The sequence below is a fragment of the Lithobates pipiens genome, unplaced genomic scaffold (genome assembly GCF_037356315.1).
Source record: "Lithobates pipiens isolate NorthernLeopardFrog02 unplaced genomic scaffold, aLitPip1_a1.2 Scaffold_8, whole genome shotgun sequence".
Lineage (NCBI taxonomy): Eukaryota > Metazoa > Chordata > Amphibia > Anura > Ranidae > Lithobates > Lithobates pipiens.
In genome coordinates, this window is record NW_027507903.1 from 673,145,738 (window position 1) to 673,408,552 (window position 262,815).

General features: G+C 45.7%; 2 protein-coding genes across 2 annotated transcripts; one reads left to right on the top strand and one right to left on the bottom strand.

The window, feature by feature from the left end:
• The first annotated feature begins 5,247 nt into the window (after positions 1-5,247).
• On the top strand, positions 5,248-7,130 carry LOC143961959 (E3 ubiquitin/ISG15 ligase TRIM25-like). Its single transcript, XM_077471300.1, has one exon. It carries the CDS (start codon positions 5,332-5,334, stop codon positions 6,898-6,900), a length of 1,569 nt encoding a protein of 522 aa, XP_077327426.1. The 5' UTR covers positions 5,248-5,331; the 3' UTR covers positions 6,901-7,130.
• Positions 7,131-94,634: 87,504 nt separating this feature from the next.
• Positions 94,635-239,885, bottom strand: LOC143961962 (NACHT, LRR and PYD domains-containing protein 12-like). The gene is made up of 9 exons (XM_077471302.1): positions 239,770-239,885; positions 237,987-238,289; positions 235,341-235,379; positions 232,853-234,563; positions 230,552-230,692; positions 158,877-159,047; positions 145,825-146,001; positions 144,854-144,930; positions 94,635-96,506 (listed from the first exon to the last, which is right to left on the bottom strand). Exons 1-9 carry the CDS (start codon positions 239,804-239,806, stop codon positions 96,484-96,486), a joined length of 2,679 nt encoding a protein of 892 aa, XP_077327428.1. The 5' UTR covers positions 239,807-239,885; the 3' UTR covers positions 94,635-96,483.
• Positions 239,886-262,815: the final 22,930 nt, after the last annotated feature.

The following is a 262,815-nucleotide window of genomic DNA, read 5'->3' on the forward strand; positions in this document are numbered from 1 at the left end:
TCCGGACCCATACTATTATCTCTGAACTGTGATCTCTTTGCATTTATCTGTTCCTGTTATAACTATATTTATTACTGTTTTGCTGCATGTGTTATTTATGATGTTCCATCATGGTTTTGTACATTATGGGTGTGTGATGTGTTGTTTAGCTGGGAGCAGGTATAAGCAGTTTGAAAACTAGTTAGACAGGTACCAGCTTGGACTGGGTTGGATGAGGGTTAAACTCTCTGTACCAGTTTACTGACTTTTGGATTTTGGACGGCCCACCTGTGGTGTAAATTTGGGGGAAGGCTGAGGCCTCCAGCTTGGGAGGGTTGGCTCTGGTTACCCGCACATTCTGTTGTGCTTTGTTGTTGCTGCTGATTCCACTACTTGAGAAGGACCACTAATACCGTGGGTTCTGGGATGACGCCAATCATGGACCATGCCACCAGCTATAGACTATGCCACCTATTATGGACTATCATATACTGAACATGTATTCCTGGGCCATCTGATAGATAGTAATTGTCATGAAAAGAAACCTTTGCACTTTGTTTTGTTATCTCATTTGCAATATAGAGATTAGTAAAGACTTGTCCTTAGGCCTGGTCTAAAGTCATTTAAAGGGGAGCATAATGGGGCTGGTGTATACAAAGAACATGGGCCTGTTTAAAGCACATAAGGGGTGTGAAGTGCACGGTATTACAGTGCACAGCAAGACCATGAAGGAAGAACAAGGCCGTTACTAAGGGCAACCACGTTCACAATGTAGAGTCATAAGCAACCAGTCAAGGTTTTACACAGAAGGGGATTTAATAGGACACGTGGCCACTCATTAAAATTAGAAGAAAAGAAGTTTAACCTTAAACTACGTAGAGGGTTCTTTACTGTAAGAGCAGCAAGGATGTGGAATTCTCTTCCACAGGTGGTGGTCTCAGCGGGGAGCATCGATAGTTAAAAAAAAAACTATTAGATAAGCACCTGAATGACCACAACATACAAGGATATACAATGTAATACTGAGAGTGTTAAATGAAAAGATTATGGCGCTAAACCCGATTGGTGATGTGATGAATTATCCTATCGCCACAGATTAGTGTTATGAGAAAGTGCTGTATGCAATTAAAGTGCTAATGCTTTCTAAAAAATGCAATCAATATTAAATCATCATATGTATCCCATCATAATTAAATCCAAAACCATGAAACTACGATCAATATTGAATCATCATATACGTGTCATCATACTATAAGTGAAACCAAATATATAATAAACATTCACTTAGGTTATTGCAGGTATGAAAAATGATAAAAATTATTTCAGACAGCCTAAGAAATACTACTGATATCCTTCAGTGTCCTTATTCAGAATAAAAAATGCAAAATAAATAAAAATGAACTGTGCAAATAAGTGCAGAAAAAAAGTGCAACAAAAGTGCAAAAATTGCAAAAAGGCTAAGGATCAGAAACCAAGTTCAGCCAATAATCGCATAAAGACGCATATGCGTTCAATATGTGTCCAATGTTAATATTTGGCTGGTAATGTTGTCACCACAGACCACTGTGGTAATTGGTGCATGAAATCAATAAGGAACGTTTCATCCACTAGTGCAAAACAGTACTGATCTTCAATTTGAAACCTTCATCCCCGGTGCGCCACTCAGTGCTGTAATATGTAAATGCTCTCACCAGAAATTGATGCCCCTTATGGGGCTAGATGGACCTTCACAATGTAAGCCACTGTGTCGCTCTCTGGCTGCCGCTGGTGCACTGGGTGAAGTTTCACTGTTCCGTTCGTATAGTCTCCAACGTTAGTTATGCATGAGGAAAGACATATCCATAGTGTAATACGTTCATAACCAAATCGTTCGTTTATTTGCATTTAAAAACTACTCACATTTAATATTAAAAGCATATGCGTTTAAAAAATCCGCCGTTCGTCTCCGTCCGTTCAGATGGGTGCACGCAACGTGGCCACGCCCTACGCATTTGGTCACTCTGACGTCCTCCGGAGCGGCCATATTGGTGCACCTTGCAATCTAAATAGGGTGCAGTGCTCCACTACGCCTGCGCTTCTTTCCTGTGGGGGAAGAAAATTATCATTAACAACTTTAGTTTTTTCTTCCCTCCCCCCTTTTTTTCCTTTTTTTTCCCTTGTTTTTTCCCCGTTTTCCCCTTTTATTTGGGTTAGGTCTCCCCCAGGCAGAAGCAACTATACACTTTCATTTTCGGAATGGAGTTTTATGTTTAGGTTTTAAAATATGAACAACAACAATTGGATAATGTTAATCGATGCCAACAATATTGGGTACGGTTTATATAGGTATAGACTAAGGTAGGCTGCAGTGCTCCGAGGCTAATTCAATCTGTCAATATCCCCGAGGGCGTTACGGACGAAGGGGGAAGTAACTGTATTCAGGCTTATTAGATTAAGGGCATCCCACATCTAAAATGGCGCTGTCGGTTTAGCGCAGGCGTAGTGGAGCACTGCACCCTATTTAGATTGCAAGGTGCACCAATATGGCCGCTCCGGAGGACGTCAGAGTGACGAAACGCGTAGGGCGTGGCCACGTTGTGTGCACCCATCTGAACGGACGGAGACGAACGGCAGATTTTTTAAACGCATATGCTTTTAATATTAAATGTGAGTAGTTTTTAAATGCAAATAAACAAACGATTTGGTTATGAACGTATTACACTATGGATATGTCTTTCCTCATGCATAACTAACATTGGAGACTATACGAACGGAACAGTGAAACTTCACCCAGTGCACCAGCGGCAGCCAGAGAGCGACACAGTGGCTTACATTGTGAAGGTCCATCTAGCCCCATAAGGGGCATCAATTTCTGGTGAGAGCATTTACATATTACAGCACTGAGTGGCGCACCGGGGATGAAGGTTTCAAATTGAAGATCAGTACTGTTTTGCACTAGTGGATGAAACGTTCCTTATTGATTTCATGCACCAATTACCACAGTGGTCTGCGGTGACAACATTACCAGCCAAATATTAACATTGGACACATATTGGATGCATATGCGTCTTTATGCGATTATTGGCTGAACTTGGTTTCTGATCCTTAGCCTTTTTGCAATTTTTGCACTTTTGTTGCACTTTTTTTCTGCACTTATTTGCACAGTTCATTTTTATTTATTTTGTATTTTTTATTCTGAATAAGGACACTGAAGCATATCAGTAGTATTTCTTAGGCTGTCTGAAATAATTTTTATCATTTTTCATACCTGCAATAACCTAAGTGAATGTTTATTATATATTTGGTTTCACTTATAGTATGATGACACGTATATGATGATTCAATATTGATCGTAGTTTCATGGTTTTGGATTTAATTATGATGGGATACATATGATGATTTAATATTGATTGCATTTTTTAGAAAGCATTAGCACTTTAATTGCATACAGCACTTTCTCATAACACTAATCTGTGGCGATAGGATAATTCAACACATCACCAATCGGGTTTAGCGCCATAACCTTTTCATTTAACACTCTCAAATTTCCCTCCCCTCCCTGATAAGGAAGTGAGGGCTCCAGGTATAGGCAGCTCTAACCCTGTAAACTTGTTTTCACATTTCTTTCACAATTTTTTTCACATTTTTTATCACATTGAGGTTTGTTTTGTTTTCACCTAATTAGAGTTTCTTTCCATAGCGCGACTTTACTTATTCATTTACATACAATGTAATACTGACATACAATCATACACATGGGTTGGACTCGATGGACTTGTGTCTTTTTTTAACCTCACCTACTATGAGGTGTGGTACCTCGGTTAGGTGGGGTATCCTGTGCTCACAAAGGGGAGATTCTCTCTCTAGTGGTCTATCTCCCATGATAACTGAGAGCAGACCAGCATTATGGAGGCCCTCACCCTGACCAATAGGTACGGTATATGAAGAGATAACATAGGACACACATAAGACCCACGCTTAGGGTTACCACTTTTTCTTTGAACCAAATCCGAACACTTTAGCGGTGCACAGTCATTTTATTTTTAGCATACACTATAGGATCATAACAGACCTGGCGCATCTTTGGGGCTCCAATGAGAATAGTGATGCAGTGTGAATAGCGCCCCCTCACTCTCCTGTCAGGCCCTGTTCAGAGCTACATTCCTGTCTGAATATTGTGTCCGGGTTTCAGGTGGACTGAAACCCGGACACATGATTCAAAACTCAGACAGGTGGCAACCCTACCCACACTAGGTATTGGGCAGGGTTTCATTCTGTTACTGGGAGGGAGGTAACAGAGGTATGCTGACTGGTGGGTGCCGTGTGGTTCATCCCACTGCCCCTAATGCACCACAAGTACAGCACTGAATGTAGAGTGAGGGGACAACTCGTAGAAAAGAGATTCAGCTTCATACTTGCAGTGTCAGCTCATCTCTAAGCCTTAATGATGGACTTTGCTCATGACTGCATTTCCTGCCTGGCCCCGGGCACTGGTGCTCATAGTGTAAGGGTGTGCTAGGCCCTCACCCACCACGTGGTGTAGTCAGAGTATCAGTCTGAGTTCCACCACCATCTCTCATCTTTCCTCCCCTTCATACCTGTGCTCAGATCCCAATATCTTATACATATAAAAACTCATCAGGTGATAAAGGGGGACCACAAATTCTGGATGAACCCTCTGCACATTGCTAGATACCATTTCTTCCCTACAACTTGTGTCTATCTGCCCCATATTGGCACTATATCCACTGGGGTATTTGTATTTTGCACAGCAAATATTCAATACACTATGGTAACCTGGTGTACAGAACACCCCCAGAAATGTAATTTCCTGCCACTGTGATTGGCTCACTTAATATCTCACATTTGCACACAAGTACAGTATTAGGGAAACCCCCTTTATTTTTGGTGGATATCTTTCAAAGGGTGACATTTTTTCCAAAAGGATGCAAACATAGCAACTGATCTCAATAGAATACTGAAATTGCACCAGGTGGTTATAATGAGTGCAGACCCCCGCACTCAGGAATCAGTTTGGGAAGGACAGCTTTTTCTTCAGAAAAAAAATAAAAGAAATCTGCAACAAAGTTTTTTCTTTTTTTAATGCTTGTAATCTTTATATATCATCCAGATAGCAAACTATCTGTACACAGTATATTGTATAAATGCAAACATGGCTGTTATATTCCCAGGAGATGAACATTGTCCTACAGGAGATGCCTTGATTATCTGTGTCCCTTCATATAACTAATCCTATGACTACAGTACAAATCACAGCCCAGCCTCGCCCTGTGTAGGAGGACGTGACCCTCCCAACTGCATTCTTCTCCGGTGTCAGAGAACTTCATTTCATTTCCTCGTCTGCTGTCAGCGATGGCGTCTGGTGATCTGAGAGCTGAGTTGGAATGTTCCGTCTGTCTGAACATTTATACAGATCCTGTAATGCTGAGATGTGGTCACAACTTCTGCTGGGTCTGTATTGATGGTGTGCTGGATACACAGGGGGGGTCTGGAGGATATTCCTGTCCTGAATGCAGAGAGAAGTTTCCGGATCGGCCTGCACTGCAGAGGAACATAACACTACGTAACATAGTGGAGAATTTCCTGTCTGTTCAGCCACATCAGGAGGAGTCCGGGGTCTTCTGTACTTACTGTGTGGACTCTCCTGTACCTGCTGTTAGATCCTGTCTGCACTGTGAGGTTTCTCTGTGTGATAAACATCTGAGAGTCCACAAAAAGTCCCCAGAACACGTCTTATGTGACCCCGCCTTGTCCATGGAGAGCAGGAAATGCTCCGTCCATAAGAAGATCCTGGAGTATTACTGCACTGAGGATGAGACCTGTATCTGTGTGTCTTGCTGTATGATTGGAGGACATAAAGGACATGAGATGGAGTCACTGGATGAGGCTTCTGAGAAGAAGAAGGAGACACTGAGGAATGTTCTGCAGAAACTTCTGACAAAGAGAGAGGAGACGGAGGAAAGAGTCCAGAGTCTGCAGGAGCACCGGAGGAAAGTAGAAGAAGAAGCCGCTGGTGACACCGAGAGAGTCACTGCCCTGTTTAGAGATCTCAGGAGACGTCTGGAAGACCTGGAGAAGAGAGTCCTGAGGGACATCTCCAGGAGGGCAGAGCGGATCTCCATCTCCATCCGGGATCTGGAAATAAAGAAGGAGGAGCTGTCCAGGAAGTTGCGTCACATTGAGGAGCTGTGTAACGTGACGGATCCACTGACTGTCTTACAGGAATCAGACACAGGTGACTTGTGTGATACTGAGGATGGAGATAACGAGGACAGAGAGAGACATGAGGAGCTCCTCCATGATGGAGGGGGTCTGGATGTGGCGGGGGTCTTACACATGGGTTTATCTGATATAATAACAGTGGTAAATGTCTACTTCTATATACAGGGAGCTGCAGACATATTACTGGATGGAAACACAGCTAATAATTATCTACAGATATCAGATGACAGGAAAACTGCATCCAGGTCAGATAGATACCAGAATTACCCAGAAACACCAGAGAGATTCCAATGTTTTCAGGTGATAAGCAGTCAGAGTTTCTCCTCAGGGAGACATTACTGGGAAGTGGATGTCGGGGGGTCAGATGTATGGAGAGTCGGGATGTGTTACCCCAGTATAGGCAGGAGAGGGGGGAAGTCAGGGATTGGAAAGAATAACAAGTCCTGGGGATTGGAGAGGTATTATAATCAGTATAAGGTGATACATGACAGTAAAGAGACCCTCTTCCCCACCAATCTCTCCAGTAACAGAGTCAGGATAGATCTGGATTATGAGGCCGGGCGGATCTCCTTTTATGATCTGTGTGACCCGATCCGACATCTCCACACCTTCACCACCACCTTCACTGAGCCCCTCCATGCTGGGATATGGGTATATAGAGGTCGTATAAAGATCTGTGGGGGGAGGCGGGAGATGTGAGAGCTTCACCCAGAGACTGATGACATCATAGTAAGGTAGGGACAGATTGGTTAAATATTCATCCAATGGGACGGATGGTGGGGACTCCAGTCGGTGTCTCTTTTATTGTAGTTTGGGGTACAGTACAAATCAGGGTGCAGGTTACAGAAATAGGAGGCCGTGCTACAAAATCATGCTGATCTGCAATGTAATAGAGGAAATAAATGAGTAGAATAGAAAAAGTCACTTTATACTGTAGGTGTGAGATGATGTTTTTCTTTGGTTGTTTGATGTACAAAGTAACATTATTGTGTGTCCGGGTGTACTCCTATCAGGAGGACTGAACCCCCAGAAATGTGGGGGAGGGGAGATAAAGTTTAGGGTTAGAGTGAGAAAAGAGAACAAAACGGACAGGTCTGTCATCTATCTACTTTATACAGGGTCGGGGGTCTGAGCTCTGCACTGCTCTATGTCGCCCCCTGGAAATTTACACCACAACATGTTCTTATTAATGTCTCATCTTTATCCAATCAGAGTTCTTGAACTCTGTGATGTCATTAAATCCCAATAGAACTTTCAGCTTAACCCCTTGGCGCCAGCGCCTCCCAGCCCTTTAAGGGGTTTAGGGTGGCAGGAGGTGGGGCTTTTTTTTTATAGAAAGCAGCCACAGCCTAAGTAGAAAAGCCTTCGCCCCGCCAAAATGCTTCAAAAAGGAACCCTTGCTATCTGTGTGGAAGCAGCTGTCTCTCTGCAGAGGTCCAACATACCCATTGCTGAGTCACAACCAGTCACGGCCAATTAACAGGGAGTATGAGCTTTATGAATTTGAGAGATCTTGATTTGACTCAACAGAGGGTGTGTCAGATCTCGGCAGGGAGACCACTGCTTCCACGCATGGCAAGGGTTCCTGGCAGGGGGCCGGTGTTTCTACTCAAGTTTGATTTAATTTTGAAATAATGTACATATAAATGTAAATATGTACATTTTTATGAATAATTGGGGCGCTCCAATACAGGAGGTTTGTTACTGGCCAGATCACCAGGTGAAAACAGAGGGAAAAAAGCCTAAAAAAAAGAAAACGAATGCAGCCGCCACATCTAATGATTGGTAAGCTGCAATATATGCTATTTTTGGGTTTTCGGGTTTATTTTACCACTTTAATTGGTAATTCTAGAAGAAGGTTGGTGTCATATTGGAATAGGACATACATTAATGTTTTGGTCACATACTACACTATATTACCAAAAGTATTGGGACACCTGCCTATGCACACACACATGAACGTTAATGACCCAAAAAGGAAATGCAGCGCTTCCATATACAGATGAAAAACCCAATACTTTTGGCAATATAGTGTATGTATTAAAGGGGAGGGTTGTAAGTAAGGTTTTATCCAATCACAGGCCTGTCTGTAAGGAAAAGTGTGTGGCTTGTTTGATGTCTTATAGCTGCATATATCCAGATTGGTCTTCAGTGCATACCCAAATGTTTATGGGGCTCTCCACACACAATCCATCATTTCCTCTTTTTCTGTCGAATTTTCTATCATTTGTCATTTTTCAACTTTTTTGTTTTGAAAATCAAAAAAAAAATCACAAGAAACTCTCAATGGTCTAAATCAGCGGTCCCTGACCTCCCCGGCACCAGGGACCAGGTTCCTGGAAGAGAGAATGGGGGCAGCCTGTCACTTCAGGGGGATTGGGGGGACATACATCCGTGTTGCCTGAAGTCAGCTCACAGGTCTTACCAGTGCTCTAGGATGGTGAGGAGCCTTTCCCTGGCCCGACTCTTCTCTCCTTTCTCCTCATCTCTGCTCCTCTTCTTCCCAAGGTGACCAGAGAGGGGAGGGAGTACTGGTGCTGGGAGAAGGGGAGCCGGCACCCTCCGGTGGTTGGAGGGTGGCATTGCAAGTTGTGCTGGCTCACTCTACTCACTGCCTACCCCCCAACCCGGCGCATTGCGGCCCCAACAGGCCACAGACTGGCACCGGAGTTGGGGACATTGCAAAAAGTGTAGCGCTAAAAAGAAAATATGTGCATGTGAAAAAATGTATCACATCCACGTATAGACTCACGTGGTTCCTATGACATATGTTACATTAATTAACAAAAGAGTGTTGTACCACTTCCATATAAAAGTGTACTTATATGTGTCCAAACGTACATATTTTTATTATTATTATTATTATCATAATTTTATTTTATTTTTTTTCATCAGCCCTCTTGGGGGGAGGCTTGGTGAGATATCAGGGAACTAAGCGGACCCCTGGCATCTCCCCTTTGATTCAGGGTAAGGGATTGAGGACAGAGATTCCCCAGTCCCTTTCTCTGCAGTCTCAGCTGCACTGAAAATAAATGGAGAGGAGACAGAGGCTCCTCTCCATTCATCGTTGCCAACTGTCCCAAATTTCCCGGGACATTTCCGGTATTTAGACCTTTGTCCCATTCTTACTGTATCACAGGAAATGTCCTGGAAAATCTGTGGTTTCCTGATTTTTCTCTGCCGCTAGAGGTCCATGGCCAGCACTGGTGAATTGACTCTGCCGCCTGCCATTTTACAGAAGACCAGCTAGGCTTTTGTGTAACAGGTCACTCGCCCAGGGGAGGAAACAAGAGGCGGAGCCAAGTTGGCTGCCAATAGAAATGGAGCTGCCGCCAACCGCTGCTGGTCTGTGACCTGTTGTGAGAAAGACCATGGGGTGGGGAGTTGGCGTCAGCTCAATTTCTATTGGCAGCCACTCAGGTTATGCCTCTTGTTTCCTCCCCTGGGCGAGTGACTGATTACACGAGAGCTGGACTTCTGTAACGATGGCGGAGTTCAACTCATGCATGATTATAAGACAAGAGGCAGAGCCAAGGGACTCCGCTGGGGACACCCGATGTAAGGTGGGACTCCACTGGGGCACCTGATGTAAGGAGGGACTCTCCTGGGGACACCTGATGTAAGGAGGGACTCTACTGGCCATTCCTGATGTAAGGAGGGACCAGGTCCATTTGAAGGAATTTGGGGGCCCCAAGCAAAATGGACATGGAGGCCCCCACATGCACGCAATGCCTACAGGAATCACAGCATAGCGATACAGTTTAAGTTGACCAACCCTTTATATAAATAAAAAAAGGTTTACAGTGAAAATACTGCTGTTGCATATAATATGCATAACATTTGAAAATTTTCAATAATTGAACATTTGTAAAAAAAAACACCACTGTACCATAAAATCAAATATACATTAAAAAAGTGCACAACTAAATCCAACATACTTAAAACACATGCACACACACACTCACATTAACATTTTTCAGTTCTCACAAACAGTCCGGCCGGGAACAGGAAACTGAATCTCCTGTACCGCAAGGACTGCAGGAGGAAGGAAGAAGAGCTCGGCCACGCTACAGGCTGCAGCTTATAGCAAACAGGGGCCGGCGGTGCGGCTGGGGCCCAGGCCAGCTCGGGGCCCCAAGCAATTGCTTGTTTTGCCTGTCCTGTCACAACGGGCCTGGAAGGGACTACACTGGGGGCACCTGATGTAAGTAGGGACTCTGCTGGAATACCTGATGTAAGGAGGCACTATACTGGAGGTATCTGATGTAAGGGGGGACTCACAGCACGTAGATAGTGTATTCACATATACCTATATTGTAAAAATATACACTTGGAACTTTATGTACTATAAATGAATATAATCATCCACATACCCATGAAGATCACATCCAGAAACAGTATAATTCTTTCATCAGCATATATTTTTATTTTACAAAAAAAAATACTAATAAAGCCCCCTTTCCATATGCAAATAACCATTGCCATAGTTGTAACAGTTGTATAGTTAGGGCGTCATTTAAAGCGGAGGTCCACCCTAAAGTGGATCTTCCGCTCATTGGACTCCTCCCCCCCTCCGGTGCCACAATTGGCACCTTTCAGGGGGGAGGGGGGTGCAGGTACCTGTACAGTACAGGTATCTGCACCCACTTCCGGGATAGCTCTCTGCGGAAAGGGGCGTAGATTACGCCCCTTTCCGAAAGTCCCCCGCTGCCTGCTGGGAAACACACAGATCCCAGAGGCAGCGGGTCCATCCTTATTGCGCAGCGCGACTCGCGCATGCGCAGTAGGGAACGGGAAATGAAGCCGAAAGGCTCCACTTCCTGATTCCCATACCCAAGATGGCGGCGGCAGCACCCGAGAGACGATCGCGGGCGCGCTGGACAGGTAAGTGTCACTATTTTAAAAGTCAGCAGCTGCAGTATTTGTAGCTACTGGCTTTTAAAAAAAAAAAAAAAAAAACGCGGACTCCCGGCTGACTCCTGCTTTAAACTATAGAAAATGTTTGTTTTGTTTTGTTTTTTTACAATTGAAAAATAAATATTTGTAAAATTAGGGGGAAATATTTTTTTTTACTTTGTCTATAGATTACATTAAATACATTTTTTATTTGCATACACTGGGCTCTGTTTACAAAATGAGACAACAGCACTTTTAACCAAGGGTGGTCCTCCCCTGAAGGACTAGGGGTTGAGCAGCTGACCGAAGAGGAGCCACACCCTCTCAGGATGAGACAGATGCTTGACCTAAGGAACTGTCCTTACCAGTTACTGCCTTACAGCCGGAACCCCCGTCGTGGCATCCCCTGAGATACTCCCGGACTCCTCCAGCTTATTAGTTGATATGTGTAGAACCAAAAAATACCTGCAGAATCCTTTGCAACCTCAACCATTCCCTTCTTCAGTCTGCTACTTATGGCCTTTACGACAAAATCGTACCCGTGTTCTGCCCAGATCTAACCACTTCCATCTACAACAACACGCTGTCCTTCTCCCTAGACCTACTTGCTCCTCTTTCTACACGCAGAACCAGGTACCACAACCCTGGCAAACAGATGACACCAGAAGTCTCAAGAGATGCAGCCGTGCTCTTGAGCGAGAATGGTGTACCGTATATACTCGAGTATAAGCCGAGATTTTCAGCCTCTTTTTTGAGGCTGAAAGTGCCCCCCTCGGCTTATACTCGAGTCATCGCTGTCTGCCCGCTCGATCAGCGTGTCGAGCAGACAGACAGCGGCCATTCTATTCAAAAGCCGCGCCTCCGGCTCCGCCTTCGCCTGTGATAGGCGGAACACTGAATTTCCCAGCAGCCTGTGTTCCGCCTATCACGGACATCGTATCATCCTCGTACTACGGACGAGGATGATACGACGTCTGTGATAGGCGGAACACAGGCTGCTGGGAAATTCAGTGTTCCGCCTATCACAGGCGAAGGCGGCGGCGCAGCTTTTGAACTTTACAATGGCCGCCGACGAAGAGGGCACGGGACGGCACGGCACAGGACGGGACGGGACGGGGGCAAGGCAAGGCAAGGCAAGGCACGACACGGGACGGGACGGATGCAAGAAGGCACGGCACGGGACGGAGGCAAGGAGGCAAGGCACGGGACGGAGGCTCGGGACAAAGGTAGGCTGGACACACACACACACACACACACACACACACACACACACACACACACACATGGATGGAGACACACACAGGGATGGATGGATGGATGGATGGAGACACACACACACAGGGATGGATGGATGGATGGATGGAGACACACACACACAGGGATGGATGGATGGATGGACACAAACACACAGGGATGGATGGATGGATGGACACACAGGGATGGATGGACGGACACACAGGGATGGACGGACACACAGGGATGGACGGACACACACACAGGGATGGACAGGCATGTCTCACCCTCGGCTTATACACGAGTCAATAAGTTTGCCAGTTTTTTTGGGGGTAAATTGGGGGCCTCGGCTTATATTCGGGTCGGCCTATACTCGAGTATATACGGTAAATCTAAATATCTGCAACACTTTACCCTCTACAAATCTGCCCTTCTCAAATACAATTCCTGCCTCTACACTGCTAAACAAACCTACTACAACACTCTCATCGAAACCCTCTCATCCAAACCTTGTCAACTCTTTTTTACCCTTAATTCTTTACTTCATCCCCCACTGCCCCCACCCACCAACTTGCTTACCACTCAACAGATTTCCAACCATTTCAAAAGAAAAATCAACACAATTCGCAAGGAGATATCCAACATTCAACTTCCTCCCCTACCCAACACATTAGGTCCAACATCACACTCAATACTCTCATCCTTCTTCCCAGTTACCACCAATGAAGTTGATAAACTCCTCTCCATGGCCCACTTCACCACCTGTCCCCTGGACCCTGTCCCCTCACAATTACTGTGACCACCTTCCCGCTCTATCCTAAACTCCCTACCCCACATCTTCAACCTCTCCCTCTCCTCCGGCACCTTTCCTTCCCCGTTCAAACTTTCACTGGTTACCCCCATACTTAAAAAACCCTCACTAGACCGCACCAGTTTGAATAACTTAAGACCCATCTCCTTGCTCCCATTTGTGTAGTAATTCATGTAGTAATATGGCTGAACCAGAGTGACTCCATCTTTGTAAGTTCATATAGGATTAACCTGGGTAACTTTACTAGCTGGTTTAGATTCTGTATCTGCAGACTGTAGCAGTTTTTCTGTAAACATGCACATAAGGAAATATAGCTTGCATAGGCAGTCTCGTTCTATGCTGTCTAAATAAAGAGATTGTGTCACAATATATCTGGGCCACATATCCCATGACTGTGATTCAGAAGCAGATGACATGAGTAATGATATGTAATGATATGTAATGATGGTGTGTAATGTACGCCTATGTATTAACCACACCCATGTTCTATGCAATGATTGGCTGATAAGGGTACATATAAAATGCAGTCCCTCCCACAATATATTAGACAACTCCTGAACTTTGGTCTCGACTCATCTCTTATTGTCTTTGTCAGGATGTTGTCTCCTTAACCTCCTCGCGCCCGCCCTATAGCCGAATGACGGCCGTAGAGCAGGCGCGTTCGTTCGGGCGGTCGTCCCTGGACGGCCTGATGTTTACTTCCGCAATGCGCGCCGCCGCGGGCGCGCATCCCGGAAGTTCTGTGTTCGCCGTGTCCCCCGGGGACAGGCAAACACAGATCGCTGTAAACGGCCAATCACAGCGGCCGTTTACAGCGTGATCGGCGTGTCCAATGGGAGATGATCTCATATGTAAACATATGAGATCATCTCGCAGCGCCGCTCTCCTTCCTCGCACAGACAGTGCGAGAGGGGAGAGATGAACGGCTGCAGCGGCAGCCGTTCTGATTGTGGAAAAAAAATAAATTAAAAAAATGAAATAAAAAGTGCCATCCGCCCCCAGCAGTGCCATCCGCCCCCAGCAGTGCCATCTGCCCCAGTGCCATCCACCCCAGTGCTACCTGCCCCCAGTGCCATCCACCCCAGTGCTACCTGCCCCCAGTGCCATCCACCCCAGTGCTACCTGCCCCTAGTGCCATCCACCCCAGTGCTACCTGCCCCTAGTGCCATCCACCCCAGTGCTACCTGCCCCCAGTGCCATCCACCCCAGTGCTACCTGCCCCCAGTGCCATCCACCCCAGTGCTACCTGCCCCCAGTGCCATCCACCCCAGTGCCACCTGCCGTCAGTGCCACCTGCCCCCAGTGCCACCTGCCCCCAGTGCCACCTGCCCCCAGTGCCACCTGCCATCAGTGCCACATAGTGCCATCTGTCATCAGTGCCACGTATCAGTGCCATTTGTCATCAGTGCCACCTGTCAGTGTCACGTGCCATCTGTTGTCAGTGTCACGTGTCATCAATGCCACTTATCAGTGCCATCTGTCATCAGTGTCACGCGTCATCGGTGCCATGTATTAGTGCCATCTGTCATCGGTGGCACATATTAGTGCCACGTATTAGTGCCATCTGTCATCGGTGCCACGTTTCAGTGCCACGTGTCATCAGTGCCACGTATTAGTGCCACGTGTCATCAGTGCCACATATTAGTGCCATCTGTCATCAGTGCCACCTGTCATCATTGCCACGTATCAGTGCCATCTGTCATCAGTGTCACGTGTCATTGTCCTGGTGCTTCAAAAGTGTAATAAATAGTCAACAAGTTAGATGTGTAACTTATGTTCCTAGAACACATGATGGCGCTACCTGCATGTTGGGCCTCTCTATGTGGCCAGGCTGTGAAAAAGTCCCACACATGTGGTATTGTAATACTCAGGAGGAGTAGCAGAATTTTTTGGGGGGTGTCATTTGTGGTATACACATGCCACGTGAGAGAAATAACCTATTACAATGACAATTTTGTGGAGAAAAAAAAAAATGAAAAATCTTAATTTTGCAAAGAATTGTGGGAAAAAAATGACAACATCAAAAAGCTCACTATACCTCTTACTAAATACTAGGGATGAGCTTCGTGTTCGAGTCGAACGCATGTTCGACTCGAACATTGGTCGTTCGTGCGTTCGCCGAATTCCGAACGTTTGGGCTGTTCGCGGCAAAATTCGTGTGGCCCACAATGCACTGCGATGGCGCAATGCATTGCTGTCTCACGATTGGCCAAGCATGCACTGTGACCCCGCATGCTTGGCCAATCGCAGCGCCAGTAGCGGGAAGAGCAATGGTTGGCCACAGGCATCCTGCCTGTGGCCAATCATAGCTCAGACTGTGTAGTGCACGCCCCACACTATATAAAGCTGCCTTTCAGGCGGCCTCGTGTAGTGTTTGTTAGCATCTGAAGCAGTGGGTGTTCTGTGTACCTTCAACACAGTTACACACCAATCGTTTTTGGCTGATTTACTATTTTGCTCTTGTGTAGTGGTTACTGTCTGTGCCCTGACCGCAGTATACACCACTATATTCACCTCACCTATATAGCTAGTGATCTAGCTTTAATAATAGAGCTTGCAGTCAGTAGTGTTAGTGCGTGCTGTCTGCGTGCTCTGTACCCAGTACATACCACTATATACACCTACATAGCTGTTCTCTATTTGAGCCCGATTGTCATTTGCTGGAGTTATTGGAAGTTGTCTGTGCCTCCAGCACAGCACAGTATACATCTGTATATACCCCTTTAACTCTGCTGTTTTCTTGTTATTGTCTGCGTGCCCTGACCGCAGTATACACCGTGATATTCACCTCACCTATATAGCTAGTGGTCCATCTTTAACAATAGAGCTTGCAGTCAGCAGTGTCACTCAGGAGATAGTGCGTGCTGTGTGCCTGCTCTGTACCCAGTACATACCGCTATTATCCACCTACATAGCTGTTCTGTATTTGGGCCCGATTGGCATCTGCTGGAGTTATTGGAAGTTGTCTGTGCCTCCAGCACAGCACAGTATACATCTGTATATACCCCTTTAACTCTGCTGTTTTCTTGTTATTGTCTGCGTGCCCTGACCGCAGTATACACCGTGATATTCACCTCACCTATATAGCTAGTGGTCCATCTTTAACAATAGAGCTTGCAGTCAGCAGTGTCACTCAGGAGATAGTGCGTGCTGTGTGCCTGCTCTGTACCCAGTACATACCGCTATTATCCACCTACATAGCTGTTCTGTATTTGGGCCCGATTGGCATCTGCTGGAGTTATTGGAAGTTGTCTGTGCCTCCAGCACAGCACAGTATACATCTGTATATACCCCTTTAACTCTGCTGTTTTCTTGTTATTGTCTGCGTGCCCTGACCGCAGTATACACCGTGATATTCACCTCACCTATATAGCTAGTGGTCCATCTTTAACAATAGAGCTTGCAGTCAGCAGTGTCACTCAGGAGATAGTGCGTGCTGTGTGCCTGCTCTGTACCCAGTACATACCGCTATTATCCACCTACATAGCTGTTCTGTATTTGGGCCCGATTGGCATCTGCTGGAGTTATTGGAAGTTGTCTGTGCCTCCAGCACAGCACAGTATACATCTGTATATACCCCTTTAACTCTGCTGTTTTCTTGTTATTGTCTGCGTGCCCTGACCGCAGTATACACCGTGATATTCACCTCACCTATATAGCTAGTGGTCCATCTTTAACAATAGAGCTTGCAGTCAGCAGTGTCACTCAGGAAATAGTGCGTGCTGTGTGCCTGCTCTGTACCCAGTACATACCGCTATTATCCACCTACATAGCTGTTCTGTATTTGGGCCCGATTGGCATCTGCTGGAGTTATTGGAAGTTGTCTGTGCCTCCAGCACAGCACAGTATACATCTGTATATACCCCTTTAACTCTGCTGTTTTCTTGTTATTGTCTGCGTGCCCTGACCGCAGTATACACCGTGATATTCACCTCACCTATATAGCTAGTGGTCCATCTTTAACAATAGAGCTTGCAGTCAGCAGTGTCACTCAGGAAATAGTGCGTGCTGTGTGCCTGCTCTGTACCCAGTACATACCGCTATTATCCACCTACATAGCTGTTCTGTATTTGGGCCCGATTGGCATCTGCTGGAGTTATTGGAAGTTGTCTGTGCCTCCAGCACAGCACAGTATACATCTGTATATACCCCTTTAACTCTGCTGTTTTCTTGTTATTGTCTGCGTGCCCTGACCGCAGTATACACCGTGATATTCACCTCACCTATATAGCTAGTGGTCCATCTTTAACAATAGAGCTTGCAGTCAGCAGTGTCACTCAGGAAATAGTGCGTGCTGTGTGCCTGCTCTGTACCCAGTACATACCGCTATTATCCACCTACATAGCTGTTCTGTATTTGGGCCCGATTGACATCTGCTGGAGTTATTGGAAGTTGTGTGTGCCTCCAGCACAGCACAGTATACATCTGTATATACCCCTTTAACTCGGCTGTTCTATAAAAAAGGCATCTGCAGGAGTTAGTGGGTGTTGTGTGCCTCCAGCACAATATAAACTACCCAACTACTGTTTTACCCAACTCCCTTCAGGCCATTACCATGTCTGGAAGGCCAGCAAGGAGAGGCAGACAGGCGCGAGCCGATAAAAGAGGGCAAGCAGGCTCTGTGTCTAGAGACAACAGTGCTGGTCGGGGACGCGGTGCATTGTCATCAGCACGTGGCCATGGGACATGCTTGTCCTTCTTTTCTGCAGCTGGACATGTTGAACCGCAACATGCCAACGACTTGGTAGAGTGGATGACCAAGCCCTCTTCATCCTCCTCATCCTCTCTCACCCAGTCTCAGGGTAGTAGAAAAGCAGCTGCCAACACATCGTCGTCCCTCCTCTCAATGTCATCATCAGTGACTCCTTCCCTAGACCCACCACGTCCTCCTGAGGAGTCTCCTGAACTCTTTGAGCACAGTGTTGGGTACATGCTCCAGGAGGATGCCCAGTGTTTGGTGGGCTCTGATGATGACACTCAGCTAGAGGAAGGCAGTAGCGTGAGCACAGAGAGAGGGGATGCTCAAGAAGGACAGCAATCTGGCAGTAATGTTCCACAAGCTGCAGCATACTGCCAGGTTTGCTACAGCGATGAAGAGGGAGGGGATGATGAGGGCACTGACTCCACGTGGGTGCCTGGAAGGAGGGAGGAGGAGGAGGAGGAGGCACATGTCCAACGAGGCAGGATGCCCTCCGGGGGCCAGCTTAGGGGCAGCACACCGACTGAATCACACCGCAGAGCTCCGCCTGCGCAGAGCGCTTCCTCTGCGCAGAGCGCTTCCTCTGCGCGTTATTCTAAAAGTTCTTTGGTGTGGGCCTTTTTTGAGACGAGTGCATCAGATCGCACCGCTGCTATTTGCAACATATGTCTCAAGCGTATCTCACGTGGCCAAAACATCAGCCGCTTGGGCACCACATGCTTGACCAGACATATGTTGACCTGCCATGCAGCTCGTTGGCAAGCATACCTCAAAGACCCACACCAAAGAACAAAGCGGACCTCTTCTTGCTCCTCATCAGCTGGCATCTCCAACCCCACTAGACCTTCAGTCCTCTCTGAAACCTGCTCTGAGAGGAATGAAGGTGTAGAATTAGGTGTGTCACAGCCAAGTGCTTCCGGGAACTCTGCTAGTGGTACATCCACGTCCGATTATAGCAGACAAATGTCCCTGCCCCAGCTGCTGGACCGGCGGAAGAAATTTACTCCCAGCCATCCACATGCCCAGCGGTTGAATGCTAGCTTGGCTAAATTGCTAGCACTTCAACTGCTGCCTTTTCAGTTGGTAGATTCGGCCCCCTTCCGTGAGTTTGTACAATGTGCGGTTCCTCAGTGGCAGGTCCCCAAACGCCACTTTTTCTCACGGAAGGCAATTCCGGCTCTCTACCGGCATGTGGAAGGCAATGTCCTTGCCTCGCTGGACAGGGCGGTCAGCGGTAAGGTGCATATTACCGCTGACTCATGGTCCAGCAGGCATGGACAGGGACGTTACCTGTCTTTCACGGCCCATTGGGTCACTCTTCTGGCTGCTGGGAAGGATGCAGGACAAGGTGCAGTAGTATTGGAGGTTGTTCCGCCACCACGCCTCCAAAATGCTACTATTGGTTGTGACACACCTCTCTCCTCCACCCCCTCCTCTTCTTCTTCCTCCACAGCCTCTTCCAGTGCTCTGTCCTCAGAACCAGCGGTGCTCCGTAGGCGTTGCAGGGGCTACGCAAGTACGCAGGCAAAACGATGCCATGCCGTGCTTGCGCTGGTTTGTTTGGGGGACAGGAGCCACACTGGGGCGGATGTTTTATCAGCTCTGCAGGGGCAGGCCGAGAGGTGGTTGACGCCACGCCAGCTTAAGCCAGGAATGGTGGTTTGCGACAATGGCACCAACCTCCTCTCCGCCCTCCGACAGGGACAACTGACCCATGTGCCCTGTGTAGCTCACGTCCTTAACCTGGTGGTGCAGCGGTTCTTGGGCAGGTACCCTGGCTTACAGGATGTCCTGAAACAGGCCAGGAGAGTCTGTGTGCATTTCCGCCGATCATTTAATGCCTGTGCTCGGCTGGCTGAGCTCCAAAAGGAGTTGAACCTGCCCAAGAACCGCCTTATATGTGACATGCCCACCAGATGGAACTCAACATTGGCCATGCTGCAGCGGCTGCACACGCAGCAGAGGGCCATCAATGAGTACCTGTGCGACTACGGCACCAGGACAGGGTCAGGAGAGCTTGGTTTTTTCTCACCACGCCAGTGGGGCATGATCAGGGATGCATGCACTGTCCTGTCACCGTTTGAGGAGGCCACAAGGATGGTGAGCAGTGACAGTGCATGCATCAGTGACACTATACCTCTTGTCCACCTCTTGGAGCATACGCTGCGTGGAATAATGGACAGGGCACTTGAGGCAGAACAGAGGCAGGAAGAGGAGGACTTCCTTGCCTCTCAAGGCCCCCTTTATCCAGACAGTGTTCCTGCTGTGCCACCCATCACACAGGAAGAGGGTGAGGAGGAGGAAGAGGAGGAGGAGGATGATTGTGTCAGCATGGAGGTGGAGGCTGGCACTCAGCATCAGCAGCAGCAGTCTTATAGGGATGATTTACAGTCCCAAGAAACACGTGGACTTGTACGTGGCTGGGAGGAGGTAGCTGCGGATCATGTTGTCCTTAGTGACCCAGAGGACTCCGGACCGAATGCCTCAGCTAACCTACGCTGCATGGCCTCCCTGATCCTGCAAAGCCTGCGGAAGGATCCTCGTATTCTTCGGATCAAGGAGAGGGACCATTACTGGCTGGCCACTCTCCTTGGTCCACGGTACAAGGGTAAGGTTGCCGACCTTATCTTGCCATCGCAGAGGGAGCAGAGGATGAGACATCTCCGGGAGGCCTTGCAGAAAGCTCTGTGCAACGCGTTCCCAGAGACTGGGAGATCACAAACTCCTGGTCCTGGACAACGTGTTGCTGAGGCATCAGTCAGAAGGAGCGGTGGAGAAGGTGGCCGTCTGACTGATGCGTTCAGACAATTTTTTAGTCCGCAGCCCCAAGGTATGATTGGTTCCAGCACCCATCGCCAGCGTCTAATTTACATGGTGCAGGAATACCTAGGGGCAAGGTCAGACTTGGACACCTTTCCCACCGAAAATCCTCTGGCTTACTGGGTCTTGAGGATGGATCACTGGCCAGAGCTTGCACAGTATGCAATTGAGCTACTGGCCTGTCCTGCATCCAGCGTTCTTTCGGAACGCACCTTCAGTGCTGCTGGTGGCTTCGTTACCGATCACAGGGTGCGCCTGTCCACCGAATCAGTTGATCGACTGACCTTCATCAAGATGAATCAGTCTTGGATCACCCACAGCTACCAAGCACCTGAAGCTGATGTAACCGAATTATTTTTCTTTGAAATACCACATCCCTTCAAGACTGCCTATGCTGATGCTGAGTGACTGTCCTGTTATGTTGATTGTCTATCCTCTTCCTCCTCCGCTGATATGTTGGAAGAACATTTTTGGTTCTGGGTGATGCCAGCAGCCCAATTTTTCTGCCCCTGTTTAACAGGGGCGTTTAAGTACAATTTTTGATGCAATGCTTTGCAGCAGGGCTAATTCCTGCAAAAAAACTAGAGTGTATGGCAGAGGTTGCAGTGTGATGGCACCAGTGCCTAAGGCCCAATTTTTCTGCCCCTGTTCAACAGGGGCGTTTAAGTACAATTTTTGATGCAATGCTTTGCAGCAGGGCTAATTCCTGCAATAAAACTAGAGTGTATGGCAGAGGTTGCAGTGTGATGGCACCAGTGCCTAAGGCCCAATTTTTCTGCCCCTGTTTAACAGGGGCGTTTAAGTACAATTTTTGATGCAATGCTTTGCAGCAGGGCTAATTCCTGCAATAAAACTAGAGTGTATGGCAGAGGTTGCAGTGTGATGGCACCAGTGCCTAAGGCCCAATTTTTCTGCCCCTGTTTAACAGGGACGTTTAAGTACAATTTTTGATGCAATGCTTTGCAGCAGGGCTAATTCCTGCAAAAAAACTAGAGTGTATGGCAGAGGTTGCAGTGTGATGGCACCAGTGCCTAAGGCCCAATTTTTCTGCCCCTGTTTAACAGGGACATGTAATTACAATTCTTGATATAATATTTCACAGGAGGGCCCCTTCCTGTGCCCACCCAGAGTAACTGTGAGGACTTATAGTGTTGTGGCACCAGCACCACAACCACCAAAGGTCAATTTTTCTACCACTGATCAACAATGGCATGTAATTACAATTCTTGATATAATCGTTCACAGCAGGGCGCTCCAGCGGCCACCAAGAGTCACTTTGAAGGCTTACAATGTTGTTGCAAAACCAACACCTTGTTCCGCCATTTCTGCAGAGCATATAGGGCAGGCCCCTACTTTCAAACATCCAATTTACAAACATCTCCTACTTGCAAACGGAAGGAGACAACAGCAAGTGAGATGAAAAAAGATGGACGACAAAACAAATTATACAGGGGTGATAATCCTTCCCTATGTTTTCCAAAAAGCTTAAAAATAGTTTTTTTGACTGGAGCTACACTTTAAAAATGTACCAGTTGAAAATTACAAACAGATTCAACTTAACACAACAAACCTACACAGTCCCTGTCTTGTTTGCACCGCCTGTATACTGCTGTTCTGAGTATATAGGGCCTGGGGGCCACACGCATTTCCTTTTTTTAATATGGGTACGGGGTTCCCCTTAATATGCGTACAAGACCCAAATAGGCTGGTAATGGGCAGGGAGGGCTACCCATGCCATTTTTCTGAATGATTTTCAACCATATTGCAGGAACCAGATATAACATTAAAACCGCAAGCAGTTTTAAATGGTGTTATTTCCGTTTAATGTCATTTTGTGCAGGGACTGTTCTAAACACGGGAAACACGTGGCACTTCACAGGCATACTATAGACACCCCCCAGGCACCATATTTAAAGGAATATTTCACTTTTTTTTTTCACTTTAATCAGTGCTCCCGCCAAAACGGTAGTTTTTAAAACTTTTTTTTGCAGTGACCCATGTCCCCTGAGGCAGGAGGCAGATCGCCAAACCCTTTTTAGCACACTATCTTGCATATTAGCCGTTAAAATTAGCACTTTCCAATTCGAACGTTCGAGTCCCATAGACTTCAATGGGGTTCTAACGTTCGTGCCGAACGCGGGGGTCGTTCGCAAGTTCTGGTGCGAACCGAACCGGGGGGTGTTCGGCTCATCCCTACTAAATACCTTGGAATGTCTACTTTCCAAAAAGGGGTCATTTGGGGGGTATTTGTACTTTCCTGGCTTGTTCGGGTCACAAGAAACGAGATAGGCCACCAGTACATCAGATGTGATCAATTTTGTGCGATTCGCACCACAGCTTGTAGACTCTCTAACTTTCACAAAGACCAAATAATATCCACTAATTTGGGTTATTTTTACCAAAGATATGTAGCAGTATAAATTGTGACCAAAATTTATGAAGAAAAATTAATAATTTGCATAATTCTGTCACAGAAACAAAGAAATATGCGTTTTTTTTCAAAATTTTCGGTCTTTTTTCATTTATAGCGCAAAAAATAAAAACCCCAGAGGTGATCAAATACCACCAAAAGAAAGCTCTATTTGTGGGAAAAAAAGGACAAAAAATTCATTTGGGTACAGTGTTGCATGACTGAGTAATTGTCATTCAAATTGTGAGAGCACCGAAAGCTGAAAATTGGTCTGGGCAGGAAGGTGTTTAAGTGCCCTGTAAGCAAGTGGTTAATACTGCAGTATTAAGTAAAAGGGTTTCGTGAGTATTGTAATTGCGTTAGTTACACCTAGCTGGTCTTTGTCAGGTATATAGAAATACCATTTTAATCACAACACCCACCTGTTTGAATAACTTAAGACCCATCTCCTTGCTCCCATTTGCCTTCAATCTCATTGGATGCCTTGTCCATGACCAAATGAGTCGCTACCTCACAGACAACAACCTTCTCAACACCCTACAGTCTGGCTTCCGTCCACAACATTGCACTGAAAATGCCCTACTAAAACTCACCAATGACCTACTAACTGCTAAAATCATTGGCCATTACTCCATACTCATACTCTTAAACCTCTCTGCTGCCTTCGACACAGTTGACCACCTTCTCCTAGTCAGCAAACTCCATGCCCTTGCCCTCCATAATTATGCTTTATCCTGGTTCTCCTCCTACCTATATCAGCACACTTTCAGTGTCACTTACAACTCCATCTCCTCCACTCCCCTTCCTCTTTCTGTTTGGGTACACCAAGGCTCCGTCCTTGGGCCCCTCCTATTCTCGCTCAATACCTGTTCCCTGGTCCAGTTGATAACCTCGCATGGCTTTCAATAACACCTCTACACTGGCGACACCTAGATCTATCTCTCCACTTTTCAACTCACCCCCTCGATCTCCTCATGGATCTCAAACTTACTGAATGACATATCAGTATGGATGTCACACCACTTTCTCAAACGCAATCTTTCTAAAACTGAGCTTGTAATATTTCCTCCTTCCCGATCCCCCCCCCAATGACTTTACCTTAAGTATCAACAGAAAAACCATTGGTCCCTCCACATATGCCAGGGTGCTGGGTGTAACCCTTGACTCTGACCACTCCTTCAGCCCCCACATCCAACTACTGGCTAAATCCTGCAGCCTTAATCTCCGCAACATCTCCAGAATTCGACCCTTCCCAACTAATGACACCACAAAGAAACATATTCACTCCTTGATTATTTCCCGCCTTAACTACTACAACTCTCTCCTTAATGGCCTACCCTTATGCAGGCTATCCCCCTTCAGTCTATTATGAATGAAGCTGCGAGACTAATAAACCTCACTAACCGATCCGTGACTGCTGCTCCTCTCTGCCAATCCCTTCACTGGCTTCCCCTACCCCACCGTGTAAAATTACAAAGGCTAACCACAACATACAAGGCCATCCATAATATCGCCCAAATCATCCCTTCTGCTCCTCCCAGGACCTCCTGCTCTCTGGCTCCCTTGTTACTTCCTCCCATGCTCTCCTTGAGGACTTCTTCAGAGCCTCTCCCATCCTCTGGAACTCCCTGCCCCAGTATGTCCGATCAGCCCCCAACCTGTCCACCTTTAGGAGATCCCTGAAAACTCACATATTCAGAGAAGTCTATCCCACACCCACCTAACAACTGTCCCTGAGCCACCCCCATCAAATTATTCCCCGCATCTATTACCTTTTGCACCACCATCCCCTCCCTCTAGGAGCAGGCCCCTCCTTTCCCTTCTGTATTGAACTGTACTGTAATTGTGCTGTCCCCCCTCTAAATTGTAAAGCGCTACATAAACTGTTGGCGCTATATAAATTGTGTATTATAATAATAATAATACTCCCGGACTCCTCCAGCTTATTAATTGATTTGTGCAGAACCATAAAATGTGTTTAGTTTCATTTTGGATAGAATCGTTACATTAATAATTTTGTTTTGTTTAGCTTTTTTTCTTTTATTAATTTTCCAACAAATTCCGAATTTTAGGAACAATTTGAAATTGGATCAGTTGAAAAATTACCACTGATTCAAATTCTGTGTGAAGATTAGCTGGTTTTAAAAGGAGCGTGCCAGAAAGCCGGCTGCCGCATCCTTAACAACCGATGACTCATCAGCTGTCAATGAGCTTCCCCGCTGACAGCTGAATGTAAACAGAATTTTGGTTTTGTTTCATTTAGTTTCATTTTGTTAATTCATTTTTTTACGAATTCCATATATTCCGGACTATTCAAAACTGGATCGATCGAAAAACAATTCAAATTCTATGTGAAAAATAGCTGGTGATTAATAAACTTCTCTGGAAGCTGGCCGCTGCATCCTTAACAACTGATGACTCACCAGCTGTCAACAGGCTTCCCCGCTGACAGCTGAATGTAAACAGAATTGCCGTAAAATAAGAATTCAGGAAAAAAAACAGCGTGGGCCCCCAATCCATACCAGGCCCTTCAGGTCTGGTATGAATTTTAATGGGAACCCTATGCCAAAATATGAAAAAAAATGATGTAGGGTCATACTAGACCCTTATCCGAACATGCAGACTGGCAGGCCAGAAGCACCCCTCCTCCTAAACCATACAAGGCCTCAAGTCCACAACCTGGGTGGCTCTGCCTCCCCCAAAGCAATTTGTCCTCATGTGGATTGGGACAAGGAACTCTTCACCACAACCCTGGCCCCCGTGGTTGTGGGGAGGGCTTATCAGAATCTGGAAGTTCCCTTTAATTGGGGTGACCCCAGATCCCATTCCTCCGTATGTGAATGAGCATGAGGTATATAGTACCCCTACTCATTCACCAAAAAAAGTCAAAGATAATAAAAATATAACACCAGTTTTTAACAAGTCCTTTATTTAAAAATAACATAAAAAAGCCAGGCCCAAACAACAACAACAAAAACGTCACCTGCCAAACAAGACTGCTCTCATCCAGGGATACAGCTGAATGACAAGTAAACATAGGGGCGGCGGTTATCCTGTGATGTAATCAGATGACCCCGCCCGCATGTCTACCTCTCAGTCGGCTAGTGTCATTATGGGGTAGGGTCACCTGGTGATTTTTTTGACTGATCCAAATTTGAATTGTTCTAAAAATTTGAAAATTGTTATAGAACAAAAATATGAAACAAAACAAATTTCAACAAAGTTTGTTACTACAGTATTTAATTTGGATATTCGGATACATCTGAATGTCCAAATTGCCATAAATTCATTCGACCTTGTATTCGGACCAAAACAATTTGCACATGTCTACTTATTAGACCGGGTTCACACTTATGCAAATTGGATGTGGGTTTCCACGCATCCAATTCACATTACAGGAGATTGTGACCGTCTCTCTATGGAGCCGGTTCGCACATCTCCGTGGCGGCTGAGAAGCGGCTTACACAGGGGTCCTGTACATCTTTGGCTCCGTTTCAGGTCTGAATTCAGGCAACAATTTGCCCCTGATTTGTCCCTGAAATGGAGAACAGGGACACACCGGACCCCTGCTGCGAACCGCACCCATCTGCAGTGTGAACCCAGCCTCAGACTCTCCTGTACCAGAGCCTTTGGAGCTGCTGCTTTCCATGACTTCAGGCACCGATACTTCTGCATTACCAAACCTGCCAAACTTATCAAACCAATCCAGGTGGCTTTGTCAGCAGTGAGGGGGAATGTCCGTCCTCCCCAGAGGCTGTTATTCCACTGCCTTGGTTCCCGGAGGAAATCCCAACACCACCCAATGCACACACCAGGCCTCAGGGAAGGCCATGCCATCCCGATGATTCTTACCTCCTAGAAGATGCAGTTCTCCTGGGTGGCAAGCTAATTGTGCTAGCCAAGTTGCAAAGACTATTTGAAGCACACATACACCTTCCCTTATGTCCCTGAGCAGTTGGTCTGGCAATTAAAGAAGGGCAGGTTTCGCTGGGAAAAGTTAAGACTACAGGAACACCTCTAAGAATTCCGGTAGCAGAACAAATGTATCAAAGTTAGATCTATCAAGAATGGAATATTGGGCATCATATTTACATTGACCGGGTCAAGCTGGTTATACACCAAGTCGATGGGAGACACCCAGTTATGGGAGAGAGGGTCCTTCTTCCGGCCCCACACTGTTATCTCTGAACTGTGTGCAAAAAAAGTATGTGTACACTTTTGGAAGGATATGGATTTCTGCATAAATTGGTCATAAAATGTGATCTGAAGTCACAACAATAGACAATCACAGTCTGCTTAAACTAATAACACACAAAGAATTAAATGTCACCATGTTTTTAATGAATAGAAAGGGAGGTTTGGGACTTTAAATGAAGCACTTGGATAGTGGAGGTGAGTTTTAATCATGATTGAATATTTATTGTTCAATGGAAAGCCATAATTTATAATAATAGAGCAAATTCATAATATATATAAATATCAATACATTAAAACACAATATATGGTATCCACATAACAATACTCGACAAAAATGATGTACATAAAATAAATGAAGTGGCATATTAATGCCTATGACAGCAAGCCCGGCATCGATAGGTATACCCACATGGTAGATTCACATCCAATAAGAATAATTGATATATATTTGAGTTCATCAACTCATGGCACAATAAACATGATTCCATATAACAAATAACTGGGACATATAATCAATAAAGCTCGACGCGTTTCGTGGGTTTCTCCCCACTCATCAGGAGCTGATGTTGTTACAAAATTCCTGTGAAATAAAAAATCAAAAAATAAAGATAATGTACCAAGCCTGATGGTGAAGATTTGATACATGTAGATGGTTTTGGCCAGAGCAGACTCACCAGTTCCGGCGGTGAGCGCTGTGTGTGCCGGTGGATGCTGGGTGGGCTAGGCACATACTACCTACCTGGGAACTGAGGCGGCTGGAAGATGGATGCGACTTCGGGCAAGACAAGGGGGGCACCAGCAAAAAGAGGTGTCTAAAATAAAAAGTGTAATGATAATCGAACCCATTAGATCTAGGGACAAGGTGTGGGATGTGGGTATATTCAATAATGTAATGTAATACTGACAAATTGTTATAGGAGTGAATAGTGAATCCCAATGAAACCCAAAAGGGGGGATGGACAGATTGACCAAATGGTGCTGTGTTCTATTTGTGTGAAAAGAGATGTCATTTTATGTAATACACTAATTTGAGGGAATAACATGCGTGTATGCATGGGAGTATAGGTGCATAAATTGAGGTGAATGAAAATAAATAAAGGTGTGATATGTGTATCATGTAATAGACAGGGGAGAAAAATAAAATTGTCCATGAACTCAAATGTGATAATTAAATAAAGAAAGGGACAGAGTTTTTACCAGAAAGTCGCTCCAAAGATAGCACCAACAAACCAAAAGGTTAGTGTGTATAAACCCCATCCAGAGACCAGCGGCAACATACAGCTGGCTCCGAGTGGGGTTTAAATATGCCGCCAACGCCACGCACGTGAGAACACACAGGGAGGGGCCACGCCCGGCCTGGATTGACAGCCAGACAACAGGTGTGCCGTGCCCTCCCAGAGGCTACACGGAGAAGGAAATACCAAGCGCCGGCGCGATGACGTCAGAAGCTGACGTCACACGCACGGCGTGGGCTGCGTGGCGCCGATGCGCAAAGCAAAATCCACCGGAGCATCCCGATCAGAAAGTGATAGGGGAGGCAGGGAGGAAGCGCTTCATTTAAAGTCCCAAACCTCCCTTTCTATACATATCAAATTACAGGGATGGAGGCATGTATCCACGCCTCATTTAAAGTCCCAAAAAAACTCCCCCCCCTTACTTGCATATAAATCGGGATGGAAGCATTTGGATACATGGGACTGGTAGTGTTCCCCTACCCTCCCTGTGTGAGGTATATCTAAAAAATGTTGTTGATCTTTTCCATATTCCTGGCTCAATGCACTTACAATTTCTATTTTACTTTGTATATTACCAGTATTCATCGACACTGTATAGGTACCCCACATGGATTTTTAACTATTAGGGCCCCTTTTTGCACGCTCACTAGCCGGCTGATGCTGTCCTGTGTGTGGCTGTTGAGTGTTTGGGCGTTGTTGGGCTCTTTCTCCTCCCTGTGGGAACTGCGATGCGCCAGCGCTTCCTCCCTGCCTCCCCTATCACTTTCCGATCGGGATGCTCCGGTGGATTTTGCTTTGCGCATCGGCGCCACGCAGCCCACGCCGTGCGTGTGACGTCAGCTTCTGACGTCATCGCGCCGGCGCTTGGTATTTCCTTCTCCGTGTAGCCTCTGGGAGGGCACGGCACACCTGTTGTCTGGCTGTCAATCCAGGCCGGGCGTGGCCCCTCCCTGTGTGTTCTCACGTGCGTGGCGTTGGCGGCATATTTAAACCCCACTCGGAGCCAGCTGTATGTTGCCGCTGGTCTCTGGATGGGGTTTATACACACTAACCTTTTGGTTTGTTGGTGCTATCTTTGGAGCGACTTTCTGGTAAAAACTCTGTCCCTTTCTTTATTTAATTATCACATTTGAGTTCATGGGCAATTTTATTTTTCTCCCCTGTCTATTACATGATACACATATCACACCCTTATTTATTTTCATTCACCTCAATTTATGCACCTATACTCCCATGCATACACGCATGTTATTCCCTCAAATTAGTGTATTACATAAAATGACATCTCTTTTCACACAAATAGAACACAGCACCATTTGGTCAATCTGTCCATCCCCCCTTTTGGGTTTCATTGGGATTCACTATTCACTCCTATAACAATTTGTCAGTATTACATTACATTATTGAATATACCCACATCCCACACCTTGTCCCTAGATCTAATGGGTTCAATTATCATTACACTTTTTATTTTAGACACCTCTTTTTGCTGGTGCCCCCCTTGTCTTGCCCGAAGTCGCATCCATCTTCCAGCCGCCTCAGTTCCCGGGTAGGTAGTATGTGCCTAGCCCACCCAGCATCCACCGGCACACACAGCGCTCACCGCCGGAACTGGTGAGTCTGCTCTGTCCAAAACCATCTACATGTATCAAATCTTCACCATCAGGCTTGGTACATTATCTTTATTTTTTGATTTTTTATTTCACAGGAATTTTGTAACAACATCAGCTCCTGATGAGTGGGGAGAAACCCATGAAACGCGTCAAGCTTTATTGATTATATGTCCCAGTTATTTGTTATATGGAATCATGTTTATTGTGCCATGAGTTGATGAACTCAAATATATATCAATTATTCTTATTGGATGTGAATCTACCATGTGGGTATACCTATCGATGCCGGGCTTGCTGTCATAGGCATTAATATGCCACTTCATTTATTTTATGTACATCATTTTTGTCGAGTATTGTTATGTGGATACCATATATTGTGTTTTAATGTATTGATATTTATATATATTATGAATTTGCTCTATTATTATAAATTATGGCTTTCCATTGAACAATAAATATTCAATCATGATTAAAACTCACCTCCACTATCCAAGTGCTTCATTTAAAGTCCCAAACCTCCCTTTCTATACATATCAAATTACAGGGATGGAGGCATGTATCCACGCCTCATTTAAAGTCCCAAAAAAACTCCCCCCCCTTACTTGCATATAAATCGGGATGGAAGCATTTGGATACATGGGACTGGTAGTGTTCCCCTACCCTCCCTGTGTGAGGTATATCTAAAAAATGTTGTTGATCTTTTCCATATTCCTGGCTCAATGCACTTACAATTTCTATTTTACTTTGTATATTGCCAGTATTCATCGACACTGTATAGGTACCCCACATGGATTTTTAACTATTAGGGCCCCTTTTTGCACGCTCACTAGCCGGCTGATGCTGTCCTGTGTGTGGCTGTTGAGTGTTTGGGCGTTGTTGGGCTCTTTCTCCTCCCTGTGGGAACTGCGATGCGCCAGCGCTTCCTCCCTGCCTCCCCTATCACTTTCTGATCGGGATGCTCCGGTGGATTTTGCTTTGCGCATCGGCGCCACGCAGCCCACGCCGTGCGTGTGACGTCAGCTTCTGACGTCATCGCGCCGGAGCTTGGTATTTCCTTCTCCGTGTAGCCTCTGGGAGGGCACGGCACACCTGTTGTCTGGCTGTCAATCCAGGCCGGGCGTGGCCCCTCCCTGTGTGTTCTCACGTGCGTGGCGTTGGCGGCATATTTAAACCCCACTCGGAGCCAGCTGTATGTTGCCGCTGGTCTCTGGATGGGGTTTATACACACTAACCTTTTGGTTTGTTGGTGCTATCTTTGGAGCGACTTTCTGGTAAAAACTCTGTCCCTTTCTTTATTTAATTATCACATTTGAGTTCATGGGCAATTTTATTTTTCTCCCCTGTCTATTACATGATACACATATCACACCCTTATTTATTTTCATTCACCTCAATTTATGCACCTATACTCCCATGCATACACGCATGTTATTCCCTCAAATTAGTGTATTACATAAAATGACATCTCTTTTCACACAAATAGAACACAGCACCATTTGGTCAATCTGTCCATCCCCCCTTTTGGGTTTCATTGGGATTCCCTATTCACTCCTATAACAATTTGTCAGTATTACATTACATTATTGAATATACCCACATCCCACACCTTGTCCCTAGATCTAATGGGTTCAATTATCATTACACTTTTTATTTTAGACACCTCTTTTTGCTGGTGCCCCCCTTGTCTTGCCCGAAGTCGCATCCATCTTCCAGCCGCCTCAGTTCCCGGGTAGGTAGTATGTGCCTAGCCCACCCAGCATCCACCGGCACACACAGCGCTCACCGCCAGAACTGGTGAGTCTGCTCTGGCCAAAACCATCTACATGTATCAAATCTTCACCATCAGGCTTGGTACATTATCTTTATTTTTTGATTTTTTATTTCACAGGAATTTTGTAACAACATCAGCTCCTGATGAGTGGGGAGAAACCCACGAAACGCGTCGAGCTTTATTGATTATATGTCCCAGTTATTTGTTATATGGAATCATGTTTATTGTGCCATGAGTTGATGAACTCAAATATATATCAATTATTCTTATTGGATGTGAATCTACCATGTGGGTATACCTATCGATGCCGGGCTTGCTGTCATAGGCATTAATATGCCACTTCATTTATTTTATGTACATCATTTTTGTCGAGTATTGTTATGTGGATACCATATATTGTGTTTTAATGTATTGATATTTATATATATTATGAATTTGCTCTATTATTATAAATTATGGCTTTCCATTGAACAATAAATATTCAATCATGATTAAAACTCACCTCCACTATCCAAGTGCTTCATTTAAAGTCCCAAACCTCCCTTTCTATACATATCAAATTACAGGGATGGAGGCATGTATCCACGCCTCATTTAAAGTCCCAAAAAAACTCCCCCCCCCTTACTTGCATGTTTTTAATGAACACACCATGTAAACATTCACAGTGCAGGTGGAAAAAGTATGTGAACCCCTAGACTAATGAGCGCTCCAAGAGCTAGTTGGAGTGAGGTGTCAGCCAACTGGAGTCCAATCAATGAGATGAGATTGGAGGTGTTGGTTACAGCTGCCCTGTCCTATAAAAAACACACACCAGTTCTGAGTTTGCTTTTCACAAGAAGCATTGCCTGATATGAATGATGCCTCGCACAAAAGAGCTCTTAGAAGACCTACGATTAAGAATTGTTGACAAGCATAAAGCTGGAAAGGGTTATAAAAGTATCTCCAAAAGCCTTGCTGTTCATCAGTCCATGGTAAGACAAATTGTCAATAAATGGAGAAAGTTCAGCACTGCTCCTACTCTCCCTAGGAGTGGGCATCCTGTAAAAATGACTGCAAGAGCACAGCGCATACTGCTCAGTGAGGTGAAGAAGAATCCTAGAGTGTCAGCTAAAGACTTACAAAAGTCTCTGGCATATGCTAACATCCCTGTTAGCGAATCTATGATACTTAAAACACTAAACAAGAATGGATTTCATGGGAGGATACCACAGAGGAAGCCACTGCTGTCCAAAAAATATATTGCTGCACGTTTACAGTTTTCACAAGAGCACCTAGTTGTTCCACAGCAGTACTGGCAAAATATTCTGTGGACAGATGAAACCAAAGTTGAGTTATTTGGAAAAAACACACAACACTATGTGTGGAGAAAAAGAGGCACAGCACACTAACATCAAAACCTCATCACAACTGTGAAGTATGGTGGTGGGGGCATCATGGTTTGTGGCTGCTTTGCTTCGTCAGGGCCTGGACGGATTGCTATCATCGAAGGAAAAATGAATTCCCAAGTTTATCAAGAGATTTTGCAGGAGAACTTAAGGCTATCTGTACACCAGCTGAAGCTCAACAGAAGATGGGTGTTGCAAAAGGACAAAAACCCAAAGCATAGAAGTAAATCAGCAACAGAATGGCTTAAACAGAAGAAAATACGCCTTCTGGAGTGGCCCAGTCAGAGTCCTGACCTCAACCCGATTGAGATGCTGTGGCATGACCTCAAGAAAGCGACCACCAGACATCCCAAGAATATTGCTGAACTTAAACTGTTCTGTAAAGAGGAATGGTCAAGAATTACTCCTGACTGTTGTGCACGTCTGATCTGCAACTACAGGAAACGTTTGGTTGAAGTTATTGCTACCAAAGGAGGTTTAACCAGTTATTAAATCCAAGGGTTCATATACTTTTTCCACCTGCACTGTGAATGTTTACATGGTGTGTTCAATAAAAACATGGTAACATTTAATTCTTTGTGTGTTATTAGTTCAAGCAAACTGTGATTGTCTATTGTTGTGACTTAGATGAAGATTAGATCACATTTTATGACCAATTTGTGCAGAAATCCATATCATTCCAAAAGGGTTCACATACTTTTTTTGCAACTGTATTGTTTGTTCCTACTGAGTAGAAACAACAATATGTCTCCTTCTCTAGTCAGTCCTATCCCCTCACAGTAAGAACACACTGAGGGAACACATTTAACTCCTTGATTGCCCCCTATTGTTAACCTCTTCCCTGCCAGTGACATTTACACAGTAATCAGTGCATTTTTATAGCTCTGATTGCTGTATAAAGGTCAAATGGCCCAAAAATGTGTTAAAAGTGTCCAATCTGTCCGCCGCAATGTCACAGTAGTGCTAAAAATCGCAGATCACTGCCATTATTACTAAAAAGAGCTTGTGCCATTGTTGGGCTTGGTGTTGGAGTTCTCGCTTTGACCCAAGTTCAGTCCATGAACAGGGGGAGCAGGAGTTCATGGACCAAGAATTGGTTGCTCCAGCGTGACCAATTCTCTCATATGCCTTTGTTGCAGGAGATCCAGGAGAATAATCCTGACGATTTCAGGAATTATCTCCAGATGATGGACCCCATTTTTCACCGTCTGTTGGCTTTGCTTACCCCTTATAATACGAAGCAGGACACCTGCATGCGGCAAGCCATCACTCCCGAGCAAAGGCTCGTCGCCACCTCGTAGTACTTGGCGATGGGGAGAGTCTCCAGGACCTCAAGTTCATGACTGGCATCTCCCCCAGGCTCTGGGAATCATTATTCCAGAGACCTGTTCTGCCACCATTCAGGTCCTGCAGAAGGACTATATTAAGGTAAGTTTTCTCCTTTAACATAACATTCTATGTATTTAATGTTTGCTAATGTATTGTATTTCTTTAATTGTTCCCTAATTACCATAATTGTAATATGCTGTGAAAGTCCTCTTTGTCCACATGCATGCTGCAAGCTTTTAATGCTCCTTTTGAGCCTAGTCAGTCACCTAGTCTAGTCACTTAACAATGTATTTTATCAGCTCCATTGTAGTGCTTACCCTAAACATTCCATACAATTCAGGCAGAGTGCAAGAGGCTTTTTTTGGGGGGCCAAAACTAATTTGGAACCCTCCCTCCCCCCAGTCGCTAAGTCAGCCGATACCAATACTCTATCTGCTGACTTTGCCAAACCCATACACACTATGCCTACCTCTTTTGTGTTTATGTATGAATTCACCAAAGCATGTAGTGCAAGTGCCTGCCTGAATATTTTCAAATGGTACTGTTTAAAGTTTTGTTCTCCTATTATCTTGATAGGTAATTGCAGAATGTAAAAATTTGCTTCAATTTGGACAGTGTGTATTCATATTTTTGGATTATGACACTTCATACCTGTCCAGTGGTCTGCCAATAGTGTAAGTAAGGAGGGGCTGGCCAAACTAATGCACATTATTTATGCATTCAGCTCTCAATGAATTAGAGAGGGTTACCTGTACAAAACTCCCCCCACCTAAAATTTTTACAATGGGCCATCAGAGGGGGTGAGGAATCTGATATATGTACCTTGTACTTTTGACTTTAAATACTAATTTCACTAAATGTTATGTCCACATCATCCCATCCCTCCAACTTGGGGTCGTACTACTTAAACTACAAGGGGTATAGTTGTATTATGTTGTTGGCGGTGGTGTCGGCGACTTACAAATTCCTCTATGTGCACATGGGGAAGAATGGCCAGATGTTGGATGGTGGTGTCATTGCCCAGACGGAATTCTACAGACGGCTCCAGAATGGCAGCTTGGGTTTGCCTCCCCCAGCAGACAACGTGGCAGGCCTCCCATTCGTGTTTGTAGCAGATGGAGCATTTGCACTGGGGGACCATCTGATGCGGCTGTTTCCAGAGGGTTTTTAACTACCAGCTGGCCAGAGCCAGAAGAGTGGTGGAGAATGATTTTGGCATAATGGCCAGCCGGTTCCGGCTATTCCTAATATCAATAAATATGGCCAAATACAAACTTAACCATATTATTCTGTCCTGCTGCATTTTGCACATATTTTAAGAAAAAATGCAGCCAACTATTTGGCCTTAGATGCGACTGAGGCCGGCTCACCAGAACAAAACATGATGGCTCTTGAAGCTGGCCCTCCTGGCTTGCCCCCCCCCCCCCCAAGCACCCGCGAAGTACGGCAAAGCTATCTGGAGTACTTTGCGGGTAGAGGGGCAATTGATATGCCAGATAATGTTTAAAATCTCTTGAAAATTAATTTGTTGTTAAAAACTGAACTCATATTTCATTTGATTTACTGCTTCTGTTTCTTTTATCTGTCTCCTAGGTTCTCCAGTGGCCTTTTATTTTTGGCCATTTTCTTCAATAGTGCAAATGTAACTTATTTGATACATGAGGTGACAATCTCTTCTTCAGTTAACTATTATGTTGTGCTGTGGGTCTGCTACACACACACAATGTTTTTGTTGTTAATGTATGTAATACATTAATGATAAAAATAAGCATCCTTTTCAACTCCATGAATTAATTGCTTGGAGTCCCTAAAATGGCCTGATTGGGGCAAATTTTAGAGTACTGTTTGGGTTATTTACTAAAGGCAAATACACTTTGCACTACAATTGCACTGCAAGTGCAATGAAACTGCACTGAAAGTGCACTTGTAGTGCAAAGTGGATTTGCCTTTAGTAAATAACCCCCAATGTCATTGTAACTACACCAACTTACTCCAAAAACTGGTATTGAGCATTGAAAGAAGAAGCCACACATTGTTGAGTATAAAACATTTTACTCCAAGCACATTCGCATTATAAAAGTTTTTTTTTTTTTTTTTAGCAAACCAACATCTTTGGTGTATAACATGTATGTGTGACAGTATATAGAATTTTTGTGGCTAAATGGCATGTTTAAAACCATAACATACACATCCCCATCTCAGGAACGTACAAAGTTTAACTTTGATAAAGTGAAGGCCAAATGAGACATTAGTATGTCAAAACTGTGTTGATTTTGCCTTCATCAGATGGGGTGATCTCACCCCTGTAAAGGACAATTTTTGAAGATGCACACAAATTGGGACTCAAAATTTGGATTTGCCTCCTGATCCCATGCCTAAAATGTGTGCCTTTTCCCTACATCTATTTTTCTAAAGCCACAAAACACACAGTGTGTAAACATGTGCTAGCTCCCATTATGGGAGATCAATGGACGTGTTTCGGGGGTGCAACCTCTTCCTCTCACTTACTTTAGTTGCGTACATTGATATCCCATGATGGCAGATAGCACATGTTGACACACTGTGTGCATATTCAAAATTTGGCTTTGCGATTACTTTAAAACTTTAGAAAAAATAAAAATAATAACGACAAACTCTTCATTTTTTGGTGGTTTTAGATTCTGCCTAAAACATCAATGATGTTGGTCAGTCTTTTTTGAACATCAGTGATATTTTGCTTGACCATCTCTAAATCCTGATTGCATGCCATGATCTCACCGATGAGGACTTGTGCACTTGCACTGTTAAAGTGAGTTTCTTCTTCCACAACATCCACATCACCTAAAAAGAAAAAAAACACACCGTGTATTATTAATATGCAGGCATACATCTATTACCTGAAGTTGTGGTCTCAGACCTGTTGTGGTCACCATTTTGACCACTTCCTGAACCTCTGCATCCACATTCTCAGGTTGTGTGCTGAGTTACCCTTCTTCAGCAGGAGAGGGGTTCCTGGTGTCCTCAGATGTCCCGATTCTTTTCTCCCCTATGTGAATACAAAAAAGGTATACTTAGCAGACAGATATTTGAGGCGAGAAATAGTACTATAAAACATTGCTTGGAAGTGTCGTCAAATTGACTGTTTTGGTAGAGTTCCAAGCTGAAGAAATTATTTTTCCCTTTTAAAAGCAAGCTGGAATACTTACCTGTTTTGTTCAAATTTCACACATGGAGAGACCCCTAGTATCCACTGGAGCACCTGCGTGAGACACCATAAAAAGGTTGGTCTGGTGTCCCAAACTAGTGCTCCTGTGTCCAGATGTGTAAACAGCTGCTGAGTGTCCTCTCCTTACACTGAATCAAGTTTGCATTTCATTCTAGTTAAAAACACATCTAGACTCCTCCTGGATCTGGAACTGCCTTGCTCCAGGTTTTCCTCATCGTTGCTGATAACAGCACACACCTGCTGTTTCTCTGCCATGTGATCTCCCACTCCCCCGACAGAGACGGGGCGGGGAATACACTAGAAAGAAGGACAGGTTCGGAGTTTCACAAATGCAAAGTGTATATAAAGCATAACACGTGTGTATCGTACGTATGATCTGTGAGCTGAGGACGGAGGACGATCCTGCAAACGAAGGTACAATTTTAAATTGGGGCATCAGTGGTTAGTGGCCTATAGGGATGAGCTCGGTGCTCGAGTCGAATGCATGTTCGACTCGAACACCGGCTGTTTACCTGTTCAGCGAATCCAGAACTTTGTGGGCCGTTTGCGCCATATTCGTGTGGCGCTAACGACCCACAATGCACTGTACCATTGCAGTGCATTGCTGGCTCATGATTGGCCAAACATGCACTGTGACCCCACATGCTTGGCCAATCACAGCACTGGCAGCAAGGAGAGCCATAATTGGCCACAGGCAGGATGCCTGTGGCCAATTATAGCTCAGGGGGTTTTAGTACACGCCCCACACTATATAAGACCACCGGCGCGATGGCCTTGTGTAGTGCGTTGGCGTGCAGGGAAAGAGCAGGATAGGCAGGGACAGTGTCTTTTTGCTTGGGAACCTAGCGCCATTACAGTGGGGCCGCGTACACACGGGCGGACTGTCTGCCCAACTTAGTCCGCTGAAACGTGTTTCAGCGGACAATCCGCTCGTGTGTGGGCTTCAGCTGACTTTTTCAGCGGACAGTCTGGCGGACTAAGTCTTTCGGAATTTCCGTAATTTTGTCCGTCCAACTTTGTTTTCAGCGGACAGTCCGCTCGTGAGTAGGCAAGTTGGACGGACTAAGTATGACGCATGCCCAGAAAGGATTTACAGGGCGGACAGGGCGGAAGCGCTCGGTCTTGTAAAACTAGTGTTCGTATTGAAGCTAGCATATTCGTCATGCTGCTAATTTTGTGTTTTTTTAATATAGCCCATTCTTTTCTTCTTCATAATGCAAGAAAAGTGAAGTAGCTTTGCTGCTTATATTCACACAGAGTTATACCAAATGTTTTTATTCATCCTCATCCTATGATTAATCTTCCAATTTTAGAAAAATATTTTAAAAAATAAACCAAAAAAAAATAAAAAATTATATATATATATATATATATATATATATATATATATATATATATATATATATATATATATATATATATATATATATATAAAAAAAAAATAATAAAAAAAAAATATATATATATATATATATATATATATATATATATATATATATATATATATATATATATATATATATATATATATATATAAAACAAAAAAAAATATATAGTCATAATACCACAGCCTAGGTACATAGATCTGATCTGGTGCTGCTCCTGATGTTTGGGACTCTAGGATCTTTTTGCGCTCCCGCCTATACACGCTACGCAGGTTCTGAATTTTGGAGTTCACAAAGTCAGTGCCTGCCTGGGGGAGTCGGGTTTTCACAAACGTCAAAACTGTCTCCAGTGTCTTCCTCCGGCCAGGACGGCTAGAATATTGTGGGTGTTTGGAATCCCAAAGGCTCCTGTGCGACTCTATTAGATCAATAAATGTGGAGAGGAAGGCCTCCTCCTTAAAGGGGTCTGGGTTATACTTTTGCATTTTGATTTCTGAAAAAAAAAAAAAATAATAATGTCAGACCAAATGCACACTATTTATATTGTGACAATGTAGGCGAGACCCACACTACACCCACACACACACACACTACCACACACGCTACCCCCCCACACACACACTACCCCCCACACACCCACACTACCACACACGCTACCCCACACACACACACACACACACACTACCCCCCCACACACCCACACTACCCCCACACACTACCCCCCCACACACACACTACCCCCCCATACACCCACCTCCACCCCCCCCCCCCACACACACACACACACTACCCCCCCCCATACAACCACCCCCACACTACCACACAAAACACCAACCCCACTCAACCACCAACCCACATAAAAATCAATTAACCATCAATAAGGTGAAATCTCACTATATACATTCCTAACGCAGGCTTAAAATTAAAATAAAATAAAAAGATAAGCATCTTACCGTCGCGTGTAGCACTTGCTGCTTCCGTTCGGACAAGCGTACGGCCTCGCGGTAACGCTTTATATACAGCGCATGCATTCAAGCTCCGCCTGCGTCGCCCACGTTGCCCACCCCTGACGTTCCGTGTGACCGTATTTCCCCGCCCCTTTTACCCTCGTTCCGCTGTGGGAGATTGATAGGTGAAAATGGCGAACGGAACTTCAGTGAGCAGCGCGGAGGCAAGCCCTGAACCTCATGCTTCCGGAGCAAGGAAGAGATATAAGGCCACAAACATGGCCTTTGAAGAGATGGTGGAGATGGTGGATATATTGAGAAGGGAGGATTATGATGGGGAAAATGGCCCGTACCCCAAACCCAATATCCGCAAAAACGGCATCATGGATATGGTCGTGGAAACTTTGCAGAGCAAATTTGGGGTACGAAGAGGCAAGGATCAGCTCCGGAAACGATGGTCTGACATCAAGTCCAGGGAGCCGGACCAATATCATCGCATCAAAAAGGCCCTGAAAAAAAGTGAGTAAACGCCGCGTTTATCGTGACTGTCGGACATAATCGTTCGTATAGGTATACGACATATTTGTAAATCTGGCGAATTTGATCGTTCGTGTGGTTAATAGTTCATGTAATGAGCGAATATGCTTGTTCGTATATGTGGACGTAAATAGCATGAATTTGTATATGGTGTAAATTTATCTGGTGTTTGATTAGATTTTAATTAGTTATTAATTTTTTGGTATTGTTCATGATAAACTGAATTGTCACACTCAGTTTAGGATATACATTTTTAATAAAGTTTCATAAATTTATTCAGTGTAAAGTAGTCTCAATAAAAAAATGAGATAGATAGATAGATATATAGATAGATAGATAGATAGATAGATAAAATGCTGGTTCAACATCTGGACTGGGAATCATTTAGTGTATTTTGGGACATCATAGAACATTTTTTGACATAATCACACACAGGTACTCCAGGGGATGATTCGAGTGTGTCCGTTTGTGAAATTTGGACAAAAGATATAAACTATCACAGTTTGGTTAAAGGCTAGGTTCACATTGCTGCAATGTACGAGATCGAATGTGATTTGCACCGCACTGCAGTGCAAATCACATGTGATCTCTGTGTGATGCGATTTCAGCCATACATATAGTATGACTGAATTCGCATCGCATCCGGCCCAAACTTGTACATGGCCCTTTTTTAGTCCACAGCCGAATCGGATCACATGGGTCTTCACACCATGTGGTCCGATTCCTGTCCGAGTTTAAAGATTGCACTGTGATATGAGAAATAATTTGGAGGTGTCAATAAAACTTTACACTGACACTCCCAGCAGGTCACATAGGGCAGTGTGAACTGCCTCCGGGAGGCATGCGATGCGTGAAACCACAGTAGATTTGCAGCGTTCGCACATCGCAGCAGTCTGAACACAGCCTAACTAAAAAAATGTCATTTTAATGATGTATTAAACTAGGAGCTTGTAATAACCAGCTAATAATTGTACACCACTTCAAACCAATGTTTCATATTCCAATTTCTGAACTCAAATATCACTATGCTTAAAAGTATACCTTTTTTTTTTTTTTTTTTCATTCTCATAGGGGAACAAAGACTCAGACAAGAGGCGGAGCAGCCCAGGACCCCCCGACCTCACCAGCCTGATTGGGCAGTTAGCCCAAGCCCCGTGTCCATGATGGAGCTGCCCAGCCCCGTGTCCGTGAGGGAGCAGCCAAGCCCCGTGTCCGTGAGGGAGCAGCCAAGCCCCGTGTCCGAGCTGGATCAGCCCAGCCCAGGGCTAGATGTGGAGGAGGAAGAGGTGGTGGAGATACACACCCCACAAAGTGAGTGTCTGACAACCCAGCTTAAGGTAAACAATTAATGGCTGTATATGTTAACCAATTTTTTATCTACACATGTTTTTAGGTGATGATCTGGTTGTGGAAGGACAACAAGCCGCAGAGCCATTTACGACCGACAGTGCCCAGAGGCTGATTGGGCAGATCATGGCCTGGAATGGCAGGATGGATTCAATGGAGAACAACATCCATGCCATGCAATAACAACTGGTCACTATGAGGCAGGAAATGAAGAACATGATCGATGTTTTAGGGAGAATCTAAGCCCCTTTTCCCTAAAACGAAAGATCATGTTCTTCATTTCCTTGCCAAATTTTTTTTAATGTTTTTACAACATTGTTTTTAGAGGCCAAATTTTGAAGATGCACACGGTGTGTCAACATGTGCTATGTGCCATCAGAGGATCGCAATGTACGCATTTGGTGTTTGCAAACCCTTCCTCATTCTAGTATGTGAGAGGAAGGGATTGCACCCACCAAACACGTCCATTGATCACTCATGATGGTACATAGCACATGTTGACATTACCAATTTTTGGTGTGCATCTTCAAAATTTGGCTTTACCCCTTGTTTTCTGTAAATAGTTAAAAATTAGATTTTATGTATTTTTTTATAATTTTATTTTATATATAGATATATCTATATATTTCTATGTTTCCAAAAAAAAAAAATTACAAAAAAAAAAAAAAAAAATATAAATATCTAAAAAAGAGGCACTGGTTGGAATGTGCACTATTAAAAATTCCAAAAAAAAGATGTGTGTGTGTGTCTACTTCTTTCAATACTCAATACCAGTTTGGGAAGTCATTTTGTGTTTTCTGTCACAAAGGGCCTTATTTACTATTGGCAAAAACCACTTTGCAATACAAATGCACTAGGACAGGAATATGCAATTAGTGGAAATCCAGCTGTTGCAGAACTACAAGTCCCATGAAGCATAGCAAGACTTACAGCCACAAGCATGAGACCCAGAGGCATGATTGACTTGTAGTTTTGCACCAGCTGGAGGTTGGCCAATTGCATATCCCTGAATTAGGAGAATGTAGGAGACAAGCACCGTGAAAAGCAAACAAGAGCCAAACTTAAAAATTTGAACAGACAATACATATTTCAAGAAAAATACATTTTTATTCGTCAGCTGGCATTGGAATAGCCCCCCTACCATTAAAATAGCTGACATAGCGGTCACGCACCTCACGTGCTGTTTGGGGGCCTAAGCCAGGAAGGGCATGATCCAGCCCTGTGAGTTCTGGTAATATTAGTCCGGCCTCAGGCCCAATAGGTTGCAGGTACTGGTTCCCTGAAAGTTTGCGGAGAAAATTGTGCAAAATGCAGCAGCAAAGAATTACATAGTTCAGTTTATACTCTGCTAGGTTGATCGCTGTCAGTAACAGACGGAACCGGCTGGCCATAATGCCAAAGGCACTCTCCACAACCCTTCTTGCTCTGGCCAGCCGGTAATTAAAAACCCTCCTCTCCGGGGTGAGGGTCCTTTGGGGGAAGGGTTTCATCAGATGGTCACTCAGACCGAACGCTTCATCAGCTAGAAACACAAACGGTAGACCCTCCACATTCTCGGCATCTGGTGGCAAGTCCAGGCCACCAGTGATGAGACGGTGGCAGAACTCGGTCTGCCTAAAGACTCCTCCGTCAGACATCCGGCCGTTCTTCCCCACATCCACATAAAGAAAGTCACATTGTGCTGACACCACCGCCATTAGCACCACACTATGGAACCCCTTATAATTCCAATAGTAGGACCCCGAATGGGGTGGGGGCACAATCCTCACATGTTTCCCGTCGATCGCCCCTCCGCAGTTGGGAAAGTCCCAACGGGCAGCGAATTGGGAAGCCACAGTCTGCCATTCCTGTGGCGTGGAAGGAAACTGGGGAGTCAAACACAGGAAAAAAAAAATTAGTCATTAAATCAAAACAATTCATAACAAATAAAACTCAAAAACATTTTGGAACAACAGTTAAACAGAAATATTGCAAATTTTTTTCTGCAAAAAAAAAAAAATAGACGGCCCAATTCACAGATTAATCAGCCCTCTGATGGACCAGGGGACATAAGTTAGGTGGGTGAGTGGGGTGGGGGGACTAATTAATGAGTAGACAATACCTGCAACCAATTTGAGTGGGGTGGGGGGACTAATTAATGAGTAGACAATACCTGCAACCAATTTGAGTGGGGTGGGGGGACTAATTAATGAGTAGACAATACCTGCAACCAATTTGAGTGGGGTGGGGGGACTAATTAATGAGTAGACAATACCTGCAACCAATTTGAGTGGGGTGACTAATTAATGAGTTGCCAATCCATATATATATATATATCTATATATATCTATATATCTATATATCTATATCTATATATACACACACACACACACACACACACACACACACAAAGGGTGTATACAAAGCGTATACAAAGGGTGGGGGGGCAGTAAAATAGTACAATGGAGCTGACAATATGAATTATAGAGAAAAACAGTCTCGGCTGTGGGTGTATAGGGGCCCAGGATTGAATTCTGAGGACGTTAGTGAAAGCAAATATGCACGTGGGACACAAAAAGGTAAAAAGCTCAAAAAAAATGACACAAAAAAAAATACATAAAAAAAAAAAACAAACAAAAAAAAAATGCATGCATTCATATAAAGGGGACATTCACATCATATTCCTGTCATGGATATTAAAAGTCATGATGAAATGAATACAAACATACAATGCATATAATGCAATATTAAAAGAACAAACTTACCTTCATATATTCCTTCTGCAGGACCCGAATAATGGCAGAACAGGTCTCTGGAATAATGATCCCCAGAGCCTGGGGGGAGATGCCTGTCGAGAACTTGAGGTCCTGAAGGCTTCTCCCTGTCGCCAAGTAGCGCAACGTGGCGACGAGCCTCTGCTCCGGAGTGATGGCTTGCCGCATGCAGGTATCCTGCCTGCTGATATAAGGGGTCAGCAAAGCCAGCAGACGGTGAAAAACGGGGTCCGTCATCCTGAGATAATTCCTGAAATCATCAGGATTATTCTCACGGATCTCACGGAGTAAAGGCATATGCGAGAATTGGTCACGCTGGCGCAACCAATTCTTTGTCCATGAACTCCTCCTCACCCTGTTCACAGACTGGGCTCGGGTCAAAGTATTAACCCCAACACCAAGCCCCAATATAGCACGAACTCGTTCCCGAGTACGTCCACTCTCCATGGCTTTGAAACGGTCGGCTGGACAAACAAGCTCAACTGAACGCACTGAAGAACAGCCAGACCTATGAAGAACGACCTGAAACCCAGAAACGAGCGGACCAGAAGCGCCTAACAACAGGTTCGACTGATCCACGCGTACCGAAAGACAGATACAAACCTCACAGGTAGACTGCGCCGCAGTAAACGGACAAATTAAGCTGAAGTCTGAAAAGCGCGAATCGTCTCTAACCAAACTTCTACTAACGCAAAGTCAGCAGAAGGAGCCCAAAGGGTGCTTTGCTGTGTCTTGGACTTCCTATTTCTAGTCCCGTCGTACGTGCCGTACGTCATCGCGCAAGCTTTCAGCGGACTGTCTGTTCATCGTGTGTGGTCAAGTCCGTTCATTCAAAAGTTGGACGGACTGTCTGTCGGATTGTCTGACGAACTTAGTTGGGCAGACAATCCGCCCGTGTGTACGCGGCCTGGGTGTTGTGTGCCTCCTGCACAGTGTACACCTGAAGCTACCCCTTATTACTGGTGTTCTGTTTCTGTAATACAGGCATCTGCAGCAGTTAGAGTGGGTGTTGTGTGCCTCCTGCAAAGTATACACCTGAAGATACCCCTTATTGCTGGTGTTGTTCTGTTTCTGTAACACAGGCATCTGCAGCAGTTAGAGTGGGTGTTGTGTGCCTCCTGCACAGTATACACCTGAAGATACCCCTTATTGCTGGTGTTGTTCTGTTTCTGTAATACAGGCATCTGCAGCAGCTAAAGTGGGTGTTGTGTGCCTCCTGCACAGTATACACCTCAAGCTACCCCTTATTGCTGGTGTTGTTCTGTTTCTGTAATACAGGCATCTGTAGCAGTTAAAGAGGGTGTTGTGTGCCTCCTGCACAATATACACCTGAAGATACCCCTTACTGCTGGTTTTGTTCTGTTTCTGTAATACAGGAATCTGCAGCAGTTAAAGTAGGTGTTGTGTGCCTCCTGCACAGTATACACCTGGAGCTGCCCCTTATTGCTGGTGTTGTCCTGTTTCTGTAATACAGGCATCTACAGCAGTTAAAGTGGGTGTTGTGTGCCTCCTGCACAGTATACACCTGAAGCTACCCCTTATTGTGGACTAAATACTTTAAGTGAGCTCTCACGTATAGCTTTAAAAATAGATATTACCTATATTTGGGGATTGTGCCCCCTATTACTGATTACCCACAATTCCTAAAGTGCTTGTGATATATATATATATATGTATCTCCCCAAAAAAAAAAAAATTATAACCACACAATGTGTTAATATCTATCTACCATTTCAGAATTCTCAACATATATTCCTCTAGGTGTAAGATTCCCCCTGTGGACCTCTCCAAGTGTACAAACAATCACAATCCAATATTATGTTGAAAAAATATAAAAAATATAAATAATAAGTAATGAAAAATGTGTATATCAAATTAAATAATAGTCCTTGTATGCAATGGTTCTCTAAACCGGATCTCCCCACTTCAATCTGGATCCAATTCACCCTCTGGTTAGTATTCCACTATTATATTTCCTCCTAAAGCCTTCTATTCTCATAAATCACCGGAAAAGCCAAATCATGCCACCACCACCTTGTAGAATGGCCACTCACCAAACTTCACCGTTATAATGCACCTTCGGTTCATTCAACGGATAACCACTCCTTAATATACTCTCCCGTTAGCAATTCCTCAGTTATTTGTATGTTCATAAAAAAGGTAAATGAAACCAACATAGTGTAAAACCGTTTCAACTTTAATTATAAAACTTAAAAAACATATTGCGCTCACATCTCAATGTGTCTTCTAGCTGACACTAAGCTTATCCAGCCATATGTAAACAATGTAGAATCAGGCAATCCAATGATGTTCCGCAGGTGGTTCCTTCCTTCCTCCACTTAGCCAACCTGTCTCTGGCTCCTCTTGTAGCAAATCTCTCTCCCACAGCCTCTACGCGTTTCGAAGTATTTGCGTCGTCAGGAAGCTTCCTGACGACACAAATACTGCGAAACACGTAGAGGCTGACCGATATAGCGTCAGACCAATGCTGCATCCAGCTTGGCAAGTATGATTCTACAAAAAAGTGGAGTCCCATACTTCTCTTTTAAGGAAACACATGCCTCTGCATCACAGAGCTCAATGGGAGCAACACCTCGATGTGGCAAGTCTTTAGCATAAGGCATGTATTCTTCATTCCCCAAGGGTGCCTAGTAGCTACTTTCTTTTAATGTTCTGCTAATGCACCTTTTACCTCCTTCTCTTCCTGAGAGGTCCATAGCAGTAGTTTTATTTTAAGGACTGCTAATGCACCCTTCCTGACTTTTCCGCTAATCACACAATAGAAGGAACAGTGTTGGGGTGATGGTTCTAGCACTGAGGAGGTGGAGTGTAGGAAAATTAAGAAAGGTCACCTGTCCTTCCTCACCACAAGAGTAAGGACAGGCAATATGAAACATACTGTAGAGGGAAAACTATACTGTAAGGGGGAAGGGCAGACTGCAGCATAACCGTATGCCCATATGCTTGCCTGCTTGCTCTTCCCCAAATCTTACAGTTAGGGAAAATGGCAAGAGGCAGCCTGGATGGGGCATGCAGTGGTCATAGAGTGGCTATTGTGTTTGTGTCTCTAAGGCCCATATCACACTGCCACAATGGGAAAGTTGCGCAATTTTTCTGCAATTTTGGGGCAGTGACTTTGCCGCGATTTTGCCACAATTTCAGGGAATGCCTGTGTAAACTTGAGGTCTATGGGCCTCAACTCACATCAAAGTCAGACCAAAGTAGTACAGGGACTACTTTGAAGTTGGTGTGACTTGAAGTCGTGCAGATATGAATGGTTATGTCATACTCCTCCTCAAGGGTGCATAGCAGGTATTTATTTCAGGTCTGCTAATGCCTCCTTTGCCCCATCCTCTTCCTCAAGGGGGAAGAGGAGCCATTTATTTTAGGCCTGCTAATGTCTTTTCCCCCTTATTCTCTGTCAGATTGTCTGTCAGGTTGCGGTCAGGACTCTGTTGTGCAGGCCAGTCAAGTTCCTCCACCCCAAACTTGCTCATTCCTGTCTTTATGGACCTTGCTTTTTGACTGCAGGAAATTACAGAGGAAACAAGTTCCTCACAACTTCCTTTTCCTCCTTCATTGCTGTTTCGGTCAAGTGCCACCTGCAGTGGGAAGTACAGACTGCACCTGCCTACAATCGGCACAACACCAGCCCCCTAGAACCATAATCACATAGCAGGATGGGAAGGTGGAGGAGGAAAAGGTAAAGAAGGAAGAGGAGGAGAACAAAGGGGTAGAGGAAAAAAAGGAGGAGAAGTCAAGGGAGGGGAGGATAGAGGAAGAAGTGTTCATATTAGCAATGCTCACCATATACTACCTTCGTTTGGCAGCACCTCTCCTTTAAGCATTGCCTGCCAACTTTTTTTCTGTTTGTTCTGGTTTGAGGAAGAGCTGTGGTCTATTGGTCATAGGATTATATTCTTAATTTTTGCTGCTGCCTGGCTTTCCTCCTGTGTTATGAAACAGTGATCAGCCCCCCAAAGGGTGACCTCCTCCTGAAGTGAAGAAAAGGGTGACCTCCTTCTGACTTGAAGTTGTCCTCTTTTTACATTAGTGCTTCTGATCTGCATTTGTTAAATTCCTGAAAGTGCTGCTTGGATGTTGGGCCTCTGTATGTGGACAGGCTGTGGAAAAGTCTCACACGTGTGGTATTGCCATATTCAGGACGAGTAGCAGAATTAATTTTGGCATGTAATTCTTGCTATGTCCCTGCCGTGTGTTAGAAATATCTTATAAATTGACAACTGTGTAAAAAAAAATATTTGTTTCCATTGTCAAAACCCTAGATACGTCTACATCTCGTGCTATTTTTATCTGCTTGATTTTATATTTTTGCTAGCAATTTTCTTCGTTCAATTTTATGCGACTCGATCGAGTCATTTGTAGCTTTCAGCGTCTATTTGGTTGAAAAATAAAGTTCACGTGTTTTAGACTTTATCACACGATTGGGCGTTTTTTTCCTTTTTCATCCATTTGGTGATACGCCAACTTGAAATTTTCGAACTGACCGGAACGGACGACGTTCAAGGAACATCCGAAGGTGTGGGTCATTTTTCACCTTCCTACCCCCAAAGGTGATTCGAATCATCCATCTACACGAGGAGTGTCGGAGGAACGATCTTGTCCGATCCTAATCGTTGGGGAGTTCGTATCTGCGCACACTAATGGTTGCTCTGGTAAGCCTTTACTACTTACTTAAATTGTACAGTGAAAGAATTTACGTGGTCAAGCACCTACACCAGTGACACCTGGGACCAACTTTAAAGTTTCATTCACGTTTCACTTAATGAACTTTTATCTTCACATATATGGGGCCTTGTAAATCACTTCACTCATTCAAGGCATGGGACTTGTTTTGATTTGTTTTTCAATCTTGTTGTTTATTTTTTCACTTAATTATAAGTTTGTGCTTCATAGCATTAAGCTGTAGTTTGAACAACTATTTGTCCTTTTTAAAAGTGATTTTTTTTGATCTTTTTGGTTCAATAACCCATTTTAATTTATTGCTTCTTTGTTTACTGCACAATATGCACATGTATATTTTTTACTATTGATGTTTTACTTTTTGGAAACATTATCTTTGAAAGCTTTTTCCCTGATCTATTGCTTCACTATATTCAGTCACGTGTTATATCTATACATATTAAGCGCTGCACTGTTTTTCACATTAGATATTTTTACTGTCCTGGTATTTTAGGGCCTCAAGAAATGAGATAGCAGTCAGTACATCAGGAATGATCAATTTTTAATGATATGTAGCATAGCTGGTAGACTATTTAACTTTCACACAGACTAAATATTAATACACTGATTTGGTTTAATTTTACCAAAGATATGTAGCAGTATACATTTTGGCTTAAACCTATGAAGAAAGAAAAATATACATTTGCAAATTTATAGAAACTAAGAAAAATACTTTTCTTTCAACTTTTTGGATTTTTTCACTTACGGTATATTGTGAAAAAAAAAAAAAAACAGTGATGATTAAATACCACCAAAAGAAAGTTCTATCTATCTCAAAAAAGTAGTAAAAATTTAGTTTAGGTACAGTGTACCATGACTGAGTAATTGTAATGCAAGTTGTGAGAGCAATGAAAGCTGAAAATTGACCTGGGTAGGAAAGGGGTAAAAATTCCCAGTATTGAAGTGGTTAAAGTGGGTGTATCTGTCTAGTTCCATGAAGCTACCACATCTAAGGGTTGGTAAGCTGGAATGAGTTATATTTTTGTTTTTAGGTTTAGATACAGTACATTTTAAGGGTCTAGCTGCAATAGCGTTTGCATTAATTGAGCCATAGCACAACATTACAGAAACTTGTTTGTAGGAACTCTGTTAGGAAAATGATGATTGCAATAAACTTTTATGAGCTGCTGATGTTATCTGATTTGTTTATCACCCCAGGTGATGAGAGAAATTTTTTGTGTCAGTCTAATTCAGTGATGGAGTACCTTTGTACCCCAGATGTTTTGGAACTACATTTCCCATGATGCTCAACTACACTGCAGAGTGCATGAGCATCATGGGAAATGTAGTTCCAAAACATCTGGGGTGCCAAGGTTCGCCATCACTGGTCTAAATCATAATTTCTAAACCTTTATCAGCATCACATACGGCTACAATCACCTCAAGCACCCGTAAAGGAACCTGAACCTGGGACAATGCACACAACTGCCTTGATGAAATTACCTTCACATCAGAGACCCCCTTCACATCAGAGACGCCCTTCACATCAGAGGCACCACATCACATCTGAGGTGCCCTTATCACACCAGAGTCCTCCAGTGTCATTTCAAGTTTCCCTCATCATATCAGAGACCAACCTTCACATCAGTGAACCCCCATCACCTCAGATGTCCCCATCACATCAGAGATCCCCTTATCACCCCTTATCACCACAGTAACATCAGAGGTCCTATCACCTCAGAAGTTACCCATCATATCAAAAACCCCCCTTCACATTAAAGGACCCCCATTACCTTGAAGGTCCTCGCATTGTGTCAAAGTCCCTCAGTAGCATCATAGGTCCCCCATCACCTCAGAAGTTCTCTCATCATATCGGAGATCCCCTTTACATAAGAGGACCCCCAACACCTCAGAGGTTCTGCCATCATGTCAAAGGCCCCCAATACATCAGAGGTCCCGTTATCACATCAGAGTAACCCAGTAACATCAGAGTACTCATGATGTGTAAGAGTTGCCCCTATATGTCAAGATATTACCCGTCCTGTAACGATTTATGCACACCTGCCACACCAGACATACAGACAGACACAGTTGCTGGACTATGGTGGCCATGTTAGTACATGGAAAAAGTTCCTAAAAAAAGATAATTACACTGACATTAATTAGTAATTGTATGCTGGAAACATAAGAGTACATTCCCTCTTCTTTAAGGGGTTGATTACACAGAGGAGGATCCTAGGTTTCCCTAGGTGTTTTGTCCAGGAATGAGGTTTGGGGTCACTTCTACTATGGGTTCCTGTTAAATTCAGGGATTAATGAAGTTTGTGAATCACAAACATTTAGCAGAAAACATTGCAGGTTCACTGCCAGGAATAAATAACAACCTATAATGAAATGCACAGCCTTTGCCTCTGGTCCACTGCATCATAAGAGCCAATCATTTGAAAGAATGGATAACCCAGCCCCCTTTCTAAAAAATCATGGGATCACAACAACCATAATGTCAGTGTTTGTTGGAGCCGTTAAGAAGACCTTACAATATAGAAGAGATACACTTTTTATTAAATTCTGGCATTGATACGGTCCCCATGGCAGCACCTGACTTCCCATGCCTTTTGTTTGATAACAGCTTGCTTATTAGCCCTATAAATAATCAGAATTGAAAAGGATGACTTGCCCCTCCCCACCCATAGACTTTATTGGGGTTTACTGTAAATGCCAAGCAAGATTTCCAAATAGAACCTTCTTCTGTACTATGTGATCCAGTGCAGGCAAATGCACTGTGGTTGCTACCTTTTGTGGTGTCATTAGCATTGCATTGATACAAGCTGCAGATCGCAACTGCAGTACGTGTTGTATGTGTTGTGTGTCGGGACCCTACAGGTTAAAGGACCCCATAAAAAGCTGCAGATGGACACCAGTGGCAAGAAAGCGCCCTGAGGCGATTCAGTTCGCATAGGTAGCGCTATACAAGTCATTCATTCAGATACTATACCACTACGGGAGGTGTATGCTTTGCGCGTGGGTGTTAGCAGTACTGGCACTAACCTAGCGCTGCCTGGGGCGATGCAGACCCTGACCCTAAAACCTAATTGATATCACCTGCCGGGTGATCAGGGGGTTAAACCTTTATTGGGTAATAAATGGTGGGTGCCCTGATGCTATAAAAAGCAAACTAACTAACCAGAGTCACCCGTAACACTTATACGGTGATCACTGGTGAAAGGGTTAACTAGGGGCAATCAGGGGGTTAAAATCTTTGTTAGGTAGTATATGGGGGTTCCTGACGCTATATAAAAACCTGACAGGGAACCTAAATAACTAACTGGCTAACCAGCATCACCAGTGACACTTATGCGGTGATCGCTGGTGAAAGGGTTAACTCTAGGGGCAATCAGGGGGTTAAAACCTTTATTGGGTAGTATATGGGGGTACTTAAGGCTATAAAAACCTGGCGGTGAACCTAAAAAAATAACTAGCTACCTAGCGGCACCAGTGACAATAATGCAGCGATCAGAAAAACGATTGCTTAGTGACACTGGCAAAAGGGGGTGAAAGGGTTAACTCTAGGGGCAATCAGGGGGTTAAAACCTTTATTGGGGGGGTAGAGGGCTACACTGGACCTAACACTAACTGCCCTGACACTTTTTACTGTCACAACTGACACTAAATGCAGTGATCAGTAAATAAATGATCACTGCAATCAGTGACACTGTGACTGAGAGGGGGGGCTGGGGGAGATTGGGGGCGATGGGGGGGTGATCGTAGGGTGATTTGTGTGCCTATGTGTACCTACATGTCAGTGTAGTGATTGGTGCACTTACTATGTGTTCTCCTCGCAGTCCGGTCAAAAAACCGCCCCAAGGAGAGTGACATCACTTCCTCCCTGCCTGTGTTTACACTACACAGGCAGGGGAAGCTTCTCATTCGCCAGGAGCGATCGAGAGGGGATGGTCAGAAACCAATGGCCATCCCCTCATCCCGGATCGCTCCTGAAGCGAAACGGACCGCTGCAGCCAGCGGGAGGGGGTCCGATCGGACCCCCCACCCGCTGGAAGGCAAGCACGTACATGTGCCTGTCGGTGCCATTGTGCCGACGTACATTTACATGCGGCGGTCCTTAAGTGGTTATATACTGTAGATTAGAGGGAATTCCAGTCCGATTGACTTATATACTGTAGATTAGAGGGAATTCCAGTCTGATTGATTTATATACTGTAGATTAGAGGGAATTCCTGTCCGATTGATTTATATACTGTAGATCAGAGGGAGTTCCTGGCCATTTGTTTACAAACAGAAGAAAGAGGCTGGGAATTGTCAATTACCAGCAATTTAAATAATATTGTCTGTAAATGTCAGTGTTGATCTCTTTGAGCTTTATTTTGGTGGTATTTGATCACCTCTGCGGTTTTAATTTTTTGGGCTGTAAACAAAAAAATACAGACAATTTTGAAAAAAAAAACAGAATATTTTGTAGTTTTGCTATAATAAATATCCCTCCCCCCCCAAAAAAAAAATAGCTTTCCTCAGTTTAGGCCGATATGTAATCTACATATTTTGGGTAAAATAAATAAATAATAATATGTGTATATTGATTAGTTTGCACAAAAGTTATAGCATCTACAAAATAGGGAATATATTTATGTAATTTTTATTATTTTTTTACTAGTAATGGTGGCGATCTGTGATTTTTATCAGGACTGCGACATTTCGGCGCACAGATCGGACAATTTTGACACTATTTTGGGACCATTGACATTTATACAGTGGTCAGAGCTAAAAATAGCCGTACTGTATAAATGTCATTGGCAGGGAAGGGTTTAACACTAGGGGGTGATCAAGGGGTTAACTGTGTTTCCTAGGTGTGTTCTAACTGTAGGGGGAATGGGACTGACTAGGGGAGGAGACCGATCGGTGTTCATACTCAGTATGAACACACCATCTTTCTCCTCTCCCCTGAGATAACCAGGATTTGTGTGTTTACACACACAGATCCCAGGTCTCTCGCTCTGTCACGAGTGATCGCGGGAGCCTGGCAGTCATCACACCCATCGGGCACTTGCATCGGCTCCGGGGACACGCGGCGGGCATGTGCGCGCACCTGCTGTGATGTTTTAAAGAAGCAACGTACAGCTACGGCGATTTGCAGAGCCGTGCCAACCTGCCGCAGTACAACTGTGGCAGCTGGTCAGCTAGCAGTTAAAGGAATTCTACATTTTTAATGCAGAACTTTGCTTTGACTTTGCTTTTGAACATTTTCACTAGGGCAGTGCCCAGCCCCCATGCCATGTCGATCCCTTGCCTGTTAGCCTAGAAAATAGTTATTTTTTTCTAGTATTTGGCTACCATTAATTCAATGGAGTTTGTTTTTGGTACCAAGTTTTAGTCATATTCTGCAAACCTGCTTATAAAGCCATCCATACATAGCCATGTATGGGCAGCCTGGTTGTACAGAAGTCAGTCTGTTTTTTTTTCGAATGATCAATGCCGCCGGCTATTGCCAGCAACACTGATTAATGTGTTGCGATGGCAGGGAAGGATTCCAACCCAAATGTGAAAAAAACCAAAGTGTTGCGCTAATTATAACAATATGACAGCAGTGAGCTGAAATAATAAATATGTGAAAACATATAAACATGTATTATAAACATGCTAAGTGCAAGTCCAATTTTTGAACAAAATAAATCGGTGAATGTGAAATTCAAATAAGAATACACCAAATAAATGAACTTCTAAGGAAGTATGTCCATCTAATATCTGACTTATAATAACTTTAGTGATGGTGCCAACAATATAAGTCTGTCTGTCATGTACTCCTGAACCCATCACTGACTATAACCCTCTGTGCGTTACATATTCCCGATCACTAAACACATTCCATTACACACCCTGGACCCCTGCAATCAGCGTTGTGCATCCTAAACCTGACTAGTGGGCGCTGGTGGTAATCTTCTTTGCGGGGGCAGAAAATAGTACCGCACATCCTAATGGATGGGCCGCCATTGAACCCGACACTGACTACAGCACTCCCCAACTTCTGTGCCCTGTATTACACACTCCTGTACTATATACACAGTACTGTACATTATATACTTCTCAAATAAGTCTGCATTGTCTCAGCAGTTGCTGGTTGCTATGCAGTCCCTGACTATTTTAATGAAGTTCTTCTCCATCTCAACAAAGTGCATTTTCACCCCCTTCCTGCCCAGGCACAATATTTTTTACTTTTTGCTATAATAAATATCCAATTTTTTTGAAAACAATGTTTTTCCTCAATTTAGGCCGGTATGTATTCTTCTACATATTTTTAGCAAAAAAAAAAAAAATCGCAATAAGCATATATTGATTGGTTTGCACAAAAGTTATAGCGTCTACAAAATAGGGGATAGTTTTATGGTATTTTTATTATTCGTTTTTTTACTAGTAATGGCGGCGATCTGTGTGACTGCGATATTGCAGCGGACATATCGGACACCTTTGACACATTTTTGGGACCATTCACATTTATACAGCGATCAGTGCAATAAAAATGAATTGATTACTGTATGTGACTGGCAGGGAAGGGGTTAACACTAGGGGGTGATCAAGGGGTTAATATGTTCCTAGGGAGTGATTATAACTGTAGGGGGAGGAGATTCACAAGGGGAGGACAGGACGTGGATCTGTGTGGATCCACGGTCCTGCCGTGTTACCAGGCAATCGCGGGTGCCTGGCGGCCATCGCGGCCACCGGGCACGCGCATCGAGTCCACAGTGACATGGCGGGCGCGCCCCCTGGTGGCCCGAGAAGGTCGAGGGTGTCATATGACGCCCTCCCAGAATGAGAGCCACGCCGCCTGCCCGTCATATGACAGCCGGCGGACGGCAATCGGTTAAGGTAGGCTCAGAAAAAGCAATCAAAGCATATTTTTTAGGTGCAAAGAAGCCTGGGTTTTGTTTAACTATGCCCCTGAAGCCCCTCCCACTGGTAAGACTTTTAGCCACACCTACACTTTGCTGCGGTGTGCGTAGCAGGTCACTCCTTCCATCAAGTGTCGCTCATTCTGAAGTTCAAATGTTGGGAGGTATGGTACAAGAGTGAAAGCAGCATTCAGTGTGGTTTTTGTTTTTAGTAAGTAACAATAAAATGTAGATGGATTTTTGCTTAAATAAATACATATATTTGTGATATGTTATTCCAAGGCATGGAGTCCAGAGCTATGATGCATCGTGGTTATAGTTGAAGCTTTAAAGTTTTTTTTTTCTCAGTTTTTCCACATTTGCGTGATAGTATAGTTGGGGAACTGGAACTGGAAACCACTGATATTGCTCTGCAGACTTGGACATTCTACTCCAAAGATGCTATGGAGCCTCTCATGCTTGAACAAAGATGCTCTACTAAATTTCCTGTTGCCTGTTGTCTATGCAGCTACAGCCAGAAGAGAAGTTGTATGATTGTTACAATGTCAAGTAGAAGAAACGGTTTCAACCATGGCCTTGCAGTGTTTATATTGGCCAAGGTGGCAGTGACTCAGTACAAGTGACTTGTTCCTTTTACATACAGCTGTATACCCGGTGAAGAGCAAGAGCCTGAGTTGAAATTTAGTCGGTGAGGCTTATGCCGCGTACACACGGTCGGAATTTCCGAACAACAGCTGATCACCTGATGTAAACAGAAGCTTGGTAATCTTTTTTTTTTCCTGAAGAGAAAAAAAGCTGATCACCGGTTCCTTTGAAGGGACATCGGTCATGAAGAGGAAGAGGCACAGCTGCCTCATCTGTGCCAACCAGTACCGCCTACCAGTGCCCACAGTGACATCAATCGGTGCCCACCAATGAATATCAGTACCACCAATCAGTGCCCCCTATCAATGCCCACCAGTTATGCCAATAAGTGCCTCATCAGTGCCATCTAGCAGTGCTGCCTATCAGTGTCACCTACCACCCATCAGTGCCCATCAGTGCCACCCATCAGTGCCAGCTATCAGTGCCCTTCAGTGCCACCTATCAATGCCCTTCAGTGCTGCCCATCAGTGCCGCCCATCCGTGCCACCCAACTTTGCCACCTCTCAGTGCCCACTAGTGCCACCTATCAGTGCTGCCTTATTAGTGCTCATCAGTGCCACCTTATCAGTACCCATCATTGCCGCATATTAGTACCCATCAGTGCAGCCTACATCAATGAAGGAGAAAAATTACCTGTTTGCAAAATTTCATAACACAATAAAAAAAAAAAAATTGTGTTTGTTTTCAAAATTTTCGCCCTTTTTCATTTTTTTTAACAAAAAATAAATAAAATACCCAGAGGTGACCAAATACCACCAAACGAAAGCTCTATTTGTGGGGAAAAAAAATGATAAAAACTTCATTTGGGTACAGTGTTGTATGACCGCACAATTGTCACTCAAAATGTGACGGCGCTGAAAATTGGTCTGGGCAGGAAGGGGGTTTAAGTGCTCGGTAAGCAACTGGTTAAAGTCTTGATTCAGGTAATATTTCCTTCTCTGTGACGAAGCTGTTCAAATATTCATAATCTTTTTTTTTTGCCTACAGTGTGTGTTTTGTGTATTTCTTTGCCGACCTACCCCCAAAAAGAACGGTGAGAAGTGGGCGTGGCGTAATAATATTGATATTATTTATTATTATTTATGTAATCACCCCCCCACCCCTCCCCCCATTTTATTACATATTCACTCCGTTCGCTAAATTATTTGTTATTGGTATTACAATTGTTACTCCATTTTCATGCTGGATTCGTTACCAACCATATCAGGTGACAATATATTAAGATGCCCTTTACTAACTGGTCCAGTGGCCGTTTATTAGACATTCTATTATTACTGCTTAGCAGGTATTATTTCCAGTCATTTCTGTGATATTGTATGCTTTGTACACTCAGCCTGGGGTGTGAGGGGCTGGAATTCTCATGGAGGTTCCAGGCAAAGAAAAGAGGAGCCATCTTAACCAGCAGCTCCTACATGACTTCAACCCATTAGAAGGACCATCTCAGAAAATATTCCATTCTATAGAATTCAGCAGTTTTCATATTGTTTTGTCTGCTATGTAAGAATTCATCTATAGGAGGAAAGTGACATTAGGAAATTCACATTTCTTTTTTTTTCAGCTTTTCATAAAGTTTGGACTTTGTTTTCTCTATTATTAGGATCCTGATAAGACAATCCATCTCATCTCTTATATGGCGAATTGTAAAACAAAAGTCTGAAAGTCCACCTATGTCATGCTATTTATTGGTCAATAACCAATAAAAAAAAACTCCCACAATGAGATGCAGTGCACTTTGCTTAAAGTATATCTAAACCTAAGAACAAACTACGAAGAAATGTGATAAATTGCAGCTTGCCGGTCCTTGGATATGGTGGCTGCATTTGTTTTCTTCTGTAATTCCTGGTGATCCTGCAAGCACCACGCTTCTTAGGGTGACAACATTCCCTCTGTGGAGGGAGCCATGGTTGTCACCTAGGCTGGAAAAGTGTGCAACCCCTCCCCCCCTCCAGAACCATAACAGGCCACATGCCCTCAATATGGTGGGGCTGTGATGTAATTTACCAAATACAGTCATGTTAATATATGCTTAATGACATCACCTCGGAGATCTGCCCCTTTGTTTACATTCTAGGGGACATTTGGACCTGTCATTTGGCTCCAGGAACCCAATGGGACAAGACATTTATGGTTGGGTGGTGTTTATTTTCTTTTGGTGGGTCAGCAGGCAGCATAATTGATGTGGATCTACCATGTGATTGATGATGGGAGCACACTATGGTACTTTTTTAAAGGATTTGTCAGAATCTGTGTGTGTATTTTTCACTGTTTACATTTCTTTGTGGATGTATAGGGGTACTATGTAACCCTTACTCATTCGTTTGGAGGGTGGTATCTGGGTGCCTGCCCGCAGACCCCCACTGCTACTGGGCCAGGGTTGTGGAGAAGAATCTCCCCCCGGCATGGTACGCCCGATGTGGAGGACATGTGTTTGGGGGGGAGTCCTTGTGGTCCCTCAGGTCCCCATTGAAAAATGTTCCCTCTATTACTTTTCTGGGGACAACCCAAAATTTGGGGTTTATTTTTGATGATATTGATAAACAGGACAAATAGAGAGAGTGAATCTCTCTGATGGGAGCACAGACAGCAATAAAAACCTAATCCGTAATCCATCTCCACTGTGTCCAAAGCAAAAAAAAAAAATGGCCATTTGTTATACTTAAAGCGCACCACCGCTTTCTAAAGGGCCCCAACCGGTGGCGGTCCATGCATTGTGGGTGCACCCCGGCACCGCCCCCCCATAACCCCCCTTCGCCATCCTCCCTATCCATGTGCAAGGATTACTATGGCGCGGATAGGTCAGGGGGTGTGTATTTTAAAGCACCCGATTAGAGTCAGAGGCTCTAATAGGCTTCAATATAGGGTGGGCTTGGGGCGCAGAGCACTGCATCCCGATCCCACCCTGTTGTGTGATGATAGCAAATAAATTTTTGCTATTTTCACACTAACGTTCCTCCCCGCCAATCAGGAAGCAGGTCGTGAGACCTGTTTCCCAATTGGCCAAAGCGTCAAGCGATCCTATTGGATGACTATTGCTTTGGCGGAAGAGGAGACACGGTGGAGGAAGCCTGAGGAGCCAGAGATGACACCGGAGCAGCCACTTCCCACCACTTCAGGAAAGGAGGAGCAGAGCCCCGCCACACGAGCAGTAAGTGCCACCGGACTGTGCACTTTCCTTAACCACTTGTCAACCGCCGCACACTGATATTCGTTGGCACAATGGCAGCAGTGGGAAAATGGGCTTACCTGTACGTCCCCTTTAAGTTGCGGGGCTAGTGGGTGCACATACGCCACCGGGTACAGCATGACCGTGCCCATGGGTCCAGCGGACTCGATGTCCTCCGGTGTCCTGCGATCGTGGCACGGAGAGATAGAACATGGAAAACAAGGCATTTCCCTTTTCTGCCTAGTGACAGGACAGTTCACTGCTCCCTGTCATCGGGAGCAGTGATTGCTGTCATGTCAGTGGAAGCCCATCCACCTCCCTAGGACACACTTAACCCCTTCATCGACCCCTAGTGTTTAACCACTTCTCTGCCATTGTCATTTACACAATAATCAGTGCATTTTCATAGCACTGATCGCTGTATAAATGACAATGGTCCCAAAATAGTGTCAAAAGTGTCCGATGTGTCCACCATAATGTCGCAGTCACGATAAAAATCGCTGATCGCCACCATTACTAATAAAAAAATAACAATAATAAAAATGCCATAAATCTATCTCCTATTTTGTAAACGCTATAACTTTTGCACAAACAAATCAGTATACGCTTATTGTGATTTTTTTTTTACCAAAAATATGTAGAAGAATATGCATCAGCCTAAACTGAGGAAAATTTTTTTTTTTAATATATTTTGGGGGATATTTATTATAGCAAAAAGTAAAAAATATAGCTTTTTTTTCAAAATTTTCAGTCGGAATATCCGGCTGTGTGTACAGGGCTATCAGTGTCACTGGTTCCCACCAGGGGGGACTGACCATTGGGCCACTCGGGCACTGCCCGAGGGCCCCGTGTCACTAGGGGGCCCCATCAAGGTTGCCAGCCTCATTAAAACCAGGGACAGTATGTAAAAATGTGTGTTTTTTTTACATCCGTCTCTGAAATATCCCTTACCAACATCCTTTTTGCTCTAAAAATCCCGAGATTATAGCTGCCCCACCTCTCCAGTACCTTCTCAGCCAATAGAAACATGTCTGTGTATACTGTGTGATTGTATACTGTGTGTGTGTGTATACTGTGTGGCCCCATAATCTCTGATTGCCCGTGGGCCCCATAATCTCCTATCGCCTGGGGGCCCCATGAGTTGTCAGTCCGCCCCTGGTTCTCACAAATAGTCAAAAGTGTCAGTTAGTGTCAGACTGACCACCTCAATATCGAGGTCCCACTATAGGTCGCTGACCGCCGCCATTACTAGTATAAAAACAAAAATAGATTAAAACTCCAGTATATATCCCATAGTTTGTAGGCAAACCATTCAATATATGTAGGAAGGCCAGTGTGGTGGCCTGAATTTATGGGAGGAGCCCGGAGGGTATTTAACCAGCCCGCTCGCCTGTGGTCTTTGTCGGTTTCCGGTGCGCGGCACTACGTCACTAGGCCGACCGCTCGTGTTTCGTTGCCATTCGGATAAAACGTCTCTCTACTAGAATCTCGTGGTTTTCGTTTCCCGTTCATTTTGTACAACGTCGCCGGCTCGACTGCCGCAGGTAAGGGTCTCGATTGACCTTCCTGTACTATTTTGAGTGTCGTTTAAACCTGAAATATCGAATCGTTCGTTATGATACCGGGTTGTTATCACTCAAAACGCACTATTTTCGCAGCACCCTTCATTTCACGGGCGTCATTTCGGTAGATATTGCTTGTAGGAAAAACTGCACTGTTTTAGTAACTTGTTATGTAGTCTCGTTACCGTGTTCCACAGTCAAAATCATTGCCAGTCGTGTCTCACGGCACAACGACTCGTACCTCTGCCACAGCTGGCTCACGTAGGTCATTTCATAATTTCACTCATTTCTGTCACGCACTGCGCTCCGATTCGAGTCCAGTCGCATCCGCTAAATGCGCCGATTCGTTCCGGTGTGCCCCTAGTTGCTCGGCCTCATTTCGGTACATGCTCCAGAGCCCGCTCGTTGCTAAATCGACCCGGGTCTCTGTCATGGGAGTCATTTCACCTCACCTATTACGTTCGAATCGAAACCAGTCGCTTTTCTCAAAATGCACAGGTTCGATCGACGTGCCCCAGTTGCGTTGGCCTCATTTCGGTACATGCTCTAGAGCCCGTTCGTTGACGGTCGCAGGTTGCGTCCTCTCCGATTCGTAGCTCTATCATGGGAAGCATTTCATTGTCACGTAGTACGTTCAGCTCGAATCCGGTCGCATCCCCGTGCGCCAATTCGTCCCGGCGTACCCCAGGTATTTTTCGGCCTCATTTCAGTACATGCTCCAGAGTCCCGTTCGTTGTCAGTCGCAGGTTGCGGCGCACCGATTCGTGCCTCTGTCATGGGAAATCATTTCACTGTCACGTATCACGTTCCGATACGAATCCAGTCACATCTACGATGCACCAATTCGTCTCGGCGTGCCCCAGGTATTTTTCGGCCTCATTTCAGTACATGCTCCAGAGTCCCGTTCATTGTCAGTCGCAGGTTGCGGCACACCGATTCGTGCCTCTGTCATGGGAAATCATTTCACTGTCACGTATCACGTTCCAATACGAATCCAGTCGCATCTACCATGCACCAATTCGTCTCGGCGTGCCCCAGGTATTCTTCGGCCTCATTTCAGTACATGCTCCAGAGTCCCGTTCGTTGTCAGTCGCAATCGCGGCACGACTGGTTCGGGCCTCTGTCATGGCAAACTTTTGTCACTCATTTCATTGTCACTTACCGCGCTCCGATTCGAATCTAGTCGCATCCGTGATGCACCGATTCGTTTCGATGTGCCCCAGTTGGTTACGGCCTCATTTCAGTACATGCTCCAGAGTCAGGATTCATTATTGGTTGCAGGTTTCGGTTCTCTGATCCATGACTCTGTCATGGGAAATCATTTTCACTGTCACGTATCACGCTCTGATACGAATCCAGTCGCATCGTGCACTAATTCGTCTCGGCGCGTCCCAGGTATTTCAGCCACATTTCAGTACATGCTTCAGAGCATGCACGATTAACGGATAGTCGCAACGGCGGCATGATCGATTCGTGCCTCTGTCATGGCAATCAAAATAATTTCACCGCCACGTACGGCGCTCCGTTTCGAATCCAGTTGCATACATGCACCGATTTGTTACGGTGTGCCCCAGTGCTTTAGCCTCATTTCAGTGCATGCTCCAGAGTCCGGTTCATCATCAGTCACAGTCACAGCAGTCGTTACAAGTACGCACACAAACGTAGACTTCTTGCAATCATTGCAAACACGCATCCAAGCGTAGACTTCTTGCAATCGTTGCAAGCACACTACCAAGCATAGACTTCTTGCAATCGTTGCAAGCACGCAGTCAAGCATGGACATCTTGCAGTTGGTACAAGTACGCATACAAGCGTACGCTTCTTGCAATTGTTGCGAACACGCATCCAAGCGTAGACTTCTTGCAGTCATTGCAAGCACGCATCCAAGCGTAGACTTCTTGCAATCATTGCAAGCACGCATCCAAACATAGACTTCTTGCAATCGTTGCAAGCACGCATTCAAGCATGGACGTCTTACAGTCGTTGCAAGTACGCATACAAGCGTTGACTTCTTGCAATCGTTGCAAGCACGAATCCAAGCATAGACTTCTTGCAAATCGTTGCAAGCACGCATTAAGCATAAACTTCTTGCAATCGTTGCAAACACGCATCCAAGTGTAGACTTCTTGCAGTCATTGCTAGCACGCATCCAAGCGTAGACTTCTTGCAATCATTGCAGGCTCGCATCCAAAACATAGACTTCTTGCAATCGTTGCAAGCACACATTCGGGCATAGACCTCTTGCAATCATTGCAAGCACGCATTTGAGCATAAGACCTCTTGCAATCATATGTCCAGGCACAAACTTATTGCAATCATTGCTAGCAGGCAGTTCTGGCTGGCTCAATAGATTGCTTTAGGAAAAGCCTGGATACTTTCCTAAATGTACGTTATAACGGGGTACTTATATTTATAGGTAAAGTTGATCCAGGGAAAATCTGATTGCCTCTCGAGGGATCAGGAAGGAATTTTTTCCCTGTTGTAGCAAATTGGGCTATGCTCTGCTGGGGTTTTTTGCCTTCCTCTGGATCAGCTGTGGGTTTAGAATTGGGTGTGTCGGGTTGTGCGGTATTTTATTTGTTTGATTGGTGGTTAGGACTGGATGCACTTCTGTCTTTTCCGACCTGGCTACCCATGTATCTTACCATAACTCCTTGCAATCGTTGCAGGCACGCATCCTGGCATAACTTCTTGCAATCATTGCAGGCACGCATCCTGGCATAACTTCTTGCAATCGTTGCAGGCACGCATCCTAGCATAACATCTTGCAATCATGGCAAGCAGGCATCCTGGTGTGACTCCTTGCAATCGTTGCAGGCACGCATCCTAGCATAACGTCTTGCAATCGTTGCAAGCACGTATCTTGGAATAACATCTTGCAATCGTTGCAAGCACGCATCCTGGCATAACATCTTGCAATCGTTGCAAGCACGCATCTTGGCATAACATCTTGCAATCGTTGCAAGCACGCATCCTAGCATAACATCTTGCAATCGTTGCAAGCACGCATCTTGGCATAACATCTTGCAATCGTTGCAAGCACGCATCCAAACACATGTTCAAGCACAACTCCTGCAGTCTTCGCAAAGCACATGCGGTAACACAAATTTCTCACAGTCACTACCAACACATCTCCAGTGACAAACTCCCGCGCAATCGTCGCAAGTACATGTTTAAACACTACTTTTGCAATCATGCCAAGGCTTGCGACTTAGCATAACTTCTTGCAATCATTCTTTCGCAAGCACATTCTCAGTGGCACACAAACTGGCTACACGTCGTTTTCAGCAGCACTTAATTGACCACTTGTCTCCTGTGGCTTTTCTTACAAGCCACTCACCATTTCCTGTCTGTCTGTCTCTCCATTAGGACAGTTGAGTTCAACTTCCATCCTGCACCAGGATCGTGTTGACACACGCAACTGGCTTCTTCCTGTAATACGCTCAGGCTATACCTAGCCAGCGTTCAGCATTTCTTATCCTTACAGGGCCCGGAGAGCCATCTGTCTTTACGGCCCATACAGCAAAATCCCCACTACGAGGCATCCAGAGGCATCGCCCATAGCCAACGGCAAACGCTCGCTCATCACAACTGCCATCTTTAAGGACATATAAAATCCTCGCATATTCCCCAGTCTTGTCATCCAAGCGGCCATCTACCTGGCCCTTTGTGGTTTTCCATGGCCTAGCCAATTTATTGTTGGTAGCACTGGCAGCCAGGTTCTACACACACACTACCTGACGAACGTTCAAATCGGCAATACGGGCCATTCCCCAGGGTCGATCTTCATGTCACGCCTCCTGGTCCTCCGCTCACGGACACAGGACCCTTCTCAGATCCTTAATTTAGACGCCATGGCAATAGCAGACCATCAATGTCGGAAGGTTCCTTACTGCATGGATTGGTATAGCGATGTTTAGACCATCTACGATGCCCCTGTCACCCCAGGTAGGGACAGATGCCACAGCCTCCACAGGCTTCGCTGCAATTTTTGGCCACCACTGGTTACAGAACCATGGCATCAGGGATACTCCTAAACCCCGGGTTTACCTGGACTTCCTCCCTCTTCAAGCTATACCGGTCATGACAGCCTCTCGAATCTGGGGTTATGTCAGGACAGGACAGGCTGTGGCTTTCACCACTGACAACTGGGCCAAGGCTCACCTTGTTGATGAAGCCAGGTCTGGCCGCGCTCGGTTGTGTTCTTCCTGCGCAGACTGCTGCAGTTATCTTGGCGGCACCAGTTAAAGTCCATTGTATGGGCATTCCAGGCCTTCAGCAACCCCGCAGGCCAAGTCCTGCATAGTCGTCACTTGGCTCGCTACCAACACCATTTTCATCCTCCACCTTGCAGTGTCTAAAACCCAGCAATCTGGCTCCAGGATAGACGTCCATTTCTATAGAAAAGGCAGTGCTTGGTGTCGAGTAACCATACTCGACTACCTACGGTCACTCCTACCGGAACGCATAAACTCTAGTTCCCTATTGCCATTTTTCGTGCTAACACTTGTGTACCTGCCAGTTTCCCAAACACATGGGGTTCTTCTACGCAGCCTACACCTCGTCCCCGGTCCATACCGTGGTCACTCTTTAGTATTTGAGCACCCTTGGCAGCATGTTGGCATGGGTCCCAAGTCAAGTCATTGAGAGACTAAGCAGTTGGAACCCTGCCTACCTCGCCCGGTACGTCCCCAATCCTCGGATGGAAATGGCACAAGCATTCACCAAACTTGCTCAACTAATTAAACTGAAACTAATAAAACTACACCCCTACCTGAATGTTTTTGCCCCCTTATTTTGGTATACCGACCATCAGACCAGGGCACACTTCAGGTCCATTTCATGTTGTTAATCTTATGGTAAAGTCTACTTGTTCATATCCGTATTGGCCATAGGGCTTTGACCATAAGTAGGAAGGCCAGTGTGGTGGCCTGAATTTATGGGAGGAGCCCGGAGGGTATTTAACCAGCCCGCTCGCCTGTGGTCTTTGTCGGTTTCCGGTGCGCGGCACCCACCCTCCCATCCCCTTTTCAGGGCATTTCTCAAATTCATTTCTCTTCACAAATATTAATTTCTAATCTAGGGTATGCCCCCTTATTTTGGTATACCGACCATCAGACCAGGGCACACTTCAGGTCCATTTCATGTTGTTAATCTTATGGTAAAGTCTACTTGTTCATATCCGTATTGACCATAAATATATGTTATTGTGATTTTTTTTTTTACCAAAAATATGTAACAGTGTATGTATATATATATATATATATATATATATATATATATATATATTAGCCCAAATTTATGAAGTCAATTGATCTCTTATATTATTTTTTTGGATATGTTTTATAGCAAAAAGTAAAAAATATAGTTTTTTTGTTTGTTTTTTTTTCAAAATTGTTGGTCTTTTTTTGTTTATAGCACAAAAAAAATAAATCCAGAGTTGATCAAATACCACCAAAAGAAATCTCTATTTGTGGGAGGAAAAGTGATATAATTTTTTTTGGGTGCAGCGTTGCATGACCGCGCAATTGTTAGTTAAAGAAACTCAGTGCTGTAAAGCAAAAAATGGCCTGGTCATGGGGGGTGAGGAGGGGGGGGGGGGGTAAATCTTCCGAAGGTCAAGTGGTTAAGTTATAGGAGGAAAGTGAGATTAGGAAATTCACATTTCTTTTTTTTTTCTGCTTTTCATACAGTGTGGACTTTGTTTTCTCTTTTTATTAGGATCCTGATAAGACACCTTCTACATTTATCTCATCTCTTATATGGCGGATGTAAAAAGGTTGAAAGTCAACTTATATCAAGCTATTTATTGGTCAATAGAAACTCCTACATTGAAAATAAGTGCACTTTGCTTATAGTATATCTAAACCTGAGAGAAAATTAGGAAGAAATGTGATATACAGTGGTGTGAAAAAGTGTTTGCCCCCTTCCTCATTTCCTGTTCCTTTGCATGTTTGTCACACTTAAGTGTTTCGGAACATCAAACCAATTTAAACAATAGTCAAGGACAACACAAGTAAACACAAAATGCAATTTGTAAATGAAGGTGTTTATTATTAAAGGTGAAAAAAAATCCAAACCATCATGGCCCTGTGTGAAAAAGTGATTGCCCCCCTTGTTAAAACATACTATAACTGTGGTTGTCCACACCTGAGTTCAATTTCTATAGTCACACCCAGGCCTGATTATTGCCACACCTGTTCACAATCAAGGCATCACTTAAATAGGAGCTGCTTGACACAGTAAGGTCCACCATAAGATCCTTAAAAGCTACACATCATGCCGAGACCCAAAGAAATTCAGGAACAATTGAGAAAGAAAGTAATTGAGATCTATCAGTCTGGAAAGGGTTATAAAGCCATTTCCAAAGCTTTGGGAATCCAGCGAACCACAGTGAGAGCCATTATCCACAAATGGCGAAGACATGGAACAGTGGTGAACCTTCCCAGGAGTGGCCGGCTGCCCAAAATTACCCCAAGAGAGCAGCGACGACTCATCCAAGAGGTCACAAAAGACCCCACAACAACGTCCAAGGAACTGCAGGCCTCACTTGCCTCAGTTAAGGCCAGCGTTCATGCCTCCACCATCAGGAAAAGACTGGGCAAAAATGGCCTGCATGGCAGAGTTCCAAGGAGAAAACCACTGCTGAGCAAAAAGAATATCAAAGCTCGTCTCAATTTCTCCACAACACATCTTGATGATCCCCAAGACTTTTGGGACAACATTCTGTGGACCGATGAGACAAAAGTGGAACTCTTTGGAAGGTGTGTGTCCGAGTATATCTGGCGTAGAAGGAACACTGCATTTCATAAAAAGAACATTATACCAACAGTAAAATATGGTGGTGGTAGTTTGATGGTCTGGGGCTGTTTTGCTGCTTCAGGACCTGGAAGACTTGCCGTGATAAAAGGAACTATGAATTCTGCTGTCTACCAAGAGATCCTGAAGGAGAATGTCCGACCATCTGTTCGTGTACTCAAGCTGAAACGAACTGCAGCAGGACAATGATCCTAAACACACCAGCAAGTCCACCACCGAATGGCTGAAGAAAAACAAAATGAAGATGTTGGAGTGGCCTAGCCAAAGTCCTGACCTGAATCCTATTGAGATGTTGTGGTATGACCTTAAAAAGGCCGTTCATGCTCGAAAACCCTCTAATGTAACTGAATTAGGACAATTCTGCAAAGATGAGTGGGCCAAAATTCCTCCAGGACGCTGTAAAAGCCTCATTGCACGTTATCGCAAACGCTTGGTTGCAGTTGTTGCTGCTAAGGGTGGCCCAACCAGTTATTAGGTTTAGGGGCAATCACTTTTTCACACAGGGCCATGATGGTTTGGATTTTTTTTCACCTTTAATAATAAACACCTTCATTTACAAATTGCATTTTGTGTTTACTTGTGTTGTCCTTGACTATTGTTTAAATTGGTTTGATGTTCCGAAACACTTAAGTGTGACAAACATGCAAAGGAACAGGAAATGAGGAAGGGGGCAAACACTTTTTCACACCACTGTATTGCAGATTACCAGTCCTTAGATGTGGTGGTTGCATTAGTTTTCTTTTTAATTCCTTTTTTTTTTTTTTACCTGTAGATCCTGCCAGTAACAGACTTCCTAGGGTGATAGCGCTCACTGTATGGAGGGAGTCATCTCCTAGACTGGAAAAGTGTGCCCCTCCCCTCCTGATCCATACCAGGCCACATGCTCTCAACATGGAGGGGGTTCCCTGATGTCATTACCCAAATATGGTCATGTTGATATATTGTCAGTGATGTCACCTGGGAGACCCCTGCCCCTTTGTTTACATTTTAGTGGTGGGGATTGGACCTGTCATTTGGCACAAGGAAAGTAATAGGACAAAACATGTGTCGGTGGGTTGTGTGTTTTTTTTTTTTCTTTCAATGGGTCAGCAGGCAGCATGATTGATGTGGATCTACAGTTGGTGAAGGGTATACACTATGGATGTGGATATATAATTGGCGATGGGTGTACACTATGGTACTTTTTTTTTTACCACTTAAATATTATATATTTTTAGAATCAGGGGTCCTAGGGAATCACGGTATGATGGATGTGGATATATAATTGGCGATGGGTGTAAACTATGGTACTTTTTTTTCTTTAACCACTTAAACCGGGCCGATTTTGAGACTTGTAAAAATCTGTATTTTTTATGCTAGAAAACTACTATATAAAACATTATATATTTTTAGAATCAGAGACCCTAGAGAATAAAATGGTGGAGGTTGCAAATTTTTATGTCACCCGGTATGATTGATGTGAATCTACAATTGGCGATGGGTGTGCACTATGGTACTTTTTTTAACCACTTAAACCTGGGCGATTTTGAGACTTTTTGTTTACATGTAAAAATATGTTTTTTTTTTGCTAGAAAATTACTTAAACCCCCCTAAACATTATATATTTTTAGAATCAGAGGCCCTAGGGAATAAAATGGCAGAGGTTGCAATTTTTTATTTCACACAGTATTTGTGATTTTGGATTACAATGGATCCACGCAGTGTATTTGTTTCTTAAAATACACTTTAAGGAATTTTATTACACAAAAACACAAAATAATACCTAATTGTTTGGTAAAATATAAAAGATGATGTTACGCAGAGTAAATAGATACCAAATGTCGCCCTTTAAAATTGCACATGTCCATGCAATGGCAAAAAACTGCATACATTTTATTATCCATAGTAAACATCCCTGGTGATGGCATGGGCCATGACAGGTTTTCTTTACTGGGAGATCTGGGGTTTATTAGACCCCAGATCTCTTCTCTGCCCTTTGGATCGTACCAAGATCGCTATAATCTGATTTGTTGGCTAAATACTTGCTGCTTCTGTTTTTTTTAGACCATAGAGATGAATGGGGGACGTTCTGGTCCCCAGTCAGCTCTATGGTCAGCCGGTGTAACTGCCGAGATTCCGGGTGGGACAAGAGAGCCTGGGAAGGTTTCAGAAGGCAGCAGGAGGGGGAGGGGGAACTCCTCCCACAGCTTGTAAAAGCAATCCTGCAGCTAATTTGCTTTTACAAGAAATCCAACCACCAGCTGAAAAAAAAACAATACTGGGGTGATGGCTGCAGTTGCCGGGATCCTCCCGCTATAAGGAAAAAACAAAAAGCCCCCCAGTAAGTTCAGTATTAAAAGCAGACTTTAACAACTTGCTTACCGGGCATTTATACCCCCTTCCTGCCCAGGCCAATTTTCAGCTTTCAGCGCTGTCACACTTTGAATGACAATTGTGCAGTCATACGACATGTAAGCACTATGTACCCAAATTAGATTTTTATCTTTTTTTTCACACAAATAGAGCTTTCTTTTGGAGGTATTTAATCACTGCTGTGTTTTTATTTTTTGGTGACCAAACAACAAAATGTCAACATTTTGAGGGGAAAAAAAACGTTTTTCATATTTTTGTTATAAAATTTTGCAAACAGGTAATTTTTCTCCTTCACTGATAAGTGATACTGATGGACACTGATGGGTGGCACTGATAAGTGACACTCATTGCTGATGGGCGCTGATAGGCGTCACTGATGGACATGGATAGGCGGCACTGATAGGCAGCCCTGATAACTAAGGCACTGATTGGCAGCACTGATAGGTGGCACTGATGGACACTGATGGGTGGCACTGATAAGTGACACTCATTGCTGATGGGCACTGATAGGCGCCACTGATGGACATGGATAGGCGGCACTGATAGGCAGCCCTGATAACTGAGCCACTGATTGGCAGCACTGATAAGTGGCACCAGTGGGCACTGATTTGTGGCACTGACGGGCACTGATAGGTGGCACTAAGGGGACCAATGTCCCGGTTAATGATTAGAAGCTTCTGTTTACTTCTGTGATCAGCTGTCATTGGTAGACAACAGCAGGCCCTTTATCCCGATCTGTGATCAGCCAAGCCCCAAAGAATCGGGGATCACAGAGCTTCCCGCCCCTCTCGCCCCCTTGGGGCTATGGTAGGACATCCATGTACGTCCTTCCATTTTAAGCCTGCGTTGTAGTCGTCTTTCAGCTTCAGCGTGGGCACGAATTGGTTAATCTTAAACAGTTAAAAACACTCACAGGATGGGGTAAACAGGATCACTCATCATATAAAGAGCCACCGCCGCTTGTCCCCATCCTGCAGAATCTGCCAATGTTCTCCAGGCTACTGATGGATGGCCGAGGTCAGAATGGGATGCCTCGGCCTCCTCGGTCTCCTCGGCCAGCTTGGAGAGCAAATGTGGACAGGATGTGACATACTTTTAGGGGGAACCCAATGCAGTTTTTGTCTTTTTTGTATTGGAGGGTCTCCCATTAACATCTATTTCAGACCTTCCTCTTGGATATCTAGGATAAGGGCTAGTATGGACAGAGTGAGGGGGCTGGGAGCTGTCATTTTGCCAATCAAAGGAAGCCTTGTGTTCATTTATAAAATACAAGGTTTCCTGTGAATGGTTGAGCCATTGTGTTTTGGGAATAGGATGGGAAGTCCTCGTAGCACTGAGCTGTATACTGTATGAGACTGATGGTAAAAAGTTTGTACAGCATTGACAGTGGCTGCACTTCTTAGTAACAAAACTTGTTTGTTTGGGCCAGCTTGGCCTGCACAAACTATTCACAGTTAAATGAAACCCAGAGATATACTTTAACCACTTCAGCCCCGGACCATTTTGCTGGTCAAAGACCAGACCACTTTTTGCGATTCGGCACTGTGTCACTTTAACTGACAATTGCACGGTCGTGCGACGTGGCTCCCAAACACAATTGACGTCCTTTTTTCCCCACAATTGGAGCTTTCTTTTGGATGTATTTGATCACCTCTGCGGTTTTTATTTTTTGCGCTATAAACAAAAATAGAGCGACAATTTTGAAAAAAACGCATTATTTTTTACTTTTTGTTATAATAAATATCCCCCAAAAATATATAAAAAAAAATGTTTCCCTCAGTTTAGGCCAAAACATATTCTTCTACATATTTTTGGTAAAAAAAATAACAATAAGCGATTATTGATTGGTTTGCGCAAAAGTTATAGCGTTTACAAAATAGGGGATAGTTTTATGGCATTTTTATTAATATTTTTTTTTTACTAGCAATAGCGGAGATCAGCGATTTTTATTGTGACTGCAACATTATGGCGGACACATTGGACATTTTTGACACATTTTTGGGACCATTTTCATTTATACAGCAATCACTACTATACAAATGCAGTGATTCCTGTGTAAATGACCCTGGCAGTAAAGGGGTCAACCAGAGGGTGGCAGTGTAGGGGTTAAGTGTTCCTAGGGGTGTGTTACTAACTGTGGGGGGCTGGGCTCTAATTTAGTGAACACTTATCTCTGCTCCAATCACATGGAGCAGAGATCAGCGTCACTTGTTGCTAGGCAGAACGGGGAAATGCTGTTTACAACGGCATTTCCTCATTCAGCCGTCCCGTGAGAGGATCGCGGGTATGCCCGCGGCAATCGAGTCCGCGGGACCCACGACTGGACTCACGGGGGTCCCGTCCAGCATGCCGGCACGCCGCCGCCGGCGCGCTCACGGTGGTAGGGCGGCAAATTTAAAGGGACGTATAGGTACGCCCATTTGCCTGCCCGTGCCATTCTGCCGACGTATATCACTGCACTGGTTGGGAACCGGTTAAGGGGGAGATCATTGCAGTTATATGCAGCTACCACTGAAGTGATGGATACCATGCAGCTAAAGGTTGGTATGCTTCAATGAGTTACATGTTTGTTTAGATATATGTGAAGTGTGTAGCTGCAATAATGTTTGTTAATATTTGCAGTAATTTGGCACATGCAGGACGGCAGCTCTCCTTAACAGCTCCGCCGATCCAGGAGGATTAAAGCTGATCCAGAGGGCTTAAACACAATTAAACCGCCCCAAGCTCCATCACCCCTGCAGGACACCTCCGTGCATGCCTGGGAATCACAGATCGCATGGTTGCCGGTCTCAGCACTCTCCATCCAGCGTTTTACATCGCTCCAGGGTGAAAGGCAAGATGTCTCAAAATGGCACCCAGCCCTCTCCACATGCATCTCCTCATGTCTCTCCACCTGTAGCAGCAGTTACCTCTCAGGGAGAAGCCTCATCCATGCAAGTAAGTGAATCCCTCTCACAGCTAACAAAAGCTAATCTGGATACAAGTCTAACCATCATGTATGACAAGCTGGCTTATAAATTTCACTCAGAACTTAAAGCATCTACCAGCACATTACAGCAGGAGATAGCTTCTCTGGGAGGGCCCACTGACATGCTGGAGGCAAAGCATGATGAACTATCCATAGCCCATAATGATTTAAGAAAGGAATTTGAGCTGTTAGCTGAAAACCATTCCAATCTTCAAACACAAGTAGAAGATTTGGAAAACAGGAACAGAAGGAACAATTTGAGAATTCGCAATGTTCCAAAATCTGTGACAGATCTGTTTTCTGCTGTCTGCAAACTGTTCCAATCTCTGTTACCTGACACTCCATCACAGTCCTTCACATGTGACAGGATTCACAGGGCTCTGCGTCCCAAACCCCCCACAGATAAACCACCCAGTGACATCATCCTCTGTATGAGGGACTTTATTAATAAGGAGAACATTTTAAGGGCCGCCAGAAACTCGCACAACATAGAGTTGGGTGGCATAAGGATTCAAATATACCCTGATATTTCACAAGCCACCCTTGAGAGAAGGCACAAGATGAAGGAGATTACAACTATCCTACAATCTGCCCATATTAGATACAGATGGGGTTTTCCGTTCAGCTTAATGGTTCCTCATAATGGCACCATGTACTCTGTTACAAATGTCGCAGAAGGCAAAGAACTTTTGATCAAACTAGGTCTGCTGGACCCGGGAGTTATCAATAGACCCCCTTCTACACCGCTCACTTCACCTATGGGGGCCACCCCCTCATCAAGACGTGACCAAAGAAGAATGAGATCATCTCTGAGATCATTCGCCAACCCATGAAGATCTCTTTAACCACAATGCAATTTTATTCCTTAATTTTTTCTTTTTTTTTTTCCTTTCTCCCCTTTTTCCATTTTTTATACAGATCTGAGCCTGACCCTACCATTTTTGGGTGTATGTCATTTCCTAGCTTTACAACCCATTTCCTTGTTTGCACTCATCCATCCTGGTCAAAATCGCAGGACACTGATTTATTGTCCATCCTCTATTGCAAATCTCTCAAATCAAGAAACGTTTTCTCAGACCCTTTTTATATATATTTTTTTTAAATCCATCCATATAATACGCTGAACTTTAACTCCTCCTCCCCCCTTTTTTTTCTGTATTGTGTTTCTGCCTTTTTCTGACATAACGCATGCACGCTACTTTTTTCAGTTAAGAAAAATATAAATCTGATTTGGAGTGTTGCTTAGTCCCTCCACCTCCGCTTGATTGTCCCCCACCTCACTTTTGGAGTCTGAAGTATGGATCTCATGGCATGCATTTTTGTGCTTTGGATCCAGATCACAGTTGCCCAAATTGGTAAGACCCCTGAAGTGGGTTATGGACATTTTAGTCCTAAGATCTCTTTGTTTAAGTCAATCTGTTTTTTTTTCTCAGCTTGACCCCTATTTATTAGACATGTGCAGAGTGAAATATTTTGTTTTGGAATTTCGTTTTCGGCCGAAAAATAAATGTATTTAGTTACTCCTGAAATTCCTTTTTATTTATTTAGATTTTCGTTCAAAAACTGCATTCGTCCGAAAATCCACATGAATTACGGTCTAATCTGTCTTTGAAGGCTTATGGTGTCTGTCGAATGTATAAAGAAGATTCAACGGAGCTGCTAAACTCTATATAGCCTATAGGCAGAAAATTTGACTCTGGAAATGTAAGATTGCAGCGTCGTACAGTTTCGATGCTCCGTTGAATATTATTATAAACGTGTGTTTTTCGTTGCTTTGTCGAATCTCCGTCGTTCATGACGAATGAATGCTCTAAGTCTCAGCAGTGTCCAGGTGTCAGTCAGTGATAACGACGAGAACGAATATGGCGGCAACTCATTGCGAGAGTGACATGGAGGTGGACGTTCCTGGGCCATCTACTAGTAACGTGGAGGCAGCAGCAGCATCAACAAAGCAGCAGCGCAGGAGGGGGACACAAGCTGCACCCAGCAGGAAGCGTAACCTTATGTGGACTCACATAGAGTGCCAGGTCCTTGTAAGGGAAACGCTTCCTTGCTGGATGCAGCTGTGTGGCCCCCCGTTACAGGGAGTCCACTCCTGAGTGGAAGCGTATGAAGTGGGAGGAGATCTCTGCAAAAGTCGAGGCGATGTACCACCACCGGCGTGACCCGACTGACTGCCGCAAAAAATTTTGCGACATAAAACGGTAAGTAACATGTCTGATTTTTTTTTTTTTTACATTTTAACCACTTCAGCCCCAGAGGATTTGCGTCCTTTTTTTTCCCCACAAATAGAGCTTTCTTTTGGTGGTATTTGATCACCTGTACGGTTTTTATTTTTGGCGCCATAAACAAAGAAATAGCTATTTTTTTTAAACTTTTTGCTATATAAGTATCCCCAAAAAAAATATATTTTTTTCTTCAGTTTAGACCGATACGTATTCTTCTACATATTTTTGTTAACACAATTTGCAATAAGCGTTTATTGATTGTTTTGCGCAAAAGTTATAGCGTCTACAAAATCGGGGACAGTTTTATGGCATTTTTATTAATATTTTTTTTTACTAGTAAGTAAGTAGTAATGGCAGCGATCAGGGATTTTTTTTTTATCGTGACTGCGACATTATGGCGGACACATCGGACACTTTTGATGCCATTTTGGGACCATTATGTAATTTATATAACGATCTTTTACTGTGTAAAAAAATGACACTGGCAGGGAAGAGGTTAACCACTAGGGGGTGCTGAAGATATTAAGTATGTCCTAGGGAGTGATTCTAACTGGGGGGGGATGGGCTACCAGTGACACAGCACCGATCGCTGCTCCCGATGACGGAGAGCAGAAGATCACTGTCTTGTCACTAGGCAGAACAGGGAGATGCTGTGTTTACACTGGCATCTCCCTGTTCTTCAGCTCCGTGACACGATCGCCAGCACCTGGCGGACATCGAGTCCGCGGGTCCCGATGTCATGTTACTTTGCGCAGCCATTCTGACGACGTATATCGGCGTGAGCCGGTCAGCAAATGGTTAAAAATGGTTAAAAATGAAATCACATATTATGGCCAAAAATAAGTCCCACCCCCCCCCCCCCCACACTCACCCACACATACACAAACATACAGGGGCGGACTGACAACTCATGGGACCCCCGGGCAATAGGAGATTATGGGGCCCCCCAGGCAATAAGAGATTATGGGGTCACACAGTATACAATCACACAGTATACACATACATGTTCACACAGTATACACAGACACGTTTCTATTGGCTGAGAAAGTACTGGAGAGGTGGGGCAGCTATAATCTCAGGATTTTTAGACCAAAAGGATGTCAGTAAGGGATATTTCAGAGACAGATGTAAAAAAAACAAACAGATTTTTACATACTGTCCCTGGTTTTACTGAGGCTGGCATACCTGATGGGGCCCCCTAGTGGCCTGGGGCCCTCAGGCAGTACCCGAGTGGTTTAATGATCAGTCCGCCCCTGCGCACACACACACACACACAAACATATATTATTGCTATCACATGTGATGTCAGTAAAGTTAAGTGAATTTTTTTTTAAAAAAAAGGAATAAATCATTTTCAGTTTATCCTCCCTCCTATGAAAAACCTAATTTGTGCATAGGTGTGCCTACCCTACACATGAAAGCATAGTTTGCACATGAATATTGTCGCCATGATCATTGTAAGAGGAATATTTCCATGGCTATTATTTGTTCTTAGTTATCAACTTATCACTACTAAACTGAGCAGTAAGTGCTTTTAAGTTCCCCTTGACCACCTGTAGGTTACACCCCCTTTCTGACCAGGCCATAGCGTGCTGCAGCTTTAACTGACAATTGGACGCCCCTGCGATGTACTACCCAAATTAAATGTATGTCCTTTTCCCGCCACATGTAGAGCTTTTATTGGTGGCATTAGATCACCGCTGGGTTTTACATTTTTTGTTATTGAAAAAAGAGTTAAATATAGAAAAAAAAAATGTTGTTGTGGTGGCTGGACTTAACCAGCTTGCGGACCCGCCACCATATGTGGAGGGGTCCAAATCCACAAGTGGTTAATGCTTTGCAAAAGAAACAAGAAAGGAAATTTACACCATACACAGTTCACACAAGCGCCTAATTAGAAAGGGTGACTGGACATCTATATTAATATTTACTCGCCACAATCCCAATCCTGTCTTTTATATTTTATTGTGTACCAAAAAAGCATACCTTTTTCTTAAAATAAATTTGGTTAATAAAAAATAAAATTACAAATCTTGTGCTACATAAAAAAAATGTGCCTAATCCAAAAATTCCATTTGCATTGCTTCATACTACGGGTTCATTCTACAATTGTTTCATGTGCTGATGTCATTTTCAGATTACAATTGTAGTTTAATTATGGAACCCGTTTCTTTTCTCTTTTTAATTTGCAGTTCCATAGCATGTAAACGCAGGCAGTCGGGGTGCAGAGGGAAGCAGGCGCCTCTCCTACCCATGAGGCGGAGCTCTTAGCGGGTGTAGGGGAGGAGAGATCACCCAGCTCCTGTCTCATCAAGGTTGATGTCAGCATTACATTGTGCAGGACGTTTTTTTTTTGTCAAGCATCGGACATTTACCATTTACCATTTGTTTGATTTTATTTAACCACTTGGGTACCGCGCTATTGCCGAATGACGGCATTAGCGCGGACCTAGATTTCCAGGACTACGTCTATTGACGTCGTCCTGGTTACGAGCGGCCTGCGCGCCCCCTGAGGGGCGCGCGCGGCGCGCTCTGTGATCGGCGAGTCCGTGAGACTCGCCTGATCACCGATCCGTGTAAGGGGTCGATCCCGACCCCTTATCACGTGATCAGCTGTCAGCCAATGACAGCTGATCATGTGATAGAACGGAGCCGGTAATCGGCTATTATTCCTCCTCGCGCTGACAGCGCGAGGAGAAAAAAAAAAAGCCGATCACCGGCGGCCGTGATCGGGACATCAGTCCCGATCACGGCCAGCAATGAAAGGCACCACATGCCACCTGCCAGTGCCCACCTGCCTCCCGCAGTGCCATCCTGAAAAATAACAAAGTAAAAGTAAGCGCCCCCCGTCTGTGCCCATAATGCCCACAGTGCCACCCCACAGTGCCACCCACAGTGCCACCCCACAGTGCCACCCCACAGTGCCACCCACAGTGCCACCCACAGTGCCACCCACAGTGCCACCCAATCTGCCTCAAAGGTGCTGCACCCCAGTGCCGCCCATCAGTGCCCAGCAGTGCCGCCCATCAGTGCCCAGCAGTGCCGCCCATCAGTGCCCAGCAGTGCCACCTATCAGAGCCACCTATCAGTGCCACCTATCAGTGCCCATCAGTCCCATCTATCTGTGGTACCTATCAGTGCCCATCCGTGCCACCCATCCGTGCCACTTATCCGTGCCACCCATCCGTGCCATCTTATCTGTGCCCATCTTTGCCCATCAGTGCCGCCTTATCTGTGCCCATCGGTGCCGCCTTATCTGTGCCTATTAGTGCCGCCTTAACTATGCCTATCAGTGCCCACAAGTGCAGCCTATCAGTGCCCACCAATGCAGCCTATCAGTGCCCACCAATGCAGCCCATCAGTGCCCACCAATGCAGCCTATCAGTGCCGCCTTATCAGCGCACTTCAATGAAGGAGAAAAATGACCCGTTTGCAAAATTTGATAACAAACTATTAAAACATGATTTTTTTTTTTTTTTTTTTGCATCTTTTTTTGTTTGTTTAGCAAAAAATAAAACTCCGAGCTGTAACTAAATACCACCAAAAGAAAGCTCTATTTGTGGGAAAAAAATGATAGAAATTTCATTTGGGTACAGTGTTGTATGCCCGCGCAATTGTCATTCAAAGTGCATCAGTGCTGAAAGCTGAAAATTGGTCTGGGACTGAGGGGGGTTTAAGTGCCCAGTAAGCAAGTGGTTAAAGATCGTATCCAGGACCAGCGCTGGAGGCGGTGGAGCAGGAGTCCTCTACGTCATCAACGTGCAGTAAGTACTGTAGTAGTGACACTAATACAGCGGCTCCTTTTCCATTTGTCCAGCCTTCCATTGTCGATTCCAATGTCATTGCTTCTCGCTCAAACAGTGACAGTAGGGATGAGCCGAACACACCCCTGTTCGGTTCGCACCAGAACCTGCGAACAGACCTAAACTTTGTGTGAACTTTAGAACCCTATGGGACTTGAACGTTCACAATCTAAAGTGCTAATTTTAAAGGGTAATATGCAAGTTACTGTCCTAAAAAGTGTTTGGGGACCCGGGTCCTGCCCCAGGGGACATGGATCAATGCAAAAAAAAGTTTTAAAAACGGCAGTTTTTTCAGGAGCAGTGATTTTAATAATGATTAAAGTGAAACAATAAAAGTGTAATATTCCTTTAAATTTCGTAGCTGGGGGGTATCTATAGTATGTCTGTGAAGGGGCGCATGTTTCTGGTGCTTAGAACTGTCCCTGCACAAAGTGTCATTTCTGCAGGAAAAAAAGACTTTTAAAATCACTTGCGGCAGTATATTGTCGGGTCCCGTAATACAGAGAACACTCAATGAGTGTTCTCTGTATTAGCCGACAATTCATTCATTCATTGATAAAAAAAAAAAAAAAAAAAAAAAAGCGTGGGGGTTCCCCTAAATTCAATTACCAGGCCCTTCAGGTCTGATATGGATTTTAAAAGACTTTTTTTCCTGCACAAATGACACTTTGTGCAGGGACAGTTTTAAGCACCAGAAACATGCGCCCCTTCACAGGCATACTATAGATACCCCTCAGCTACGAAATTTAAAGGAATATTACACTTTTATTGTTTCACTTTAATCATTATTAAAATCACTGCTCCTGAAAAAAACGGCCGTTTTTAAAACTTTTTTTTGCATTGATCCATGTCCTCTGGGGCAGGACCCGGGTCCCCAAACACTTTTTAGGACAGTAACCTGCATATTACCCTTTAAAATTAGCACTTTAGATTTCTCCCATAGACTTGTACAGGGTGTTCCGGCTTTTCGAATTTGCTGCGAACAGCCCAAATTGTTCACTGTTCGCTGAACAGGCGAACAGGCAATGTTCGAGTCGAACATGAGTTCGACTCGAACTCAAAGCTCATCCCTAAGTGACAGGTAGAGCCTCTATGACGTTCTGTCAGGTAACGCAAGCGCTTGTGTAACTTATGTAACTGAGGCGCCTGATCAGTGTCGTGCACCTAGCACTCGCCGCTGGAACCAGGACAGGTAAGTGCCTCCTTTTTTAATTTTTTTTTACTGATTTTTAATTTTATTTTTGGATTGCCATGCTAATGCCATGCTAATGGATAATTCATTTTATCTATATATCTATATACAGTATTTATTTATAGTCATTTCTTTGAAGCTTAGGTGTCATCCAGTCAGAGGGGGAGACTGAGGAGGAGGAAGCTGTGGCGGCAATGCCCACATGTAAGTTAGTATAATCTTGCTGGTATCTGCTGCTGAGTGATCATACATGTTTCAATGTTTTTGTACTAATGTGTGTGAGATTGTTGTACACTGCAGATTGTAATCGTCTTTTCTATAGTAATCATAATCAATAGCTGCTGAGGCTGATCAGGAGGTGGAGGAGACCTGCCCTGTAGAGGCTGCTGGGGATGCGCCGGAAGAAGGTGACCAGCCAGACGCGGCAGATCCAGGGAGTAAGTACAACTTTTTTTGTATTTTCCAGGCAAATAGTATTTTAAATATAAAAAGCTGGTGGCATACCTTGTCTAGAAATGGTTGTGCTTTATTCTGCAAGGCTTCGGTTTAGCTGGAATTATTAATTATATTAGTCCCCCTCTGCAGCCGATTCCAGTCTTCCGGTTAACGTGACCTGTGCTTGTTAATTCCTCAATGTCACTTCTCTGATCACGCCACCTTCTTTCTGCAGATCAGATTCCCAGTCTGAGCCAATCACTGTTAATCAATCATAATCAATCATCATGAATAACACAGCAGGCTGGAGGGGATGTGTCAGACAAGAAACTCCAGCTATTGGCTTTCATTCCCTGGACATGTTCAATCTCTGGCATGCCCCTAATGCATGCATTAACACTTTCCTCATGATTTCTGGTGCCTCCTCTTTGGCATCATCTAAAGCAAAAAATTGTAAATGACCTTGTGACCTCGTAGATCTTTGTGCAGGCAAATGTCTATAAAAATTGAGTCTTTAGGCTAAAGTTCAGACTCCAGAGTGTATTGTGTTGCACATTGGCAACAGGCTGTTTTGTTTACTGACATATTTTACATGTACCCTGGAGTTTTTCTTTAACTGCTCATTTTTGTCTAGTGGTTTTTGTTTTAGAAGTTTTAGACATACTGATCCTTGGATCCCCAGTGGTCAGACACATTTCCATGCACCCTCAGTTATTAAGACCTGCATAGGTCTTGAAGGCTCAGGGAGAGACCAGACCACTGCAGTAGCAGAGGGGAGAAGATGAAGCACCGGCTGCCGGGATATCAAAGGTTCAGTAATTGTAAATTCTCTGTTATACATCCTAGCCTAGACCAGGAGTGAGCAATCTACCTAGCCTAGAACAGAAGTGGGGCTTATTCTATCAGTGGCCACACAAACTTATAACCTTTAAAAAGTAGCCTGCTATATTTTATGAAACAACTTTTTATTAGGTCATCCCTAATGCAATGGCTTCTCTTTGGTGAGTGTAATATAACTCAATATTAATAGCTGATATGTTTTTCTGCAAGTGCAACTGATCTTCCATATTTGTGACAGTCACTCAGTCTGGATGAGGTAGATTAGTTACGTGGTGGTCACTGGTCAGCACTTAGGCCTCCATTACACTTTAAGATTTTCTCCAGCCGGCCCTGCGACCAAGTGGATAAAATCTTTGGGAGATTCCCCTTTACAGTTACACTGCTCGGTGTGAAGAGGGGAATCCCTTTGCACTCTGGTTGGGGAGGACACACAGCTCCGCCCCGGTCAGAGTATAGTAAAGTACTACATCTTCCTGCACAGCTCTGCAAATTGGGGATGACGCAGCAAATTGACACAGACACCACTCTTCTACACACAAATTTATTAGGTGCTTTAGACTGGTTGGGCTGACTGTCCTTCCTCCCCAGCAGATTCTCCAGGGCATGTTCCCTTCCACCCTCCACTATCCCTCCACCTGGACACAGCCATCGGTGCCTCCTCCCCAGTTAGGGTTGCCACCTTTTCTTCAAGTCAAACCTGAACACTTTTTTTTATAGTATAAACTATACATATATTTTGCTACTAAATAACATTTCTAATCATATGAAGTTAATAACAAGAGTCTCCCTTTACATCAGAATCCACAGAGTTCCCCTTTTACTGTAACGGGGGACTCTGTGCAGACTCTGATGTAAGGGAGAACTCTGGGGACTCTAGCATAAGGGATGCTCTGGGAATACTGAGGGTGTACACTGAGAACTCTGATGTATGGAGAAGATTCTGATGTAAGGGGAAACACTGTGGCCTCTGGTGTAAAGGGGAACTCTGATGTAAGGGGTGCTCTGAGAACCCTGATTTACCTTGGTGTACTTACTCAGAGGCAAGAGGGAGAAGGGGAAGACTTCAGTCACAGACAGGGATGGATGGTGAGCTCACTCACCCCTTGGCATTCAGCACCTCTCATCCAGATGGATCTGAGGCTGCTGGACTTCAAATTTCCGGCCCCCACTTTCCTTTTCTGAGGCACAGCGCCAGGGATTGGAGTGTGGGCAGACAAAGAGAGGTGGGGGGAAGAGGTTCAGTTTGAGCCCTCTCTCCTCTGCCCTCTGTATGTGTTTGGGTGGGAGGTTTGTTAGTGTTGGCTTTGGGCAGTGTGAAAAAATGTAACAGACACTCTCAGCTGAGACAACTGCAGTCAGTAACCCTAGCCATAGTTCAGTCTAAATAATGTGTCCGGGTTTCAGACAGTCCAAAACCTGGACACATGATTCCAAACCAGAACTGTCCGGGTGAATCCTGGACAGGTGGCAACCCTATCCCCAGTGCCTCTTGGTGAGGATTCTCCACCCTCCATCCCCTCTCCAGAGATGGAGATGAATGTGTATTTGCAGCGCATTGTGGAGGTCCAAGACAATATGCCTTAACCAGGAGGCTATGTCGCTCCTTGGACCTCCACAATCGCCGGCAGCTCCGTCACTATCTGGCTCTAAAGAGTTCTGCTCACCAGGTTGAGAGAGAACATTCTTTAAATAAATATAATATGTAAAAAGTTTTTTAATTTTATTTTTCAGTTCAGTAGTTTTACTTGTTTTATTGTTAAAAATAAAAAAATAAAATTGTTCAGAACTAATTGTTTTCTTGAGTTTTGCTTTCCTTGGTAGATTCATTATGTGTGTGATGTTTATCTAAATGAACTAGTCCATTTATTGTTACTAACTTACTAGAGGCCTTATAATTGTAGTTTTTCTACATTTAACCATCAGGCTGAACTTAGAAAATTTAAGAAATTTCTCTCGACACTATTTCACTGTATATTCTGTCCAGTCACGCCTTTCTGCTTTCCCACACCAGCATACACAGCAGATAGTTACAGCAGGGGTTAGCCATACAGCCTTCAACAGTTCACAGGGCATAGGTTGCAGGCTTGCAATCATGAGGGCAACAGTTAACCGGACAGAGGTTCACAGGCTAGCGCAATCACAAGGGGCAACAGTTCAAAGGGCAGTCATCATTTCCAGGGCTTGGGTAACATGGCAGCAGAGTAGATTACTCACACTGGTGACTTTCAGACAATTGCAGATGGTCATGAAACAGTCATAGGATCGGAGAGGGCCCTGGTGTCCCCATTGTCAGAGATGACAAATGGGAGGGGTCATGAGCATCTGGGTGCAGCTCAGCAATGACCACTGACCATTCCAGCTAATCTATCTTGCATAGAAAGAATCATGTTTCCAGCTGTATGCTTCTTTGTGCTATGTTGTGTTGGTAACATATTCTGATCCTTGAGTTGATATTCTCTCCATCAAGAGAAACTGTTGTGCCGTTGAGGTCATCTTTAATCATTGTCTCTTATTTCCAGACCATCATATAAAAATGGTTAAATTAGCACACATTGCTATTTGTATTTACAAAAGACAGCAACACGTGAGTAGTAACGCCACGTCAAGGCTTCAACCCTTGCTACTGTCCAATCCATTCACACAACATTCATTCATGCAATCACGCACACTCTACACATAGACTACACACATTACAAAAAAGGGTGATGGAAGGAATAAAGGAAAACAATTGAATTGCTTAAAACAATATAATTCTATTTAAATCTTGGGGTCACACCAAAGATTAGACAACTGCTATTGTCAAGTGGTAAGAAAATTAAAAAAAAGATTTTACTCAACATTTGGATGGTTCCTCTGTGTCCCATCTATCTTCACATGGTGACAACAATTCAGGTCTCACAAGTTAAGGGTAGGGTAACCCAGCTTGGGGAGGTTAAATTTGAGGAAAGTTATTTGTTTCATTAATTGGGGTGTTGTGCATGGTGTGGATTAAGGATGTTCCCAGTAATAGAGAAAATTCTCTCACTTTGCACACTGGTTGAAGGACAACTTTCTATCGGTAATTCCGATCGTGTGTATGCAATTCCGAAATGCCAAAAATCACGCATGCTCAGATTCAACTACGAGATAGAAGCTATTGGCTACTGGCTATTAAACTTCCTTTTTCTAGTCACGTTGTAAGTGTTGTACATCACCGCGTTATAAATGATTAGAATTTGATGTGACTGTGTGTAGGCAAGACAGATTGAGCCGAATTCCACCGGAATTCCGTCGGGAAAACCATCAGAGCTTTTTCCGACGAGAATTCCGATTGTGTGTACGCGGCATTACACTAGTGGCACCACCAAGAGGCACAGTAGCCTGCCACCAGTGTGCAGTCAAAGACAGGAAAGCATGTTGACCGTTGGGAGGTGTCCACAAATCAGTGGTCAAATGAATTGTCTCACCCTCGGCTTTGGCCATTTTTTCCTTCAATCCTGCAACGCACAAATGGTATAGTGCTGGAATAATCTTTCTGCTAAACGTTGTTTGTGCAGGAACAATGTATCATGAAGCAAGGGCATGCATGAGCTGTTTAAATGGTTCCCCTTCAATCATGCGAAAAGAGGCTCCTCCAACAGCAATGAATTGGCCAATGAGGCGGGTGATCTTGTTGGCCTGCTGTTTTGACATGCCTTTGGAACTAAAGCCAACCAAACTATCTAGGGTAGGCTGATGATGTCTTTGGGAGGATGAGGAGCCCTATTGGGTCTGTAGTGGATCTACTGCAAGTGGTATGGTTGAGGAGGTACCACCTGTAAAGTCAGAGTCCGTTATGTTGCTTCCTGCGCTACCATATTTTTCTGCCTCTGCCCGCAGTAAACTAGAGTGGTGATCATTTTTAAGGTGAAGGTTCATACCAGCGTTGGTTAAATGTCCCAACTTTTTACCCCTACTGATTTGCTTCCCACACTACTTCCAATGTTTGGAAGTATTTCCACATGTTGCTGCGGTGGGATGCAGCCCCTTGACCCTGTTGATCTCTAGTACTATTGCTTAATAATTCAGGTTCTCTGACAAGCGACAATTCAAACAGACCAGCTAAGATCGACTGTCTTCTGAAATGATTCAGTGGGGCTGATTTACAAAAGGTTTGCGCCATGAGTTGCAGCGCTTGCAGATGCGCAATGGCCATTTTCGTATTCACAAAACATTTGCGCCTGTAACACAGCGCAATTCCCCATTTACTATGAGCATGCTGGGCATGGGCAGCCGCAATTTTTGTGCCACTATAGACCTGGAGCACGGCATCTTCAACTCAGAATTAAAAGAAGCTGGAAGTGCCTATATTATAGGGGTGAGGTGGGGTGATGTGAGGAAGTATAGATATGACTGTCCTAGTAACAAATATGCCCAAAATAGAACGGAAAAGTAACTTTCTCTGAGCAAGCTTGCTGCGCCTGCAAATACACTTGGAACCGCGCTAGGTTAGTTTATGCACTGCGCATGCGCAAGCGGCATTTGCACCTGTTCAAGTGCTCTGGTTCACTGCCCTGGCAAAATTTTAGTAAATGTCAAGCCACATAGATTCATTTGCATAAGTTGAACAGGCGCATCTCTCAACTTGACTTTTTTTTGCGCTGGTTCACTTCTATGGGTTTTTTTTAAGGCTCAGGTCATGTTAGCATTAAGAAAAAAATAAGAAAAAAAATGCGTGGGGGTCCCCTGAAATTCCATACCAGGCCCTTCAGGTCTGGTATGGATATTGGTTCTGGGGGGTCTGCAGGCAGGGGGCTTATCGGAATCTGGAAACCCTCTTTAACAAGGGGACCCCCAGATCCCGGCCTCCCCCCTGTGTGAAATGGTAAGGGGGTACAAAATTACCCCAACCGTTTCACCCAAAAAGTGACAAAAAAGTGTTAAAATGACAGGACTCCACGGTTCCATGCGTCTGAGGGGGGCGGAGTCACTGGGTGGCCCAGCCCTCCATTATAAAAGAACTGTCAGAAGAAGAGAAGCGTCACACAGCGGGAGCCTCCCATTGCGCGGAGCGGCCCGAGAACCAAGAAGAGACGCCGTGGAGGAAGATGCTGGACGAGAACTCAGGACCAATAAGAAGCGGATTGGAGATAGAAGAGGATCGGAGGAAGAAGAAGATGGAAGAACAAACTGAAAGATGAAGAAAGGAAGAAGGAAGAAAACCAGAAGAAAGAAGACTTTAATAAAGGAATTGTCAAAGACCATCTCCTGTCATTTTTAACACTTTTTTGTCACTTTTTTGGTGGAATGGTACACATTTCACATGGGGGGAGGCCGGGATCCAGGGGTCCGCTTGTTAAAGGGGGGTTCCAGATTCCGATAAGCCCCCCGCCCACAGACCCTCACAACCACCGGCCAGAGTTGTGGGGATGAAGCCCTTCTCCTCATCATCATGTGAACAAGTGCTTTGAGGGGCTACCTCAAAATCATCCTCCCAATGTTGAGGGCATGTGGCCTGGTATGGTTCAGGAGGGGGGGCGCTCTCTCATCCCCCCTCTTTTCCTGCGGCCAGCCAGGTTGGGTGCTCGGATAAGGGTCTGGTATGGATGGTTGAGGGGGGCCCCCACACCATTTTTTTTGCCACGGGGTTCCCCTTAAAATCCATGCCAGACCTGAAGGGCCTGGTATGGATTTTGAGGGGGACCCCCACGCCATTTTTTTTTTGGCGTGGGGTTCCCCTTAATATTCATACCAGACCCCAAGGGCCTGGTATGCTTTTGAAGGGGAACCCATGCCTTTTTTTTACATTAAAGTCGTGTTGTAAGTCCCGCTGTCATTAACACTCAAGTAATGTCCAAGTTGCCTCCCAAAGTCGTGCTGAAAGTCATGTTGCCTCTGTGTGAATTAATGGACTGTTATGATACAAGTTCAATAGACACAGATTGTTATTGTTAGAGTCACGTCAAATCTATCTGTATTGAACTGTGTCAAAACAAAAATGAAAATAAAGCATTTATTTATGTCGGATCTTTTGTTTTTCGGACTCTGTGCTTTCGTTATCGTTTGTCAAAACGATAACGAAAATACCTGAAATTCGGACGAAAATGCATGCACATGTCTAGTAAATATAGAGAGGGGGCAGGGAGAGTGCAGGGGGGAAGGGAGAGGTGAGAGCACAGAGAAAGATGAGAGAGGGGGGAAGGGAGACAGGGGAAGGGAGAGATGAGAGTGGGGGGAAGGGAGAGATGAGAGTTGGGAAAGGGTGAGGAGAGAGGGGGAAGGGAGAGGTGAGAGGGGGAAGGGAGAGGAAAGAGAAGGGGAAGGGGAGGGGGAAGGGAGAGGAGAGAGGGGGAAGGGAGAGGTGAGAGGGGGAAGGGAGAGGTGAGAGGGTTTCAGCTGTGGAGGACAAGATGAGAAATTGGTAATAATCACACCATCACAGAATAAGGTTAATAAAATATACAAAACTTTATTGATTACAGAGTAAAAACCTAAATGGGGTAAATATATAGAGAATAACACCTTCCAATAACCAGGCCCAATAATCAATCAGGATAATCGCGTCTCAATAATCCTCAATAATACGTGATCCTCATATACAATATATCAGACATGAAATGTAATCAGAACAATCGGTGGATAAATCCATTTAGATGATATAATAAAAATTGCAGCAAGTTGTCAGTGAAAGGCGAAGTGGCGGAACGGACTCGGCACAAGGAAATCTTAGGAGCCGTGTTGGCAGAGAGTCATGCAGAGCAGAGATGGGGGAGTTAGCAGAAGTAAAGATGAACTTCTAGAAATGGGATCACTTGGCTAAGCTTGTCATTCAGATGCGGAAAGAGTGCCTCAGCGGGACTTTAAAGGGGCAGGACAAATATTTAGTAGGCAATATCTTACTTTAAAACAAATATTTTTATTTTACTACAAGTAAAATCAAAGGGGTAGTTGTTATATGGGCAAAACAGAAGCCCAAATGGTAGAAGGAATAGGAATGAATGTGTGGATACAAAAAGCAAAAACAGGATGCAAAATACAATAAACACAAAGAGCATAATACAGGTGAAAATTCCTATTCCGACGCGTTTCGAGTGTTTTAAACGCTTCCTCAGGGAAATGGATCAGCAAACATATAATATTAATCTACAAAAAAAGAGATAACATAAGATGCGTGGCTAATACAAAGGTTATAGTCACTGTAGCATACTAACATTGAGTAAAAGCTAGGGTTGTACTGACCCTGTATCAGAAGCTCGATACGTCATAAATGCATCCATAATTATACATAGTTAAAAACAATGATGGACCTCAGGAGAACAAGAAGGGGGGATGTTTTTTGTGCTGCCTTTTATCTCCTCGCATCCGACGAAGGAACCAGGAGGTGGAGAGAGACCGATCCTTGAAAAATTGCTCCCGCCCTGTATGGAAGGCTTGCAACCTTTCTTTTTCTTGTTCCCTTCCCCCCATTCACTATTTACAACAACTATTTCCAGACCCACTGCCTGTTTGAAACACCAGACGCGCTTCGATCTGAGCGCTGTGTCCGTCATTTACCACCACCAGCCTTTTTCCGCAATACATTTCTACAAATTTTTCAGTGGCTTTCCAGGTAATCTTACTCCCTTATTACCACTTCAATTGCTCACGGAGAGGCCATGCCCGGTCAATCATTTCATTTTATGCTGACCTGTTTGAGCTTACCCAGTTCATATATAATATGTATATACACATTACTTACTTTTATCTCAATCTCCTTTCAATCTTATTTACATCCTATGTATCCCTTTTTAGATTACCCCTCACGGGTTCTGTGAGGGACCTCCATTGACGCCCTCTGTTGGGTGAACCCCCATTTCCTCACTCAAGGTCGCGAGCTTTCCATCCAGGGCGGGAGCAATTTTTCAAGGATCAGTCTCTCTCCACCTCCTGGTTCCTTCGTCGAAAGCGAGGAGATAAAAGGCAGCACTAAAAACATCCCCCCTTCTTGTTCTCCTGAGGTCCATCATTGTTTTTAACTATGTATAATTATGGATGCATTTATGACGTATCGAGCTTCTGATACAGGGTCAGTACAACCCTAGCTTTTACTCAATGTTAGTATGCTACAGTGACTATAACCTTTGTATTAGCCACGCATCTTATGTTATCTCTTTTTTTGTAGATTAATATTATATGTTCGCTGATCCATTTCCCTGAGGAAGAGTTTGAAACACTCGAAACGCGTCGGAATAGGAATTTTCACCTGTATTGTGCTCTTTGTGTTTATTGTATTTTGCATCCTGTTTTTGCTTTTTGTATCCACACATTCATTTATATTCCTTCTACCATTTGGGCTTCTGTTTTTCCCATATAACAACTACCCCTTTGATTTTACTTGTAGTAAAATAAAAATATTTGTTTTAAAGTAAGATATTGCCTACTAAATATTTGTCCTGCCCCTTTAAAGTCCCGCTGAGGCACCCTTTACGCATCTACCATTAACTGGGATGTGGGTCAGGCCATTTCCAGACCATTTGCAGCACTTACCCCCCTCCTTTGACCAATCCAGGGTAGTAAATACCCCTCTAGCCTCACCAAGTGCTCCTCTGGTCCACAACCACCACCTAAATACCTTCCTACTATTAATAAAATTTTCTTTGTCTTTAATCATGACCAATTATGCCGATAAAAACTGGGAGAACGCCATGTCAGGACATTACAAGAACTTTACACACAAGGAACAAAAAGATACCGAACTAGCTTCAACCTTTTTCAATTTACGAAAACTATTAGAAAATAAATCACTCAACCATTGGCATATCCACTCATTTGAGCAATATAGAGCCAAGAATATCATTCCTTTTGGCCTCAGAATACAAATTTTCCCCACTATGGAAAACCTCTCCCCCTCTTTTAAAAAAGACTGGTAGGATAACCTCTCAACTTGCTCCTTCAAAATGATGTCTCTCTTGATTAACGAATACAGAAAAACCATCAAAGAATTAGACAAAGAAATTGACCCCCTATATGCACAACTCTCTACTCTGAAGACTCATACGGCCTACGACCAGTTCAATAAAGAACTTAATGACCACCTTGAGCAATTTAATCGTGACATCTTAATTAAAAAAGAAAAGAAAATCCTAAGAGATACCAAAGCCTTCCAGGAGGCTAAAGCCTACCAGTGGAAGAACTCTAATCACCGCAATCATTTCAACCCCAAACCTCCCGCCTCCACCAATGACCCAAATCTATCAGATGCTTCTTCAGCATCCTCCACCACCTCTAGAAGATCACACACTTCACATAGATCACAAAAAACAAAACGGAACTCTCAGGGGTCCAATACTCAGGCGAATTCCCAAAAGAAACATATCACCGAATCGGGCACATCGCACGCACCCAGTTATGACAATACAGTTCCCACCACTATCACTCCACCCCTTTACTCTATGTTCCAACCAGATGCTAACACCCTATTACCTAGAATCTCTCTATCAGGTTCCAAAGCCCCTCCACTCCAAACACCTCGGGATGATCGCACTACTGGGACCCCACATATCACTGAGTCCTCATGACTACCGGATCAGGTAAGATCGCAATCTTTTGTCATTGATTCTGAACCCATTACTATGAATGTTGTAAACCTATCCACATACACCTTGTCCGAACTACAACTACAGGTATTGGCCAAGGGACTGAGCTTCTGTCCCAACCAAAATTTGGACCATTTCGAAACTGTCAAGGATATCCAATTGTTCGCACGAAAACTCATCTTAAAACAAATGTTTACCAAAGACATACCAGCTCAATCCAACTTTGAACCATTTGAGCTGGAAGCTCTCGACACCTTGATCGAGCTCCTCGAAGAAAATGAGACCCCGGATCTGATTGATCGGATCGACCTAGAACATACTGAACGCTTCATACGTGATTTTTATGCCTTGTTTGACAACGCATACAGTACCATTATTTTAAATAAAGCAGAATGGGACTATATCAGAACTCAATACCCATGCACTCCCACCTTCTATGCCCTACCAAAACTGCACAAAAGTATGACACAACCCACTGGTAGACCGATTATCTCGGGCAATGGTTCTCTGACGGAAAAATTAAGCATATTTATTGATGGATATCTACGACCATACGTAGCTAAACTCCCCAGTCATATTAGAGATACCCCACACCTACTTCAAAATCTTGATGGGTTATGGGTGCCTCCCGAGTCTGTACTAGTGGCTATAGACATCAAGGCCCTGTACAGCTCGATTCCACACGACAAAGGCCTGGCATGTATTAAACATGTATTATCTTGGTATCGTCAATCAGACCCTAAGACCAATAACTTCATTTTGGCATCTTTAGAGTTTATCCTCTCCCACAATTTCTTCACCTTCAACGGCTCCCACTACCTCCAGGTGCAGGGGGTGGCTATGGGAACCTCGTGTGCCCCCTCCTATGCCAACCTTTACCTGGGGAAGTGGGAGCAAATGCTAAAACAGTCATCCTCACTGGCCCCATACATGGAGAACGTATTGATGTGGTTTTGCTACATCGATGACGTCTTCCTGGTTTGGGCTGGCCCAACTGATCTACTACCAGAATTTTTGGAGCAGATCAACTCCAATAATTTTAAACTTTCTTTTACTATGAATTGGGACAAGGATAGTATCACCTTCCTTGATGTCTCAATTACCAAAGACCTAAAAGGTACACTCACCACTGGACTATACAGGAAACCCACTGCTGGCAACTCCATTCTTCATGCAAGCAGCTTCCACCCCACCTCCTTGATCCAATCCATTCCGTATAGTAAATATCTACGCACCAGACGAAACTGTACGGATGACTCCATTTTTAAAAAGGAAGCTGACCTTTTGAGAACACGGTTATTAGCATGGGGTTACTCGCACAAATGCCTTAAAAAAGCATATAAAACAGTATGCAGCAGAACCCGTACGGGCATCTTATATAATCCCTCCACTAAGAGAAAACAACCGCATCCGATTTCAATCATCACCACATTCTCCAACCAACACCGCACGGTCAAACAAATAGTCCAAAAATACTGGCACATGTTGACCATGGACCCTCTTATTGGTCCTTTCGTGCCAGCCATGCCCGTCGTCACATTCAGGAGAGCACACTCTCTCTACGTGACCGGCTTGTATGCAGCGAATACAAGGGCACTAAAACTGACCCTTGCAAATATAAAGGTACATTCACATGCGGAGGCTGCAATTATTGCAGATACCTCAACACTTCCTGCAATATCGGCCACCCGGACTCAATGGAGCTATCTCCTTTAAACCATTTTTGGAAGGCTTCACGTCCGGGGGCTTTGAATGGGAACCTCCCATGTAAGAACCCCCCCATAAAATAATTCTCCACTCATTTCAGCAAATATGACGCAAAAATAAATTCTATATATAATTATTATTATTTTTTTTTTGTCGGTTCAATCAAATCTGTATGTGTATGGCCCTTTTTTTTTTCTCCTCTTTATCGGTTCAATCAAATCCCTATGTGTATGGTCTTTGGTTTGTGTTTTTTGTTTGTGTTTATTATTAACACTGTTCTTCTCCCTTCTTTTCTTCCTGACATGGTTTTTTAGAATAATTGCTGCTGCCTTGCAGGGTTTTTTTCCCCCTTTCAAGACCATCTCCGTACCACCCTTCGGGGCAACCACGGCGTGCACTGATCCATGCTCCCACCCTCGGCTCCTCCCTCGGGTGCGGGCTCCCCCACTCAGCGCACAAAGGGCCACCACTGTGCTTTTCAGTGCCGGTGGCCCTTTCACATGGGGTGAGGCAGGGACATACGTCTGTCCCCTCCCTCCTCACATTTGTGCGCTGCGAGCCAGTGACGCGGGTGCGGGTCCCCGTCGGCGGCTGCCCCAGACGTCATGACACTGGGCGCATGTATCCGGAGGTGACCTCCCCATATGGAGGCCGATTGCAAGATCCTTTTTGCAGCAGCTTCCTGTGGGGTTTTTTTTTTGCAGCCAATCCCGTTGTCAAAGGGGAGCTTCCCCTCCCCCTAATCAGCACCGGGATATGCCCCCCTCCATCTACCGCACATTACATGCGGAGGGGGCGGGCTCCCGTGCCACCGACTCGGAGGGGCGTCATTATCACTCCCTACCTCCTAGCCACTCCCACCCTCCTCCATTTAAAAGGCTGGCTTTCCACCCTGTCAGTCTAACTGAGACTTCAGGCTACACTGGCACACACACTGCTGCTCTAATCAAGGTAAGCCTACTCATCCCCATCATACCCTTATTGTACCATACCCCAATTGTACTGGCTTACCACCCAGCCCACCCCGCCCCGTTTTTTCTTTTTTTTTTGTCGGTTCAACCAAATCTGTATGTGTATGGCCCCCCTTTTTTTTTCTTGTTCCCTTCCCCCAATTCACTATTTACAACAACTATTTCCAGACCCACTGCCTGTTTGAAACACCAGACACGCTTCGATCTGAGCGCTGTGTCCATCATTTACCACCACCAGCCTTTTTCCGCAATACATTTCTACAAATTTTTCAGTGGCTTTCCAGGTAATCTTACTCCCTTATTACCACTTCAATTGCTCACGGAGAGGCCATGCCCGGTCAATCATTTAATTTTATGCTGACCTGTTTGAGCTTACCCAGTTTATATATAATATGTATATACACATTACTTACTTTTATCTCAATCTCCTTTCAATCTTTCTTACATCCTATGTATCCCTTTTTAGATTACCCCTCGCGGGTTCTGTGAGGGACCTCCATTGACGCCCTCTGTTGGGTGAACCCCCATTTCCTCACTCAAGGTCGCGAGCCTTCCATCCACGGCGGGAGCAATTTTTCAAGGATCAGTCTCTCTCCACCTCCTGGTTCCTTCGTCGGATGCAAGGAGATAAAAGATAAAAGGCAGCACAAAAAACATCCCCCCCTTCTTGTTCTCCTGAGGTCCATCATTGTTTTTAACTATGTATAATTATGGATGCATTTATGGCGTATCGAGCTTCTGATACAGGGTCAGTACAACCCTAGCTTTTACTCAATGTTAGTATGCTACAGTGACTATAACCTTTGTATTAGCCACGCATCTTATGTTATCTCTTTTGTAGATTGATATTATATGTTTGCTGATCCATTTCCCTGAGGAAGAGTTTGAAACACTTGAAACGCGTCGGAATATTAATTTTCACCTGTATTGTGCTCTTTGTGTTTATTGTATTTTGCATCCTGTTTTTGCTTTTTGTATCCACACATTCATTCATTTTCCTTCTACCATTTGGGCTTCTGTTTTGCCCATATAACAACTACCCCTTTGATTTTACTTGTAGTAAAATAAAAATATTTGTTTTAAAGTAAGATATTGCCTACTAAATATTTGTCCTGCCCCTTTAAAGTCCCACTGAGGCACCCTTTCCACATCTACCATTAACTGGGATGTGGATCAGGCCATTTCCAGACCATTTGCAGCACTTACCCCCCTCCTTTGAAGCTTGTCATTCAGAGGGATAAAGTTCTGGTTGTGGAAGAAAAACTCTGATATAAGGCAGCAGAGAGCCGGCTATGAGATGTCCGTCTCTCCTTGGGATTGCTGATGGATCGGGTTCTGTTCTTATACAAGATAATGTCAGCAACATGGAGAAAGACATTGCAGAGAGAGACACTGGGAGCCGGGAATGCCGTATATGTTATATAGAGCCGCATCACTTTATTACATCCAAGGAGAGAAGAGAGAGAGTGCAGGGAGAGCAGAGGGGACAGAGAGAGTGCGGAAAAAGAGAGAAAATGCAATAAAAGGAGAGTGCAAGGGGAGGAGAGAGAGGTTGGAGAGAAGTATGGAGGATGGAGAGGAGTAGGACAGCAGTAAGAGGAAGATGCGGTCTCTTTCTCTGTATTAGTGATTGTTCCAGTCAGCTTTTATCGATGAAAAACTTTTTTCCCGCCATTAATGAGTCCTAATAAAGATTCGGATCCTCATCATCATCATAGTAAGTATTGATAATATTGAAAAGTGTGGAATCCTAAAGAGGGGAGAAGAGGGAATTCAAAATGAGAGGCGACCATTATATCCATGAAGAGTAGAAGACTTTCCTTTAGAGGGTTGCAGAGAAATCCGAGGTGTCGGTAATGACATCCTCTATACATGGAAGAAGTCCAGCAGACCCAACACTGGGACACCATTACCAGACAAATCTCTGGCCATCTACAAGAGATAATTGTACAATTACACAGAGATATTACATTGTATACATTCCATATAATGTTTCATCAATACATATATATGTGAATGTGATGTGTATATCATTCCATTTTACACAGGGACTCTGTGTTATTTCCATTCAAACTCTGCCAAAGAGACACCAGAATTTATCTAAAAAATATCTAATCTTGTTCCCAGTGCACTACTTGTGGCCTCATCATACAGACCGGCCCCCCAAGCTGTTATTTATAAAATAAAGAAAGCTTGCAGGAAAGAATGATTTAAATGTCATTTTTTTTTTTCTTTATAAATGTCAGTTTTGCTGCAGTAGGTTCTATACATGCAAAAATCAATAACAAAGGTAAGGTGGAGTGGGATTTTGTATGCACCTTGTAACAAATATTATAATAGCCTATGAATAAAATATTAACAAGGTTATAAATAAATATTGATAAATATTTTAACCACTTCAATACCGGGCACTTAATCACCTTCCTGCCCAGACCAATTTTGAGCTTTCAGCGCTGTCACGCTTTGAATGACAATTGCACGATCATGCTACACTGTACCCAAATGAAATTTTTATCATTTTTTCCCACAAATAGAGCTTTCTTTTGGTTGTATTTGAGCACCTCTACGGTTTTATTTTTTGCTAAACAAATAAAAAAAGACCGAATATTTTGAAAAAAAATATGTTTATTTTTGTTTAGATTTCAAAACTTTGTAAATAAGTACGTTTTCGCCTTCACTGATGGGCACTGATGAGGCTGCACTGACGGGCACTGACAAGGCGGCACTGATGCGCACCGATGAGGTGGCACCAATGAAGTGGCACTGATGAGGAGGCATTGATGGACACTGATATTTGGCACTGATAGGCAGCACTGATGGGCACTGATAGGTGGCACTGATGGGCGACACGGATGGGCACTGATAGGTGGCAAAAATTGTCACTGATAGCTGGCATGGATTTGCATGGATAGGCGGCATGGATAGGCGGCACAGATGGGCATGGATGAGCATGGATGGGCACTGATAGGTGGCACGGATGGGCACTGATAGGCGGCATTGTATTGTATTATATTGTACTGATGGTTGCCAATCAGTGGCAAACAATAATGCATGCCAATCAGTGATGCCCATTGTGAGCACTGATTGGCATCCATTGTGGGCACTGATTGGCATCCATTGTGGGCACTGACTGGCATCCCTGGTGGTTTGGGGTGGCATCCCTGGTGCTGGGCATCCCTGGTGGTCTGGTGGCATCCCTGGTGGTCCAGTGTGGGCATGCTCGGGGGGGCTGCACTGATAATCGATCAGCACAGACCCCCCTGTCAGAGGAGCAGCCGATTGGCTCTCCTCTACTCGCGTCTGACAGACGCCAGTGAGGAAAAGCCAATCACTGGCTCTTCCTATTTACACTGTGATCAGCCGTGATTGGACATGGCTGATCACGTGGTAAAGAGTCTCCACCGACATCCCGCAACAACGATCTCTGCAATGTGTGCCCCCGGGGTCGCGCAGCGGCTCAAAATCCTGATCACGTCATATGACGTCCGGCCAGGATTTTTAAACCACTATGCCGCCGTGTTTCTGCTATAGGGTGGGCGGCAAGTGGTTAATCACTATAGAAGCAGAAAGTTTAACAACTTTATAAAACATTCATAATGACTTAAATGGCATTAAAGTACAATATAGAACAGATTAAAGTTGCATTCCATTTATTTATTTGATGTCCAACAATGTGTCAAAACCAAGAAAGGAGCAGAGGGACAAATAGATCAACTAAATCCTGTGGTGCTAGGTTATATTAGTATATTGTTATTTCAACTGAGTAATGTCAATATTGCAGTTTGTCCAATGGGGAGAGAGCCTGATGTGCCCTTGGGGAGAGAGCCTGATGTGCCCTTGGGAGAGAGCCTGATGTGCCCTCTGCATCCTTACTGGGGAAGAAGAACAGACTTCTATGTAATTGTGGTTAGGGATGAGCCGAACTCCCCCCGGTTCGGTTCGCACCAGAACCTGTGAACGGACCGAAAATTTGCGCGGACTTTAGAACCCCATTAAATAGAAAAAAGAAAGAACTGCGCTAACCACGAATACCCAAATGTGAGTAGGGTATGTATATGTGCCAGACCCACGATATGGGTCTTAGTGTCTTAATATCTCCAAGACCACCTGCCAAAGTATAATGAAAACCATATGCGAATAAGTGCAATTTAAATGCAAAAACAAACCATAAATACGTGTCAAAAGTGTGAGTTCCCCAAACACAGTATGAGTAAATCAAACTCAGTGCATATACCTCTAAAAATAAAAAATTAAAAAATAGAATAGAATATGAAAAAAATATTTGCAATTTTTTTACATAAATGAAATATCAAGAAAAAAATTATATTTAGAGACACCCTATATAATGTCCATATAGTTATATGTCAAAAAAAAGGGGTAATAATAAAATGTCCATATAGTAAACAAACACCAGTGAAGTAAAGCTTGAAGTGGAGTGCAGCAGTGAAGGGCAAACTTCAAACAACTGAGTTATAAGTACACAAAATGAAATCTTCTCCAAAGATGTATTGTGCTTTTCCCAACACCGAATGAGTGAATTGGCTTCTTACCAGATCCAAGCGACCCCCCGTTACAGAGGGTCACCACAGACGACAATAGTCAAAGAGTATCCGGATAGCGATTCCTCCTCAAGCGATCCTGGATCTTTCACGCGGTAGGGTTATGGCTGTTAGTGATGGACGAACTTCCGACGGGACGTTTCGCGAACGCGAAACGCGAACGGGCACAAACGTTCGCGAAAACGACCGTTCGCCGCGGGCTCCATTGACTTCAATGGGAGGCGAATTTCGCAAACCTTTAGGTCGAATTTGCGGCCACGGGGTAATTATTAGGGGGTAGCACGTAGTCCCACCACCTGGACAATAGCATAATACATGTATGAGGTGAATTTGGGATCGATAACTACAAGCATTTTTTTTTTATTTGGGAAATTGTTCTGACAATTCAGGACTATGGAGCTAATGAAGGCAATGGAGGAGAGGGAAGGTCAGGGACCAGGGTAGGCAAACAAGAGGGTGCAGGAGATACAGAGCACTGACAGCAGCACCGTAATACAGAGCACTGACATCAGCACCGTGACATACAGCGCTGACAGCAGCTCCGTGACATACAGCGCTGACAGCAGCTCCGTGACATACAGCGCTGACAGCAGCTCCGTGACATACAGCGCTGACAGCAGCTCCGTGACATACAGCGCTGACAGCAGCTCCGTGACATACAGCGCTGACAGCAGCACCGTGACATACAGCGCTGACAGCAGCTCCGTGACATACAGCGCTGACAGCAGCTCCGTGACATACAGCGCTGACAGCAGCTCCGTGACATACAGCACTGACAGCAGCTCCGTGACATACAGCGCTGACAGCAGCTCCGTGACATACAGCGCTGACAGCAGCACCGTGACATACAGCGCTGACAGCAGCTCCGTGACATACAGCGCTGACAGCAGCTCCGTGACATACAGCGCTGACAGCAGCTCCGTGACATACAGCGCTGACAGCAGCACCGTGACATACAGCGCTGACAGCAGCTCCGTGACATACAGCGCTGACAGCAGCACCGTGACATACAGCGCTGACAGCAGCTCCGTGACATACAGCGCTGACAGCAGCTCCGTGACATACAGCGCTGACAGCAGCTCCGTGACATACAGCGCTGACAGCAGCTCCGTGACATACAGCGCTGACAGCAGCTCCGTGACATACAGCGCTGACAGCAGCTCCGTGACATACAGCGCTGACAGCAGCACCGTAAGCAGCCCCAGGAGGAAGTCAGCACAGCACAGGGATGGTGTGATCCCCTCATAATAAGAACCCCCAGGAGGAAGTCAGCACAGCACAGGGATGGTGGGAGCCCCTCATAATAAGAACCCCCAGGAGGAAGTCAGCACAGCACAGGGATGGTGGGAGCCCCTCATAATAAGAACACCCAGGAGGAAGTCAGCACAGCACAGGGATGGTGGGAACCCCTCATAATAAGCAGCCCCAGTAGAAATATGACACCGCTCAACCTCTTCAAAGAGGAGGGTAGGGGCATATAGTACGGTGTGCTTTTTTGGGTCAGGGAAGTGAGCCAAATGAATTAAGAAGGTCTGTGTGCTTGATTCCAAAAATTGTTTATAGACATATACATGGTCTACTGATCACATGTGTTGAATTCCTCCGAGATCCATGCCTCATTCATTTTTAGAAATGTGAGGTAGTTAACACTGTCGTGAGCTAGGCGAGTACGCTTATCGGTCACAATCCCCCCTGCTGCGCTGAACGTCCTTTCGGACAGGACACTGGATGAGGGGCAAGCCAACAGTTCGATTGCAAATTGGGCAAGCTCTGGCCAGAGGTCAAGCCTGCCCACCCAGTAGTCTAGGGGTTCATCACTCCTCAGAGCGTCCACATCGGCCGTTAACCCAATGTAGTCGGACACCTGACGGTCTAGGCGTTCCCTGATGCTGGATCCGGATGACACCTGTCGATGGGTCGGCTGAAAGAATGACCTCATATCCGAAGTCACCAACACATCTTCAAACCGGCCTCTTCTTGCAGGCGCTGTTGGATTGGTACCCGCAAATCCTTCTCTGGGAGTGGGAATTGCTCCTCTGCCAGCGCACGCAAAAGCAGAATGCAGCATTTCTCGAAGCAAGGCCTGGAAGTGCTGCATTCTGACAGCCCTCTGCGACGGCGGTAACATTTCCGCCATTTTGTGTTTGTACCGGGGATCTAAGTACGTTGCCACCCAGTACTGGTCCTTGACCCTCATGCTTTTTATACGGGGGTCCCTATTAAAACACTGGAGCATGAAGGCCCCCATTTGCACTCAAGCGGAAGGTATGTGGTGGTGGTGGTGTTGTTGGTGGTAGTGTCTTTGGGGGTGCACATAGCAGAGAGTGAAGAAGAGGGTGCAGATCGAGAGGATGAGGAGGGTGCAGAAGAATAAGGCTGAGTGAGCCACTCAACCAAGTCTGGTGCGTCCTTTAAAGTAATTGAACGCACCTTCTGCAACTTCCCACTTTGGCTCAAGGCTGTTGCTCCTGCCCTACCCCTACCACCCCTGCGGAAGGGCCTGCCTCTTCCTCTGCCTGTCATTTTTTAAATCACCCTGTGACAAAACTCTTAGTCCCTATACCGCTGAAGGACTGCTGCAGTATAGGGCAGCGGTCAGCAGTAGTGCACGTCAACCCTATGTATTGTGGACCGATAGCGGTCCTTACAGAACAGCAGACTGTACTGCACTCAGGCCTATGTACCGTAGCACCCTATACCAAGTTACCAGTCCTTATAAAAACTTTTGTGGACCAAGCAGGTTGTGTGTTAGTGATTAGCAGACTGTACGTCAGTCCCTATACCAATGAAGGACTGCTGCAGTATAGGGCAGCGGTCAGCAGTAGTGCACGGCAACCCTATGTATTGTGGACCGATAGCGGTCCTTACAGAACAGCAGACTGTACTGCACTCAGGCCTATGTACCGTAGCACCCTATACCAAGTTACCAGTCCTTATAAGAACTTTTGTGGACCAAGCAGGTTGTGTGTTAGTGATTAGCAGACTGTACGTCAGTCCCTATACCAATGAAGGACTGCTGCAGTATAGGGCAGCGGTCAGCAGTAGTGCACGTCAACCCTATGTATTGTGGACCGATAGCGGTCCTTACAGAACAGCAGACTGTACTGCACTCAGGCCTATGTACCGTAGCACCCTATACCAAGTTACCAGTCCTTATAAAAACTTTTGTGGACCAAGCAGGTTGTGTGTTAGTGATTAGCAGACTGTACGTCAGTCCCTATACCAATGAAGGACTGCTGCAGTATAGGGCAGCGGTCAGCAGTAGTGCACGGCAACCCTATGTATTGTGGACCGATAGCGGTCCTTACAGAACAGCAGACTGTACTGCACTCAGGCCTATGTACCGTAGCACCCTATACCAAGTTACCAGTCCTTATAAGAACTTTTGTGGACCAAGCAGGTTGTGTGTTAGTGATTAGCAGACTGTACGTCAGTCCCTATACCAATGAAGGACTGCTGCAGTATAGGGCAGCGGTCAGCAGTAGTGCACGTCAACCCTATGTATTGTGGACCGATAGCGGTCCTTACAGAACAGCAGACTGTACTGCACTCAGGCCTATGTACCGTAGCACCCTATACCAAGTTACCAGTCCTTATAAAAACTTTTGTGGACCAAGCAGGTTGTGTGTTAGTGATTAGCAGACTGTGCGTCAGTCCCTATACCAATGAAGGACTGCTGCAGTATAGGGCAGCGGTCAGCAGTAGTGCACGGCAACCCTATGTATTGTGGACCGATAGCGGTCCTTACAGAACAGCAGACTGTACTGCACTCAGGCCTATGTACCGTAGCACCCTATACCAAGTTACCAGTCCTTATAAGAACTTTTGTGGACCAAGCAGGTTGTGTGTTAGTGATTAGCAGACTGTACGTCAGTCCCTATACCGCTGAAGGACTGCTGCAGTATAGGGCAGCGGTCAGCAGTAGTGCACGTCAACCCTATGTATTGTGGACCGATAGCGGTCCTTACAGAACAGCAGACTGTACTGCACTCAGGCCTATGTACCGTAGCACCCTATACCAAGTTACCAGTCCTTATAAAAACTTTTGTGGACCAAGCAGGTTGTGTGTTAGTGATTAGCAGACTGTACGTCAGTCCCTATACCAATGAAGGACTGCTGCAGTATAGGGCAGCGGTCAGCAGTAGTGCACGGCAACCCTATGTATTGTGGACCGATAGCGGTCCTTACAGAACAGCAGACTGTAACGCACTCAGGCCTATGTACCGTAGCACCCTATACCAAGTTACCAGTCCTTATAAGAACTTTTGTGGACCAAGCAGGTTGTGTGTTAGTGATTAGCAGACTGTTTTTCAGTCCCTATACCAATGAAGGACTGCTGCAGTATAGGGCAGCGGTCAGCAGTAGTGCACGGCAACCCTATGTATTGTGGACCGATAGCGGTCCTTACAGAACAGCAGACTGTACTGCACTCAGGCCTATGTACCGTAGCACCCTATACCAAGTTACCAGTCCTTATAAGAACTTTTGTGGACCAAGCAGGTTGTGTGTTAGTGTTTAGCAGACTGTGCGTCAGTCCCTATACCGCTGAAGGACTGCTGCAGTATAGGGCAGCGGTCAGCAGTAGTGCACGGCAACCCTATGTATTGTGGACCGATAGCGGTCCTTACAGAACAGCAGACTGTAACGCACTCAGGCCTATGTACCGTAGCACCCTATACCAAGTTACCAGTCCTTATAAGAACTTTTGTGGACCAAGCAGGTTGTGTGTTAGTGATTAGCAGACTGTACGTCAGTCCCTATACCAATGAAGGACTGCTGCAGTATAGGGCAGCGGTCAGCAGTAGTGCACGGCAACCCTATGTATTGTGGACCGATAGCGGTCCTTACAGAACAGCAGACTGTAACGCACTCAGGCCTATGTACCGTAGCACCCTATACCAAGTTACCAGTCCTTATAAGAACTTTTGTGGACCAAGCAGGTTGTGTGTTAGTGATTAGCAGACTGTACGTCAGTCCCTATACCAATGAAGGACTGCTGCAGTATAGGGCAGCGGTCAGCAGTAGTGCACGGCAACCCTATGTATTGTGGACCGATAGCGGTCCTTACAGAACAGCAGACTGTACTGCACTCAGGCCTATGTACCGTAGCACCCTATACCAAGTTACCAGTCCTTATAAGAACTTTTGTGGACCAAGCAGGTTGTGTGTTAGTGTTTAGCAGACTGTGCGTCAGTCCCTATACCGCTGAAGGACTGCTGCAGTATAGGGCAGCGGTCAGCAGTAGTGCACGGCAACCCTATGTATTGTGGACCGATAGCGGTCCTTACAGAACAGCAGACTGTAACGCACTCAGGCCTATGTACCGTAGCACCCTATACCAAGTTACCAGTCCTTATAAGAACTTTTGTGGACCAAGCAGGTTGTGTGTTAGTGATTAGCAGACTGTACGTCAGTCCCTATACCAATGAAGGACTGCTGCAGTATAGGGCAGCGGTCAGCAGTAGTGCACGGCAACCCTATGTATTGTGGACCGATAGCGGTCCTTACAGAACAGCAGACTGTAACGCACTCAGGCCTATGTACCGTAGCACCCTATACCAAGTTACCAGTCCTTATAAGAACTTTTGTGGACCAAGCAGGTTGTGTGTTAGTGTTTAGCAGACTGTGCGTCAGTCCCTATACCGCTGAAGGACTGCTGCAGTATAGGGCAGCGGTCAGCAGTAGTGCACGTCAACCCTATGTATTGTGGACCGATAGCGGTCCTTACAGAACAGCAGACTGTAACGCACTCAGGCCTATGTACCGTAGCACCCTATACCAAGTTACCAGTCCTTATAAGAACTTTTGTGGACCAAGCAGGTTGTGTATTAGTGTTTAGCAGACTGTGCGTCAGTCCCTATACCGCTGAAGGACTGCTGCAGTATAGGGCAGCGGTCAGCAGTAGTGCACGGCAACCCTATCTATTGTGGACCGATAGCGGTCCTTACAGAACAGCAGACTGTACCGCACCCAAGCCTATGTACCGTAGCACCCTAGACAGACCAAGTTACCAGTCCTTATAAGAACTTTTGTGGAACAAGTGAGTTGTGAATGATTAGCAGACTGCAGCAGAAGGGCAGCAGTCAAGTATAATATTCTTTCTATATTTGGAAGAAAGAATATTATACGTGTACAAGCCTATTACCGTACCACTGATACCAGTCCTGAAAAGAACCTTTGTGGAACTAATAGTAACAGCAAGTCTTTAAAATTATCCTCACTGCCTGACACACTGCTTCCTGCCTGTCCCTATACAAATTGGCAAAAAAGAGTAGGCTGGAACGATTAGCTGGAACAGCTCTTTTGTGGACCTGATAGTAACAGCTAATGATGATGATGATGATGATGATGAAGAAAGACTAATCTGGCTGAGCTGTCCCTAAAATAGCAGCATACAGCGCTCTGTCCCTTTATCTAAACTGACAAAAGAAACTCAGGCTGCTGACCTAACACCTATACCAGTCCTGAAAAGAACTTTTGTGTACCAAATAGCTAGCGTTTTCTCTGTCCCTACTCCACACAGGATCCTTTCCCTACAGTGACAGAAGAAAGAATGTAAAATGGCCACCGGATCGGGTGTATTTATAGGTTAGGGGGAATGTCCAAGTGTCCATGAGCTGTCATGTCTCAATTGGTTGTCCTGTAACACATGATAAACGTGTCACGAAAGGTTAAAGTTCTTGTATACATTAAACACGTAAGTCCGCCGGGGCGAACGACGGAAAAAGGCGTTCGAACCCGCGGACGGCGAAAGTCGGAAATTCGCCGCGAAACGACCGCCGGGCGAACCGTTCGGCCATCACTAATGGCTGTTATTCCACATATCACTCCCAACTCAACGTGGTATCACATAGGGAAAAACATAGGCTCCAGATAGTGTAAAACCAAAAGACTTTAATTTGCAAAAACGAACGTGTACACTTACATAAAAGACTTTAAAAGCAGGTTCAAAACAGAAGCGTGCACCGGCCGGATGCACGCCAACGCAGAGACCGACCCGTCCTTCCTGGTCCAAAAAGCACGAACACGACTGGGGTGACGTCCCTACGCGTTTCGTAATAATTTACGTTGTCCAGGGGCACGGGCGGCGTGCGACGTCACCCCTTTTATAACAATCAACTTAACCAAGCCTCGCTTTGGGTCAGCGGCCATCTTAGATATCACTTAAGCATTAGGAATCAATGACCATGGGCCAAGCCTCACTATCAATCACGAACGCCAGATGTACGTGTCTGCAACGAACGTCCTATGATTGTAGACCATACCTCGTTTCCATACAAACGTCATATGGTCGTAAACCAAGCCTCACTTCCAGGTAATGACCCTATTGGACGAGAGACGTGGCAAATGCCCTCATTACAAACTACCCTTCCTATGTCCAAAAACAGGGCATAGTGTAGGTCAAAAAAGAGGGTGAACTAAAGCAAAAAATCAATAAAATGAGAAATAGTAATAGATAATAATAAAATAAAACCAAAAAATAAAATAAAATAAAATAAAGTAAAATACCGCAAATTGGTATAGAAATACACCAAAAAAATATTTTGCGTTCCCTGATGTATTTGTATATCCATCAAATACAGTTAAAAACTGGGGCTACTGTAAACATATGTTTCAAAAAGCCTTTCTGACTCACGTTTTACCCAGAGATTAGCCTAGGGCATCCCAAACAGATATCAAGGAATGCAATTAACCGTAAGTCCCCACATCTAGAGGGCCGCCAAACCCAAAGCCAGGCCTGCCATCTAAAAGGGGCCAAAAAGGAGAAAAACAGGGATATGTTCTACAATAATACATACCAAAATAAAACAGCAAGAAAAAATACAGTAAAATGGTATTTCACAGAAAATGATACAAGAGCCATGGTAGAGTAGCATTATATCAAACAGGTCACCTCAAGATTTATTAATAAAAGCATTTACATCGGTGTCCACATTAAGGCCAAACGGAACATATGTTTTTAATTTATGAATCCAGGCCATTTCGAGCTTGGATATTTCCCTAACCAGGGACCCTCCCCTCCAGTGGGGCCTATATTTGTCTAAACCGACAAATAGGGTGCCTGATGGGTCTCTCTTATGTGTCTGGTCATAGTGTCTGGACACAGGGTGTTTATCAAACCCACGTCTGATGTTGCCTATGTGTTCGTTCAGCCTGACGCGGAGTGCCCTCTTGGTCCGCCCTATGTACTGGAGGCCACAGGGGCACTGTAAAAGGTAAACCACAGCCTCCGAAGAGCAAGTGATGAAAGACTCTATTTCGTATGTTCTAGAGGTGCTTGAAGATGCAATGCTAGAAATCTTAGTGCCCCTATGTAGATTCAGGGTACAGACCTGACAGTTCTTACATTTATAGTAACCAATTAGATTTTGAAAGAAGCACCTATTGGCCCTAGGCGGGTCTTGTACACTGGGGGCAATCTTGTTTCCCAGTGAAGAGGCCCCTTTGAAAATTATTTGGGGTTTAGCAGGTAGAATTGGATTCAAAACATGGTCACTAGTGAGTAAGTGCCAATGTTTTTGAATCAAATTTCTTACACCGCGATGTTGGACTGAGAAAGTCGTAACAAACGGTACACCACCCTGTATGTAAGCCCTAGCACTTTGTCTATCTGCCAGTAGTGAAGATCTATCTCTAGTCCGGGCAGTCTTCATGGTTGCATCAAGGGAAACGGGATCATATCCCTTTTCCAAAAATCTACCTGCCAAAATCGCTGCCTGTTCATCATATTTTGCAATGTCCGAACAGTTCCGTCTGAGGCGTAAAAATTGCCCCAGGGGAACAGCTTTTAGCCAAGGTTGAAAATGGCAACTATCGGTAAGGATATACGAGTTCCTATCGGTGGATTTAAAATATGTGGATGTGATGAACTCATTTCCAACCCTCCTGATATTGAGATCAAGGAAATTGACCTCATCCTGGCTAGCCTCAAAACTAAATTTGATCCCTCTGTTGTTTTCATTTAAACTGTCCATGAACGACCGCAAATCTGGCTCTGTTCCTTCCCAAAGGAGGAGGACATCATCGATATACCTCGCCCACAGGACTATCTCAGACCTTCTAGGGGCATCAATGATGTCCTCCTCCCATTTGGCCATGAAAAGGTTGGCCAAGCTGGGGGCATATTTTGCCCCCATGGCCACACCCCTGTCCTGGCGATAAAATTGCTGGTCAAACCAGAAATAGTTGTGTCCGGCCGCATATTCCAGAAGTTCTATTAGGAAATCAATCTGAGGTGAAGGAAGACCCGACCCCCTCTCTAGGAATAGTCTCACTGCCTCCACTCCTAAGGAGTGGGGGATGATGGTGTATAATGAATTAACATCTGCCGTGACCAACCAAAGACCATCTCCAGGGGTGATGCCAGACAAAAGATTGATTATATGTTTGGTGTCTTTGACATATGACGGGACCTTTTGGACCAGAGGTTGCAAATAGTGATCTATATACTTGCCCACCCGGGACGTGACCGAGTCAATACCACTGACTATGGGTCGTCCCGGGGGGCAAGCTTGATTCTTATGGAGTTTCGGGAGGTAGTAGATAACAGGTGTACGGGGGGCACAAGGTATCAAAAAAAGTTTTTCTTTATCATTTAGAATGCCCCTCCGGTGACCTCCCTCCACGATCCTACCCAGTTCCTTCTTATACTTGTCCACTGGATCCCGATTAAGGATAGTGTATGTTTCCCTATCCTCCAAGATGCGGTACATCTCTTTCAAATAGTCGCATCGATCTAGTACCACGATCCCCCCTCCTTTGTCGGCAGGTCTAATGACCAGGGACTTGTTATTACACAAAGTGTCTAGGCCCATCTCCAGGTCTCTACGCATTTTGACTTTCCTCACCCTAATATCCTCCAGGTCACGTAGTACCACATCCCTAAACACCTTAATACTGGGTGCAAGGGATCCTGGAGGATTAAAAAGGGACGCATTTGAAAGGTTGGAGTGTTGAAACTCCGTTATTCTCGTGGTATTCTCTCTGATGGGGTTACCCAACATATATCGTTTTATATTCAATTTGCGGACAAATTTGTGTACGTCCATATAAGTTTGAAACTTGCTCAAACACCTGGGTGGAGCAAATTTCAAACCTTTGTCGAGTAATTTAGTTTCAGAAGCCGTGAGTTCCTGTTTGCTTAAATTAAAAATTCCAGTTCCTATGGCCTCTTTCTTTTTTGTTGATTGGGCTCGCCTCCCCCCTCTAACCCCTCTCTTTGTTCGACGGACCTTTTCAGGCCTCTGTTGTCCCTGGGAAAAAAATGTTGGTTATTGTTTCCACTGGTGTGGGGCCCTCCCTCATAGGCAGGCTGTTGGTGTCCCTGTCTATATCCAGGACTCCCCTGGATATAAGAATTAGGGTGCCGTCTAGGGTCCGCCCTCCAGTTCCCTCCTGCTCGGCCTGATCCCCTAGGGGTCTCAGAGTCAGAGAGGGGAAAAAAACGATTTTGAATGGGGACATTGTAATTATAATTCCTATCATCTCTATTCTGATAGGGGAGATTCTCTTGGTAAGGACCCTGAGTCCAATCTGGGGGCCCATAGGTCCCTGGATGGCTGGGGCGTCCTATTCTCGGAGAAAAAGGTACTCGGTGAAGGTATGGCCCGTTCAACTTGGGGCCTTTTTTGGGGATTCTCTGTTGAGGAGCTCCCACATATTGATTCCTAGTCTGATATGGAGTTTTTTTGATTATTCACAGGTCTCCTAAAACCATAGCTGGTGCCGGGATTGGGTTGGGTGTTGTTCGGGGGTGGTTGTGTGGGGTCACCTCCTACTGCGCCCAGTGAATTCAGTTGTTGTGATGTGTCCATCTGGGCCTCCACCACCTCTTCCAAAACTAAATCCCTCTGCCAAGAAAAAAACATCCCAGTGTTGTAATCCTCCTTATCCCTATTATATTTCCGTTTTTTCTTGATTTTCTGATCTTTTTCTTCTTTTTCAAGCACCTTCAATAGGTTCTTGGAACATTCCCTATACTCCTCACTGTCCCTGAGAGGTAATAGGGAATCCCTGATGGCCTTAATCTCTATGTCTAATCGGGCTGCTTTCTCGCTCTTTTTTTGAGCTAAAAAGCGTAATAAGCTCACCCCTGATTCATTAAAATATCTATACCAGCCTTCTAAATCCGGTTCCCCTTGTTGGGGACTGACATTCCACCTCAAACTCCTGGGGACCATTGCCTCCCTAATATAGGTTTCCAGGAAGGCAATGTCCCATTGGAGATGGATCTCAGATGTGGTCAAATTCTTAAGCCGCAAGAAAAGACCACTTGTATCGGAGACCATTGACGGTGGGGTAGAGTCAAAGACTCCAGTTATATCTACAACCCTTTTTGCCCGAAATTCAAAGATATCCATAATCTCAAAATTGGTGTGACCCAAGACAACCGAAGCAGCAATTAATAATTGGAAAATACAGAAGAAGCGAAAAAAGGGGAAAAAACTGTGCTACGGAATACAAATGGTATTGAACGGAAGCTGCAATTCAAAATGTACACCAAAAATACACCAAACAGAAATAGAAAAAAGAAAGAACTGCGCTAACCACGAATACCCAAATGTGAGTAGGGTATGTATATGTGCCAGACCCACGATATGGGTCTTAGTGTCTTAATATCTCCAAGACCACCTGCCAAAGTATAATGAAAACCATATGCGAATAAGTGCAATTTAAATGCAAAAACAAACCATAAATATGTGTCAAAAGTGTGAGTTCCCCAAACACAGTATGAGTAAATCAAACTCAGTGCATATACCTCTAAAAATAAAAAATTAAAAAATAGAATAGAATATGAAAAAAACCCCATTAAAGTCTATGGGACGCGAACGTTCAAAATCAAAAGTGCTAATTTTAAAGGCTAATATGCAAGTTATTGTCCTAAAAAGGGTTTGGGGACCTGGGTCCTGCCCCAAAAAACATGTATTAATGCAAAAAAAGTTTTAAAAATGGCAGTTTTTTCGGGAGCACTGATTTTAATGACACTTAAAGTGAAATATTCCTTTAAATATCGTGCCTGGGCGGTGTCTATAGTATGCTGGTAAAGTGGCACATGTTTTCCATGTTTAGAAAAGTCCCTGCATAAAATGGCATTTGTAACAGAAAAATAGTAATTTCAAACTGCTTGCGGTTTTAATGTAATGTCTGGTCCCGACAATATGGATGAAAATCATTGAGAAAATGGCATGGGTACCCCCCTGCCCATTACCAGCCCCTTTGGGTCCTGTATGGATATTAAGGGGAACCAAGTACCCAATAAAAAAGGAAAGGCGTGGGGCCCCCAGGCCCTATATACTCTGAACAGCAGTATACAGGCAGTACAAACAAAACAGGGACTGTGTAGGTTTGTTGTTACGTAGAATCTGTTTGTATTTTTGAACTGGTAGATTTTTTAAATGTAGCTCCAGTCCAAAAATCAATTTTTAAGCTTTTTAGAAAACATAGGGAAGGGTTATCACCCCTGTAACATTTTTTTTTGCTGTCTGTGCACCTCTTCAGAAGATTTCATTGGACTTTCTGTCCCAATTCCAAATATTTTTTTGTAAATTTGGGGTTTTTAGTAAAACAAGGATTGGGATAAAGCATCAGTGGAGAGGAGACACAATTTCCCCATATCAACTCTTACAGGAGAGAATTTCCCTTCCTATGGGGTAGATTTCATCTCACTTCCAGTTGTCTCCTTCCGTTTGCAAGTAGGAGACGTTTGTAAATTGGATGTTTGAAAGTAGGGGCCTGCCCTATATGCTCGGCAGAAATTCGGGCCTAAGGTGTTGGTGTTGCCACAACACTGTAAGCCCTCAAAGTGACTCTTGGTGGGTGCTGGAACACCCTGCTGTGAACTATTATATCAAGAATTGTAATTACATGCCATTGTTGAACAGCAATAGAAAAATTGGGCCTTTGGTTGTGGTGCCACAACACTGTAAGTCCTCACAGTTACTCTTAGTGGGTGCTAGAACAGGCCCTGCTGTGAAATATGATATCACAAATTGTAATTGAATGCAACTGTTGAACAGGGGCAGAAATATTGGGCCTTAGTACATGCTCCATGAGGATGCCCAGCGTTTTGAAGGCTCTGATGATGATACCCAGCTAGAGGAAGGCAGTAACGTGAGCCCAGAGAGAGGGGATGCCCAAGAAGGACAGCAATATGGCAGTCATGTCCCCCCAACTGCAGCATACTGCCAAGTTTGCTCCAGTGATGAAGAAGGAGGGGATGATTTGGTCACTGGCTCCATGTGGTTGCCTGATAGGAGAGAGAAGGAGGAGGCACATCTCCAACGAGGCAGGATGCCCTTCACGGGCCAGCTTAAGGGCAACACACCTATTGCATTACACCGCACAGCTGTGCATGTGCAGAGCACTGCCTTTGCGCGTTATTCCAAAAGTACTTTGGTTTGGCCTTTTTTTGAGACTAGTGCATCAGATCACACCGCTGCTATTTGCAACATATGTCCCAAGTGTATCTTGTGTGGCCAAAACATCAGCCGCTTGGGCACCACATGCTTGACCAGACATATGTCGACCTGTCTTGCAGTTCATTGGCAAGCGTACCTAAAAGACCCACACCAAAGAACAAAGTGGACCTCTCCTTGTTCCTCATCAGCTGGGATCTCCAACCCCACTATATCTTCAGTCCTCTCTGAAACCTGCACTGGGAGGAATGAAGGTGTAGAATTAGGTGTGTCACAGCCAAGTACTTTCAGGCAATCTGCTATCGGTACACCAATGTCCGCTGGTACCAGGCAAATGTCCCTACCCCAGCTGCTGCACAGTCGAAAGAAGTTCACTCCCAGCCATCCACATGCCCGGTGGTTGAATGCTAGCTTGGCTAAATTGAGAGCACTTAAACTGCTGCCTTTTCAGTTAGTAGACTCTGCCCTCTTCCGTGAGTTTGTGGAATGTGTGGTTCCTCAGTGGCAAGTTCACAAACGCCACTTTTTCTTACGGAAGGCAATTCCGACTCTCTACTGGCATGTGGAAGGCAATGCCTTGGCTTCGGTGGACAGGGCGGTCAGCGGTAAGGTGAATATTACCACTAACTCATGGTCCAGCATGCATGAACAGGGACATTACCTATCTTTCAACGGCGCATTGGGTGACTCTTCTGGCAGCTGGGAAGGATGCAGGACAAGGTGCAGTAGTGTTGGAGGTTGTTCCGCCACCACGCCTCCAAAATGTTACTACTGGTGATTCTGACACACCTCTCTCCTCCACCCCCTCCTCTTCTTCTTTCTCCATGGCCTCGCTCCGTATTCAAGGGGCTACGCAAGTATGCAGGCAAAAAGATGCCATGAGGTGCTTGCGCTGGTGTGCTTGCGGGACAGGAGCCACACTGGGGCAGAGGTTCTGTCAGCTCTGCAGGGGCAGGCTTAGAGGTGGTTGATGCCACACCAGCTTAAGCCAGGAATGGTGGTTTGCAACAAAGGCACCAACCTCCTCTCTGCCCTCCGACAGGGACAAATGACCCATTTGCCCTGTGTGGCTCACGTCCTTAACTTGGTGGTGCAGCAGTTCTTGGGCAGTTACCCGGGCTTACAGGATGTCCTGAGGCAGACCAGGAAAGTCTGTGTGCATTTCCCCGGTCATATAATGCCAGTACTCGGCTGGTTGACTTCCAAAAGGAATTTAACCTGCCCAAGAACCGCCTAATCTGCGACATGCCCACCAGGTGGAACTCAACGTTGGCCATGCTGCAGCAGCTGCACACGCAGCAGAGGGCCATCAATGAGTAACTGTGCGACTATGGCACCAGGACAGGGTCATGGAAGTTTGTTTTTTTCCCCCACACCAGTGGGGCATGATCAGGGATGTATGCACTGTCCTGTCACCATTGGAGGAGGCCACAAGGATGGTGAGCAGTGACAGTGCATGCACCAGTTGGCCACCTGTTGGAGCACACGCTGCATGGGATAATGGACAGGGCACTTGAGGCAAAACAGAGGCAGGAAGAGGAGGACTTCCTTACCTCTCAAGACCTCTCTTATCCAGACAGTGTTCCTGCTTGCCTGGCGATCACACAGGAAGAGGCGAGGAGGAGGAGGATTGTGTCACCGTGGAGGTGGAGCCTGGCACTCAGCATCAGCCTTTTAGGGATCATTCACAGTCCCAAGAAACCCATGGACTTGTATGTGGCTGAGAGGAGGTGGCTGCGGATCATGTCGACCTTAGTGACCCAGAGGACTCCGGACGGAATGCCTCAGCTAACGTATGCTGCATGGCCTCCCTGATCCTGCAAAGATTGCGGAAAGATCCTCGTATTCGTCGGATCAAGGAAGGGGATCATTACTGGCTGGCAACCCTCCTTGATCCATGTTACAAGGGTAAGGTTGCGGACATTAGCTTGCCATCGCAGAGGGAGCAGAGGATGAAACATCTTTGGGGAGGCCTTGTAGAAAGGTCTGTGCAACGTGTTCCCAGAGACTGTGAGGTTCCAAATTTCTGGTCCTGGACAAAGTGTTGCTGAGGCTTCGGTCAGTCACGGAAGGAGAGGTGGAGAAGGTGGCTGTCTGACCGATGCGTTCAGACAATTTTTTAGTCCGCAGCCCCAAGGTATGATCGGCTCCAGCAACCATCGCCAGCGTCTGATTTACATGGTGCAGGAATGCCTAGGGGCAAGGTCAGACTTGGACACCTTTCCCACCGAAAATCCTCTAGGTTACTGGGTCTTGAGGATGGACCACTGGCCAGAGCTTGCACAGTATGCAATTGAACTACTGGCCTGTGCTGCATCCAGCGTTCTTTCGGAACACACATTAAGTGCTGCTGGGGGCTTTGTAACCAATCACAGGATGCGCCTGTCCACCGACTTGATCGACTGACCTTCATGTAGCACTAACCCCCAAAGGAGCTGTTGGTTATTTTTGGGCTTACCATTACCTTCCGCTTCTCCTTGTTGCACGTCTAGGGGATGTCCCGTGGTAGGTGACCCAGTAACTTGAGACTGACAGACAATAGATCCAATTGACTGGATTTTATTTGCAAACTTCAATCACTGAACAGTCTTTTAACTTGGGATCAGAGGGTTGCAAAGGAATTCAGGTACTCTCAATGTCAAAGTCTATAAACGGTAAAGAACTTGCTCACTTTGACTGCATCCAGAGAATAGAGATTTGCAGCTGGATGAACACTCAGGTTGGACAGTCCCTCTCTCACAAGGCCTAGCAGCCAACAAGGTGCTTACTCAGGCACAAAGTCTTTGTCACAGGCGTTGTTGCAGAACACGTAGGAAACTAAGCTGTAGAACACTTGTAGGATACCTGGATCTTTCAGCTCGCTTGGCGATATCCACAAGACCAGATTCTCTCGGTTACTTCAGCCCTTCCAGGCTCTTGTTAAGAAAACCCCCGTACGTGGCGTTCTTCTAGAGAGTCCTCCCCTGGAATGCTCGAAGTTCAATGGGTCTCTCCCAGACCGGAGACGGCACCCATCCACCTCAAAATCCTCCTCCAATTTCCAGGCCTTGGGCTAGCCAGCCCCGAGGCATTAAAGTCAGGTGGAACCGCACCCCAGGCCATAGCCTTTCTGGGGGCTGGTCAGGAGGACCAGGACTATGTAATCAGCACTTCATACTGGACCGCAACCCCGAAATTAAGACACTGTCTCTCCGTCTATATCTCTCTATGAGCCGCAACACACTACACAAGGCTGCTGCGCAGGTGGCCTTATATAGTGCGGGTGTGTACTAAACCCCCTGAGCCGTAATTGGCCACAGGCATCCTGCCTGTGGCCAATTACGGCTCTCTTCGCTGACAGCGTTGTGATTGGCCAAACATGCGGGTCATAGTGCATGCTTGGCCAATCATCAGCCAGCAATGCACTGCGATGTTGCAGTGAATTATGGGCCATTACGCGCCACTTGAATTTGGTGCGAATGGCCCATAATGTTCAGATTTTGCCGAAATGGACAAACAGCCAGTGTTCGAGACGAACATGGGCTTAACTAGAACACAAAGCTCATCCCTAATGGTGGTCATAAGAATAATGTTATAATAGCAAAAAAGGGAAGGAACTTGTGAATATTGTAGGGTCTTACCTTACACTAACAAGGAAGCCAGTGTATGATCTGAGAAGTTAAAAAAATATATATGTATATATTTTTAAAAGAAGATAGGTTGAATGACTGTGGGTATGAGCCAAGCTACCCTTGGGTTTCAGTCTTAGGCCTGATTCACACCTATGCATTTTTAGTGCTTTTTGCATTTTGCAGATTTGTACTACAGCCCATTTAACATGGTTTCCCATGGAACATGTTCTGTAGTGCAAATCTGCAAAATGCAAAAAGCACTAAAAATGCATAGGTGTGAATCCTGCCTTAATCCCAATGGATGGTATTATAAGGGAAAACCATAGAAGGACCTACTAAACAGTAATGAAAAAAAAGGAGGAAAGGGGATATATTAGATCAAAGAGGCAAGCAAGTAATGTCATAGTAAAATTTGTCCCAGCATGGGGGTTCTCACCTGGTTCCCTGTATGTGTACGTCTCCTTCCAGTGTTTCCACATGTAATTGGACCGCTGAATGGAGACCTTTATGAGTTATGGAGTATATATATTTAGGGGAGTCTGTTGTAATTATCGGGGAGGAGGAAGGAGGGATCCCTGAGGCCGCCCACATCACCCGGATCACAGATGCAAGGGGATTCTGTAGGATCCAGAGGGACGGGAGAGGACTCATCTTACCACTGACATGCCAGATGAGTCTCACATCACAGCCGTGGTGTGTACCTCCTCTGAATCAATCTTCCAGATTTCCAGGTATCTCAGATGGAGTGTGGGTGGCGGCAAAATTGCTCCCAGCTTATATCTATCAGCAAGGGGGAGAGAGGGCTGTGGCAATGACCGGGGAGAGGATCGGGTCTGGCCGAGCACCGGAAATGACACAAACCAGAAGTGCGTCATTGGGGCCGTGCATTCCAAGTGGGCGGAAGCCTGAAACTGGAAGTGACGCGACCTGGAAAGTCGCTTCAGAACGGGATGAAGAAGGAATGTAAACATCCTCCCAGGTATTGCCTATGTGGGATTTAGACTTGGGCAGAGGGATTCATTTTAGTGATTCTATTCATTTGGATCAGTTCAGTGAAATGATTTGAATCACTGAATCGACTCACAACTCATTTCCTCCAAGCTAAGATTAAGGATCATAACTTCAGTCCTGTGATACACTCAGTCAGTACAGTCAGCATATTCAACGTTAAGTAACTTTATTTTGCTGTAATAACTATTCTATAAACTTTGCAATGCAGCAAAAAAAAAAAAAAAAAAAATGGATCCTGACCTGAACATTGAAAAAAATTATTATCTGCTTCTATTTTAAGTTAAAATTTAAAAATTTTAAAAGTCGTGCAGGACTCTTTTCTTTGGTCTGGACCAGAATCGGATCGCATACGTGTTCACACACCCATGTGATCCGATACCTGTCTGAATTGACAGTTTGCATTGTGATATGAGAACCGATCTAGGGGTGTCATTAACTTTGTATTGACACTTCCAGAGGTTTGCAATCACATAGGGCAGTGTGACCTGCCTGCGAGTCGGGTGTGATGTGTGACCCACAGGGATTCACTCTGCTGGCTCACACAACTCATGAATCTAATGTAATCTGATGAGTCACTCATAGATTCAGGAGTCTTTCTGCTCTGCTGGCTCACATAACTCATGAATCTAATGTGCTCTGATGAGTCTCTCATAGATTTAGGAGTCATTCTGCTCTGCTGGCTCACATAACTTATGAATCTAATGTGCTCTGATGAGTCTCTCATAGATTCAGGAGTAAGGATGAGCCGAACACCCCCCTGTTCAGTTCGCACCAAAACCTGCGAACAGACCTAAACTTTGTGTGAACTTTAGAACCCCATTGAAGTCTATGGGACTCGAACGTTCAAAATCTAAAGTGCTAATTTTAAAGGCTAATATGCAAGTTACTGTCCTAAAAAGTGTTTGGGGACCTGGGTCCTGCCCCAGGGGACATGCATCAATGCAAAAAAAGTTTTAAAAACTGACTTTTTTCAGGAGCAGTGATTTTAATAATGATTAAAGTGAAACAATAAAAGTGTAATATTCCTTTAAATTTCGTACCTGGGGTGTCTATAGTATGCCTGTGAAGGGGCGCATGTTTCCCGTGCTTAGAACTGTCCCTGCACAAAGTGTAATTTCTGCAGGAAAAAAAGTATTTTAAAATCACTGCTATAATGAATTGTCGGCTCCCGTAATATAGAGAACACTCAATGAGTGTTCTCTGTATTACGGGAGCCGACAATTCATTCATTAATAAAAAAAAGTGTGGGGTTCCCCTAAATTCAATTACCAGGCCCTTCCGGTCTGGTATGGATATTAAGGGGAACCCCAGTCAATTTTTTTTTAAAAAAATTACGTGGGGTTCCCCCTAAATATCCATACCAGACCTGAAGGGTCTGGTATGGATATTAAGGGGAACCCCACGTCAAATAAGAAAAATTGACGTGGGGGTCCCCCTAAAAATCCATACCAGACCCTTTATCCGAGCACGCAACCTGGCAGGCCGCAGGAAAAGAGGGGGGGGACGAGAGAGCGCCCCCCCTCCTGAACCGTACCAAGCCACATGCCCTCAACATTGGGAGGATGCTTTGGGGGTCAGTGACACCTCTAAGCACCATGTCCTCATGTTGATGGGGACAAGGGCCTCATCCCCACAACCCTGGCCGGTGGTTGTGGGGGTCTGCGGGCAGGGGGCTTATCAGAATCTGGAAGCCCCCTGTTTGAAATGGTAAGGTAGAGGGGTACAAAAGTACCCCTACCATTTGACAAAGAAAGTGTAAAAATGGTTAAATAAGACAAACACACTTTTGAAAAATTCCTTTATTAAAAATAAAAAAAATTAAAAAAAGATTCCAGCGGTGGTAATCCACTCTTGCTATCCAGCGACGGTTGATCATCTCTCCGGGGTCCAGTGATAGCTGATCTGATCCAGCGACGGGTGATTTTCAGTCCAGCGCAGTCCATCCATGCATCCATCTTCTGTCTCCACTGAGGAGACACTGCGGGGATCCCAGCGCCCGACGTTTCTTATATTAGGAGGGCGGGGCCACCTGTCACCTGACCCCGCCCCCTCTGACGCTAGTGAGGGAAGCCAGGGCTTCCCCAATGACGTATGGATGACCCCGCCCCCCTCTGATGTAACACAGGTTTCCATTACATCAGAGGGGGGACTGAAAATCACCCGTCGCTGAATCAGATCAGCCATCACTGGACCCCGGAGAGATGATCCTCCATCGCTGGATAGCAAGAGTGGATTAGCACCGCTGGAATCATTTTTTTTTTTTTTTTTTTTTTAATAAAGGAATTTTTCAAAAGTGTGTTTGTCTTATTTAACCATTTTTTACACTTTCTTTGTGAAATGGTAGGGGTACATTTGTACCCCCTTAAAATTTCAAACAGGGGGGCCGGGATCTGGGGGTCCCCTTGTTAAAGGGGGCTTCCAGATTCTGATAAGCCCCCCTCTCGCAGACCCCCACAACCACCGGACCAGGGTTGTGGGAATGAGGCCCTTGTCCCCGTCACAGACCCCCAAAGCATCCTCCCAATGTTGAGGGCATGTGGCCTGGTACGGTTCAGGAGGAGGGCGCTCTCTCATCCCCCCCTCTTTTCCTGCGGCCTGCCAGGTTGCGTGCCCGGATAAAGGGTCTGGTATGGATTTTTAGGGGGACCCCACGTCAATTTTTTTTTACATTTGACGCGGGGTTCCCCTTAATTTCCATACCAGACCTGAAGGGCCTGGTAATTGTTATTTAGGGGAACCCCACACTTTTTTTATCAATGAATGAATTGTCGGCTCCCCTAATACAGAGAATAGTGATGGCCGAACGGTTCGCCCGGCGGTCGTTTCGCGGCGAATTTCCGACATTCGCGGTCCGCACGTTCGAACGCCTTTTTCCGTCGTTCGCCGCGGCGGACTTACGTGTTTAATGTATACAAGAACTTTAACCTTTGGTGACACGTTTATCATGTGATACAGGACAGCCAATTGAGACATGACAGCACATGGACACTTGTACATTCCCCCTAACCTATAAATACACCCGATCCGGTGGCCATTTTACATTCTTTCTTCTGTTAAGATAGGGACAGGTTCCTGTGTGGAGTAGGGAGAGATAAACCACTAGCTATTTGGTACACAAAAGTTCTTTTCAGGACTGGTATAGGTGTTAGGTGTTGATAGGTTTGCTGTGCTGCTGATTCTTGCAGCAGCCTGAGTGTCTTTTGTTAGTTTAGAGAAAGGGAAAGGACGGTGTATGCTACAGGGACAGCCAGATTAGTCTTTCATCATCATCATCATCATCATCATCATTAGCTGTTACTATCAAGGTCCACAAAAGAGCTGTTCCAGTAACCACTAATCGTTCTCTTTTTTTGCCAATTTGTATAGGGACAGGAAGGAAGCAGTGTTGTCAGGCAGTGAGGGTAATTTTAAAGACTTGCTGTTATTATTAGTTCCACAAAGGTTCTTTTCAGGACTGGTATCAGTGGTACAGTAATAGGCTTGTACATGTATAATATTCTTTCTTCCAAATATAGAAAGGATATTATACTTGACTGCTGCCCTTCTGCTGCAGTCTGCTAAACATTCACAACTCACTTGTTCCACAAAAGTTCTTATAAGGACTGGTAACTTGGTATAGGGTGCTACGGTACATAGGCTTGAGTGCGGTACAGTCTGCTGTTCTGTAAGGACCGCTATCGGTCCACAATAGATAGGGTTGACGTGCACCACTGCTGACCGCTGCCCTATACTGCAGCAGTCCTTCAGCGGTATAGGGACTGACGTACAGTCTGCTAATCACTAACACACAACCTGCTTGTTCCACAAAAGTTCTTATAAGGACTGGTAACTTGGTATAGGGTGCTACGGTACATAGGCTTGAGTGCGGTACAGTCTGCTGTTCTGTAAGGACCGCTATCGGTCCACAATAGATAGGGTTGACGTGCACCACTGCTGACCGCTGCCCTATACTGCAGCAGTCCTTCAGCGGTATAGGGACTGACGTACAGTCTGCTAAACACTAATACACAACCTGCTTGGTCCACAAAAGTTCTTATAAGGACTGGTAACTTGGTATAGGGTGCTACGGTACATAGGCTTGAGTGCGGTACAGTCTGCTGTTCTGTAAGGACCGCTATCGGTCCACAATAGATAGGGTTGACGTGCACCACTGCTGACCGCTGCCCTATACTGCAGCAGTCCTTCAGCGGTATAGGGACTGACGTACAGTCTGCTAAACACTAATACACAACCTGCTTGGTCCACAAAAGTTCTTATAAGGACTGGTAACTTGGTATAGGGTGCTACGGTACATAGGCTTGAGTGCGGTACAGTCTGCTGTTCTGTAAGGACCGCTATCGGTCCACAATAGATAGGGTTGACGTGCACCACTGCTGACCGCTCACCTATACTGCAGCAGTCCTTCAGCGGTATAGGGACTGACGTACAGTCTGCTAATCACTAACACACAACCTGCTTGTTCCACAAAAGTTCTTATAAGGACTGGTAACTTGGTATAGGGTGCTACGGTACATAGGCTTGAGTGCGGTACAGTCTGCTGTTCTGTAAGGACCGCTATCGGTCCACAATAGATAGGGTTGACGTGCACCACTGCTGACCGCTGCCCTATACTGCAGCAGTCCTTCAGCGGTATAGGGACTGACATACAGTCTGCTAAACACTAACACACAACCTGCTTGGTCCACAAAAGTTCTTATAAGGACTGGTAACTTGGTATAGGGTGCTACGGTACATAGGCTTGAGTGCGGTACAGTCTGCTGTTCTGTAAGGACCGCTATCGGTCCACAATAGATAGGGTTGACGTGCACCACTGCTGACCGCTGCCCTATACTGCAGCAGTCCTTCAGCGGTATAGGGACTGACGTACAGTCTGCTAAACACTAATACACAACCTGCTTGGTCCACAAAAGTTCTTATAAGGACTGGTAACTTGGTATAGGGTGCTACGGTACATAGGCTTGAGTGCGGTACAGTCTGCTGTTCTGTAAGGACCGCTATCGGTCCACAATAGATAGGGTTGACGTGCACCACTGCTGACCGCTGCCCTATACTGCAGCAGTCCTTCAGCGGTATAGGGACTGACGTACAGTCTGCTAAACACTAATACACAACCTGCTTGGTCCACAAAAGTTCTTATAAGGACTGGTAACTTGGTATAGGGTGCTACGGTACATAGGCTTGAGTGCGGTACAGTCTGCTGTTCTGTAAGGACCGCTATCGGTCCACAATAGATAGGGTTGACGTGCACCACTGCTGACCGCTGCCCTATACTGCAGCAGTCCTTCAGCGGTATAGGGACTGACGTACAGTCTGCTAAACACTAATACACAACCTGCTTGGTCCACAAAAGTTCTTATAAGGACTGGTAACTTGGTATAGGGTGCTACGGTACATAGGCTTGAGTGCGGTACAGTCTGCTGTTCTGTAAGGACCGCTATCGGTCCACAATAGATAGGGTTGACGTGCACCACTGCTGACCGCTCACCTATACTGCAGCAGTCCTTCAGCGGTATAGGGACTGACGTACAGTCTGCTAATCACTAACACACAACCTGCTTGTTCCACAAAAGTTCTTATAAGGACTGGTAACTTGGTATAGGGTGCTACGGTACATAGGCTTGAGTGCGGTACAGTCTGCTGTTCTGTAAGGACCGCTATCGGTCCACAATAGATAGGGTTGACGTGCACCACTGCTGACCGCTGCCCTATACTGCAGCAGTCCTTCAGCGGTATAGGGACTGACGTACAGTCTGCTAAACACTAATACACAACCTGCTTGGTCCACAAAAGTTCTTATAAGGACTGGTAACTTGGTATAGGGTGCTACGGTACATAGGCTTGAGTGCGGTACAGTCTGCTGTTCTGTAAGGACCGCTATCGGTCCACAATAGATAGGGTTGACGTGCACCACTGCTGACCGCTCACCTATACTGCAGCAGTCCTTCAGCGGTATAGGGACTGACGTACAGTCTGCTAATCACTAACACACAACCTGCTTGTTCCACAAAAGTTCTTATAAGGACTGGTAACTTGGTATAGGGTGCTACGGTACATAGGCTTGAGTGCGGTACAGTCTGCTGTTCTGTAAGGACCGCTATCGGTCCACAATAGATAGGGTTGACGTGCACCACTGCTGACCGCTGCCCTATACTGCAGCAGTCCTTCAGCGGTATAGGGACTGACGTACAGTCTGCTAAACACTAATACACAACCTGCTTGGTCCACAAAAGTTCTTATAAGGACTGGTAACTTGGTATAGGGTGCTACGGTACATAGGCTTGAGTGCGGTACAGTCTGCTGTTCTGTAAGGACCGCTATCGGTCCACAATAGATAGGGTTGACGTGCACCACTGCTGACCGCTGCCCTATACTGCAGCAGTCCTTCAGCGGTATAGGGACTGACGTACAGTCTGCTAAACACTAATACACAACCTGCTTGGTCCACAAAAGTTCTTATAAGGACTGGTAACTTGGTATAGGGTGCTACGGTACATAGGCTTGAGTGCGGTACAGTCTGCTGTTCTGTAAGGACCGCTATCGGTCCACAATAGATAGGGTTGACGTGCACCACTGCTGACCGCTCACCTATACTGCAGCAGTCCTTCAGCGGTATAGGGACTGACGTACAGTCTGCTAATCACTAACACACAACCTGCTTGTTCCACAAAAGTTCTTATAAGGACTGGTAACTTGGTATAGGGTGCTACGGTACATAGGCTTGAGTGCGGTACAGTCTGCTGTTCTGTAAGGACCGCTATCGGTCCACAATAGATAGGGTTGACGTGCACCACTGCTGACCGCTGCCCTATACTGCAGCAGTCCTTCAGCGGTATAGGGACTGACGTACAGTCTGCTAAACACTAATACACAACCTGCTTGGTCCACAAAAGTTCTTATAAGGACTGGTAACTTGGTATAGGGTGCTACGGTACATAGGCTTGAGTGCGGTACAGTCTGCTGTTCTGTAAGGACCGCTATCGGTCCACAATAGATAGGGTTGACGTGCACCACTGCTGACCGCTGCCCTATACTGCAGCAGTCCTTCAGCGGTATAGGGACTGACGTACAGTCTGCTAAACACTAATACACAACCTGCTTGGTCCACAAAAGTTCTTATAAGGACTGGTAACTTGGTATAGGGTGCTACGGTACATAGGCTTGAGTGCGGTACAGTCTGCTGTTCTGTAAGGACCGCTATCGGTCCACAATAGATAGGGTTGACGTGCACCACTGCTGACCGCTCACCTATACTGCAGCAGTCCTTCAGCGGTATAGGGACTGACGTACAGTCTGCTAATCACTAACACACAACCTGCTTGTTCCACAAAAGTTCTTATAAGGACTGGTAACTTGGTATAGGGTGCTACGGTACATAGGCTTGAGTGCGGTACAGTCTGCTGTTCTGTAAGGACCGCTATCGGTCCACAATAGATAGGGTTGACGTGCACCACTGCTGACCGCTGCCCTATACTGCAGCAGTCCTTCAGCGGTATAGGGACTGACGTACAGTCTGCTAAACACTAATACACAACCTGCTTGGTCCACAAAAGTTCTTATAAGGACTGGTAACTTGGTATAGGGTGCTACGGTACATAGGCTTGAGTGCGGTACAGTCTGCTGTTCTGTAAGGACCGCTATCGGTCCACAATAGATAGGGTTGACGTGCACCACTGCTGACCGCTGCCCTATACTGCAGCAGTCCTTCAGCGGTATAGGGACTGACGTACAGTCTGCTAAACACTAATACACAACCTGCTTGGTCCACAAAAGTTCTTATAAGGACTGGTAACTTGGTATAGGGTGCTACGGTACATAGGCTTGAGTGCGGTACAGTCTGCTGTTCTGTAAGGACCGCTATCGGTCCACAATAGATAGGGTTGACGTGCACCACTGCTGACCGCTCACCTATACTGCAGCAGTCCTTCAGCGGTATAGGGACTGACGTACAGTCTGCTAATCACTAACACACAACCTGCTTGTTCCACAAAAGTTCTTATAAGGACTGGTAACTTGGTATAGGGTGCTACGGTACATAGGCTTGAGTGCGGTACAGTCTGCTGTTCTGTAAGGACCGCTATCGGTCCACAATAGATAGGGTTGACGTGCACCACTGCTGACCGCTGCCCTATACTGCAGCAGTCCTTCAGCGGTATAGGGACTGACGTACAGTCTGCTAAACACTAATACACAACCTGCTTGGTCCACAAAAGTTCTTATAAGGACTGGTAACTTGGTATAGGGTGCTACGGTACATAGGCTTGAGTGCGGTACAGTCTGCTGTTCTGTAAGGACCGCTATCGGTCCACAATAGATAGGGTTGACGTGCACCACTGCTGACCGCTGCCCTATACTGCAGCAGTCCTTCAGCGGTATAGGGACTGACGTACAGTCTGCTAAACACTAATACACAACCTGCTTGGTCCACAAAAGTTCTTATAAGGACTGGTAACTTGGTATAGGGTGCTACGGTACATAGGCTTGAGTGCGGTACAGTCTGCTGTTCTGTAAGGACCGCTATAGGTCCACAATAGATAGGGTTGACGTGCACCACTGCTGACCGCTCACCTATACTGCAGCAGTCCTTCAGCGGTATAGGGACTAAGAGTTTTGTCACAGGGTCATTTAAAAAATGACATGCAGAGGAAGAGGCAGGCCCTTCCGCAGGGGTGGTAGGGGTAGGGCAGGAGCAACAGGCTTGAGCCAAAGTGGGAAGTTGCAGAAGGTGCGTTCAATTACTTTAAAGGATGCACCAGACTTGGTTGAGTGGCTCGCTCAGCCTTACTCTTCTGCACCCTCCTCATCCTCTCGATCTGCACCCTCTTCTTCACTCTCTGCTATGTGCACCCCCAAAGACACTACCACCAACAACACGACCACCACCACCACCACCACATACCTTCCGCTTGAGTCACTGGAATTATTTTCCGATCCATATCAAGAGGACATTTCTGATGCGCAGCCACTCTTGGTATTGGATCAGGAAGAGGAGGTAGCAACAAGCGCTACTCAGCAGTCTGACGCCAGTACCCAGATCAGCCCAAGGAGGAGGTTGGTCCCCGGTGTTGCTGCCTACTCTACTTATAGCGGTGGGGAAGGTGACGTTGATGATGACGTGTCTAGTGATGTCACGTGGGTGCCCACAAGAGAGGAAGAGGAGGGGAGTTCAGAGGGAGATATGGACCAGCAGATAGGGAGGAGAAGCAGCAATGACTTACATTGCACAGCAGGGACAAAGCAGACTGCAAATGTATCAGGAGCGAGTCATCGACCATGTACGGTCACATCTGGCGCTCCCAGGACACCGGCACATGGCTCCGCAGTGTGGGCTTTTTTTAACGTGTCCGCTGCTGACAATAGCGTTGCCATCTGCAATCTTTGCAGTCAACGCGTTAGTCGCGGTAAGCCCAATACTCACCTAGGGACGACCGCCTTAAGAAGGCACATGAGCAGCCATCACCGAGCCCAGTGGGAGCAACGGAACACACAAAGCCACACTGCAGGCTCTCACCGTCCAGCCTCGTCTTCTACTTCTCCTTCTCCTCTCTCCTCACAATTGTCCTCCACTCCACCTTCCATCACGCCAAGCTCACATTTTTCTGCAAAAAGGCAGGCTTCCGTGGGCCTAATGTTTGAGCGTAAAAAAATGATGACGCCGGATAACCCTCTTGCCCAACGGTTGGCGGCTGGCTTGTCAGAACTCATAGCCCGCCAACTACTGCCATATAAACTGGTGGACTCGGAGGCCTTTCGCAAATTTGTGGCCATTGGAACACCACAATGGAAGGTCCCAGGAAGGAAGTATTTCTCAGAGAAGGGCATCCCAGAGCTATATGGCCATGTTCAGCGGCAAGTGAATGTATCTCTGGCACACAGTGTCGGTGCCAAGATACATCTGACCACAGACACGTGGTCTAGCAAACACGGGCAGGGAAGGTATATCAGTTTTACTGCCCACTGGGTGAACCTTCTGACGGCCGTCAAGCATGTAACCCGTGGCACCCGTGTAGATTTGGTTTTACCGCCACGGATTGCATGCAGGCCTGACTCTTCTTCTCCTCCTCCTACTCCATCCTCCTCCCTCTCCTCCTCAGCTGCCTCCTCCTTTTCCGCTGCTAGCGTCTCTTCCACTGCACCGCCCAAGCTCCCCAGAACCTATTCCACATGCCAGGTGAGACGTTGCCATGCCGTGCTGCGTCTGTTGTGCCTGGAAGCAAAGAGCCACACTGGCCCGGCACTCCTTTCAGCTTTGCGTTCACAGGCAGATGAGTGGCTAACACCGCTCAATTTGACAGTTGGTAAAGTGGTGTGTGACAACGGTGCCAATCTGCTTAGCGCATTGAAACAGGGCAAAATCACGCACGTGCCGTGCATGGCACACGTCTTAAACTTGGTCGTGCAGCGATTCCTTGTCAAATACCCTGGGGTCCAGGACATCTTGCGGCAGGCAAGGAAAATCTCGGCCCATTTCAGAAGATCTTACACGGCCATGGCTCGCCTTGCTGACATTCAGCGGCGACACCATCTGCCGGTCAGACGTCTTATTTGCGATTGCCCGACGCGATGGAACTCAACCTTCTATATGCTTGATAGGCTGCTCCAGCAGAAACGTGCAGTTAACGTCTACCTGTATGAACTCTGCGAAAGAAACGGTTCTGGGGAGCTGGGTTTTTTTTCACCGCGCCAGTGGCTGCTCATGCGCGACACATGCAGACTTCTGCGGCCATTTGAGGAGATCACCAAACTGGTCAGTCGCAGCCATGGCGCCATCAGTGACATGGTACCTTATGCCTTCTTTCTGGAGCGTGCATTGCGTCGTGTCATTGATCAGGCTGTGGAGGAGCAGGAGCGGGAAGATGAGGAAGTCGCAATGCTGGATGAATTCCCAGGGGGGGCTACTCTATCTGAGACAAGTCAACAACAGGAGTCTGATGAGGAGTCAGAGGAGGATGGTGCCGGGGCGGATGAGCAGGAGCAAGAAGAGCATGCTTTAAACCTTTCTGGGATCCCTGTTGTGCGAGGATGGGGAGAGGAGAATGAAGAGGACGACATTATCCTGGATGATGAGCAGGAGCCAGGCCACCACACCGCTTCCACTTTAGTGCAAATGGGGGCCTTCATGCTCCAGTGTTTTAATAGGGACCCCCGTATAAAAAGCATGAGGGTCAAGGACCAGTACTGGGTGGCAACGTACTTAGACCCCCGGTACAAACACAAAATGGCGGAAATGTTACCGCCGTCGCAGAGGGCTGTCAGAATGCAGCACTTCCAGGCCTTGCTTCGAGAAATGCTGCATTCTGCTTTTGCGTGCGCTGGCAGAGGAGCAATTCCCACTCCCAGAGAAGGATTTGCGGGTACCAATCCAACAGCGCCTGCAAGAAGAGGCCGGTTTGAAGATGTGTTGGTGACTTCGGATATGAGGTCATTCTTTCAGCCGACCCATCGACAGGTGTCATCCGGATCCAGCATCAGGGAACGCCTAGACCGTCAGGTGTCCGACTACATTGGGTTAACGGCCGATGTGGACGCTCTGAGGAGTGATGAACCCCTAGACTACTGGGTGGGCAGGCTTGACCTCTGGCCAGAGCTTGCCCAATTTGCAATCGAACTGTTGGCTTGCCCCTCATCCAGTGTCCTGTCCGAAAGGACGTTCAGCGCAGCAGGGGGGATTGTGACCGATAAGCGTACTCGCCTAGCTCACCACAGTGTTAACTACCTCACATTTCTAAAAATGAATGAGGCATGGATCTCGGAGGAATTCAACACATGTGATCAGTAGACCATGTATATGTCTATAAACAATTTTTGGAATCAAGCACACAGACCTTCTTAATTCATTTGGCTCACTTCCCTGACCCAAAAAAGCACACCGTACTATATGCCCCTACCCTCCTCTTTGAAGAGGTTGAGCGGTGTCATATTTCTACTGGGGCTGCTTATTATGAGGGGTTCCCACCATCCCTGTGCTGTGCTGACTTCCTCCTGGGTGTTCTTATTATGAGGGGCTCCCACCATCCCTGTGCTGTGCTGACTTCCTCCTGGGGGTTCTTATTATGAGGGGATCACACCATCCCTGTGCTGTGCTGACTTCCTCCTGGGGCTGCTTACGGTGCTGCTGTCAGCGCTGTATGTCACGGAGCTGCTGTCAGCGCTGTATGTCACGGAGCTGCTGTCAGCGCTGTATGTCACGGAGCTGCTGTCAGCGCTGTATGTCACGGAGCTGCTGTCAGCGCTGTATGTCACGGAGCTGCTGTCAGCGCTGTATGTCACGGAGCTGCTGTCAGCGCTGTATGTCACGGAGCTGCTGTCAGCGCTGTATGTCACGGAGCTGCTGTCAGCGCTGTATGTCACGGAGCTGCTGTCAGCGCTGTATGTCACGGAGCTGCTGTCAGCGCTGTATGTCACGGTGCTGCTGTCAGCGCTGTATGTCACGGAGCTGCTGTCAGCGCTGTATGTCACGGAGCTGCTGTCAGTGCTGTATGTCACGGAGCTGCTGTCAGCGCTGTATGTCACGGAGCTGCTGTCAGCGCTGTATGTCACGGAGCTGCTGTCAGCGCTGTATGTCACGGTGCTGCTGTCAGCGCTGTATGTCACGGAGCTGCTGTCAGCGCTGTATGTCACGGAGCTGCTGTCAGCGCTGTATGTCACGGAGCTGCTGTCAGCGCTGTATGTCACGGAGCTGCTGTCAGCGCTGTATGTCACGGAGCTGCTGTCAGCGCTGTATGTCACGGTGCTGATGTCAGTGCTCTGTATTACGGTGCTGCTGTCAGTGCTCTGTATCTCCTGCACCCTCTTGTTTGCCTACCCTGGTCCCTGACCTTCCCTCTCCTCCATTGCCTTCATTAGCTCCATAGTCCTGAATTGTCAGAACAATTTCCCAAATAAAAAAAAAATGCTTGTAGTTATCGATCCCAAATTCACCTCATACATGTATTATGCTATTGTCCAGGTGGTGGGACTACGTGCTACCCCCTAATAATTACCCCGTGGCCGCAAATTCGACCTAAAGGTTTGCGAAATTCGCCTCCCATTGAAGTCAATGGAGCCCGCGGCGAACGGTCGTTTTCGCGAACGTTTGTGTCCGTTCGCGTTTCGCGTTCGCGAAACGTCCCGTCGGAAGTTCGTCCATCACTAACAGAGAACACTCATTGAGTGTTCTCTGTATTACGGGAGCCGACAATTCATTATAGCCGCGAGTGATTTTAAAAGACTTTTTTTCCTGCAGAAATGACACTTTGTGCAGGAAGAGTTCTAAGCACGAGAAATATGTGCCCCTTCACAGGCATACTATAGACACCCCCCAGGTACGAAATTTAAAGGAATATTACACTTTTATTGTTTCACTTTAAGCATTATTAAAATCACTGCTCCTGAAAAAACTGCCATTTTTAAAACTTTTTTTTGCATTAATCCATATCCCCTGGGGCAGGACCCAGGTCCCCAAACACTTTTTAGGACAGTAACTTGCATATTACCCTTTAAAATTAGCACTTTAGATTTCTCCCATAGACTTGTACAGGGTGTTCCCGGCTTTTCGAATTTGCTGCGAACAGCCCAAATTGTTCACTTTTCGCTGAACAGGCAATGTTCAAGTCGAACATGAGTTTAACTCGAACTCGAAGCTCATCCCTATTTAGGAGTCATTCTGCTCTGCTGACTCACACAACTCATGTTATAAAATATAATACTGATTCTTGTGTGTTATCTTTCGGAGTCATTCACAGACTGGACTTGACTGTCTGCTTCACACTGAGACATCATAGAGAAGAGAATTGTGTGTGATCTGTGATTTATTTAGAATCTTAAAGTCTTGGTGGCTCACAGATAATCATGTTATATCTAATTTTACAAATCATGATCCCAGGCTGTGTAATATTCTTGTTTTCACGGTAATAACAATATTTCAATAATTCATATTGATGAGGAAAGTTCCAAGAAAGTCTGTTCAATTCTCATGTAAAAACTCAAAAATTGATTTAATAATAAAAATAGCAAAATATTCTATTAACAATGTCAAAGTATAGAATGTCATTAATACTGTATTTATCAGCATATAACACGCACTTTTCCCCCTTAAAATCAGGGGAAAATCGCGTGTGTGTGTTATACGCCGATCCCCGTCGATCCCCCGCTGATTGTGAGGAAACGAGCGAGCGGAGCCGAGATACACAAAGCCGAAGTACACTCGGCTTTACTCGGCTCCTCTCGCAGTCCCGCCCACCTCCACTGATTGCAAGAGGAGCGAGGGCTGCTGACATCCAGAAAGCTGAATGTACTTCAGCTAGTCATGGCTCCTCTCGCAGTCCCCTCTTTGACCGTGAGCTGAGTTCAGCAGAAGTACACTCGGCTTTCTGTATGTCAGCGGTGCTCACTCCTCTCGCAATCAGTGGAGATGGACGTGACTGCGAGAGGAGCCGAGTAAAGCTGAAGTACGCTCGGCTTACTCCTCTCCATCGGCACCAAATTTTGAAATGGAGAAATGCTGCAAAGAGACTGGCAAGGCTGCAAAGGCACTGGGCAAGGCTGCAGATGGACACTGGGCTAGGCTACAATGATGGACAAGATGGACACTGGGCTAGGCTACAATGATGGACAAGGCTGCAGATGGACACTGGGCTAGGCTACAATGATGGACAAGATGGACACTGGGCTAGGCTACAATGATGGACAAGGCTGCAGATGGACACTGGGCAAGGCTGCAATGATGGACAAGGTTGCAGATGGACACTGGGCTAGGCTACAATGATGGACAAGGCTGCAGATGGACACTGACAAGGCTGCATTGATGGATATTTTAATGTAAGTTTTTTTCCTTAAACTTCCCTCCTAAACTTGGGGTGCGTGTTATACTGCGTGTTATATTGTTAAGATGAAGATTGAATCAGATGTGTGTCTGTGTGTAGATGTAGCAGCAATGTCTCTTGATGTGTGTAGCTGTCTGTGTGGAGTGCATGTCTGCCCTCTGTTACTAGCTTTTTACTCCTAAAATCAGCCCCCACCTTCTCCTATAAAGGCTTAAAGGTTTGTTTTGTCTTATAGTTCCACAGCAAACTGCGGCAAATGGTTTTCTAACTTTAAATCTAATGCCAGATGTTGAAATACAACAACATCTCTATACAAGTAACACCGTGGGGATGGGCAAGACTGCTATGTGTAAAGTATTAAACATATACAATATACGTTTCCTTTAACTTCTAAATCAACTACTACATATATCAGTAGGTATATGCAATTAAAACGCAACGTTCTAATTAATATCCTAATCAAGAAATATTGTAATATAAATAAATTATGATCTTAACTAAAACATGAACCTTTACATCTTAAAGTATGTGAAGCCTTCCTTCTCAGCCCCTGTACACACGGTCGGAGAATCCGTTAGAATGTGTCCTATCGGACCGTGTTGTCGGATAATCCGACTGTGTGTGGTATGCATCGGACTGATTCCGTCTGAATATCCGTCGGACCCAATTTTCCAACTTGTTGGAAATATTTTCCGACCAACTGGTTCGATCGGACATACTCCGATCATGTGTAGAGAATTTTGATCGGACCAAGTGCCACGCATGCTCACATCAAATTCCTACATCAAAGCTATTGGCTACTAGCCTGAACGTAGTCCCATCATAACGAAATTACGTCATCATGTTCTGAATGATCGGATTTTTCGACAACTTAGTCCGACCGTGTGTATGCAACAGTTTCGGACAAGATCCGACAGGCAAAATCCGACGGACAAAATCCGACGGATTTGGTTGGCAGAATGTCCGACCGTGTGTACAGGGGCTCAGAGATGAGAGGAGGTGAGAGCTCAGCTCACTCTTAATTACTGCCATATGTGAGCTCTCACAAGAAATGCTTATGAGCATATACTTTCACGAGTATAAAGATCTTATATCATTTCACTTTTTCCATACATAGAATATATATATATATATATATATATATATATATATATATTTTATTTTTTTTAATTTAAACTCCATTATTCTGTAATATCTAATCCATTCATGAATATTAATATTCTACCAGGCTGTTGTGTTTTCAGCCCCCTCTCTACTCATCCTGAAAGGGGAGGATCTTTGACAATGAATTGAATCGGATTCACTTTCAAGATTTGATTCATTCAATCTCTGTAGTGATTTGATTCAGTGATTCAGTAGCCAAGCCAAATGGGATTCCAAGATGAAAAAAAGGGTGCAAAAGACCCTGTGTATGGAAATCCATCCGCAGAGCTTCTACTCCCCCAGGCAATTGGCAGACACGGGCCAGGCTATTCCCATCATAACGGACGGCAGATCCACAGAACATTGTTTATAAGGAAAAGTAAATAAAATGGAATTAAACATAAGTGAAAACCCATAGAGATGAAAACACATTATATATATACACATACATTATATATATATATATATATATATATATATATATATATATATATATATATAGATAGATAGATATATTATATACTACCTTTGGTCCATATATTCTCAGTTTGACAGATTATTGCCGGACATTTACAATATACATACAGATACCTTACAGAAATACATAGTCTACATATCAGAAAGGTACATAGGGAGATGTACAGAAAGCATTTTTTATTATTAGCAAGTCAAGCCAATGTGGCCATTCAACAAGGAAAAATCTATTTTTAGATTAGATCAGGAAAGGGAAAACAATGGGGGAATAAAGAAGGAGAGGGCCTAAATTTACCATAAATTGGAGTCAAATATTTAAAGAAATGGGGCATATCTAATGGCGTCATGTAACCCTGGAGATTGAGTGGTCCTTAGTTTGTATATCAATTTCGCCTCAATTTGCAGGATTTTCTGATCAAGGTCTTCCCCCCTTACCGGGGGGTGAATTCTAACAAGTACCTGGAACCTTAAAGACTCCATTTTATAATCATGGGCCTGGGCAAAGTGTCTGGGTATAGGTTATCTTGGAGACCCCTATATGTATATCTGTGACGTGTTCTTTAATACCTCTCCAGAAATGTTGCTTAAGCCCCGTACACAGGATCCGAAAATCATGCGAAAAATGCTTTTGAATTAATCAGTAATAATCGGATCATTAGTACAGAGCTGATCAGGACAGTTCATCCGATATTTTTCTATCGGACGTGCATGGAAATTTTTTCGTACGATGCCAGATCGTATGATTTTCATTTAATCAGTACAGCTGTCATTCGAAAATGCAATACAAACGCATTACAACACATGACATCACTTCCGATTTTTAATTCTTTCATACAAGAATTTCCGTGACTTTAGTAAACTCATCAGATTTGACGTGAGATTAACATGCAAAAAAAATGGATAATCATTTGTCCGATAATCAGATTGTGTGTACCGGGCATTAGTTTTGCCCACATAATGGCTTCCAGAGCCACACGTGAGCAAATACCCTCTGCCAATAGTGTCCCAGTTCACAAAGTGATAGATGGTTAGCTCTTCACCTGAGAGGAAGTGGACAATTCTGCCTGGTTGAATGAACTGACAGAAATCCCATTTGCCGAAGAGGAAAGTTCCACGAGCTAAAGAACCACAGGGGGTCTCTATTATTTTGGGGAGAGAAATGACTTGACACTAGAATGTTACAAAGAGATTGGTTACATCTAAATATAAGGAGGGGCTCTGGTTCTATGAATAGTTTTTTTGATGGATCATCTGGTAACAGGTTCTATACATGGTACAAATGTGCCACTTTACAGGCAGACTAAGGGGACCCCCCGGCACCATATTTAAAGAAATTTTTAGTTTTTATTGTTTCACTTTAAGCATCACTAAAATCACTTCTCCTTTAAAAAAAAGATTGTTTTATAAAATAGTTTTTCTGATGTCCCCCAGGGCAGTACCCGGGCCCACATACCCTCTTTATTGCCAAAGACTATATTATAAGCCTTTAAAAAGGGAACTTTTGATTTTTCCAGTTCAGGCCCCATAAACTACAATGGGGTTTCCTGTTCAGGTCCAAACTTTTGTGACATGAAAGTTCTGACATGAACCGAACAACAGGGTGTTCTGCCCATCACAAGTGACTAGACGTAATACTCTGCAATGGGATGGGTGACATGTAATGCTAAGCAGTGGGATGGGTGACATACAATGCTCTGCAGTGGGATGGGTGACATGTAATACTCTGCAGTGGGATGGGTGACACATAATGATCTGCAGTGGGATGGGTGACACATAATGCTCTGCAGTGGGGTGGGTGACACATAATGCTCTGCAGTGGGGTGGGTGACACATAATGCTCTGCAGTGGGATGGGTGACACATAATTCTCTGCAGTGGGATGGGTGACACATAATGCTCTGCAGTGGGATGGGTGACATGTAATTCTCTGCAGTGGGATGGGTGACACATAATGTTCTGCAGCGGGATGGGTGACACATAATGTTCTGCAGTGGAATGGGTGACACATAATGCTCTGCAGTGGGATGGGTGACACATAATGTTCTGCAGGGGGATGGGTGACACATAATTCTCTGCAGTGGGATGGGTGACATGTAATTCTCTGCAGTGGGATGGGTGACATGTAATTCTCTGCAGTGGGATGGGTGACACATAATGCTCTGCAGTGGGATGGGTGACACGTAATGCTCTGCAGTGGGATGGGTGACACGGAAGGCTCTGCAGCGGGATGGGTGACATGTAATGCTCTGCAGTGGGAAGAGTGACAGGTAATACTCTGCAGTGGGATGGGTGACACATAATGATCTGCAGTGGGATGGGTGACACGCAACGCTCTGCAGTGGGATGGGTGACACGTTATACTCTGCAGTGGGATGGATGACATACAATGCTCTGCAGTGGGATGGGTGACATGCAATGCTCTGCAGTGGGATGGGTGACATGTAATGCTCTGCAGTGGGATGGTTGACACGGAAGGCTCTGCAGCGGGATGGGTGACACATAATAATCTGCAGTGGGATGGGTGACATGTAATACTCTGCAGTGGGATGGGTGACATGTAATACTCTGCAGTGGGATGGGTGACACATAATGCTCTGCAGTGGGATGGGTGACACGTAATTCTCTGCAGTGGGATGGGTGACATGTAATGCTCTGCAGTGGGATGGGTGACACATAATGCTCTGCAGTGGGATGGGTGACACATAATGTTCTGCAGGGGGATGGGTGACACATGATGTTCTGCAGTGGGGTGGGTGGCACATAATTCTCTGCAGTGGGATGGATGACATGTAATTCTATGCAGTGGGATGGGTGACACATAATGCTCTGCAGTGGGATGGGTGACACGGAAGGCTCTGCAGCAGGATGGGTGACACATAATGCTCTGCAGTGGGAAGAGTGACACGTAATACTCTGCAGTGGGATGGGTGACACATAATGATCTGCAGTGGGATGGGTAACACGTAATGCTCTGCAGTGGGATGGGTGAAACCTAATACTCTGCAGTGGGATTGGTGATACATAATGCTCTGCAGTGGGATGGGTGATACATAATACTCTGCAGTGGGATGGGTGGCACATAATGTTCTGCAGAGGGATGGGTGACACATAATGTTCTGCAGGGGGATGGGTGACACATGATGTTCTGCAGTGGGATGGGTGACACATAATTCTCTGCAGTGGGATGGGTGACATGCAATTCTATGCAGTGGGATGGGTGACACGTAATGCTCTGCAGTGGGATGGGTGACACGGAAGGTTCTGCAGCGTGATGGGTGACACGTAATGGTCTGCAGTGGGAAGAGTGACACGTAATACTCTGCAGTGGGATGGGTGACACATAATGATCTGCAGTGGGATGGGTGACATGCAATGCTCTGCAGTGGGATGGGTGACACGCAATGCTCTGCAGTGGGATGGGTAACACCTAATACTCTGCAGTGGGATGGGTGATACATAATGCTCTGCAGTGGGATGGGTGACACGTAATTCTCTGCAGTGGGATGGGTGACATGTAATGCTCTGCAGTGGAATGGGTGACACATAATGCTCTGCAGTGGGATGGGCGACACGTAATGTTCTGCAGGGGGATGGGTGACACATGATGTTCTGCAGTGGGGTGGGTGGCACATAATTCTCTGCAGTGGGATGGATGACATGTAATGCTCTGCAGGGGGATGGGTGACACATAATGTTCTGCAGGGGGATGGGTGACACGTAATTCTCTGCATCGGTGTCACGTATCAGATAAGACCAGAACTGTGTGGACTGCAACAGAGGAAACCCAAACGTGTATAAGTGAAATATGATTTATTAAAGAAAGTGAATAATATGAATACAACCACACAGTGCAATAAACCAAACAAAGACCCCCAAACAACAACAGACAGATATGTACAATAAATGGGAAATGCAAGTACCGTAAACGATAGGCAGGCCAGGGTCATACACAGAGGATCAGCAAATAAACAAGGGCAGTCCAGAATCAGAGTCACAAGCCAGGCCAAGGTCATACACGGGGAGATCAGCAAATGGGGTAAGGAACACAGGACAGGGAGAGGATGGATGGATCAGACTTCAGGACAGGAATAATGGTAACAGGTGGGACAGGGTTGGGACCAGGACAGGGAAACAGGATCAGAGCCACGGGTCACAGGTTCAGGGTACAGGAACAGGTTCAGGATCGCAAGCAGCAGGTCAGGGCACAAGAAACAATACCGAGGCAAACATATGACTGCTTGCCAGCTATTTATAGGCCTGTGATTGGCCTCAAGTGACACCTGATTGCAGGAGGTGCTGCCTGCTCCATACTGCCAGGATCCATCCGCTGGTGGACGCCAGTACTGCGGCCCAAAGATGATCTAGCATCAGCAGGGAAAAGCTCTCCTGACAGCTCAAAACTGACAGGAGACACCTGCTGGTGGACCTCAGTACTGCACGCCAAGAGACAGATATTATCAGAGGATGGAACATTTCCTGACAGTACCCCCCCTCAAAGGAGCGGCCTCCGGACGCTCCAACTAGCTGCTGCTGGGACAAGTCCATGGCATCAAGCTGGGCAACAGGCAGAGTCATAACAGGTTTAGCAGCAGGCACATCAAGCGAGGCAGCGGGTACATCAAGCTGGGCAGAGGGCACAGGCACTTCAAGCTGGTGAAATGGGCACCGCAGGCTGGACAGCGGGCACCGGCACTTCAGGCTGGACAGCGGGCACTGGCACTTCAGGCTGGACAGCGGGCAGGAACACCTCAGGCCGGGAGGCAGGCACATCAGACCAGGAGGCTGCAGGGCAGGCACCGGGACGGCAGGCTGGAAGGCATCGGACTGGCAGGCCGGGACATCAGACTGGAAGGCATCGGACTGGCAGGCCGGGACATCAGACTGGAAGGCATCGGACTGGCAGGCCGGGACATCAGACTGGAAGGCATCGGACTGGCAGGCCGGGACATCAGACTGGAAGGCATCGGACTGGCAGGCCGGGACATCAGACTGGAAGGCATCGGACTGGCAGGCCGGGACATCAGACTGGAAGGCATCGGACTGGCAGGCCGGGACATCAGACTGGAAGGCATCAGACTGGCAGGCCGGGACATCAGACTGGAAGGCATCAGACTGGCAGGCCGGGACATCAGACTGGAAGGCATCAGACTGGCAGGCCGGGACATCAGACTGGAAGGCATCAGACTGGCAGGCCGGGACATCAGACTGGAAGGCATCAGACTGGCAGGCCGGGACATCAGACTGGAAGGCATCAGACTGGCAGGCCGGGACATCAGACTGGAAGGCATCAGACTGGCAGGCCGGGACATCAGACTGGAAGGCATCAGACTGGCAGGCCGGGACATCAGACTGGAAGGCATCAGACTGGCAGGCCGGGACATCAGACTGGAAGGCATCAGACTGGCAGGCCGGGACATCAGACTGGAAGGCATCAGACTGGCAGGCATCAGACTGGAAGGCATCAGACTGGCAGGCATCAGACTGGAAGGCATCAGACTGGCAGGCATCAGACTGGAAGGCATCAGACTGGCAGGCCGGGACATCAGACTGGAAGGCATCAGACTGGCAGGCCGGGACATCAGACTGGAAGGCATCAGACTGGCAGGCCGGGACATCAGACTGGAAGGCATCAGACTGGCAGGCCGGGACATCAGACTGGAAGGCATCAGACTGGCAAGCCGGGACATCAGACTGGAAGGCATCAGACTGGCAGGCCAGGACATCAGACTGGAAGGCATCAGACTGGCAGGCCGGGACATCAGACTGGAAGGCATCAGACTGGCAGGCATCAGACTGGCAGGCATCAGACTGGCAGGCCGGGACATCAGACTGGAAGGCATCAGACTGGCAGGCCGGGACATCAGACTGGAAGGCATCGGACTGGAAGGCATCAGACTGGAAGGCCGGGACATCAGACTGCAAGACATCAGACTGGAAGGCCGGGACATCAGACTGCAAGACATCAGACTGGAAGGCCGGGACATCAGACTGCAAGACATCAGACTGGAAGGCCGGGACATCAGACTGCAAGACATCAGACTGGAAGGCCGGGACATCAGACTGCAAGACATCAGACTGGAAGGCCGGGACATCAGACTGCAAGACATCAGACTGGAAGGCCGGGACATCAGACTGCAAGGCATCAGACTGGAAGGCCGGGACATCAGACTGCAAGGCATCAGACTGGAAGGCCGGGACATCAGACTGCAAGGCATCAGACTGGAAGGCCGGGACATCAGACTGCAAGGCATCAGACTGGAAGGCCGGGACATCAGACTGCAAGGCATCAGACTGGAAGGCCGGGACATCAGACTGCAAGGCGTCAGGCTGGAAGGCGTCAGGCTGGAAGTCGTCAGGCTGGAAGGCCGGGACATCAGGCTGGAAGTCGTCAGGCTGGAAGGCCGGGACATCAGGCTGGAAGTCGTCAGGCTGGAAGGCCGGGACATCAGACTGCAAGGCATCAGACTGGAAGGCCGAGACATCAGACTGCAAGGCGTCAGGCTGGAAGGCGTCAGGCTGGAAGGCGTCAGGCTGGAAGGCGTCAGGCTGGAAGGCCGGGACATCAGGCTGGAGGGCCGGGACATCAGGCTGGAAGTCGTCAGGCTGGAAGGCCGGGACATCAGGCTGGAAGTCATCAGGCTGGAAGGCCGGGACATCAGGCTGGAAGTCGTCAGGCTGGAAGGCCGGGACATCAGGCTGGAAGTCGTCAGGCTGGAAGGCCGGGACATCAGGCTGGAAGTCGTCAGGCTGGACGACCGGGACATCAGACTGGAAGTCGTCAGGCTGGACGACCGGGACATCAGACTGGAAGTCGTCAGGCTGGACGACCGGGACATCAGGCTGGAAGGCGTCAGGCTGGAAGGCCGGGACATCAGACTGCAAGGCGTCAGACTGCCAGGCTGGGACATCAGGCTGCAAGGCGTCAGACTGCAAGGCCGGGACATCAGGCTGCAAGGCGTCAGACTGCAAGGCCGGGACATCAGGCTGCAAGGCGTCAGACTGCAAGGCCGGGACATCAGGCTGCAAGGCGTCAGGCTGCAAGGCGTCAGGCTGCAAGGCCGGGACGTCAGGCTGCAAGGCCGGGACGTCAGGCTGCAAGGCGTCAGGCTGGAAGGCCGGGACATCAGGCTGCAAGGCGTCAGGCTGGAAGGCCGGGACATCAGGCTGCAAGGCGTCAGGCTGGAAGGCCGGGACATCAGGCTGCAAGGCGTCAGGCTGGAAGGCCGGGACATCAGGCTGCAAGGCGTCAGGCTGGAAGGCCGGGACATCAGGCTGCAAGGCATCAGGCTGGAAGGCCGGGACATCAGGCTGCAAGGCGTCAGGCTGGATAGCAGGCAGATGATTGGCAGAATCAGGAGGGTGATCAGGTTCGGCTGGCATGCAGGCAGACTGGAGCAGGTTGGTTGGTGCGGAGGCAGGTTGCGTTACTGGCAGGATCAAATGGGTAGGAAAGAACTTCCATTTCTTTTTAGATTTAGCTACTGAAGGCCTGTAGGTAGCTGCAGATCTATAGGTAGGGGATGAAGAAGACTGGAGAGAAGGGTTGGAATATGGCAGGGAAGAGGTAACAGTGGCTGGGGGAAGTTCTTGAGGGATAGTGGGCCGTAGTAAAGAGGCCGTTGGATTAAAGGCAGGATATGTGCAGCAGGAAGAAACAGGGTATTGATATTTGGTGGGAAGTAGAGTATATTGGGCTGAAACTGAGGTTGCCATAGGTGATGGAGGAAGAGACTCTTGGGCAGGCGGGTGTTTGGTAGCAGAGAGGGTAAGTTGTGGGCTGGCTGTGGCCGATTGCAAAATACCAGACCATGCTAAAAGTAGTGGTTGTACAAACTGCGGGTTACAGACTGCCTGTCTAACAAGGGATTGTACGGAATCAACACATTCTATTATCATCTGTTGGGAACAGGCTGTGTAATGCTCAAAAAAGTAAGGGGAATCATCTTCCAGAAGCCATACCAGTGATGCGACTTGATTAATACTGAAGGGGGGAGAAAAATCATCCTGGCCCTCTGGGATGCAGGGCAGGGCCAGCTCTGTGCAGATTTTAATTAACGGCTGAACATCCCCAAACAACATACAGCCCTGATCAACCCAGGAGTGAGCTAAACGAATGGTTTCCAACAGCTGATCACTGGTCCATCCTTTCAGTGTCTGGCGGAGATAGTCACCACTCTCAGACGCCAACAAAGCATAATAACGGATTACCTCTAATTTCATTTCAGTAAGCAACCTGAACCAAGATGGTTCCTCTGTGTAGCCACTTCTGGTCAGGGATGGCCTCGGTATTCTGTCACGTATCAGATAAGACCAGAACTGTGTGGACTGCAACAGAGGAAACCCAAACGTGTATAAGTGAAATATGATTTATTAAAGAAAGTGAATAATATGAATACAACCACACAGTGCAATAAACCAACCAACAAAGACCCCCAAACAACAACAGACAGATATGTACAATAAATGGGAAATGCAAGTACCGTAAACGATAGGCAGGCCAGGGTCATACACAGAGGATCAGCAAATAAACAAGGGCAGTCCAGAATCAGAGTCACAAGCCAGGCCAAGGTCATACACGGGGAGATCAGCAAATGGGGTAAGGAACACAGGACAGGGAGAGGATGGATGGATCAGACTTCAGGACAGGAATAATGGTAACAGGTGGGACAGGGTTGGGACCAGGACAGGGAAACAGGATCAGAGCCACGGGTCACAGGTTCAGGGTACAGGAACAGGTTCAGGATCGCAAGCAGCAGGTCAGGGCACAAGGAACAATACCGAGGCAAACATATGACTGCTTGTCAGCTATTTATAGGCCTGTGATTGGCCTCAAGTGACACCTGATTGCAGGAGGTGCTGCCTGCTCCATACTGCCAGGATCCATCCGCTGGTGGACGCCAGTACTGCGGCCCAAAGATGATCTAGCATCAGCAGGGAAAAGCTCTCCTGACAGCTCAAAACTGACAGGAGACACCTGCTGGTGGACCTCAGTACTGCACGCCAAGAGACAGATATTATCAGCGGATGGAACATTTCCTGACAATCGGGATGGGTGACACGTAATTCTCTGCAGTGGGATGGGTGACACGTAATGCTCTGCAGTGGGATGGGTGACACGGAAGGCTCTGCAGCGGGATGGGTGACATGTAATGCTCTGCAGCGGGAAGAGTGACACGTAATACTCTGCAATGGGATGGGTGACACATAATGATCTGCAGTGGGATGGGTGACACCCAATGCTCTGCAGTGGGATGGGTGACACGTAATGCTCTGCAGTGGGATGGGTGACACGTAATGCTCTGCAGTGGGATGGGTGACACGTAATGCTCTGCAGTGGGATGGGTGACACGTAATGCTCTGCAGTGGGATGGGTGATACATAATACTCTGCAGTGGGATGGGTGACATGTAATACTCTGCAGTGGGATGGGTGACACAAAATCTTAGACATGTGCACTGACAAAAAAAAATTAATTTTCATTTCATTCATTTTTTGCTTTTTTTCAGAAATTTCGGAAATCCGAAAATTCGGATTTTGAATTTTGACATTTCCGAATTTTTAAATTTCTGAATTTTCGAATTATGAATTTCCAAATTTCCGAAAATTCAGTAAATCAAAAATCCAAAAATCTGAAAAAAAGAAAGAAAATCATTAAAATTTGAAATAACTACTAACTAATAAATTATAGGTATTGGAATTTCCTTTCAAATTTGGCTTAGTGAACATAAAAATGTATCTGATGTTACAAATTATCCAAAATAACGAATGGAATGGAACAAATTAATAATAATAATAATAATAATAATAATAATAATGTATTATTATTATTATTAGATTGTTACATTCCATTATTTTAGATGCAGAATTCATTATTTCAGATAATTTGTAACTTTGGATGAATTTGTACTCATTACGTTCACTAACAGCCAAGATTGAAAGGAAATTCCAATACCTATAATTTAATAGTTTTTATTAATTAGTTAGATTTTCAGATTCGCACAGAATCTTCCTGGGGGGTGACACAAAATATTTCTGTGGGGTGACACAGTATCTTCCTGGGGGTGACACAGTATCTTCCTGGGGGTGACACAGAATCTTCCTGGGGGGGTGACACAGAATCTTCCTGGGGGGTGACACAGAATCTTCCTGGGGGGTGACACAGAATCTTCGTGGGGGGGTGACACAGAATCTTCCTGGTGGGTGACACAGAATCTATTTCGGGGGGTGACACAGAATCTTCCTGGGGGGTGACACAGAATCTTCCTGGGGGTGACACACAATGATTGGTGGTGATGGTTAAAATATAACATTTTTTTCCAATGAAAATTGTGAGTCAGTAAAATGTATTGTCAGTAAGGCCGCTTTCACACATGCGGACATTATGTCCGTATTTCATCCATCCGTTTGCGGATGAAATACAGACATACATGCATTCCTATGGGATAGCGGGTGTCTGCGGATAAACATAAGCAGACACCCACTATCGTCCGCCTCCGCTATTGTCTGATTCTGCAGACGGAGGAAAATCCTATTTTTCTATCCGTCTGCAGAGCGGATCGGATGAACACGGACAGACGGTCCGTGCTCATCCGATCCCCATAGAGGAGAGCAGAGAGCTGACAGGGCGGTCCCTGCACAGTGTGCAGAGACTGCCCTGTCCACTGCCGGCTCAGCGGGGACAACGGAGCGATCCCTGCTGAGCAAGCGGATCATCACGGGGCGGATCATTACTGATCCGTACCGTGTGTAAGGGGCCTAAACGTTGACACAACAGGACAGTGTCTTGTATGAATAAAGTTTGTTGTAATGTTTGGTCCTTGTGCCATTGTCACAGAACATCATCCAGGAGCCAATCCACATGCAGCTCTGAAAGTGCGGGGACAACTATCACTCATAGAGAGGAGGCGGGGCAGAGGCGGGGCTCCAATCCGATGACAATGGAGGCGGAGCTGTAGCGGTGATCTGATGTGTGGTGCAGCCAGTGTGTCACCGCAGGCTTGTAGTACAATAGATGGGAGCGCGCATGCGCGGGTGCCCCTATCAGATCAGTACTGTGAAGGGGCACCGGTCACACAGCAACAGAGGAAGTGGGCAATACTGAGCATAAATGACGCCATTTAGAAGAGGAAAAGAAGAGAAAGATTACTATTACTGGAATTCTATATTTAAGGATGAGAAAGAGAAAATAAAAGCTGAGAGTTGATGTGACTTTACTCTGATATCATCCATTCCGGACATTCTCTTCATATCAGGATCTGTGTATTACCTGAGAGGGGGAGGGGCTCCCACACACCATCTTCTGATCTTCTTCTGTATATAAATACAAGCCAGTATTCTTCATGCCTTCATAGAAGAATGAAATGAGAGTGTTAGAGGAAGAAATGTTGCTGTGATGATGGAAGGGGGGGAGGGGCTCATACTGTGCTCTGTAAGAAATGATGGAAAAGTGAGGGGCCCTCATGGCAGGGGCCACACACTCATCTCCATCCAACCATTGGGATAGCAGACTGTATGCCGGGTGTGCTGGGCTGTCATGTGTACAGGCTGAGAACACACATCTGATTGGCTCAGTTATACTGACACATTGGATGGACCTCGGGGGATGGGGAGGGGTTATTTTTCTGTAAAGGTAAAACCTTGTGGAAGATTGTAGGACCTGACTAAGATTATTATTGGTGGATCTGATTTTCCCCATCCCCCATCTGTAATGATAAAACTTGGGATGAGGAATACATTCTCCATCATCTGGGAAATCTGTGACTGGCACAGGAAATCTCAATCATCTCTCTCATTATCTGTATAACTACAGAGACCTCCAATGGGCTCTACAGAAATTGTATAGAATGTTTGTCACCCTTCCTTCCATCTTCATTACAGAGCAGCCCGGGTGTCAGAAGACCTCCCAACAACGTCTCATCTCCATCATCTCATCTCCATCATCTCATCTCCATCATCTCATCCCCATCACCTCACATCCATCATCTCACCTCCATCATCTCACCCCCATCATTACATCTCCATCATCTCACCTCCATCATCTCATCTCCATCATCTCACCCCCATCATCACATCTCCATCATCTCACCTCCATCATCTCACCCCCCATCATCGCATCTCCATCATCTCACCCCCATAATCTCATCTCCATCATCTCATCCCCATCCAATGTTGTCTACACGTTACTATTCACATTCTAAGACTTAGTATGTGTGTTACCTCCAATTTAACAGATCTTACCATCTATACACATAGAAGCCGGCATTCCGCAGGACCTCACAACGTTGTCTCACTTCTGACTCCGACATCTTCTCATCATCATGCAATGTTATCCGCAGATAGGTCAGAGTTCGGTTTGTGGAGATAACGGAGCAAAGATCATCACAGCACCATAATGTCCCTTTACAGTGATTAACACTGGAGGGAGAAACAGGAAAGAGGAGATGTTCTTCCAGGAAAGGCAGAATTAGACACATCCAATGAATAATCAGTGGGCAGAGTCTTAGAAAATTAAATGTTCTTCCAGGGCGGGGCAGAAGTAGACACATCCAATGACTAATCAGTGGGTGGGGTCTTAGAAAATGAAATGTTCTTCCAGGGAGGGGCAGAAGTAGACACATCCAATGACTAATCAGTGGGCGGGGTCTTAGAAAATGAAATGCAAAGCCGCCTCATATGTGCCCACAGTGCACATCAATCAGTGCCCACCAGTGGTTCCAATCAGTGTAGCCTCATCAGGCAATTTGATGGGGCAGGTTTGATGGTGGCAGTTTTTATGGGGAAAATAAGATGGGGCAATTTTGATGGTGGCAGTATAATGGGGCAATATAATGGGGCCGTTTTGATGGAGCCATTTTGATGGAGCTATTTTTATGGTGGCAGTATAATGGTGCATTTTGATGGGGGCAATAGGATGGTGGCAGTTTTAATGGGGGCAATATGATGGGGCAATTACGATGGAGCAATTTTGATGGGGCAATTTAGATGATGGCAGTATAATGGGGCAATTTTGATGGGGGCAATAGAATGGGGCAGTTTTGATGGGGCAATTTTGATGGTGGCATTATGATTGGGCAGTTTTGTGGGGCAATTTTGATGGTGGAAATATAATAGGACATTTTTGATGGGAGCAATTTCATAGGGAAATTTGATGGAGCAATTTGATGGGGGCAATTTTGATTGCAACAGTATGATGGGGCAATTTTGATGGTGGCAGTATGAAGGGGAAATTTTATGGGGGGCATTTTAAGGGGGCAATTTGATCGGGCAATAGAATGAGGCAGTTTTGATTGTGGAAATTTTGATGGTGGCAGTATAATGGGGCAATTTTGATGAGGGCAATAGGATGGGGTAGTTTTGATTGTGTCAGTAGGATGAGGAAATTTGATGGGGGCAATATGATGGGGCAATTTTGATGGTGGCAGTATGATGGGGCAATTTTGATGGGGGCAATTTCATGGGGCAATAGGATGAGGCAGTTTTGATGGGGCAGTTTTGATGGGGCAATTTTGGTGGTAACAGTATAAAGGGGCAAATTTGATGGGGGCAATAAGTTGGGTCAATTTTGATGGGGCAGTTTTGATGGGGGCAGTTTTGATGGGGGCAGTTTTGATGGGGTAGTATAATGGGCAATTGTGAAGGGACAATTTTGATGGGGCAATATGATGGGGCAATTGTGATGGGGCACTATAATTTGGCAATTTTGATGGGGGCATATGATGGGGCAATTTTGATGGGGCAATTTCATGGGGCAGTTTTGATGGGGGCAACAAGATGGGGCAAGTTTGGTGGCGGCCGTATAATGGGGCAATTTTGATGGGGGCAATATGATGGGGCAATTTTGATGGTGGCAATTTGATGGGGCAATGTTGATGGTGGCAGTATGATTGGGCAATTTTGATGGGGAACAGTTTTGATGGTGGCAGTATAATGGGGCAATTTTGAGAGGGCAATAGCATAGGGCAGTTTTTAATCGGGGCAATAGGATGGGGCAATTTTGGTGGCAGTATAATGGGACAATTTTGATGGGGCAATATGATGTGGCAATTTTGATGGGGCAATTTCATGGGAAAATTTGATAGGGCAGTTTTGATGGGGGCAATATGATGGGGCAATTTTGATGAGGGCAATATGATGGGGCAATAGGATGGGGCAATTTTGATGGGGCAATAAGATAGGGCAGTTTTGAAGGTGGCAGTATGATGGAACAATTTTGAAGAGGTCAATTTTTTTTTTCCAACTTTAAGTTTTTTATTGAGAATAATATAGAGTTACAGGTACAATTAACACAGTACGTCGAACAGCGACATCAATACATAACATATACAATGGTTTCGTTGTTTAACACTGTTATACGTATACATCAGTAGGTAATGTAATTCAAAAATGTATATAAGGAAATAAAAAGGAAGAAAGGGAAAAAAGAAAAACTAGGTAAGTAATATGACCCGAGAAAACGTAACCAGAATTCCCACTAGTGTGGCACCCCGTAGGGGATCATTAGTGCCACACCAATAGGAGATTCCCCCTAAAGGACGTTAGACTAAAGTGTCATCTCATTGGAGATATGGTAAAAAAAAGGGGGGTAATCCAAGGAACAAGTAAAAGATAGTATCTAGTATTGCTCGGTCAAGAATTCAGGACTAGGTCTAAAAATTACCATCATGGAGTACTAGTCACAGCTGAGTTCCACTTTATCCAAGGTTGCCAATTAGCAGCGGTTTTAGAAGACCGACCACTGCCCATTGTCAACCCGGACTCGTAGTCGCAATGTAGATTCACTATATCTGACACTTGCGCTAAAGTGAGAGGGGTGTCCAATCTCCAGTGTCTGGTGATATTAAGCCTGGCAGCAAGTAGTATATGTGTGGCGACACATCTCATGTTGTGAGGAATTTGATCAATGGTCAAATTGAGTATAGCCAATGCAGGAGTCTGGGGCACAGTGCAATTAGTAATTGAGGAAATGAGATTGAAAACATCCTCCCAATATTGTTTTAGATGAGGGCAAGCCCATAGGATGTGGATTAAGTTTCCGGTTTCTGATTTGCACCGCCAACAGCTATTGGTGGAATGGGGATCGAAGGATGCTAATCTAGTTGGGGTGAGGTAATACCTTAATGGGATTTTTTGCATGAGTTCCCACAATGCTGAACACTTTGTATATTTGTAGGTAACATTAATTGCCAATTGCCACTGGTCGTCCGTATACAAGTGTGCTAAGTCTGTCTCCCATTTATGATGGGGAGCCAATTTAACCACTTCAATACAGGGCACTTAAACACCTTCCTGCCCAGACCAATTTTGAGCCTTCAGCGCTGTCGCACTTTGAATGACAATTGCGCGGTCATGCTACACTGTACCCAAATGAAATTTTTATCATTTTTTTCCCACAAATAGAGCTTTCTTTTGGTGGTATTTGATCACCTCTACGGTTTTTATTTTTTGCGCTACAAATAAAAAAATACCGAAAATTTTGAAAAAAAAAATGTTTTTTTTTTGTTTCAGTTTCAAAACTTTGTAAATAAGTACGTTTTCTCCTTCACTGATGGGCACTGATGGGGCTACACTGATGGGCACTGATAAGGTGGCACTGATGGGCACCAATGTGGCACCAATGAAGTGGCACTGATAGGCGGCACTGATGAGCGACACGGATGAGCGACACGGATGGGCGACACGGATGGGCGACACGGACGGACACTGATAGGTGGCACAAATTGGCACTGATAGCTGGCGCGGATGGGCGGCACGGATGGGCATGGATAGGCGGCACAGGTGGGCATGGATAGGCGGCACAGGTGGGCATAGATAGGCGGCACAGGTGGGCATAGATAGGCGGCACAGGTGGGCATGGATAGGCGGCACAGGTGGGCACTCATAGGCGGCACAGGTGGGCACTCATAGGCGGCACAGGTGGGCACTCAGGCGGCACAGGTGAGCACTCATAGGCGGCACAGGTGGGCACTCATAGGCGGCATCGGTGTTATAGTAATGGATGCCAATCAGTGCCAAACAATAATGCATGCCAATCAGTGATGCCCATTGTGGCCACTGATTGGCATCCATTATGGGCACTGATTGGCACCCATTGTGCTGACTGGCACCCTGGTGGTCTAGGGAGGATTATGGATTTTTATTACCTTTTCCCTGGTGGTCTAGTGGTGTCCCTGGTGGTCCAGTGTGGGCATCCTCGGGGGGGCTGTGCTGATAATCGATCAGCACAGACCCCCCCCTGTCAGAGGAGCAGCCGATCGGCTCTCCTCTACTCGCGTCTGACAGACGCGAGTGAGGGAAAGCCGATCACCGGCTCTTCCCATTTACACTGTGATCAGCCGTGATTGGACACGGCTGATCACATGGTAAAGAGTCTCCGTCGGAGACTCTTTACCGAGATCGTAGTTGCCGGGTGTCAGACTGACACCCCGCAACAACGATCGCCGCGATGCGCGCCCCCGGGGGCGCGCAGCGGCTCATTATCCTAATCACGTCATATGACGTGAGGTTAGGATAATGAAACCACTTTGCCGCCGTCAATTTGTAATAGGGCGGGCGGCAAGTGGTTAAGGAAGGTGTGTTTGTGTTGTAGGAGATTGTAAAAGTGAGTTATGCCTTTAATATTTGAAGTCGTATTATTGAGAAACTTCCAAGTCTTAGGGGGAATTGTATACAGCGGGGAAGGCGTATTAGATAAGCAGTGCCCGATGCGCATGTAAGTAAAGTATTCTGAGCTGGGAAGATTATATTCAGATTGTAGTTGGGAGAAGGGTTTGAGATGGTGATTTTGGTACAAGTGTTGGAGGGTATGAATACCTTTGACGGACCAGAGTGAAGTCGGTAAGTCAGGTGTTAAATGAGTAAGTGTTTCTAAAGGAATACTAAAGTTGGGGGAAGGAGTTTCGGGAAGTCTGTTGACAAGTCTACGCCATGCCAGGGCCGACGCTTTCATAGTCGGGGATAAGTAGGTCGGAATGTTAGTACCTAGAAGTATACTGAGCAGCCAGTATTTTAAATCAGTGTTAGTGATCGTTTGTCGTTCTATCTGGGCCCAAGGAGTGAGTGGTTGTGGGCAAAGCCAATGTGGAAGTTGGGATAATATGGCTGCTGAGTGGTAGTCTTTAAAGTCTATGGAGCCTATTCCGCCCACTGTTTTGTGTTTGATGAGATATGAGTGAGCACACCGGGGTTTCTTCCCCTTCCAGAGGTATTTATTATATATTGTTTGTAATGAACGGAAGAATGTAGTTGGGAGAGGGATAGGAAGTGTGCGGAAGAAATAGAGGATTTGGGGGAGGCAAATCATTTTGAAGGCGGCGAGTTTACCAGTCCATGAAAGTTCATGCTTTGCTAGTTTCTGTGATGTTTGCTGTATGTTGTGTAAGAGTGTAGGGAAATTGACCGAGTAGAGATGTTTTAGGGATCTTGGTAATTGGATGCCAAGATATGGGATGTGAGTAGATGCCCATTGAAATGGATATTGTATTTGCAGGAGATTTTTCGTGGCGGCGTCAATATTTATATCAAGTATGAGGGATTTGGACTCATTTACTTTGTAAAGTGAGACCGAACTGAACCATTTAAGTATTCTATGAACCTCAGCCAGGGAAGAGGTCAGGTTAGTAAGACTCAAGATGACATCATCTGCGAACAAGCAAATTTTATGGGAAACAGGGCCAATTGTTATACCAGTGATAGTAGAGAGAGACCTTATATGTTCAGCCAGGGGTTCCATAACTAAGTTGAAAATAAGGGGTGATAGGGGGCAACCCTGGCGGGTACCATTGGTGATGGAAAATGGGCGGGATAGCATTCCTTCCGTGAAGACTTGTGCTTCCGGAGTAGTATATAGTGCCATGATGGCATTTAATATAAGACCTGTAAAACCAAACTTTTTCAAGACTGAGGTGAGGTAGGGCCAGTGAACTCTACCGAACGCCTTCTCTGCATCCAAAGAGAGAAGCAGAGAAGGCGTTCCTGTTGATTGTGCTTGGTGGATTAAGTTGAGCATTCTTCTGGTGGCATCGGGGGCTTGCCTCCCTTTGGTGAAACCTGCCTGATCCTGGTGAATGAGGTGGGGCATGATGTTAATTAGTCTACAGGCAATAGTTTTGGCGTATATTTTCAGATCTTGATTTAATAGTGAAATTGGGCGGAAGTTTTGGGGGACATTCGGTTCTTTCCCTGGCTTAGGTATAGTTATCACAAATGCTTTTAAGTATTCTTTATTAAAAGTAGAAGAGGAGGCAACGTTGTTAAAAAGTTCAGTCAAATGGGGGACTAGAAGTGGAGCAAATTGTTTAAAATATTCTCCAGTGAGTCCGTCTGGGCCTGGAGATTTGCCATTTGGCAGTGTTTTGATAGTTTCCAAAATTTCTTGTTCAGAGAACGGGGCATTGAGTTCGGTCAATTGGTCAGCAGTCAAAGTGGGGGGGTCTAGATTTTGAAGGAAATTGTCGATATTAGTTTGCGAAGGTTGTGGAATAGTAGGGTCTCGTGCAAGGTTATACAGGTCACTATAATAGGAACTAAAGGCGTCAGCAATGTCCTGGGGGTCATTAAGGTTAATTTTGGTATGGGGGTGAATCAAATGGGTAATTTTGGTCTTAAGGCGTCGCCCTTTTATGCGTTGTGCTAGTTTTTTGCCTGCTTTATTAGAGGTTGAGTCAGGAGATGTTCATAAGAGTGGAGCAAAAAGGTCCTGAGATCCTGACGGAGGGACAATAATTTGTCTGTCAATATATGACTAGGGTCTGATTTATGTTTCAGTTCTAATGCAGAAATTTGGGCTGTTAATTCGTCAAAACGTTGCGTCCTCTTTTTCTTGTGGAGGGAACCCAATTTTATGAGTACCCCTCTCACATATGCTTTATGGGCACTCCACACCACTCCTGGATCAGACACAGTGCCCTTGTTGAGCTGGAAATAATCTGTAATATGGGTCGAGATTTCTGATGTGTATTGATCGTTTTGGAGGAGGTAGTTGTTAGCTCTCCATAGGTGAGCAGTGGGGGAGGAACGGGAAGTATCGATAGAAATAGAAATAGGGGCATGGTCTGACCAAGTCGTGGTGTGGATTGCAGAATCTACAATTTTTTGCAAGGTCCACTTATCAGATAGGAATAGATCTATTCTTGAGTAAGAACGATGTCTGGTGGAGAAAAAGGTAAAGTCTTGTTCAGAGCCATGATGGCAACGCCAGATGTCATAAAGGTCATGGTTGGAAATGAAGTCTCTCAGAGGTGACCCGAGTCTTGTAGCAGTAGATGTAGAATCCATCAGTGGATCTGGAATCAAGTTGAAGTCACCGCACATTATGAATCGATGTTTTTGATCAGGTTTTGCGAGTCGGAGTACATTGTGGAGGAAGCTCAATTGAAGGGAATTAGGGGCATAAACATTAAGGAGCTTATAGGTTGTTCGGTTAATGTTACAGGTGAGGATGAGGTATCTGCCCTCTGGGTCTGATGTGGCATCTAGAAGTTGGAAGTCAACAGTGTGTTTGACAGCGATCATAACTCCTCTAGATTTGGTGGTATGAGTGGCATGGAAGAGATGAGGAAACAAATGGTGTTTGCAGAGCGGGGTGTCCTCTGGCAGTAGGTGGGTCTCTTGTACGCAAATTATGTCACTACGGAGGTCAGAGGCAGTTTTCCACAGTGAGTGGCGTTTGGCCGGATGGTTTAAGCCATTGGCATTCAGAGACACAATGGTGAGTGACATCCTGTGTTGGAGAAAGTGAGCAATCGGTGGAGTATTGTATTGGGATCACTCACGATTAGGGGAACTCAGTATTGAGCAAAAGCTATACGTAGCCAGGCACAAAAGTGTCGGTCAAAGGAGACGGGAGTTTAAGTGGTCTCTGAGCTGTGGATAGAGCAATACTGTGCTGGTTAAATTAAAAATAAAACAGAGAAAGAGGCAGAGAGTGAAATTGGATGGTACTAGTGTGTCCCAGTGATACAAATCTGTCTCAGAACTCTAGGCTAGCTTGTATGTACTTGCGTTGGTATTAATAAAAAAAGAAAATTAAAATATGCAAAGAAAACTTGTTGGAGGGGTGCAAGTAGCACTTATTAAAGCCTCCAAATAGGGGTTGAACAGTTCGGATATCCAGGAAACGAAAGGTGGGGTGTCGGTAAATCAAAGCTCCCGGGAGCCAATAAAACGTGAAACAGAACAGCATAAAGCGGCCGAGTAGTAGTAGGTGAGGCAGCCTTAGGATTTGTTAAAGTCAAGGTTTCGACTGGGCCCAGGTTGAGCTCTTTGATGGTTGGTCAAGATGGGGGGTTCGATCACAACACCCCAGGAGTGGAGGAGATGAAGGCCCTTGTCAAGCGTACCAATCACATGTGTGTGACTATTTTTGGCAATGAGGAGTGTGGCTGGATAGCGCCATTTGTAGGGGATTTTGTGGTTTTGCAGCGACTTGGTGATTGGATTAAGATGCCTTCTCATTTGTAAGGTATATTTGGAGAGATCCGGGAACAATTGGAACCCTTTATAAGGAGACGGTAAAGGAGATTTTTCTTTCATGCCTAGTAGTATTCTTTCTTTCACGTGGTAGAAATGGATTTGCATGAGCACATCTCTAGGGACCGAGGCCGCTAAGTGGGGCGGTTTGGCAATTCTGTGAATGCGGTCAATGATCAAGTCGCGTGGGGATACATCTGGTATTAGAACCCGAATGAGCTCTTTGGCGTAGCGTGGTAGATCAGTAGGGGGTACATTTTCGGGGACCCCCGCAGCTTGAGATTGTTCCTGCGAGACCTGTCCTCGAGGTCGGCCAGTTTGGCTTTTATCCAGGATTGTTCTTCTTTTAGGTCCTCACAGGTGTCAATTATGTCATTGACTGTAGTGGAACAGTCAGCCATTGCCGTTTCTGTTTTAGTCACTCTGTCAGATAAATAGTTAAAATCATATGTGATTTTAGAGAACATTGAGGAGAGATCAGTCATTAAGGAAGACTGGAGGGATAGGAGCATCTCCTTTAAAGTTGTGTCCAGCACTGGCTGGCCCGCTGTGGGAAAGGCAGCCATGGAGGATTGCAGGGCCTGTCCAGAAAACAGAGGAGTTGAAGCCTGGGACTCAATTTGGGGGGTGGGAAGGCCGCAGCGGTGGCGTGTCTAGCCGCACTTTGCCAGTAAAGAATTGAGCGTTTGGTCAAGAGGGGGTGAAGAAGGAGTACCTGTGTCCAGGGTATCCATCGCTGGATCGATCGGAACATTGTATGCCTTGCTTCGTGCAGTCCGGTCGGCGCCATTTTGACTGGGCGCGGAACGATCCGCCGGTTTGTATGCAAACTCAGTGAGTTTCTGAGGTTTGCGATCGGTGAGTCTCTTCCGAGATGAGCTCATCGTTTTCTCCGGTCCTTACTGTGCGGAATACGGATGGTTCGTCGATGTCGGCCTGAGACGTGAGGTAAAAGGTCCCAGTTTACGAGCTGAGGAATCAGATGTCCATCTTCCTTCCTGGCTAGCCACGCCCCCGAAGAGGTCAATTTTGATGGTGCCAGTATAATGGGGACATTTTGATGGGGCAATAGGATGAGGTAGTTTTGATGAGGCAAATTTTATGGTGGCAGTATTATGGGGCGATTTTGGTGGGGGCAATATGATGGGGCAATTTTGATGGTGGCAGTATAATGGGGCAAGTTTGGTGGTGGCAGTATGATGGGGCAATTTTGATGGGGGCAATTTCATGGGGCAGTTTTAATGGGGGCAGTATAATGGGGCAATTGTGATGAGGCAGTACAATGGGGCAATTTTGATGGGGCAATAGCATGGAGCAATTTTGGTGGTGGCAGTATAATGATGCAATTTCATGGGGAAATTTGATAGGGCAGTTTTGATGGGGGCAATATGATGGGGCAATTTTGTTGGTGGCATATTCATGGGGCAAATTTTAATGGTGGCAGTACAATGGGACAATTTTGATGGGGGCAATAGGAGGGGGCAATTTTGGTGGTGGCAGTATAATGGGGCAATTTTGATTGTGGCAGTATAATGGGGCAATTTTGAGGGGGGAAATAGTATGGGGGAGCTTTTATGGGGCAATATGATAAGGCATTTTTTGTGGTGGCAGTATAATGGGGCAATAGGATGAGGCAGTTTTGATGGGGCAATTTTGATTGGGGCAATTTTGATGTTGGCAGTATGATAGGACAATCTTGATGGGGGCAATATGATGGGGCAGTTTTGATTGTGGCAGTATGATGGGGCAATATGATTGGGGCAATGTTAATGGTGGCAGTATGATGGGGCAGTTTTGATGGGTAATTTTAAGGGGGCTATTTGATGGGGCAATTTGATTGGGGCAATAGGATGAGGCAGTTTTGATGGGGCAATTTTGATTGTGGCAATTTTGATGGTGGTAATATAATGGGGCAATTTGTGTGGGGGCAATTTTTATTGTGGCAATTTTGATGGTGGCAGTATGATGGGGCAATTTTGATGGGGGCTATAGAATGGGGCAATTTTTATGGGAGCAATTTCATGGGGCATATTTAATGGGGGCAGTATAACGGGGCAATTGTGATGGGTCAGTTTTGATTGGGGCAATAAATAATTTTGGTGGTGGCAGCATAATGGGGCAATTTTTATGAGCCAATTTCTTGGGGAAATTTGGTAGGGCAGTGCTGATGGGGCAATTTTGATGGTGGCTATATCATGGGGCAATTTGATGGGGCAATTTGATGGGGCAATTTTGATGGTGGCAATTTGATGGGGCAATTTTGATGGTGGCAGTATTATGGGGCAATTTTGATGGTGGCAGTATGATGGGGCAATTTTGATTGTGGCAGCATGATGGGGCAATATGATGGGGGTAATTTTGATGGTGGCAGTATGATGGGGCAGTTTTGATGGGGTAATTTTAAGGGGGGAATTTGATTGGGGCAATAGAATGAGGGAGTTTTGATGGGCCAATTTTGATTGGAGCAATTTTGATGGTGGTAGTATGATGGGGAAATTTTGATGGTGGCAGTATGATGGGGCAGTTTTGATTGGAGCAATATGATGGGGCAATTTTGATAGTTGCAGTATAATGGGGCAATATTGATGGGACAACAGGATGGGGCAGTTTTCATGGGGCATTAGGATGGGACAGTTTTTATGGGGCAATAGGATGGGGAAATTTGGTGGTGGAAGTATGATGGGGCAGTTTTGATGGTGGCAGTATGATGGGGCAGTTTTGATGGGGATAATTTGATGGGGCAGCTTCTGCAAAAGGTAATTACTTTTTAAACAATGCTAATTGTAAATGATATCCCTCTTTCTGTGTAGATGTTATATATATATATACACACACACACATCTGCACATAAACAAGGGATATCATTTACAATTATCATCTTTTATAAAGTAATTTCCTTTTGCAGGAGATTTTTGTATTTCTAGATTTATAATCTTTGTAAATGTAGATAAACTTCCTGCTTCCTGGAGGGGGAGGGGAGGTTTCCATAGCTAAGGGGCAGGACCTTCCTCTGACACTGCTGTTGCTATGGAAACCCGACCTACAACCTATTACACGGCTCGTGCTGCTCTGAGCATGTGCAAGATCTGGAGGTGCATGCTGGGTAACCATGGAATACAGGAAGAGATACAGTCTGGCTTCAGATGCCCACACATGAAATGGCGGCGGCCTGCTGGGACTTACAAAAGTAAGAAATCAATGCTGCAAAAATACAAAGTGGACCTTGGATTACAGCGTACCTTTACTAGAACACATGAATCATGAGGATTATAGGGGGAGATTTATCTACAAAGTAACATTTCTCCAGAGCACGGCTTTATATATACAAGTGCCATAAAAATCCCCCTTAGGGGTATTTATTTTGTTTCTAACAAGTTTTTGGATGTGGCACTACTGAGAGGAAATCCTCACCGACTCCATTTCTACAATTACCGGGATAAAGTTGTTAGTTTTCTGTATAAAGTGTATTAATTCCAATTCATTATTCTGCAGCACATTGTTCCAGCACTGAGGTTGTGGTAGTAGCAGACATATATTGTATGTAGTATTTGCTTTGTATTATCATTTTTGTTGTGTAATTATTATTTGGAAGTATCAGGATCAGGTGGTTAGGTGGTTTGTTATATAGTTACACAGCCATATAGTAACACTGGGGTTGTGGTAACACTTACCTCTGTCTGCAGGTAGGTTGTCTTTCTGTGTAATAGAGCAGAGCTACACTAGTTTGTTATTTAGTGTATAAAATATGTACAAAGATAAAGAATGACAGAAAGTACAATAAAGACAAAAGGACAGACACAGTCTGGCTGTGAGAATAAAACAGAAATAAACATTTTCTGAGGATTATCCTGTGACAGGAACATGTCAGGAACATCCGCTATTCACCGGTTAGACCGGCACCATGGGAATCACCCCGTCCATATCTCAGGATCCTCAATTTATGGATGTGGGTGGAGTTTAGCCATCAGCCAATCAACCCTGGGGGGTGTTCCCTGCCCAGCCCACAAGCCGGTCCTGTGTTCTGAAGGAACCAGAGCTAAATGGACCATGAATGGTTCTGATGGATGAGGATTGGTAACACCGGCATGTCAGTCTGATCCCAACAAGACCAATCAGTGCTTGCTCCTGATCTATTCCAATCAGGAGGAATTATTTCCACCTCTCTGCAATCATATTTTATTTTGTATGAGAGATAAAATAGATTCCTCTGATTTCTGATATAAATCAATGTCTGGCAGACAGTTCGGGGTCTTCTCCCTGTATCGGCCTCGTCCCCTGCTGGGCTTGTAGATGAAATGACTAGGACTTCTCTTTGAGGCTCAGTGAGGTGACAATTTTATATCTACAAGGATGGGGGGATTTTATTGCCATCTAGGGGTCACTTCTGGTCTAGAGACTCGCTCTGTCCTTCCAGATTCTAATTGAGGACCATCTGTCTATGATTGGTCACTGAATGAAGAGAATACGGAGTCCTGTGCGTCTTCTGGTCTGTTTCAGGTCCGAATTCAGCCCAAAATTCAGACAGAAATTGGGCATGAAATGGTGTATGGAGACGCACCGGACCCCCTGCTGTGACCCGCTGTGACCTCCAGTGTGACCCCCAGCCAAAGTCTGATCTCTGATAGTCAGTGGAGGGGGGAGGGGATGCAAGACAATAACAGCGAGTGACCTGAAGGACTATGATGGGAACTCCCAGAGTAACCGGCCAATCAGAAGTCTGTCTTTGTATAACTTCCATCTAGGTGACATGTCTGGATCCCTCACATAGAAGTTTTATACCAGAATCCTGCAATATATTATATCATTTATAGGATAATTCTCACCTCAGCCACTGCAGAGTACAGCCAGGATCTCTGAGCCCCTCACATAGAAGTTTTATTCCAGAGTCTTCCAGATCATTATATGATAAATCCAGTTTGGTGAGGGATCGATTATTGATAAGAATGGATTGGAGATCATCACAGCCGGAGGAAGTCACACCACATCCATTCAACCTGCAGAGACAAATCCAGACACATGATATTATATTATAAGATGAATATGAGGAATATTCAGATTTAGTGAAAAGTAACATAACATCACTAGAACGGAATATCAGGATATACAGAATGTTATACAGAGGAAAGATCTTGTTATTAGGGAAGCTGATAAAGGTGAAGCTGTTGTAGTACTTATGTCTACCCAGTATAAAGAGGGGGCGCAGTGACAGCTCAGTAACCCCCTTATGTACCCTGTTATTAAGCAGGACCTCACACAGCGTCTCATACAGGGGCTTCTGAAATTGATTTATAAAGGAAAGGATCTGGGGGGTTTATGTAATAAAACAGCAGAATTTCTGATGGTGGATACCCCAGTGACCCCAATATTCCATCACCTTCCTAAAGTCCACCAATCAGGAGTTCCCATTGAAGGTCACTGGATTGTGTCAGGAATAATATCCCTTATGGAGAATGTAGGGGGGGGGGTGGATATACATTTCCAGCCTTTAGTGCTGAGACTTCTGGGATATATTAGAGATACAAGTACTATATTGGTGGATATTCCACATTTACAATGGGATTCTACATTCACATGGGGGACACTTCACATTAAAGCACTATTCTTCCATCCCCCATTCCTTAGTGTCTCTACCAATCAGATATCATCTCCATAGATATAGATCATATACTAGGATGTTACAGGAATTATTACAGAGGATGGAAAGGATGAAGGTTTTTTACCTTAACCACTTCAGCCCTGGAAGGTTTTACCCCCTTAATGACCAGAGCACTTTTTACAATTTGGCACTGCGCTGCTTTATCTGGTAATTGCACGGTCATGCAATGCTGTACACAAACAACATTTGTGTCCTTTTTTCCTACAAATAGAGATTTATTTTGGTGGTATTTTATCACCTCTGGGAATTTAATTTTTTGCAATATAAATGAAAAAAGACGAAAAATGTTGAAACAAATGATAGTCCTACTTTTTGTTATAAGAAAAATCCAATTTTTCATCTCCAGTACCATGATCACAGCCTCTGCCATCTTGACATCTTATGTACCATGCCCTCAGCCTCTAACATCTCCTATACGATGCCCACTGCCTCTGCCATATTGCCATCTCCTGTACAATACCCACAGCCACTGACATCTCCTGTACCATGCCCACAGCCTCTGCCATCTTGACATCTTCTGTACCATGCCCACAGCCTCTGACATTTCCTGTACCATGCCCAAAGCCTCTGCCATCTTGACATCTTCTGTACCATACTCACAACCTCTGACATCTCCTGTACCATGCCCACAGCCTCTGACATCTCCTGTACCATGCCCGCAGCCTCTGACATCTCTTGTACCATGCCCACAGTCTCTGCCATCTTGACATCTTCTGTACCATACTCACAACCTCTGACATCTCCTGTACCATGCCCACAGCCTCTGACATCTCCTGTACCAAGCCTGAAGCCTCTGACATATCCTGTACCATGCCCACAGCCTATGACATCTCCAGTACCATGCCCACAGCCTCTCACATCTCCTGCATCATGCCCGCAGCCTCTCACATCTCCTGTACCATGCCCACAACCTCTGCCTTCTTGACAGCTTCTATACAATGCCCACAGCTTCTGACATCTCCTGTACCATGCCAACAGCCTCTGACATCTCCTGTACCATGCCTGCAGCCTCTCACATCTCCTGCATCATGCCTGCAGCCTCTCACATCTCCTGTACCATGCCCACAACCTCTGCCTTCTTGACATCTTCTATACAATGCCCACAGCTTCTGATATCTCCTGTACCATGCCAACAGCCTCTGACATCTCCTGTACCATGCCTGCAGCCTCTGACATCTCCTGTAGCCTGTCCACAGCCTCTGCCATCTTGATATTGTCTGAACCATGCCCACAGCCTCTGACATCTCCTGTACCATGCCCGCAGCCTCTGACATCTTGAGATCTTCTGTACCATGCCCACAACTAGTGATGGCCGAACGGTTCGCCCGGCGGTCGTTTCGCGGCGAATTTCGGCTGTTCGCGATTCACCTGATCGGCGGAATATTGCCACCGTTCGCCAAGCGGACTTCCGTGTTTACTGTGTAAAAGAACTTTGACCTATGATGACACATCCATCATGGGGTACAGGACAGCCAATTGAGACATTACAGCACATGGACACTTGGACATTCCCCCTAATCTATAAATACACCCGATCCGGCGGCCATTTTACATTCTTTCCTCTGTCACTATAGAGAAAGGGACAGGACGGTGTGTCTGCTGTAGGGACAGTCAGTTTAGTCATTAGCTGTTACTATCAGGTCCACAAAAGTGCTATTCCAGTTATTGTTCCAGTAGCCTCTGTTTTGTCAGTTTATATAGGGACAGGCAGGAAGCAATGTGTGAGGCAGTGAGGGTCAGTTTAATCAGTAGCTGTTACTACTATTAGGTCCACAAAGGTTCTTTTCAGGACTGGTATGGTAATAGGCTTGTACACGTATAATATTCTTTCTTCCAAATATAGAAAGAATATTATACTTGACTGCTGCCCTTCTGCTGCAGTCTGCTAATCATTCACAACCTACTTGTTCCACAAAGGTCCTTTATAAGGACTGGTAATAACCTGGTGTAGGGTGCTATAGTACATAGGGTTGAGTGAGGTACAGTCTGCTATTCTATAAGGACTGGTATAGGTCCACAATACATAGGGTTGAGGTGCACTACTGCTGACCGCTGCCCTATACTGAAGCAGTCCTTCATCGGTATAGGGACTGACGTACAGTCTGCTAATCAGTCACAACCTACTTGTTCCACAAAGGTCCTTATAAGGACTGGTAACTTGGCCTGTCTAGGGTTCTACAGTACATAGGGTTGAGTGAGGTACAGTCTGCCATTCTATAAGGACTGGTATAGGTCCACAATACATAGGGTTGAGGTGCACTACTGCTGACCGCTGCCCTATACTGCAGCAGTCCTTCATCGGTATAGGGACTGACGTACAGTCTGCTAATCAGTCACAACCTACTTGTTCCACAAAGGTCCTTATAAGGACTGGTAAGGTATAGGGTACTACAGTACATAGGGTTGAAAACAAAAGTGGGGGTGTGTTGCGCTAACTTATAACCATAAAATATGAGAAAATAATGAATAAAATAAATAGCCCTAATACTGGCAAAAAATAAGTGCAAATAGACTTAGAAACGGTGAATAAAAAGTGCAACCGTTTACAGGGCTAACATAGAAGCGGCCATTAATATGGCAGTAAACAAAGTAATTAAAAAGAATAAGGATTAATATTGGCAGCAACATAAAAAAGGACTAAAAAAACGCCTCCAGTTTAAAATAACAAAAAACAAAGGTCTGACTTAGTAATACAGCCATAGGAGAAAAGGAACGATCACTCATATATAGATTAATTAATTAATATTTGCCGGAAAAATCATTATATATAATTAAACCGCATACGGCCGTATTACTAACTCAGACCTTTGTTTTTTGTTATTTTAAACTGGAGGCGTTTTTTTAGTCCTTTTTTATGTTGCTGCCAATATTATTCCTTATTCTTTTTAATTACTTTATGGCCGCTTCTATGTTAGCCCTTTAAAATACTAACCACCAGAACAATGGCTGCTTATGAAGTCCGAAAAGACTCCAAGAAAATGGCCGCCGCTCGAGCTCTATAGTTTAAATTGGCTTTGCCTTTTTCATAATGGACATAATACATGAATGTTAGCCGTTGGCGGAATTTAAGGGTATTCCGTTGTTGGTAGCGGCCCTTGAATGTATTACTTTTTTCTTTTCATTTTTTCCTTCCCTCCCCCCCTCGTTTGTATGCCGTTCTGGCTATATTATACTATATGCGCTCGTGGTGGGAGGCGAATCCAGTCAGGGACACACCCGCTCGTCCCGATTGGTTCACTCCCGCCAGTGTTAGTTGCTGTATGCAGCGAAAATATGCAAATAGAGGGCGGTGCCTACCCGCCCAGTATACTCAAAAGCCACTTCCGGTCCCTATTGAAACATCCCAGTTGAAGTCTTTTGATGATGTAACGCGTAGGAACCCGGAAGTGACGTTTATATCCGAGCTAGGTGCTCGCCGGTCTGCTGTTACTGTGCATTGTCCAAACTTCCCTTGTGAGTAGTTATATATTTTTTAATAAATATTATGTGTTCAAAATACTACACCATGGTGGTTTTCTCTGGCTTATCCCTTTGAGCTTGCCTACCATTTACTACATACGAGAAAGTTGGAGGAGTCTGAGTTATCTCCAAGAGCCCGTTGTGCAGCCATCCCCTTGATCATCCTTTGCCACCTGGTTGCCCTGAATTATTTTCGCTGTTTACCTTACAGCGGTGAGGTAATTATTTAGCACTAGCATCACTGGCACGGATCATCACCAGAGGATTGTCGGCTCGGCACATTGCACTTTAATTATTGAGATTTATCGAGTTGCACGATTGGATCATGTATGGGACACTTTAGTGTGATTCACTGCTGTCACTTTGATTTATATCTGTTTTCTATTGCTAATTTCATTATATATCTTTTTGTCACTATTTGTGCAATTTATTTAATTTGCTGATATCAGATTCCTGTTTGGAATAATTTAGACACTGCATTTTACACTGTCTTTTTATATATATGCTTTTTGTTGCATGTAGCAAATTTTACCTGGATTATGCACAGAGCCACTTTTTGATTCATTTATTAATGCACGGTTGCACTTTTTATTCACCGTTTATAAGTCTATTTGCACTTATTTTTTGCCAGTATTAGGGCTATTTATTTTATTCATTATTTTCTCATATTTTATGGTTATAAGTTAGCGCAACACACCCCCACTTTTGTTTTTAGTTCACATTATTGAGAGCCAACTCATACAGTGATTACTGCTTCCTTCACTCGCTGCTTTTTTATTACCTTCTTCTATTGCCCATAGAGCGCAGAAGCCCCTAGCCATATATAGTACATAGGGTTGAGTGAGGTACAGTCTGCTATTCTATAAGGACTGGTATAGGTCCACAATACATAGGGTTTCGGTGCACTACTGCTGACCGCTGCCCTATACTGCAGCAGTCCTTCATCGGTATAGGGACTGAAGTACAGTCTGCTAATCAGTCACAACCTACTTGTTCCACAAAGGTCCTTATAAGAACTGGTAACTTGGTCTCTCTAGGGTTCTACAGTACATAGGGTTGAGTGAGGTACAGTCTGCCATTCTATAAGGACTGGTATAGGTCCACAATACATAGGGTTGAGGTGCACTACTGCTGACCGCTGCCCTATATTGCAGCAGTCCTTCATCGGTATAGGGACTGAGAGTTTTGTCACAGGGTCATTTAAAAAATGACAGGCAGAGGAAGAGGCAGGCCCTTCCGCAGGGGTGGTAGGGGTAGGGCAGGAGCAACAGGCTTGAGCCAAAGTGGGAAGTTGCAGAAGGTGCGTTCAATTACTTAAAAGGATGCACCAGACTTGGTTGAGTGGCTCGCTCAGCCTTACTCTTCTGCACCCTCCTCATCCTCTCGATCTGCACCCTCTTCTTCACTCTCTGCTATGTGCACCCCCAAAGACACTACCACCAACAACACCACCACATACCTTCCGCTTGAGTCACAGGAATTATTTTCCGATCCATATCAAGACATTTGATGCGCAGCCACTCTTGGTATTGGATCAGGAAGAGGAGGTAGCAACAACCGCCACTCAGCAGTCTGACGACAGTACCCAGATCAGCCCAAGGAGGAGATTGGTCCCTGGTGTTGCTGCCTACTCCGAGATCTCTAATTATAGCGGTGGGGAAGGTGACGCCGATGATGACGTGTCTAGTGATGTCACGTGGGTGCCCACAAGAGAGGAAGAGGAGGGGAGTTCAGAGGGAGATATGGACCAGCAGATAGGGAGGAGAAGCAGGCAGAACTTAGATTGCACAGGAGGGACAAAGCAGACTGCTAATGTATCAGGAGAAGGCATCAACCATGTACGGTCACATCTGGCACTCTCAGGAAGCTGGCACATGGCTCCGCAGTGTGGGCTTTTTTTAACGTGTCCGCTGCTGACAATAGCGTTGCCATCTGCAATCTTTGCAGTCAACGCATTAGTCGCAGTAAGCCCAACACTCACCTAGGGACGACCGCCTTAAGAAGGCACATGAGCAGCCATCACCGAGCCCAGTGGGAGCAATGGAACACACAAAGCCACACTCCAGGCTCTCACCGTCCAGCCTCGTCTTCTACTTCTCCTTCTCCTCTCTCCTCACAATTGTCCTCCACTCCACCTTTCATCACGCCAAGCTCACGTTTTTCTGCAAAAAGGCAAGCTTCCGTGGGCCTAATGTTCGAGCGTAAAAAAATGATGACGCCGGATAACCCTCTTGCCCAATGGTTGACGGCTGGCTTGTCAGAACTCATAGCCCGCCAACTACTGCCATATAAACTGGTGGACTCGGAGGCCTTTCGCAAATTTGTGGCCATTGGAACACCACAATGGAAGGTCCCAGGAAGGAAGTATTTCTCACAGAAGGGCATCCCAGAGCTATATGGCCATGTTCAGCGGCAAGTGAATGTATCTCTGGCACACAGTGTCGGTGCCAAGATACATTTGACCACAGACACGTGGTCTAGCAAACACGGGCAGGGAAGGTATATCACTTTTACTGCCCACTGGGTGAACCTTCTGACGGCCGTCAAGCATGTAACCCGTGGCACCTGTGTAGATTTGGTTTTACCGCCACGGATTGCATGCAGGCCTGACTCTTCTTCTCCTCCTCCTCCTACTCCATCCTCCTCCCTCTCCTCCTCGGCTGACTCCTCCTTTTCCACTGCTAGCGTCTCTTCCGCTGTGCCGCCCAAGCTCCCCATAACCTATTCGACATGCCAGGTGAGATGTTGCCATGCCGTGCTGCGTCTGTTGTGCCTGGAAGCCAAGAGCCACACTGGCCTGGCACTCCTTTCAGCTTTGCGTTCACAGGCAGATCAGTGGCTAAAACCGCTCAATTTGACAGTTGGTAAAGTGGTGTGTGACAACGGTGCCAATCTTCTTAGCGCATTGAAACAGGGCAAAATCACGCACGTGCCATGCATGGCACATGTCTTAAACTTGGTCGTGCAGCGATTCCTTGTCAAATACCCTGGGGTCCAGGACATCTTGCGGCAGGCAAGGAAAATCTCGGCCCATTTCAGAAGATCTTACACGGCCATGGCTCGTCTTGCTGACATTCAGCGGCGACACAATCTGCCGGTCAGACATCTTATTTGCGATTGCCCGATGCGATGGAACTCAACCTTCTATATGCTTGAAAGGCTGCTCCAGCAGAAACGTGCAGTTAACGTCTACCTGTATGAACTCTGCGGCAGAACAGGTTCTGGGGAGCTAGGGTTTTTTTCACCGCGCCAGTGGCTGCTCATGCGCGACACATGCAGACTTCTGTGGCCATTTGAGGAGATCACCAAACTGGTCAGTCGCAGCCATGACGCCATCAGTGACATGGTACCTTATGCCTTCTTTATGGAGCGTGCATTGCGTCGTGTCATTGATCAAGCTGTGGAGGAGCAGGAGCGGGAAGATGAGGAAGTCGCAATGCTGGATGAATTCCCAGGGGGGCTACTCTATCTGAGACAAGTCAACAACAGGAGTCTGAAGAGGAGTCAGAGGAGGATGGTGCCGGGGCGGATGAGGAGGAGCAAGAAGAGCATGCTTTAAACCTTTCTGGGACCCCTGTTGTTGTGCTTTGATGGGGAGAGGAGAATGAAGAGGACGACATTATCCTGGATGATGAGCAGGAGCCAGGCCACCACACCGCTTCCAGTTTAGTGCAAATGGGGGCCTTCATGCTCCAATGTTTTAATAGGGACCCCCGTATAAAAAGCATAAGGGTCAAGGACCAGTACTGGGTGGCAACGTACTTAGACCCCTGGTACAAACACAAAATGGTGGAAATGCTACCGCAGTCACAGAGGGCTGGCAGAATGGAGCACTTCCAGGCCTTGCTTCGAGAAATGCTGCATTCTGCCTTTGCGTGCGCTGGCAGAGGAGCAATTCCCACTCCCAGAGAAGGAGTTGCGGGTACCAATCCAACAGAGCCTGCAAGAAGATGCCGGTTTGAAGATGTGTTGGTGACTTCGGATATGAGGTCATTCTTTCAGCCGACCCATCGACAGGTGTCATCCGGATCCAGCATCAGGGAACACCTAGACCGTCAGGTGTCCGACTACTTAGGGTTAACGGCCGATGTGGACGCTCTGAGGAGTGATGAACCCCTGGACTACTGGGTGGGCAGGCTTGACCTCTGGTCAGAGCTTGCCCAATTTGCAATCGAACTCTTGGCTTGCCCCTCATCCAGTGTCCTGTCCGAAAGGACGTTCAGCGCAGCAGGGGGGATCGTGACCAATAAGCGTACTCGCCTAGCTCACGACAGTGTTAACTACCTCACATTTCTAGAAATGAATGAGGCATGGATCTCGGAGGAATTCAACACATGTGAACAGTAGACCATGTATATGTCCATAAACAATTTTTTTAATCGAGCACAGAGACCTTCTTTCTTCATTTGGCTCACTTCCTTGTCCAAAAAAAGCACACAGTACTATATGCCCGTACCCTCCTCTTTGAAGAGGTTGAGCGGTGTCATATTTCTACTGGGGCTGCTTATTATGAGGGGCTGCCACCATCCCTGTGCTGTGCTGACATCCTCCTGGGGCTCTACCTCTGCTGTGCATATTATGAGGGGCTCCCACCATCCCTGTGCTATGCTCATTATGAGGGACTCCCACCATCCCTGTGCTGTGCTGACTTCGCCCTGGGGCTGCTTATTATGAGGGGCTCCCACCATCCCTGTGCTGTGCTGACTTCCTCCTGGGGCTGCTTATTATGAGGGGCTCCCACCATCCCTGTGCTATGCTGACTTCCTCCTGGGGCTGCTTATTATGAGGGCTCCCACCATCCCTGTGCTATGCTGACATCCTCCTGGGGCTGCTTATTATGAGGGGCTCCCACCATCTCTGTGCTATGCTGACTTCCTCCTGGGGCTGCTTATTATGAGGGCTCCCACCATCCCTGTGCTATGCTGACATCCTCCTGGGGCTGCTTATTATGAGGGGCTCCCACCATCTCTGTGCTATGCTGACATCCTCCTGGGGCTGCTTATTATGAGGGGCTCACACCATCCCTATGCTATGCTCATTATGAGGGGCTCCCACCATCCCTGTGCTATGCTCATTATGAGGGGCTCCCACCATCCCTGTGCTATGCTGACTTCCTCCTGGGGCTGCTTACGGTGCAGGTGTCAGTGCTGTATATCACGCTGCTGATGTCAGTGCTCTCTATCACAGTGCTGTTGTCAGATGACTCTATCACGGTGCAGGTGTCATTGCTGTATGTCACGCTGCTGATGTCAGTGCTCTCTATCACGGTGCTGGTGTCAGTGCTGTATATCACGGTGCTGGTGTCAGTGCTTTATGTCACGCTGCTAATGTCAGTGCTCTCTATCAGGGTGCTGGTGTCAGATCACTCTATCACGGTGCAGGTGTCACTGCTGTATGTCACGCTGCTGATGTCAGTGCTCTCTATCATGGTGCTGCTGTCAGTGCTGTATATCACGGTGCTGGTGTTAGTGCTTTATGTCACGCTGCTGATGTCAGTGCTCTCTATCACGGTGCTGGTGTCAGATGACTCTATCACGGTGCAGGTGTCATTGCTGTATGTCACGCTGCTGATGTCAGTGCTCTCTATCACGGTGCTGCTGTCAGTGCTGTATTTCACGGTGCCCGTGTTAGTGCTTTATGTCACGCTGCTGATGTCAGTGCTCTCTATCACGGTGCTGCTGTCAGTGCTGAATATCACGGTGCTGGTGTTAGTGCTTTATGTCACGCTGCTGATGTCAGTGCTCTCTATCACGGTGCTGTTGTCAGATGACTCTATCACGGTGCAAGTGTCATTGCTGTATGTCACGCTGCTGATGTCAGTGCTCTCTATCACGGTGCAGCTGTCAGTGCTGTATATCACGGTGCTGGTGTTAGTGCTTTATGTCACGCTGCTGATGTCAGTGCTCTCTATCACGGTGCTGTTGTCAGATGACTCTATCAAGGTGCAGGTGTCATTGCTGTATGTCACGCTGCTGGTAATCATCTCCTGCACCCTCTTCTTTGCCTACCCTGGTCCCTGACCTTCCCTCTCCTCCATTGCCTTCATGCGCTCCACAGTCCTGAATTGTCACAACAATTTCCCATATAAAAAAAGAATGCTTGTAGTTGTCGATCCCAGATTAGCCTCATACATGTGTCATGTCCTTGGCCATTTGGTGGGACTATGTTTGCACAGCTATTAATTATTTTGTGGCTGCAAATTTGACCTGTAGGTTTGCGAAGTTCGCCTCCCATTGAAGTCAATGGGGCCCGCCGCGAACGTTCCGGTTCGCGAACTATCGGCCGCGTTCGCGGTCCGCGTTCGCGAAACGTCCCGTCAGAAGTTCGTCCATCACTACACACAACCTCTGACATCTCCTGTTCCATGCCCACAGCCTCTGACATCTCCTGTACCATGCCCACAGCCTTTGCCTTCTTGACATCTTCTATACCATGCCCACAGCCTCTGACATCTCCTGTAACATGCCCGCAACCTCTGACATCTCCAGTACCATGCCTGCTACCTCTTACATCTCCAGTACCATGCCCACTGCCTCTGACATCTCCTTGTACCATGCCCGCTGCCTTTGACATCTCCTGTTCCATGCCCACAACCTTTGACATCTCCTGTACCATGCCCACTGCCTTTGACATCTCCTGTACCATCCCCACAGCCTCTGAAATCTCCTGTACCATGCCCACAGCCTCTGACATCTCCTGTACCATGCCTGCAGCCTCTGACATCTTAACATATTCTGTACCATGCCCTCAGCCTCTGACATCTCCTGTACCATGCCCAAAGCCTCTGACATCTCCTGTAGCGTGCCCACAGCCTCTGCCATCTCCTGTATCATGCGTAAAGTCTCTGACATCTCCTGTAGCATGCCCACAGCCTCTGCCATCTTGACATCTTTTGTACAATGCCCACAGCCTCTGACATCTCCTATACCATGCCCACAGCCTCTGACATCTCCTATACCATGACCGCAGCCTCTGATATCTCTTATACCATGCCCACAGCCTCTGACATCTCCTGTACCATGCCCACAGCCTCTCACATCTCCAGTACCATGCCCGCAGCCTCTCACATCTCCTGCATCATGCCCGCAGCCTTTCACATCTCCTGTACCATGCCCACAACCTCTGCCTTCTTGACAGCTTCTATACAATGCCCACAGCTTCTGACATCTCCTGTACCGTGCCAACAGCCTTTGACATCTCCTGTACCATGCCTGCAGCCTCTGACATCTCCTGTACCATGGCTGCAGCCTCTGACATGTCCTGTACCATGCCCGCAGCCTCTCACATCTCCTGTACCATGCCCACAGCCTCTGCCTTCTTGACATCTTCTATACCATGCCCACGGCCTCTGACATCTCCTGTACCAATGCCCACAGCCTCTGACATCTCCTGTACCATGCCTGCAGCCTCTGACATCTCCTATAGCATGCATACAGCCTCCACCATCCTGATATATTCTGTACCATGCCCGCAGCCTCTGACATCTCCAGTACCATGCCCGCTGAGTTTGACATCTCCTGTACCATGCCCACAGCCTCTGAAATCTCCTGTACCATGCCCACAGCCTCTGACATCTCCTGTACCATGCCTGCAGCCTCTGACATCTTGACATCTTCTGCACCATGCCCTCAGCCTCTGACGTCTCCTGTACCATGCCCACAGCCTCTGCCTTCTTGACATCTTCTATACCATGCCCACGGCCTCTGACATCTCCTGTACCATGCCCACAGCCTCTGACATCTCCTGTACCATGCCTGCAGCCTCTGACATCTCCTGTAGCATGCACACAGCCTCCACCATCCTGATATATTCTGTACCATGCCCGCAGCCTCTGACATCTCCAGTACCATGCCCGCTGCCTTTGACATCTCCTGTACCATGCCCACAGCCTCTGAAATCTCCTGTACCATGCCCACAGCCTCTGACATCTCCTGTACCATGCCTGCAGCCTCTGACATCTTGACATCTTCTGCACCATGCCCTCAGCTTCTGACGTATCCTGTACCATGCCCAAAGCCTCTGACATCTCCTGTAGCATGCCCACAGCCTCTGCCATCTCCTGTATCATGCCTAGAGCCTCTGACATCTCCTGTAGCATGCCCACAGCCTCTGCCATCTTGACATCTTTTGTACAATGCCCACAGCCTCTGACATCTCCTATACCATGCCTGCAGCCTCTGACATCTCCTATACCATGATCACAGCTTCTGACATCTCCTATACCATGCCTATAGCCTCTGACATCTCCTGTACCATGCCCACAGCCTCTGACAACTTCTGTAAAATGCCCACAGCCTCTGACATCTTGACATCTTCTGTACCATGCCCACAGCCTCTGACATCTCCTGTAGCATGTCCACAGACTCTGCCATCTTGATATCGTCTGAACCATGCCCACAGCCTCTGACATCTCCTGTACCATGCCCGCAGCCTCTGACATCTTGACATCTTCTGTACCATGCCCACAACCTCTGACATCTCCTATTCCATGCCCACAGCCTCTGACATGTCCTGTACCATGCCCCCAGCCTCTCACATCTCCTGTACCATGCCTACAGCCTCTGCCTTCTTGACATCTTCTATACCATGCCCATAGCCTCTGACATCTCCTGTACCATCCCCACAGCCTCTGACATCTCCTGTACCATGCCTGCAGCCTCTGACATCTCCTGTAGCATGCCCACAGAATCCGCCATCTTGATATCTTCTGTACCATGCCCGCAGCCTCTGACATCTCCTGTAACATGCCCGCAGCCTCTGACATCCCCCTACCATGCCTGATGCCTCTGTCATCTCCAATACCATGCCCGCTGCCTCTGACATCTCCTTGTACCATGCCCACAGCCTTTGACATCTCCTGTACCATGCCCACAGCCTCTGAAATCCCCTGCACCATGCCCACAGCCTCTGACATCTCCCGTACCATGCCTGCAGCCTCTGCCATCTTGACATCTTCTGTACCATGCCCTCAGCCTCTGACATCTCCTGTACCATGTCCAAAGCCTCTGACATCTCCTGTAGCGGGCCCACAGCCTGTGCCATCTCCTGTATCATGCCCAAAGCCTCTGACATCTCCTGTAGCATGCCCACAGCCTCTGCCATCTTGACATCTTTTGTACAATGCCCACAGCCTCTGACATCTCCTATACCATGCCCTCAGCCTCTGACACCTCCTATACCATGACCGCAGCCTCTGACATCTCCTATACCATGCCTGCAGCCTCTGACATCTCCTGTACCATGCCCACAGCATCTGGCATCTCCTGTACCATGCCCACAGCCTCTGACATCTTGACATCTTCTGTACCATTCCCACAGCCTCTGACATCTCCTGTACAATGCCCGCAGCCTCTGCCATCTTGACATCTCCTGTACCATGCCCACAGCCTCTGACATCTCCTATACCATGCCCGCAGCCTCTGACATCTCCTGTACCATGCCTGCAGCCTCTGACATCTTGACATCTTCTGTACCATGCCCTCAGCCTCTGACATCTCTTATACCATGCCCAAAGCCTCTGACATCTCCTGTAGCGTGCCCACAGCCTCTGCCATCTTGACATCTTTTGTACAATGCCCACAGCCTCTGACATCTCCTATACCATTCCCCCAGCCTCTGACATCTCCTATACCATGACCGCAGCCTCTGACATCTCCTATACCATGCCCGCAGCCTCTGACATCTCCTGTACCATGCCCACAGCCTCTGACATCTCCTGTACCATGCCCACAGCCTCTCACATCTCCAGTACCATGCCCGCAGCCTCTCACATCTCCTGCATCATGCCCGCAGCCTCTCACATCTCCTGTACCATGCCCACAACCTCTGTCTTCTTGACAACTTCTATACAATGCCCGCAGCTTCTGACATCTCCTTTACCATGCCTGCAGCCTCTGACATCTCCTGTAGCACGTTCAAAGCCTCTGCCATCTTGATATCATCTGAACCATGCCCACAGCCTCTGACATCTCCTGTAAAATGCCCACAGCCTCTGACATCTTGACATCTTCTGTACCATGCCCACAGCCTCTGACATCTCCTGTAGCATGTCCACAGACTCTGCCATCTTGATATCGTCTGAACCATGCCCACAGCCTCTGACATCTCCTGTACCATGCCCGCAGCCTCTGACATCTTGACATCTTCTGTACCATGCCCACAACCTCTGACATCTCCTATTCCATGCCCACAGCCTCTGACATGTCCTGTACCATGCCCCCAGCCTCTCACATCTCCTGTACCATGCCTACAGCCTCTGCCTTCTTGACATCTTCTATACCATGCCCATAGCCTCTGACATCTCCTGTACCATCCCCACAGCCTCTGACATCTCCTGTACCATGCCTGCAGCCTCTGACATCTCCTGTAGCATGCCCACAGAATCCGCCATCTTGATATCTTCTGTACCATGCCCGCAGCCTCTGACATCTCCTGTAACATGCCCGCAGCCTCTGACATCCCCCTACCATGCCTGATGCCTCTGTCATCTCCAATACCATGCCCGCTGCCTCTGACATCTCCTTGTACCATGCCCACAGCCTTTGACATCTCATGTTCCATGCCCACAGCCTCTGACATCTCCTGTACCATGCCCACAGCCTCTGAAATCCCCTGCACCATGCCCACAGCCTCTGACATCTCCTGTACCATGCCTGCAGCCTCTGACATCTTGACATCTTCTGTACCATGCCCTCAGCCTCTGACATCTCCTGTACCATGTCCAAAGCCTCTGACATCTCCTGTAGCGGGCCCACAGCCTGTGCCATCTCCTGTATCATGCCCAAAGCCTCTGACATCTCCTGTAGCATGCCCACAGCCTCTGCCATCTTGACATCTTTTGTACAATGCCCACAGCCTCTGACATCTCCTATACCATGCCCTCAGCCTCTGACACCTCTTATACCATGACCGCAGCCTCTGACATCTCCTATACCATGCCTGCAGCCTCTGACATCTCCTGTACCATGCCCACAGCATCTGGCATCTCCTGTACCATGCCCACAGCCTCTGACATCTTGACATCTTCTGTACCATTCCCACAGCCTCTGACATCTCCTGTACAATGCCCGCAGCCTCTGCCATCTTGACATCTCCTGTACCATGCCCACAGCCTCTGACATCTCCTATACCATGCCCGCAGCCTCTGACATCTCCTGTACCATGCCTGCAGCCTCTGACATCTTGACATCTTCTGTACCATGCCCTCAGCCTCTGACATCTCTTATACCATGCCCAAAGCCTCTGACATCTCCTGTAGCGTGCCCACAGCCTCTGCCATCTTGACATCTTTTGTACAATGCCCACAGCCTCTGACATCTCCTATACCATTCCCCCAGCCTCTGACATCTCCTATACCATGACCGCAGCCTCTGACATCTCCTATACCATGCCCGCAGCCTCTGACATCTCCTGTACCATGCCCACAGCCTCTGACATCTCCTGTACCATGCCCACAGCCTCTCACATCTCCAGTACCATGCCCGCAGCCTCTCACATCTCCTGCATCATGCCCGCAGCCTCTCACATCTCCTGTACCATGCCCACAACCTCTGTCTTCTTGACAACTTCTATACAATGCCCGCAGCTTCTGACATCTCCTGTACCATGCCTGCAGCCTCTGACATCTCCTGTAGCATGTTCAAAGCCTCTGCCATCTTGATATCATCTGAACCATGCCCACAGCCTCTGACATCTCCTGTACCATGCGTGCAGCCTCTGACATCTTGACATCTTCTGTACCATGACCACAACCTCTGACATCTCCTGTTCCATGCCCACAGCCTCTGACATGTCCTGTACCATGCCCGCAGCATCTCACATCTTCTGTACCATGCCCGCAGCCTCTCACATCTTCTGTACCATGCCCACAGCCTCTGCCTTCTTGACATCTTCTATACCATGCCCACAGCCTCTGACATCTCCTGTACCATGCCCACAGCCTCTGACATCTCCTGTACCATGCCTGCAGCCTCTGACATCTCCTGTAGCATGCACACAGCCTCCACCATCCTGATATATTCTGTACCATGCCCGCAGCCTCTGACATCTCCAGTACCATGCCTGCTGCCTCTGACATCTCCAGTACCATGCCCGTTGCCTCTGACATCTCCTTGTACCATGCCCGCTGCCTTTGACATCTCCTGTTCCATGCCCACAGCCTCTGACATCTCCTGTACTATGCCCACTGCATCTGACATCTGCTTGTACCATGCCCGCTGCCTTTGACATCTCCTGTACCATGCCCACAGCCTCTGAAATCTCCCGTACCATGCCCACAGCCTCTGACATCTCCTGTACCATGCCTGCAGCCTCTGACATCTTGACATCTCCTGTACCATGCCCAAAGCCTCTGACATCTCCTGTAGCATGCCCACAGCCTCTGCCATCTCCTGTATCATGCCTAAAGCCTCTGACATCTCCTGTAGCATGCCCACAGCCTCTGCCATCTTGACATCTTTTGTACAATGCCCACAGCCTCTGACATCTCCTATACCATGCCTGCAGCCTCTGACATCTCCTATACCATGATCACAGCCTCTGACATCTCCTGTAGCATGTCCACAGACTCTGCCATCTTGATATCGTCTGAACCATGCCCACAGCCTCTGACATCTCCTGTACCATGCCCGCAGCCTCTGACATCTTGACATCTTCTGTACCATGCCCACAACCTCTGACATCTCCTATTCCATGCCCACAGCCTCTGACATGTCCTGTACCATGCCCCCAGCCTCTCACATCTCCTGTACCATGCCTACAGCCTCTGCCTTCTTGACATCTTCTATACCATGCCCATAGCCTCTGACATCTCCTGTACCATCCCCACAGCCTCTGACATCTCCTGTACCATGCCTGCAGCCTCTGACATCTCCTGTAGCATGCCCACAGAATCCGCCATCTTGATATCTTCTGTACCATGCCCGCAGCCTCTGACATCTCCTGTAACATGCCCGCAGCCTCTGACATCCCCCTACCATGCCTGATGCCTCTGTCATCTCCAATACCATGCCCGCTGCCTCTGACATCTCCTTGTACCATGCCCACAGCCTTTGACATCTCCTGTACCATGCCCACAGCCTCTGAAATCCCCTGCACCATGCCCACAGCCTCTGACATCTCCTGTACCATGCCTGCAGCCTCTGCCATCTTGACATCTTCTGTACCATGCCCTCAGCCTCTGACATCTCCTGTACCATGTCCAAAGCCTCTGACATCTCCTGTAGCGGGCCCACAGCCTGTGCCATCTCCTGTATCATGCCCAAAGCCTCTGACATCTCCTGTAGCATGCCCACAGCCTCTGCCATCTTGACATCTTTTGTACAATGCCCACAGCCTCTGACATCTCCTATACCATGCCCTCAGCCTCTGACACCTCCTATACCATGACCGCAGCCTCTGACATCTCCTATACCATGCCTGCAGCCTCTGACATCTCCTGTACCATGCCCACAGCATCTGGCATCTCCTGTACCATGCCCACAGCCTCTGACATCTTGACATCTTCTGTACCATTCCCACAGCCTCTGACATCTCCTGTACAATGCCCGCAGCCTCTGCCATCTTGACATCTCCTGTACCATGCCCACAGCCTCTGACATCTCCTATACCATGCCCGCAGCCTCTGACATCTCCTGTACCATGCCTGCAGCCTCTGACATCTTGACATCTTCTGTACCATGCCCTCAGCCTCTGACATCTCTTATACCATGCCCAAAGCCTCTGACATCTCCTGTAGCGTGCCCACAGCCTCTGCCATCTTGACATCTTTTGTACAATGCCCACAGCCTCTGACATCTCCTATACCATTCCCCCAGCCTCTGACATCTCCTATACCATGACCGCAGCCTCTGACATCTCCTATACCATGCCCGCAGCCTCTGACATCTCCTGTACCATGCCCACAGCCTCTGACATCTCCTGTACCATGCCCACAGCCTCTCACATCTCCAGTACCATGCCCGCAGCCTCTCACATCTCCTGCATCATGCCCCCAGCCTCTCACATCTCCTGTACCATGCCCACAACCTCTGTCTTCTTGACAACTTCTATACAATGCCCGCAGCTTCTGACATCTCCTTTACCATGCCTGCAGCCTCTGACATCTCCTGTAGCATGTTCAAAGCCTCTGCCATCTTGATATCATCTGAACCATGCCCACAGCCTCTGACATCTCCTGTAAAATGCCCACAGCCTCTGACATCTTGACATCTTCTGTACCATGCCCACAGCCTCTGACATCTCCTGTAGCATGTCCACAGACTCTGCCATCTTGATATCGTCTGAACCATGCCCACAGCCTCTGACATCTCCTGTACCATGCCCGCAGCCTCTGACATCTTGACATCTTCTGTACCATGCCCACAACCTCTGACATCTCCTATTCCATGCCCACAGCCTCTGACATGTCCTGTACCATGCCCCCAGCCTCTCACATCTCCTGTACCATGCCTACAGCCTCTGCCTTCTTGACATCTTCTATACCATGCCCATAGCCTCTGACATCTCCTGTACCATCCCCACAGCCTCTGACATCTCCTGTACCATGCCTGCAGCCTCTGACATCTCCTGTAGCATGCCCACAGAATCCGCCATCTTGATATCTTCTGTACCATGCCCGCAGCCTCTGACATCTCCTGTAACATGCCCGCAGCCTCTGACATCCCCCTACCATGCCTGATGCCTCTGTCATCTCCAATACCATGCCCGCTGCCTCTGACATCTCCTTGTACCATGCCCACAGCCTTTGACATCTCATGTTCCATGCCCACAGCCTCTGACATCTCCTGTACCATGCCCACAGCCTCTGAAATCCCCTGCACCATGCCCACAGCCTCTGACATCTCCTGTACCATGCCTGCAGCCTCTGACATCTTGACATCTTCTGTACCATGCCCTCAGCCTCTGACATCTCCTGTACCATGTCCAAAGCCTCTGACATCTCCTGTAGCGGGCCCACAGCCTGTGCCATCTCCTGTATCATGCCCAAAGCCTCTGACATCTCCTGTAGCATGCCCACAGCCTCTGCCATCTTGACATCTTTTGTACAATGCCCACAGCCTCTGACATCTCCTATACCATGCCCTCAGCCTCTGACACCTCCTATACCATGACCGCAGCCTCTGACGTCTCCTATACCATGCCTGCAGCCTCTGACATCTCCTGTACCATGCCCACAGCATCTGGCATCTCCTGTACCATGCCCACAGCCTCTGACATCTTGACATCTTCTGTACCATTCCCACAGCCTCTGACATCTCCTGTACAATGCCCGCAGCCTCTGCCATCTTGACATCTCCTGTACCATGCCCACAGCCTCTGACATCTCCTATACCATGCCCGCAGCCTCTGACATCTCCTGTACCATGCCTGCAGCCTCTGACATCTCTTATACCATGCCCAAAGCCTCTGACATCTCCTGTAGCGTGCCCACAGCCTCTGCCATCTTGACATCTTTTGTACAATGCCCACAGCCTCTGACATCTCCTATACCATTCCCCCAGCCTCTGACATCTCCTATACCATGACCGCAGCCTCTGACATCTCCTATACCATGCCCGCAGCCTCTGACATCTCCTGTACCATGCCCACAGCCTCTGACATCTCCTGTACCATGCCCACAGCCTCTCACATCTCCAGTACCATGCCCGCAGCCTCTCACATCTCCTGCATCATGCCCGCAGCCTCTCACATCTCCTGTACCATGCCCACAACCTCTGTCTTCTTGACAACTTCTATACAATGCCCGCAGCTTCTGACATCTCCTGTACCATGCCTGCAGCCTCTGACATCTCCTGTAGCATGTTCAAAGCCTCTGCCATCTTGATATCATCTGAACCATGCCCACAGCCTCTGACATCTCCTGTACCATGCGTGCAGCCTCTGACATCTTGACATCTTCTGTACCATGACCACAACCTCTGACATCTCCTGTTCCATGCCCACAGCCTCTGACATGTCCTGTACCATGCCCGCAGCATCTCACATCTTCTGTACCATGCCCGCAGCCTCTCACATCTTCTGTACCATGCCCACAGCCTCTGCCTTCTTGACATCTTCTATACCATGCCCACAGCCTCTGACATCTCCTGTACCATGCCCACAGCCTCTGACATCTCCTGTACCATGCCTGCAGCCTCTGACATCTCCTGTAGCATGCACACAGCCTCCACCATCCTGATATATTCTGTACCATGCCCGCAGCCTCTGACATCTCCAGTACCATGCCTGCTGCCTCTGACATCTCCAGTACCATGCCCGTTGCCTCTGACATCTCCTTGTACCATGCCCGCTGCCTTTGACATCTCCTGTTCCATGCCCACAGCCTCTGACATCTCCTGTACTATGCCCACTGCATCTGACATCTGCTTGTACCATGCCCGCTGCCTTTGACATCTCCTGTACCATGCCCACAGCCTCTGAAATCTCCCGTACCATGCCCACAGCCTCTGACATCTCCTGTACCATGCCTGCAGCCTCTGACATCTTGACATCTCCTGTACCATGCCCAAAGCCTCTGACATCTCCTGTAGCATGCCCACAGCCTCTGCCATCTCCTGTATCATGCCTAAAGCCTCTGACATCTCCTGTAGCATGCCCACAGCCTCTGCCATCTTGACATCTTTTGTACAATGCCCACAGCCTCTGACATCTCCTATACCATGCCTGCAGCCTCTGACATCTCCTATACCATGATCACAGCCTCTGACATCTCCTGTAGCATGTCCACAGACTCTGCCATCTTGATATCGTCTGAACCATGCCCACAGCCTCTGACATCTCCTGTACCATGCCCGCAGCCTCTGACATCTTGACATCTTCTGTACCATGCCCACAACCTCTGACATCTCCTATTCCATGCCCACAGCCTCTGACATGTCCTGTACCATGCCCCCAGCCTCTCACATCTCCTGTACCATGCCTACAGCCTCTGCCTTCTTGACATCTTCTATACCATGCCCATAGCCTCTGACATCTCCTGTACCATTCCCACAGCCTCTGACATCTCCTGTACCATGCCTGCAGCCTCTGACATCTCCTGTAGCATGGCCACAGCCTCCGCCATCTTGATATCTTCTGTACCATGCCCGCAGCCTCTGACATCTCCTGTAATATGCCCGCAGCCTCTGACATCCCCTACCATGCCTGATGCCTCCAACATCTCCAGTACCATGCCCGCTGCCTCTGACATCTCCTTGTACCATGCCCACTGCCTTTGACATCTCATGTTCCATGCCCACAGCCTCTGACATCTGCTGTACCATGCCCACTGCATCTGACATCTCCTGTACCATGCCCACAGCCTCTGAAATCCCCTGCACCATGCCCACTGCCTCTGATATCTCCTGTACCATGCCTGCAGCTTCTGACATCTTGACATCTTCTGTACCATTCCCTCAGCCTCTGACATCTCCTGTACCATGTCCAAAGCCTCTGACATCTCCTGTAGCATGCCCACAGCCTCTGCCATCTCCTGTATCATGCCCAAAGCCTCTGACATCTCCTGTAGCATGCCCACAGCCTCTGCCATCTTGACATCTTTTGTACAATGCCCACAGCCTCTGACATCTTGACATCTTCTGTACCATGCCCACAGCCTCTGACATCTCCTGTACAATGCCCGCAGCCCCTGCCATCTTGACATCTCCTGTACCATACCCACAGCCTCTGACATCTCCTGAACCATGCCCGCAGCCTTTGACATCTCCTATACCATGCCCGCAGCCTCTGACATCTTCTGTACCATGCCCTCAGCCTCTGACATCTCCTATACCATGCCCAAAGCCTCTGACATCTCCTGTAGCATGCCCACAGCCTCTGCCATCTTGACATCTTTTGTACAATGCCCACAGCCTCTGACATCTCCTATACCATGACCTCAGCCTCTGACATCTCCTATACCATGACTGCAGCCTCTGACATCTCCTATAATATGCCTGCAGCCTCTGACATCTCCTGTACCATGCCCACAGCCTCTGGCATCTCCTGTACCATGCCCGCAGCCTCTGCCATCTTGACATCTCCTGTACCATGCCCACAGCCTCTGACATCTCCTGAACCATACCCGCAGCCTCTGATATCTCCTATACCATGCCCGCAGCCTCTGACATCTCCTGTACCTTGACCATAGCCTCTGAAATCTCCTGTACCTTGACCATAGCCTCTGACATCTCCTGTACCATGCCCGTAGCCTCTGACATCTCCTGTACCATGCCCAAACCTCTGCCATCTTGACATCTCCTGTACCCTGCCCACAGCCTCTGACATCTCCAGTACCATGCCCACTGCATCTGACATCTCCTTATACCATGCCCGATGCCTTTGACATCTCCTGTACCATGTCCACAGCCTCTGAAATCTCCTGTACCATGCCCACAGCCTCTGACATCTCCTGTACCATGCCTGCAGCCTCTGACATCTTGACATCTTCTGTACCATGCCCTCAGCTTCTGACATCTCCTGTACCATGTCCAAAGCCTCTGACATCTCCTGTAGCATGCCCACAGCCTCTGCCATCTCCTGTAGCATGCCCAAAGCCTCTGACATCTCCTGTAGCATGCCCACAGCCTCTGCCATCTTGACATCTTTTGTACAATGCCCACAGCCTCTGACATCTCCTATACCATGCCCACAGCCTCTGACATCTCCTATACCATGACCGCAGCCTCTCACATCTCCTATACCATGCCTGCAGCCTCTGACATCTCCTGTACCATGCCCACAGCCTCTGACATCTCCTGTACCATGCCCACAGCCTCTGACATCTTGACATCTTCTGTACCATGCCCACAGTTTCTGACATCTCCTGTACCATGCCCACAGCCTCTGCCATCTTGACATTTTCTGTACCATGCCCACAGCCTCTGACATCTCCTGAACCATGCCCGCAGCCTCTGACATCTCCTGTACCATGTCCGCAGCCTCTGACATCTCCTGTACCATGCCCATAGCCTCTGACATCTCCAGTACCATGCCCAAACCTCTGCCATCTTGACATCTCCTGTACCATGATCACAGCCTTTGACATTTCCTATACCATACCCTCAGCCTCTGACACCTCCTATACCATGACCGCAGTCTCTGACATCTCCTATACCATGCCTGCAGCCTCTGACATCTCCTGTACCATGCCCACAGCCTCTGGCATCTCCTGTACCATGCCCAAACCTCTGCCATCTTGACATCTCCTGTACAATGCCCACAGCCTCTGACATCTCCTATACCATGCCCTCAGCCTCTGACACCTCCTATACCATGACCGCAGCCTCTGACATCTCCTATACCATGCCTGCAGCCTCTGACATCTCCTGTACCATGCCCACAGCCTCTGGCATCTCCTGTACCATGCCCACAGCCTCTGACACCTTGACATCTCCTGTACAATGCCCGCAGCCTCTGCCATCTTGACATCTCCTGTACCATGCCCACAGCCTCTGACATCTCCTGAACCATGCCCGCAGCCTCTGACATCTCCTATACCATGCCCACAGCCTCTGACATCTCCTGTGCCATGCCTGCAGCCTCTGACATCTTGACATCTTCTGTACCATGCCCTCAGCCTCTGACATCTCCTATACCATGCCCAAAGCCTCTGACATCTCCTGTAGCGTGCCCACAGCCTCTGCCATCTTGACATCTTTTGTACAATGCCCACAGCCTCTGACATCTCCTATACCATGACCTCAGCCTCTGACATCTCCTATACCATGACCGCAGCCTCTGGCATCTCCTGTACCATGCCCGCAGCCTCTGGCATCTTGACATCTCCTGTACCATGCCCACAGCCTCTGACATCTCCTGAACCATGCCCGCAGCCTCTGATATTTCCTATACCATGCCTGCAGTCTCTGACATCTCCTGTACCTTGACCATAGCCTCTGACATCTCCTGTACCTTGACCATAGCCTCTGACATCTCCTGTACCCTGCCCGTAGCCTCTGACATCTCCAGTACCATGCCCAAACCTCTGCCATCTTGGCATCTCCTGTACCCTGCCCACAGCCTCTGACATCTTGACATCTTCTGTACCATGCCCACAGCCTCTGACATCTCCTGTACCATGCCAATAGACTCTGACATCTCCTGTACCATGCCCACAGCCTCTGACATCTCCAGTACCATGCCCACTGCATCTGACATCTCCTTGTACCATGCCCGATGCCTTTGACATCTCCTGTACCATGCCCACAGCCTCTGAAATCTCCTGTACCATGCCCACAGCCTCTGACATCTCCTGTACCATGCCTGCAGCCTCTGACATCTTGACATCTTCTGTGCCATGCCCTCAGCTTCTGACATCTCCTGTACCATGCCCAAAGCCTCTGACATCTCCTGTAGCGTGCCCACAGCCTTTGACATCTCCTGTAGAATGCCCACAGCCTCTGACATCTTGACATCTTTTGTACAATGCCCACAGCCTCTGACATCTCCTATACCATGCCCGCAGCTTCTGACATCTCTTATACCCTGCCCACAGCCTCTGACATCTCCTATACCATGCCTGCAGCCTCTGACATCTCCTGTACCATGCCCACAGCCTCTGACATCTCCTGTACCATGCCCACAGCCTCTGACATCTTGACATCTTCTGTACCATGCCCACAGCCTCTGACATCTCCTGTACCATGCCAATAGACTCTGACATCTCCTGTACCATGCCCACAGCCTCTTACATCTCCAGTACCATGCCCACTGCATCTGACATCTCCTTATACCATGCCCGATGCCTTTGACATCTCCTGTACCATGCCCACAGCCTCTGAAATCCCCTGTACCATGCCCACAGCCTCTGACATCTCCTGTGCCATGCCTGCAGCCTCTGACATCTTGACATCTTCTGTACCATGCCCTCAGCTTCTGGCATCTCCTGTACCATGCCCAAAGCCTCTGACATCTCCTGTAGCATGCCCACAGCCTCTGCCATCTCCTGTATCATGCCTAAAGCCTCTGACATCTCCTGTAGCATGCCCACAGCCTCTGCCATCTTGACATCTTTTGTACAATGCCCACAGCCTCTGACATCTCCTATACCATGCCCGCAGCCTCTGACATCTCCTATACCATGACCGCAGCCTCTCACATCTCCTATACCATGCCTGCAGCCTCTCACATCTCCTGTACCATGCCCACAGCCTCTGACATCTCCTGTACCATGCCCACAGCCTCTGACATCTTGACATCTTCTGTACCATGCCCACAGTTTCTGACATCTCCTGTACCATGCCCGCAGCCTCTGCCATCTTGACATTTTCTGTACCATGCCCACAGCCTCTGACATCTCCTGAACCATGCCCGCAGCCTCTGACATCTCCTGTACCATGCCCGCAGCCTCTGACATCTCCTGTGCCATGCCCGCAGCCTCTGACTTCTCTTGTACCTTGACCATAGCCTCTGACATCTCCTGTACCATGCCCATAGCCTCTGACATCTCCAGTACCATGCCCAAACTTCTGCCATCTTGACATCTCCTGTACCATGTCCACAGCCTCTGACATTTCCTATACCATGCCTGCAGCCTCTGACATCTCCTGTACCATTCCCACAGCCTCTGACATCTCCTGTACCATGCCCACAGCCTCTGACATCTCCTGTACCATGCCAATAGACTCTGACATCTCCTGTACCATTACCACAGCCTCTGACATCTCCAGTACTATGTGCACAGCCTCTGACATCTCCTGTACCATGCCTGCAGCCTCTGACATCTCCTGCACCATGCCCACAGCCTCTGCCATCTTGATATCTTCTGTATCATGCCACTGCCTCTGATATCTCCTGTATCATGCCCACAGCATCTGACAACTCCTGTACCATGTCCACTGACTGACATCTCCTGTACCATGCCCACAGCCTCTGACATCTTCTGTACCATGCCCGCAGCCTCCTACATATCCTGTACCATGACAGCAGCCTCTACCATCTCCTGTTTTATATAATGTCTGCAGTCAGGATAGGTGTCAACAGTGGAAACACCGCCGGGATGGGGGTCATGGGAGAAGTGAGTCTTGTGTGTGGACTGCGGAGAGGATACTATAGGAAACCAGAACTTAGTCCCCCCACTTTCCCAGAGTCCTAGGTGTCCCCCTTAATGATTGCTCCACTTTTACCACTTATAACTGGAATTTTGCTGTTATATATATATATATATATATATATATATATATATATATATATATATATATATATATATATATATATATCCCTAGCCCTATGTTTCATGTCTGTCTTATCTTTATATAATATGCTCTTCAAATGTGCTTTAAAATGCATAGTTTTCCCTTTTATGAACAAGAAAATAATGGCGTTATGCTGTTGGACTGGTATAATAATGCTATGGGGCAGGTTGAATTTTTTTCCAGGGCTGGTTTTTACTCCCAGTCCGGCCCTGGCAGTCAGGCAAAAACATGTCATGAGGTGCTTCAGTTGGTCTGCCTAGGGGACAGGAGACACACTGGGGTAGAGATTCTGTCAGCTCTGCGGGGGCAGGCTCAGAAGTGGTTGATGCCACGTCAGGTTGATTGCCCACACTCCGATTGAGTACTTCCGTCAGTATACCTCTTCCTAAGTCTGAATATAGATATCAGATATTCCAACCACTCACAAGCACAAAACAAGACAACACTTGCTTAGCTGCTCAACATGGACTCATTTATTACAACCAAAATGACAAGTATTTATAATAAAGTAGAAGACTAAAACCTAACCTAATTAGCATGAGCTAATTATCTAATCATTGAGCCAGACTAGTTGTCTCAGAGATAGGGCTTTTCAGGGTAAGAATTTGTCTCCTAGCTCACTGATTGACTATTCAATACACATTACCATAAACATAAACACAGGGTTAATTAGCACAAACAGTGCGTGGAATACTCTTACAAGCCAGACTAGACTCATTTACACAACAGACAGGTGGCTGGAGTTGATGACATTAGCATCTAACAGTTTGTGCCTCAACAGTGTGATTCAGTCTATTGCTAATATGGCAAATACATATCCAGAGTCTGTGTGTCTTGGGGGCGCATGGATCTGAATCCAAGTAACACCACCTCGGAGTTCCCCAGGCATACAGCTCACAAAGAGCACTGTTCCCCCAAATGCCAGGGCCCATAATCGCAAGGCAAGAGGCTCGCATCCTGTCCCCTCCAACAGCCTCTGTCCTGACTAGTTCTGTCACAGGTTGTATGTGACAATGGCACTAATCTTCTATCTGTCCTCCGACAGGGACACTTGACCCATGTTGCATGTTTGCCACACGTCCTGGATTTGTTGGTCTAGCATTTCTTGACCAGGTACCCAGGCTTACAAGATCTCCTGAGGCAGGCCAGAAAAGTCTATAGTCATTTCTGCCAGTCATATAATCCTAGTGCTCAGCTTACTGACTTTCAAAGGGAATGCAACCTGCCTATCATCCGCCTCATTTGTGACATGCCCACCAGGTGAAACTCAATGTTGCAATGCTGCAGTGGCTGCACACACAGCAGAGGGCCATCAGTGAGTACCTGTGTGAGTATGGCACCAGGACAGAGTCAGGGGAGCTTGGCTTTTTTTCACCATGCCAGTGGCCACTGATCAAGGATGCATGCACTGTCCTGTCAACATTTGAGGAGGCCGAAAGTATGGTGAGCAGCAACCATGCATGCATCAGTGACATTGTCCCTCTAGTCTAGCACATGCTTTGTGGATTCATGGACAGGGCACTTGAGGCAGAACAGCGGGAGGAAGAGGAGGACTTCCTTTCCTCTCAAGGCCCCCTTTATTCAGATAGCATTCCTGTGGGCTCACTAAACACACAGGAAGAAGAGGAGGAGCATTGTGTCAGCATGGCTGTCGAGGATAGATAACATGCAGCAGTCTTCTAGGGATGGTTTTCAATCTCCAGAAACCCAAGGAGTTGTACATGGCTGGGAGGAGGTAGTTACGAATAATGTGATAATTAGTGACCCAGAAGACTCAGAATCAAATGCCTCTGCAAACTTATGTTGCACGGCCTCCCTGATTCTGAAAAGCTTGTGAAAGGACCCAAGGATTTGTGGTATTAAGGAGAGGCATCATTACTGGCTGGCAACCCTTCTTGATCCATGTTACAAGGGTAAGGTTGCAGAACTCATCCTGCCTTCACAGAGGGAGCAGAGGATGAAACATCTTCAGAAGGCCTTAAAAAAAAGTTTGTGTAACGCATTTCCAGACCCTGGGAGGTTTCCATCCTGGTGCTGGACAACGTCTTTCTGAGGCTTTGTTCGGTCAGAGGAAGAGCGGTGGAGAAGGTGGCCGGCCAACCGATGCCTTTAAACAATTTTTCAGTCCTCAGTTCCAAGTTCTGATAGGTTCCAGCAACCATCATCAGCGTCTGAATTATATGGGGCAGGAATATCTAGGGGCAAGAGCAGACTTGGAGACCTTTCTGACAGAGCATCCACTAGGTTACTGGATCTTGAGGTTGGATAACTGGCCAGAACTTGCTCAATATGCAATCAAGCTACTGGCCTGTCCTGCATCCAGTGTTCTTTCTGAATGCACATTCAGTGCTCCTGGAGAGTTTGTAATGGATCAAAGAGTGCTCCTGTCCACAGACTCCGTTGATAGGCTCACATTTATAAAAAAAATAATCAGTCCTGGATCAGCAGCTATCAAGCGCCTGATGCTGATGTAACTGATTGCATTTGTTATGGATTTGGGTTCCCTTGAAGACTGCCTATGCTGACTATCCTATTCCTCCTCAATCACGATAATGCCAGCTTCCAAAAAATATTTTTGGACCACCGCCAAGGCCCAATTTCTTTGCCCTTGTTTAACAGGGGCATGTAATTACAATTTTTGAAATTATATTTAACAGCAGGGACCATTCCTGTGCCCAACAAGAGTAACTGTGAGGGGTTTCTGTGTTCTGGCACCACCAACACTTAAGGCCCAATTTTCAGCTGAGTATATAATGCAGTCTCTTTAACCCCTTCCCGCCGAGTGTACGCAGATGTGCGTACTGGGCTTCCGGGGGTTATACCGGGATGATGCCCGCACCTGCAGGCATCATCCCGGTACTGATTTTTAGATCCGGCAATCGGCTTTCCAGCAATAACAACCGATGCGGCTAAAAGCCACTTGGCTGTTATGCCAGAAAAGCGAGAGGGGACGTTCCCCCTCCTGCCGCCTCCCGCCGCTATTACCGGGGCTCCCGTTCAATCAGGAGCACCGATAAACAATCCGGCGCTTCCAGCGGCTAGGGAGGGACTGGACTGAAGCCGTAAGTGGCTTCATTCCAGTCTCCTAATTGTAAATATGGAAGTGACGTCATTACGTCACTTCCCATTTACTCGGCTGCCAATGGCGCTGGATTTAAAAATATATACAGTATTCAGAATCGCCGAAAATGGCGATATGAATACTTTAAAGTGTAAAGGAGGGATTGGGAGTCTTTTAGACCCCTGATTCCTCCATAAAGAGTACCTGTTACCACCTATTACTGTCACAAGGGATGTTTACATTCCTTGTGAAAGCAATAAAAGTGATTTTTTTTTTAAACAATTTATTAATTTGAAAATAATAAATAAGAAAAAAAAATTAAAGCGCCCCCTGTCACCGCGAGCTTGCGCAGCAAAGAAAACACATACAGAAGTTGCGCCCGCATATGTAAACGGTGTTCAAATCACACATGTGAGGTATCGCCACGATCGTCAGAGCGAGAGCAATAATTCTAGCACTAGACCTTCTCTGTAACTCTAACATGGTAACCAGAATTTTTTTCTAAAGCGTCACCTATTGAGATTTTTAGGTATTGTAGTTTGTCGTCATTCCACGAGAGTGTGCAATTATAAAGCATGATATGTTTGGTATCTATTTACTCGGCATAACATTATATTTTATATTATGCAAAAAAATTGGGCTAATTTTACTGTTTCATTTTTTTTAAATTCCTAAAAGTGTCCCTTTTCCAAAAAGTTGTGTTTAAAACACTGCTGCACAAATACCATGTGACATAAAATATTGCAAAAATCGCTGTTTTATTCTCTAGAGTCTCTGCTAAAAAATATATATATATATAATGTTTGGGGGTTCCAAGTAATTTTCTAGCAAAAAATATGAATTTTAACTTGTAAATACCAAAAGTAAAAAATTGGCTTAGTCATGAAAGGGATAATATATATACTGCAGTTCAGAGTATATAGTGCAGTCAGTGTGGTATATATAATACAGTGCAGGGTATATAGTGCAGTGTACAATATATTATATAGTGTATTGAAGTGGTTAAGGGTAGCCCTGTGACAGAATTAACCAAAAAAAAAAAAAAACGGAGTGGGGGACTATCATGCTATTTAAAAAAAAAATTGTCGTGGAAGGGCCTGGTATGGACTGGGGGGAAACCCACACTGTTATTTTTTATGATTTTTTATGAATATTGCCAGGATCTGGCAATACATTACAGCTGTGAGTAATTTTAAATGATTTTTTTTCCTTTAGAAATGTTATTTTGCTGTGGTACTGTTATAAACATGGGGAAAATGCGCTACTTTACAGGCAGACTAAGAGGACCCCCCAGGCCTGATATTTAAAGGAATATTTCATTTTAATTGTTTCATTTTAAGCATTATTAATCCACTTCAGCCCCGGAGGAATTTACCCCCATCCTGACCAAAGCACTTTTTGCAATGCATCGATTTAACTGATTGTGCGGTCATGAGACGTTGCACCCAAACAAAATGGATGTCCTTTTTTCCCACAAATAGAGCTGTCTTTTGGTGGTAATGGTTCACCTCTGCAGTTTTTATTTTTTGTGCTATAAACAAAAAAAGAGGAACAATTTTGAAAAAAGCTATATTCTTTACTTTTTGCTATAACAAATATCCCCAAAAATATATATAAAAATATTTTTCCTCAGTTTAGGTCGATGCATATTCTTCTATACATTTTAATAAGCGTATATTGATTGGTTTGCACAAAAGTTATAGCATCTACAAAATAGGGGATAGATTTATGACATTTTTATTATTATTATTTTATTAGTAATAGCAGTGATCTGCAAATTTTTATCATGACTGTAACATTATGGCGGACACATCGGACACCTTTGACACTATTTTGGCAGCAATCAGTGCTAAAAAAAGGCACTGATTACTGTATAAATGACACTGTCAAGGAAGGGGTTAAACACTAAGGGGGCGAGCAAGGGGTTAAGTGTGTCCTAGGGAGTGATATTAACTATGGGGGGATGGGCTACCTAGGACAAGACAGCGATCACTGCTCCCAATGACAGGGAGTAGGGATGAGCCGAACACCCCCCCGGTTGGGTTCGCACCAAAACCTTCGAACGGACCTAAAATTTGTACAAACTTTAGAACCATATTAAAGTCTATGGAACTCGAATGTTCAAAATCAAAAGTGCTAATTTTAAAGGCTAATATGCAAGATATGCAACAGACAACACCAGCAATAAGGGGTATCTTCAGGTGTATACTGTGCTGTAGGCACACAACACACGCTAACTCCTGCAGATGCCTGTATTAGAGAAATAAAGGGTAGATACGCTAACTCCTGCAGATGCCTGTATTAGAGAAATAAAGGGTAGATACAGGTGTATACTGTGCTGGAGGCACACAACACCACTTTAACTTTAAGATGCCTGATAAAATAACACACTGTCCCTGCCTATCTAGCTTTTTCCCTGCACGCCGGAACACACTACACAAGGCCGCCGTGCTGGCAGCCTTATATAGTGTGGGGCGTGTACTAAACCCCCTGAGCTATAATTGGCCATAGGCATCCTGCCTGTGGCCAATTATGGCTCTGCTTGCTGCCGGCACTGTGATTGGCCAAGCATGCAGGGTCACAGTGCATGCTTGGCCAATCATGAGCCAGCAATGCACTGCAAGCGGTCCACAAAGTTCTGAATTCGCCGAAACGATGAACGGCCGATGTTCGAGTCGAACACCGAGCTCATCCCTAACAGGGAGCAGTAGATCTCTGTCATGTCACTAGGCAAAATGGGGAAATGCCTTGTTTACATAGGCATCTACCCATTCTTCCGGTACGTGACACGATCACTGGACACCGCCGAACATCGAGTCCAGGGGTCCCACGGGCACAGAGCATGTGGCAGATGCGCACGCACCCACAATGCCGAATCTTAAAGGGGACGTACCTGTATGCCCATTTGGGAAGCTGTGCCATTGTGCCGACTAGGGATGAACCGAACACCCCCCGGTTCGGTTCGCACCAGAACTTACGAACGACCCCAATGTTCGTTACGAACGTTAGAACCCCATTGAAGTCTATGGGACTCGAACGTTCGAAATGGAAAGTGCTAATTTTAACGGCTAATATGCAAGATATTGTCCTAAAAAGGGTTTGGGGACCTGCTTCAGGGGACATGGGTCACTGCAAAAAAAAGTTTTAAAAACGGCCGTTTTGGCGGGAGCACTGATTTTAATGACGATTAAAGTGAAAAAAAAGGTGAAATATTCCTTTAAATATGGTGCCTGGGGGGTGTCTGTAGTATGCCTGTGAAGTGCCACGTGTTTCCCGTGTTTAGAACAGTCCCTGCACAAAATGACATTAAACGGAAATAACACCATTTAAAACTGCTTGCGGTTTTAATGTTATATCTGGTTCCTGCAATATGGTTGAAAATCATTGAGAAAAATGGCATGGGTAGCCCTCCATGCCCATTACCAGCCTATTTGGGTCTTGTACGCATATTAAGGGGAACCCCGTACCCATATTAAAAAAAGGAAATGCGTGTGGCCCCCAGGCCCTATATACTCAGAACAGCAGTATACAGGCGGTGCAAACAAGACAGGGACTGTGTAGGTTTGTTGTGTTAAGTTAAATCTGTTTGTAATTTTCAACCGGTACATTTTTAAAGTGTAGCTCCAGTCAAAAAAACTATTTTTAAGCTTTTTGGAAAACATAGGGAAGGGTTATCACCCCTGTATAATTTGTTTTGTCGTCCATCTTTTTTCATCTCACTTGCTGCTGTCTCCTTGCATTTGCAAGTAGGAGATGTTTGTAAGTTGGATGTTTGAAAGTAGGGGCCTGCCCTATATTATAGCGGTATGTACTGGGTACAGAGCACGCAGACAGCACGCACTATCTCCTAACACTACTGACTGCAAGCTCTATTATTAACCACTTGACCACTGGGCACTTAAACACCCTTAATAACCAGACCAATTTTCAGCTTTCGGTGCCCTCACATTTTGAATGACAATTACTCAGTCATGCAACACTGGACCTATAGGAAATGTTTGTCCTTTTTTTCACACAAATAGAGCTTTCTTTTGGTGGTATTTAATCACCTCTCAGTTTTTTATTTTTTGTGCTATAAAAGAAAAAAGACCGAAAATTCTGCGAAAAAATGAATTTTTCTTCGTTTCTCTTATAAAATTTAGCAGATTAGTAATTTTTTCTTCATAAATTTTGGCCAAAATTCATACTACTACATATCTTTGGTAAAAATAAGTACAAATTGGTGGATATTATTTGGTCTTTGTGAAAGTTATAGTCCACAAGCTATGGTGCCAATATCTGAAAATTGATCACACCTGAAGTACTGACGGCCTATTTCCTTTTTTTTTTTTTTTTCACAAAATTGTCATATTATCAGGTTATTTCACACACACAGCATATGCATACCACAAATTACACCCCAAAACACATTCTGCTATTACTCCCGAGTACGGCGATACCACATGTGTGAGACTTTTACACAGCGTGGCCACATACAGAGGCCCAACATGCAGGGAGCGCCATCAGGCGTTCTGGAGCACCCAGGCCAATTCTGACATTTCTCTCCTACATGTAAAAATCATCATTTATTTGCTAGAAAATTACAGAGAACCCCAAAACATTATATATTTTTTTTTTTTTAGCAAAGACCCTGGAGAATACAATGGTGGTTGTTGCAAATTTTTATCTTGCACGGTATTTGCGCAGCAATTTTTCAAATGCGTTTTTTTGGGGGAAAAAACTGTTTTGTGCTTAAAAAACAAACAAAAAAACAGTAAAGTTAGCCCAATGTTTGCATAAAGTGAAAGATGAAGTTATGCTGAGTAAATAGATATCAAACATGTCACTCTTCAAAATTGCACATGCCCGTGGAATGGCGCCAAACGTCGCTACTTAAAAAATCCCCATAGGCGACGCTTTAAAAATTTTTTTACTGGTTACATGTTTTGAGTTGCAGAGGAGGTCTAGGACTAGAATTATTGCTCTCGCTCTAACGTTCTCGGCAATACCTCACATGTGTGGTTTGAACACCGTTTTCATATGTGGGCGGGGCTTACGCATGCGTTCGCTTCTGCATGCGAGCACATGGGGACATGGGCGCTTTAAAAAAATTTTTTTTTTTTTATTGTTCATTTTACTTTATTTATTTTAGTTTGACATTTTTTCCCCAAAAATATATTTTTGATCACTTTTATTCCTATTACAAGGAATGTAAACATCCCTTGTAATAGGAATATGGGGTGACAGATCCTCTTTACAGTGAAATCTGGGGGTCAATATGACCCCACATCTCACCTCTAGGCTGGGAAGCCTGAAATAAAAAATTAAAAAAAGATTCTGGCTTTGATCGTACTGGCAAGTTGGTAGAAGCACCGGAGGGCGGTGAGGGGTGGGGGGCGTCTATGGCTGGGTATTTCAGGGTATCACCGAGTATGGCTGGGTATCTCCGAGTATGGCTGGGTATGGCAATTTATGGCAGGGTATTGCAGAGTATTGGCGGGGTATTGGCGGGGTACTACAGAGTAATAGCAGGGTACTGCAGAGTATTGGGGGGTACTCCAGAGTAATAGCAGGGTACTGCAGAGAATTGGGGGGTACTCCAGAGTAATGGCAGGGTACTGCAGAGTAATGGGGGTTACTGCAGAGTAATGGCGGGGTACTGCAGAGTAATGGCGGGGTACTGCAGAGTAATGGCAGGGTACTGCACTGCAGAGTAATGGCGGGGTACTGCAGAGTAATGGCGGGTACTGCAGAGTATTGGGGGGTACTGCAGAGTAATGGCGGGTACTGCAGAGTAATGGCGGGTACTGCAGAGTAATGGCAGGGTACTGCAGAGTAATGGGGGTTACTGCAGAGTAATGGGGGTTACTGCAGAGTAATGGGGGTTACTGCAGAGTAATGGCAGGGTACTGCAGAGTAATGGCAGGGTACTGCACTGCAGAGTAATGGCGGGGTACTGCAGAGTAATGGCAGGGTACTGCAGAGTAATGGCAGGGTACTGCACTGCAGAGTAATGGCGGGGTACTGCAGAGTAATGGCGGGTACTGCAGAGTATTGGGGGGTACTGCAGAGTAATGGCAGGGTACTGTAGAGTAATGGCAGGGTACTGCACTGCAGAGTAATGGCGGGGTACTGCAGAGTAATGGCGGGTACTGCAGAGTATTGGGGGGTACTGCAGAGTAATGGCAGGGTACTGCAAAGTAATGGGGGGTACTGCAGAGTAATGGCAGGGTACTGCAGAGTATGCACTGGTATTGCAGAGTATTGGCAGGGAATTGAGGGGTTAAATTCGGTGAGCAGCGATGTGGGCACTGCAGATGCAGTCCACATCGCTGCTGACACTGATCTCTTTCCCCTCCGCTGTACCGATCGGTACAGAGAGTGGAGGGAGGAACTGGCGTCATAACATGACGCCGGTTTGTTTACAAGTGATCACTCCGTCATTTACCGTGATCCGTGATGCGCCGGGTCCTGTGGACCCGGCGGTCACGGATGCTCTCGAGTGCGCGCCCCAGGGGGGCGGGCGAGAGCAGATATCTGGGAGGCCGTTAATTAACGGCCTCTCAGAGTTAAACAACCGCCCTGAAGCCGTTAATCGGCAATGGGCAGTTGTTAAGTGGTTAAAGCTAGATCACTAGCTATATAGGTGAGGTGAATATAGTGGTGTATACTGCGGTCAGGGCACAGACAATAACCACTACACAGCAGCAAGATAGGAAATCAGCCAAAAACGATCGGTGTGTACTGTGTTGAAGGTACACAGAACACCCACTGCTTCAGATGCCAACACACTACACGAGGCCACCTCAAAGGCGGCCTTATATAGTGTGGGGCGTGCACTACACAGCCTGAGCTATGATTGGCCACAGGCAGGATGCCTGTGGCCAATCATGGCTCTCCTCGCTGCTGGCGCTGCGATTGGCCAAGCATGCGGGGTCACAGTGCATGCTTGGCCAATCATGAGCCAGCAATGCACTGCGCCATCGCAGTGCATTGTGGGCCACACGAATTTTGACGCGAACGGCCCAAACGTTCGGAATTCGCCGAACGGCCGAACAGCCAACACGAAGCTCATCCCTAGTGCCGACGTATATCGTCGTGCACTGGTCGGCAAGCAGTTAAAATCACTGCTCCTGAAAAAAATAAAAACGTTTTTTCCATTGATACATGTCCCCTGGGGCAGGACCCGGGTCTCAAACACTTTTTATGGCAATAACTTGCATATTAGCCTTTAAAATGAGCAGTTTTTATTTTTCACATTCATGTCCCAATGGTGTTTGCATGTTCACACAAAGTTTTTGTTGTTTCGCAAGTTCTGGTGAGAAGCGAACTGGGGGGGGGGGGGGTTATTCGGCTCATCCCTAGTCAAGGGTACTAAAATCTGCTGTTTCCACCTGAATTCTGGGCTGGCCAATGAATGGGGGAGGTACAGGTGCTTCAGAAGTGATGGGCTGCTAATCAGGATTATCAAACACGTCAGGAAAGGCACTTTGGGCTTTACCGGCCTTTCTTTGAATTTTTGATGGCTGCGGGGCACTTCTTGTGCTAGCCACCGCACCAGTCAGGTACACATGACCTTAGCAGGGAACAGTACCCCATCATCAAAGCTATCTGTCAGGGTGCTCTCTACCAGTTTGTATACTGAGCCTGAATCTGACAGTGAGATCATTTACTTTGTAAGTGACAGTGATCTATTGATACTGCACTTGGGTGGGCTGGGCGGGACGGAAGGGCTAAATGCAGGTGCAGGTATCTGGGCTGATTCTAATAACGCCACATTTTTGGGAACACTGTACTATTGGGAACGCTAATATAGATCTGATCAGATCAAAGATATTAATCCGTTCAGATACTATACTAGTAATGGAGCTATATAGTGTGTGTGTGTGTGTGTGTTAGTGTACCCGGCCCTAATCTGACACTGTCTGGGATGGACGCTAACCCTAACTGACACTAAAACTGATGTCACCCGACAAGAGATCTGGACATTATACTAGTGACACTGTGACAGGGAGTGAAAGGGTTAACTCGGGGGGTCATCAGAGGGTTAAACCTTTATTAGGGAGTTAATAGGGAGTACCTTAAACCTACCTGGGCGTACCACTAACTGCCTTAACACTGATTAGTGTCACAAGTGACACCAATGCAGTGACCAAAAATGAAAAATCTGAAAACTGCAATTGGTGACACTGTGACAGGGATTAAAAGGGTTGACTGGGGGGGTGATCAAGGTGTTAAATGTATACCTACATGTCCTGGTGTCAGTGTAGTGTTGGTATACTCACAGTAGATGTCTTCTCCTCACTCGCTGGAAACTAAAAGGTTGTAGTGTCACAGTTTGCTGCCTATCACAGGATGCTGCGGAAGTGACGTTGTTGCGTACTGCGCATGCGCGATGCGATCCAAACACTCGCGCCGTGCGTTCCAACATAGTTTTGGCAATACAGTTCAGCAAAACCATCACATAATGTTACGGAAGTGATGTTACACACAACACAAACACGGGCCACGTTGTTGCATACTGCGCATGTGCGATGCGTTCCAAACACTTGCGCCGTGCGTTCCAACATAGTTTCGGCAATACAGTTCAGCGTAACCATCACATAATGTTACGGAAGTGACGTTACACACAACACAAACACTGGGCCGTTTGTTACAACACTAATACTTCCCTTGTTACCTAGTAGGTTTTGCATTGCTGGGACTTGTAGTGCCTATCCTGAGCTACATGCTTCAATGTTCAGTGTCCTCATCCCTATCCCCATGCTTCAATGTTCAGTGTCCTCATCCTTATCCCCCAGCTTCAATGTTCAGTGTCCATCCTTATCCCCGTGCTTCAATGTTCAGTGTCCTCATCCTTATCCCCGAGCTTCAATGTTCAGTGTCCATCCTTATCCCCGTGCTTCAATGTTCAGTGTCCTCATCCCTATCCGCGAGCTTCAATGTTCAGTGTCCTCATCCTTAACCCTGTGCTTCAATGTTCAGTGTCCTCATCCCTATCCCCATGCTTCAATGTTCAGTGTCCTCATCCCTATCCGCGAGCTTCAATGTTCACTGTCCTCATCCTTATCCCTGTGCTTCAATGTGCAGTGTCCTCATCCTTATCCCCGAGCTTCAATGTTCAGTGTCCTCATCCCTATCCCCCTGCTTCAATGTTCAGTGTCCATCCTTATCCCCGTGCTTCAATGTTCAGTGTCCTCATCCCTATCCGCGAGCTTCAATGTTCAGTGTCCTCATCCTTAACCCTGTGCTTCAATGTTCAGTGTCCTCATCCCTATCCCCATGCTTCAATGTTCAGTGTCCTCATCCCTATCCGCGAGCTTCAATGTTCACTGTCCTCATCCTTATCCCTGTGCTTCAATGTTCAGTGTCCTCATCCCTATCCCCATGCTTCAATGTTCAGTGTCCTCATCCCTATCCGCAAGCTTCAATGTTCAGTGTCCTCATCCTTATCCCTGTGCTTCAATGTTCAGTGTCCTCATCCTTATCCCCGAGCTTCAATGTTCAGTGTCCTCATCCCTATCCCCCTGCTTCAATGTTCAGTGTCCTCATCCTTATCCCTGTGCTTCAATGTTCAGTGTCCTCATCCCTATCCCCCTGCTTCAATGTTCAGTGTCCTCATCCTTATCCCCGAGCTTCAATGTTCAGTGTCCTCATCCTTATCCCTGTGCTTCAATGTTCAGTGTCCTCATCCCTATCCCCATGCTTCAATGTTCAGTGTCCTCATCCCTATCCGCAAGCTTCAATGTTCAGTGTCCTCATCCTTATCCCTGTGCTTCAATGTTCAGAGTCCTCATCCTTATCCCCGAGCTTCAATGTTCAGTGTCCTCATCCCTATCCCCCTGCTTCAATGTTCAGTGTCCTCATCCCTATCCGCGAGCTTCAATGTGAGGACGCTAAACATTGAAGCAGGGGGATAGGGATGAGGACACTGAACATTGAAGCACGGGGATAAGGATGAGGACACTGAACATTGAAGCTTGCGGATAGGGATGAGGACACTGAACATTGAAGCACAGGGATAAGGATGAGGACACTGAACATTGAAGCTTGCGGATAGGGATGAGGACACTGAACATTGAAGCATGGGGATAGGGATGAGGACACTGAACATTGAAGCACAGGGATAAGGATGAGGACACTGAACATTGAAGCTTGCGGATAGGGATGAGGACACTGAACATTGAAGCTCGCGGATAGGGATGAGGACACTGAACATTGAAGCACGGGGATAAGGATGGACACTGAACATTGAAGCTCGGGGATAAGGATGAGGACACTGAACATTGAAGCAGGGGGATAGGGATGAGGACACTGAACATTGAAGCAGGGGGATAGGGATGAGGACACTGAACATTGAAGCTCGCGGATAGGGATGAGGACACTGAACATTGAAGCACGGGGATAAGGATGGACACTGAACATTGAAGCTCGGGGATAAGGATGAGGACACTGAACATTGAAGCACGGGGATAAGGATGGACACTGAACATTGAAGCTGGGGGATAAGGATGAGGACACTGAACATTGAAGCATGTAGCTCAGGATAGGCACTACAAGTCCCAGCAATGCAAAACCTACTAGGTAACAAGGGAAGTATTAGTAACAGAACAAAACTCTGGATAGCCGCACTCCGGATTGTGTAAAAATTAGATGCCTTTATTTCTTCAAAATGCAAGTGCAAAACTTCATTGAACAAAACGTCACAGCAAAAAGGGAACAAAAAAGGATTTTTGAATAAAATAGCTAACGCGTTTCACGCTACAAACAGCGCTTACTCATAGCTAGCTTATGTTCTGAATAACAAACAAATATATACTGTTCATGTATAAGCACACCACAGTGAAATCAGAGGTAAAACCATGACAGCTGATAAGGCTATCATCATAGATTCTCCACACATGCATTCCACACCCAGTTGTTGGTTGGTGAAAATAACTGGGAAAGGAAAAAAGGGGAAAAAAAAGGTGAACATGTCTGTGTGTTGAAACGTGATTAGATGAAAAGTATAAATATGTAAAAAATATATATATATACATATAGAGGTGAAAATAACAAAGTGTGAAAATAAAAAGAAAAATGTACATATGTATATAGGCGTGTATAAATGTGTGTATATAAATATATTGGTGTAAAGGTGATAATAATACATATAATTGTGCACTAGTGCAGAATAACCTTTTAATGCATAGATAAAGAATATGAATAAATGTCATAAGATTCAAAGTAAAACAGTATTGAATGTTTATATGTATGTAAATAAACTCAAATATTTAGAGAATGAACTGTGTTATAACAGTGACAGGGATGAACCTGCACTAAACAAAATCACATCAGATCGATGGCCATATTTATGTGAACTGTTGGTGAAAAAAGAAAAGAATAATAATGAAAGAACCAATATGAAACCATACAATTGATGGACTTATTTCGATGACAAGTAGTATGCATGCATGGAAAATCCAAGATTCAGAAGCAGATCACAATTGCCAAATATTTCTAAAGTTGTACATACACCAACCAATCTCGTGTTTTTATCGATGTGTAAATTAATGTAAATACACCAATCAATGCATAAAATAAAGTATGTACCTGCAACTACCACTATAAAAAGACACAAATATACAAATATAACATGTAAAATAGTTGAATAAAAACAGAAACAAAAAAGAAAAACAAAAAACCTTTTAGAACCCTCACGGACACTAGAATAAGCCTAGACGCCTCAATCAAGTGCCTAAAACAGTAAATGCACCCAAATCAGGCGTATGCTTTAGGCAATCAACCATCTACTTGAATATTCCATAGATATTACGATTAATGGGCAAGAAAAGGAACAAACATTTTAACCCCTTCCTTCCTAAACTATAATTAACTCATGTTGTTCACACGGGTCGCCCATATAAAAACACCAATACAGCGACGTGCAGAAATGTCTGTAATACAATAAATGCAACTAGTGTACAGACACCAACTGTTCTACATAGAATAGTGATATATAGTGTGTAATCGCAGTGTATATAAAGTCACTTAGACATTTTTATATAGGTTGTGTAATATGAAAAGGAAATATCTCACTATAATGCTGTGAAACATCTCCTTTTCTTTGAAGACCAATGACCTGAGTGAATAGTATAAGAGAGTCTATGATGGAATAGAGGCAAGGATGCAATGGCTATAACGGGTGATTGAACATGATCAATTCCGCATAAGATAAAATGGTGATATATATAACCACAATATGTATAAACTCATGTGAACACGGTTTGTGGACTATATATATGCAGAAGGGATCACGCTACAATGCTGTGAGATCTCTTGATTTCTATTCCTTATTTTTATTATTATTTATTTATTAACCTAATGTAAATGACACCTCTCTAGATTATGTAAAGTGAAAAAATATATAAAGATTTACTTGTTAAAAGACTATAGTCGCGGAAAAAGAATATTTCCAGATCTGTACAATGGTTAAATGTGAAATGTGCTGTATATAAACCGCATCAATAAATTGCATAAACCGCAAAGTGTGTAATGCGGTATATACAAAATCCCCAATATCTGGGTTATATCAGTAAACCACATACATGTAAAATAGTGAGTGTGTCCCATATCTATGAGACTATACCCATGTAATGTATACTGTATCTGAAAATATCTATATATGGGTGACATTCACAAACTAGACAAACCCCCCTCTATAATCTTAGTAAATATGGGGAAGAAATGTCAATTACCACCCACTTGGTGTGTCTGACTAGCGCACACATGTATAATTTTAGACATTCACATGGATGTTATCATTTTGATCCCATGTGACAAGCTTGTAGAAGGTGTTATTGTGAATGAACCTATGACTATTATAACGTTAGATTTTGGGATGGCTGAAAAAGCTGATGGAAAATAAGAAACAGAACTGGAACACTAGTATATCATAAAAGGTAACATTAAATTGGGGTATAATCACATGAATTCAGGACCACCACACTGCCTCACTTATCCGCATTCTTGATAACTATGTTTATATCTGTTGACAATGATTTGAAAGCGTTTCTTTCAGCATTTGTTAAATTGTCAAGAAATGTTTTTTTATGACAAGTGCGAGCAAGGCGGGTCAAGTCTCTCTCCACCATTTTTTGGAATAAATCCAGATCCTTGCCCCTTGACTCGATAGGGTAAAAATTGGATCTAGTCTTAAATGACATTTTTAGGGAAACATCGATAGGGTCAAGGGGGAAGGAATCCGATTCCATAGCAAGATCCTGTAAATCTAATAATGCACAAGTATCACAAAACTTGACAGGTGAAGGAAGATCAGGAGACTCACCCCGCTCGCAGGTGTCAAAGGAAACCTCAGCTTCAATGTCTGTGGGAGAAATGTCCAAGAAATGTTTCTTGAGTGTTAAAGCTCGTGAAAACCTATTAACATCTAAAATAGTTCCAAACAAATCAAAGTGTCTATTGGGGCAAAAACCAAGTCTTCTTGATAATAAATGACATTCCTCTTTCAATAAAATTCTCTCTGAAACATTGATAACGTTTAGGGCTATCTTCTGGTTCTCGTTCGTGGCATGTGCTGAGTGTCCTTCGCGACTTCTGTGTTTCTTGCCCCCTCTCCTGACTTTTTTATGGATGATTTTTTCTTTTTGGTTTGACTGGATCTTTGAGGGTTTCCCGGTGACCTGATCTGTAGTAGATTTGATTGAAGTATTAGTGTTGTAACAAACAGCCCAGTGTTTGTGTTGTGTGTAACTTCACTTCCGTAACATTATGTGATGGTTTCGCTGAACTGTATTGCCGAAACTATGTTGGAACGCACGGCGCGAGCGTTTGGAACGCATCGCGCATGCGCAGTACGCAACAACGTCACTTCCGCAGCATCCTGTGATAGGCAGCAAACTGTGACACTACAAGGGCTCCACGAGGGGAGATGACATCACTTCCTCTACCTGTGTTTACATTACACATGTAAGAGGACAGTCTGCCATTCGCCAGAATTGATCAGCAGGTCCAGCCCAGAGATAATTGACTTGGGACTGTAGACTGATCGGTTCTGAAATCAATCCAATCGTTGTGGGGATGGCGTGGTGTGTGACCGACATACAATGATGGTGATTCACACAGGAGAGCCAAACCTGCCGCAGTACAACTGTGTCAGCTGGTCAGGAACCGGTTAATGTATTTTCTGTATTCTCTGTATTGAGGTAAAACAGCTTCTGCATGCAGCTCCCAAATCCCCCAATACTTACCTGAGCCTGATCTCCATCCAGCAATGTGCACAAGAACAGAGGCTCTCTTGGCTCTCTCCCTCCACATTGGCTCAGACACAGCAGTGGGAGCCATTGGCAGAGGAAGACTTGGGACTCTTTTATGGCAGACAAGGACTCATAAAGGGGAGTTAGGGATGTTCATCATTTCTTCTAGTGATGGGGGAGGGGTAACTTTCCTGGATTTATAACTCCTATCCTGCAGAAGGGAGACAATGACAGATGATATTTCGGGAGTATGAGTTGTATTGGTTATGGGACGGCCTTTTGTACAGAAGTGAGAACTGTCTGAGGTCTTTGTCTTCAGAGGAATGGATCTTGTTTTCTGTCTTTATTATGCTCAGGACAAAACATCCCATTCATAGATTTGTAAATATGAAATATTGGACATAAATAATTAGCATTTTCATTTTCAGCCCGCAGGTGGAGCTGAAATCTCTTTTTCACATGTTTACCTGCCTGTCCTTCCCAGATCACTGTACCATCCATGTTATTTACAGAGCTCAGTAGCTCAAGCTATAATTTCCCTTCATAACTGAATGACTCAAAGGAGGGGGAGGGGAGGGAGGAGCAGATTGCTGAAACCCACCGGAGTGACCTCACTGGATATTGTGTGAAAATTGAGGATGAATTGATCCGTGGTGTCTGTAGCTACAGAGGTCAGTGAGGTGTTGGTCACACGTGTGTCAGTACCATGTGATTATGTGACATTTATTCAGCATTTCTAAAGCCTGATAACCGCCTTCCATGCCTGCCATGAATATTACAATGGCGGCACACAACGCTGGTCACACAGGAGCGGCTGCGTTGTGTTGTGTTATAAATTAAGCCGCATGTCGCTGTCATGAGACATCCACGCTTGTCAGTCGCCTCCATTCATTTCATGGTGATGTCCAATAATTGCTGGGCATTGGAGGACAGACTGCGGAGGCTCCGGTATCCCAGAATGCACTGGGAAATAATAGAGAAGTAGGACAGAGCAGCTCCGGTCACTTCTGGTTGTACAGAACAGCCGTGTGGTAACTCCAATAGCTTCTGTGTGCTGGCAAAATCACCAACCAGCCGGAAATACAGACAGTGCCAGGCAGGAAATGTGTCACTGCACAGCCAAAAACCTCTTCCAATTATATATACTAAACAGCTGAACACAGAAGGATTCATCCACAAAATCCAACACCAAATACATAGAAAGACAACTGCGCAGCACTACAAGTGAGACTCCCTAAATCTAAAAATAGGATTTTTATTTCAAACGTTTAAACAATCCACACGTGTTTCAGCACAATTATACAGGAATTTTACAATGTTCGAAAAAACAATAGAATTAAGATATATTCAAAGTGCTCAATATTGACTTATGATTGGTGATAGACATGTGCAAAAGGAAAAAAATTGTTTTGTTTCCTTTTGTTTTAATTTGTTAATTAATTAATTTTGTTTAGTTATATTCGTTAAATTCATTAAATTCGTTTTAGGATTTTGTTTAGTTTTCTACCAGATTTGAAAAATTGGTCGCATTCGAAAATATTTCAGCCCAATTCGAAAATATTTCTACCGGATTCAAAAATATTTTTTGCGACCTGATTTTGGGGCCATGTATCTTGGGGTCACTTGGTGCTAGAAAACCCACATTTTGAGATGTTGTAGTGCTAGGTCTACTGTGTTTGCATACCAAATTTGGGGTTTCTAGCTACAAGTGGCCCTGAGATATGTGGCCCCAAATTCGGGTCGCAAAATGTCATTCTCTGCTGCAGAAAAATGCTTGACATTTTGTGACCCAAATTTGGGGCCACGTATCTCGGGGCCACTTATAGCTAGAAACCACAAATTTGGTATGCAATCACAATAGAACTAGCACTACAACATCTCCAAATTTGGGGTTTCTAGCACCAAGTGACCCTGAGGTACAGGGCCCCAAATTCGGGTCGCAAAATGTCAAGCACTTTTCTGCAGCAGAAAATGAAAATGAAATTTTGAAATGAAATTTTGTGACCCGAATTTGGGGTTACGTATCTCGGGGTCACTTGGTGCTAGAAACCCCAAAAAAATATAATATATTATATTCTGTTCTATTGTTTTTCTAGTCTATTTGCTATTTTATTATAATCTTTTCTATCCAAATTTAAAATTAATTAATTTAAAAACTTAAATTCAGGGGCGTGGCTAGCCGGGAAGGAAGATGGACGCCTGATTCCTCAGCTCGTCAACCGGGAGCTTTTACCTCACGACACAGGCCGACATCGACGAACCATCCGCGGGTATTCCGCACAGTAACGACCGTAGAAAACGATGAGCTCATCTCGGAAGAGACTCACGGATCGTAAACCTCAGAAACTCACTGAGTTTGCATACAAACCGGCGGATCGTTCCGCGCCCAGTCAAAATGGCGCCGACCGGACTGCACGAAGCGAGGCATACAATGTTCCGAACGATCCAGCGATGGATACCCTGGACACAGGTACTCCTTCTTCACCCCCCCTTGACCAAACGCTCGATTCTTTACTGGATACTCCGGCCAAAGCCAAAGTGTGGCTAGACACGCCACCGCAGCGGCCTCCCCACCCCCAAATTGAGTCCCAGGCTTCAGCTCCTCTGTTTTCTGGACAGGCCCTACAATCCTCCATGGCTGCCTTTCCCACAGCGGGCCAGCCAGTGCTGGACACAACTTTAAAGGAGATGCTCCTATCCCTCCAGTCTTCCTTAATGACTGATCTCTCCTCAATGTTCTCTAAAATCACATCTGATTTTAACTCTTTATCTGACAGAGTGACTAAAACAGAAACGGCAATGGCTGACTGTTCCATTACTGTCAATGACATAATTGACACCTGTGAGGATCTCAAAGAAGAACAATCCTGGATAAAAGCCAAACTGGCCGACCTCGAGGACAGGTCTCACAGGAACAACCTCAAACTGCGGGGGGTCCCCGAAAATGTTCCCCCTACTGATCTGCCACGCTACGCCAAAGAGCTCATTCGGGTTCTAATACCAGATATACCCCCACGCGACTTGATCATTGACCGCATTCACAGAATTGCCAAACCGCCCCACTTAGCGGCCTCGGTCCCTAGAGATGTGCTCATGCGGATCCATTTCTACCACGTGAAAGAAAGAGCACTACTAGGTGTGAAAGAAAAATCTCCTTTACCGTCTCCTTATACAGGAATCCAATTGTTCCCGGATCTCTCCAAATATACCTTGCAAATGAGAAGACATCTTAATCCAATCACCAAGTCGCTGCAAAACCACAAAATCCCCTACAAATGGCGCTATCCAGCCACACTCCTCATTGCCAAAAATGGTCACACACATGTGATTGGTACGCTTGACAAGGGTCTTCATCTCCTCCACTCCTGGGGTGTTGTGATTGAACCCCCCATCTCGATCAACCATCAAAGAGCTCAACCTGGGCCCAGTCGAAACCTTGACTTTAACAAATCCTAATGCCGCCTCACCTACTACTACTCGGCCGCTTTATGCTGTTCTGTTTCACGTTTTATTAGCTCTTGGGAGCTTTGCTCTACCGACACCCCACCTTTCGTTTCCTGGATATCCGAACTGTTCAACCCCTATTTGGAGGCTTTAGTAAGTGCTACTTGCACCCCTCCAACCAGTTTTCTTTGCATATTTTAATTTTCTTTTTTATTAATACCAACGCAAGTACATACAAAGCTACCAACCCCGAGCAGCCTAGAGTTCTGAGACAGATTTGTATCACTGGGACACACTAGTACCATCAAATTTCACTCTCTGCCTCTTCCTCTGTTTTATTTTAAATTTAACCAGCACAGTATTGCTCTATCCACAGCTCAGAGATCACTTGAACTCCCGTCTCCTTTGACTGTCACTTTTGTGCCTGGATACGTATAGCTTTTGCTCAATACTGAGTTCCCCTAACTGTGAGTGATCCCAATACACTACTCCACTGATTGTTCACTTTCTCCAATACAGGATGTCACTCACCATTGTATCTCTAAATGCCAATGGTTTAAACCATCCGGCCAAACGCCACTCAATGTGGAGAACTGCCTCTGACCTCCGTAGTGACATCATTTGCGTACAAGAGACCCACCTACTGCCAGAGGACACCCCGCTCTGCAAACACCATTTGTTTCCTCATGTCTTCCATGCCACTCATACCACGAAATCTAGAGGAGTTATGATCGCTGTCAAACACACTGTTGACTTCCAACTTCTAGATGCCACATCAGACCCAGAGGGTAGATACCTCATCCTCACCTGTAACATCAACCGAACAACCTATATGCTCCTTAATGTTTATGCCCCTAATTCCCTTCAATTGAGATTCCTCCACAAAGTACTCCGACTCGCAAAACCTGACCGAAAACACCGATTCATAATGTGCGGTAACTTCAACTTGACTCCAGATCCACTGATGGATTCTACATCTACTGCTACAAGACTCGGGTCACCTCTGAGAGACTTCATTTCCAACCATGACCTGTACGATATCTGGCGTTGCCATCATGGCTCTGAACGGGACTTTACCTTTTTCTCCGCCAGACATCGTTCTTACTCAAGAATAGATCTTTTCCTATCTGATAAGTGGACCTTGCAAAAAATTGTAGATTCTGCAATCCACACCACGACTTGGTCAGACCACGCCCCTATTTCTATTTCTATTGATACTTCCCATGCCTCCCCCACTGCTCACCTATGGAGAGCTAACAACTACCTCCTCCAAAACGATCAATACACATCAGAAATCTCAACCCATATTGCAGATTATTACCAGCTCAACAAGGGCACTGTGTCTGATCCAGGAGTGGTGTGGAGTGCCCATAAAGCATATGTGAGAGGGGTACTCATAAAATTGGGTTCCCTCCACACAAAAAAAGAGGACGCAACGTTTTGACGAATTAACAGCCCAAATTTCTGCATTAGAACTGAAACATAAATCAGACCCTAGTCACATATTGACAGACCAATTATTGTCCCTCCGTCAGGATCTCAGGACCTTTTTGCTCCACTCTTATGAACATTTCCTGAGGAAAGTGAAAGCAACAGCGTACTCAACCTCTAATAAGGCAGGCAAAAAACTAGCGCAACGCATAAAAGGGCGACGCCTTAAGACCAAAATTACCCATTTGATTCACCCCCATACCAAAATTAACCTTAACGACCCCCAGGACATTGCTGACGCCTTTAGTTCCTATTATAGTGACCTGTATAACCTTGCACGAGACCCTACTATCCCACAACCTTCGCAAACTAATATCGACATTTTCCTCCAAAATCTGGACCTCCCCACATTGACTGCAGACCAATTGACCGAACTCAATGCCCCGCTCTCTGAACAAGAAATTTTGGAAACTATCAAAACACTGCCAAATGGCAAATCTCCAGGCCCAGACGGACTCACTGGAGAATATTTTAAACAATTTGCTCCAATTCTAGTCCCCCATTTGACTGAACTTTTTAACAACGTTGCCTCCTCTTCTACTTTTAATAAAGAATACTTAAAAGCATTTGTGATAACTATACCTAAGCCAGGGAAAGAACCGAATGTCCCCCAAAACTTCCGCCCAATTTCACTATTAAATCAAGATCTGAAAATATACGGCAAAACTATTGCCCGTAGACTAATTAACATCATGCCCCACCTCATTCACCAGGATCAGGCAGGTTTCACCAAAGGGAGGCAAGCCCCCGATGCCACCAGAAGAATGCTCAACTTAATCCACCACGCACAATCAACAGGAACGCCTTCTCTGCTTCTCTCTTTGGATGCAGAGAAGGCGTTCGATAGAGTTCACTGGCCCTACCTCACCTCAGTCTTGAAAAAGTTTGGTTTTACAGGTCTTATATTAAATGCCATCATGGCACTATATACTACTCCGGAAGCACAAGTATTCACGGAAGGAATGTTATCCCGCCCATTTTCCATCACCAATGGTACCCGCCAGGGTTGCCCCCTATCACCCCTTATTTTCAACTTAGTTATGGAACCCCTGGCTGAACATATAAGGTCTCTTTCTACTATCACTGGTATAACAATTGGCCCTATTTCCCATAAAATTTGCTTGTTCGCAGATGATGTCATCTTGAGTCTTACTAACCCGAACTCTTCCCTGGCTGAGGTTCATAGACTACTTAAATGGTTCAGCTCGGTATCACTTTACAAAGTAAATGAGTCCAAATTCCTCATACTTGATATAATATTGACGCCACCATGAAAAATCTCCTGCAAATACAATATCCATTTCAATGGGCATCTACTACATCCCATATCTTGGCATCCAATTACCAAGATCCCTAAAACATCTCTACTCGGTCAATTTCCCTACACTCTTACACAACATACAACAAACATCACAGAAACTAGCAAATCATGAACTTTCATGGACTGGTAAACTCGCCACCTTCAAAATGATTTGCCTCCCCCAAATCCTCTATTTCTTCCGCACACTTCCTATCCCTCTCCCTACTACATTCTTCCGTTCCTTACAAACAATATATAATAAATACCTCTGGAAGGGGAAGAAACCCCGGTGTGCTCACTCATATCTCATCAAACACAAAACAGTGGGCGGAATAGGCTCCATAGACTTTAAAGACTACCACTCAGCAGCCATATTAGCCCAACTTCCACATTGGCTTTGCCCACAACCACTCACTCCTTGGGCCCAGATAGAACGACAAACGATCACTAACACTGATTTAAAATACTGGCTGCTCAGTATACCTCTAGGCACTAACATTCCGACCTACTTATCCCCGACTATGAAAGCGTCGGCCCTGGCATGGCGTAGACTTGTTAACAGGCTTCCCAAAACTCCTTCCCCCAACTTTAGTATTCCTTTAGAAACACTTACTCATTTAACACCTGACTTACCGACTTCACTCTGGTCCATCAAAGGTATTCATACTCTCCAACACTTGTACCAAAACCACCATCTCAAACCCTTCTCCCAACTGCAATCTGAATATAATCTTCCCAGCTCAGAATACTTTACTTACATGCGCATCAGGCACTGCTTATCTAATACGCCTTCCCTGCTGTATACAATTCCCCCTAAGACTTGGAAGTTTCTCAATAATATGACTTCAAATATTAAGGGCATAACTCACTTTTATAATCTCCTACAACACAAACACACCTTCCTTAAATTGGCTCCCCATCATAAATGGGAGACAGACTTAGCACACTCGTATACGGACGACCAGTGGCAATTGGCAATAAATGTTACCTACAAATATACAAAGTGTGCAGCATTGTGGGAACTCATGCAAAAAATCTCATTAAGGTATTACCTCACCCCAACTAGATTAGCATCCTTCGATCCCCATTCCACCAATAGATGTTGGAGGTGCAAATCAGAAACCGGAAACTTAATTCACATCCTATGGGCTTGCCCTCATCTAAAACAATATTGGGAGGATGTTTTCAATCTCATTTACTCAATTACTAACTGCACTGTGCCCCAGACCCCTGCATTGGCTATACTCAATTTGACCATTGATCAAATTCCTCACAACATGAGATGTGTCGCCACACATATATTACTTGCTGCCAGGCTCAATATCACCAGACACTGGAGATTGGACACCCCTCTCACTTTAGCGCAAGTGTCAGATATAGTGACTCTACATTGCAACTACGAGTCCGGGTTGACAATGGGCAGTGGTCGGTCTTCTAAAACCGCTGCTAATTGGCAACCCTGGATAAAGTGGAACTCAGCTGTGACTAGTACTCCATGATGGTAATTTTTAGACCTAGTCCTGAATTCTTGACCGAGCAATACTAGATACTATCTTTTACTTGTTCCTTGGATTACCCCCCTTTTTTTTACTATATCTCCAATGAAATGACACTTTAGTCTACCGACCTCAAGGGAGGATCTCCCATTGGTGTGGCACTAATGATCCCCTACGGGGTGCTACACTGGTGGGAATTCTGGTTACGCTTTCTCGGGTCATACTACTTACCTTGTTTTTCTTTTTTCCCTTTCTTCCTTTTTATTTCTTTATATACATTTTTGAATTACATTACCTACTGTTGTATACGTGTAACAGTGTTAAACATCGAAACCATTGTATACGTTATGTATTGACGTTGCTGTTCGACGTACTGTGTTAATTGTACCTGTAACTCTATACTATACTCAATAAAAAACTTAAAGTCGAAAAAAAAAAGAAAAAAAATTAAATTCATTCTATTCGAAATTCAAATTTATTCTATTCGAAATTAGAATTTCAGAAGATGGTTGAATATTCCATTTTATTCTATTAAATTATATTTTTTCTATTCTGTTCTAATCTTTTCTATTTGAATTAGAAATTTTGGAGGATGGTTAGTTACTTACTTATATACATCTGTCACATCAGCTTCTCATTTTGGGGCCCTGTACCTCGGGGTCACTTAGTGCTAGAAACCCCAAATCTGGAGATATTTTAGTGCTAGTTCTACTGTATTTGCATACCAAATTTGGGGTTTCTAGCTACAAGTGGCCCCGAGATACGTGGCCCCAAATTCGGGTCGCAAAATGTCATTCTCTGCTGTAGAAAAGTACTTGACATATTGTCCATATCTCGGGGTCACTTGGTGCTAAGAACCCCACAACTTGTGGCAGGTCACGTGGTACTCAGGGCAGGTGTCGTGGCAAGTGGACAATACACAACTTGTGGCAGGTGTTGTGGCAAGTGGACAAATACAATAAACAACTTGTGGCAAGTGGACAATGACATACAGCATATGCACTTGCCTTGTGATCGACATCTGTGACTTCAGGCATGCTGACAACTTCATTGATGTGATAAATATAAATGAAATAAGATGTGTGTGTGTTTTTTGCACTGGTACACTTGCAGTGTGAGAAGTTGATGTGACAGATATATATAAGTAACTAACCATCTTCCAAAATGTCTAATTCAAAAAGAAAAGATTAGAACAGAATAGAAAAAATATATAATAAAAATATAAAAAAATATATAATTTAATAGAATAAAATAGAAAGAATATACAACAATGTTCTGAAATTCTAATTTTGAATAGAATAAATTAGAATTACGAATAGTATGAATTCAAATTTTTAAATTCATTAATTTTAAATTTGGATAGAAAAGATTATAATAAAATAGAAAATAGACTAGAAAAATGGGGGGGCGTGGCTCGGCACCGTACCAAGATGGACGCGTGATTCTCTAGCTCCCGTCCAGTCGGCCCTGCAAATTTAGCTTTCGGCTTGTAACCCACTGATTAACGGCGGGAATTATGGAGAGACAGGAGGACAAAACAGCAGGGGCCCGATCACGATCACCGGCGGAACCGGAATCGCACTCAGCCCGGCAAATCCCTGAGATCTTCAAAACGCGGCCTAGAGGCAGCTCTCAGGCCTCCACTGCAGCGCCGTCGCGTGCACACCGCTCCCACAGCAGAAGCCCGCATAGGGACAGAGGAGATCCAATGCCTCGAGCACAATCAGCCATCAGCATAGAGGATCTCAGGTCGGTGGCAGCGGATATTAAATCCACCCTAGCTGCGGCAATAGCGGACCTCAGGGATGACCTACACTCCATTTCTGAGAGAGTGGAAGACATGGAGATCACACAAGCCCGCCATGATGCCTCTCTCTGCCAGGTCCAGCAATTAACAGAATCACACGCCATCCACCTGCGGGAGATTAACCGCCATATGGAGGACCTGGACAATAGGGGGAGACGTCGGAACTTGAGGGTGAGGGGTATTCCGGAGTCCGTTGAGCCCGCCAACCTTGCCCAAACAGTAACTACAATTTTTAATGACATCCTTGAAAGGCCTGCAGAAACACCGATTGTCTTTGAAAGATTGCACAGAGCCCTGGGGCCTAGAAACAGAGAAGCAGACCCTCCACGTGACATCGTGTGCTGCCTCGTGGAGTTCCCGATTAAAGAAGAGATACTCCGTAAGGCCAGATCAAGAAACCAAGTAATGTTTGAAGGAGTACAGATAAAGATATTTCAGGATCTCTCAAACATCACGCTGCAGCGCAGAAGAGAACTCAGGCCACTGCTAGATGTCCTACGAGACAGAGCGATACAATACAGATGGAAATTCCCCTTCTGCCTATCGGTAAACCACCAAGGCCGTACGGCAGATTTGAGGGTACCGGAAGACATCGAGCACTTCTGCGCCACCATCGACATTCCAGTGGTAAGCTTACCAGACTGGTACAGCGACTTCAGACTTCCGACACCCGTCAGATCCACTTCTATGGAAGGCTTAGAGGAAGCAGGAAATTTTAGCCTTGGAAGACGCCGCAGACCAGTTCCAGCCCCCTCTTTCCAACAACCACACCCGAGGGAGAGAGACATACCCAGGAACGGCTGCCCTTCAGCTTCTCCGGCCCATCGTAGAGCCCGGATCAACTGAGCGCATGATACGTAAGCTTATACGAATTACTCTTGCTTTGAAATGTTGTCGACCTCACAGTCCGATTTAGTCCCACTCTTCGTTTCATTTCTATAACTGTGCACCTGTCTCTGACTTAGTTACCTGTCAGTTGTAACTAAAGCCATTGTGCAGCAAGTCGGATATTCAAGAGTTTCCTGATCTATCCTTCCTCCCCCTACGGCAACCGAGAGTTAGATCCTGAAGACGAACCAGCGAAGCTCACGCTTTCCTATGTGTACGGTTCGGATCCTTATTGTCAGAGGTAACAGTCTTTTCCTCGAACGCTCCGACAGTTCCTTCCCATTCGTTGAAGGTGAACGTTTTTGCGACTACGGACAAAACAGGGATTGTGAAAGATCTGGTGAACGTTCGTATATCCCAGGTACGAAACCTTATGACACACACTTCCATGTGCATATCTTAAAAGTCGTTTAGACGATCGATTATCCCCTACGATCCCCCACAAAGGAGGAGAAAAGAACAATAAGTTTAGCCGGAACTGAGTTTTTCTCTACAGACAGAAGAAAAGAAACAGAACTGTAAACGAAGGTAACCACTCACCTAGAAGTGCTGCCCTATCAGAACCATATCAAAGAATCGTTGGAGAGACGACTCCCCCTTTTTTTTTTCTTTTTCTTTCTCCAACATTCACTTAGGACATGCTGGCCCTCAGTATAGTTTCTCCCCAAACAGGCATATGAACCGTACCTCACCACTCAGATTGTAGTTCCTTTCCATATAAATCAGCACTTCAAGCTTAATAAGAGGGAAGCTTCTCACGACAGGACTCCAGTCCTTCAGACTAAATTTAGGTCCAATTCGTTGGGGGATCAGGCATCTGATGGCACAAATACCACTTACCGTTGCCCTAATAAGTAAAGATACGCCTGCAGGGGGAGTGCAATGGGGAAAAGGATTTATAATGTTCTCCTCGGTTACTGCTATGATAAATAGGAAACCATTGAGAAGCTCCCCTCTTTTCCCTTTGACATATTAACATTAGAATTTGTTATGGGTGGAAGGAGAAGAGACATAGTGGTTTGCGCTTAGTATTGTATCACTGTTCTATGAGGTCCTTTCGAACCACTTCAGCAGGTGCACACTTTTCGGTTGCTTATTTACCCTACATGTTAATGAGAGTTGTTATGGCCTGTGAGGTCTCAAATGTTTGGTTTACCACACTCCATGTTGTGATCTGTCACATACACTAAAGTCTTCTCCTCTTTAGTCCTCTTAAGTATTACCTATATGTTTCCACCAGATAGGTTTGTTTCTTTTTTATCTTTTTTGAATATTGGGATCTCGCAATGTGTGTGCAACTTTTCACCGGATGCCTCAGGTAGTCATTGCTGTCCAAGATTCTACGAGATCCATCTTTATATCTACTGGTTTGATCTCTATGTTATTTAACATGTTTATGCATTTTCAGACAACAAGCTCATCTAGAGCCCTGTGACTTACAGTCGCACAGGGCCCACCTATACGCACGCCTCCGGTCACTTGACTGGCGTAAGCCAAGCCACTCAGCCTTATGGCCATTACTGGACACCAGAGCAAGTACATTTTGGTACTTTGCACACCACCCCCACAAGATCGACGCAGGTAGTCACGGTCGACTATCCCAGCAACTAGTATATAGAATCTTAGGGACGACTGGTTCGCCCCCATAACCGGTATCACCCATAACCCCTGCCCCTCCTAAGATACTAGTTCTCAAAACACTTCCTTTTTGCCCTACTACTCCCCCCCCCCCTTTTTTTTTTTTCTTTCTCCTTTTTCTCTTCTTCTCTCCTTCCCCCCCCCCCCCCCACACCTACCTCTTCTCTTTCGTGTTCTTTGCCTCCCGGGATTCCTTAGACTCACTTATATAGCGGCATCTGCTTCCCTTTATTATCAGTCTAACTACCCCGATCATCATGCCCTCTCCGTATTCACCTAATAAAAATACCTCCCTGAAAATAATTTCAATGAATGCAAAAGGTCTGAACTCCCCAGAAAAACGATCCCAAGTACTGACGAACATGAAAGCTATGAAAGCTGATATTATTTTCTTCCAGGAAACGCACTTCCGACAGGATTCCGTACCCAAATTACAAAACCAAGCATACCCCCATAGTTTCCACGCAACCTCATCCACCTCCAAGGCTAAAGGGGTTTCCATCCTGTTCTCTAGAAATATAGCGATCCAAATTGCAGACACTATCGCAGACACAGAAGGTAGATTTCTCTTCCTGAAAGGGACCATCAATGGTAGATCCGTAACTCTAGCAAACATCTATAGCCCGAACACATCTCAAGTTAAATTCTTCTGGGAGACAATCAATCGATTATCCTCCTTTCAAGAAGGTCTTTTAATTTTTGGAGGTGATCTGAATGTACCTCTGGAACCAATTTTAGATACCTCCTCAGGTACATCCCATCTCCCTTACAGGGCCATTAAACAGATAAGAAAAAGTCTCCAAAATCTCTTACTCCATGACACCTGGAGGACACTTTTCCCCCAGGAAAAAGACTACACCTTTTACTCTGCACCGCATAATAAGTATTCACGCATAGACGGTATCTTTATTCAACAAGAAACTCTTGACTTTTTATATTCGGCCACAATTGAACCTATGACCTGCTCTGACCACCACCCGGTCTCAGCAACGCTTGTTTTCCCTGACAAGCGATCCGGCAAACATGTCTGGAGACTAGACGCCAGCATTTTGTCTGACCAGATTAACACATCGGACATTAGGGAATGCCTGACGAATTACTTTAGAGAAAATGACACGCCTGATGTTTCTCATTTAACACAATGGGAAGCCCACAAAAGTGTGGTAAGGGGGAAGATTATCGCTATTGCTTCAGCAATTAGAAAGAAGAAAGCAGCTAAACTAGCGACCCTCTTCTCCAGACTCAATTCTTTAGAAGCCACACATAAACACACTCTAGCTCAAAACACGCTCACAGAACTTTTGGAGGTGCGCTCCCTCATCAGGGAAGACTTAGAGCTCAGAATGAAAAGAAAGTTTATTCTCACGAAAAAACTTTTTTACGAATTCGGAAATAAATCTGGGCATCTCTTAGCCCAGGCCCTCCACACGAGGAAGGCAAAACATACAATCCACCTACTCCACTCCCCGAAGGGTAAACCCATTACGAAAAATCAAGACATTGCACGGGAATTTGAGAGTTACTACAAATCTTTATACAACCTTGACCTTACCAAACCTGACAACCTCCCCTCTCGACTGAAAACCGAAAAACTGCGTTCTCTCCTTGACAATCCGTCTCTAAAAAAGATACGCCCAGCTATCGTTGACACTTTAGACGCCCCAATCGCCATTTCAGAATGGAAACAAGCGGTAAAACAACTAAAGCCTGCTAAAAGCCCAGGCCCGGACGGCCTCACGGCGGCCTATTATAAGACCTTTACGGACACCCTACAAAATCCTTTTCTTAAAGCTTTTAATTCGACTGCTTCCACTGGGTCACTCCCTACAGGGCTTCTGGAAGCCCACATTGCAGTAATCCCGAAACCAGACAAGGACCCCACTAATACAGGGAACTACAGGCCAATCTCGTTACTGAACGTGGACCTAAAGATTTTCTCAAAAATTCTGGTAAACAGATTGCTTCCTCTGATTCCAGATCTCATCTCAAACGACCAAGTAGGTTTCGTCCCTGGACGCGAAGCTAGAGACAATACACTCAAGGCCCTTAATCTACATCACCTCATCACTCATTCGGGCCAAAAGGGGTTTTTCTTGTCCCTAGATGCAGAAAAGGCGTTTGACAGAGTGTCATGGGACTACATGGAAGCTGTGCTCCGCACACTAGGTATGGGCCCTAACATGCTGAACTCTATCCTAGCATTATACTCTAATCCAACAGCTAGAGTAAAAGTTAATGGCACTCTGTCAGACGCCTTTCACATACGCAACGGCACGCGACAAGGATGCCCGCTGTCTCCCATCCTTTTTATACTAACACTAGAACCCTTTCTTGAACAGCTAAAAAACAACCAAAACATCAAAGGGATTCGCACCAGACTTAAAGAATTTAAATACGCCGCCTTCGGGACGATATTCTACTTTTCTTAACTGAACCTATAACTACCCTCCAGAATCTCCTAGCCGATTTCCAATCATTCCAAACTATATCTAATCTCAAAATTAATTTCACGAAGTCATACGCACTCAACATTTCCTTAACGCAGGACACAGTACAACAATGCGAGAATAACTTTCCGTTTAAATGGAGAACCGACCACATAACATATCTTGGTATTCAAATTCCCCCCAAGCTCGTTGATCTATATTCTAAGAACCATTTACCCTTATTAAACAAGCTAATCCTGGACCTTCAAAGATGGAATAGGCCGATTTTTTCCTGGTTCGGCAGGGCGGCCATTCTCAAAATAAACGCTCTTCCGAGACTTCTTTATATCCTACAGGCAGTTCCTATTCGGCTCCCAACAACATTTTTCAAAACATATAAATCTATTTGCTCCAGATTTCTCTGGAATGACCGAAGACCCAGGATTAGCTCCAAATTTCTAACACGCCCAAAAGCTCTAGGTGGCATAGGCCTACCTGACATACTTAACTATTGCTATGCCGTACACCTGTCTCGAATTGCTGATTGGAATCTACATGCAACCTCTAAAGACTGGGTCTCCATAGAATCATCCTTCTCACACGCACCCCTTGGCTCTACTCCTTGGTTCAACCCGAACAAAATCCCATTGACTATAAAGAGTCACCCATTAATTGGCCCGACTCTACATTATTTCCAACTAATTTGCAAGCGATCACAGATATCATCTATTCCCGGCCCGTTAACGACATTCAAACTAAACCCAGACTTTCCCCCAGGTTTATCCACCCACTTCCCGAGCCCGGACCGGACGCCAACCCAAACTAGAGCAGGCAACTTTTTTTCCAGAGGTGAATTACTATCTACATCAGACATTACAGAAACACTAGAGATGCCCCCCATCCCCCAATGGCCGTATATCCAAATCTCCCACTTCCTCCGCTCACTGAATAAAAATCTTGACTGCTCCCGTACACAAACTCCCTTTGAAAAATTATGTTCCCAACAATCCCCACAAAGACACCTGATAGCCCTTACGCATGCACTGCTCTTCGACCATTTAAGCCCAAGGGATTACGTCGCTTGCAATCGCTGGGAAGAGGACTTGAACCTCTCCTTGACTGACGAACAATGGAGTAACATTTTCTTAACCACACATAAGGGCACATTAAATGTTAATTCCCAAGAGAATAATTACAAAGTCCAAACCAGGTGGTACCATACACCAGCGAAACTAAACAAATTATTCCCAAATTCACAAAATAGATGCTGGAGATGTCTCTCGGACATGGGAACATTCCTGCATATTTGGTGGTCCTGCCCCTTGTTGGTCCCTTTCTGGACAGAAGTTTGCAACATAACTACCCAGGTCACTACATACAACATTGAACCTTCCCCAGCTCAGTGTTTACTGCATATCTCTCCCGGATCTCACAACACTTACCATAAATCACTAGCTATGTTTATGATAAATGCAGCAAAACAATGTATTCCGACCAAATGGAATTCCACCCAGGTACCCACCATTAAAGAATGATTTTGCAGAATCAATCACTCGGCAACGATGGAAGAGCTGATCCACATTGCTCGTGATACTCCTTCAAAATTTAGTTCGAAATGGGCCTGCTGGATCCACTTTAAAACCACACCATCCTACACTAATCTCATGAATAGTCGTTCTTGATCACTGCAAGTGCAATAGACACAAAGGTTGTTCTACCTTCTCCTGTAACAGTTAGAAACACAACTCCCCTCTTAGGAACAATTGGCTACTGGAAGCAATCCCGGGAGGCAAACTCACTTACTTTGCCTTTATTTCTCCTATATATGCTATTTCTCTCCCATTCTCTCTATATCCTCTAACTACCCTTTCCTTTCTTCCCCACTCCCCCCCTCCTGATCCCTCTCTTCTGAATATATGATCCCCTTTTTATGCACGTTCATGTTCTTCACCAGCCATCACCCTTTGTAAGACCCCAAACTCCTTGATGGTTTTCATTGCAGCGTAAGACCCGGCTCATTCCAAATTGGGCGACATTAGTCTATTATTTCTATGTAAGACACAGATAACGCTTTCCCCATAATTTAATAGACACAAGATTCAAGGGTTTTCTTATTGGTATCTGAGAATATGTATGATTGTATACTCCTTGAATCCGCATTATATATATAATGATATGTACACAAAGTATATTATTCCTATGGGAGATAGCCTTTGGATTAGAGCTCGACTCCCCGGTCAACCTACTTACATCGGGTCCGATATGTACAATCCACACTTGCTTATGCTAATTGTGATAAAATCATTTGCATTTATGAGGTCTATATTTTCTTTTAGTCTCCTTACTTGAATTTTTGGCTTCGCTGTATTAATAATGCTTGATAATTGGATTAACGCAGAAGAGATCTGTTTGTACTTATCATTTTTCACGTGTATTAAAATAAACTTTAATAAAATTTTCTTTAAAAAAAAAAAAATGATAGAACAGAACAGAATAGAATATATTATATTTTATTCTGTTCTGTTCTATTGTTTTTCTAGTCTATTCTTTTATATTCTATTAAAATCTTTTCTATTAAAATCAAAATCATGATATACTTAATGTGGATTTCGGAAGATGGTTTTATATACATATACTACTTTCCGACATTCAAATTTCGTATAGAATGAATTTGAATAGAAAAGATTAGAATAGTAATAGAGAATAGACTAGAAAAACAATAGAACAAAATATATTATATCTTATTCTATTCTTTTCTATTGTTTTTCTAATCTATTTGTTTGTATTATATTAAAATCTTTTCTATTAAAATCAAAGTCATTATATACTAAATATGAATGGTTTTATATATATATATATATATATATATATATATATATATATATATATATAATTATTTTTTCTTTGACATTCAAATTTCGTATAGAATGAATTTGAATAGAAAAGATTAGAATGGAAATAGAGAATAGAATAGAACAATAGAACAGAATAGAATATAGATACTATCTATTTCATTTAAAAAAAAATTGCAGATTTTGTTTCCATAAGATCTCCTGCAGACTAATAGCATCTATTTTATTTTTTTGCAGCTCCCCTGCAGAGTATTAGTATATATTTTGTTTTCTCATCAGATTTCCTGCAGACTATTAGCATCTATTTCTTTTTTAGCATATCTCCTGTAGACTATTAACAGCCATTTCACTTGCTTGACTGTTAGAATCAATTTCATTTTATTTTTTGCAGATTACTATTTATTTCCATCAGATCTCCTGCAGCATATTAACATCTATTTCATTTTTTTTGCAGATCTCCTGTAGTCTCCTGTAGTCTATTAGCATCTACTTCATTTTTCTTCTCTTTTTTTTTGCATTAGAGCAGCCATTTCCTTTAGTTCAGCAGATCTCCTGCAGACTATTCGCATCCATTTCCTTTTTTTTGCAGATTACTATTTATTTCCATCAGATTTCCTGCAGACTATTAGCATTTATATAATTTTTTTGCAGATCTCCTGCAGACTATTAGTATCTATTTAATTTTCTCATCAGATCTGCAGACTATAAGCATCTATTTATTTATTTATTTTTACTGGTCTCCTGCAAACTATTAACAGCCATTTCCCTGTGTATAGAGATATAAGCGGTGATGATGTCTCTCTTGTTGTCTCTTCCTCAAACCGTTCCTCCATTCATAAATGAAATAGAAGCTAATAGTCTGCAGGAGATCTGCTGAAATAAAGGAAATCGCTGCTCTAATGCAAAAAAGAAAAAGAAAAGTAAAATGAAATAGATGCTAATAGTTTGCAGGAGATATGCAGGAGATATGCAAAAAAATGAAATAGATGTTAACATACTGCAGGAGATCTGATGGAAATAAATAGTAATCTGCAAAAAAAATTAAATTGATTCTAACAGTCTGCAGGAGAACTACAAAAAAGAAGTGAAATGGCTGTTAATAGTCTACAGGAGATCTGCAAAAAAATAAATAGATGCTAATAGTCTGCAGGAGATCTGGTGAGAAAACTAAATAAATACTAATAGTCTGCAGGAGATCTGGTGAGAAAACAAAATAGATACTAATAGTCTGCAGGAGATCTGCACAAAAAATGAAATAGATGCTAATGGTCTGCAGGAGATCTTATGGAAACAAATAGTAATCAGCCAAAAAGATTTAAAAATTAAATAGATAGTATCTATATTCTATTCTGTTCTATTATTTTTCTAGTCTATTTTCTATTTCCATTCTAATCTTTTCTATTCAAATTCGACTTCATTCTATGCAAAATTTGAATGTCGAAAAAAAAAAAAAAAAAAAAATGTATATATATATATATATATATATATATATATATATATATATATATATATATATATATATATATATTTCCTGGACCTCCCCATGTCAGCCTACTATGGGTCAGCTCCACCCCCTATGACCTCTCCAGGACCACCTTTTTTCTAGCCCATAAAGGGCAGCTGTCTGCCACCACCAGTGTTCTTTTTTTTGTCCTCACTCCGGACGCCTTTTAAAGTTTATTTTTATTTATTTATTTTTATTTTCTCTATCCACCGTCCTTCCTGTTCGGGTTCAGCCTCTCCCATATCAGAAGACACCCCCATAGAGGCAGTAAATCTCCTGAGGAGTGTGGGTTCCCTTGGTGCTGGGATAATAAGGTGCAGTATAAATGACTGTGTATTACTGGCAAAGGTCACTGGCAGTATAAATAACTGTATATACCTTCATTAGGCAGGTGTTGCACTCTCTCCTTCCATGTTTGGTGTGTTCAGGCAGTGGTTTGGCTCGCTGGGTCTTGTAGTTCACCACCTCCACATGTATTCCTTTCAGGAAGCAGGTGAGGTCAGAGGTAGCTAACTCTTGGATTGCCTAGCAAACACCAGAATGCTCACTGCTGATTTGCAGCAGGCTCTGTCCTCTAGGGCTAATCTCAGTCTCCAGCTGAGCAATCTGCTACTCTGCTCTGGTAAGCCTGGTTTCCAGGACTCTCATTTCTTACTACTGTGTTACTTGTGTGTCAGAGTGTTTTTATTATCCTGTGTCTTTATAGATCTGGGGAGTTTTGCCTGCCTAGTTGCCTTAGCACTGAAGATTCAGATGAAGAAGTTTATTTTATTTATTTGTTTGTTTATTTAAAAGAGAACACATCCTCTGTTTTACAGAGAGAAGGGCCCAGTGTGAACAAAACGCCCGCAAAGAGGTTCCTAGTCAGCATTCCAGCCTCAAAGGAGTAAAAAGGCTAGGCATTACAAGTCGCATGCAGCTGGATAGACGCTTGTTGTCACAGCATTCCAGATCTCCCTCATCTCACTTTAGTCGCTCGCACCTGAGCCAGGAGAGGTCATGACATCAAAAAGCTCTCAAAATCCTGCTGAAGATTCAGCGAGAAGGATCACAGCAATAGTAGTCTTATCTGGTTTCCTCTGGCTTGGTGGATAAAGTTGGGCTCACCAATCCCACTGCCTCCTTGTCAAAATCTCCTTCTGCGGAGTGTGGCCTGACACCCAAACTGCAGGAGGATGAAGTTAATAACTTGAAAGTGAGAGGGAGGCCTTAACTGGCTTGGGTCTCTCAGGTGGTGTAGTGGAGATATTATTACAGGCTCGTAGGAGCTCCGCAAATGTAACCTATCACCAGATCTGGAATACTACAGAAAGTGGTTGGGACCTTGGATCTCCTTCAGTATCTAACATTTTGGAGTTTCTGCAGAGTGATCTCAAAGGGTTAGCTTATAATTCCCTGAAGGGTCAAATCCCCACTTTGTTGGCTATGTCGTGTGCAAGATATTCTCTACATCCTTTGGTGATCTGATTTTTAGGGGCAGCCATAGAAATCAGACCTCCATTGAAATTGTTTTTTCAAAAAGAGGACTTAACACTAGTCTTGAGAACATCGCTGGTTCCTCCATTTGATCAAGCTTTCTCTTGTTCATTATTTCTTTTAAGTTTTTTGATTTTTACTAGCTGTTGCCTCGGTCAGAAGGGTCTCCAAGTTATGCGCCTTCTCATCTAAAGAACCATATTGTTTGGTGCTCCCAGGCATGATAGTGCTTAGGCCGATTCCAAGCTTACTACCTAAGGTTGCCATATGATTTCATATGAACTGGGAGGTTGTTCTCCCAGCCTTTCCGGCAGATACAGCTGATGAATGGAGTAGGTTAGACCTGGGCTCTGCGGTTTCAGCCTACCTTGACCAATAGAGAAATGCATGCCTTCTCACTCTCCCTATAAATTGAAATCATTCTATGGGGTGGCGCAGACCGGGGCATGGCGCAGACATCATGGCTCTTTCCTGAGTGGCTCTGTCACGAGTGATGCGCAGTTTCAGCGACGCAGTTTAACGAAAGCAGGATAACTACAACTGGATGAAGACACAACAAGAACTCTGCAAGACAACAAGCAATCCAGCAATTCTCATTTATTTTGTATCAAGTCAGATTCCTACTCTATCTAGTACGATGCTCCTCATTCTCTTCCTTCTCACATCAGTGTCTTCTATCCTCAAATTTTCCTTACTCTATCCCTCCCCTCTACCCTGCAGCATGCACATTTCACCCTCACTCCTGCCTTCTCCCTACTACTACACCCATCATCTCCTGCATTTGCTGCATCCATATGCTGGCATAAACTCCAAAGCCACGAGACACATGCACTCATGCTCATCTCACTCCTATCTTGTGTTCCTCACCCTCCTCCTTCTCCTAGTCTCGGGTGACATTTCTCCTAATCCTGGGCCGCCACTCTCAAACTGCAAGCCACATCTTCAAAACCCCTCCCCCTCTGGCAACCACCGCAATCCACTTAATTTAGTTTCTATCCCCCTGCTTCCTCAAAGCAGCCCCCCTATCTCATGCACCCTTTGGAATGCCCGCTCCATCTGTAACAAGCTAACATCTGTACATGACCTCTTCATCTCTCATAGCTTCAACATACTTGCCATAACTGAAACCTGGCTTCAAAATTTGGACTCAGCTTCTCCTGCTGCCCTCTCCCATGGTGGTCTCCACTGGACTCACTCCCCCAGACCCAATGGACAGAAAGGAGGTGGAGTTGGATTGTTCCTATCCCCACAATACACCTTCCAAGTCCATCCCATCCCTCCCTCTCTTTCCCTCTCTTCTTTCGAGATGCACTGTATTCGCCTGTTTTCTCCTATTTCTCTGAGAATTGCAGCAATTTATCGGCCTCCTGGACCGGTGTCACGCTTTCTTGATGACGTTGCTGCCTGGCTACCCTACTTTCTCTCCTCGCCACCTTAAGCCTTCTCTTCTCTATTCTGCTACTGACCACCTATATTATATAATCTCTCCCCTGTCCTGTCCTGACCTTGCCATCTCTGTCTACAACAGTTCACTCTCTTCATCACTAGATGCACTTGCTCCTCTAACCACACGCAGAATCAGGCCCCGACCATTACAACCCTGGCAAACTGACAACACTAGAAATCTCAAGAGACGTTGCCGTGCTCTTGAACGGCTGTGGCGTAAAACCAAATGCCTCCAAGACTTCACCATATATAAATCTGCCCTTCTAAAATACAATTCCTGCCTCCATGCTGCCAAACAAGCCTACTTTGTATCTCTTATTAATACTTTGTCATCCAATCCTCATCGGCTCTTCTCAACTTTTAACTCTCTGCTTCGTCCCCCACCCCCTCTACCCACCAACTCACTCACTGCCCAAGAGATTGCCAATCACTTCAAAGACAAGATTGATGCAATTCGCGAGGACACCTCCGCTGTGCGTACATCTTCCCCACCCAACATACCTGGCCCAATAGCATATTCAACACTCTCCTCTTTTGAATTGACTACTACTGAAGAGGTTGCAAAACTTTTCTCAGATGCTCACCTAACCAATTGTCCCTTGGACCCTGTTCCCTCACAACTATTAAGGTCACCCTCTAATTCTATCCTATGCTCCCTCACTCACATCTACAATCTCTCCCTCTCAAGTGGCACCTTCCCCTCCCCTCTAAAACATGCGCAGATCACCCCCATACTTAAAAAACCCTCTCTGGACCCCACCAACCTGAATAACTTAAGACCTATCTCATTGCTCCCATTCACCTCTAAACTTCTAGAACACTTAGTCTACAACCGCCTTAGCTCCTACCTCAGTGAAAATAACCTTCTTGACCCATTACAGTCTGGCTTTCGCTCTCAGCACTCCACAGAAACTGCCTTACTAAAACTCACTAACGATCTACTAACTGCTAAAACCAACAGCCAGTACTCCATACTCCTACTACTTGACCTCTCTGCTGCCTTTGATACTGTTGACCACCCGCTCCTCCTCAATAAACTACATTCCCTTGGCCTCCGAGATTCTGCGCTTTCCTGGTTCTCTGCCTATCTATCACAGCGCTCCTTCAGTGTCACCTACAACTCTGTATCCTCCTCTCCATTGCCCCTTTCTGTGGGGGTCCCCCAAGGCTCTGTTCTTGGACCCCTTCTCTTCTCTATTTATACATCCTCCCTTGGTCACCTGATAACCGCCCACGGCTTCCAATACCACTTATACGCCGATGACACCCAAATCTATCTGTCTACTCCTCACCTCACTCCTTCAGTCTCCTCTCGCATTACTAACCTGCTAACTGACATATCAGCGTGGATGTCACACCATTTCCTTAAACTAAACCTCTCTAAAACTGAGCTATTAATAATCCCCCCCTGCACATGCCCCCCTCCATGACTTTTCCATCAAAATCAACAATGCAACCATCAGGCCCTCCCCTCACGCCAGGGTACTAGGTGTAACCCTAGACTCTGACTTGTCATTTCAGCCCCAAGTCCAATTGTTGTCAAAAGTTTGTAGATTTCACCTCCGTAACATCTCTAAAATTCGCCCCTTTTTAACAATTAAAACTACCAAGATCCTCATTCAATCCCTTGTTATCTCTCGCCTTGACTATTGCAACTCCCTTCTCATTGGCCTGCCTCTCCATAGGCTATCTCCTCTTCAGTCTATCATGAATGCTGCTGCCAGACTTATCCACCTTACCAACCGCTCAGTGTCTGCCAACCCTCTCCTCCAATCCCTACACTGGCTCCCAATCACCCAGCAAATTAAATTCAAAATACTAACCACCACATACAAAGCCATTCACAACTCTGCCCCGAGCTACATCACCAATCTTGTCTCCAAATATCACCCAAACCATCCCCTCCGTTCTTCTCAAGACCTCCTACTCTCAAGCTCTCTTGTCTCCTCCTCCCACACTCGTCTCCAGGACTTCTCCAGAGCCTCTCCAATCCTCTGGAACTCGCTACCTCCACCGGTCTGGCTATCCTCTACTCTTGCTACCTTCAGACGATCCCTGAAAACTCATCTATTCAGGGAAGCCTATCATGTCTCAAACTAATCTCCTACCACTTCCATAAACTCATTCCCAACAATTATAAACTTCTGTACCACCTGCCCCACCCTTTTAGATTGTAAGCTCTTCTGAGCAGGGTCCTCTTAATCCTCTTGTATTTAATTGTATTGTAACTGTATTGTCTCCCTTTTATATTGTAAAGCGCTGCGTAAATTGCTGGCGCTATATAAATCCTGAATAATAATAATAATAATACCTGAAATGGTCTAAAAGCAGATCAGCTGTAGTTTTTTCTAAACGTGGTGGTATCAGCATAAACAGCCCTGGCCCTGGCTGTTTATGCTGATACCACCACGTTTAGAATATCCCCCAGCACGGGTGCATATTTGTTCTTAATTTAACCGGTTTTTATTTATTTATTTTTTATTTGTTATAACCTGGCCATTTTGGGTCATACCTCTGGTCTGCTGTATATATTTTTTAATCTAATAAATTTGTTGATTGTTTAACGGTACGTTCACGATCGGAGTCCACTTTTATTTCCCCTTCCCTTCGCTCGTGGCCGGGCGGCCCCAGCGTCTTGTCTTACTACAGGTTTGTTCACTGAAGAACCTTCGTATATGATAGCCTACCGGAGAGCTCTGAAAAACTCCGGAAATTAACAGTGATTGGATGGACACCCTGCCTATCTGCTTCGTGTCGACTGAGAGGAAAGCAGGATGATCGGCTGGTTCCAGGATCTTTCAGCACGCAACGGTAACCTTCGCCCTCAGCGGCGTGTGAGAGCGGAGTACGCATCTGTGATCCCTGCAGAGGGTTTGTCTGCCAGCGCTAACGACTCCGTTGGTCTGGAGTCCATCCATTGCGGTAAGAGTGCAACTTTTTTCCGGTATGGAAGTGATACTGGCAAAACCAGGAAGGTCTCATCAAACTTTTGAGAAGGACTGAATTCCCTGTTCTGTATAATTTGGGGACTTAAGTCATATCCAGGAATTTTTTTCACATAAGGACTTTTTTAATTAAATTTCTTACATTGTGTATTTTTTTTCTGATTCATGTTTTATATATAATCTATATTGGATTTCATTATTTTTTACACTATAGATTTCACGTATATTCAGCGCAACTTTACACATAATTTTTTCTGATTTGATCCATAATTGATATTTGATGGTTTTTATTTGCAGCTTTTAGGTTTTGCCCCAAGCGCGGTATTTTTGTTTGTTTTTTTTGTGTATTTTATTCTATTAAATTCTATTTTTTCTATTCTGTTCTAATCTTTTCTATTTGAATTAGAAATTTTGGAAGATGGTTAGTTACTTACTTATATACATCTGTCACATCAACTTCTCAATTTTGGGATCCGTACCTCAGGGTCACTTGGTGCTAGAAACCCCAAAATTTGGAGATGTATGGAAGCTCCTACGTCCAGCTGAACTGCTGGCAACGGAAGAAAGCGCTCCTGGCCTCTGCCCACAACAGAGGACAGATTTCCTGTAAGGGTGGAGGGGACTTCACTCTCCACCTGTATACCCCAGAGATTCTGGACAGTAGGCCCAGATGCCCAACAGCATGACGGACTGAGCGCAACCACCCTGTCTTCTCTCCTGCGGCTAAAGGGACTCCAGGGGGCAGGACTGGTCCGCACTTTCCCCCAGCAGGGAGTATGTTCTATGAGAGAGGCAGAGGTTGGCTGGGTGAGTGGTGCTCTGTTTGGAACAATTTGTTTGGGGTACTGTGTGGGTACAGAAATCAGAGGACTGGAACTATGAACTAACTTTGGAGTCAACCCGTCTGGGGTCTCCTCCTGTGTTAGTCTTCTGTCGAAAGGGGAGAGATGTGACGGGAGGGCACATGGAACTCAGAATCCCTTGGAAAAGTTGGGAAACCCATGTTTCAGCTCCCCATACAACTCTTATGTCTAAGTCACCCTGTGCCTTCCTGGTACAGGGTGAGTGAGAAAATATATTCTAAAGCCCCGTACACACGAGAGGACTTATGTCCGACAGACTTCCGAAGGAGTTCTGCCGGAGTTCTGCCGGAGTTCCGACAGAGTTCTGACGGACTTTTCGACTGAGCGGACTTGGCCACACACAATCACACTAAACTCCAACGGATTCGAACGTGATGACGTACGACTGGACTCGAATAAGGAAGTTCATAGCCAGTAGCCAATAGCTGCCCTAGCGTCGGTTTTAGTCCGTCGGAATAGCATACACACGAGCAAATTTTTCGAAGGGACCGGGTCCGGCGGAGTTCCGTCGGAAAAATTTGAAGCATGTTCCATATTCTAAAGTCCGTCAGACTTTGGCGAATCAAAAGTCCATTGCAGCCCACACACGATCGAATAGTCTGACGGAATCAGTCCGTCGGACTTTGGATGTTGAAAAGTCCGCTCGTGTGTACGCGGCATAAGACTATTCTTAGGCTGTTAATTCTGAATACACAATCCTTGAAAGAGCTGATTACATTGACCTCCGGAGATGGACTGTCTGGTCACCTAGGCTGCCTTAAAGTGGTTGTAAACCCTTACAAACCACTTTGACCTACAGGTAAGCCTAGATTAAGGCTTACCTGTAGGTCCAAGCAATATCTCCTAAACCAATATGGTTTAGGAGATATTTGCCCGAAAACGGGCACCGCTGTCTACGGCGCATGCGCCGTAGACAGCGGCGCGCAGGCGCACTGAGCGCGGCATTTCCAAGAATGGAGCTGCCGCGCGTGTCGACTCCCGTGCGCATGCGCGGGAGTGACGTCATCGCGGCTTCGCCGAATGACAGCGGCGGAGCTGCGAGACCCCACCAACAAGATGGATGCGGCGGACTACAGGGGACAGCGGTGACTTCGCTGGCTCCTGTGTCAGGTAAGTGACACATAATGGGCTACTATGCGATGCATAGTAGTCCATTATGCTTTGCCTTTGAAGGGAATGAAAGAGGAAGTAAACTCATCAGGGTTTACTTCCTCTTTAAGTGCTAGAGTAATTAACATGTTAATTGTGTAATTGTATTTTAAGTAATATAGGGGAGGGGGGGGGTATCCATGAGCAGCCCTACCTCGTTATCTGCCCCTTGTGTAAAATGTGTATAAAAGTCTGGATTCTGTCCAATAAAAAGTTTAAGATTCTGAAAGCTATTTTCGGCTAGACTTGTATTCAATGCAGCTATGAGAATATCTCTCTCTGATAGTCAGATTGGAGGAAGCGGGATGTACATGTCGGAAGCACTCAATCGGAGTGTGGGATCGGATCCGTCAGTCATCACGCCTGTCTTATACACTAGGAGAGCCGCTGCTATACTGTTATGAAGGAGAGGAGGTTGGCGGCCATTCTGTGCATTCTTACATGGATATATTGTGATTCTATGTGAGGATATATTACATGTTATTATTAATAAACTATTAATGACCAGAGTATCCCAGATATTGTGACACATACAAATAAAACAGATCTGGTAACAAGTCACCAAGCGGGTATTATCCTCAGACCGGGAAATCTGTCCTCCAGGGGGCAGGAGAGCGATAGTGAGTATGATGACATGGCGGCTGGTTTTCATTCTATAGAATTATTGTAATATATCCGAAATCCACATATCAGAGGAGATCAAGATCATTTCCTCTACATCACTTCCCCTTTAGGCTCCTCCCACTAGAAGAACAACCCCTCCCCCGGACATTTCTCCAGCATTCTTATAGTGTTTTCAGAGCTTCATAAACACAGTGAAGACACATGATAAATGTCATAGAAGTGTTACTGAGCATTGCTTCCTTCTACATAATCATCAGACGTGTGAGCGAGTCTTAAGGGGGTCTATTCCATCCTATTTCCTGCTTGTTAGGAATATGGATGGTCATTCCATATGTACAGAGCCTGGTCACTGTTCTACTATAAGGGGAACCCCAAATCCCATGGATGAGATTACAAAGAGAAAGATTCCCTCAAAGAGAGGAGAAGACATGAGAAGAGGGCAGGTGATGGAAGATTCTACATGGGTGAGGATGGAGGACACCCAGAGATAGAAGGAGACCCTGAGAGACGGGAACAATCACAAGACGTCACATTTCCCCATCACGGCACATCACACATTTCTCTTACCGTAATTCCTGAATTTCACTCTCCGGGTTCATCAGAAAGGAAAGAGAATCAGACTTCATGTTATATCCTGAAGAGGAGGAACCTTCTTCTTCTGCTTCCTCTCCCGGACAATCTTTACTGGAAATAGTACAACCCCAAAATCTAAAAGCCAATAATGAGATAATAATTAGCACCAAGAATGTATGACCTCTGACACCAAGAATAACAATGTAACCCCCAACATTTCCCTTCCACATGGCTGCCTTCCATCTGGCTCTACAGCCTCATACTGGACCTGATGAAGACTTCTCATTGGTGGCTATGAGTGGTCTTTGAAGTCACACTCCAGACAAAACTTAAAGGAGGCCCCTGATATGTATACGGGGTCTCTAGCCTTCCAACACAGGGGTCTCCATTCAGCTTCTGGGAAATCCTGGAACACCACTTTGGTTCCAGATATAAAATGCAGTCCAGACATTCTCATCTCCGCCCACTTCTGTAGACAATTGGCCCCTCCAATGTTGGAATAATGATGTCACACCCCTGACATTATTTCCCTCCCCCAGATCTCTGAACACGAAGCTTTCCCTCCAAATGTTCTGTGTGATAAATGGTATAATTGGGGGCAGGGAAAGGGTTAATCTGATATAAATGATGTGATTGTTACCAGAAGTTGTGTAGAAGGTGATATGTGGGAACCACCATTTAGCTCTGGTTCACACAGCACAACATGAAAGTCGCAGCCACTTCCAGCTTGACTTTGCTCTACAACTTCCCGGCGACCAGGTGCGACTTCAAAGTGACTTTACTGAGAAGCATTCCAATGTGACTTTGATGGATCCGTGTTTATACAAAACACGCGTCTGATAACCGTGATTGGGGCGTCATTAACAATCAGGCTGCATTTACATCTGCATGATTCTGAATGCACATCAACCAAACAGAAATTGTGTGCTTTGCCACACGTTTCAGAAATGCTCTGCGACCGTGTGTCACGCTTGTACTACGAAAATGGCAAGGCGAGCACGATGCATGTTTCCAAAACGTGTGGCAATGCATGCATTTTCCTGCAGGTTGCTGGGCATTCAGAAACCTTCAGACGCCAACGAATGGTATAGGAAGTGCAACGTGTGTTGTCAGACATCTTAAAAATGCACTGCAAAGCATGCATTTTCTTACGGGTTGGCGTGCGTTCAGAAACATGAAGATGCAGATGAATGGTAACACAAGTGTGATGTGCATTGTCACACAAACACGCAGAGACACATGTGTTTTCTTGCGGGTTGCTGTCAGTTGTAAATATGTTTCCATTCATTCACATCTGTACATTTCCAACTGCACAGCAACCTACAAGAAAATCCATGCTATGCTGTGTGTTTCATAAATGTGCGACACACTTGTGTTTATTATTCATTTGCACATTTTGGAATGCATGGCAGACCACAAGAATACATGCGCTTTGCTGTATGTTTCAAAAACGCACAGCAAGGAGCATTGCTTTTGTGTTACCATTCATTTACATCTGCCCATGTGTGCTGTGCATTGCTGTGCATTTTTTAGATGTATGACAAAGCGCACATCTTCTGAGTGGGTCGCCTCGTATTTGGAAACACGCAGATATGAATGTCGGCTAATTGTTAATGACACCCCAATCACAGTTATCAGTCGCATGTTTTGCTGCCAAGATGCATGACACTCCATGACTGAGAAGATTCTTGAGCTACTTTGGCGTGTTTGTTGCATGTCGGGCAGAACATTCCAGTGAATGGGCTCCCTATACACAATGTGTGATTACACATGAAAAATACACAAATAATAGGAGGGGGAGTGTGCATTTCCGCTACGCTCAGGTGTGACTGGGATGTGTTGGGAGGAAGATTTTAGGCAGCAAGGATGACCAGGGAGGAGAGGTGAGGGGTAAAGAAGCCTCAGAAGTCACAGCAAAGTCTTAAAGATTCAGACAAATGTGCGACTTTCTGGTGATTTTACATTGAAGTCTATGGGAGTCGTGCAGCACAAGAATCACCCAAAAGTAGTGCAGGAAGTATTTACTTTTGTGGCAGTGACTCAAATCTCAGCAATTAAAACAACACCCAATAAAATCTTTGTGTTTTCACCTGACCTGCGACTTTACATGTCATTAGAATGTCGCTGGAAAATTGCTGTAGTGTGAAGCAAGGCTTAGGGCTGAGGAAAGTGTGAGTTCCCAGGACTTCTAACAAGTGTGGTAGATGGAGAACATGTCTGATAATCACCGTTATACTGTATGCAGGTTCCTGCCCATTCTCTGAATTCAGTTAGGATATCCTCACACTCACTTACCTGACCTCCTGACTCCTGTGTAGGAATGGAGATAGAAGTTTCCCGCACTCTGGATCCATAGTGAGAGATACAAAATGTAAAGACTGAAAACTTTCTCTCTTCAAAGTCTTCAAGCAATAGTTCAGCTGCTTGGAATAATTCCTGTTCATCCACAAGTTATCAATATATGAGCCGTACAGAGACAAATTTGTACAACCAGACATGACTCTCCTAATGAAGTCCTCATCCTGAGTCTCATACAGACAGAAGATGGTCTGAGTACAGAAAGTCTGACGATTGTCCTTCATGGCCCATTCCATGATTGCAGGTTTAGCTCGGAGTGAGATGGAGATTCCTGTGACCTCTGAGAATGTCTTCACCTGATTTTCATTTAAGAGACCAAACAGGAATTGTACAGATAATGCTAAATGTGAGTAATCTGATCTGAAGTCATCAAGTGATTTCCCTTTACAGATCTCCGGGAGGGAAGTACCTTCCATAGACCCAGACCCATCATCCATCCCATAATAGAGAGCAGCAAGGAACTCCTGTACACTCAGGTGGATGAAGCTGTAGCAGGTCTGGCTGCGGACGTCCCAATGAAAGATGTTCTCATTCAGAAATACAGACTCCACCTCATCCAGAGAAAGTCCATGTCTTTCTAGATCTTTCTTCTCAAATATGATTTGTTGGTTCAGAACTCCCTGATTGGCCAGAGCACACAGCTTCTTCAGACAGGTTTGTTTCCGGTGTACAGACTGCTCCTTCTTGCTGTGATGGGTTAGTAAAACCTCCAGGTAGAGAAGGTAAATTGAAGTCGTTGTACGACACTGAATTACATCCAAATCTTTTCTTATTTCTTGTCTCATTACAGTGCAGACAATCCAGCATGTGATGGGGATGGCACACATGGTGTACACAACTTCATTGTCTTTTATTATACTGAGAACCTTGTCTGCATCTTCTTTATTTCCAAAGAATTTATGGACATATTCCTCTCGATCGTCCCTTGTAAATCCCTGGATTTCCACATTGCGATAATCATTGATGAATGTGTTAAGTTTCTCCATGGCCAGTGACCTTGTGGTGATGATCAGAGAAGATTCTGGGAGAACCTGTCCCCTGAGCAAGCTTTGGAGAATTATTTCTTTGTGGGTTTCCATAGAAATGTCAAGACAACCCTCAGATTTCTCCTCCAGAGTCCACCTCAGTTCATCAAACCCATCAACTATGGTGAGAAGTTTTCTCTGACTTCCAGGATCCTTCAGAACATACACCAGGTCATCTGAACTCAGTCTGCAGGCTAAGGATAAAAGCCCCACAAGACTTATGTTTTCAGGGATGGTGTTGATTTCTCTACAGCTCAGATAAAACACAAAATCAAACTTGTTTTGGTAGAGATCCCCAGAGGCCCAGTCCAGCATGATCTTCTTGGAGGTCATTGTTTTCCCAATCCCAGCAGGTCCTTGTAACACCACAATCTCAGGGATAAACTCATATTTATCAGGGTCAAAGAGAGCCTGGATTGTGGTTGGGGATCTTTTCTCTATGATCTGTAGATGTCTTCTGCCTGAACTCCTTATTTCTTCTTCTTTTCCCTCTTTATTCTGGGGTCCGTTTATCATCAATAAATTGGTGAATCTTTCCTGTAGATGAACAGCCTCCCCCATACAGGAATTATATTCTTTAATCCTCTGAAATTTCTCTTTCTCTTTGTGTTCTTTACTGAAGTCTTTATGAGAGAAAAGAGAATAATTTATTCCTCATACACACATGAAATAGTATTTATAAGACAGAGTTGGAAATATTGTATTCTAACCATAAACCCGAAGAATGGAACCCTAAAAGAAGATATCCCATGAAATACAGGATGATTATGGAAAACTATGGATACATCATCCAGATCAGAGGAGTAACTAGAACATTCAGGGCTCCTGTGCAAGAAGCCATGAAGGGTCCCTCTGACTACTGATGCCCTTTCCCCTGGTCCCAAGGCCCTCCCCTCCAAGACTGGGGCTCTTCCCTCTGAGGCAGGGGCCCTTTCCATGTGTTCCGGTCATGGGGTTCTTTAAAAGCCCTGGTTCAGACTGCTGCGACTTATCATGTGACTTGCAACACAAAGTCACATGACAAGTAAAAACACATTATTTTCAATGGGTGCTGTCCTAATCAATGCACCTCAAGTCACAGCAACAAAGAAAAAGGTTCCTGCAATACTTCTCTATGTCTTTGGTGCAATTTGAGTAGCATAGACTACAATGTTAAATCACAAAATCGAAAACAAGTCACAAGGAAATTGCAAGAATTTGCACTACTTTGGAATCACAGCAGTGTGACCTGAGCTCATGTTCTGCAGTGGGCCCCTTTCCTGCCATGTTGGGCCCCCTACAGTGGCAAAATGCCAGGGCAACCTTTGGGACCCTGGTAGTTCCACCACTGATCCAGATTACAATAAAACAAAATGTTCATCCCACAGAGATTTCATATGAAAGGTGAATGTCCTACTAACCTGATAATCTGTTGTCATGTGTCGTCTTCTTCAGTTTGGCTGGAAATAAGATTAGGGAAGTGATTAGTCCTGATAAACCTCTGAAATGTATAAAATAATAACTAAGAGAGTTATTAGTGTAGCAGATCCTCCCAGACACCATCATCCCACCAACCCTCTGTAGATTGGAGTCTCTCCTCCTCCAGGTGATGGGGAGAGTCTTTGTCTGCCTGGTAACATCTCAGTACATTACAGTGACATGTGACCATGGTGGGGGGACCAGAAAAGCCCCCAATTCTCTATGCAGGGATTACAGGCACACACCTAGAATCTGGAGCCTTGACTCCTCTTTCCGATGAAGGTTCAGGTGGATGCATGGGGCACAAGGCTCAGAACCCCGAGCAACAATCATGAGGGTCTCCTAGGAATACAGCTATAAATATGAAGGTTCTGTATAATAGACAAGTGGCTGTGATTGTATTGCTCTGCTCGGCATGCTGAGTGATGTCATTGTGTTATGGTGACTGACTGCCGGCATCCTGGAGAAGTTTTACTCTGCTTCCCTCTTAGATTGTTCCTGAACTCTGTAGCCTTTTCCATCATCCACAATTTTATACCCAAATGTATTTTATTCTGTAAACTCCCTCAGTAAAGATTGTTTAACCCCTCAGTGACTGAGGGGAAAACAAATTGTAATGCCTGAACACAATTTTACAACTGTGACCTGTGTTAGTAAATCTGTACATATCATCCCAACTACATTGTGTATCCAGGAGGATTATACCTTATTCATTTCAGGACAAATTGAGCTTCTTCTGGTAACACTGGCACTAACACTGTTAGTTGTGGTTTGTACCCGTAGTACAGCCTAAAACACATTGCAGACATTCTGCTTTATCTTACCTAAAAAAATTGACATACTAATTTAGAAAATGTTTAACCACTTCCTGACCGGCTCACACTGATATATGTCGGCACTTTGAAGAGGGATATCGTTGTTATGACAGCAGCTAACTACCATAACCCCGGTATCCTCGTCAGTGAGCGGTCTGGTTTCAGATTAAAGTGGTCTCTGCGGCAGATTCACCGCACAATCCCTTTTATCGGTGGCGGGGCCCCCTCCCGCTGCTCTCCGGTGCCCTCCGGTGCTTACCAGAGCCATTGTAGCGGCGGAGGAGATTGCGTCCACTCCCATGTGTGGTATGGAGGTGAATGAGGGGAAGATACCCACCCGTCTCCATACTATCGCAGGGTGGAAGCCACATCAAAACATCATTTTTGTGTAAATATGAGATGTGAGGTCTTTTTGATTCCAGACCTCATATTTAAGAGGTCCTGTCCTGCTTTTTTCTATTACAAAGGATGTTTACATTCCTTGTAATAGGAATAAAAGTGACACCATTTTTTTTAAAAGAACAGTGTTAAAAAAAAGGTAAAATAAATAAGAAAAAATGTAAACGCGCCCCGTCCCTCCGAGGTCACGTGCAGAACTAAACGCATACTTGAGCAGCGTCCGCATATGAAAAAGGGGTTCAAACCACACATGTGAGGTATCGACGCGATCGGTAGAGTGAGATCAATAATTCTAGCCCTAGATCTCCTCTGTAGCTCAAAACATGAAACCTGTAGAATTTATTAAACATCACCTATGGAGATTTTTAAGGGTAAAAGTTTGTCGTCATTCCATGAGCGGGCACATCTTTTACATGTTGGGTATCAATTTACTCGCCATAACATTATCTTTCACAATATAAAAAAATTGTTCTAACTTTACTTTTATTTTAAAAAAGTGTATATTTATTTAAAAAAATGTACTTGTAAGAAAATACAGTGTGACAGAAAGTATTGCACGACCGCCATTTTATTCTCTAGGGTGTTAGAAAAAAATATATAATGTCTAAATAATTTTCGAGCAAAAAATGTTTTTAACTTGTAAACTCCAAATCTCAGAAAGAGGCTCGATCCTTAAGTTGTTAAAAATAAAAATACCCAAAATACACTAACCCTGATACTTGACCCTAAAACTAAATCTGGCACTGACCCGGATCAAACCTTGATCTAGCAATTTTTTTTCTTAGAACACAATGTATGATATAATATATCCTGTATGTATACAATGTATTACATTGTATATATACAGGATATATTATGTATTACATTGTATACATACAGGATATATTATATAATACATTGGATACATACAGGATATATTATATAATATATCCTGTATGTATACAATGTATTATATAATAGATCCTGTATGTATACAATGTATCTTTCTCTCCATTTGGAAAAGAAAGAAAACACAGGGGTGAGCTGCACAGACACTGATTACTATGATTGCCAGAGGATATCACAGCGATCATGTGACAGGGAACTGGGAGTCCCAGATTCTGATCATTAGTATGATCCCCGGGGATCTTGGTGGGATCCTAGTCTCTGTGTAGCGCCCTCCCAGCACAAAGGGAGGTACCCAGATATGTGGCCCCCAGCATAAAGACACTTTTTGTGAGGCCCCATAAGTGCGTACTGTCAGTGGGAAGGGGATCATCCAGTTGAAATCTCCTGATTGGTCACTGGCTTTCCCTGGATGACATTCCTAGTTCTTCCTCACACAGATTTTTATCAGGAATTTGTAGGAAATGGTGATTATAGATGGGAACTCACCATGTTGTGCTCTCCTCTCCTGGAGGTCATTTGCGGGTCCCCTCAGACCGATCAGTGTAAAGACATGAATGGTGACATCCAGAGCCTCTTCTTCTCCATATGTGTCTATCAGGATGTCCTTGGTGGTGTTCCAGTCTGCATTTTCTAGTCTTCCTCGGGGGATGGGCTGTTTATCGCCATAGGAAAAATCTGACAATTTGTTCCTAAATCTCTTGAAGTCACATTTTATCAGATCCTCCAGAGAATATATGAGAAGATCCCCGGGGGTTTGTTTCCTCTTTCCCAGGACACCAGGAGCCGACCCTGCAGAGAGGACAATCATTAACCATAAGGCATCATGTACACAGACGTTTTAAAAAATGGGCTGTAAAGCTAGTAACAAGACCTGGGGAAAAAGCAGCGTTAAAACCGCAATTTTATTAGTGTTTTGATTTGGCGTCAATTCGCGCTTAACTTTTTTAAGCGTTAACGCTAAGGCGCGTTTTTAAAAAAATCCCTCTCTCAAATTACCCACATAAACATTTTTAAAGCTTAAAAACGCTGATGCTAAAAAAAAGTCGGTATAGCGTTATTGCACATTTTTGAGCGTTTTTGTGCTTTTTTTCGGCATCAGCATCAAAACTGCTCTAACGCTGGAGCCTCTGAAGGCGCTGGTCCTTGTTTTGTTTTTTGGAGCTTAAAAACGGCATGGTGTGTATAAGCCCATTGAATAACGTGGAGTTGCCTTCTTAAGCAGCAAAAAAGCTCAAAAAAGCTGCTGTAAAAACGTCTGTGTGTATGAGGTCTTAACATTCCTCCTGATTGGAGGATTTTTGACACATGACAGCAGATAAGTCTGTACTGGCAGCCAGCAATGCTATAAAGAGCATATAGAAGGAAAGGAAATTATCCCCCAATATGTCTATATGTACATTATCCTATGGAGGGATTGGGTTCCCTGTGGTAATCTCATATGATTGCCTCCATAGTGGTAAGTTACCTCTCAGATGGATGAATATTGGGTGCAAACACCTAGGGGGGCTATTTATATAAAATCAATCATCTTTGTGAATTATCCCTATAATGTGTCTAATATGTTTATTTCCTGTGATCATCAGCTCCATCTAGTGGTCATAATGCCATATGTTACTGGTTGAGGCATTTTAAGAAAATAATGTATGATACTGATGATCATAGGAAGTAAACCTATTAGACAAATTACGGTGATTATTAGTGATGACTGTACAAATGACACAAATTCATAGTAATTATTTTATATACAGACCTCCTAATGTAGATGTAGGGATGATCATTTTAAACATCATGTTTATTGATTGTTTCATAGTAAACTAGAAAAAAATATATAAAACCTTTAAACCCCCCCCCCCCCCCCCCGAATAATGATGTGTCTGATATTTGTGAACTAAGAACTCTGATTTCCTCCAAATCTCCCAGTAATATGTGTCATGTGACACGGGGCTGTTTTCTCCTTAGGATTATAGACAAAGGATTCCCCGACCACTGCACAAATAGCCATAAAATTTGGGGTCCTCCAGTCATTATGGATCACTGGACCATCTCAGAAAATCATTTCCATCAATGATAAATACAATCTGAAGACACAGGAATGTGATGGTGGAATTGATGAAAGCTCCTGAACTCTTCTAATGAGTGGACTGACCAGATGTCTACAGAAAATGTCCAGACAATGGAGACATAAAATGTCCTATCATCTAATTCCAATCTCTGGAGATGTGATATGGAGGAAAACATTGGAAAGGATTGTCAGGATCAGCAGTCATACCTTGTGAGGAGGATGATGGGGAGGAAGAGGACGCCATGACATCAGGAGATGACCAGAGATGACATCACCTGGAAGGAGCACAAACAATAATAAACTCATTTGTAATGCGATGAATGGAAACAATAATGAGGATTTGTCCCTTCTGTGGATAACAATTGGCTGACTGGTTGTCCAATTAGAAAGTATTAGAATTGGATGGATTTCTGTCATTTACATCCCATAACTATGAGGATCAATCAGAACCTTCTACCCGGCATTCATCTAGTTGGTATATCGGGGTCACAAAGGAATCCTACCTTGTTTAGGGCCACAATTTATACAGACTCCTATTTCTAGGTGTCACCTCCACAAATCTGTTCCATTCATAGCCAAGACTGGTACTAATCAGCACCAAAGTATCAGCCAGTAAGATGTCTACAGAGAGGTCAGGTGATAAAAAGGAGAAGGCCCCAAAATGGAAGCTGTGTGTGGTCAGCAGAGACCTCCATTCACTAATAAGATGCTTCAGAGAGGATTCTTCAGGAAGGTCGGAATTTATTCATCATAAAAAAACAGGTTTAAATAGGTTAAAACACAAACACATTGTGTGGCTCTTTAGTGGCCACTTTGTCATGGAAAGGTGTACAGGACACTTTAATGGGTGGGATCTGTGTGTGTCCTTCAGACTATACTGTACAGTATACTGATATGTCAGGTTTTTCTGATAATAAATGATAATTATTGATATGAATTCTGAAGGAGATATGAAGAATAACCTTCTGATGAACCACAGGTTACAAATGTTATAAAACTAAAGACTCTGAGAGTCGGCTGTGAAAGGAAAGTTTGCATACAGAGCAATTAGTTACAAGGACACATTTAATCCAGCAGACAATGTGTTATAATGGTCCTCACACAACACCGGTATAAAGAGGACTTATTTTTATATTCAATATTTTTACAAGTCCAGCAAAAGAAATACAAAAGAGTCCAGTAACAAAGTGTGACATAAGAACAAAGGGGCTGATTTACGAAAGCCGTGAGTCATCAGTAGAGGCGGACGACGAGACGCAATGCATATTCTCCTATTTACAAAATGGTGCGCCGGGAACAGAGCGCTAATCCCCATTTACTATAGTGATCTCGGCACACAGCATAATACAATCTGTGCGCCACTGTGGACATGGCACACGGCATCTTCAATATTAACAGAAGATGGAGGTGCAAATATTGGGGTGATGTGAGGAAGTTTAGTAACAACTGCCCAAAATAGAATGAGAAATTAACAATTTCAGAGAGAGCCTGCTGTGCCTGCAAGTATGTTTAGAGATCAATGTGCATGCGCAAGCGGCTCTTGTGCACGTTCAAATGTGTTTGTTCACTGCGTGGCCAAAATCGTAGTAAATGTCAAGCCTCACAAATGAAATTGCATGGGTTGAACGGGCGCACCTCTAAACTTGACAATTTTTTGTTTACGCTGCTTTACCTTTTATGTATTTTTTTTTAATGATATTTTCACACAGGTCATGTTAGCGTGTTACTTTGCCAACATGTGACATGCACCTTGTTAAAATTATGTAAAAAGGGTCTCGTTCCTCTAGATCCTCCTAAAAGGACATTTAATTTTCCCCCAACCTGCTTTGTACACACGGTCGGACATTCCGACCACAAAATCCTTAGGATTTTGTCCAAAACTTGTGTTGCATACACACAGTCGGACAAAGTTGTCGGAATTGCCGGTCATTAAGAACCCAGTGACGTAAACCGCTTGGTGTTGGGCTTTTAGCTTTGACACAAGCCCAATCCATGAACAGGTCGAGGAGGAGTTCATGGAACAAGAATTGGTTGCTCTAGCAAGACCAATTCTCGCACATGCTTTTTCTTCGTAAGATCCGGTAGAATAATCCTGATGATTTCAGGAATTATCTCCAGATGACGGACCCCATTTTTCACTGTCTGTTGGCTTTGCTGACCCCTTATATCAGCAGGCAGGATACCTGCATGCGGCAAGCCATCACTCTGGAGCAGAGGCTAGTTGCCACGTTGTGGTACTTGACAGACAGGTTGATTCAGAAGTTAGTCAGTGATTCCAGTCCCCCAATGCCAGTATCCACACAGTACCCCAAACAAATTTGTCCAAACAGAGTATACTTCACCCAGCTAACCTCTGCCTCTCTCAGAGAACATATCCGCCACTGGGGAGAGGCCTGGACTGACCCTTCTCCCTCAAGTCATTTCAGCCGCTGGAGAGAAGACAGGGAGACTGGGCTCACTCCATCAAGTTGTTGGGGATCTGGGCCGATTGCCCAGCCACCCTGGGGTATACAAGTGGAGACTGAAATTCCATCCATCGATACCAGCTCAAGCTGCAGTTGTGTGTAGGGGCCAATAGCATTCAGTCCTGTTAGCACTTCAGCTGAGGACCCCACATCATACACTCCAGCTGATTTTTGGGGAGTCAGGCCAACTGCCCGGCTCCCTGGAACTCTGCAGCCATTACCAGTGCTGGGCAGAAGTTGGTAGCACTCTGCCAAGAGGCTGGATTCCTCCACTCCCAAACTGTGTAGCTGCTATTTGGGAGGTGTGCTGGCTGTTTCCCTTTCCGTTCCCTCATCTGGCTTCTGGGATCACATGTCTATGGTACTGTCTCCCAGGTGCACAGATTTTTGCTGGGGAGGAAAGACTGCTTTCTCCACCCTGGCCGATGGTTGAGGAGGGACAACCAACACCTCCTCTCCCTTCTCCCCCTGTATCTGCTACTGGGAAGTGATCACTACCTTCTCACCCTGAGCCTCCGGAACTGCCACAGGTGTGGGGCAGAGGTCTTGGACCCTCTGTCCAGTGACCAGCGCTTCAGCTGGGGAAGTTCCTTGTAACTCCACAGATACAGCTGTTGGTGCTGGGCGAAGCAGAGTGAAGTTTGGCGCTAATACCAGCTCTTCTGCTGGAGGCTCATCAGGTTCTTCTTCCTCAGCATAAAAGTCTATCAAATCCCCTGTCACTGCAACTGGTGTCTGGGGATAGAGTTTCACCATCTCCTGTCCGTGGAACCCAGAAGATGCTATCGGTGCTGAACAGAGGTTAGCAGAGCGCTGCCCTGTTGTCAGAACTTCAGGTTTGGGGACAACAATCTCCGGAGTTTCCACTGTTGATTCTCTGGCATGCTGCTGAACGTGTTCTAGCAGTTTCCTGTATGCCCTTTCCAGATGCTGTTCCTTGCTTAACAAATGGTCCAGATCAGGTTTAAGCTCTGAGACCCCTGCAAGACCGAGCATAGCCTCTCTATATTCTCACAGGTCCTCAAGGGTAGGTTCTCCTTCATGGCCAAACGCAAAACAATCTGTAAGGCTCTCCCATAGCAATCCAGGGTCTCCAAAGTCATATCCCTCTGGAGAGCATTCTGTTGTCTCCCCTAAATATCCCTGCTCTGTGTGCCATTGCAGAGCTCAATAATGATTGTCCAGCTCTATCTCCTGCTGGACCAGCCTGTCCAACTCAGTCACCCATTGCTCCTGGGCCGCTCTCCCAGGAATGCCATCCGCAATGCCTGTTGGTCACTGGCCCGCTGCTCTTGGGTTGGAAAGCACTTGCCCTGTTTTATACCAGCGAGCTGGAGGGCTCCAATCCAGAGCTCCACCCGAATCTGCTGCCTGAGCTTCAGGTATTTATCCTCAGACACAGTCCTGGTGTATGCTGAAAGGACAATCCGCAGTAGCCCCAGGAACTCTGATGCCAGGTCCATATCTCCGCTGGGGTGACTTAAGTCTGCTATCCTGATCTTGGATCCCAGTGGAGGTTTGGATTTCCCAGAATGCAGGAAGCAACCCACTGCTTGTCACCAATGTGACAGAACCGATCCCACACTCCGATTGAGTGCTTCCGTCAGTATACTGCTTCCTAAGTCTGAATATAGATATCAGATATTCCAACCACTCACAAGCACAAAACAAGACGACACTTGCTTAGCTGCTCAACATGGACTGATTTATTAGAACCAAAAAGACAAGTATTTATAATACAGTGGAAGACTAAAACCTAACCTAATTAGCATGAGCTAATTATCTAATCATTGACCCAGACTAGTTGTCTGCGAGATAAGTCTTTTCAGGGTAGGACTTTGTCTCCTAGCTCACTGACTGACTATTCAATACACATTACCATAAACATAAACACAGGGTTAATTAGCACAACCAACAATGTGTGGAATATCCTTACAAGCCAGACTAGACTCATTTACACAACAGAAAGTTGTCTGGAGTTCAAGAACATTAGCATCTAACAGTTTGTGTCCCAACAGTGTGATTCAGTCTATTGCTAATATGGTAAATACATATCCAGAGTCTGTGTGTCTTGGAGGGGACATGGATCTGAATCCAAGTAACATCACCTCAGGGGTCCCCACTCATACAGCTCACAAAGAGCACCATTCCCCCAAATGCAAGGGCCCATAATCGCAAGAAAGAGGCTCGTATTCAGTCCCCTCCAACAGCCTCTGTCCCGGCTAGGTCTGTCACACGCCCCTACACAACAGGGAATATCAACAAATACATGACTTTATCACAAACACTTAGAAACAAAAACATTTTACTAGACCCTTAACACCCTTTGAAACTATATGTTTCATGGCTACCACGATCACTAAGAACATTTCATTAACATATACCTGGTTGCAGTCCTATGATTTACAGGAACCAAACAGATACAAAAGCTTCTGGGAATCAACCCTAAACAGATCCTTTACAAGAGATCAATGGCTACAAGCTTGCATATTCGCTCACAATTGTGCAATCAGTGTGAGATTGCAAGAAACATCTTTTAAAATCTTAACAAATTGGTACATAACTCCAAACAAATTACTCAATTGGTTTTCAACAGTTCCTGGACATTTCCACTGCTGCAACCAGGAAGAAGGTACTCTCTACCACATCTGGTGGGAATGTGACTTGATTAAACCCTTATGGATCCAAGTAATCAAGATTATAAAACGCATTACAAAAACAATAATCCACTTAGATGCTGCTTGCTGTCTTATAAATATTACTGTGACAGACCTAGCTGGGACCGAGGCTCTTGGAGGGGACTAAAGGCGAGCCTCTTGCCTTGTGATTATGGGCCCTCACCTTTGGGGGAACGGTGCTCTTGTGAGCTGTATGCCTGGGGACCCCTGAGGTGGTGTTACTTAGATTCAGGTCCGTGCCCCCCCAAGACACACAGACTCTGGATATGTAAATGCCATGTTAGCAATAGACTAAATCACACTATTGGGACACAAACTCTTAGATGCTAATATCATCACCTCCAGCCATCCTGACTGTCTTGTATAATGTAAATGAGTCTAGTCTGGCTTGACACAGATTCTAAAGAGTATTTCACCTATTTTTGTTTTGTTGTTTGTGCTAATTAACTTGCAATTGAATTCGGCAGGAGCCAAAAAGTCTTATCCCTCAGTCAACTAATCTGAGTGTTGATTTAGATAATTAGCTCATGCTAATTAGGTTAGGTTTTAGTCACCCCCTGTATATATTTTGTGTGAGATCTCAAATAAAGGTCATTGCTGATGTCATCCAAGCCTGGTGTCGTCTAGTGCTTGGGGGTTCCTATAGCCAGATCCATTGGACTTATGTTCCAGGACTTAGGAAGCAGTATACTGACGGAAGCACTCAATCGGAGTGTGGGATCGGTTCTGTCACATTAGTGGCAAGCAGTGGGTTGCTTCCTGCATTCTGGGAAATCCAAACCTCCACTGGGATCCAAGATCAGGATAGCAGACTTAAGTCACCCCAGCGGAGATATGGACCTGGCATCAGAGTTCCTGGGGCTACTGCGGATTGTCCTTTCAGCATACACCAGGACTGTGTCTGAGGATGAATACCTGAAGCTCAGGCAGCGGATTTGGGTGGAGCTCTGGATTGGAGCCCTCCAGCTCGCTGGTATAAAACAGGGCAAGTGCTTTCCAACCCAAGAGCAACGGGCCAGTGACCAACGGGCATTGCGGATGGCATTCCTGGGAGAGCGGCCCAGGAGCAATGGGTGACTGAGTTGGACAGGCTGGTCCAGCAGGAGATAGAGCTGGACAATCATTATTGAGCTCTGCAATGGCACGCAGAGCAGGGATATTTAGGGGAGACAACAGAATGCTCTCCAGAGGGATATGACTTTGGAGACCCTGGATTGCTATGGGAGAGCCTTACAGATTGTTTTGCGTTTGGCCATGAAGGAGAACCTACCCTTGAGGACCTGTGAGAATATAGAGAGGCTATGCTCGGTCTTGCAGGGGTCTCAGAGCTTAAACCTGATCTGGACCATTTGTTAAGCAAGGAACAGCATCTGGAAAGGGCATACAGGAAACTGCTAGAACACGTTCAGCAGCATGCCAGAGAATCAACAGTGGAAACTCCGGAGATTGTTGTCCCCAAACCTGAAGTTCTGACAACAGGGCAGCGCTCTGCTAACCTCTGTTCAGCACCGATAGTATCTTCTGGGTTCCACGGACAGGAGATGGTGAAACTCTATCCCCAGACACCAGTTGCAGTGACAGGGGATTTGATAGACTTTTATGCTAAGGAAGAAGAACCTGATGAGCCTCCAGCAGAAGAGCTGGTGTTGATGCCAAACTTCACTATGCTCTGCCCAGCACCAACAGCAGTATCTGTGGAGTTGCAAGGAACTTCCCCAGCTGAAGCGCTGGTCACCGGACAGAGGGTCCAAGACCTCTGCCCCACACCTGTGGCAGTTCCGGAGGCTCAGGGTGAGAAGGTAGCGATCACTTCCCAGCAGCAGATACAGGGGGAGAAGGGAGAGGAGATGTTTGTTGTCCCTCCTCAGCCATTGGTCAGGGTGGAGAAAGCAGTCTTTCCTCCCCAGCAAAGATTTGTGCACCTGGGAGACAGTACCATAGACATGTCATCCCAGCAGCCAGATGAGGGAACAGAAAGGGAAGCAGCCAGCTCACCTCCCCAATGGCAGCTACACAGTTTGGGAGTGGAGGAATCCAGCCTCCTGCCCCAACAGTTAGCCGAAGCGGATGATGTGGAGCCCCCAGCAGAAGGGCTGGCAACAGCGCAGAGTGCTATCAAACTCTGCCCAGCACCGGCAGCAACTGTGCAGTTCCAGGGAGCTGGGGCAGTTGGCCCATCTCTCCAGCCACAGATTACAGAATTTATGGACTTAATGGACTGTTCATCAGAGGATGTCATAGATTACGCATCACCTGCTCAAGTACTTGCAGCAGGACAGTGTACTGCAGACCCCTGCTCAACACCCATGGCAGTTTCGGAGGCCCAAGGTGAGAAGGTGATTGTCCCTCTCTCCCTGTGGATTCCAGAGAAAAGGGAGGAGAAGCAGATATTTTCCCTCCCCAACAAGGGTTCATGCACCTGGGAGACAATACCAGTGATAGGGAGTTCCAACAGCAGACGGTGCCCCAGAATGATGACGCCAACCCAGCTGAAGTGCTGGCAACCGGGCAGAGTGATACCAACCTCTGCCCAGCACTGGTAAAGGCTGCAGAGATCCAGGGAGCTGGGGCAGTTGGCTTGACTCCCCAAAAGTCAGCGGGAGTGTATGATGTGGGGTCCTCAGATGAAGTGCTAACAGGACAGAATGCTACTGGCCCCTACACACAACTGCAGCTTGAGCTGATATCGATGGATGGAATTTCAGTCTCCACTTGTATACCCCAGGGTGGCTGGGCGGTCGGCCCAGATCCCCAACAACTTAATGGAGTGAGCCCAGTCACCCTGTCTTCTCTCCAGCAGCTGAAAAGACTCGAGGGAGAAGGGTCAGTCCAGGCCTCTCCCCAGTGGCGGATATGTTCTCTGAGAGAGGCAGAGGTTGGCTGGGTGAGGAATACTCTGTTTGGACCAATTTGTTTGGGGTACTGTGTGGATACCGGCATTGGGGACTGGAACCACTGACTAACTTCGGAGTCAACCCGTCTGGGGTCTCCTCCTGTGTTAGTCTCCTGCCGAAAGGGGAGAACTGTGACAGACCTAGCCGGGACAGAGGCTATTGGAGGGGACAGAGTGTGAGCCTCTTGCCTTGCGATTATGGGCCCTGGCATTTGGGGGAGCTGTGCTCTTTGTGAGCTGGAAGCCTGGGTACCCCCAAGGTGTTACTTGGATTCAGATCCATGTCCCCCCAAGACACACAGACTCTGGATATGTATTTGCCATATTAGCAATAGACTGAATCACACTGTTGGGACACAAACTGTTAGATGCTAATGTAATCAACTCCAGCCACCTGTCTGTTGTGTAAATGAGTCTAGTCTGGCTTGTAGGAGTATTCCACACATTGTTGTTTGTGCTAATTAACCCTGTGTTTATATTTATGGTAATGTGTATTGAATAGTCAATCAGTGAGCTAGGAGACAGTCTTACCCTGAAAAGTCCTATCTCTCAGACAACTAGTCTGGGTCAATGATTAGAAAATTAGCTCATGCTAATTAGGTTAGGTTTTAGTCTTCTACTGCATTATAAATACGTGTCATTTTGGTTCTAATAAATCAGTCCATGTTGAGCAGCTAAGCATGTGTTGTCTTGTTTTGTGCTTGTGAGCGGTTGGAATATCTGATATCTATATTCAGACTTAGGAAGCAGTATACTGACGGAAGCACTCAATCGGAGTGTGGGATCGGTTTTGTCACAGTCTGATTTAAAGGAGGACTCAGCTGGCAATGTCTGCTGTAAGAGAGGACTCAGCTGACAATGTCTGATGTAAAGGAGGACTTTGTTGGCAATGTCTAATGTAAGGGGGGACTCCGTTGGCAATGCCTGATGTAAGGGGGGACTCTGCTGGCAACGCCTGATGTAAGGGCGGACTCTGCTGGCAATGTCTGATGTAAGGGGGGACTCTGCTGGCAATGTCTGATGTAAGGGGGGATTCCGTTGGCAATGCCTGATGTAAGGGGGGGACACTGTTAGCAATGCCTGATGTAAGGGTGGACTCTGCTGGTAATGCCTGATGTAAGGGGGGCACCGATGGCAATGCCTGATGTAAGGGAAGACTCTGCTGGCAATGTCTGATGTAAGGGGGACTTCGCTGGCAATGTCTGATGTAAGGGGGGACTCTGTTGGCAATGCCTGATGTAAGGGGGGACTCTGCTGGCAACGCCTGGTGTAAGGGGGGACTCTGCTGGCAACGCCTGGTGTAAGGGGGGACTCTGCTGGCAACGCCTGGTGTAAGGGGGGACTCTGCTGGCAACGTCTGATGTAAGGAGGGACTCTGCTGGCAATGTCTGATGTAAGGGAGACCCTGCTGGCAATGTCTGATGTAAAGGAGGACTCTGCTGGCAATGCCTGATGTAAGGAGGGACTCTGCTGGCAATGCCTGATCTAAGGAGGGACTCTGCTGGCAATGTCTGATGTAAGGGGGACTCTGTTGGGGACACCTGATGGCATTTGGTTGTAGGTGACGTGGCAGGTGACATGCTCAGGGCTTCCACTGATTCTGCATTATGGTGAGTTGAATAATTTTATTCTATATTACAATGTAATGATATAAATAATGCACTTCAATCATCCTGACACTATAACAACCAGGGTGGGGGGGGCAGTTTATATGTGTTATCAGTGAGGGGGGCAGAATTATATGTGTTATCAGTGTGGGGGGCAGTATTATATGTGTTATCAGTGTGGGGGGCAGTAGTATATGTGTTATCAGTGTGGGGGGCAGTAATATATGTGTTATCAGTGTGGGGGGCAGTAGTATATGTGTTATCAGTGTGGGGGGCAGTATTATATGTGTTATCAGTGTGGGGGGGCAGTAGTATATGTGTTATCAGTGTGGGGGGGGGCAGTAGTATATGTGTTATCAGTGTGGGGGGCAGTATTATATGTGTTATCAGTGTGGGGGGCAGTATTATATGTGTTATCAGTGTGGGGGCAGTATTATATGTGTTATCAGTGTGGGGGGGCAGTATTATATGTGTTATCAGTGTAGGGGGCAGTATTATATGTGTTATCAGTGTGGGGGGTAGGGAAGAGCCGGAACTTTCGAACGGACCGAAAATTCATACGAACTTTAGAACCCCATTGAAGTCTATGGGACTCGAACGTTCAAAATAAAAAGTGCTAATTTTAATGGCTAATATGCAAGATATTGTCCCAAAAAGGGTTTGGGGACCTGGCTCCTGCCCCAGGGGACATGGGTCAATGCCTAAAATGTTTTTAAAAATGGCCGTTTTGGCGGGAGCACTGATTTTAATGACGATTAAAGTGAAAAAAATGTGAAATATTCCTTTAAATATCGTGCATGGGGGGTGTCGATAGTATGCCTGTGAAGTGCCACGTGTTTCCCGTGTTTAAAACAGTCCCTGCACAAAATGACATTTAACGGAAAAAAAGTCATTCCAAACTGCTTGCGTTTTTAATGTAATATCTGGTTCCGGCAATATGGATGAAAATCATTGAGAAAAATGGCATGGGTAGCCCCCCCTGCCCATTACCAGACCCTTTGGGTCTTGTACGGATATTAAGGGGATATTAAAGGAAAGACGTGGGGCCCCCCAGGCCCTATATACTCAGAACAGCAGTACACAGGCGGTTCAAACAAGACAGGAACTGTGTAGATTTGTTGTGTTAAGTAGAATCTGTTTGTAATTTTGAACTGGTACATTTTTAAAGTGTAGCTCCAGTCAAAAAATCTATTTTTAAGCTTTTTGGAAAACATAGGAAAAGGGTTATCACCCCTGTATAATTTGTTTTGCCGTCTGTCTTTTTTCATCTCACTTCCTGTTGTCTCCTTCCGTTTGCAAGTAGGAGACGTTTGTAAGTTGGATGTTTGAAAGTAGGGGCCTGCCCTATATGCTCTGCAGAAATGGCGGAACAAGGCGTTGGTGTTGCCACAACATTGTAAGCCCTCAAAGTGACTCTTGGTGGGCGCTGGAGCACCCTGCTGTGAACGATTATATCAAGAATTGTAATTACATGCCATTGTTGAACAGTGGCAGAAAAATTGACCTTTGGTGGTTGTGGTGCTGGTGCTGGTGCCACAACACTATAAGTCCTCACAGTTACTCTGGGTGGGCACAGAAATGGGCCCTGCTCTGAAATATTATATCAAAAATTGTAATTAAACGCCCCTGTTAAACAGGGGCTGAAAATTGGGCTGCTGGCACTGGTGCTGGTGCCACGACACTGCAACCTCTCCCATATACTCTAGTTGTGGTGCAGGAATGAGCCCTGCTGCAAAGCATTGCATCAAAAAGTGTAATTAAATGCCCCTGTTAAACAGGGGCTGAAAAATTGGGCACCCAGAACCAAAAATGTTCTTCCAACATATCAGCGGAGGAGTAAGAGGATAGACAATCAACAGGACAGTCACTCAGCATCAGCATAGGCAGTCTTGAAGGGATGTGATATTTAAAAAAAAAATATTCGGTTACATCAGCTTCAGGTGCTTGGTAGCTGTGGGTGATCCAAGACTGATTCATCTTGATGAAGGTCAGCCGATCAACTGAGTCGGTGGACAGGTGCACCCTGTGATCGGTAACAAAGCCACCAGCAGCACTGAAGGTGCGTTCCGAAAGAACGCTGGATGCAGGACAGGCCAGTAGCTCAATTGCATACTGTGAAAGCTCTGGCCAGTGATCCATCCTCAAGACCCAGTAAGCCAGAGGATTTTCGGTGGGAAAGGTGTCCAAGTCTGACCTTGGCCCTAGGTATTCCTGCACCATGTAAATCAGACGCTGGCGATGGTTGCTGGAACCGATCATACCTTGGGGCTGCGGACTAAAAAATTCTCTGAACGCATTGGTCAGACGGCCACCTTCTCCACCGCTCCTTCTGACCGATGCCTCAGCAACACGTTGTCCAGGACCAGGAGTTTGTAACCTCCCAGTCTCTGGGAACATGTTGCACAGACCTTTCTGCAAGGCCTCCCGGAGATGTCTCATCCTCTGCTCCCTCTGTGACGGCAAGATAAGGTCGGCAACCTTACCCTTGTACCGTGGATCAAGGAGAGTGGCCAGCCAGTAATGGTCCCTCTCCTTGATCCGAAGAATACGAGGATCCTTCCGCAGGCTTTGCAGGATCAGGGAGGCCATGCAGCGTAGGTTAGCTGAGGCATTTGGTTTGGAGTCCTCTGGGTCACTAAGGACAACATGATCCGCAGCTACCTCCTCCCAGCCACGTACAAGTCCACGGGTTTCTTGGGACTGTAAATCATCCCTACAAGACTGCTGCTGATGCTGAGTGGCAGCCTCCACCTCCATGCTGACACAATCATCCTCCTCCTCCTCTTCCTGTGTGATGGGTGGGACAGCAGGAACACTGTCTGGATAAAAGGGGCCTTGAGAGGCAAGGAAGTGCTCCTCTTCCTGCCTTTGTTCTGCCTCAAGTGCCCTGTCCATTATTCCACGCAGCGTATGCTCCAACAGGTGGACAAGAGGTACAGTGTCACTGATGCATGCACTGTCACTGCTTACCATGCTTGTGGCCTCCTCAAACGGTGACAGGACAGTGCATGCATCCCTGATCATGCTCCACTGGCGTGGTGAGAAAAAACTGAGCTCCCCTGACCCTGTCCTGGTGCCGTAGTCGCACAGGTACTCATTAATGGCCTTCTGCTGCGTGTGCAGCCGCTGCAGCATGGCCAACGTTGAGTTCCACCTGGTGGGCATGTCACATATAAGGCGGTTCTTGGGCAGGTTCAACTCCTTTTGGAGCTCAGCCAGCCGAGCACAGGCATTAAATGATCGCCGGAAATGCACACAGACTTTCCTGGCCTGCTTCAGGACATCCTGTAAGCCTGGGTACCTGCCAAGAACCGCTGCACTACCTGGTTAAGGACGGGAGCCACACAGGGCACATGGGTCAGTTGTCCCTGTCGGAGGGCAGAGAGGAGGTTGGTGCCATTGTCGCAAACCACCATTCCTGGCTTAAGCTGGCGTGGCGTCAACCACCTCTCGGCCTGCCCCTGCAGAGCTGAGAAAATATCTGCCCCAGTGTGGCTCCTGTCTCCCAAACAAACCAGCGCAAGCACGGCATGGCATCGTTTTGCCTGCGTACTTGCATAGCCCCTGGAATGCCTACAGAGCACCGCTGGTTCTGAGGACAGAGCACTGGAAGAAGCCATGGAGGAAGAAGAGGGGGTGGAGGAGAGAGGTGTGTCACAACCAATAGTAGCATTTTGGAGGCGTGGTGGCGGAACAACCTCCAACACTACTGCACCTTGTCCTGCATCCTTCCCAGCTGCCAGAAGAGTGACCCAATGGGCCGTGAAAGACAGGTAACGTCCCTGTCCATGCCTGCTGAACCATGAGTCAGCGGTAATATGCACCTGTCCAGAGAGGCAAGGACATTGCCTTTCACATGCCGGTAGAGATCCGGAATCGCCTTCCGTGAGAAAAAGTGGCGTTTGGGGACCTGCCACTGAGGAACTGCGCATTGCACAAACTCACGGAAAGGGGCTGAGTCTACCAACTGAAAAGGCAGCAGTTGAAGTGCTATCAATTTAGCCAAGCTAGCATTCAACCGCTGGGCATGTGAAAGGCTGGGAGTGAACTTCTTTTGACGGTCCAGCAGCTGGGGCAGGGAAATTTGCCTGCTATAATCGGACGTGGGTGTACTGCTAGCAGAGTGCCTGGAAGCACTTGGCTGTGACACACCTAATTCTACACCTTCATTCCTCTCAGAGCAGGTTTCAGAGAGGACTGAAGGTCTAGTGGGGTTGGAGATCCCAGCTGATGGAGCAAGGAGCAAGGAGAGGTCCACTTTGTTATTTGGTGTGGGTCTTTGAGGTACGCTTGCCAACGAGCTGCATGGCAGGTCAACATATGTCTGGTCAAGCATGTGGTGCCCAAGCGGCTGATGTTTTGGCCACGCGAGATACGCTTGAGAGATATGTTGCAAATAGCAATGGTGCGATCTGATGCACTCAAAAAAGGCCCACACCAAAGAACTTTTAGAATAACATGCAGAGGCAGCGCCCTGCACAGGCGGAGCTCTGCGGTGTGATTCAGTCAGTGTGCTGCCCCTAAGCTGGTCCCCGGAGGGCATCCTGCCTCATTGGACATGTGCCTCCTCCTCCTCCTCTCTCCTACCAGGCACCCACGTGGAGTCAGTGCCCTCATCATCCCCTCCCTCTTCATCGCTGGAGAAAACCTGGCAGTATGCTGCAGCTTGTGGAACATGACTGTCAGATTGCTGTCCTTCTTGAGCATCCCCTCTCTCTGCGCTCACGCTACTGCCTTCCTCTAGCTGAGTATCATCATCAGAGCCTACAAAACACTGGGCATCCTCCTGGAGCATGTACCCAACACTGTGCTCAAAGAGTTCAGGAGACTCCTCAGGAGGACGTGGTGGGTCTAGGGAAGGAGTCACTGATGATGACATTGAGAGGAGGGAAGACGATGCTTTGGCAGATTCTTTGCTAGTACCCTGAGCCTGGGTGAGAGAGGATGAGGAGGATGAAGAGGGCTTGGTCATCCACTCTACCAAGTCTTCAGCATGTTGTGGCTCAACATGTCCAGCTGCCGAAAAGAAGGACAAGCGGGTCCCATGGCCACGTGCTGATGATGACGATGCACCGCGTCCATAACCAGCACTGTTGTCTCTAGACACAGAGCCTGCTTGCCCTCTTTTGTCGGCTCGCGCCTGTGTGCCTCTCCTTGTTGGCCTTTCAGACATGGTAATGGCCTGAAGGGAGATGGGAAAACAGCAATTGGGTAGTGTATATTGTGCTGGAGGCACACAACACCCACTAACTCCTGCAGATGGCAGATGGCTCTAGAGAGAAGAGAAGAGCTATATAGGTGGATATAATGGTGTATAGTGCAGTCAGGGCACGTAGACAACACGCACAATCTCCTACAACTGACTGCAAGCTCTATTACAAGAGAGCAATATAGCTAGCTATGTAGGTGGATATAATGGTGTATACTGCGGTCAGGACACACAGACAACAGGCACAAACTCCTGCAGATTGCTAACAGCTCAATTACAGAAGAGCAAGAACGCAAAATCGTCCGATAACGGACGGTGTATACTGTGTTGAAGGTACACAGAGAACACCCACTAAATCCTACAGACGCCAACACACTACACAAGGCCGCCGCGCTGGCTGCCTTATATAGTGTGGGGCGTGTACTACACAGCCTGAGCTATCATTGGCCACAGGAATCCTGCCTGTGGCCAATCATGGCTCTCCTCGCTGCCGGCGCTGTAATTGGTCGAGCATGCGGGGTCACAGTGCATGCTTGGCCAATCATGAGCCAGCACTGCGATGGCGCAGTGCATTGTGGGCCGTGAGCGCCACGCGAATTTGGCACGAACGGCCCATAACGTTCGGTATTCGCCGAACGGGTGAACAGCCGATGTTTGAGTCGAACGTATGTTCGACTCGAACACGAAGCTCATCCCCAGTGGGGGGCAGTATTATATGTGTTATAAGTGTGGGGGGGCAGTATTTTATGTGTTATCAGTATGGGGGTCAGTATTATATGTGTTATCAGTGTGGAGGGGCAGTATTATATGTGTTATCAGTGTGGGGGGCAGTATTATATGTGTTATCAGTGGGGGGGCAGTATTATATGTGTTATCAGTGTGGGGGGGGGGGCAGTATTATATGTGTTATCAGTGTGGGGGGGCAGTATTATATGTGTTATCAGTGGGGGGGCAGTATTATATGTGTTATCAGTGTGGGGGGGGGGCAGTATTATATGTGTTATCAGTTTGGGGGGGCAGTATTATATGTGTCATCAGTGGGGGGCAGTATTGTATGTGTTATCAGTGTGGGAGGCAGTATTATATGTGTTATCAGTGTGGGGGGCAGTATTATATGTGTCATCAGTGGGGGGCAGTACTATATGTGTCATCAGTGTGGGGGGCAGTATTATATGTGTTATCAGTCTGGGGGGGCAGTATTATATGTGTTATCAGTGTGGGGGGGCAGTATTATATGTGTTATCAGTGGGGGGCAGTATTATATGTGTTATCAGTGTGGGGGGCAGTATTATATGTGTTATCAGTGTGGGGCAGTATTATATGTGTTATCAGTGGGGGACAGTATTATATGTGTTATCAGTGTGGGGGGCAGTATTATATGTGTTATCAGTGTGGGGGGCAGTATTATATGTGTTATCAGTGTGGGGGCAGTATTATATGTGTTATCAGTGTGGGAGGGGGCAGTATTATATGTGTTATCAGTGGGGGGCAGTATTATATGTGTTATCAGTGTGGGGGGCAGTATTATATGTGTTATCAGTGTGGGGGGGGGCAGTATTATATGTGTTATCAGTGTGGGGGGCAGTACTATATGTGTTATCAGTGAGGGGGGCAGTATTATATGTGTTATCAGTGTGGGGGGCAGTATTATATGTGTTATCAGTGTGGGGGCAGTATTATATGTGTTATCAGTGTGGGGGGGGCAGTATTATATGTGTTATCAGTGGGGGGGGGGCAGTATTATATGTGTTATCAGTGGGGGGCAGTATTATATGTGTTATCAGTGTGGGGGCAGAATTATATGTGTTATCAGTGTGGGGGGGGGCAGTATTATATGTGTTATCAGTGGGGGGCAGTATTATATGTGTTATCAGTGTGGGGGGGCAGTATTATATGTGTCATCAGTGGGGGGCAGTATTATATGTGTTATCAGTGTGGGGGGGCAGTATTATATGTGTCATCAGTGGGGGGCAGTATTGTATGTGTTATCAGTGTGGGGGGCAGTATTATATGTGTTATCAGTCTGGGGGGGGCAGTATTATATGTGTTATCAGTGTGGGGGGGCAGTATTATATGTGTTATCAGTGTGGGGGGGGCAGTATTATATGTGTTATCAGTGTGGGGGGGGCAGTATTATATGTGTTATCAGTGGGGGGCAGTATTATATGTGTTATCAGTGTGGGGGGGAGTATTATATGTGTTATCAATGTGGGGGGGGCAGTATTATATGTGTTTTCAGTGGGGGGGCAGTATTAAATGTGTTATCAGTGTGGGGGGGTATTATATGTGTTATCAGTGGGGGGGCAGTATTATATGTGTTTTCAGTGGGGGGGGCAGTATTAAATGTGTTATCAGTGTGGGGGGGTATTATATGTGTTATCAGTGGGGGGGGGCAGTATTATATGTGTTTTCAGTGGGGGGGGGGCAGTATTATATGTGTTTTCAGTGGGGGGGGGGTATTATATGTGTTATCAGTGTGGGGGGGGCAGTATTATATGTGTCATCAGTGGGGGGCAGTATTGTATGTGTTATCAGTGTGGGGGGCAGTATTATATATGTTATCAGTGTGGGGGGGGGGCAGTAATATATGTGTTATAAGTGTGGGGGAAGTATTATATGTGTTATCAGTGGGAGGGGGCAGTATTATATGTGTTATCAGTGAGGGGGGCAGTATTATATGTGTTATCAGTGTGAGGGGCAGTATTATATGTGTTATCAGTGTGGGGGCAGTATTATATGTGTTATCAGTGAGGGGGCAGTATTATATGTGTTATCGGTGAGGGGGGGCAGTATTATATGTGGGGTGTATATTATCAGTGTGGGGGCAGTATTATATGTGTTATCAGTGAGGGGGGCAGTATTATATGTGTTATCAGTGAGGGGGGCAGTATTATATGTGTTATCAGTGGGGGGGGGCAGTATTATATGTGTTATCAGTGAGGGGGGCAGTATTATATGTGGGGTGTATATTATCAGTGTGGGGGGCAGTATTATATGTGGGGTGTATATTATCAGTGTGGGGGGCAGTATTATATGTGGGGTGTATATTATCAGTGTGGAGGGCAGTATTATATGTGGGGTGTATATTATCAGTGTGGAGGGCAGTATTATATGTGTTATCAGTGAGGGGGGGCAGTATTATATGTGGGGTGTATATTATCAGTGTGGGGGGCAGTATTATATGTGGGGTGTATATTATCAGTGTGGGGGGCAGTATTATATGTGGGGTGTATATTATTAGTGTGGGGGGCAGGCTTTGGTGAGCAGAGACCCCCCTTTACACCAGAGTCACAGTGTCAGGTGGCAAATGGTTTTCATAGCTCCCGGCATTACGGGTCAGGTAGAGGGCCCTTTGGCAGAATTTTGCTTAGGGCCCCAGGGAGGTAAGGATTTTCACTGAGTGTAATGAAGCAGAATGAGTGTGTAACTCGCACATTTTCAACACAACAATGAACAAAACCTTCCCCAAAACTTCCCTAATCCTTACTCTAATGCCACGTACACACGATCAGACTATCCGCCGGGCTTTCCAAGCGAGCGGACCCGCCCACACACAACCGGACTTTTCCGCCGGACTATGGTGGGAGTCCGCCGTACTTTTGAAATGAATGGACTTGCTCACACACGGAGCAAAGTCTTTGTCGGTGAGATTGACACGTCGCTGGCCCTGTCACCTGGTATGGACTTAAAGGGGAAGCCCTACACTGAACAAACGGCGTGGGGGTTCCCCCCAAGGTCCATATAAGACCCTTATCCGAGCACGCAGCCTGGCTGGTCAGAAAAAGGGGTGGGGACAAGCCAGCGGCCCCCCTCCTGAGCCGCACCAGGCTGCGTGCCCTCAACATGGGGGGTTGCTTTGGGGAAGGGGGCACCCTGCGGCCCCCCACCCCAAAGCACCTTGTCCCCATGTTGATGAGGATAAGGTTCTCTTCCTGACAACCCTGGCTGTAAGTTGTCGGGGTCTGCGGACGGGGGGGCTTATCGGAATCCGGGAGCCCCCTTTAATAGTTCAATGTACCCCTACCCATTCACCCGGTGAAAAAAAATGTAAAAAAAAACACTACACAAGGGTTTAAAATAATTGGAGGCAGCAGCAGCGGCAACAGAAGACTGGGCCACTGCTAGTAAAGAGCTACAGGAAGAAAGCAGAGGCTCGGCAAGAAGAACCGAAGAGGGGGACAAGACCCCCGAAGTCGGAAGAAGACCTCTGGAGCTGTGCAATAAATTATTTTAAACCGCAGGGCCCCCCTTCCCCAAAGCACCCCCCATGTTGAGGGCACGTGGCCTGGTACAGCTCAGGAGGGGGGGGCACTCGCTTATCCCCACCCCCTTGCTTGACCGGCCGGGCTGCGTGCTCAGATAAGGGTCTTATATGGACCTTGGGGGGACCCCCACGCCATTTTTTCAGCGTAGGGCTTACCCTTTAAGTCCATACCAGGTGATGGGGACAGCGAGGTGTCAATCTCACCGCCGAAGGCGGCTACATTGACTTCCTTCGCTGGTCCCGGCTACCTGGAACCGTGTTCAAAATGAACAGACTTTCCTGCGTGTGTGGAAAAGTCCGTTCATTTCAAAATTCCGGTGGACTAGCACACAGACGGACAATTTTTGAGTCCTAACTACTTTCTAAGTCTACTGGATAGTCTGATCGTGTATACATGGCATTAATGGAATTCCCTTTCATCTCTATCTGTTCCTTACTTTCAGGTAACTAACCTACACTAGTATACAACTCCCTAAAGGTAACACGAAGGGGCACCTGCACAGGTCCTTATTCAACAACTTGTGTGTAAATCAGCCACAGGCTTTCACAATCCATAGAAATGTTAAGTGATGTACGTTTATTGAGTCATAGATCTTCTGCTGCTTTTCCTTTGTATCTGAGTTGAATGTTAACGAAGCCAAGACTCTCAGACCTACGTTCACCCCGATATACAATTAATATCCGTACATGATTACTGTGCATGACTGTAAACCTACCTGTACTAATGTTGAAGTTAAATAAACTTTAAATGTTTAAAAAAATAAGGAAATAATGTGCTTCAATCATCCTGACACCATAACAACAATGGTGCCGTGATAATTGAAGCGCCAACACCAGGTGTTTGGAGTATCTTTATCTGCTGATTGTTAAACTTTCTGGAATACACACATTTCTATTGTGATGTAGGATCTGGGCCTGCTGTCCCTCCATCCCTCTTTCTTTTACTTCCTTCTCTCTCCTTCCCTCCCTGATTCTTTCTTTCTCCCTCCATTCCTTGTTCATCTCAGACTCGAATACTCAGAAAGATTCAACATAGAGGGGGTGTGTCCAGACGGCAACAAGGAAAGTCGCATTGGCGCTGTGCTCCGACGATCGTCACCGAATCCACAGCCATCCTTCGCTGTGATTCGGTCTTTCTGCCTACAAACACCTCATCCTCATCACTGGGCCCCCCTATACTGCCCTATATGGGTATTGCCATTTTTTGTTGCCTGCAGGCCGCATAATCCAGCCCGTTGCGGGCTCCATCGGCAGTCTGCCATCTGCCATCTTGAGGCCTACAGGACCTACGAGACCAGCGCGCTCACCTGACGCGTCCACAGAGAGCCAATCCATCGGCGGAGGACGGACACACGGAGAAGGCATCTCCAGCTACCGGGTCTTTGGAAACGAACGCTGCTTCCCGGATTGTTACACTGGCCTACTTCATCCTGGTGAGTCCCCTGAGGGGTTGTGATTGTATCCCCCCGGATATTCTCCCCACTGGGTGGGCGCTGTGTTTCTGGGCCGTGGGGAGGCTGAGAGCTGAGTGAGCCCTGGAAAAATCCCCCAATACTGAGACAGATATTATCTAGCTACAGCTCTTTCTAGGAAAGGCCCTGGCTCCGGCCTACTCCGGAGGTCGGTGGCCATCTTGCTACACCCAACACTCCATATCTATCATCACCACAGCCTGCCAGAATGAGGGGGGAGTAAAACAACTATTAAATATCAATATGTGCTCCACCACCATTACCCATCATGACTTTTAAATGAATTTAAGGGCCCATCTGCTCCCCATGACCCCTTCAACACTACACTAGCTTCTCTAAGCTCCGGGGGTAAGCATCTTTCTTCATTACAATACTAAATCGCCCCATGGGCAAAATTGGACAGCAACAGGAATACTACAAACCCCTCCCTGAACAGCAAAAAGGGCCTATTATGGACCGCTTTGTTACCAGATCCCAGCTCCCACCCTCCCACCCCCCTCGGACCCTTTTCTCCAATATGGATCTACTTCTGGGATTGGAGAACTCTAGCTGCCTCCCAGCTACCACCTCCCAAACCTCTGACATGGGCACACCTGCCCCGCAGGGGATCCTTGCCCCAGATATTTTAGACGCTAAACTGGATGCTAAACTAAATCTCCTGCTCCAACAAATCACAACCAATGTCTCGGCCGAGGTAAACAAACTAGCCGTGGAACTGAGAAAGAAAATCAACCAGCTTGGCGAACGCACAGACAAACTCGAAAACAAATTTGACAAAATGGTCAGCTATGTTCAGACCGTCGAGGAGGAAAATCATAACTTGCGCCTCTCAGTGTTTCAACTGCAGCTTCAACAGGAGGACCTGGAAAATAGAGAGAGACGCCAGAACCTGTGCTTCAGAGGTGTCCCAGAGAGCGTCGGAGACCCTGATTTACACGCCTATCTGCAAGGCCTCTTTAGCACCCTAGCTCCTTCGATAGTGGACATAGACTGGCCCCTTGATAGGGCACATCGATCTCTGGCCCCCAAACCACCTGCAGGAGCCAGACCCAGAGATGTCATCGTTCGGTTCCACTTCTTTGAAAGCAAAGAGGCACTGATCCAGTCCATGCGCAATAAACCTCAAATTGTTTATAATGGGGCGAAGTTGCAGTTTTTTAGTGACCTCTCTCCCATCACATTACCTCTTACTTGCAACATCACAAGGTCCCATACTACTGGGGATTTCCCTTCCGTCTGATAGTATCTAAGAATGGTGCCCAGTTCACCCTACGTGATCTTCCGGAGAGCAAATCTTTTCTAAAGCGCCTTGGTCTGCCTCCCATTCCTGAAGATGACATGCATCCTGCTGATGTCCAGACTCGCCTTCTCCCCAATACTCCAAGCCGCATCTGGACATCCATGAGGAGCAAGCCCGGGAGGCACCTCTCCATACCTCAATGCCCACTGTTCTCCAAGCAACCCCCCTGACCTCCCCCAGCAGCCTCCACGTGGTTCAGTTTCGGATGCTGACCGCATCCCCCATCTTTCTTTTGCCTTTTAAAATTAAAAGAAAAAGATCTTGTTGCTATGACTATACTAAGTTTGTCCTATGTCTTGATTATTCAAGGCAGGACTTGACTTCCCCATCCCATGGGGTTTCTCACCTACAAAAGACTATACGTTGTTAATGCATTTGAATATTTCCAAATTCATAAGCAGAGTAGATGGCCCTTTCCATCCTTGCATATGACCTTCTCTGGTGACCGTTCGGTCACGACCCTCCTGACCTAGGCTCATACCCTGGGTCTCCTGAAGGGACATGTATCCCTTGGGCTCTCAAGATGTTCCGTTATTTTTTGTTTTTGTTTTGTTTGTTTTTTTCTGCTGCTTTTGTTATTGTTTCTTTTCAATGTTTTATGTTGTACCGCGTCCATTCCTATAGATCAGTTTCATTATTTACACATGCATTACTTAAGCTGGTATGGCCTTAGGCCATCCAATCTCGGGGTATACCCAGTCTTTCTCCATTATCTAGGAGTCATTGACACTAACGGCACCTATTACCAGTTAGAGTTCTGGTTCATTGTTACTTATTGCTCGCTGTATTGTAATCCTATGACTCTTACACATGCTTCCCCACCTAGATCACCCATATGGCTTTAAAGCTCTTGTCATACAATGTAAAGGGCTTAGGTTCTATACGTAAGCACTGGCTGGCCCTGAAGGAATTCAGATCTTCCGGAGCAGACGTGATTATTTTACAAGAAACACATTTTAAAGTAGATGGCTCCCTTAACTTTGCCTCTAAACACTTCCCCACCTCCTTCTTAGCCTCTGACCCCACAGGTAGGGCGAGAGTTGCGATTCTGATCAGAAAGTCATGCCCCATTAAAGTTAAAAACTCCCATGTAGACCCCCATGGTAGATACCGCATTCTAGATTGCCAATATTTTAACACCTCTCTGACCCTCGTCAATATTTATGCTTCCTTAATGGCTTGTTTGATTCCTCCCACTATCCGTCACAGCCCTTTATGATAGTTGGTGGGGACTTTAATCTGGTTATGTCTCCCACCAGAGATAGACAAACATTGTTCTCTTCATCACCTTCTAAGAAGCTTGTATCTCAAGCTACCTCCTTCCATCGGGTTATAAGATCCCATCGACTATTCGACTCATGGAGG

Excerpts from the sequence above, each read along its gene's own strand:
- LOC143961962 (XM_077471302.1), bottom strand. The coding sequence starts at position 239,806 with ATGGCGTCCTCTTCCTCCCCATCATCCTCCTCACAAG. Across the intron at positions 230,693-232,852 it reads CACAGGAGTCAGGAGGTCAG|ATTTTGGGGTTGTACTATTT; the intron begins GTAAGTGAGTGT and ends ATTGGCTTTTAG. Across the intron at positions 159,048-230,551 it reads AGTGAAATTCAGGAATTACG|GTTGAATGGATGTGGTGTGA; the intron begins GTAAGAGAAATG and ends TTGTCTCTGCAG.
- LOC143961959 (XM_077471300.1), top strand. The coding sequence starts at position 5,332 with ATGGCGTCTGGTGATCTGAGAGCTGAGTTGGAATGTTCCGTCTGTCTG.